The sequence below is a fragment of the Rhamphochromis sp. 'chilingali' genome (assembly GCF_963969265.1).
Source record: "Rhamphochromis sp. 'chilingali' genome assembly, chromosome: 4".
NCBI lineage: Eukaryota > Metazoa > Chordata > Actinopteri > Cichliformes > Cichlidae > Rhamphochromis > Rhamphochromis sp. 'chilingali'.
This window is the reverse complement of record NC_137948.1, coordinates 10610651-10863585: the sequence shown is the minus strand read 5'-3', so window position 1 is coordinate 10863585 and position 252935 is coordinate 10610651. Positions and strand designations below refer to the sequence as shown.

Here is a 252935-nt window from a genome sequence, read left to right as displayed (position 1 = left end):
GTGTGTTTGTGTGTGCGTGAGAGGGAGAGAGAGAGAAAATGGATTGATGTATTTTTCAACTACTTATACTTAAGAAGTTACTTTATCAATAATAGAAAAAAAAAAAGAATAGTCTGTCAATCTCTACTTAGTAATTTTGAAACATGAAAACTGTTAACAGCCAGTTTTATTTTTTCTTTCCAAGCTATTGCGACAAAATGGCTTAAGTGGCTTCATTGTATGGGTTCGCTTGACTCAGTAATTGACAGTTTGTGTTTACGGGTATGTTAAGAAAGTTTGCGACATTGGTGCGTTGTAAAGTGCTGCAGCGAAGTTCATAGTTGCAGCATTTATTTTCGTATTTTCATAACTTTAAACTTAAAACTGATCAATTTTACTACATTAGTATCATCTGATAGGACTAGTTAGCTGCTTTACCAAATACAGGGACAGTTGTATTTGTACAAATTCCTGGCTTATTGACCAAACAGTAACTAAGAAATTAATTAAAAGAGAACAAAAATCAGCAGATAAGTTTTTAATTACAAAAGAAAAATGCTGGTTTTATATTAATGAATAAGTTATAATAATACGATATAACACTCAGAGCTTTTAGCCAGTGATGTTAGTTTTGATTATATAAGCAAAGTTTTATAAATACATTTAAATATTTTTATTTAGCACAAGACTTTAAACTGAACAGTGCTGTTTATGAGACGTGTTCACCATAAGGTGGCACATGTCAGCCATTTTACACGTTTTAAAATACGCAGCCACCTAATAATTTGTAGTCCCCTCTGTGCTGATAGGCTTCCCCACTGCATGCAAAATATTTCTTAGTATTAAGAGTACTTCCTGTCAAGTTTCTGTTTTGATGAGCCAAAGCGAAGATGTGGAGACTTCGAAACCTGCTCTTCACCCTCTGCAGTAAGTTGTTTAAAGAGCTAAAAAAAAAAAACATAACACACCCTTTATTGGACTTAGGAATTGTATTATTATTCATGAATGTTGACATGAAAAAATAAACAATTATATAATTTTTTTATAATTTCTTTACTTTACAGTTGCTCTGGGATGTGTGACCAGTGCAGGAGGGGTGATACTTGTGACTGGATATGTGGGGGGGAAGGTAAATGTTTCCTGCACTTATGGTCACGGTTATGAGTCTTATGAGAAGTACCTGTGTAAGGATGTCTGTGGTGACAATGATGTTCTTATTACAACATCACAACAAAACAACCCCAAATACTCAGCCTGTGATGACAAAAAGGCACGAACCTTCACAGTGACCGTCTCTGATCTTACATCTGAGGACGCTGGGAAATACTGGTGTGGAGTGACCAGAACAGGACAAGATATCTACACTGAAGTGAAGCTGAAATTAGCACCAGGTAAATAAAGCATTCCAAATTTGTAGTCAAGAAAAAAATCACATATAAAAGACATATATACATACATATAAATGTACAGTAAATCAAAACATAACTGGTAAAGGATTACAGTGGTCTCTCGCTATAATGCGGTTCACCTTTCACGGCCTCTCTGTTTCACTGATTTTTTTTTGTGCAATTTTGCATGCTTGTTTTTTGGGGGGGACTTTTTTACAGCGCATTGTGTTCTGCGCCCTGATTGGCTGTAGACCATTGTCAATCAGTCTCTTCCACGCCGTGTCTTCTGCACAGTGCAGAATGTGTCCAGCTTGTCAAATTTACATAAATCTTCGATCCCTAGCAGTGTGACTCTGAAGTGCTGTACTGTATATTTGTAAGTTTTCTCCCCCACAAACACAATAATGTCGATGAAACGTTTTGCACAGTCAAAGGCACCTACGGTAGCACCTAAGAGGCAGAGGAAGATGCTAACCATTGCACAAAAAGTTGGACTTCTGGACATGCTAAAGAAGTTAGAAGTTACCGTATTTTTCGGACCAGAAGGTGCATTAAGTGAAACAAAACAGTCAGATAAGGCAAACTTTACTCAACTCACTCTTCTTGCTTCCTCTACTTCCGTACCATTGATTCATTAATGTTGCATTCTCTGGCAGCTGCTCTATACTCATGGTCTGGACCTGAAAACAGGGTTTGATCTTTGGTTTCATTCTATAATACTGGACTTATTTTTCTATGAAAATTTGAAGTTTGAGAGTGTTTAAACAAGAGAGAAAAGTGTGAAAATGTTCATGCCTGTCTTAGAAAACTGTCTAAAGTGTGGTTTTACAGCCTTAAAACATCTATGATAATTGTAAAAAAATAAAGCTGGCTACTTTGCGGATTTAACCTATTGCGGGTTATTTTTAGAACGCAACTCCCGTGATAAACGAGGGACCACTGGACTTGCTTTTATAACATGGCTGCACATGACATATGACAGCCTGGATCGATCTTTATTAAGATCCCATAAAGGGAATGAACTGCACATATAAATAGGAAACAGTAATAACCACACATAAAACTAATGGATAGGGCAATGGCTGAGTGCACAAATGTCTGTGAAGGAAAGTTATTACTTTAAACATACAATAAACAATAGGCTCAATATGAAATATTATACCTCTCCTCTGTGGTTATAACACATTTTCTACTGCAATTTATGTTTTTGACAGACAGCTGCTGTAACACTGTGACCATAATCCAAAGTTATGAGGGATATTCAGGGGACATCATTTGTTCGTATGAGCCTCGGTACCAGAACTACTTCAAGTACATCTGCAGAGGAAAGCGGTCCTCCACGTGTCTGCAACAGGCACTAATCACCTCTGACAACAAACAAAATGGTAGAATCAAATTTAATGATGATAAGAGGTCAGGAAAATTCACAATGACCATCACCAGTTTGGCCCAAAGTGATTCAGGAACATACCTCTGTGGTGTCCAAAAAAACTCTGTCCTGGATGTTTTTTCTGCTGTTGAACTGAACGTCAAAGGTGAGAGGTCATAGTCATATCTCATATGTCATTGTTTTGTTTTTGTTTTTTTAAAGGACTCTTTTATATGGTTTGATACTTGATCATCCTTTAATATTTTTTTGTTTTCCAATCTGACAGAGTGGTGCTGTGTCAAGTCAAAAACAACAAGTGGGACTGCAGGATATCCACTAACATTTCAGTGCCCTTATCCTTCACAACATCATGATAATAGCAAGTTTCTCTGCAAAGGAGACCACCGCAACAATTGTACAAATGTGACGAGTCAAAGCAGGTTCACAGTGCAAGATGATGGTTTTTCCCACTTTTTCTTGGTGATGATCGCAGAGCTGGAAACAGCTGATGCTGGGACATACTGGTGTGGGTCAGACTCACAGTGGAGAGTTGAAAACTACACTAAGGTTGAGCTGTCAGTGGGTAAGGTGAACAACCATTTACATGACAGCAAAATTAATAGAGCTGAAAGTTCCATCTTTGTTTGGACCCCACTAAACATGGGACTGTGGTTTATGGTTTAGTTATCTGACATGATCAAATAATTGCAAAACCAGCAGCACCATGCATCACACAATTTGCAAGCAATCTGCCAAAATTAGGACTACTGAGAACACCACTTACTTATACTTAGACATATCACTTCCCAAATCTTTTGCTGGCTTCAGTGTGTGTGTGTGTGTGTGTGTGTGTGTGTGTGTGTGTGTGTGTGTGTGTGTGTGTGCGTGTGTGTGTGTGTGTGTGTGTGTGTGTGTGTGTGTGTGCATGTGTTAAATTTTCTCTTTTTTCAGACGATTCTCTATTTCCCCTAAAAATGGTTATGCCTCTCCAAAAACCATGACATTGGTCACTTAAATCACACCTTTGCACTTCAGCTGGTTGTCTTACCTATACTCACGTATCTAAAAGCACTGAGTTGCTGTTATGTGACTACAACAAAAATTTAGTTATTTTTAGGGGATGTGTGTAGTTTCATGTTTACAATGTAGATAATTCCCCCTGGGATTAAACCAAGTCAATCCGGTCTTTAAGTGATGACATAATGAACCCTGCTTCCAGGACCAAACTACTCTGCATTTATTAAGGCTGTTTTTTAAAACATGTTTTAATGCTTTATATCTTGTTATAGTTAATCTGAACAAGCCCCTAAAAAAAGGTAGTGATCACTGTTGGCCTCTCTCATTTTTTATTACTACTATTCATTTTAGAGCTTTTAGCTTTAAAAGCTCTAAAGCTCTCTCTGAAAAGCCTTTAGTTAATCCAAAATGCTGCAGCAAGAGTACTGACAGGGACTAGAAAGAGAGAGCATATTTCTCCTATATAGGCTTCCCTTCATTGTCTCCCTGTTAAATCCAGAACTGAATTCAAAATCCTGCCCCTGTAATACAAGGTTTTAAATAATCAGGCCCCATCTTATCGTAATGACCTTATAGTACCATATCACCCTATTAGAGCACTTCGCTCTCGCACTGCAGGCTTACTTGTTGTTCCTAGAGTATTTAAAAGTAGAATGGGAGGGAGACCCTTCAGTTTTCAGGCCCCTCTTCTGTGGAACCAGCTTCCAGTTTGGATTTGGGAGACAGACACTATTTCTACTTCTAAGATTAGGCTTAAAACTTTTCTTTTTTGCTAAAGCATATAGTTAGGGCTTGATCAGGTGACCCTGAATCCTCCTTTAATTATGCTACAATAGACGTAGGCTGCTGGGGGATTTCCATGATACATTAAGCGTTTCCTTTTCAGTCACCTTTCTCACTCAACATGTGTTAATAGACCTCTCTGCTGATTCACACTTGTTATTAATCTCTGTCTCTCTTCCACAGCATGTCTTTATCCTGTCTTCCTCCTCTCACCCCAACCGGTGGCAGCAGATGCCCCCCCCCCCCCCAGCCTGGTTCTGCTGGAGGTTTCTTCCTGTTAAAAGGGAGTTTTTCCTTCCCACTGTCGCCAAAGTGCTCATAGGGTGTCATATGATTGTTGGTTTTTTTTCTTTGTATCTATTATTGTAGGGTCTAACTTACAATATAAAGCGCCTTGAGGCGACTGTTGTTGTGATTTGGCGCTATATAAATAAAATTGAATTGAATTAAGCTCTTATACCTTACCTTACGTAACTACAGCCCAGCCCATGCAGCAGTATATTAATGACTAACCTCATATTGTGGATGGATTATCTCAGTTGTTCTCCTGACTGAAGTTTGGTCCGTTTACAGCATCCTGCCATGTGATTGCATTTGTCCCTAACCATCGGGAACCCTCATGCTAACGGTTACCGAATGGAAAAAAGTTAGCGTTAATCCTCCAGCTTCACTGTGCTACTGTGTTTATATTATGCTAACCATAGCTGCGTAGCTAGCCACCACGTAGCACATCATTATATACCAGGTAACCTAACTTCAGTAACCCTACAAACGTCAGTACGGTTTAATGTTTTTTTCTTCATTTATAATGGAAGTGATAGCAGAGCTGTACGTTTTAAATCCCTCGGTCAGAGCATTATATATTATGCTTGGGTGGAAACTAGCGAGCTAAATCCCTGCTAACTTCAAACTCCATATAACTTCATAAATTGTGTTTTTATGAATGCCTGGACGTTAAACTGAATTGTTACACCTGGTAGAGCAGCCACACTGATCATTTTATTAAAGATGGAAGAATTTAGACAGTTATTAACTCTCAGTGATGTCCCAGTGTTCCTTAAACCTTGTGACCTGAAGCAGAGTTTGGACCCAGAAACCACTAATAGAATCAGACTTAAAGACCGGATATGCTCTTAAGTGTCAAAACAGCTGTGGAAGTGTGCACCTGTGATCAACAGTTATGTTAAAATACATATTACTTTAATTTAAAAAAGGAACTTTCTATTCTGTTCTGCTGTTTCTGTTTTTCAGAACCGGTGCACTACGCAGTTTACGCTGTTGTCCCTGTGGTTTTACTAATATGTGTCCTAGTTATTATTTATAAGTACAAATGTTACAACGTGAGAGGTATGCTATAGTTTATATTTACACACATATTCAGACAAAATACTCAAATGTGCATGCAAAAAGAGCTTAAAAAATTCTTACACTGAGTTTTCAGAAACTGAAGCTGTCATGAACAGAAATACACCGAAAGCAGAAGACGTGATAGATGCAGAAGAAGGCGAAGTAAGTCCAAAGCATGAATATATATACACACACACACACACACACACGTGTTTTATAGAGTGGCACAACTTAAATTTTTTAAATGTTATATTTTATATTCTTGTCACAGTGAACACAGTAGCAAGCTGATGTTTGAATAGCTAAAACTGGAATTGGAAATTGTGTTCATTTCTTTGGAAATATGTCTGAAATCTTTAAGCAGTCTGAACTTTAGAACAAGATTATTGGTATTAAACTGAGACATTGACCAGCTAACTGGTTATTAGTCTAATTTGGTTTGGACTAATAAACTTGTTATCTCAGGGACGCCTGAGGAGAGCTTGCACAGAAGGAGTCTTTTAAACTGAAAATGACTTAGTGATCAAAATAAATGTTATAGAGTGGTGTCGACGACTGTGATGTTTAGAACAGAAAAGTGAAAATTTAACAGAAAAGCTCACTCAGCCTGTTTTATGCTTCTTTAGCATAATGTGGCAATAACTGCAAATTAATGGATTTTATAGTCGTGCTATGATGTGTGGGAGTCATCCAGTTTTACAATTTGTAACTTCTGTGGTTCAGTCAATATTTGTCATCTGTAAAACGTCTGCATTTAAAATATTTTTATTATAATTGTTGTAATAAGAGTAGACATTATTATACGAGCCTGTGTATAACCATATACAGCAACCAGATTCTCTGCAGCGTGTGTGGTTCCTTAGCCTCTGATTATTTTCGTTGATTCTTTAGATTTATGGAAATCAAGAATTTGTGGTGACCTTCAAACAGCAAAGTGCCTTGAACCACTTTGATGATCCAGTGGGAGATGAACCAGATTACAAAAACTTCACAACTGAAGAACTATACAGCAATGAAAATTACCATAAAGCTAACAAAAGATAAATATGCACATGTACTTAAACTGTGGGTCTTAAGTGAATACAGATTATCCTGCTTAAATCATCTTTAGCACCAAATTCACAGCAATGTACCGCTGTTGCTCAACATTTTCACTGTCTTGTGATCCAGACTTCTTTATTATTGTTTACACAAAAAATACTCTGAGCATATTTATTGATTAAAAAATAGAATTACATGTTTGTGTCTTATATATATATTTTTATATATATATATATATATATATATATATATATATATATATATATATATATATATATATATATATATATATATATATATACATATATATATATATATATATATAAAGGTTGATTTAAATAAGCAATAGTGTCGTTGTTTTTTGTCTCCCCCCCCCCCCCCCCCCCCCAACACACACACACATGCACACACACAAGCTCCTTTGCCTTATGAAACAATAAAATACAGAGTGTGAACATATTTCAACATGACATGTAGTGTAATGTGACATGTATATTTAGTGATTTTGGTCAGTTATAGACTTTCAGGTGTGCTTTTAGTTAGTCCCCTTTTTGTGTTGGATTATGTGCCAGGCTGATAAGCTGATAATAAATCGTTAAGGTGATCGCGCTATGTGACTGCATGAATGAGGAAATACAGACAGCTGCTTCAGGTGAAGCAGGAGGGCAGGAGTCATAGAGAGTCAAGAGTCTGTTACCCCAATAACTGAATCAGAGTTATTGAAATAACGGATTCTTTCTGTAATTGAAAACCCTCATCTCTGGGTTAACAAACTCAGAATTTGCACTACATTGTCTTTCTAAAACAGCTCTCTGGTCAGCGATTCAAACCAGACTACCTGTTTCTAATTTCCAGTAAACTGAAAGTTAGTTTACTGAAACTAAGAGTTGAAAAAAGGAAAACACTCCTTTCAGTGTCACTCATTATCTCACACTGAGCCCTCTGCTGGAGATGTTTCAGTGTAACACTGAATTCTGCTGGAGTTTTTCAAATAAATATGTTGGACAAACGATGAGAATGCATCCACTACTAATGGGTATTAATACATTTATAAATGCAGGGTTGTAAATCTTTAGTTTATTTGTTACTTGATTTTTTATTTGTGTGTCATCAAATGTTTGACTTTAACAAGCTTTTCATAATAACTAATGATCTGACAGGATTGTGTGTGTGTGTGTGTGTGTGTGTGTGTGTGTGTGTGTGTGTGTGTGTGTGTGTGTGTGTGTGTGTGTGTGTGTGTGTGTGTGTGTGTGTGTGTGTGTGTGTGCTTTCCCCTTGGTCTTTGTTAGTTTGTCTGCGTGTCATCATTCTTATTTGTCCAGCTTTTTTTTGCATATTTGTTTTTCCCTTCTGTTCTGTTTGTTCCAGATTTTTGTTTTTCTTGCACTTTAGTTGAACATTATCTTGATCTGCACAGAGGGAACAATGATTTAAAAATGCATTCTTATGATTCTGTAGGGAGTGTCTTCAGGATAAGGTCATCTGATTGTTGGAGTTTTCTCTTTATTATAGTATTTATTGAAAATTTAAATGTAATTAAGAAATTATCAAACAAAAAGGGATCTCAGGTTTCTGTACTACATGTCAGAACAAAATCCAAAGTGTAATTAAAGGATTAAAGTGGTGGGTATGTTGTAACAGTGGTAGTAATAAATTAAAAGCAATTTTGAGTCTGTTTTTTTCAGCATCTACATCAATGTTCAAATAATCCACTATGATAATTTCATCTCAACTAAACGCTAAAGCACATTAAAGTCTGCAGATATAAATTCTCTCTGTCATGGCTCTCACCATGGTTTTCTAAAACCTTAAAAATTTCTTTCTAATCCTTTCCAGACTTATGGATGTCAGTTACTGTGTTTCTAACTGTTTCATTAGAATGAAAATTAAAATTCCAATAAAGTCAACAGAATTAAACGGACTTCACATCTGCGGTGATCTATACATTTACTCTCATTTTTATTACTTACTGTTCATAAAAATATCTGCTCTGCTTTTAAAACATTGTGAAAAAACTAAATTATATTTTTAAATATTGCACAAAAATGTAGCAGCTGATTTTATTTTTTATTTTTTTTATTTACTTTTATATTAATGAATGAGTAATAATAATAACATATAAAACTCCCATGGGTCATGTTTCTGTTCTGAAAGATTGAACTTACAATTCTTTAAGTACAGTTTCCTAAATATACTTAAATACTTTTACTCACCCTTTTACAACAAAACTTTTAATTATATGCTGTGCTGTTTGTGCAAAGCTTCTAAAAACGTCTTTCACCACTAGATGGCATGTCTCAGCTATTTTATAAATATAAAAAAGACAATGTTTTTATTGGAAGGGCCATCTAAGAATGGGCCATCCCCTCTGTGGTTATAGTTAAGCTATGACTTGGGTTTCACATTGCTATGACATGAAATAGCCTGTAATTCTTGCATAACTTTTTTCATTACTGAAAATATTTTCCCTCTGATCTCCATATCTTCATTCTATGGATGCTGGAAATTAGTTTTTTCTTTATTCAGTTTAAATAAATCGGCAAAATTCAATTTTACATAGAAAGTGAGCAATTCATGAAGACTAAAGTTGAAATTAAAAAATTCACTTTCACTAAAAATGTATATAAATTCCCCTCTTCACAGCAGAATCTCCAGTGTTAAATTAACACTAGAGAGTGTCTATATGGGTCCACACCTCTGAGTGTTAAATACAACACTGTTGAGTGTTAAATTAACACTTTTGACAGTGTTATATGTTTAAAAGTAGTCAGTTTTGAAGACTAACAATGACTAACACTGAGCAGTGCTGGTTTTCTAACACTGGAATATTTCTAACATTTTGAGTTATTTTCCAGTGTTAGAAAACCAGCACTGCTCAGTGTTAGTCATTGTTAGTCTTCAAAACTGACTACTTTTAAACATATAACACTGTCAAAAGTGTTAATTTAACACTCAACAGTGTTGTATTTAACACTCAGAGGTGTGGACCCATATAGACACTCTCTAGTGTTAATTTAACACTGGAGATTTTGCTGTGCCTCTGCAGATGGTCTATCCTTCAAACTTGAATCCTCTACTAAGGCCTGGGAGCTTGAGTGTCCTGCGCAATGTCTTTGTCCTGGAACTGCACTCTTCTGGACAAAGATCTCTTATGTTGTTTCTGGGATCTGCTGGAGCCACTCACCTCGCTTGGGGGTAACTGCACCGAGTGCTTTGATTACCACTGTGAACACTGTTGACTTCACCCACCACATGTTCTCGAGCACAGGATCTTAGCTTGGCCATTCTCCACCACCCTAGGTGGTGTCCGAGCTAAGATCCTGTGGGACTTCCAGATACAGTTGGACAATATGGTGGCGGCTAACCAACCGAATATAGTGGTGGTAGACAAGCAGAAGAAGACGTCCGTAGTGATAGATGTAGAGATACTGAATGATAGCAACATCAGGTAGAAGGAACACGAAAAGCTTGAGAAGTACCAAGGGCTCAGAGAAGAGCTGGAAATGATGTGGAGGGTGAAGGTAACAATGGTCCCAGTTGTAATCGGAGCACTAGGTGCAGTGACTCCCAAGCTAGGCAAGTGGCTCCAGCAGATCCCAGGAACAACATCCGAGATCTCTGTCCACAAGACCACAGTTCTTGGAACAGCTAAGATACTGCGCAGGACCCTCCAGCTCCCAGGCCTCTGGTAGAGGACCCGAGCTTAAAAGATAGACTGCCCGCAGGTGTGAAATCAGCTGGATAGCATAGTGGCGACACTACACGCTTTCAGGTCGGTTCGATTCCCGACCACTGCATCTGTATTCATTAGGGGGTATAGGCTATAATAGGGTGCTAACAGAGAAACTGTGGTACTGCATGAGGAAATCAGGAGTGGCAGAGAAGTATGTGCACATGGTTGAAGACGTGTGAGGACAGTGAAACAGTGGTGGGGTTTGCAGTAGCAGTGACATTGGGAGTGGGATCACATTAGCGGTTGGCTCTGAGCCCCGTCTTGTTTGCAATGGTGATGAACAGGATGACAGATGAGGTCAGGCAGGAATATCTGTGGACTAAGATGTTTGCAGATGACTTTGTGATCTGTAATGAAAGCAGGGAGCCAACGGAAGACAGTCTGCAAAAGTCAAGGCAGGCTCCCGAAAAAAGACAAATGAAAGACAGTCGAAGCAAAACAGGATGTGTGTGAAAACAAGAGTGAGAGAGTTGTAACAGTGAAGCTGCAAGGACCAGAGGTAGTGTGGGTAGATGAATTTAAATACCTGCAATCAACCATCCAAAGCAAAGGACAGTCCACAGGAGAGGTGACGGGGAGAGTTCAGACAGGGTCGAGTTGGGGGACATGAATGTTAGTGATATGATACATGCAAACAACTATAGACAACATGTAAATGCCAGTGCAGTTTCTCACTTTTCACAGCATTACAATATCATTAAAGCAACAACACATTTACCACTATACGAGATTCACAGCAATGTACCGCTGTTGCTCAACATTTTCACTGTCTTGTGATCCAGACTTCTTTATTATTGTTTACACAAAAAATACTCTGTGCATATTTATTGATTAAAAAATAGAATTACGAGGGTTTTTTTTTTTGTTATTTTCTTATTTATTTTTTTCATTTGTGTTTAGTATTGAAACACACACCATCATAAAAAAATCTTCAAGGCAAAACCCTTTAAACATTACCTAGATGTGAATATACAAACTGTGGGCGTCACATTTTCAGTTTATTTCCTGTCAAATTGCTACTTCTACGAAGCAAAGCAAAGATGTGGAGCCTTCAAAACCTGCTGTTTACCATCTGTAGTAAGTTGTTTTAATGACTAAATAAGTAAATAGATGAAGATTAAAGGTAAATCTAGATTAAACGTATAAATATTTATTTGCAGTGCCACACCTTTTGTTGATTTTGGTATTTTCATTAGTAGCAATGCTAGTATGAGTGCTGAAATGAAAAAATAAATGAAATATTTTTTATACTGTCTTTTCTTTACAGTTGCCCTGAGATGTGTGCCCAGTGCAGTAGGGGTAAACCATGTGACTGGGTATATGGGGAGTAAGGTTGAAATTTCCTGCTCCTATGATAAAGGTTACGAGTCTTATGAGAAGTATCTGTGTAAGAACGATTGTGGCAGCGATGATGATGTTCTTATTAAAACATCTGAATCACGGAAAAACAAATACAGGATCAATGATGACAAACCGGCACGAATCGTCATAGCAACCATCTCTGATCTTCATTCCACGGATGCTGGGAAATACTGGTGTGGAGTGAGCAGAAATTGGAAAGAAATCTACACTGAAGTTGAGCTGGAATTGGTACCAGGTAAATAAACACATGGACAAACTGAATTTAAAAAAGAAAGTTAAATCTACTGCTTTTACCTGCTATTTCTGCTATAGAATCAACATACTATTAAAGGAAAATGAAGACTTACCAAAAAGTAATTATTTGTTGAATTCAAGTGAAATTTGTGTATATAAACCATGTGTTACTGTAAAGGTTACAAGGTAACAACACATAAAAACATGACTGATAAAACATTACTTGCGTTTACTGCTAAAAATATCACCTACTGATGCATCTCAGTTTTAGTCATTATAAATGTTTCAGTTGGTTAAGATTTACTTAAGATCATTACAATCTTGTTGCAGCAAGCTAAATAAATAAAACATCATATCTCTATTCTATGGTTGTAGCATGTCTTGTGATGCTATTTATCTTTTTGACAGACAGCTGCTGTAACAGTGTGACAAAAATTGAAAGTTATGCAGGATATTCAGTGTCCTTCAGTTGTCCGTATGAGTCAAGGTACCAGAACAACCTGAAGTACATCTGCAGAGGAACACGGCCCTCCATGTGTCTGCAACAGGAACTAATCACCTCTTACAACAAAGAAAATGGACGATTCAGACTTGATGATGACAATATGTCAACACAATTCACAACAAAGATTAGCAGTTTGACCCAAAGTGATTCAGGGCGTTACCTCTGTGGCATCCAAAGAAACTCTGACCTGCATCTTTTCTATGCTTTTGAGCTGAAAGTTAAAGGTGAGAGGTCATAGTAACATCTCATTATATCAGCTGACAGAAAACACTGCTTTCTGTAAAATTAATAAAATTATCTTTTTGACAGACCACTGCTGTGATACTGTGACCAATATTGAAAGTTATGAGGGATACTCTGAGTCCATCAATTGTCCTTATGAGAATCAGTACCAGAACAGCCTGAAGTACATCTGCAGAGGAAACCAGCCCTCCACATGTCTGCAGCGGGCGCTAATAACCTCTAACAACAGAGAAAATGGTCGCTTCAGACTTAATGATGTAAAAATGTCAAGAATATTCACAGTGACAATTAGCAGCTTGACTCAAAGTGATTCAGGGCATTACCTTTGTGGTGTTCAAACAAACTCTGACCATGATGTTTTCTCTGCTGTTGAGCTAAGAGTCAAAGGTGAGAGGTCATAGTAATATCTCATTATACCAACCAGAACAAAACAGCTTCTTCTAAAAGACTTTTAAAAAAGTTGAATATTTTATGAGTCTTTAATAGTTTTTCTCTTTCATTCTGACAGAGTGGTGCTGTGTCACATCAACTGAAATAACAGGTACTGTGGGACAGCCACTAACTCTGCAGTGCCCTTATCCTTCACAACATCGGGATAACAGGAAGTTCCTCTGCAAGGGAGACCACCGCAACAGCTGCAGAGACATGGTGACGAGTAAAAGCAGATTCGCACTACAAGGCGGTATTTATTCCAGCTCTTTCTCAGTGAGGATCACAAAGCTAGAAGAAGCAGATGCTGGGACATACTGGTGTGGGTCAGACTCACAGTGGAGAGTTGGAAACTACACCAAGATTCAGCTGTCAGTCGGTGAGATGAACACATTTAAATGAAGGAAAAATGGACAGAGCTATGAGTTACTACTATTTAAGCATAACTACAGCTGGTGATTCAGTTATTTCTAGTGTGATAGAATTATAACAACTCTGCCTTCATAGTGTTTCACACAAAGCACAGAATATATGCCAAACAGAACTAGAGGCCAGTTTTTTGTGGGGGGGTTTTTTTGTTTTGTTTTTTTTACATCTTCTTTACTGGCTGGTTTGCTACATTAATTAAGTAATTAATTAATTAACAGTCTAATTTCAGTTGTATGAATAGTTTAAGATTCTTGGGGTATGTTAGGAAATAAAATATATAATCTGAATGCTGATTAGTGTGTTTTATGAGAGGCCCAGACTTCAGTGTAAAACTAGGTTGCAGGCTGACAGGAAACTGCATGCTTTTGCAGCTAGAAAGTGAAACCAACTAGGCTGTTTGATCGAAACTTAAAGTGTGGTTTGACGTAGTAGCAAGTATATAAATAACTAGGCTTCCGTTTGTGTGTTGTGGAAGTTTTCCATTTAAATAAAGCCTGCAGATGAGCGGTGAGCGGTAGCTAACATTCTTTAATCCAAACGCACAAAGACAACAGACAACCAAGTTTGATGGAGCCCCTGCATGTCCGCGGGACATACGGTCAGCAGAGTTCTCACTGAGCCTAGCATGGCTCTCAGTTAAATAGCTTCTTCAGGAACAAAAGGCAGTACATAGCTGTTTCACACCTTAAGGTTCACACTCCCTTGCTACCTCCCAGAGTCCTCGAAGAGACAAAAGACTCTTCCTCTGGTCTGCTTCCCCCAACTTCCTTACTAGACCTCCACCATTTGTCTTACAGTATGGTTGTCAGACATGTTAAAATCCAGTGGCACCAAGGCATTATACAATAAAATAATGTGATTAATACATAAGTAAAAGAAATTCCTATACATGTGCTTCAGACCTGGGGTTGTGTGTTGTGTGCTAAGGTCTCCATATCCAGATACAGTGGCGGTGCTAGCTTGTTTGGCGCCCCAGGCGAACACTCCCTCTGCCGACAGTCTCGGTCGTTGTGTCCTTGGGCAAGACACTTCACCCGTTGCCTACTGGTGGTGGTCAGAGGGTGGCGCCAGTGTCCGGCAGCCTCGCCTCTGTCAGTGCACCTCAGGGTGGCTGTAGCTACAACATAGCTTGCCATCACACAGTGTGTGAATGGGTGTGTGAATGGGTGGATGACTGGTTGTGTAAAGCGCTTTGGGGTCCTTAGGGACTAGAAAACCGCTATACAAATACAGGCCATTTACCATTTATTGATCATTTATCCCTAGTCCTAAAGTGTATATTTATTTTCTTACTCTTCTTATATTTACTGTTTGGTTACTTGCACTGTTGTAACTGGAGCCTCGTCGTCTCGTCTCTCTATATACTGGACTGTATGTAGCGGAGATGACAATAAAGTTTACTTTGACTTCAGCAGCAAGCAGGCGCACTGAGGGCTCTCGCGCTCACTTTTCGCATACAGAATTTCGAAAAAACATCGGTGCAAATTATAAATCTGTATCATAATATCTGGTGTTTTCGTGTTTGTTGTTTTGTTTTTATTTTGTTTTATTTTGCGAGTTGGTTATTAGATGCTGCTCCAGCCAGCCAGAGAATCCCCCGATGCCCTGCCCTCTCCTCCCTGTGCCGCAAGCAGCAGGCGCACCTCGCAAACGGAGGGCGCCCTTACTCCCAGCAAATGGACGATAGAAAACTGATCGGTGCCTATGTCATTCCCAATATGCGCTGGCTGACGTCGGGGCAGCATGAGTACGAGCAATTTTTTTTTTTGCTGATGCCCATGATGTCGCCCCCACCACGATGCCGCCCCGGGCAATCGCCCGTGTCGCCCGTATCAAAAACCGCTACTGTCCGGATATGTAAAATAAAGATCATTTTTTAAAGTAAAAAGACCACTTTTGAGCCGTGTCTTTCTTGGCCCTAAAGAATCCAAAAGAACCGGATTTAATAGGTATCAGTCAGAACCCTCTGCACTAGTCATTCTACTAAAATGTGATTCTTGTGTTAAAATAAAGTTTCTAAGAGAAACTAAGAGGGTTTTTTTTTTCTCCAACAGTCTTTCTGCAGCATACCAGCACTGTACCTTCTACAGTAAAAACTCCTGGAAAAACTGTACCTCCTACAGTAGAAAATCTTGTAAAAACTCAAACTTCTACAATGAAAACTCTTGGAAAAGCTCAAACACAAACTCTTGGTCAACCTGTTAAAGGTACAGTATATACAATATGTGTTTTTCAGTTCATTAATGTTGTGAGGTCAAGTATGTTATCACTCCATAAGCTTTGGTTACTTTTGTTTTTTCATGGCTACAGTTACAGTAAGTCCCTTGGGGGTGAATGTACGTCACACCAAAATGACCCTAAGTGCAAAAACAGCTATGGTTGTGTGCACCAGTAGTCAACAGCTGCAACTATTAATAAAATATAATCTAAACCCACAGTTCTGCTAAGTGTCTTTAAGAAAACCATAAAAAGGAAGTTTGTATTTTTACTGCATTCTGCTTTTCAGATTCAGCACTTTATGTTCCTTTCACCGTTCCCCTTGTGCTGCTGCTATTGATAGGCATCCTTGTGGTTGTAGTTTACAAGTGGAAACATTACAAAGTAAAAGGTATATTTTACATTCATACACATGCAGAAAGTCATCCACTCAAATGTGCATGCGAAAAGAGCATAACCGTGTTTTCTGCTGTGTGTTTTCAGAAGATGAAGCCACTGTGGACACAAATGCACCCAAGGCAGAAGGTTTAGAGGAAGTGATTGATGCGATGGAAAATGATGTAAGAAAACTAAAGTACAAATTGTGTCATATCTATAACATGTCTCACCATAAACTTACAGGATAACGCAAAAAACAAATTGATTCTTAGTTGTGTTTAATACAATACCGTGCAAAAGTCTCGAGTCATTAATAATTTATGTTTTGTTTAAAAAGGCCCAGACTTGTAATTTTTTTAAATTGCCCTTACGCCACAGTTCTCCAGGAATTCTGAAGGTCTTTCAGAGTTATTCATTGGGTGTGTTTTTTTTCTCCATTCAGTTTCAGTCCGGTCCTCGTATCTGACCTACTCTAACTCAAGATGTTTGGTTCTGAAGCAAAGTATTGAACAGAGACATTGATAACTGTCAGTCCATTTTGTTTATGGGTTTTCTCTCTAACTTCATTATTCTTGAGAGCATTATATCTCAGAGATCTCTGGAGGAAATTACCTACAAAAACGTCAGAATCTTAGCTAAATGCTCCCAAAACCATTCAACAACCACCAAACACAGTCAAGACAGCAAAAGATGTAAACACAAAGCACGGATTGTTCAACGTACATGGATATGCTGTTAAGTGCTGAAAGCAGACATCTCACAGATTCCGAAACTGTAACTGTCTAACCAAAATTCACTGAAGCAGCAGCAAAAGACCAAAACTACACTTCACATTTGGAAAAACATTGTAACGAATTCCCTGTAACTTTTGGTATGTTTCTTCAACCACGATAGAATTGCACTTGCTGCAGAGCTCTCTGTGTACTCCGAGAACAGTTTCCCATCAAAAGTCTCTATTTTCTGCCTTTTCCCTTGCTTATTACACACCAATCTACTGTTATGTACAATGTTGTCGGTTGCGGATTTTTAATTATTTTAATTAAATGACCTCTGACAAAGCCTTATTTCTGCTATTCAATGCTGAAGAAATTAAAACTTTCACAGATTAGGCCAAATTCTGCCAAACTACAAAACCTTCAGCTATGTCCCTCATAAAACCTCTGTAACTCTGATATTGCTGAGGTGAAGCAATATCAGAGTTATCTACCTGGGCGAAGATTGCTCAGCCAACCAGTATATTCATATACAATGAAAAATGTCTGGCACCATGCAACTTATTTGCACTAATTTCAATTCTGTTTATTATAAAACAAAATCACAAAAGTAGTCACACCTCAAGGCACTTGAGTAAATGTAAGTTGAGATATATAAGCTTGCCTGTGTGTGTGTAATCATGAGCATATAGCCATTGTTATACTCATTGGTGGAAACTTGCATTAAAAAAGGCAACTTTAGTTTGAATGCAGGAAAATACTTTTTAAAATCTTTGCTTCATAATAGATTCCAAAATACATAACTAACATTGTGTGTGTTAACTGGTGTCTGAATAGATTTATGGAAACCAAGAAGTAGACCTCCAAACAACAGAGTGCCTGTGCCCAATATGAAGATGAAGAACAAGACTATGAAAACTTCACAATATTTGAAGACATCTACTGTAATGAAAATTTCCACAAAGCCAATAGAAAATAAACAGTCTAAGGAGTTTGGAAAGAAACATGTCTGGACTTTAGAGAATTCCACCAATTGCTCTTAGAACTGAAGACGCTTCTCGGATGAGAGATAAAACATGTTCAAGAAACTTCCAGATGCTTTTCTTTCCAGCTCCTTAGACTGCAATGACCTGGATGAACCTTCACAGACATAAAATAAACAGAGTGTTAATATGAGGTCAAACCGTTGGTCTTACCTGTATAGAGATTAATCTACTTGATTGATCATTAACAGTTACACAACAAATCTTAACATACAGTGATCCAGCCGTCTTATTTTCTCAGTGAAACTTTGTTGTGTTTTCTGTTTTATCATCACTTCTTACTCTTTTGCTATTAGCTTTAACTTTTATTGCTTAGTGTTAACAGCAATCTGCAGTCTTTTCATGAAATTGAACTCAAATGCAAACAACTAACACAAGTGCAAAGTAAATAAATAAGCAAAGCAAAATGAATTCCAATGTTGGACCATTTAGTAAAAAGTTTTATAGAACAGTCATTTTTAAATCTTTTGTTTATTTTTGCCCTATTTTAATGTAAATTGCCACATTGTAAGAGTCCTTCAGTTCCAGATATTTGGGCAGAAATCGAGCAGTGAAATGTTAAAAAGTTATGTTTACTAATTGCAATTTTCATGTAATTTTTCTTTCTGTTTGTTGCAACTGAAAATTACCAGGTGCAGTGCTTTTATTTTATTAACATGGTAATGCTGTATTTAGCTTAAATTTATAATAACATTATTATATTTTTATTATTATTGTACATTTATTATTACTTCATATCATTAGTTGACATAAATTAGCCTTTTGCCTTAGTAAACAAGAGCATAGCACTATATTCCCGGGATATGTAAAGTAAAAATAAAATACACCGAAAGAAAAGGAACAGAAAAATCCACAAAACTCTTGACCTGATCAGTTACTCAAACTAATCCAACCTTTTCAGATTTGTAGAGAATTTGTTGCTGCTTGACTAACATCATGAACTTTATTTTTTTCCACCTCCTCTGAAGAAAATTAAATATTTTTTTTCAAAAGTTACACTTTCAGTGTCACTTGTTAATGTGTCACTGTGAGCACTGTGCTGGTGCTGTTTTATCACTTCAAATACCCTCTTCTCTTGGATATTAGCATATATCACTGGTGAGACTGCTTAAATCTATTTGTGAGTGAAGAAGTAATCTCTGAATTTGTGGAAATGTTGACACAAGTTGTTGTAGCATTCAGTCCTTCACTCTGACAAGTTATCAGCCAACATTAACGAGTTTGCTCAGCATACTACATCCCAAAACTGCAAGGTTGCAGCTCACAGTCACACCTACCTGCTAATCACAGAGTAAAAAATGTTTAATTTTACTCAACAGACCTTGAGTACAGACGTCTTGTACTAGTTGTGCTACATAGCAAAATGTGCCGAAGAGGTCTGTTTTGAAAGAAACAGCTGATGAATTGTCAAAAAAAAAGTCTGAAAAAATATGTAGAAAAGTTACCAAAAGTTACTTTCTGTGTGGAGTTTGAATGCTGTTTCCAACCTTGTATGGGTTCTCTCTGGATTCTTCCCACAGTTCAAAGACACGCTATGGTTTACCCTGCCCTTTGGCCTATGACATCTAGGATACATTCCAGACCCTGAACTGGATAAGAAAATGGATGGATGGATTTTTTCCCCCTAGTTATTTAAAGACTATGGCACTACATGGTGAGGAGCTAATGAGCTTTAAACTATGTAAACTGGCAAACTCTGATAACACTAACAATAATGAACCTGATCCTGGCTAGATATAGTTCAGCTCATTTCAACACACAGCTTGAGCTCTTGAACCAGTCTCTAGGAGAGGGCCTGAATTCTGTTCAAATCTGGAGTTGCCCTTTGTGAGAGGCGGCAGGCAACAGCTGACAGTTCAGAATACCCAGACCTCTTGAATTTACTTTGTGTGGGGACTCTGTCATCTTACAAGGAGACATTAACTCTCACATGAACAATTAAGAAAACCTGGAGGGGCATGAAAGAGACAGACTCCCTGATCTAAACCTGAGCAGTGTGCTGTTATTGGACTTCTGTGCAATAAATAAAAGTTAGCTGAAACCATATTTTTCCTATAACTAATTTTATACTGAAAACATAAGAGTGTCCACAAGTGCATGTGGAACGAGTAAAACCTAGGCTGCAAGTCGACCTGAATTTACAAAACTTTGGAATACAAGGTATGTTTTTTGTTTTTTCACAGAGAGTTTTACAGACAAGAAGCTTGCCTTAAAAAATAAATGCACTGAAAAGGAGACAAATGGAAGTGAGTAGAGGCAAGAGAGAACGCGTGAATGATAATGAGACAGGTGTAATGGTCACTTTTAAGACTGTTTTCTGAATATTAACAAACCAGGAAATTAATGAACTGAGAACACAGCACAATAATCTTCAAACACAAATGTTTCTCAGATATACAAAATTAATTTCATGCAATGTAGCTGTTTCACTTTTTTTAACAGTGATGTTTATGTAAAACGTTTGAATACTTCCTCTACCATAAGAGGATATGTGTCAGCTGTTTCAAAAATGACTGCTACTTACTTTTAGGGAAAGCCCAAGTAAGAATGCTCTACCTCCTCTGTGTTAAAGGTCGAACTCCACCCCTCCTTTCAAACTCCTGTGGCAAGAAGGGACTCCTATTGTGTGCATAATATTGTGTGCAACGCGAAGATGTGGAGCCTTCAAAACCTGCTTTTCATCCTCTGCAGTAAGTCCTTTAAATGAGTAAATATATAAAGATTAACAACAGATGTAGTTTGAATGGTACATTTTACTTTTTTAGTATTGAGGAGCTGTATGACACAACCGGTATTGTTCTTGGTAATGTCTTTATACAACAATATCATTGCTATCACGACAGCTGACATGACAAAATTTAAATTATTTTGTTGTTTTCACATTATCTTTCTAGTTTCTCTGAGATGTGCGACCAGTGCAGTAGGGGTGCTCAATGTCACTGGATATCTGAGAAGAGAGGTTAACATTTCCTGCTCTTATGATCCGGGTTATGAATCATATGAGAAGTACCTCTGTAAGAACAGTTGTGGCAGGGGTGATGTTCTTATTACAACAACAAACCCAGTGAAATATAAATACATGATACATGATGACAAAATAGCACGAATCTTCTCAACGACCATCTCTGATCTTCGTTCCATGGATGCCGGGAAATACTGGTGTGGAGTGAAAAAATTTTTGAAAGATGTCTACACTGAAGTCGAGCTGAAACTAGTAAAAGGTAAACAAAAACTTGGTCAAATTCTGTTGCACACTGAAAGCGAGTTACAGGGATTCAGGAGTTACAGTTAAAGATAAGGAATTCATAGATAGTTTCTGTTTGTTCAGCATTATCTGTTTCTCTGCTGTAAAATTTAAACCACTATATGAGCATCAAATGATGGAAAGCAGTCACAAGTTTAGAAATATAAACTTCCTCATTGAGTTGAATATAAAATCCTTAAGTTTTATATACAGCTGTTTGTGTAACATGTCTTCTGATGCTTTTACCCCTGTTGACAGACCGCTGCTGTGATACTGTGACCAAAATTCTGAATTATCAGGGATATTCAGAATCCATTAGTTGTCCGTATGAGCGTCAGTACCAGAACAGCCTGAAGTACATCTGCAGAGGAAACCGGCCCTCCACATGTCTTCAGCAGGCACTAATCACCTCTTACAACAAGGAAAATGGACGATTCAGACTTGATGATGATAAAATGTTAAAAGAATTTACAGTGAACATCACCAGTTTGAGCCAAGAGGATTCAGGGTATTACCTTTGTGGTGTCCAAAGAAACTCTGACTTGGATGTTTTCTCTGCAGTTCTGTTGGAAGTTGAAGGTGAGCAGTCAAAGCTTCTGTGCATTTAATTACATCAGTTGAATATTTGATAATTCTGAAATAATCTTTTTCTTTCATTTATACAGAGTTCTGCTGTGTCAAATCAACTAAAATAAATGGTACTGTGGGGCAGCCACTAACTTTGCAGTGTCCTTATTCTCCACAACACCGGGATAACAGGAAGTTCCTCTGTAAGGGAGACCAGCACAACAGCTGCATGGACATGACCAATCAAAGCAGGTTCACTGTCCATGATAATGTTTCTTCCAGCTCTTTCTTGGTGATGATTGTAGAGCTGGAAGCAGCTGACGCTGGGACATACTGGTGTGGGTCAGATTCACAGTGGAAAATTGGAAACTACACCAAGATGGAGCTATCGGGTGAGTTGGACACTTTTATATGGGATAATGTAATGAATAGATTTGTATGCTATGTTCTTACTTGAGATCAGTTCAGTTGTCGAACCACAAACTTACCGCTGCTGGTAAATCACTCTGAAATAATAATTGTTGGAACAGGTATTCACTGCCACTTGTGAATTAAATTCTTTGCATGTAAATTCAAAATCAGTGCTAAGAACTCAGCAACCACGCATGCAAGAAGTCATCTGTTTGCAGATTCACACAGTTGCAGGTAACTCTGCTTTTGAAGCTGAATCCTGGCTTCTCCAATCAGCTAGCTTTATATAGTTTGAAGAGTGGAGGCCAAAGTATGAGGGATCCTAGTGTGAATGGTCACTTTCAAAGTAGTGATGCCACAGACTCTGTGATGTACTGATTAAGGTTACTGTTCTAAACCCTATGGCAACAACATAAGCGCTGTTTTAAACCATATTTGTTTACAATTACAGAAAATTAGTTTTGCTGAATTAACTATTAACACTTATATTGTTTGCTCTTTAGCAGTCAATTCCTATTCCATATGTTCAAAATTGTAAGTCATTTTTGCTAGTCGTTCATGTCTTTATACAATGAAAAGGCTATCATTGCACTTTTTTTGCTTTTTAATAGCCTTATTTCTTCGTCATTTATAAACTCTCATAACATCTTGAGTACAATCGACAGCTACATTAAATTCACAAGATCACACAAGATTTCAAACTGCAGGAAAATCACTGGAGTTATGAAAGACAGAAAACTACACACACACCACGTGTATGCTATCGCTATGTATTATGGTTTAACCTGTCAAGGACAATAGTGTACAGAAAATTCTGCATCAAGCCTTGTAATTCATAGCTTTCCTACTTTTGTTAAGCCTCAATTGACAGCTTGTGGCATGATGGTTAGTGCTGTTGCCTCAAGCAAGAAGGTTCTGGGTTCAAATCCACAATCTTGCTAGTGTGCAGTTGGTTCCCACTGGGTATTCTGGTTTCCTCCCACAGTTAAAAGTCATGCAGTTATTAGAGATAGATTAATTGGTGATTCTAAATAATCCATAAGCGTGAATGTGAGTGCAAATGATTGTTTGTCTCCATGTGATAGACTAGCAAACTCTCCAGAGTTTACCCTGCCTCTTACCCTATCACTTCCAGGTTATGGCCCAGCCCCCCTGCAATCCAGATAAAGGAAGATAGAAGTTGTTGTAAACCCATTAAATTTTTATGTTAACCAGACTCTAGACTTTGTTGAACATTATGTAATATGAAGACAACATGTAGTATTTAAGTGACCAAGTGAAAATTAATGAATGGGGTGAAAGTTATTGAATAGTGTTGGAATAAAGTGACAAAATTGTGAAGGATCAAAAAATTCCAAGAGCTCAACTTACTTCATCTAAACATGTGTCAGTCATGTTTTATCAACACAATATGCACAGGTTTATTGAATATGAATAAGTTGTGTTGAAAACTGTGTCAACTTTGAGGGTCATATCACTGTGTACTGTACACTTCCTGTACACTTCTCTTTGCTACAGTATCAGGAAAACAATTGTGAAGGACTTTTTGGCACCATGAAATCTAGAACAAAACCTTTGCTCTCAGCATCTAGGAGTATAGCAAGGAACCAAAGACGGTATTTCTGGTTGCGTTGCAACAGTAGTGCTGATCTAGACAGTGGTTGTGCCTTTTTCCTATATTTTAATTTTTAGTTCGATTCAGTTGACTGGAACAACAGTTTGGGATTCTTGTAGGATTCAAAATATCCCTTCAGTCGTGCCATGTTGGCATCAACATCATAGGCTGAAACATAGAACAGAGCAATCCCACAGATGTGTGAGTTGCTGTGGTCATTTTTTTAATGTCATTGTTGAAATAAAGTTGCTTTCTCCTACAGTTTTTCTGCAGCACACTCTGGGAACTCTGGAAACAAATAACCCAGGTAAAGCTAAAGATACAGTATATGTGTCTGTTAGTTAGCTGCTAAATGCTATGACAACAGTAATAGCAAAATAAGTACATTTCCACAATATAATTAGGGTTAACATGTGGTTTTGAGTGCATGCTGGGCCTTTAATTCAAGCTAATGTAAAAAAAAAAATCTAATTCAAATTAAAAATCAAATAGGTATGGATGTGTGCATCAATGCAACAGTTAAGTTAAAATACACATAACTTTTAATAAAAAGATAATGAAACCATTATGTAAACTAAGCCCACAGTTCTGCTGTTATGCCTGTGAAAATTGAATGCTTTGGAAAATGCTTGCTTTAAAAATGCTTTTACAGTGTTCTGTTTTGTTTTCTCCAGCACTCTATGTGGTTTACGTTGTAACCCCTGTGCTCCTACTGATGTGTGTCCTGTTTATTCTTTATAAGTACAGATGTTCCACAGTTAAAGGTATCATTTACATTCATATACACAGAGAGATCCTTACATTCAAATATGGAAAAGCATGCAAAAAAGTGTAACCAAATCTAATGCTCTGTTTTTAGGTGATGAAGCCACAAGCAGAAATACCCAAAATAAGCTATAGAGCTCAGAGGAAGTGATGCGGGCAGCAGAAAGTGGAGTAAGAGAAGTTTAAAGCCTTAATAGAGTTTTGTTTCTTTAATACACTTAATTATAAATATAGGGCATAAAATAAATGACTGATTTTTATTTTTAGTTGCATTTAATATGTAAAATTTATTTGTGATGTAGCACAACTGGAATTTCATGAAGTCTCCCATTTGGAGTCATTGCCCATACATTTTTATTTTTGATGCTGAGAAAATAGCAAAGTGATGTATGAATGTTGATGAAGTCCACACTATAGCATGGGTTCAGTCTCGTTCTGTGACAGTGGGCAAACAGCTGAAAGTCACAAAGGTCAATATAATTGCAATTGGAAACTTGAATTATGTATTCAAGAAAATAACTTATGTACAAGAGAAGTGCTCCCCTGGCCTTGTTTAAGTTCTATGTGGGTTTCTGACATTAATTGTTGATGAATGAGTATATCATAGTGCAGTCTTTTATTGTGACACATAGGGGAGGCTATCGGCCAGCAGCCTGCACTTACACTAGAGAACCATGGATACATAATTTATGTGCTGCTGTTTTGATAATTTCAGTCTTTGTGTTTTAGATTCTGTATTTAAAGAAGTATCAACTGTTTGTACTTTCTTCAGTTTTCTTTAAATATATTACAAGTCTGGAGAGACATACGTGTATCTTCCCTCAGTAGTGGAGGTATACACTTGTATGCAATGACATACAATGACAAACATTCTACACTGGCTGTAGTGCTACAATAGAACATTCAAAAATGTTTCCATGAAATCCCAAGTGTCTGTAATACATGTCACTCATAGTTCTGTTTATTGTGTTGTTGTTGTTTTTAATGGAACTCAAGAAGCTGAGATGACTGGTAGCCACTATGAGGATATCGGTGGAGATGAAGTATCTATCAAAACTTTACCAGAAAAAAAAAAATCTACCGTGATACAAAATTTCAGCAGAAGACTGTTTTGTTTTTTGCTTGATTTTCAAAACAAAATCTGCTGTTTTTATAAAATTGTAGAAAAACCAGAATATAAATTATCAACATGAGTGTAAAGAGAATTAATAAGCAAAGCAAAAAAAAGTGCATGGAATTAATTTTAAGTTTAACAGTAGAATTATTTTTGTTTAGCTTAGTATTATATTTTACTGATGCATTCAAAGAAAAAAGAAAGAAAATAAAACACATGTCCACAAAACTGTTTAACTGGTCAGTTTTTCAAAGCACCTCCAGCCCGTTGCAGACGGACATCCTTCAGAGGAGCCAGGAAATTAAACTTCCTTCCTTAGCTTTCAATGTCACTGCTATTGTGTAGCAGTGAATACAGTTATTGTGGTGGAGTATTTAAATAAGTGTATTGGAAAAGAATCCTGTTACTCATGAACTGTTATCAGATTCTCTTCATGTGTGTTAATTTTAAAAGCTAACTTTATAAAATTAATAATAATAACTCCCATTTTGGAGATAGAACATAAATTGCTATTTAGAGAGTAAGTTGTTTAAAATAGTAGGTTTGATTTTCCTGACTAACTATCATGGACTTTCCAGATGACAGAAATATATGTGTGTGTGTGTGTGTGTGTGTGTGTGTGTGTGTGTGTGTGTGTGTGTGTGTGTGTGTGTGTGTGTGTGTGTGTGCAGTCTCCTGGAGAAGCGGGGTAAAGGTAGCTGAGGTAGTGTGTCAGAGAGGAGGATGCTGGAAAAAAAACTCCTCAGCTTCGGGGACAGTCCATCTCACCGTCTCACCTCATGCATTAGTTTTATTCACTGTGTCACTTTCTGCCTATTTGCACTGTGATAGCTTAGTTGGTGTAAAGTGAATCCTGTGACTTTATTTTTAATTGCACTGACTATATAAAAGGCACACCAATTTCCTTTTGGATTAAAAAAGTTCTAATCAAATATTTGATTTACTCTGCTTCTTCAGTGTGTGAATTCAATAGTTTTACAATACATTTGATAAGGATTATGAGAAGTACCTTGAGAGAAATACCTGTGTAAGAATCACTGTGGCAGTGATTATGATTTTATTATAACAGCAAATCTAGTGAAAAACAAATATGCAATTCATCATAACATAACAGTGTCTTCAAAACTCCCACCCCTGATCTTCATTCTACCGATGCTTAGAAATACTGGTGTGGGGTGACCAGAGCTTTGAAAACTATCTACACTGAAATAAAGCTGAAATTGGTACCAGGTAAATAAAAGCAAACTAAAATTCAATTGTACATTGAAAGTGAGTAAAATGAGAAAATACATATGTTGGTTCAGTTGGCTGGAGTGTGATCAGAAGAAAATGACATATTCATTGTTTAACACTAAGAACAGAACAGAATAGGAGCTAAAATGTACTAGAGAAGCGAAATCAGTTGTTGGTCTCTGTTGACCTTCTTGCATAAGGTTATTTGTGTTGTTGCTTATGTTACACACACTGTTCTATGTGATGTCTTCAAATGTCCACTGTGTTTATGAATTAGGAAGAAACAGAACTTGATGCATTGAACTACAATTATCATCATATTCATGTTATTCTTTGAATACACAGATACGCATGTCTTTGAATAACAAAACAGCTTGTAAATGGGGGAAATTCTTTGCACATTTGGGTAATGTGCAAAGATCATTGGGATTATTAATGGGAATCATGAGAGTTGCATCACGACAAAGAATGTCTCTCTGTAAACATGTTTACTAACTGAATAGGAGAGCGACCATGCTGCTGTTGACCTGTGACATTACTCTGAACAGAATGCAAGATTTCATGTTTATACAGTAAAGTTAATAACTTCATTAAAACTGTGAAATTATTTTTCAGTTTCGCAAGAAAACCGATGTGTGAGACAGAGTGAGAGGTGTGTGAATCTCTGACTCTGGGTGTGATGGCAGCCCTAACTTCAAACAACACACATGTTAGACAGATGGAGACCCTCAGTTTCAAGAAGTGTGAACCTAAATTTCTATGTGAGGCTGTATCTTGTATGTGCTTATATTTCCCTATTTAGTTATGGTTATTGTTAAATAGTGTATAATTTGATAGTTTCTTATTTGTAATGCCTCATGTTTAGTTTACTTCCCCTCCTGATTCACCGTCTAAAATTACTGTTATCTTCTTGTGTCCACTTTCCCTAGTGACCTTGACCTGCTTGTCCTTTGTCTTTGTTTTCCCAGTGTTATTAATGTCCTCTCTGTGTTTCCAGCCAGTTTTAGATCCTGTTTACTCTTCTGTTTATGGATTTTTTTACCACCCAAAATGAAGGCTCATTTGCATTAGATTTCCATGTGTCTGTATTTGGGTTCTAAACTCTGCAGTGTACATTAGCATTTTATGTAATCAATATCACTCTAGAAACAGAACTGACTGATTCCAGAGACATATGAGTTTGACCATTTAAAGAGTAGCAGTGGGTTTAGCATGTGATAGCTGTTGGTTTGTCGCAAACTGCCTCAGGCTGAAGGTGTTTAAGTATTCCATAGATTTAGTCACATAGGCAAGAGGCAATTTTCCACAGCCTTTAACTCTAAACCATAATGGTATCCAAATAGAAGAAATGTGGGATGAATTACAAAAAAAGGACAACTGTTACTGTATGAGAAAAATGATATAGGCAAAATGACAAATCACTCAAAAACATCCTCTGAAAAATAACAGGGTTTGTCATATAAACAACATAACATCTCAACAAACAGAACAGCAAGTCAACACAAAGCAAAGGGACCCTGGGGTGTAGAGCCTTACGCATATGTATATGTGGAAGACAAAGTGCCAGAGAGAAAAAAAGAGGAAAAAAGAGAAAAGAAGACAAAAAGAAAACAGAGGGGAAAAAAAAGCTGAAAAAAGATTGACAGAGTAAGAAAGAGCGAGAGCCCTCCTGAACCCTCACTTATGTTGACTGAGGTTCCTTGTACCTTTCCTCCTCCATGAAGTACAACCCATGAATCACATAACTTTCTGGGCATTCTACACAGACCTTATCATCCACCTTAGTTACAGTCATCTTTGACAAGTTTATGACCAAGGTTATGCCAGCCTTACATACGTGTGTAGGATGTAATTAATTCTACTTGACAAGTTTTTATTAAAAATGGCTTACAACGCCAAAATAAACCATAAATCTAACTAGTTAGGCATTTTTACAACTTTGAACATTTTGTGGTGTCAATTTTATTATTATAAATTATGGCTCTTTTGAGACATAATTTATAACAGTGCCAGTGCTATTAACAGTGCCATTTATTGTGTGTCTTGTGCATTTGTCTTGTCTTCCTCCTCTCACCCCAACCAGTCGCAGTAGGTGGCTGCCTGAATCTGGTTCTACAGAAGGTTTGTTCCTGTTAAAAGGAAGGTTTTCCTTCCTACTATCTGCAAGTGCTTACTCATAGTCTCAGTCTGTCTGCTCTTCCTGGACTACAGCTTGACATTCAACACCATAATGCAGGGGTGTCAAACTCAAATACACAGTGGGCCAAAATTCAAAACTGGAACAAAGTCGCGGGCTAACATTAATATTTATTGAAATATATTTATTCCTCCAGATATAAGAATGAATCTTTTCTTATGAACTCAAACACGTTTTGCTGAAAAACTGAATATGGAACAAGCAAAGCTTAATACTAAACAATATATATATTAGCTGTATAATACCAGTAGGCCAGCTCTAATAGTAATTTGGTATGGCTTCGCGGGCCAAATGTAATTAGGCTGCGGGCCAAATTTGGCCCACGGGCCAGAGTTTGACACCTATGCCATAATGCCAAACTGGACCACCCTCAGATTCTCCCTGTGAAATTCTCCTGGATCAAAGACTTGCTCACCAACTGGCATCAATCAGTCCGATTCAGTGTGCTCTCCTACTCCCTGTGTGTTTGGCACGCAGGGGCCACAACTGAGAACAAGAAGGCACCAGGGGTGGCTGCCCTCTGCCACCCCTGGAGGCCATCACCAACTCCTCCTGTCTCAGGAAAACCAGGACCATCACAGGTGACCCCTTGCAACCTGCATACCACCTGTTTGACCCCCTGCCCTCTGGTTGGAGCTTCAGGTAAATCAGGTCCTACACCTCCAGCTTCTTTGTGCAGCACGCATATGTCAACCAGCATGCAGCCTGTTTCAGTTGCTCCTGCTTTTTTCTTCATACTTTAACTTTTATTAATTTTTGTCTCTGTCTTTTACTTAGCAATAGAGTGGTAGTTTGTTTTAATAGCTTTCTCTTTAAAAAGGGATTCCTGCTGTCTACTATTTATTTTTTATTCCGGCAGGTGTGGAACACACACACAATTTCATTGTACATGTGCAATGACAATACAGGGCTATTCTATTCTATTCTATTCTATTCTATTCTATTCTATTCTATGCTATTATGGAAAGCTTGTGAAAACTTCTTTAACCACTAGATGGCATATGTCAGCTATTTCAGAAACCCATCTAAGAATGCTCCATCTGTGTTGATGGTCCAGCTCTACCCCTCCCTTCACATTATTATGGCATTAAATAACGCCTATTGTTCCCATCATTTTTTTTAAACCTGAGAAAATTTCCTGTCAAGACTCTATTTGGACAAACTAAAGCAAAGATGAGGAGACTTCAAAACCTGCTGTTCACCTTTTGCAGTAAGTTGTTTAAACTGGTAAATAACTAAAATATAAAGATCAAAGGCTGATGTAGACCAAGTAGTACATCTATCTCTTCTAGTAATTTAGAAGAACGGTAGGCCAAATGCTTTTTCAGTCTTGGTAATTTCGTTATACAGCATTAACATTGTTAGTATGAAATCTTGCATGATGACCACAAAGAAAATACACACACAAAAACGTTTCACATTCTTTTTCCAGTTGCTCTGAGGTGTGTGACCAGTGCAGTAGGGGTGATCCATGTAACTGGAAATGTGGGGAGTGCGGTTAACGTTTCCTGTTCCTATGATGAGGGTTACAAGTCTTATGAGAAGTACCTTTGTAAGAATGACTGTGGTGACAGTGATGTTCTTATTACAACATCGGAATCAAGGAAAAATAAATACAGGATCCATGATGACAAAACAGCACGAATCTTCACAACGACCATCTCTGATCTTCATTCTGCGGATGCTGGAAAATACTGGTGTGGAGTGACCAGAACTGGAAAAGATATTTACACTGAAGTCGAGCTGAAATTAGTAAAAGGTAAATAAAGACTTCTTTTGCACACTGAAAGTGAGTTACAGTTAAAGATAAGGAATTCATAGATAGTATCTGTTTGTTCAGCATTATCTGTTTCTCTGCTGTAAAATTTAAACTACTATATGAGCATCAAATGATGGAAAGCAGTCACAAGTTTAGAAATATAAACTTGAGTTCAATATGAAATCCTTAAGTTATATATACAGCTGTTTAATGGGTGTAACATGTCTTCTGATGCTTTTACCCCTGTTGACAGACCGCTGCTGTGATACTGTGACCAAAATTCTGAATTATCAGGGATATTCAGAATCCATTAGTTGTCCGTATGAGCGTCAGTACCAGAACAGCCTGAAGTACATCTGCAGAGGAAACCGGCCCTCCACATGTCTTCAGCAGGCATTAATCACCTCTGACAACAAGGAAAATGGACGATTCAGACTTGATGATGATAAAATGTTAAAAAAATTTACAGTGAACATCACCAGTTTGAGCCAAGAGGATTCAGGGTATTACCTTTGTGGTGTCCGAAGAAACTTTGCCCATAATGTTTTCTCTGCAGTTCTGTTGGAAGTTGAGGGTGAGCAGTCAAAGCTACAGTGTATTTAATTACATCCGTTGAATATCTGATGATTCTGAAATAACCTTTTTCTTTCATTCATACAGAGTTCTGCTGTGTCAAATCAACTAAAATAAATGGTACTGTGGGGCAGCCACTAACTTTGCAGTGTCCTTATCCTTCACAACACCGGGATAACAGGAAGTTCCTCTGCAAAGGAGACCAGCACAACAGCTGCACAGATATGCTGAAGAATCAAAGCAGATTCACACTACAAGATGCTTCTTCCAGCACTTTCATTGTGATAATCTCAAAGCTGGAGGCAGCTGATGCTGGGACATACTGGTGTGGATCAGACTCACAGTGGAGAGTTGGAAACTACACCAAGATTCAGTTGTCAGGTATGTTATACACTTTTGTACACACTATGATAATACAATAAATATATTTGTAGAATATGTGTTTGTTTGAGCTCCATTATGGAAATAGAGAGTAGGTGATCATTCAATTGTCTGAGGTTTGATCTAATAAAAACGGTTAGTCCAGTGCTCCCCACCCAAAGAATAAAATAAATAAATAAACAAAAACAAAAAAACAACAACAACTGAGCCTTACTACTGCTGGTAAATCACTACCAAAACTTTTTGCTGCCTCAGGACTGCGCTCTTCTGGACAGAGATCTCCGATGTTATTCCCGGGATCTGCTGGAGCCACTCGCCTAGCTTGGGAGTCACCACACCTAGTGCTCCGATTACCACGGGGACCACCGTTACCTTCACCCTCCACATCCTCTCGAGCTCTTCTCTGAGCCCTTTGTATTTCTCCAGCTTCTCATGTTCCTTCTTCCTGATATTGCTGTCATTCGGGACCGCTACATCGATCACTACGGCCGTCTTCTTCTGTTTGTCTACCACCACTATGTCCGGTTGGTTAGCCACCACCATTTTGTCCATCTGTATCTGGAAGTCCCACAGGATCTTAGCTCGGTCATTCTCCACCACCCTTGGGGGCATCATTCGTTGTCTCATCCTGGACTGTGGTGCTGACACTCACCAGTCCCCGGCCCCCTTCCTTCCGCTTAGCGTACAGCCTCAGGGTGCTGGACTTGGGGTGAAACCCTCCATGCATGGTAAGGAGCTTTCTTGTCTTTATGTCAGTGGCTTCTATCTCCTCCTTTGGCCAGCCTATTACCCCAGCAGGGTACCTGATCACAGGCAGGGCGTACGTGTTGATGGCCCGGATCTTGTTCTTACCATTCAGCTGACTCCTCAGGACTTGCCTGACCCTCTGCAGGTACTTGGTGGTTGCAGCTTTTCTAGCGGCCTCTTCATGGTTCCCATTCGCCTGCGGGATCCCCAGGTACTTGTAACTGTCCTCTATGTCTGCAATGTTGCCTTCTGGTAGTTCAATCTCCTCAGTTCTGACTACCTTCCCTCTCTTTGTTACCATCCGACTACACTTCTCCAGTCCGAACGATATTCCAATCTCATTGCTGTATAGCCTGGTAGTGTGGATCAGTGAATCGATGTCTCGTTCACTCTTGACATACAGCTTGATGTCATCCATGTACAGGAGGTGGCTGACAACTGCTCCGTTCCGTAGTCGGTATCCGTAGCCAGTCTTGTTAATGATCTCACTGAGGGGGTTCAGGCCTATGCAGAACAGCAGTGGGGACAGAGCATCTCCTTGGTAGATCCCGCACTTGATGGTGACTTGTGCTATGGGCTTGGAGTTGGCCTCTAGTGTTGTACGCCACATCCCCATTGAGTTCCTGATGAAGGCTCTTAGGGTCCCATTGATCTTGTACAATTCTAGGCATTCCAGTATCCAGCTGTGGGGCATTGAGTCATAGGCCTTCTTGTAATCAATCCAGGCAGTGCACAGGTTGGTCAGTCTGGTCTTGCAGTCTCGGCTGACTGTTCTGTCTACCAGTAGCTGGTGTTTTGCGCCTCTGGTATTCTTGCCAATTCCTTTCTGTGTCCCGCCCATGTATTGACCCATGTGCCTGTTCATCTTAGCCGATATGATGCCTGACAGGAGCTTCCATGTGGTACTGAGGCAGGTTATTGGTCGGTAGTTGGAGGGGACCGGTCCCTTCTTGGGGTCCTTGGGGATCAGGACCGTCCGACCTTCGGTTAGCCATTCCGGGTGTCTCTCGTTAACTAGCAGCTGGTTCATTTGTGCTGCCAGACGCTCGTGGAGTGCAGTCAGCTTCTTTAGCCAGTAGGTGTGAACCATGTCGGGCCCTGGTGCTGTCCAACTCTTCATACTGGAGACCCTTTCTTGGATATCTGCCACTGTGATGGTTACTGGACCCTGTTCAGGGAGGTCGCTATGGTCTGCCCTCAGATCCACTAGCCACTGGGTTGCGTCCTTCTCCCATATGCTCTTCCAGTATTGCTCCGTCTCCAGCCTTGGTGGTGCTGTTCTCTTATTATTATTGTTCCCTTGCCACTGAGAGTACACCTTTGCTGGTTCTGTGGAGAACAGCTGGTTTATTCTCCTGCCTTCTATCTCTCTGGTGTACCTCCTCAAGCGGCTGGCCAAGGCTGTGAGTCTTATGCACCTTCTTTGTCGCACCTTTCTGCAACTCCATTAGTTGGCTAACCTCCCTCCGTGCTACTTTGATCTTGCTTTCTAGCCTCCTTCTCCATGGAGGGTACGGCCCCTTGTGGCTGTTCAACTTGTAGCCAAGCATCTCACTGATCACTGCTGCCGTATTGTAGATCAGCTTGTTAGTGTCGGTAATCGTGGTTGTAGGTATTGTCCGTAGTGCTGCATTAACATCATCTAGCAGACCTTCTGAGGGTACTTCACGTAATCTTGGTAACCGGCTGTGGGGGATCCAGGTTTTAAGCTTGGCCATGATCCTATTTTTCAGGTCAGGTCCTCAGGCACTCAACGATCTTTCTCCTATCGCACTTGGGGCTATGTACCCACTCTCGGGTGGGGGTGATGATATCTCCCCCCCTGACCTGGCGTCCTGACTCCTCCTGTCGCAAAACAGTTGTCAAGCTCTAAAAAGTACTGAAATAGTTCAGCTGATGCCATTTTGTAAAGGCAGAGAATTCAGAAACACATCATCTCTAAAAATGAGGTTCATACATTCTATATATTCAAGTTTCATTCTATATATTCAAGTTTCACTCTATATATTCAAGTTTCATTCTATATATACAAGTTTCATTCTATATATTCAACAGATCATTCTATATATTCAAGTTTCATTCTATATATTCAACAGATCATTCTATATATTCAAGTTTCATTCTATATATTCAACAGATCATTCTATATATTCAAGTTTCATTCTATATATTCAAGTTTCATTCTATATATTCAAGTTTCATTCTATATATTCAACAGATCATTCTATATATTCAAGTTTCATTCTATATATTCAAGTTTCAACAGATCATTCTATATATTCAAGTTTCATTGTATATATTCAAGTTTCATTGTATATATTCAAGTTTCATTCTATATATTCAAAAGATCATTGTATATATTCAAGTTTCAACAGATCATTCTATATATTCAAGTTTCATTCTATATATTCAAGTTTCATTCTATATATTCAAAAGATCATTGTATATATTCAAGTTTCATTGTATATATTCAAGTTTCATTCTATATATGCAGAAGATCATTCTATATATTCAGACTTTGGTTGGAATATATATATATAATATTTTCCTAAAGGGCATTCCATTATATATATATATATATATATATATATATATATATATATATATATATATATATATATATATATATATATATATATATATATATATATATATATATATATACTTTGTTAGAGTGTCAGTTTAGGACATTTGGATTGAAAAATAGAGCAGTGAAAAGTAACAGGGCCATAATACACAGATATGTGTAATGTGTAAACAGCCCAGCACTCGCCTTTGACGGATATCCTTCAGAGAAGCCAAGAAAATCAATTTCCTTCCCTTACCTGCAGTATTGCTGGATAGTCTGTCACAGTGAGCCCCCTGCTGGTGATGTATTAGTGTAACATTGATTATAAGAGTAGGACTAGAAGGTTATCCACATTGTGGTTATTTCCTAACAAACTGTCAGTCACAGGTTGTAAATAAATGAGTGCTCAGAGTCCTTGTTTGCATAAGTAGTTCCTTTGTGTATCTGGTTTAAAAACACCTACATGGCAAAAAACCCTGTGTGATTGGACTTTTTATAGTTTTGTACTACTCTCGCTAAAAAAAATCATGGTAATGACACCATTCACCTCTATGTAGCTGTGTTTTTAAGCAGTTATGCTGAACTGTTAATCAACTAATTAGTGCAGAGGTTGTTCTGTACAATAAGTTTCTTTGACAAACTGCTTTCATTGTATGGGCTTGGTTGGCTCAATAATTGATAGTTTCTGTTTAATGATGAGTAAAGAAAGGTGGCATCAAAAGTAATGAAAAATAGAGTATTTACACCAACAGGATTTGCAAGGTTTTGGGTTATTTATTTATTTACTTTAAACTGTGAGCGAAAAATGTTGCAGACTTCTTTTGCAGTCATTGCTTTTATCCTCACAAGGGCATGTATCTAGTAAGGGTCCCCAGGCTAGATCCCCACATGCTACCTAAGCTTACCTCGGAATATGACACAATTGAATCCATATCCCAAAAAGTTGATTCTGTTCATTTGGATATTGCAGAGGATCAAATAATTATTTTCCCCACTCTATATTTCACATGTTATAAGTAGATTTGACCTGCTACATACTAAAGATAATAATGAAATTCTTTCTACATAATGAGACAGGAAGGAAAGAGTGAGCGTCACGTGATACATTTTTAGTTTATCATCTCCTGCCATTGTATTAAAGTCTGTGTTAAAACAAAGTTGCTAAGAGCACTTATAGTTATTTTCACTTGCAGTCTTTCCACAGAGCACTCTGGGGGAAAAAAACACAGGTAAATAACTTAAAGATATATTATATATGTATGACTGTCAATGTGTACTTCTGTGTTATGAGAACAATAGTTTTTTGTTTGTTTGTTTTTCAGCACTCTATGTGATACCCCCTGTACTGCTTTTGATATGTATCCTCGTTCTTGTTTATAAGTACAGACGTTCCAGGATTGAAGGTATCTTTTATATTCATATGCACAGAGAGACCCTTACACTCAAATGTGCATGCAAATACAGCATAACCATATTTAATGCTGTGTGTTTTCAGAAGCTGTTCTCTCCCTGCGGAGAAATGCATCTAGGAAAAAGAGTTCAAAGAAGGTGATTGGTGCAGCACAAAGTGAAGTAAGAAAACTAAAGTGTAAAGTCTTAATAGAGAAGTATGAATGAATGAATTATGAATATTTAGGATTAAAAAAATAACTGATTTTTTACTGTTTGTTAGGTTTAATATGCAAGATTAGTTTGGAATGTGGGACAATTGGAATTTAATTGGATCTCCCATTTGGATTTGTTATGTCTACATTCATTTACAGATGAGGACACAATTATTAGCCCCACCCTATGAAAATGAATGTTTTTGTAAAATATTTTCACAGGTGTTTTTTTTTTTTTTTTTAAACAGAACAAGTGAATTTAACACAGCATTTCTAAACAAACTAATTTGCACACTTTCACAGAAACATTTGGGGGAAATAATACCAGAATCAATGCAGTGTTTCTGATGTTTATAAGACAACTATAGTGGCAGCCTAACAGAAACTTTCCTGACTTCAGCCAATGTGACCATTGAATTGCTTCTCTGTTCATTATTTATTGTCCCTCTAGTGTCCACTGGGTGGCGACATTTTTCCACACAAGACAGCACCTGTGACTATCACAGTCAGTATAATAAGCCCTATTAAAAACTGACCTTTTTCATTCAGCCACAGCACTGCTGCTATGCAAGGATGTGGTTAAAACTTTGGGTTATGTTCCAGTTTACAAACAGTTCAAAAACTTCAGCAAATCTGTTTAAACTTGAGAAAAATACTTTTAGATGTAGAAAGTTATTACAGGATTTTAAAATGTCAAGAACTGGAGTGAAATCAGTAAATTCAATGAAAGTGACACATTATGGAACAAGCCTGGGAGAGGTAGGAAAGAAACAATCTCAAGGACAGACGTGTACATAGGGCTGGGTATCGTCACTGATTTCTAGAATCGATTCGATTCCAATTCCTAAGGTCCTTATTTGATTTGATCCAAGATTCGATTTGAACCACGACTCGATTCGATGGGAAATTTTGCCTCAGACAGTCAGACATATACATATACAATATACAATATACAATAGACATATACAAATTTTATTTTTATAGATATAAAAATATGGATAAGTGATCACACTTATCCATATTTTTATATCTATAAAAATAAAATTGACACTTGTGAAACTTTATCAAAGGTGTAAGCATCACAGCAGATGCCTTTGTGTCAAAGTAACTGTGGATAAAACACAGAAAACCTTGAAGGAGATTTTCCTGGCCTGGCTTTTTATAGCAGATAACCTTAAAAATATTCTGCAGTAGAACAAAAACTGAAGAAAACCATGACTCAATATGAACATTACCTGATGCTGCTGAAGTGAAGCAGAGCAAAGTTACAGAGGCTCTATTAGAGACACAATTTTGCATAATTTGAAAAAGTTTACATTTCTTCAGTATTGAACACCAGAAATAAGGTTTTTTTGTCAGAAGTCATTTAAGTTAAAAATAAATTAATTAATTAAAAAAACAGTGGCCGAGAGCACATTACGGTAGACTGGTGGGTAATAAGCAAGCACATAATGCAAAAAAAAAAAAAGATTTGAGATGGGAAACTTTTCTTGAAGTACACTGAGAGAGAGAGAGAGAGAGAGAGAGAGAGAGCTGTGCATGAAGTGTGATTTTTATCGTGGTGGAGACAAAGAGGGAATTCATGACGTTCATGTGAAGCAAAAATCTGAAGCCAGTTTGCATCTTGTTTTGCTCCTGGTTCCGTCAATTTTGGTTGGAGAGAGACAAAAACCTGCAGCTTCAGAATGTAGCACAAAAAAAGACATAAACACAAAGCACAGACCCGACGCATCAGAATCAGTGAGCTGTCGGCTTTCAGCCCCGGCAGCATGTACGTGCCATCGGGTGAGAAAGTCGACATCTCACTGATTCTGATGCGTCGGCGGGTCCTTAACGTCTTTGTGCAGAATCTGTGTACCTGCTCTCATTTACTGTTTTAGCTGTTTGGTGGTTGTCGAAATTTTTCTGAGGTTCAACCTGAGATTCTGGCGTTTCGGGCAAAATAAATTTATACTTAAAAATCGATTCAGGATTTTAATGAATCAATATCGCGTTATTCAAGCTAGAATCGACTTTAATTGGAAAAATTATAATCAAAACCCACCCCTACGTCTACACTACAACTTGACTCACTGTTAAGGTGTACAACCATAAGGAAATACTTCTACTGGCTTTAGTGTAATTGTAGAACATTTCTAAATGTGTCCACAACTCAATTCTCTGCAACACGTGTCATTCATTTGTTCTGTTTAATGTGTCTTGATTGTTTTTTAGATTTATAAAAATCAAGGTGTGGTGACCTCCAATGACCAAAGCACCAGTAACGTCTATGAAGAAGTAGATGTAGAAGTACACTACGAAAACTTGACCGCAAGTGAATAAATCTACTGCAATGAAAATTTCCATAAACCCAACAGAAGATACAGTTCAGTCCATAAATATTTGGACAGATACAACTATTTTCTCATTTTGGTTCTTTAAATGAAACAACTCAGATGCAGCTGAAGGGACTCAAAAGTAATTGGACAAATTAAATAGGTGAAAATAAAATGTTAATTTCTAATACATGATTGAAACCCTTTGCTGGCAATTACACCCCCAAGTCTTGAACTCATGGACATCACCAGGTGCTGGGTTTCCTTCTTTTAGTCTTTAACAAATAAAATGCACGCCCACTTGGGTTAACATCAGGTCACCCACTTGGCCATTCAAAAATATTCCACATCTTTGGTTTAATAAACTCCTGGGTTGCTTTGTCTGTATGTTTTGGGTCATTGTCCATCTGTACAAGTCCATCTGCCCAATCAATTTGAAGAGTGCTGTCACTTGGTTGGCTGTTGTAAACGGGTTTCTCTTCACCATGAAATGATTCTGCGATCATCTACCAAAGTTGTCTTCCATGGACATCCAGGTCTTTTTGCATTACTGAGTTTACCAGTGCTTTCTTTCTTTCTCAGGATGTACCAAACTAGATTTTATCACTCCAAATATTGAAGCAATTTCTCAGATGGGTTTTTCTGTTTTCTCAGCTTAAGGATGGCTTTTTTCACCTGCATGGAGAACTCCTTTGGATGCATGTTGTCTGTTCACAGCAAAATATTCCAAATGCAAGCATGACACATCAAATCAACTCCAAGCCCTTTATCTGCTTAATTAATAATGACATAATACAGGAAGTGCCCACACCTGCCCATGAAACAGCCTTTGAGTTGTCCAGTTACTTCTGGTCCCTTTATAAAGCGGTTGGCACATGTTAAGAAGCTGAAACTCCAAAACTCTTTATTCAATTTGACTGTGGATACCCTCAAATAAGCTGAGAGTCTACGCATTATGTCCATGTCCACTGTATAACTATAATTAGAATATGTTCTGGCAAAGAGGTATAAAAACAATTATAAACTGGAAGTAGCGCTCGCATCTGTAGTTACTAGCTTTGATTTTAATTGCTTAGTGTTCATAAAAATATCTGCTGTTTTTTTTAATGTGAAAATCTAATAATAGGGTAGGGACAAATAAGTAAATACTTCAGCCTACTCCTTTTCAAACAAATAATGGAATGATATTTTGTAATGATTGTGAAGGCACATGTTTGAAATGTTTGAAATAAAAATGAACTGAACTGAACTGAACTAATAATGCAAAATCTCACATGATTTTTAAGTGAACAAATACAAAAGTGGAACACAATCAAATTTGTTTGCATACAGTAATAAAACATTACCTTTTATTCTATTTTATATATTAGTTTTTGGTTTGGTTTATTGTTTTGAACTATTTAAAGAAGTCACCACTTTGTTAGAGTGTCAGTTTTAGACATTTGGAGTCAAAAATACAGCAGTGAAAGTAAAATATACACACATATATATATACTGGACCTGGTCATCACCCATGGGCTGTCCACCAGCGTGTCCTCTGTTGTTGACTTGGCTGTCTCTGACCACTACTGTGTGTTTTTTTTTTTAACATCACCGGTTTTATTCAGCGGAAGACCTCAGTGCGAACTGTGAGGAGGCGCTATCTAACCTCTGAAGTGGCTGCAAATTTTACCAGGGTTTTAGTCAAATGCCCCCCTGTGATTTTACCTGCACCCTGCGATTTGATTTTTAGTTATTTTAACAGCAAACTGAAGAAAAGCCTTGACTCCGTTGCTCCACTCACCACCAAAAAGATTAACGTAAAACATGCATCACCCTGGAGAAACGAAGAAGTCAAAAAACTCAAAAGAAATTGCAGGGCAGCAGAAAGGAGATGGAGGAAAAATAAAAATAATATCAACCATCAAATATTTTCCGAGCAACTTAAAATGTACAATAATACATTAAGGAAGTCAAGAAATTCATACTTCACCAAAATAATCAGTATTAACAAAAATAATCCCAAGGTCCTCTTTTCCACCATAGATCATTTATTTAACCCTGATTTTAAAAGCTCCAAAAGAACCCCCACAGACTCGCTCTGTGAGCAGTTTGCAGACCACTTCAGGGGAAAGATCAGCGCCATCAGATCTGATATTTTATCTAATCGCGATATGATTGTAAACACATCTGAGGGCTCGATTGTACCTGAGGAGACACTGGACAGCTTTGTCCTGGTTAATGCTGAGAACTTTCAGAAGGTTTTCTCCACAGTGAGACCCACCACATGTCTTTTAGATCCAATCCCTTCTTCACTCTTTAAAACACTTTATGGATTTTTTGAGGCTGAGCTTTTATACATGATGAATTGCTCTCTTCAGTTGGGTGTCTTCCCTGCTGCCTTTAAAACGGCGGTGGTGAGGCCCCTTCTGAAGAAGAGCAATTTGGATTGTAATGATTTTAATAACTACAGACCTGTATCCAACTTACCATTTTTAAGTAAAGTCTTAGAAAAACTTGTTTTTACTCAGATTACTGATTTTCTCAATGATAGACAGATCCTGGAGATATTCCAGTCTGGATTTAGGGTGAACCACAGCACAGAGACTGCTCTCCTAAAGGTTTTAAATGATCTTAGATGTAACTGGGACGCCCAAAAGCTCTCAGTCCTGGTGCTACTGGATCTAAGCGCAGCCTTTGATACAGTAGACCACGCTATTCTTTTAAACAGACTAAAACACATGGTGGGCCTCTCTGGTGCTGTACACAACTGGTTCACTTCCTATCTCTCTGACAGATCTTTTATGGTGAGTATGGATACATGCTCCTCTAAGATCCATGAAATGACATGTGGTGTGCCTCAAGGGTCGGTTCTAGGCCCTGTACTTTTTAATTTGTATATGTTGCCTCTCGGCAGTGTCATCAGGAGGCATGGAGTGAACTTCCACAGTTACGCTGATGACACGCAGCTGTACATCTCCGTGTCTCCTGATGACACCAGACCAATGGATGCCCTTTTTAACTGTATCTTGGATATAAGATCTTGGATGGCAGAAAACTTTTTACAGCTTAACCAGGACAAAACTGAAGTTTTAATTGTCGGTCCTGAGGCTCAGAGAGAGAAACTCTTGTCTAAATTAGAGGCATTTTCACTATGTCCTTCGCTACAAGTGAAAAACTTGGGTGTTATTTTTGACTCTGAGCTTGGTTTTATCCCACATGTTAAACATGTAACCAAAATTGGATTTTATCATCTAAAAAATATAGCCAGAGTCCGCCCTATTCTCTCTCGGGCCAACACGGAGATGCTGATGCATGCTTTTATTACCAGTCGCATTGATTACTGTAATGCCCTGCTCTCTGGTCTTCCTAAGAATATTTCAACTTTACAACTCTTGCAAAACTCGGCAGCTCGTGTGCTGACGAAGACCAGAGGGCGGGCCCACATTACACCGGTTTTAGAATCGCTGCACTGGCTCCCCGTGTGTTTCAGGATCGATTTTAAAGTTCTTTTATTGGTTTTTAAATGTCTTAATGGTCTTGGGCCTTCTTATCTCTCAGATCTGCTTTTACCATACGAACCCTCGCGGACCCTGAGGTCCTCTGGTACTGGCCTTTTGATTGTCCCTAAAGTCAGGACACATACTCACGGAGAGGCAGCTTTTCAGTGGTATGGTCCTCGTCTGTGGAACAGCCTGCCGGAGGAGCTCAGGGCCGCAGAGAACGTACATGTTTTTAAGAACAGGCTCAAGACCCACCTTTTTAATTTAGCTTTTACTTAGCGTTTATTTATTTTTTATGCTTATTTATTCTATCCTGTTATTCTATTATTAATTTAGGATTTACCTAATATTTTTTGATTTTATTCTTATTCATTTTTTAATCTTCTTACTCTATTTATATTTATATTTATATTGTATCCTGTTCTTATTTATTTTATCATTTTACCCTGTATATATCGTATTGCGTCATATCTCCAGTGTTTCCTCGGAGGGCGCTCTCTGCACCGGGGCTGTTATTGACCGTGGCTGCTGGTCTCTGGGGTCCTCTCAGCCTGGTTGGGGGGCTCCTTGGCCTCCCTCCTGCTGTGTGCCCAGCCCGGAGGCTGCGGTCTGTGATAGCAGACGGTTCTCTGTTATAATGTTTCCTCACTTGGCTCATGCGAGCCCAGCCCAATTTTTACTCTTTAAGTGTGCGCGTGTGTGTATGTGTGTGTGGGTGGGGGTGGGGGTGGGGGGATATATGTGTATTGAGAGTGTGGGGAGTGAGTTGGAGGGTGGGGTGGGCTGCTTTTAACTATGTAAAGCACTTTGTGCTACATTTTTTCTGTATGAAAAGTGCTTTATAAATAAAGATTGATTGATACACACACACACATATATATATATATATATATATATATATATATATATATATATATATATATACACATACGTGTGTGTGTGTGTGTGTGTGTGTGTGTGTGTGTGTGTGTGTGTGTGTGTGTGTGTGTGTGTATATAGCATTTTTCAAATCTACTAAATGCATTTTATATGTGTAATAAAGATTGCCTCATGATTTCTCAGGATAACAATCTGAGAAAATGTATTATCTGTGTTTGTTATTAATTAAAAATGTACAAAAATAAATAGCTTACTGTAAAGAACTGTGTAACATTAAAAACCACCAGGTTCCTGCCTCCCTCCTTGTCATCATCAGGGGAACAGATTTTGAGGTGGTTGAGTACTACAGACACCCAAGATAATAACGATGAAGGTGTTTTTAAAAAGGGCCAGAGCTGCCTTTGCCTATATCTAATGACAATTATCATTGTTACGGCCTTTGCAGGTTATCCTGTGAAACAACAACAACACAATAACAACAAACCTCTCTGCTAGAAGCTAGTTAGGAATTAAATCTTTTGCTAGCGAACTGCCATTTATGCATAACCTCATTTTAACAGAAGCAGAAAAAACTGCTGATAAGTCATCAAATACACTCATGGCTAAACACAGACATAACTGAGTGAAATACAACATCAAATTTACGGTCTTATAATCGCACTGTCAGTTGTTCGGCGGCTGTTTTACTCTGAGCTGAAGCTGCGGACATGCACACCTACGGTGCATTCAGTGGTGCATGGGAAATCCCATACACACCCTACCCTTTTGGACATTAAAGAAAGATTGGGCAAAATTCCATTGTATATTGAAAGTTAGTAAAATTAAAAAATATATTTAGTTAAAGACAAAGACTTCAGTTTGCATGTCTTTAAACAGTGGTATAAGATTATCTGTTTTTTCTGCTGCAGAATCAAATAACCGTTTAACTCTAATTTTGAGCTAATTAATAATGGAATAACTGGTTCGTCTTAGTTCAGTCTTTATTAAAGTATCTGTGCAGGCCCCAAGTTGAAGACGATTTTTTTTTTAACTTGTCGTCATTAGATTCAAGCTTTGGGACTAGAACAAAATCAGACGATTAATGATGCTTTTATATTAATGCATGCTTAATGTCAACAGGATGAAACACAAAACCTCTGAGTTGTTTTTCTGCAGTGAAAGCTTTATAGGTACAATTTCCTAAATCTCCTAACTCTTTTATTGGCAGTGCTGTTCTTAACACTTCTAACTTCTAAATACTTCTTTCACCACTAGATGGCCTATGTCAGCTATTTTACAAATTACTAAAATACATTTAGAGGAAGAGACATCGAAGAAAGCGCCATCCCCTCTGTACTTATAGTTCAGCTCTGCACGTCCCTTCTCATTGCTGTAAAAGACCACAGTGTCTGCATAACATTTTCAAATCTTAAATTTCAATCAGCCAAAGCAAAGATGTGGAGCCTCCAAAACCTGCTTTTCATCATCTGCAGTAAGTATTTTAAATGAATAAATAATTAAACATGTAAAGGTCAAAGGCAGATGTAGATTAAACAGTAGATTTATCTCTTTTAGTATTAAGGAGCAGTATGCAGGACCAGTTATGAAAAGTTAGATGGCTGTCCTGGTCATCTGATTTCTTTTTACAGCTCTAACGTTGCTTCAAATAAAACACATTTTCACATTATCTTTACAGTTGCTCTGAAATGTGTGACCAGCGCAGTAGGGGTGATCCATGTGACTGGATATGTGGGGAGTGCGGTTAACGTTTCCTGCTCTTATGATGAGGGTTATGAATCTTATGAAAAGTACCTGTGTAATAATGACTGTGGTAGTGGCGATGTTCTTATTACAACATCAAACTCCTCAAAAGATAAATACAGTATCCATGATGACAAAACATCACGAATCTTCACAACGACCATCTCTGATCTTCATTCTGTGGATGTTGGGAAATACTGGTGTGGAGTGACCATATTTGGAATAGATATCTACACTGAAATCGAGCTGAAATTAGTACCAGATAAATAAAGACATGGACAAGTTGAGTTGTCCATTTAAAGTGATTAAAAATTATATAAAGAAAGTTAAACGTACTGCCATTACCAGCTATATCTGCTGTAAAATCAACATACTGTTTAACTGTAGTTTAACTCAATACTCATTGGTTCAGTTTAGTACAATCAATCTTAAGCTCCTATGCTGACATCTCAGTGCTTAAGCCCGATGGATAAACATGTACAGACCAGTAACAATAAGACATAAAACACTCCCGAGTAGATAAAATAATAAATGCAAACAGTAAACGCTCATATAAGTACTGCATGATGCAAAAGACATTAAATCAGTGACTAATGAGGAGATAAAATAATAAATGCAAAAAGTAAATATATTTAAACCCTCATATAAGCATGTATGTGAAGCAAGCGAAAGACCTTAAAACAGTGAGTTGAATATAAAACTCTTGTTCTTTATATATAACCATTTTTTGGCTGTAACGCTTCTGGTGCTGTTTACCTTCTTGACAGACAGCTGCTGTGACACTGTGACCAAAGTTCAAAGTTATGAGGGATACTCTGAGTCTGTCAGTTGTCCGTATGAGTCTCAGTATCAGAACAGTCTAAAGTACATCTGCAGAGGAAACCGGCCCTCCACATGTCTGCAGCAGGCACTGATCACCTCTGACACCAAACAAAATGGACGAATTTACGACTGTGCGTAAATCCCCCCTAATATTGGTATGATCCGAGCTCAGACACTTAGGCTACGTTCACACTGCAGGTCTTAATGCTCAATTCCGATTTTTTGATCAAATCCGATTTTTTTGTCTGCGTGTTCACACTACAAATAAAATGCAACAGCAAACGCGCTCTAGTGTGAACGCTCAAAGCGGCCCGCATGCGCAAAAGAAGACTTCACACACAACGCGCTCTGTTTAGACCCAGAGCAAACAGTATTGTTTGATAGATGGCCCTTAATATAAAGAGTTCGGACTTTACATTTCCCAATTTTTGCTTTAAGTTATTTTGTCATTTACATAATAATGTAAATAACCTAATAATGATCCTTATTGCTGTTTTAGAGGAGCGGTGCTTCAAAGGATAGTTGCAGATTTCTGTCAGAATCTGCAGATTATACAGTACAAATAAAATGTTCACGTTTCTCCAACATTGTCTTCCCAACAGTTTCACTGATATCTACACGGGATGGCCAGAGAAGCGTTCGCGATGTCTTCTCTGGCGCTGATAATTGGCGTCTGTCTTGTGTCAGTGACGTAAAAGACGGATTTAATGCGACCTGACCGTTCAAACAGCAGTCGCTTTCTAAAACATCGGATATGTATCGGATTCAGTACCACATACGAAAGATCGGATTTGAAAATATCGGATTTGTGCCGTTCACACTGTCATGATCGGATATGGGTCGCATAGGGTCAAAAAATCGGATTTGATGCGCTTTCGCTTGCAGTGTGAACGTAGCCTAAGCGACTGAGCGAGGGGGCAGGGGGAGCTGCTACCTGCGAGTGCGCTGTTGGAGAAGCGCAGCGAGGCAGACAGAGGAGAACTGAAGTTTGACCAGGTACCAAAGCAAATCATTCGTACTGTAAAAATAATGTAAATATGACGGTGTATCACGAAAGATTGATATCAAACTGATCACTTGACCCATATTACATTAGTTGTTCTTCAAGTGAATCAACAAATGGCGAAATGAAAAGCCGAACAACAATGCTGTTTTTTTAGAGTCTTAGCTTATATGTATGTTTATTTCATATTTTCAGTTGTTACCCTCCACGGCTAAATAAATCGGTTTCAGTAATGATATACAAGAATGGACATAATGGGCTTCTTTCAAAGAAAAAACTCTGGTAGATGTTATTTTATATATTATGCTTTGTATGTTGTTCAGTATAGTTCTATGAAAAACAAGAGGAATTTCAATACACAGCAGTATATTCACAGTTTAAACCAGATATTTACACACACTTTATGCAAAACACTATAAAAAAAATTTTTTACTGTACAACATCAATTTAGAGGAAACTTGTTCTGTCTTGGATAAATAAATATTGAAATATCTTTTGAATTAGTTAAATGTCAGAATAAAGAGAGACAGAGCGGTCTATTTTTTATCGCTTTCATCAAATTTAGGAGTACATATCTACTAAGTTTATTGTTAATTAATAAGAAAACTCCAGACGATTTCATTCTGAGCTGAAGAAGCTTCTGATAGGTTAGTAGAGTCCATGTGAGTAAATTGGTGGCACAGCTGTGGATGCATATAAGGCAAAACACAAAGCCTGTTTCTTTGAAATGGGAAAATCAAGAATTGTCAACCAAAACACCAGGAAAAGAATTGTGGAGCTCCATAAGTGTGGCTCAATTTTGAATACAATTTGGTGCCATTTACAGTTAAGAAATACAGAGTTTCTCTCTTTACTCTTAAAGTTAACGAATGTTTTTTATATTTATCAACCTAAAAAATTTAGTCTGATTTGATGTTACAATTAAAAAAGTGTTTGTGTTTTTATTAAAAATATATATATAAGTGTAGTGCAGGTCTATGATGATTTTTAGTGCTGCTATCATCTAGTTCTGATTCTGGTTCTGGCTTGGTTAAATCCTAAGTAGTCCTGATTTTGAACTGTTGTAGTCCTGTTTTAATTCCGGATCAGATCTGTGTCATGAATCGCTGTGTGGCAGGCATGAGTTGGACCCAAGATGCAGGCACTCAGACTCGAGGGATGAACTCAAAAAACTCAGCTTTATTTGCTGACAGGGGAAAAGCATACTAAACTAAACTAAACAAAATATAAACTCACACTTTGCAGAGAGGCACACGAGGAAACACACAGCTTGAGGGACAACACTGACTCAGAGAAACACAGGGTTTAAATACACTGGGAAGTAATGAGGGGAATGAGACACAGAAGGAGGGCACAGCTGGGAGAAATCAGGACTGACGAGACAAGGAAGCAAAGCAGGACACATTCACATAAGACACGGACCTTCAAAGTAAAACAGGAAGTATGACACAGACTTACACAGAACCGAGGAGACACAGAAACATGAAGGGCAAGGGATCAAAACTAGAAACCATAGAATAACTCACACAAAAATCACAAAGAACTAAACACGCTGGGTCAGGAGACCCAGGACCCTGACAATCTGGGTCTGGTTGAATTGGGGTTTAGTCCTCGTGTCTTGATACAGACCTGATTTTGTTCTGCCTTGCTGCTTAATTAAAAAACTAGTTTAAGGTGTCCTGCATATGTGATATATATTTTTCCCTATATGAAGTCATTCTTTTTTGAACAAAACTCAAAACAGAGCCAATTAATCTTTCAGTCATTTCCATAAATAAATAAATAAATTTCATACCATGAATTATGGTTAACATTTGGTTTTGGTTATGGCTTCATGGTTACATGAAGTAAATGTAAGTCAAGCCAATATGTTAAAACATCTGTGGGTGTGTGCACCAGTAACCACAGTTAAGTTATAAACGTAACTTATAAACCGAAAATTATGAAACCATTACGCAAGTCCACGGGTCTTCTGTTAGGTGCATGAAAGATTGTTATTGAAAGTGTGCAATTTTACTGTGTTCTGTTTTGGTTTCTATTTTTCAGATGCAGCACTCTATGTGGTTTACACCAGCGGTCCCCAACCCCCGGGCCTCGGACCGGTACCGGTCCGTGAGTCGTTTGGTATCGGGCCGCGAGAGTTGAGGCTCAGGTGTGAAATGTATGGTTTTGAGGGGTTTTATCGGTTTTCAGCATTATTTTGTTTTCGTTTTTATCGTTAACTTGGTTTTCCTGGGTCTTTTCACGTGTGTTATGAATAAATCTTCTTTTTTTCGGTACCGGTACTAGTTTTATTTTGTTGTATTTATCTGCGACACCTTAAAGGCCGGTCCGTGAAAATATTGTCGAGCATAAACCGGTCCATGGCGCAAAAGAGGTTGGAGACCGCTGGTTTACACAGTACCCATTGCGCTGCTGATAATGTGCGTTCTAGTAATTGTTTATAAGTACAGATGTCTCAAAGGTATTGTTACATTCATATACACACAGAGACCCTTAAACTCAGATGTGCATGAAAAACTAGCATAACCACATCTAATGCTGTGTATTTTCTGAAGCTGGGGACACCACGAGCAAACATACACCAAAGGCAAAGAGCTCAAAGGAAGTGATGGGTGCAACAGGAAGCAGAGTAAGTCTTAGAGAAAGAGTATTAATAGAGTTGTGCGTCTATAACACACTCCACTATAAATAATTACAATAAAAGAAATGACTGATTTTACTCATAGTCCAAACAACCTTTAATATGTAAAATTTATTTGGCGATTTAATTAAATAGGAAGATGTAGTCTAACTGTTTTGAACACAAGAGTTAAAAGAGAAGTGCTCCCTTGACCTGTTTTCACTTCTATATCATAGTGTGACATTAACTGTACACTTTTAGGAAGTGTATCATGGTGCATTGTTACATTGTGGCATGAAAGAGTGGCTATTGACCAACAGGCTGCACTTCCAGAACACTGATTATAGAATTTGTGTGCTGTTACATTTATTACCCTTAACTATAATTCCTTAAAAAAAATGTTTACTGAATTTTGGTTATTATAACCCTGGATGGACATAAATTAATACTGCAACCTGACTTGCTGGAGGAAGCATAAGGCTACTTTGGCTGAAATGCCAGTGTATAGACATTTTTTTCCAACAGCCCAGGTCTCTGCAACGTGTGTCGTTCATTGTTCTGCTTACTGTGTGCTGATTCTTTTTTAGATTTATGAAAATCAAGAAAGTGTCTTGACCTACAAAAAGCAACGCACCTGTAGCCACCATGAAGATCCAGGTAGAGATGAAGAGGTCTACGCAAACATGCCCACAACAGAAGAAATCCACTGTAATGAAAGTTTCCATAATAGAAAAACATGAATTGAGTTCACAACTGTGGTTCCATATATTTCATTTCATTAGTATTCCTTAGAGTGTTCATAAAACTTTCTACTCTTTTTAAAATAAAAATGTAGAATTCTCCAAATGTAAATTATCAACATGAGTGTGAACTAACTAAATAAGCAAAGTAAAATAAAGTACAGTCTGGCGAAACATAATAATACATTTAATAGTACACTGATTTATATTCATCTTCATTTATTTTACCTAATTAAACTTTTATTACCACAACTGCTTTTCCAGTTAACAGAGTTTTGTACCCCCCAAAAAAGACAGACATACTTCAGAAGAGCAGGACAATCAACTTCTTTCCTTCCCTTTCAGTGTCTGGATATAACATATATATTCACTGGACTGTAATGGAAAGTATATCACAGAGGTGCAAAGTGTAAAATATAGAAAAACACACAACACAGTTTCACACTACGCCTTGTGAGTCCATATGTTACTTAAAGGAAAAATCATCAGAAGGTTCTCCAAGAACAAATACTTTCTTGTCTTGGTCATGAAAATAATGGAACGCTGAATTTGCCAGGATCTACTAAAGAAAACATGAAGTTCTTTTGTAAATTATGGCCATATGGTAACACGGTGGCGTGGTGGTTAGCATTATTGCCTCACAGCAAGAAGGTCCTGGGTTTGACTCAGCTGACCAGGGCTTTTCTGTGTGGCGTTTGCATGTTCTCCCCATGTTTGCAGGTTCTCTCCAGGTACTCCAGCTTCCTATCACAGTCCAAAGACATGCAGTTATGGGTGTTAGGTTAACTGATGATTCTGGGGATGGAGACAATGGTTGTCTGTCTCTCTGTGTTAGCCCTACGATAGACTGGTGACCTGTCCAGGGTCTACCCTGCCTCGAGCCCTATTAGGCTCCAGCAGGCAAACCCTGACGAGGATAAGCGGAACACAATGGATGGATGACCATTATTAGAGTAACAATAGAAGATTCACTGCAATATGTTTATTTTCTCATGACGTGTAAATCACTGGTTGTTTTCTGTGTAAGAAAAACATGGTAATTATGCCATGAACATGTACAGTTTACATCTGAAAGAGAAGGTACAACCTCTCTAATGACCTAAGGATGTGTGTGTATGCCAGAGCACTCTGGAACACACACAGTCTTTGCAGACTACTTGTAGAGGGAGGGCTCAGTGAACCATGTGTCTCAGAATGAAAGCATAATGGTGAAACAGTAAATATGGAACCCCCAGGCCGCCCGACTTGACTGGTTGATGTAGCCTTTTAAGCTTTATACTAGGACATTACTTGTCAAATTGATGGAAATATTTTGATGGGATTTTTAGCAGGAGTGTTTGTAGTGTTTGTAGTAAGTAATTACATTCTCACCCTTTTGGGCACAGTTCATTTTAATGATGTTAACTTTGCCCAAAAGGGTGAGAAACAAAGGGGACCATCTAATTATGTTGGTTCTGAACTTGTCCAATAGAGGTTCAAAATTAGCCTGAAACATGTTAGATATCAAAGGAGGGAATGTAATGCCCAAGTATTTAATACCAGTCTGAAGCCAGCTGAAATCATCTGGCTGGAACAGGGTTTGGGGGCAGTAGGCAGTCAGAGGGAGCGCTTCGGACTTTGACCAATTTCATACTTGAACTTTTATTAATTTTTTCTGTGTGTCTTTTACTTAGCAGTAAAGTGGTAGTTTGTTTTAATAGCTCTCTCTTTAAAAAGGGATTCCTGCTGTCTACTATTTATATTTTATGCCGGCATGGTTGGTGTGGCACACACACAATTTTACAATTTCATTGTACATGCACTGTTAAAAAAAAACCATCCTGAAACAACGGTAATATTCCGGCAGCTGGGGCGCCAAAATACGACCGTGAAATAACAGAAAATAACTCCCCATAAAAATACAGTTATTTCCAGTAATGAAAATACAATTAGTTGCGCTAATTTGACATGGGATCTCGCCTTTTTCAAGTGCCGCTAAACATTAAATCAGGAACATGTTAATGTGATTAAACAATGAAATCATCTATAAATAGGGGGGAAAACAACATCTTAAAAAAACGGTAATATTCCGGCAGCTGGGGCGCCAAAATACGACCGTAAAATAACAGAAAATAACTGTCCCATAAAAATACAGTTATTTTCAGTAATAAAAATAGAGTTTGTAGCGCTAATTTGACATGGGATTTGACATTCAAAATGTGAAGTCAAAGTCTATTTACGTAACTTTAATGATATTCTAGAAGAACAGAAGATTACTGTAAAATGCACAGTAAAATACCTTCATATTAGGGTTTTTTCCTATGGTCGCAGCCATACCCGCAACCTTGTTGTTGTTAGTTCACATTCATTGGCCAATGCTTAGCGTCATGTTATTTATAATTACAATTCCTACCTCTACATTTCTTTTTCAAAATATATCATTAGCATAGCGTGTCCGTGCAATGTTTTACATTGTGGCATGCAGAGAAATCTTAACAAAGAAGCTCACAGAAAGAGATTGAGCTTGTTATTTAACCCCTAGCTGGTAGGGGGAGCTCTTTATTAAAACGCTTGCCGGTGCTACAATATGCCTCAAGGTTCAGCAACAGCACAACAGAAGTCACTCATGGTACAGCACTCTCTCTACAAAACAACAACTGTCAGTGACGCTGCACCACGGCGTAAACATAACATTCAAGATAACAGTTAAAAGTAACGTAACCATAAACAATAAAACAAGAACATCTGAACAGCAGCACATGTCCCAAGGCCTGATGGGAGACATTTCTGGATGTATTTTTACAATCTAAATATGCATATGTACAACAAAATATATTTAACAAACAAGTAAATTGTGTTTTATTACATTTACAGTGATGTTATGTTGTTTTACATCTGACGTGTCAGATCACAGTCTACTTATGTAAATGTCATGATATTCTAGAAAAACAGTACACAACTGTAAAATACACAGTAAAATAATTTGACATTACTATTTTTTGGAACAGTGTGTACAATGACAATAAAGGGCTATTCTATTCAATCCTATGCTATTATGGAAAGCTTGTGAAATCTTCTTTAACCACTAGATGGAATGTGTAAGCCCAACTAAGAATGCTCCACCTCATCTGTGTTGATGGTCCAGCTCTACCCCTCCCTTCACATTACTATGGCGTTAAATGACACCTATTGTTGGCATGATTTTTTTTAAACCTGAGAGAATTTCCTGTCAAGGCTCTATATGGACAAACTGAAGCAAAGATGAGGAGACTTCAAAACCTGCTGTTCACCTTTTGCAGTAAGTTGTTTAAACTGGTAAATAACTAAAATATGAAGACCATATAAAGGCTGATGTAGACTAAGTAGTACACATATCTCTTCTAGTAATTTAGGAGCAGTAGGCCAAACGCTTTTTCAGTCTTGGTAATTTCGTTATACAGCACTAACATTGTTAGTATGAAACCTACCATGTTGACTTTTACATTCTTTTTCCAGTTGCTCTGAGGTGTGTGACCAGTGCAGTAGGGGTGATCCATGTAACTGGATATGTGGGGAGTGCGGTTAAAGTTTCCTGCTCCTATGATCAGGGTTACGAGTCTTATGAGAAGTACTTGTGTAAGAATGACTGTGGCAGCAATGATGATGTTCTTATTACAACATCAAATCCAGTGACAAGCAAATACAGGATCCATGATGACAAAACAGCACGAATCTTCACAACGAGCATCTCTGACCTTCGTTCTGTGGATACTGGGAAATACTGGTGTGGAGTGACCATATTTGGAATAGATATCTACACCGAAGTCGAGCTGAAATTAGTCCAAGGTAAATAAACATTTCCCAAAATCGAATTTTATGTTGAATTGAGGTAAAATCACATGTACAAACCCGTTGTTATTGTATAGGTTCCAATGTAACGACAGACAAAAATATAACTGATAGAACATTACTTGCATTAAATGCTATAAATATGACCTGCACCTCAGTTTTAGCCATTATCAATGTTTCAGTTTAGTTCAGGTTTTTTTAAGATCCATTACATACAATTTTGTTGCAGCAAGCTAATTAAATAAAACATCATATCTGTATTGGCTGTAGCGTGTTTTCTAATGCTGTTGATCTTTTTGACAGACAGCTGCTGTAACAGTGTGAAAGAAGTTGAAAGTTATGCAGGATATTCAGTGTCCTTCAGTTGTCTGTATGAGTCCCAGTACCAGAACAGCCTGAAGTACATCTGCAGAGGAACACGGCCCTCCATGTGTCTGCAACAGGCACTAATCACCTCTTACAACAAACAAAATGGGCGATTCAGATTTGACGAAGAAAATATGTCAACACAACTCACAACAAAGATTAGCAGTTTGACCCAAAGTGATTCAGGGCGTTACCTCTGTGGCATCCAAAGAAACTCTGACCTGCATCTTTTCTGTGCTTTTGAGCTGAAAGTTAAAGGTGAGAGGTCATAGTAACATCTCATTATATCAGCTGACAGAAAACTAATACATTTTACAAACTCTGTAAAATTAATACATTTGTCTTTTTGACAGACCACTGCTGTGATACTGTGACCAATATTGAAAGTTATGAGGGATACTCTGAGTCCATCAATTGTCCTCATGAGAATCAGTACCAGAACAGCCTGAAGTACATCTGCAGAGGAAACCAGCCCTCCACATGTCTGCAGGATGCACTAATCACCTCTAACAACAGAGAAAATGGTCGCTTCAGACTTAATGATGTAAAAATGTCAAGAATATTCACAGTGACAATTAGCAGCTTGACCCAAAGTGATTCAGGGCATTACCTTTGTGGTGTTCAAACAAACTCTGACCATGATGTTTTCTCTGCTGTTGAGCTAAGAGTCAAAGGTGAGAGGTCATAGTAATATCTCATTATACCAACCAAAAGAAAACAGCTTCTTCGAGAAAAAAAAAAAAAGTCTTTCTGAAAGTTTAATATTTTTGAATCGTAAATAGTTTTTCTCTTTCCATCTGACAGAGTGGTGCTGTGTCAGGTCAACTAAAATAACAGGTACTGTTGGACAGCCACTAACTCTGCAGTGCCCTTATCCTCAACAACATCAGGATAACAGGAAGTTCCTCTGTAAGGGAGACCACCGCAACAGTTGCAGAGACATGGTGACGAGTCAAAACAGATTTGCACTACAAGATGATATTTATTCCAACTCTTTCTCAGTGACGATCACAAAGATACAAGAGGATGATGCTGGGACATACTGGTGTGGGTCAGACTCACAGTGGAGAGTTGGAAACTACACCAAGATTCAGCTGTCAGTCGGTGAGATGAACACATTTTAATAAAGGAAAAATAGACAGAGCTATGAGTTACATGCTTTTTTTACACTGCTTTTAAAGCATACACTGCGGCTGGTGATTCAGTTGTTTGTAGTGTGATAGAATTATGACAACTCTGCCCTCATAGTGTTTCACACAAAGCACAGAATATATGCCAAACAGAACTAGAGGCCAGTTTTTTTTTTATCTTCTTTACTGGATGGTTTGCTACATAAATGACTAAATTAATTAATTATGTCATTAATTAATAATCTAATTTCAGTTGTGTGAATAGTTTAAGATTTTTAGGGTAGGACCCTCTGCACTAGTCATTCTACTAAAACGTGATTCTTGTGTTAAAATAAAGTTTCTAAGAGAACTAAGAGGGTTTTTTCTCCAACAGTCTTTCTGCAGCATACCAGCACTGTACCTTCTACAATAAAAACTCCTGGAAAAACTGTACCTTCTACAGTAGAAAATCTTGTAAAAACTATAACTTCTACATTGCTTTTATCCCCACAAGGGCATGTATCTAGTAAGGGTCCCCAGGCTACCTAAGCCTACCTCGGAATATGACACACAATTGTATCCAGATCCCAAAAAGTTGATTCTGTTCATTTGGATATTGCAGAGGATCAAATAATTATTTTCCACACTCTATATTTCATATTGTTTTCCAGGGGCCAGAGCAGGCAACATTGAGGGAAATGTAAACCTGCCGGCTAAGGGTAAACATAAATACAGTAAAATCATAATATACGTCGGCAGTAATGGCACCCAGTTACGCCAATCGGAGGTCACTAAAGTCAATATTGAATCGGTGTGTAACTTTGCCAAAACAATGTTGGACTCTGTAGTTTTCTCTGGTCCCCTCCCCAATCAGACCAGGAGTGACATGTTTAGCCGCATGTTCTCCTTAAATTGCTGGCTGTCTGAGTGGTGTCCAAGAAATGATGTGGGCTTCATAGATAATTGGCAAACCTTCTGGAGGAAACCTGGTCTTGTTAGGAGAGACGGCATCCATCCCACTTCAGATGGCGCAGCTCTCATTTCTAGAAATATGGACAAATTTATTAAACCCCCCAAAATATGAATATCCAGAGTTGGGACCAGGAAGCAGAGTTGCAGTCTTACACGCCTCTCTGCAGCGTCTCTCCTCCTGCTACCCCCCCAAAAACCCATCTCCATTGAGACTGTGTCAGCTCCCAAACAGACAAAAAAGAAACTAAAAACCAGCAACAAACAACCTTAACGTAAAAAATCACAAAGAAAGAACAATACAGTATCCACATCTGAACCAAAGAGTAAAACAGTGGAATGTGGATTATTAAATATTAGGTCTCTCTCCTCCAAGTCTCTGTTCAGAAGATATCTACACTGATGTCAAGCTGAAATTAGTAAAAGGTAAACAAAGACTTAGTAAAATTCAGTTTGACACTGAGTTACAGTTAATGGGAATTCATAGAAAGTTTCTGCTTGTTCAGGATTATCTGTTTCTGTGCTGTAAAATTTAAAGCACTATATGAGCATCAAATGATGGAAAACTGTCACAAGTTTACAAATATGAAGTTGTTCAATGAGTTAAATATGAAATCCTTAAGTTTTATATACAACTGTTTAATGGGTGTAATATGTCTTCTGATGCTTTTACCCCTGTTGACAGACCACTGCTGTGACACTGTGACTAAAATTCTGAATTATCAGGGATATTCAGTATCCATTAGTTGTCTGTATGAGCCTCAGTACCAGAACAGCCATCTGCAGAGGAAACAGGCACTAATCACCTCTTATAACAAGAAAAATGGACGATTCAGACTTTATGATGATAAAAAGTTAAAAAAAAATTACATACATAAACATCACCAGCTTGAGCTAAGAGGATTCAGGGTATTACCTTTGTGGTGTTCAAAGAAACTCTGATCTGAATGTTTTCATTACATCAGTTGAATATTTGATGATTCTGAAATAACCTTTTTCTTTCATTTATACAGAGTTCTGCTGTGTCAAATCGACTAAAATAAATGGTACTGTGGGGCATCCACTAACTTTGCAGTGTCCTTATCCTTCACAATACCGGGATAACAGGAAGTTTCTCTGTAAGGGAGACCACCGAAACAACTGCACAGATATGCTAAAGAATCAAAGCAGATTCACACTACAAGATGCTTCTTCCAGCACTTTGATTGTGATAATCTCAAAGCTGGAAGCAGCTGATGCTGGGACATACTGGTGTGGGTCAGACTCACAGTGGAGAGTTGGAAACTACACCAAGATTCAGTTGTCAGGTATGTTAAACACTTTTGTACACACTATGATAATACAATAAATGTGTTTGTAGGATATGTGTTTGTTAGAGCTCCATTATGGAAACAGAGTGTAGGTGATCATACAGTTGTCCGAGGTGTGATCAAATAAAAACTGTTAGCCCAGTGCTACCCACCCAAAAAATAAAATAATAAAATACACAAAACAATAACTGAGCCCTACTTAGTACTGCTGGTAAATCACGACTATATATATATATATATATATACATGTATGTATGTATGTATGTATACAGACAGACAGACAGACAGACAGACAGACAGACAGACAGACAGACAGACAGACAGATAGATAGATAGATAGATAGATAGATAGATAGATAGATAGATAGATAGATAGATAGATAGATAGATAGATAGATAGATAGATAGATAGATAGATAGATAGATAGATAGATAAAATTTAAGATTTTGTATTATGTTTATTCAGATCTTTAGTTAAATTTCCAAACCTTTGACTTAGTCTTTTTAGAATTTTTGGTTAATACTCTGTCTCTGTCCATTAAAATGAATCTACAATTAAACAACTGGAGAGGAACAAATAATTATTTCCCACTTTGTTAGGGTGTCAGTTTAAGACATTTGGATTGAAAAATAGAGCAGTGAAAAGTAAAATGTCCATGATACACAGAAATCTTTTGAAAACAGCCCAGCACTCGCCTTTGGCGGATATCCTTCAGATAAGCCAAGAAAATCAATTTCCTTCCCTTGCCTGCAGTATTACTACACTACACACTACGCAGTATTAGTACACAGTGAGCCCCCTGCTGGTGATGTATTAGTGTAACACTGATTATAAGAGTAGGAATAGAGAATTATCCACAGTGTGTTTATTTCCTAACAAACTGTCAGTCACATGTTGTTAATAAATGAGTGCTCAGAGTCCTTGTTTACATAATTAGTTCCTTTGTGTATCTGGTTTAAAAACACCTACATGGCAAAAAAAAAAAAAACAACCCTGTGTGATTGGACTTTTTATAGTTTTGGACTACTCCCTTTAAGAAAATCATGGCGATGACACCATTCACCTGTGTGCAGCTGTGTTTTTAAGCAGTTATGCTGAACTGTTAGTCAACTAATTAGTGCAGAGGTCTTATTTTGTTGTTCTGTACAATAAGTTTCTTTGACAAACTGCTTTCATTTTATGGGCTTGGTTGGCTCAATAATTGATAGTTTCTGTTTAATGATGAGTAAAGAAAGGTAGGATCAAAAGTAATGAAAACTAGAGTATTTACAGCAACAGGATTTGCAAGGTTTGGGGTTTTGTTTTAAATGTGAGATAAAAATGTTGCAGACTTCTTTTGCAGTCATTGCTTTTATCCCAACAAGGGCATGTATCAATAAGGGTCCCCAGGCTACCTAAGCCTACCTCAGAATATGACACAATTGTATCCAGATCCCAAAAGGTTGATTCTGTTCATTTGGATATTTGAGAGGATCAAATAATTATTTTCTCCACTCTACACTGTAAAAAAAACAAAATCCTAAAAAAAACCAGGAATATTTCGGCAGCTGGGGCGCCAAAATAATACCAGAAAATAACAGAAAATAACTTTGAGTAATGACAATACAGTTTGTTGCCCTAATTTTACATGGGATTTTGCCTTTATCAAGTGCTTTTAAACATTAAATTAGGAACATTTTAATGTGATTAAACAATGAAATTACCTATAAACAAGGTCAATGAATGCGGCAATATGAATAATAATACTTAAATGTACAGAAATATACAGTTAACAGTTGGTTTAAATAATAATGGATTGCAGTTATATAGCACTTTTCGAGACCCTCAAAGCGCTTTACAATTCCACTATTCATTCACTCTCACATTCACACACTGGTGGAGGCAAGCTACAGTTGTAGCCACAGCTGCCCTGGGACAGACTGACAGAGGCGAGGCTGCCATATCGCGCCATCAGCCCCTCTGGCCATCACCAGTAGGTGAAGTGTCTTGCCCAAGGATGAAACGAGAGAGACTGTTGAACCGGCAACCTTCTAATTACAAGGCAAACTGCCAACTCTTGAGCCAACTCTTGAGCTACGATCGCCCTAAATAACAATGATAATAATAATCATTTGATGTAAAAAAAGTTTATAAGAATCATTTTATATATTTTTCCATAGCATTACATTTGAATTAAACAGTTCAATCTTTCAAATAAAGGACAAATATTTGTGAAATTATGATACATTTGTGAATGTATTTTAACAATCTAAATATGCATATGTACAGACAAATACATTTACAAAACAAGAAAATTATGTTTTATTACATTTACAGTGATTTTACGTTAATTTACATTTGAAATGTAAAATCACAGTCTATTTATGTAAATTTAATCATATTCTAGAAAAACAGTACAAAACTGTAAAATACACAGTAAAATACTTTTATATTACAATTTTTTTTACAGTGTATATTTCATATGTTACAAGTAGATTTGACCTGCTACATACTAAAGATAAGAATGAAATTCTTTCTACATAATGAGACAGGAAGGAAAGAGTGAGCGGCATGCGATAAATTTTTAGTTTATCATCTCCTGTCATTGTATTACAGTCTGTGTTAATATAACGTTGCTAAGAGCACTTATAGTTATTTTCTCTTGCAGTCTTTCCACAGAGCACTCTGGGAAAAAAGAACCCAGGTAAATAACTTAAAGATATATTATATATGTATGACTGTCAATGTGTACTTCTGTGTTATGAGAACAATAGTTTTTTGTTTGTTTGTTTTTCAGCACTCTATGTGATACCCCCTGTACTGCTTTTGATATGTATCCTCGTTCTTGTTTATAAGTACAGACATTCCAGGATTGAAGGTATCTTTTATATTCATATGCACAGAGAGACCCTTACACTCAAATGTGCATGCAAATACAGCATAACCATATTTAATGCTGTGTGTTTTCAGAAGCTGTTCTCTCCCTGCGGAGAAATGCATCTAGGAAAAAGAGTTCAAAGAAGGTGATTGGTGCAGCACAAAGTGAAGTAAGAAAACTAAAGTGTAAAGTCTTAATAGAGAAGTATGTTTGTCTCACACTCAATTATGAATATTTAGGATTAAAAAAAACTGACTTTTTACTGTTTGTTGGGTTTAATATGCAAGATTAGTTTGGAATGTGGGACAACTGGAATTTAATTGGATCTCCCATTTGGATTTGTTATGTCTACATTCATTTACAGATGAGGACACAATTATTAGCCCCACCCTGTGAAACCCATAGGGTGGGGCTGTTTTTTTTTTTTTTAACAGAACAAGTGAATTTAACACAGCATTTCTAAACAAACTAATTTGCACACTTTCACAGAAACATTTGGGGGAAATAATACCAGAATCAATGCAGTGTTTCTGGTGTTTATAAGACGACTATAGTGGCAGCCTAACAGAAACTTTCCTGACTTCAGCCCACAGATACATGTGACCATTGAATTGCTTCTCTGTTCATTATTTTCTGTCCCTCTAGTGTCCACTGGGTGGCGTATTTTTCCACACAAGACAACAATTGTGACTATCATAGTCAGTATAATAAGCCCTATTAAAAACTGACCTTTTTCATTCAGCCATAGAACTGCTGCTATGCAAGGATGTGGTTAAAACTCTGGGTTATGTTCCAGTTTACAAACAGTTCAAAAACTTCAGCAAATCTGTTTAGATTTGAGAAAAATACTTTTAGATGTAGAAAGTTATTACAGGATTTCAAAATGTCAAGAACTGGAGTGAAATCAGTAAATTCAATGAAAGTGACACGTTTTGGAACAAGCCTGGGAGAGGTAGGAAAGAAACGATCTCAAAGACTCTGGAAAGAAAACTTTGTGATTATGCTGTAGGGATGCTCCAGTGCATCTGGAACTGGGAAACTTGTGAAAGTGGAAGGAATCGTAAAGATATAAAGATATGTGAATATTATGAAAGACAACCTCAAGCAGTTAGTAGCACATCTAGGTCTGGGTCACTACAGTGACTCAAAAGATACCTCACTCTTGGTGAAGAATGACCTCCAGAAGACCAAAGTGAACATCTCTGACTGACTTGCTGAAAGCCCTGACTTTAATTCTATTTCAAATGTGTGGGGTGAACGAAAGACCAAGGTCCATGCCAGAAGACCATCAAACCTGGAGGAACTTAAAAGATGCAACAAAGACAAATGGGCCAGGATTGCCCAGGAGATATGTGTGGGATTTGTTGAAAACTATAAAAAAAAATGACTGCAGTCTGTTGTCTAGCAAAAAGGATACACAATGGACCTAAATCAAGAAGGCTAATCGTTTTTGATGCTTATAGTTTTTGGTTTTTGTGAAATAATTTTAAATCTGTGTGCAAAGTAAATAAATTAAGCATCCAAATTAAAACTAGGCCGTTTGGAAAAGCTGTGTTAAAAGTTCCTTTTTTCATGTGTTAGAATCTGTATCTAGAATCAGTATTTTGATGGCAGTGCAGTGTATGCAAATTTTTATATTTATAAAAAGAAAGTTGACTTGTGAGACTTTATCAAAGGTGTAAGCATAACAGCAGATGCCTTTGTGTCAAAGTAACTGAGGATAAAGCACAAAAAAACATGAAGGAGATTTTCCTGGCCTGGCTTTTTATAGCAGATAACCTTATAAATAATTAGCAGTAGAAAAAAAACGAACAAAAACATGAATCAACATATGAATATTATCTGATGCTGCTAAAGTGGAGCAGAGCAAAGTTATAGAGGCTTTATTAGAGCCAAGCATTTTTTAATTTTGCAGAATTTTTAAAAAGTTTACATGTCTTCAGTATTGAACACCAGGAATAAGGTTTTTTTGTCAGAAGTCATTTAAGTTAAAACTAAATAAATAAATTAAAAAAACAGTGGCCGAGAGCACATTACGGTAGACTGGTGGGTAATAAGCAAGCAAATAATGCAAAAAAAAAAAAAAGATTTGAGATGGGAAACTTTTCTTGAAGTACACTGAGAGAGAGAGAGAGAGAGAGAGAGAGAGCTGTGCATGAAGTGTGATTTTATCGTGGTGGAGACAAAGTAAGAGGGAATTCATGACGATGTTTATGTGAAGCAAAATGTGAAGCCTAGTTTGCATCTTCTTTTGCTGCTGGTTCACTCAATTTTGGTTGGAGAGAGACAAAAACCTGCAGCTTCTGAATGTAGCACAAAAAAAAAATAAAGCGCGGACCCAACGCATCGGAAACAGTGAGATGTCGGCTTTCAGCGTGTACGTGTACATGCCGTCAGGTGAGAAAGCCGACATCTCACTGACTCTGATGCGTCGGCGGGTCCTTGTGTCTTTGTGCAGAATCGGTTTACCTGCTGTTTAACCTGAGATTCTGGTGTTCAGGGCAAAATAAATTTATACTTAAAAATTGTTAAAAAAAAACTCAGGATTTTAATGAATCAATATCGCGTTATTCAAGCTAGAATCGATTCTAATCGGAAAAATTATAATCAAAACCCACCCCTACGTCCACACTACAACTTGACTCACTGCTAAGGTGTACAACCATAAGGAAATACTTCTACTGGCTTTAGTGTAATTGTAGAACATTTCTAAATGTGTCCACAACTCATTTCTCTGCAACACGTGTCATTCATTTGTTCTGTTTAATGTGTCTTGATTCTTTTTTAGATTTATAAAAATCAAGGTGTGGTGACCTCCAATGACCAAAGCACCAGTAACGTCTATGAAGAAGTAGATGTAGAAGTACACTACGAAAACTTGACCGCAAGTGAATAAATCTACTGCAATGAAAATTTCCATAAACCCAACAGAAGATACAGTTCAGTCCACAAATATTTGGACAGAGACAACTATTTTCTCATTTTGGTTCTTCAAATGAAACAACTCAGATGCAGCTGAAGGGACTCAAAAGTAATTGGACAAATTAAATAGGTGAAAATAAAATGTTAATTTCTAATACATGATTGAAACCCTTTGCTGGCAATTACACCCCCAAGTCTTGAACTCATGGACATCACCGGTTACTATGTTTCCTTCTTTTAAATCTTCAACAAATAAAATGCACGCCCACTTGGGTTAACATCAGGTCACCCACTTGGCCATTCAAAAATATTCCACATCTTTGGTTTAATAAACTCCTGGGTTGCTTTGTCTGTATGTTTTGGGTCATTGTCCATCTGTACAAGTCCATCTGCCCAATCAATTTGACTGCATTTGGCCTGATTTGAGCAGACAGTATGTCTGAACACCTCAGAATTCCATTGGCTGCTTCTGTCCTGTGTCACATCATTAATAAACACTAGTGTCCCAGTGCCACTGGCAGTCATGCACGCCCAAGCACACTGCCTCTGCCGTGTTTTACAGAAGATGTGGAATGCTTTGGATCATAAGCCATTCCACGCCAGCGTAGACTTGGATATCGATACACCTACGTCCTGGAGAGTGCTGTCACTTGGTTGGCTGTTGTAAACGGGTTTCTCTTCACCATGAAATGATTCTGCGATCATCTACCAAAGTTGTCTTCCATGAACATCCAAGTCTTCTTGCGTTGCTGAGTTTACCAGTGCTTGCTTTCTTTCTTTCTTTCTTTCTTTCTTTCTTTCTTTCTTTCTTTCTTTCTTTCTTTCTTTCTTTCTTTCTTTCTTTCTCAGGATGTACCAAACTGTAGATATTATCATTTCAAATATTGAAGCAATTTCTCAGATGGGTTTTTCTGTTTTCTCAGCTTAAGGATGGCTTTTTTCACCTGCATGGAGAACTCCTTTGGATGCATGTTGTTTGTTCACAGCAAAATATTCCAAATGCAAGCATGACGCATCAAATCAACTCCAGGCCCTTTATCTGCTTAATTAATAATGACATAATACAGGAAGTGCCCACACGTGCCCATGAAACAGCCTTTGAGTTGTCCAGTTACTTCTGGTCCCTTTATAAAGCGGTTGGCACATGTTAAGAAGCTGAAACTCCAAAACTCTTTATTCAATTTGACTGTGGATACCCTCAAATGAAAGCTGAGAGTCTACGCATTATGTCCATGTCCACTGTATAACTATAATTAGAATATGTTCTGGCAAAGAGGTATAAAAACAATTATAAATGGACCTAACTGGAAGTAGCACTTGCATCTGTAGTTACTAGCTTTGATTTTAATTGCTTAGTGTTCATAAAAATATCTGCTGTTTTTTTAATGTGAAAATCTAATAATGCAAAATTTCACATGATTTTTAAGTGAACAAATACAAAAGTGGAACACAATCAAATGTGTTTACATACAGTAATAAAACATTACATTTATTCAATTTTATATATTCGTTTTTGTTTGGTTTATTGTTTTGAACTATTTAAAGAAGTCCCCACTTTGCTGAAAATGTCAGTTTTAGACATTTGGAGTCAAAAATACAGCAGTGAAAGGTAAAATGTTCATGATACACAGAAACATCTACAAAACTTTCAACTTGAACATTTGACAAAACTTTCATATTGTATAAATTATCTTCCTTTACGTGCAATATTACTGGTTAGTGTTTCACAGTGAGCCCCCTGCTGGTGATGTATTTGTTTAACACTGATTATTAGAGTAGGAATAGAAGATTACCTACGATATGCATATATCCTAATGACCTGTTAGTCACAGGTTGTTAACAAATGAGTGCTTGTTTGCATAACTAGTCCCTTTGTCTATCTGCTTTCTAAACACCAAGATGGCAAAAAAAACTCCGTGTTATTGGGCTGTTTACTAATTTGTACCACTGTGTCTTTTTCATGTTAACATCAGTCCTACATAAGAAAATCATGGTAATGACACAATGCACCTGTTCTGTTTGAGCAATGATGCTGAACTGTTTATTAATTAATATAAAGCTCTCCAGGCTTTTGGCTGTCTTATTTTGTTGTTCTGTAAAATAAGCTTCTCTGTGTAAGCTTATTGGCTCAATTAGCTCTTTCAAAACTTTTTGATATACCACATTTTTCAAATCTACTAAATGCATTTTATTTGCAAGCAGCTTAGTGTATGTTTAATAAAAATTGCAGTATATTATATAAAATTGCCTCATGATTTCTCAGGATAAGAGTCTGAGAAAATGTATTATCTGTGTTTGTTATTAATTAAAAATGTACAAAAACAACTAGCGTACTGTAAAGAAATGTGTAACATAAAAATAAAAAAGCAGCAGGTTCCTGCTTCCTTCCTTGTCATCATCAAGGGAACAGATTTTGAGGTGGATGAGTACTACAGACACCCAAGATAATAACGATGAAGGTGTTTTTAAAAAGGGCCAGAGCTGCCTTTGCCTATATCTAATGACAATTATCATTGTTACGGCCTTTGCAGGTTATCCTGTGAAACTGACCTTGTGTGGGTTTGTCCTGCTGTCTTCCTGCCTTAGTTGCCACCCTTTTGTACAGCTGACTCTAATCAGCAATTAGGAGTACTTAAGGCCAGGGAAAGGTGTGCTCTAATGCCAGAGAGCCTTGTTGGTTTTGTAGCTAGTGAGCTGTGAATGCATATGTGGTGAAGGTGACAGCTGAAACTAACAGCTGACAGTAAATATGGCCGAAAGCACAGCACCCAACCGAGTAAGGCGAGGAAACAACTTACCTGGCAGAAAATATAAGTTCTGGGAATAGCACAAACCTGTGTAACTATACTAAGCAATAAGTATCGAAAGAGAGCAGTGGCAGCAAAAACACGCCAGCGTTCAGTCCCTCAAAAGACCTGCTCCCTTAACTATGATCTCCAATCTATGGATGTTGGGAAATACTGGTGTCCAGTGACCAGAACATTTGATGATATGTAGACTGAAGTCGAGCTGAAAGTAGTACAAAGTAAATGTTTTTTAAGGTTTCATGAAATCTGAGTTGACAGCAATCGCTTCAATGTGTCAGGTCAGAACACTTATAAATGTTCAGATGAGAGTGGCAGACTCCAAGAATTAGGTTGTTATACGTGTGTGTGTTTTCTGTAGACAATGCAAAGCAAACAAATATCAGAAACCGAATTACATTGCATTACCTTAATTACATAGTTAAAGGCAAGGACTTCAGTTTGCATGTCTATAAACAGTGGTACAAGATTATCTGCTTTTTCTGCTGCAGAATCAAGTAACTGTTTAACTCTAATTCTGAGCTAATTAATAATGGAATAACTGGTCCGTTAGTCTTTATTAGAAGTATCTGTGCAAGCCCCAAAATGAAGATGATTTTTTTTAACTTGTCATCATAAGACTATAAATTCTCCCCATTTTGAATTAGGTTCAAGCTTTGGGACTGACACAAAATCAGGGGATTAATGATGCTTTTATATTAATGAATGCTTAATGTTAACAGGATGAAACACAAAACCTCCGAGTTGGTTTTCTACAATGCAAGCTTTATAAGTAAAATTTCCTAAATCTCTTAACTCTTGTATTGGCAGTGCTGTTCTTAACACTTCTAACTTCTGAATACTTCTTTCACCACTAGATGGCCTATGTCAGCTATTTTACAAATTACTAAAATACACTTAGAGGAAGAGACATCGAAGAAAGCGCCATCCCCTCTGTACTTATAGTTCAGCTCTGCACGTCCCTTCTCATTGCTGTAAAAGACCACAGTGTCTGCATAACATTTTCAAATCTTAAATTTCAATCAGCCAAAGCAAAGATGTGGAGCCTCCAAAACCTGCTTTTCATCATCTGCAGTAAGTATTTTAAAAGAATAAATAAATAAACATATAAAGGTCAAAGGCAGATGTAGATTAAACAGTAGATTTATCTGTTTTACTGTTAAGGAGCAGTATGCAGGACCAGTTATGAAAACTTAGATGGCTGTCCTGGTCATCTGATTTTTTTTTTTTTACAGCTCTAACGTTGCTTCAAATAAAACATAATATTTTCAAAATGTCTTTACAGTGACTCTGAGATGTGTGACCTGTGAAGCAGGGGTGATCCATGTGACTGGATATGTGGGTAGAGAGGTTAACGTTTCCTGCTCTTATGATGAGGGTTATGAATCTTATGAAAAGTACCTGTGTAACAACGACTGTGGTGACAGTGATCTTCTTATTACCACATCACACTCCTCGAAAAATAAATACAGGATCCATGATGACAAAACATCACGAATCTTCACAACGACCATCTCTGATCTTCATTCTGTGGATGCTGGGAAATACTGGTGTGGAGTGACCATATTTGGAATAGATATTTACACTGAAGTTGAGCTGAAATTAGTACCAGGTAAATAAAGACATGGACAGGATGAATTGTACATTTAAAGTGATTAAAAATTATATAAAGAAAGTTAAACGTACTGCCATTACCAGCTATATCTGCTGTAAAATCAACATACTGTTAAACTGTAGCTTAACTCAATACTCATTGGTTCAGTTTAGTACAATCAATCTTAAGCTCCTATGCTGACATCTCAGTGCTTAAGCCCGATGGATAAACATGTACAGACCAGTAACAAAAAGACATAAAACACTCCCGAGTAGATAAAATAATAAATGCAAACAGTAAACGCTCATATAAGCACTGCATGGTGGAAAAAAGTCACAACTTTATAAATGTATGTGAAACAAGCAAAAGACATTAAATCAGTGACTAATGAGGAGATAAAATAATAAATGCAAACAGTAAATATATTTAAACCCTCATATAAGCATGTATGTGAAGCAAGTGAAAGACCTTAAAACAATGAGTTGAATATAAAACTCTTGTTCTTTATATATAACCATTTTTTGGCTGTAACGCTTCTGGTGTTGTTTACCTTCTTGACAGACAGCTGCTGTGACACTGTGACCAAAGTTCAAAGTTATGAGGGATACTCTGAGTCTGTCAGTTGTCCGTATGAGTCTCAGTACCACAACAGCCTGAAGTACATCTGCAGAGGAAACCGGCCCTCCACATGTCTGCAGCAGGCACTGATCACCTCTGACACCAAACAAAATGGGCGATTCAGACTTGATGATGACAAAATGTCAGGAACATTCACAGTGACCATTAACAGCTTGACTCAAAATGATTCAGGATCGTACCTCTGTGGTGTCCAAAGAAACTCTGACGTGGATGTTTTCTCTGCTGTTGAGCTGGAAGTTGAAGGTGAGAGTTCATAGTTATACTTAATTACAGCAGCCTGAATATATCAATGATTTCTCTTCAATAAGCTCCAACAAGCTGAATATCTGGTGATTCTAAAATACCTTTTCTCTTTCAATCTGACAGAGTGGTGCTGTGTCAAATCAACTACAATAAATGGTACTGCAGGATATCCACTAACTTTGCAGTGTCCTTATCCTCGACAATATCGGCATAACAGCAAGTTCCTCTGTAAGGGAGACCACCGCAACAATTGCACAAAGATGGCGGTGAGTCAAAGGAGGTTCACACTGCAAGATAATGCTACTTCCAGTTCTTTCATGATGAAGATCACAGCACTGGAAGCAGATGATGCTGGGACATACTGGTGTGGGACAGACTCACAGTGGGGAGTTGGAAACTACACCAAGATTGAGCTGTCAGGTATGCTGGACACTTTTGTATAAGATAATACAATTTAAGCCACGCGTTTGTTTTATGTCAGTTCATGTTTTAGGTCAGTTCCGCTATCTGAAGAGTGCAGTAAAACTAAAACTGTCAATATGATGTTTACACTCACCACAAAAAATAGCGGCACAAAAAATAGAACTACTGGGAGGCTCACTTACCACAGGTGGTCTGAGTCTACAAAAATATTTTTGTCCTTCTAAGCAGTCATATTCTAACTTCCACTATACAATCAATCCTCGCATTTGTAATAAAACTTAGTTGTAACAACCCCATAAATGGCTTATTTCATGTAAATTTCGTTCAAATCTGAACAATTTGCATATTTAAGTGAAAACGCTACATCCAGATGAACAGAATCAACTTTTGGAGATTTACTTTCCTGGATGATTGAGAATGCATCAAGACGATCTAACTGTATTCTATTACAGTTACCATTTAAATGGATGGTAATCAGAATACAGTTACTTTGTTGAAATAAATAGAATACACGGCAGTCATTTCCTGTGTCATATGTTAGGCTAGCCCCTCTCTATGCCTTCTCCAAATTTGGTGACTAAATGCAGTCGGGGGTAGGTTTAACTCAGTTGGCTAAGCATGTAGTCATACATTGCATGGCTGAGAACAGGTGGCCTGGGTTTGAGTACGACCCACGCCTCTTTTCTTTTTAAAAATTTAAGCTCAATTTCCATCGGGGATTAATACAGTTTCTCTGATTCGGATTGCTGGAAACCCAAACAAAACACCCAATAAGAGGCTCTAAATTAAGCATCCTGTTAATGTTGGTGGTGTAAGTTACACAATGGACCCAGAGCCAGCAGTGCATGGGCAGGAATGCACTTCCAACACCACTACATAAGAAGAATGGGATGGGCAAAACTTCAGTACCGTCGATGTGCTATGCTGTGTGATTTTTATTACTATTAATGAAGGGTACTCGCCACCAAGCTAACATTGTTAGCTGAGGTTAGTTCATAGACTGCAGACTGTTAGGAAGCTTCTCAAAGTTAAGCACTTTGGCAAAATTCGCTGTTTCTGTCACGGTTTGTGGGGCAAGCTGTGTTGAGGTATGAATGAAGGACCCAAAGTGCAGGCACTGGCTGAGATGTGAGTGAGCTTTATTTAAGGAGACTGACATACAACCAAAAGAAAGGGCGCGAGAAAGAGAACTAAGAAATAATCTAAACTGGGAAAGCTAAGAACTAAACAACAAACCTCAATACGAGGGTATGGAGAGCAGAGGTAACACGAAGAACGACAAGGAGGGAGAACAGCATGGAGGGATACAGAGTGACTCAGGGAAACAACACAGATGGACCAGAAACAAGCACAAGAGGACACACACTATAAATAACAAGGAAACTGCACAAAGGAGGGAGACACAGCTGAACCTAATTGACATGACGAGACAGGAAGGACGCAAACTAAATACACTGACACCAAATAAAACAGGAAACATACACTGACAGAACTCAGAGACATGAAACTGACAGAGCAGAGGGAACACTGACTGGACACTAAACCAAGGAAGAACAGAAACCAAAACCAAAAAAGGAAAGTCTCAAACAGAATACCTAATAATAATAAGAAGAAACACAAAACGCTGCCTCAAAAGACCCAGGACCATGACCGTTTCATAATGTCTAATAAGCTTCATACAGTTAAGCGCAATCACTACATGACAGAAACACAATCTAATCTCTCTTAAATCAGGTTCGATCCTTGGCTGCATGCCAAATATCCTTGGGCAAGATACTGAACCCCAAATTGCTCTCCGATGCATGCATTGGAGTGTGAATGTGTGCTGGTATTAAATAGAAAGCATTTAATCATAGAAAATAGTGCTGGTGTGAATGGGTGAGTAGAAAAGGCCAACGCCTCCTTACCCAGACAATATGGAACAGACTGCACACAGCCAGTATCTTGTCTCATAGTGTTGTTTGCACTGGTGGCAGCAAAATGTGCACTTGAGCCTTAACATGTGGAGGAACATCATGTTCATCAATCAGTGCAGATTCTGCTTTCGGGACTCGGGTCATATGGTTAAGCTATGGAGAAGATATAGAGAACATTATAGTAATTGCTGCACACTTAGGGTAAAAGGTTTTGGTGGAGGCAGTGTGATGGTGTGTGCAGACTTCTGTCATCATTGGAGGAGAATATAATCCACATGCTATAACTTGTTTTGACTAGCCACATATTAAAGACAGTAAAGCATTCTTTTTATATAAAAGAATGTATAACATTTGTTTTGTTGAAATTATTTTAATCAGTAAGTCATATCTGATGAAATGTCATCTTTTACTAGCCATTCTGTAAAAAAAAATAGAAAAAACAAAGTCTGTCTTGAAATGAATGTGGTAACAACACTAAGAGTGTTTTTCTCTTACAGTCTTTTTGCAGCACACCAGAAAAATCCCAGGTAAAGCTATTATAGAAAATATAAACTGCATATGTGTTTCTGTTAGTGTGCATGCCAGCTGAGAAATGTTGTGAGAACAAGTACCTTTTCACATTTGGGTCATGGACAAAGTCTATGTCACACCGATATGTTGAAACATCTGTGGGTTTGTGTTATGTTAAAATACACATAACTATTAACGAAAAGAAAAGTGAACATGAAAGCATAATGAAGGGCCACATTTCTGCTCTTAAGTTATTATCGTATTTTTCGGACCATAAGGCGCACCAGATTATAACAGTCAGATAAGTCAAACTTTACTCAACTCATTTTTTGTACTTTCTCGGTAAAGCAGCAACACTGCTTTACTTCTTCTTTATTACAGAAGAAAGAATTTAGACAGATTTTGACTCTCAGTGATGCCGCAGTGTTCGTTTGACTTTTGGACCTGAAGTGGAGTTTAGTCCCGGATTACTCCGCGAAGCTCCTAACTACGGTGTCCGTAAAGTTCAGACAATCCATCAAGTGGTGCGGCTTCGTAGCTTACGAAAGTCATACTACAACATTTTTTGACAGATTTTTGAGCGCTGTGTACCACATAAAATTGGTTCAAGGTCAGTAAGCACAACCAAAATTCATACATAAAGCGCACCAGATTATTAAGCGATTTTTGAGAAAATTAAAGGATTTTAAGTGCGCCTTACAGCCTGAAAAATATGGTAAGTGTTTTGGAAAGTGTTTCTTTTTATTGTCTTCTCTTTTGGTTTCTGTTTTTCAGATGCAGCACTCTATGTAGTTTACACTGTACCTCCTGTCCTGCTACTGATGTGTCTCCTAGTTACAGTTTATAAGAACAGATGCTCAAGAGTTAATGGTATCTTTTACAGTCATGTACACATGGACATGCTTACACTCAAATATAGATGCAAATATAGATGCAAATGAAGTACAACCACTATGTATACTATGTATTTTCAGAAGCCGATGACACCATGAGCAGAAATACACCCAAGGAAAAAAACATAGAGGAAGTGATGGGGGCTGCAGAAAGTGGAGTAAGAAAACTAAAGTGTAAAGCATTATCAGAGTTTTATGCATAAAATATAAAAATATAAAAGAATTTGGCACAATTGGAATTTGTAATTATGTGTACATTTTTATTTTTGATGCTGAGACAATGATAGCAATTTGACATCGGAATGCAGATAAAGGTCCTGCTACAGCTATGAACAGCCTCACACAGGTTGTAGTGTGGCTACAATGGTGGAATAACTCAAGGGCAGTGAGATGACTAAGATTGCAATTGGAAATTGAATCATTTCTTTGAATGGAGTTTCTTCATTTTTCTCAATTTTTTTTATTTGCTTTACGACTTTTATATTATGCACATATTATGCCACCATCTAACACAAATGACTAACAGAAAAAAATATGTTATATGCTGTAACTCAGCAGCAGAATAAACTGTTGCAATCTGTCACAGCTTAGGTGATTGTATAGATCAAGGTTTCTCTGAGCTTTCATGGCTGGGTGCTAATTAACCAAGTGATTGAGCACCATGCAGCTAATTCACACAACAAAAGAGAAGTGCTCCCTTTGCCTGTTTTTAATGTGGCTTTGACTGGTGATAAATAAGTGTATTACACTGGGGCACTTAAGAGTGGCTCTTAAAAAACGTACTATATTATGTGCCGTTACATTCATTATCCTTAATTGTAATTCCTTCAGAATGGTTTCTATATTATGGTTATTATAAATCTGGACATGAATGCATACTGCAATGAGTCTCACTGTCAGAGATACACAACAGAAAGGAGCTACTCTGCCTATAGTGTTAGAGTAGAAAAAACACTTTTCCAACATATGTCCATCATAACCCAGATCTGTGCAGCTTGTGGGATGACTAAACTCATGTATTGGCTGGACTTAAACAACCAAAGATATAGAATTCATGTGGTGCTGATAATGTAAGTATTCATGTTTTAGAATCTGTTTCTTTGCAACATCTCTATTTTTAATATTGTTGTTTTGTTCTCCCAGTCTTCTAAACAAATGACATTTATAACTTGTAGTTGTATTTTCTTCAGTTTTCATATGTCTGGAGTCTGGACAGGCACATATGTACACTGCAACTTGTCTCACTGGTGGAAGCATGAGGCTATTTTGGCTACAGAGCCAGTGTAAACAACATTTTTTCAAAATGTTTCCATAACAACACAGATTTCTGCAACATGTGTCATTAATTGTTCTGTTTATTGTGTGTTGATTCATCTTTAGATTTATAAAAATCAAGAAGTTGTGATGACATACGTACAGCAAAAAGTCTGCAAAGATGGAGGTGGAGAGGAAGGCGTCTATGAAATCATGACCGCAAACGCAACAGAAGACATCTACTGTAATGAAAATTTCCATAAAGCCAACAGAAGATAAAAGAGTTTGTATCTGTGATCCATATCTTTTCTTTCATTAATATTGCTTAAAGTGTTCATAAAAACATTTGCTCTTTTTCTATAAACTGTGGAAACCCCTAAATTTAAATGATCAACATGAGTGTAACGTGAAAAAAATCTATTTCTGGTCACAATATGTCAGTTTTTGGTTGGTTGGTTTGTTTGTTCGTTCGTATGGTAATGCTGTTTACTTAAGATGTGCAAAAAAACGTACTGATCAAATGTGTTTTTCATTAGAACATACGTTTTTGCCGTAATCAGCAAACTCATGGCAATATACAGTGGGGCAAAAAAGTATTTAGTCAGCCACCGATTGTGCAAGTTCCCCCACTTAAAATGATGACAGAGTTCAGTAATTTGCACCAGAGGTACACTTCAACTGTGAGAGACAGAATGTGAAAAAAAAATCCATGAATTCACATGGTAGGATTTGTAAAGAATTTATTCGTAAATCAGGGTGGAAAATAAGTATTTGGTCAATAACAAAAATACAACTCAATACTTTGTAACATAACCTTTGTTGGCAATAACAGAGGTCAAACGTTTACTATAGGTCTTTACCAGGTTTGCACACACAGTAGCTGGTATTTTGGCCCATTCCTCCATGCAGATCTTCTCGAGAGCAGTGATGTTTTGGGGCTGTCGCCGAGCAACACGGACTTTCAACTCCCGCCACAGATTTTCTATGGGGTTGAGGTCTGGAGACTGGCTAGGCCACTCCAGGACTTTCAAATGCTTCTTACGGAGCCACTCCTTTGTTGCCCGGGCGGTGTGTTTTAGATCATTGTCATGTTGGAAGACCCAGCCTCGTTTCATCTTCAAAGTTCTCACTGATGGAAGGAGGTTTTGGCTCAAAATCTCACGATACATGGCCCCATTCATTCTGTCCTTAACACGGATCAGTCGTCCTGTCCCCTTGGCAGAAAAACAGCCCCATAGCATGATGTTTCCACCCCCATGCTTCACAGTAGGTATGGTGTTCTTGGGATGCAACTCAGTATTCTTCTTCCTCCAAACACGACGAGTTGAGTTTATACCAAAAAGTTCTACTTTGGTTTCATCTGACCACATGACATTCTCCCAATCCTCTGCTGTATCATCCATGTGCTCTCTGGCAAACTTCAGACGGGCCTGGACATGCACTGGCTTCAGCAGCGGAACACGTCTGGCACTGCGGGATTTGATTCCCTGCCGTTGTAGTGTGTTACTGATGGTGACCTTTGTTACTTCGGTCCCAGCTCTCTGCAGGTCATTCACCAGGTCCCCCCGTGTGGTTCTGGGATCTTTGCTCACCGTTCTCATGATCATTTTGACCCCACGGGATGAGATCTTGCGTGGAGCCCCAGATCGAGGGAGATTATCAGTGGTCTTGTATGTCTTCCATTTTCTGATGATTGCTCCCACAGTTGATTTTTTCACACCAAGCTGCTTGCCTATTGTAGATTCACTCTTCCCAGTCTGGTGCAGGTCTACAATACTTTTCCTGGTGTCCTTCCAAAGCTCTTTGGTCTTGGCCATGGCGGAGTTTGGAGTCTGACTGTTTGAGGCTGTGGACAGGTGTCTTTTATACAGATGATGAGTTCAAACAGGTGCCATTCATACAGGTAACGAGTGGGGGACAGAAAAGCTTCTTACAGAAGACGTTACAGGTCTGTGAGAGCCAGAGATTTTCCTTGTTTGAGGTGACCAAATACTTATTTTCCACCCTAATTTACGAATAAATTCTTTACAAATCCTACCATGTGGATTCATGGATTTTTTTTTCACATTCTGTCTCTCACAGTTGAAGTGTACCTCTGGTGCAAATTACTGACCTCTGTCATCATTTTAAGTGGGGGAACTTGCACAATCGGTGGCTGACTAAATACTTTTTTGCCCCACTGTATTCTTGAGATATTCAAAAAGAAAATAAAACATTTCAAAAGAAAAAAACACAGAAACATCCGCAAAACTGCTGACTCGGTCGGTTATTCAAACCAGCCCAGTCTTTTCTATTGAAGCATGATGACAGGAGCTTTGATCTTCTTCTGAGGAGACCAGATTTTTGTCCTCCTTCAAAAGTTATACAGTTCTTAGAGTGTGGCACTGACCCCTGCAGGTGATGTGTTAGTGTAACTCTGAATACAGTAGTTATGGTGCATAAATATACTGGACAAGACATCAGATTGTATCACTCATTAATTTGAAATGGACTGGTCTTCATGTATGTTAATTGCAAAACTTTTTTAATTTACTATTTTATACTGTTTTTCATACTGTCAATGTTTTGTATACCTATGATATGACAGAGGATGGAGTGTGGGAGAGAAGTTATAAATATTTTAATAAGAACATGTACAACATAAATTGTTGTTTAGAAAGAAAATTGTTTAAAGTTTCTATTTTTCAGGATAACCATTTTTGACTTTCCAGATGTATGCTTATTTTCTTAACGACCTGTCACGGGTTGTTAACAAAAGAAAAAACAGTCACTGTCCACACTTAGTGCCTTTGTTTCTCTTATTAAATGAACAAAACTGTGAACAAGTTTTGGGATGTTTAAAAATTAAAGGAACGCTTTGAAAATTCATCAGATTGACTTATTTTATTTAAAAGAAAATCCATTTTAAAATAAAATACTGTGTAGTCTGTAGCTCAGAAAGTGGATCAGGTCATCTAGTAATCGAATGTTTGGTGTGCCTCAATCCCTGGTTGCCCTAGTCTGCATGCCAAATATTCTTAGGCAAGATATTAACCCTAAGTTGCTCTCTGGTGCACTTACCTAAAAAACAAACATAGAAAAAAGTGCTTGTATGAATGCACTCGAGCGCAAAGCACAAGGCTCGAGTGTAGCGAAAAAAAGTGCGAGAGAGAGGGTGAGAGAAAGAAAAAAAAAACACGGCTCCCAATCCAGTTGTTAAGTGATGACATGACGAATCCTACTTCCGGGCCTAAAGTAGTCTGCGTTTAATATGGCTTTTGTGTTGTTAACATGTCTAATGTTTTGTATTTTCTTCTATTTAATCTCAAAAAGCAACAACAGTCAGTGATCACTGTTGACCTCCCTCGGCTTTTATTACCGCTAATCATTTATTTAAGCTCAGTTTTTAAAACCTTAGGATGTAACTACAGCCCAACCCATGCAGCAGTATATGAATAACTAACCTCGTATCGTGGATGGATTATCTCAGTTGTTCTCCTGGCTGAAGTTTGGTCCTTTTACAGCATCCTGCCATGTGATTACATTTGTTCCTGACCACCGAGAACACTCACGTTAACTTTTATCCAGTGGAAAAAAAGTTAGCTTGTTTACATTATGCTAACATAGCTGTGTCGCTAGCGGTCACGTAGCACATCATTATATACCAGCTAGCCAAACTTCAGTAACCCTACAAACGTCACTGCTGTTTAGTTTTCTGTCTTCATTTATGTTGGAGGTGATAACAGAGGTGTACGTTTTAATTTGTTTCCAAAACCCCGCAGTCAGGACATGCTATATTGTATTTAGATAGAAGCTAGCGAGCTAACTTCCTGCTAACTTCTAACTGTCATAAATTCCGTTTTCATGGATGCCTGGATGTTAAACTCAATTGTTACACCTGGTAGAGCAGAACGCTGATCATTTTATTAAAGATGAAAGACCTTAGACAGTTTTTCAACTCTCAGTAATGCCATAGTGATCGTTTGATATATGGACCTGCAGTGGAGTTTAGGCCCAGACACGGCTAGTGATGTCAGACTTAACGACCGGATATATTAGGGGTGGGACTCAATTAAAGAAATTAATGAGGCTTTGTAAGTAATTCATCTTGATTAATTGCAGTCATTAAATCGCACAAGAAAATTTGCCCCAAAGCACAAATGTCTTTTTTTAATTTAAAAGGGTTTTAGTGGGTGATCGAATCAAATAATGGACATGAATATTGTAAACTCAAGAACTTTCAATTTATGGGGAAAAAGGATTTAAACTGCATTTCAATGCAAAACAGAGAAGAAAAAAAATAATATCCCTGGCCAAAATTGGGCAGACTTAAAAATAAAGTGTTATCTTAAGTAGTTTAAGTACATTTTCAAAATGGTATTATCTTTAAATAATAATAATAAATATTTCAACGTAAATTGCAGTTTTTCCTTTTTAAAAAAAATAAGGCAGAAACAGAAAAGATTATTTGGCCAGCTTCACCTTTAAACTGTGAGTAACCTTAGTCAAAATTATTTTGCACAGTACATCGAAGATTTTAGTGCAAAACGTAAAAACCCCATTGGAGTGACAATACCTCCATGCTTTTTTACTGTCTGTCTCTTTCAGCTACTCAGTTACTTAGGCAAACTAGCCTGTTCACATTTTCAGAGCTCAAGGCAGCTCTCTTTTTTGTTACTATGTGACGTGCAAGTGAGAACAGTCTCTCACATGGGACAGAAGTGGAAGGACGAATCAAATACTTGCAGGCCAGAACAGGACCACCACTGCAGCGGGCAGTCTGTCTCGCTGATTCATAACCGTCCGATTGGGTGGCTGCCGGTGGCTGCTTGTCAGGGCCTGGCGCCTGTGGATCGGTCAGGCCCCTTCGGGTGGTGGGGTGCCCTTGGCCTCTGGGCCTGGGGCTCAGTCCACTCTGGCACACCAGGCTGCCATTGGAGCTCATGTGCACGACACTGCAACCCCCTCTGGCTTCTGCTCCACGGCTGCTGGGTGACCCCTCATCTGGGGCTCTCCTCAGCTCTTTCCGGGAGAGTGGCACGGTTGCCCCTCCATTGGTCTTTCTTGGTCTCTTGTGCTCTGAGGGTCTCTGGATGTCTGGATCGCCTCCATACCTGCTTCATGCTCTGGAGGACGGGGCTATGGCTCCCCACACCCTCTAGCGGATCGTTACATGAAGGAACCTTTTGAATACAAGCGCACTCATGCTCACAGGTGTACACACGGGTGCTCACAGATACAAATTACACCCTTTTTGGCTCCTACCTCAAAGCACACTGTGCGCTGTCAATCGCACACTGTGCGCTGTCAATCGTACAGGCTGCACAATAATATTCAATATTATGGCCTGGCCTGTATTTATATAGCGCTTTACTAGTCCCTAAGGACCCCAAAGCGCTTTACATATCCAGTCATCCATCCATACACACACACACATATTCACACACTGGTGATGGCAAGCTACATTGTAGCCACAGCCACCCTGGGGCGCACTGACAGAGGCGAGGCTGCCGGACACTGGCGCCACCGGGCCCTCTGACCACCACCAGTAGGCAACGGGTGAAGTGTCTTGCCCAAGGACACAACGACCGAGACTGTCCGAGCCGGGGCTCGATCGGCAACCTTCCGATTACAAGGCGAACTCCCAACTCTTGAGCCACGATCGCCCAAATATTAAGTATTTACTGTTATATTCAAATAGATTGTCATGATGATGTTGTTTATTATATTGCTCTCTGTTTTTTGCTTGTCTTCTCTTCTTTTTTTTTCTCTCTCAGCAGGTGATATATATATATATATATATATATATATATATATATATATATACATATATATATATATATATATTAGGGGTGCAACGATACACAAAATTCACGGTTCGGTTCGATACTTTGGTGTCACGGTTCGATATTTTTTCGATACAAAAAAAATGTTCATGCCTTTTTAATTTGTCATTTATTAAAATTATAAATATATATTTTAACTCAAAAGTACAGTTTTTAAATTTAACCCTAACCCTAACCCTTGTGCGTGTTTTTTATTTTGACAGCGAATGCGCACCTGCGGACCACTTATGTGCAGCCCTGGTTATTTAGCTCGTCATATTGCAGCCACAGAAATTCTTTTGTCCATGAAACCATAAAGCTGCACTTTCTTTTTGCCTTATAGTCTGATTTGTCATAACTTCTCCGTTTTGTGGTAAGCTTTTCTTTGGCTGTCACTTCTTCACCCTGACCTGTCTTATTTGGCTCAGCAGTACTGAAATATATATCCTGCTGCTTTTACACACGCACTCACATAAGCTCAGCGATTCTCTGCGCGATCAACCTCTCACATGTTTAAGCTTGCTGCGGGAGATTTCACTTGTCATGTTTGCATAGTAAGCTAACGAGAGGAATTGGTGCGCAAATTATCATCACTCACAGATCAGTGCTGTCGCTCTCTATACACAGTTCGCACGATTGCAAAGTGAAAGCAAAGAAAAAAGAGCAAATTCAAACGCGATTTCAATATGTCACATATTGACAGTGGCTCACCGATGCCAATGACATAATTACCCAGTTACATTTCTGAAAGAATGCAAAAGCATTGACATATATTTTTCCTTCCTACAATAGCCCAACGGGCAGGGCAGAGATAGATTTTGGTAGCCCGACTGAAAAAATCGCTAGCCCCAGGACGTCGGGCTAGCGATATTGCAAGCCCTGTATCTGATTGAGGAATCACTCATCTTTGGAAAAGAGAGTTTATTACAGAGAAATGGCTCTTTCCAAAATAAAAGCTATACTATCCGCTTCTTCTGGGCTATATTCTCAGCAGCATATTAAACATATCAGCTCCCCATGAGGAGAATCCTGTGCTAACAGCTGTCTAAATGACTCGGCTAAAGTTAGTAGCATGCTTGCTTGTTTTTGTCTGCTTCCACTTGTCTTTGCACTAGGATGATGTCGGCGTAAATGTGCAGTCATATTCGTTGTGTTCCCACTAGTGCTTTCAGGTTAATCTCATTGAAATGACCTTAACGCCACAACACGGCAAATCTCTGTTAACGAGCCACCGCCGATCGCCCGTGCATGGGGCTAGACGGCCAACACGTTAACGTGCTAACTGCGCTAACACACTAGTTCCCACCCATGTAATTGAGCATTGCATGGCACATCCAATATACTGTTTTACTTTAGTCCATGACGCGCTTACCTTCAGGGTCATACGTCACATGAAAACCAAAATAATTCCAAACGCCAGATCTGAATGAGGGCGGGGGAGGTCCATGTTGCAAGGAGAGCTTAACTTCTGTCTCGCTAGCTTGCCCTGCACTCTTCCTTCTGACGATGCTGTCTGTGTTGAGCGCTCAGTGGATCTGCGCTCGACAGTGCAGCCTAGGCGGAATAGTCGAACGCAGATTCACTGAGCGCTCAACACAGACAGCATCGTCAGAAGGAAAGTTGATAAAATAAATTACAAATTTTGTATTGTTCATACATATGCGTACCGAACCGAAAGCACTGTATCGAACGGTTCAATATCGATACGAATATCGTTGCACCCCTAATATATATATATATATATATATATATATATATGTATATATATATATATATACACACATATTTTTTGTCCCCCCACCTCTTTTTTGTTTTGTGCTCTTTATCACCGTTCCTCTTCCCCGCTGTTTTTCTTTCCCTCCCTCTCTTTCTTTCTCCCTTCCCTTTCCCCCAGTCATGTCTGTCCCCTATGTCAGTGGTCCCCAACCCCCGGGCCTCAGACCAGTACCGGTCCGTGAGTCGTTTGGTACCGGACCGCGAGAGTTGAGGCTCAGGTGTGTATGGTTTTGAGGGTTTTTATCGGTTTTCAGGGTTATTTTGTTATCGTTTTTATCGTTAACTCGGTTTTCCTGGGTCTTTTCACGTGTGTTATGAATAAATCTTCTTTTTTTCGGTACCGGTACTAGTTTTATTTTGTTGTATTTATCCACGACACCTTAAAGGCCGGTCCGTGAAAATATTGTCGAGCATAAACTGGTCCGTGGTGCAAAAAAGGTTGGGGACCTCTGCCCTATGTAACAACTGAAAATAAAATAAAATAAACAATAAAAACAAAGGTCAATCAAATGGGCCAATATAGCAAGGCCGGGATGGTCCACTTGGTAAAGTGAATCCTTTGGGCATCTTTCTTGGCCTTTAGACAATAATTCTGATGGCAAAAGATCCAAGGTCAAGGTCAAATTTATTTATATAGCACATTTCAAACAGCCGATGCTGCACAAAGTGCTTAACAATATAAAAATGGCATTAAAAAGCAACAATGTAATACAATAATAACAATAAAAAACAATAATAGGACAATAAAATAATTAAAACAATAACTAAACTAATTCAAATAAGACCAAAATGCTTGAGTCATAGTGTGTTAAAAGCCAGGGCATAGAAATGTGTCTTTAGTAATGATTTAAATTGCTCAAGTGTTTGTGCAGATCCCAGACTATTCCAAAGTCTGGGACCTGCCACAGAGAAGGAAATATCACCACGGGATTTGAGATTAGTCCGTGGGATGGACAGCATTAGTTTTGAGCTAGACCTCGTGGTTTTTCCTGGAGCATAGGCAGAGAGGAGCTCCAAATGGGACAGGCGGGGGGAAAAAAGAAAAGAAAGAAAATTAAACTTTTCATTTTGACAAAAGATGATTTAGAATCTTTCTGTGAAATTGTGAAATGACTGTAGCAGAAAGCATGTCACAGCATGTAACTATAAAATATAAAAAATTACGTAGCAGATATTTCACACTAGCCATAGTGCTAAACTTTTTGCTAACATTTTAGGCATTAAACACCAGAGAGTCTGTTTTGAAGCTTTGAAGATGTGTAGAGGAGCCACAGTATCCAGAGTTTTACAAAGTGATGCATTTACTTGACGTCCACACAAAATCAGATAAAAGAATAACTATTCAGATAGAACATTTAAGTAAAAGCCACGAGAATGATAGATTCTAAACATAAAGCTGATTTTTGAGTTTTCAGTTAGAGCGTACAAGGCTAAGTGTCAGCCTTTCATCCCTTAGTAATAGTAGTATCACCTTGTCACATAGTTATATACATATAGGAAAGCTTCACATCTGTGTTTCCACACACAGTGAGACCTTCCACACACAGTGTGAGTAGGCCAGAGACATCCAGGGTGTTGGATAGATAGGCATTGGGTGCCTGGTGTTCGTCTCTGTGAGGTAGGGAGGTGACAGCATGGTCGTAATTCTCCTGGTTTCAAGGATGAACTGAGCTAAACGTATATGCATGTGAGATAATGTGATGGCAACATGTAAGAGTTGTGGAATATCTTTTTCTGTGTGTTGTACATAAGAGATCAGTGTGGCATCCATTTTCAGAGACCACTTTGGCATTTGACCAGAGTGCAATCTCCATGTTGCAACGTGTGATTAAACCCATTCAAAAAATACCCTCACCAGGTGTTTGTAGTTTATTTTAAAATTGTCACACCACCTCCCCAGCCCTGTGCTTCAACGATTCTGAAAATTAGTGCGACTCATGGCTGTTCTTTCAATCTAATATAGTCCTCCTGCTTTAAACAGGCTTCTGTAAGGGAGAATAAACCAATATGGTGATCAATTATTAAAACATTTCCAAAGCACAATTAGCAGATTAATATTGCTTTCGTATTAATACATGATAAGATAAGATAAAACTTTATTAATTCCTCAGGTGGGTTCCTCTAGGAAATTCGGTATGAGTAATAATAAAAAGAAATTATAAACCTCAAATGGGTCATTTTTCTGTACTGAAGGTGTTGGATTTTCAATTCTTTAAGTATAGTTTCCAAAATATACTTAAATAATTTTTGTGAATTTTTCATTGTGGTGTATATGTAATACTTCTAAATACTTTCACCACTAGATGGCATATGTCAGCTATTAGACAAATAATTGAAACGCCTTTAAAGGAAGGGCCATCTAAAATGTTCCATCCCCTATGTGCTGACAGTCTAGTTCTGCCTGAAATGACCACTGTGTGCGCATAATTCTATTTAGATGAGCCAAAGGAAAGATGTGGAGCCTTCATAACCTGCTGTTTACCCTCTGCAGTAAGTTGTTTAAATGACTAGATAAGTGAACATACAAAGATTAAAGGCAGGTGTAGATTAAATAGTACATTTATCTGTTTTAGAATTATGGAGCACACTCCGCCACACACTCTGTTGGGTTTGTTTATTTCTTATAAAAAAGCACTTACTTTACTCGTATGAAAGCTGACAAAGCATAATGTTTTCACATTATTTCTACAGTTGCTCTGAGATGTGTGACCACCGCAGTGGAGGTGATCCATGTGACTGGATATTTGGGCAGTATGGTTAAAGTTTTCTGCTCCTATGATGAGGGTTATGAATCATATGAAAAGTACCTGTGCAAGAATGACTGTGGCAGTTATGATGTTCTTATTACAACATCAAATCCAGTGATAAACAAATACAGGATCCATGATGACAAAACCACACGAATCTTCACAGCAACCATCTCTGATCTTCATTCTGTGGATGCTGGGCAATACTGGTGTGGGGTGACCAGAACTGGAAGCGATATCTACACTGAAGTCAAGCTGGAATTAGTCCGAGGTAAATAAAGGCTTGACAAAATTTAATTGTACATTGAATGTGAATACAATTCATAATGAATGAAGTTGAAAGTAATGACAACAGTTTCAGGATAATAGTATTAGTAGATAAAGAAGTCTTAAATAGAAATGTGACCGTTGACATCATTGGGAGGGGGGGTCAAATGTCAATGTCAGAACAGCAGAGGTGGGAAGTAGCTGTACTTAAGTACAATAAGGTGCACTTAAATAAGTTGAATCTGCACTTCAACTTTTACTGGAGTATTTTTCAACACTAGTTGACACTCTTTACTTTTACCACCTCTGAAGAACAGTAACAACACTGTAAATACGCCTACACGACATATACATACAAATACATTTACAAATACAAATAAATTTAAACTGTCATAGAAGCATAGTAACTGTTGGGGGGGAAAAATGCAACTTTATAAAACATCTTACAAAGTTTTATAATGTGATTGCACTGAAAATGATTTAAGAATTTAAAGTCTGAAAACTGTAAATTCAGGATAGAAAGGGTGATGGCTGAGAGCATACCTATATGTAAAAAGAGTCTGAATGACGTGAAAATACAAACCTGTCTCTTCTAGCTATTCTGTAGCAGTAGCACATCTTCTGATATTCTTTACTTTCTCGACAGACAACTGCTGTGACACTGTGACCAAAATCCAAAGTTATGAGGGTCATGAGTCCATCAGTTGTCCGTATGAGTCTCAGTACCAGAACAGCCTGAAGTACATCTGCAGAGGAACACGGCCCTCCACATGTCTGCAGCAGGCACTGATCACCTCTGACACCAAATCAAATGGACGATTCACACTTGATGATGACAAAGTGTTAGGAAAATTTACAGTGACCATTAACAATTTGACTCAAAATGATTCACGGTCATACCTCTGTGGTATCCACAGAAACTCTGAGCTGGACATTTTCACTTAGGTTGAGCTGGAAGTCCAAGGTGAGAGGTCTTAGTTATACCTCATTACATCAGCCCTAAGATGGCACTGGTTTCTGTCAAACATTCTCCAAGAAAGTTTAATATTTTTTGAGTATTGAATATCTTTTGTTTTTCAATCTGACAGAGTGGTGCTGTCTCAACTCAATTAAAATAAATGGCACAGTAGGAAATCCACTAACTCTGCGGTGTCCTTATCCTGCACAAAACTGGGATTACAAGAAGCTTTTCTGTAAGGGAGACCATCGCAACAATTGCACAAACGTAACCAGTCAAAGGAGGTTCACATTGCAAGATGATGCTTATTCCAACTCTTTCTTGGTGAGGATTACAGAGCTGGAAGCAGCCGATGCTGGGACATACTGGTGTGGATCAGACTCACAGTGGAGAGTTGGAAACTACACAAAGATTCAACTGTCAGTGGGTAAGATGAACATGTGTAGATGTGGACAAAGTGAATTGAGCTGTAAATTCCTCCTTTTGGTCCCCTCTGTACAAACACAGGCTGTTGTTGGCAGTTCTAATGTCATTAGAAAATAAAAAAAACTATTATAATGGGTTTCACGCTACGAATAGAATAGGTGCACAGAATAGTGACAAAACAATACTACACAGAGCAAGAAATGTTGGGCCCTGTTGGTTTCCTGACTAGTTATTGATCTCTTTCTTTGATTAGTTAAACTAATCAAACTTCTATAGAACTGTAATCTGTGGCTATTTTGCCTTTGTTAAAATATCTATCTGCTAGATAAGCAGGCATAACAGGCATGAGATGTAAAATATGAATAAAACAACATATTTACAGCTATACTAGCACCATTTCTATGTTCTCTTATCTGACATGTGAAAAATAGTTGCATAGCATTCACACGAAACAAACCTCTGCTAAAATAGAAGTGCCGAAAACAAAATGTGTTGCTGCCTTTGACACAGAGATAACATCTTCTTGCCCAAATAATAAAGCCAACCCTTTTTTTCATGCAAAGCTTATCAGATATTGAACCTATCTGCTTGTTAAATTATCTAGGTTTATGTGCTCAAAAAGGTTCACAGACTTCTTAGCACGATATCTGCATGTAGCCGCCCCCTCCCCCAAGGCTCATGGGTATCATGGAGGATTGTTGTCATAAACCCTGCAACTGCTTGTTTGTCACATAGGCAGAAAACATAAGCTTGAAAACCACAAGCCAGCAGCTTGTAAAGTATAGTGTATGGTTTCACACAGCTCTGAATATTTTGAATATATATTACAAACTGTTTTCAACAGCCGATAACTTTCTTACTTACAGCTTCTACCTGGTGAGCCGCTCCTGGCAGCGTTGGGGGGAGATATTCTTACACCTTGTTTTAGCTCATCTTATCAAATCATTATCCATACCACTACTGTACACTGTATGCAAAAACTAAATAGAGAAAAGTTGTTTAAACAAAACAGTTTTAAAAATCATGAAATTATCATTTCACCACTTGCAGCACATTAAAGTCAGTAATTGCAACAGATAGTCTAATCCTTAATCCAATTGAAATGTCTGAGAGCTGTGCATAAATAAATCCCTGCAAACCTGAATGAACTGAAGCAAAAGAAGAGTGGGCCAATATTGCTCCACAATCATCAGTCATACAGAAAACATTTACTTCCAAGTTCTTGCTGCTCAGGTTTGTTCTACAAGCTATATAATCAAGCCATATACTTAGCTTTTCACAGCATTGCTTAGAGTCTTGTTTGCAACTGAGCATGAAGTCTTTGAACTGGTGCTGGTGATCATAAGGGCTGCTTATTCTAGTCACTAATACCTGTCCTTCTACATCAACCTTTACATCAGCAGTTCCTCTCCTCTATTCTCTTCTTCGGTTCTATTTAACTCCAGTCAAACAGCATATCTCAGTGACTTAATATACCATGTTATTGTACAATGTTGTACAATATGTTGGATATTTTGTTATAAGAAGTAAGTAGCTATAAATCTGAAGTAAACTGAATGAATAGCGTCAGTGTGATTCAAAACTGTTTCCACATTATGGTAAACATTTGGTATTGGTCCTGAAATTGATGTATTTTTTTACTCTGTTCTGTTTTGGTTTCTGTTTTTCAGATGCCACAGTCTATGTGGTTTTTGCTGCACGCTCTGTGCTGCTACTGCTACTGCTGTGTGCCCTGGTTATAGTTCATAAGTACAAATATTACAAATTGAAAGGTATTTTTTAATCATAACATACCCATAGCATTCACAACAGACCAATGCACTGAAATTTTCATGCAAAAAAGGCATAAAACTTTCTTATGACGTGTGTATTCAGAAGCTGAAGTCCCCATAACCAGACATCCACCCAAGGCAGCAGAGGAAGAGGAACTGAGTGCAGCAGATGTACAAAAGCTAAAGTCCATCGTCTGTCATAAACCCTATTACAAATGCCCTCCACTATTCTTTGCTTAACAGTGTTTTCTTTCTTCTTTTTTCTTTTCCCTCACTAACCAACTAGTCCCATCAGATGACCACTCATGTCTGAGCTTGCCTCATCAGTGCTGGAGCCAACCCAGCCAACACTGGGCAAGAGGTAGTATCTGGTTAGACACCATGTTTCTATTATTTTCAGGCCTTAGAGTACAATAAACTCGGTTTTATCTGAATTTAGAAGCAGGAAATAAGAGGTCATCCAGGCCTGTATGCCATTAAGAAATTCCTGCAGTTTAACTAATAGATGTGTATCATACAGCTTCAAGGACAGATAAGCTGGGTATCAAATATATTTGTGCATTAAAAGCGTCCAAACAAGGGATACAAATGTATTGCACAGAAAACAATTTACGTTATACTTGAAATTAGTGCTGTCAGCGTTAATCTCATTAAAATGAGGTTAACACCATAACAGCATTAACATGATAAATCTCTGTTAGCTGCACGGCGCTAACGCGTTAACGAGCTAACTGCTCTACCACGTTAACACCCTGCAGTCCTTGCACGGGGCGATCCGCTGTTTGCTCTTTGTTGGTTCTTCTTTAAATTTCTGGAAATCATGAATTTTTGGTGTGCACGAAAAGGCAGACCTTAAAACAGCATTGTGCCTTTTAGCACAGTGAGGAAGAGATGGGTCAAACTGGAAAAAATCACAACAACAGAAGATACTGTTGAAATAAAAATTTCTAATAAGAAAAACAGTTAAACAGTGCCAGTACTAGATTATTCTGTTTGACAGTGGCAGCACAATTTAATATACAATTACTGAAATCGTTTGTAATCCCCACTAGTTTTATTGTTGTGAAATGGTTGCTCTTGATTTATTTAATGTTCATCTCCTATTTTTTCTGATACGTTTGTCTTCATTTGTATTATTTGATATAACTTAAATGATGTGCCCTACATGTGACATTTTCACATACCTGTGACACTTTAGAAAACCCAAATTGTAAATTATCTACAAAAGTCAATAATTTCATCTGTATCTGTGCTATTCTTGCTGTCCTGGGACTGTTTCATTAGGCCAATAGCTTTTGGATGAGGAGTATATCCAAATACTGCCTTCACTAGAATTTCATCCTGATATGTCTCATATTGTACATGCCGGGGACATGCTGGGTCCGCGTTTTCATCAAAGGCAGATGCAGCCAGAAGCTACTGCTGAACTGCAGGTGGCTCTCATCCAGGAGACAAGGCAACAACAGATCCAGATACATGTGCAGTCCATGAGCAGATAAATTACACCTCCACAGGAGGCAATACGTCATATTACACACCTTGCGTATACAAGGGGCCTTATTTCAGCAGTGGTGTTGGAGATTTTGTCAAAATTGCCACTGAAATTTTTTTTTGTTTGTTTGTTTGTTGTGTATTTAGATTTAGAATTTCTAAAGATGTGCTGCATATAACCTGCCTAAAACTTTGGAGTTGTTGTTTTAAAATAAAGTGCCAAAAGTCTCCCTCTACCAAGAAAATGATTTAATTATCATTTGCCCCCTTTTTTTTCCAAAAAATATTTAGAACTACTATGTACCAAGAGGGATAAAGTTCCCTCTTTTGCATTTTATTGTTTCTCCAAATTAACCATCTGTTTTAATGTAATAATTTCACGAATAATCATCATCTTGAGAACAGGAAGAGCCAAGGATGCTCTTCGTGGACCACAGCTCAAGCTCAACACCATAACCCCAGACATCCTCGACACCAAACTGGACCACCTGCTCCTGGATCAAAGGCTTCCTCACCACCGTCCTGAATCAGAAAGTCCCCCCACATACCACCCCTTCCCACTCACCACCGCAGCAATGGTCTGAATAATGCTCATCACTCGGGCCACTCACATGACTGTATACTCAGATCAAATCCTTTGCACTACTTCCAAGCACTCCTCTTGATTGCATATATTGCATATATTTCTCCTGTTTGTTATTTATTCCTGTTGTCTTACTATTTATACTTTATTCCTGCACCCAGCCTGGAGCACCCATAATTTTGTTGTAAATGTACAATGACAATAAAAGGTTATTATATTATATTATATTATATTATATTATATTATATTATATTATATTATATTATATTATATTATATTTAGCAACTAAACAACAAATTCTGTATACTATACTACAGAGATTTAAAATGGTTCTCTTCTGGTATACGCTGAATTGGTCCCAGAGTTTTATTATTATTTATCGTATTATTATATACTTAGGTTTGTTGTTTGACTGATACTAGCATTTGATGATTAGCCGTGTCATCTGAGCCAACATGTGTAACTAGGCAACACCAAACAAACAAACCTACAGCTTGGTCCGGACTGTTAATGTTAGTGCTGCTACTTTTTATTTGGGACTAAATCTGCTTTAATCAGTCCAAATAAATCGCGTCTTTTTTCTTGCAGGCCATTTGAATTGTTAAAAAAAAATGTGCTCGGATGTTGTAGTATCACGACCTCACTATGACAGCAGAGCTGTAGCTCAGGGGGTCCCGGAGAAAGATCACCTTGTAGCGGCCCCACAGCCGTCCTCGGGCTTAGCCACAGCAGGGTACCGCTCGGCTAAATACACCCCGACTGAATGGTTCTCCAACTACCAAAACTTACTTCAGCAAGCCGGTACCGACTGCCACGAAGCTACGAGCCTTCAGCGAGAGTCCAGAACTTTGTACCAAGACACCGATGCATCCACTTTTAAGACACAGGCCGAGGGAACACGTCGTCTGGGAGAGAGACTACAAGAGATCCACTACTGGAAGTCTGAGCTGCAGCGGCACATCGAGCAGCTGCTGGCCGACACGGAGTCACTAGTGGCGCTGAAGATGCGGCTGGAGAAGGCGCTGGATGCCACCGAGATTCCCTATGCTATCGCCACAGACAACCTGAACTGCAGGGCGAGAAGGCTGGGAGCTGACCTGGTCAGAGACACTGTGGAGGAAGAGTTGTTCAAGGTGATAGACAATATTTCATGATCCAAAATAATATCGCCTAAGTGTGGGCTTGCAAAAATCTGAACGTATAATTATAATTAAAGTGAAATTTGTATTTGGATACATTTTCTCAAAAGTGTATTTAATTTGATATTTGACCAATTACTGCTTATGGGATATTTTAGACACATTGATATTTTATTTTGGAATAATGCTTTTCAAATTAAAGGGAAAGAATCGCACCTAAGTTAATGGCAAATGTGAACTAGTGTGATCTGATCAACTGGCAGTGGCAGATTTCACCTCAACAAACTAAGAATGTCTGCTTTTTCTTGTCTTCAGTGATATTTAAACATATTTGAACTGATCTTAGCTCTTACTGTAATATTTTCAGAGTAAAACGTTTAATAATGAGATCCAGCAGATGGCAGTAACACATTAACCAGTAAGATGACTCCGTCTTTTGCAGGAAGTGGACTTGATCAGGAGTGTCCAGGCTCTTCTGAAGAGAACTACAGCTCAGGTTGTCAGTCAAATCAAGTAAGTTTGAAACTCTGTTTAAAACTGCATAACATGTAGAATTTCATAACATGAAATATTTATATAACTATAAACAGAAACTTTTATTTCATGTGTGTCTATGCATCAGGTTGAACAGAGAAGCCAAGCACACTTTAGAGATGGACTGGTCTGATAAGTACCAGGCCTACCATTTTGATGACCACAGCGGAAGACACAGTAACATGAGTTCAGATACGCAGCACCATCCCAGCTCAGCTGCCATGCAAGAACAGTGAGTTTGAGCAGCTGGAGATATTACATAAACCTAAAAAAACGAGAAACAGTCCTGATAACTTTTTTCACTTGCTGCAGGGTGTCCAGCCACCCATCATGGACGAAGTTTACACAAGACAACCTGTTCAAGGCCGTGCAGGAGGAACAGGCTACCAACAGTCTCAGGTTAGAGCACATACTAGTTCATATACTGCAGCAGAATCTGAAACTGATCCTGGTTCATTATTTATTATTTGCTTTAAACAAATGGAATCCTTGTGTGTTAGATTGCTGGTAGAGCAGGTGCTGCAGGACACGGCTGAGGATCTGAGAGTCCAGTGCTCCAGTGTTGACCGAGCCTTTAGCGAACGCTGTGTGGAGCTGAATGAGGCCAAGACACAGCTCAATATGCAGCTCAAACAGGTGGATGAACTGACAGACAGAGTAAATGACTGGTTATTAGTTGATGATTGATTGTATTATCTCATGTGTAGATCTTGGAGCAAATTGGTGCCCAGGAGAAAAACATTGTGGCTCTGCAGCAGGCCATTCACAACAAAGAAGCTCCACTGCGAGTAGCTCAGTCCAGACTTTACCTTCGCTCCCTCAGACCCAACATGGAACTGTGCAGAGATGAACCCCAACTCAGGTATGCATGCACAAAACAATAAACTGCTTTGTCTTTCTCGCTGCTCTGATTTTTTGCTTCTGTCTGTAGTTTGGAAGGGGAGGTGAAGCAGATTGATGCCACTCTGGCATCTCTACAGCAGAAGCTGAGCAAAGCCAGAGAGTCCCTGTCTCGCCTGGAGGAGTCACGCATGGCGTTGGAGAAAGACATCAACTGCAAAACCCACTCACTGTTCATCGAGAGGGAAAAGTGCATGACTCACCGTAAACGATACCCGACCACTTCAGCACTGTCAGGATACTGAAAGGTTCAACACGTCTTTGTTTGGCTCTTTTTTGTGTTGCTGTAATTAGTAATAAACAAATAAATAAATCATGTGTACAAGAGAGCCTGAAACCCTATATTGAAAAAAAATTACATTTCAGTTCCTTTTCATGGCCACAATATTCTTTATTCATTCACGTATTCTAAAAAGATTGACAATATGTGGCTCGAACAGAACTACTTTGAAGTATAAGTGTTAAAAACTGCTACATCAGAGGAAAACCCATAACTACAGGCAATGTACATAACAGGTGTACAGCTGGGAGAAGACAGGCTAAACAACAAATATAAGATTAGGTCATAGTTTAATGTAAATATGCACTTCTGAGACATGGTTATGACCGATATAAAGATGACTTTTTACATTTAGTACTAAAGGCATTAATATGACCACATATTTGATCACAGTTTTGTATACTGTTCGGTTTGTTTTGGTTCTGTCCTTTTAGCGTTCATAAGTAAAACACATATCTTCTGTCTCAGGGATATCTTCATACACATGATCACCATCATCATTATCATAGATGTGCCAGTTGTTCCGCTCCTCAGAAGAACCCAAATTGAAACACGCCTCAACAGCTTGGTTTTCATAAGTCTAAAAAACAAATAGAAGGAAAGATTACAATGACGAAGGAAACTCACAGTGAAATTCAGAGGTCACAATAAGATGGACACATGGCATAACAATTTCTTGATGATAACATATTTCTTTGGCCCACTAGCACCAGGTGCATCTATTTCTCTGATTTTTTTAGCCTAAACTGAGTAAATAGGAGTCTACAGAAATGTAATATTGAAATAATGTACACATTTTAGAGGACATGGTGGGAAGATGTTCCTGAGAATAAACGTAACATTTACAGGACCACTGTCAAAGCAAGCTAAATCGCCAGTACGGTGCAGCAAACATTGCACTTTCGAAATGCTTCTGATACTGTCTCATGTATTTTCCTCTCACATGATCCTTAAGCTTTACTTCTCCTGCTTCTTCAGTGTTTATCGTGATTCTGTTCATGGCGATGTCAGCTGCTGGAGCAACACAGAAAACAATAAATTAAAGTGCTTGTGTGTGGACAAATCTATATATGTGTTTGTGTGCATATGTGTGTATTACCTCTCACTTTGGTGCATTTATAAACCTTGATCCAAGCCACTGTCGGTATCAGCATTATAACCAGAGGTGCGGGCAGAAAGTAAACCAGAATGTGAATTGCTGCAGGAAAAGAAATATTTAAGAGAATAAAATCTGCACAGAGGTATCATAATATCCACATATCATATGTTCCAGTCTGTCTAAACAGCAGAAATAGCACCAAATCTCTAGACTGATCAGCATTTGGTACCTTGTGTTCCTTATTTCATTAATAGCTAAATGAGCACTCCTATTTTAGAATCACAAATCATTGAAATTTTGAATGCATGAGGATTTACATCACATTTAAGTCCCTTTAACCCAAAAGAAAAAGAGCTATCTAGGAGAACATAAATCTTACTGTACAGCAATATTTTTTGCTTCCTGTTTCTGAAATAATAAAATACATTATATATAATAAATACTTTCTGTATTAGCTTTCATAAGAGACATAACTATAAACTCTCACCTTTGACTTGAAGCTCAACAGCAGAGAAAACATCTCGTCCACTGTTTCTTTGGACACCACAAAGGTATAAACCAGAATCCCTTCGGGTCAGTCTGGTAATGCTCACTGTAAATTTTCCTAACACTTTGTCATCATCAAGTCTGAATCGTCCATTTTCTTTGTTGTCAGAGGTGATCAGTGCCTGCTGCAGACATGTGGAGGGCCGTGTTCCTCTGCAGATGTACTTCAGGCTGTTCTGGTACTCAGACTCATAAGGACAACTGATGGTCACGGAATCTTCTTTATAGCTTTTTATTTTGGTCACACTGTTACAGCAGCTGTCTGTCAGAAAGATAAACATCAAAAATTGTCACAAGCTAAAATAGAGACTAAGTAAATGCAAAGAAAAAGATGTCAAAAAACTAAAATAAGTTTCACATTTAATTTTATCCTGTCATCCAAAAATGTGTGCTGACTCTTATCTAAGCAACATGCTTATATCTGTACTGTATTACTTTTTATTTTTGTGTGTATCCTTTGCTTCCTTCCATGTTTCACGATGAAAGAGAAACCTCTGTTTCATCGTGACACATGGAGTGCAGAAAGGTCAAATGTTGCTCAAATGTTGTTCATGCTGACGAGTGTCACTAATGTAAGTGCAAAAAAAATTGTCAATGCTTTGTTTTGAAAACCTTCTCCAGTGTGCTCTAGCTACTTTTGACAAATCCATCTGTTGTCAGAGAACCCCGCGCCCCAAAACTACAACATACTAAATAACTATATAAGGTCATTTTATTTACCTTGCCCAACATCCACTGTGACTTCAGCGTAGATGTCATTTCCAAATAAGGAGATGCCACACCAGTATTTCCCTGTATCCCTTTTCTGCAAGTTGAAGATCGTCACAGTGAAGATTTGAGCCTTTGTGTCATCGTAGATGGAGTATTTTTTGTTTTTCGGTTGTGTCGTCATGATAAGAACATCACTCTTGCCACAGTTTGACTTGCACAGGTACTTCTCGGAAGATTGAAATCCCGTCTTATAGGAACAAGAAACATTAACATCTGCCCCCTCATATCCAGACACACGGATCACCCCTGCTGTGCTGGTGACACAGCTCAGAGAAACTGTAAACAGAAGAAAACAGTGTTAGGTACAGACAGGGACAGCTGGTATGAATGGGCTGACAGGGCTAGGCCCTCCCTTGGCTTTTCAAGAAAAAATTATAAGAAATTATATAAAATTCCCCTCTCACCCCTGCGGGCAATCTATCCTTCAAGCTCGGATCCTCAACCAGAGCCCTGGGGTTGAGGGTCCTGCGCAGTGTCTTACCTGTTCCTAGGACTGCGCTCTTCTAGACAGAGATCTCCGATGTTGTTCCCGGGATCTGCTGGAGCCACTCGCCTAGCTTGGGAGTCACCCTACCCAGTGCTCCGATTACAACTGGGACTACTGTTACCGTCACTCTCCGCATCTTCTCAAGCTCCTCTCTGAGCCCTTGGTACTTCTCCAGCTTCTTGTGCTCCTTCTTCCTGGTGTTGCTGTCATTCAGTATCGCTACATCTATCACTACAGCCATCTTCCTCTGCTTGTCTACGACCATGATGTCCAGCTGGTTAGCCACCACCATTTGGTCTGTCTGTACCTGGAAGTACCACAGGATCTTAGCTCGGTCATTCTCCACCACCCTACAGAGCGTTTCTCATTTGGACCTCGGGACTTCCAGGCCATACTGGGCACAGATGTTTCTGTATACTATGCCAGCCACTTGGTTATGGTGTTCCAGTTATGCCCTGCCTGCTAGCATCTTGCACCCTGCTGTTATGTGCTGGATTGTCTCTGGGGCATCTTTACACAGCCTGCACCTGGGGTCTTGCCTGGTGTGATAGACCCCAGCCTCTATGGATCTTGTGCTCAGAGCTTGTTCCTGTGCTGCCATGATTACAGCCTCTATGCTGTCTTTCAGTCCACCTTTGTCCAGCCACTGGTAAGACTTCTGGATGTCAGCCACTTCCTCTAACTGCCGGTGGTACATACTGTGCAGGGGCTTGTTCTTCCATGACGGTTCCTCCTCCTATATCTTGGGTTCTGCTGCCTGAGGTATTTGCCTCATCCTGGACTGTGGGGCTGACACTCACCAGTCCCCGGCCTCCTTCCTTCTGCTCAGCACACAGCCTCAGGTTGCTGGATGGGGTGAAACCCTCCATGCATGGAAAGGAGCTTCCTGGTCTTTATGTCAGTGGCTTCTATCCCCTCCTTTGGCCGACTGATTATCCCAGCAAGTTACCTGATCATGGGCAGGGCGTAGGTGTTGATAGGCCAGATCTTGTTCTTACCATTCATTTGACTCCTCAGGACTTGCCTGACCCTCTGCAGGTACTTGGTGGTTACAGCTTTCCTAGCAGCCTCGTCATGGTTCCCATTTGCCTGTGGGATCCCCAGGTGCTCGTAGCTGTCCTCTAGGTCTGCAATATTGCCTTCTGGTAGTTCATTCCCCTCTGTTCTGACTACCTTCCCTCTCTTTGTTATCATCCAAATACAATTCTCCAGTCCGAGCGACATTCCAATGTCCTTGCTGTATATCCCACCAGGATATGCTGTATATCCTAGTGAGATATACAGCAGGGAAATTAATGGTTCCTTAAAATCTTAAAAATGGGTTTTAAGGAAGCAGGGCAATTCCCATTTTTTTTAAATAAACACAAAAAACTTTCTAAAATTCAGCAGCAGTGTTACACGTCACCAACAACTCCACATTCTCTCTCTGTACCTGGATAGTGTCTGCCCACAGCGCCAAAGGACTCTGCGAGCGATCTTCTCTCACCCTGGGAGCAGCTGTCCCTCACCTCTTTTTCTGTCTGCCTCATCTCTGTGCTATGTGCTATTCTGTGATCTCAGGGGCACAAGCTAAACACAAAATACAATTATTGTGTGTCTTTTGGCTAAGAAAATGGATGGAATTTCTTCTTTTTGAGCAAATTATATTTGATGAATGATTGTGATTGGTTTGGACATATTTGTAAGTGGTGACCAAAAACTGGAATCAAGTATTTGCATAATGAATCTTTCACATCGCTGCAGATGAATTTTGGTTCTCTATTCCCTGCAGAAGCATGCTATAATGACTGTACTGTATATATGTTCCCTATCTCCTCCTAGACAAGTGAAACAATCTTAATGAGATGTTATGAAATTTGATTAGGACAGTGTAATGCCAACATCTGTAGAGTGTATACAAATCCCAAAATTGTATACATATGTACATCTGACAGTTCAGATGTGCACTGAATGGAATTTATGCATAGCATAGAATGAAACACCATCACAGCATCATACTATAAAGATCGCGGTATATGTATGATTGTGTGTTTGTATGTTCCCTGTTTGCTAATGTCTATAATGGCCAAATAACATCACACAGGCTTTACATCCCTGACTGAAATTATCCCATTGCTTAGACTTTGTGATATCTAAAGAAAATTCTCAGTGCAAAATGAAACATGAGGCACTCCTCATGTTTTATTTATAATGAGAAGTGAACAACAGTCATTCAGTGCCTCATTTTTAGTAGTGCTAAGGAGATACATTCTGAGTACACCCACAGCACTGAGTGAGCAAATATTTATGAAAATAAAACATAAGGTGTGTGGATGTGGTTTAAAGTGAGTTTAATCCAGCATCTCTTCATTCAAAACAGAAGACTTGTTTAGATTAGCTTGCACATAGCGACAGGCAAGCCTGTAGACAATTATATCCATAAAACCAGACAAATCTATTCTTAAGTGTTACATTTTTCAGCAATAGTCTCAATATAAGAAAGTTGTTTACATAAATTAAATGGACTGCTGTTAATAAATAAATGTACTTACTGCAGTGGATGAATAACAGGTACTGAGTGCGCCACATCTTCATGTACTAATGTGGTTGTAAATCTAATCATAGGTGCCAGCAAATATTAAAATCTCTCAGTTCCCCATTCAAATCCCCTTTCTGGTGCCATTTACTGCCTTGTGAACTTTCCAGTTAAAAGTTCAACCATTGAAAAAGAGAAGTCAGTATAAAAAAGCATAGTTCATATGCATTAAAGTTTCTATAACACCTTAAATTTGATTACTTTGTCAAAGCACATATCAACCCATGAGCAATCTGGATTGACTAATCACTACAGTTTGCTCCTGTGACATAAGTGTTTCACTCTGTCTTTCACTCATAAACATGGTACTTTTCTTTAATTTCTTTTAACATTGTTTGCCTTGGTTTGTTATGTTATGAGCCAGCTGCTCCCGAACCTTTATTTTCTCACTAATTTCTGCATTTGTCCTATGTGAGGGAGTTCTGCCTATACCATCTGTTCATGATGGCCTTACAAATATGCCTTCAATTATGCCAATACCAAAATATTTGATATGACCTAGGTATATTGTGACCCAGGATTTTGACAATAACCAAATGAACACAAAAAACCCCCGAAGAATGTGCATAACCAGGACAAAAAAGAATGAATATTGTTTCACACAATAGCTTGAAAGCATAATCACATTTTCATTGCAGTCTTACTTTATTTGAACACTTATTGTTGGAACTTTTTGCCATATTCATCAGTTTCCAGCCGCAGAAACAGTCTGAGTTACAGCAAAATCTTCCTATCAATCATTGCCTCCACTAGAGAGAGCTCTTGAGCTTCATTGTCTCCCCTCTCCTCACGTTGCTTCACAGCGACCTGGTTTCTGCCTCAAGGACAACATCAAGGCCTGGGGCGACTTCTAAAAATAAAAATGACTCACACATTAAAACGTTTCGGTAAGTCTTATATTTGTGATTTATGGAGAAACAGAGTCAAATGGTGGTCAGGGAGGCCATGCTAACCACAGATTAAACTGTGGCCTCCCCGCACAAACCGATGGTGAATCGGCAGGAAAAGATGTTGGGGGGGGGGGGGGGATTATATCTGCAGTCACAGAGGCTTCACACATAGTCTTAGATGTGGAGTTACACAAAGTTTAGTTTTTATTCTTTATTTTCAGGGACAACAAACATTGATCTCATAAGAGCAGATTTAGCTACTAACTAAATTCCATCAACAGTTGTTGGGCAGGAACTCAATGTTAAATAAACTACATGCTAAATACAGATACAAGTAGCTGCTGTTTTTTTCTAGTCTTCCATTTACATTTATCAACAATTAAAAATAATGAACTTCAGCAAGCATTCCAGATTATATAGAAATGTCTGATGCTGTTGATATTTATATGAAATGTGTTATAAAGACTAGCCGTTCATTGTTATTTCAACAAAGAGGGGGATTAAAACACAGCCCTTAATAAACCAGAAAAGAATTAATCCATACTTAATAACATTTGCCATTTCCATAAAAGGAAAAGGTTTCTATGGATTGTTACGTAGTTAATGCAAAGATTTGAAGTTGCTGCTTCATAAGTGTTTAAGCACTAAAGCCTCTTTGGGATTATCTGCTCTTTTTTTATATAAAATCACAGGGCTGCCATTTGACTCTATTCTTAGAGATAACTTTCTTCACGTAATGAGGTGCCACGACTGAGGATGTTATGAAACTTCAAGTTCATGCAAAGAGTTCAGACATGCAGTTTCACTCGCACTGCAGAGCACATAGTATTTGTTTTATGACACCACCAACTGTGGGCAGGGCAGGGTGCCAGGCTTGTGTGTGAGAGAGAGAGAGCATGTGATTTTATCATTGCATGGAATAAAAGACTTCACAAAGCAAACAAGTAAGAGTAAAAGTAATGAGATTGAAACTTAGAATTGTGTAAGATTGGACACACAATAAAACAAGCGTCCATTGACTGGAATATATGTTTGCCGGGGGGGGGGAAGATTAGAGATTCTTATAAAAATTAAAGGCTTTTATAATTCAAGCTCACGTGTCAAGTGAGCCAAACATGTGACCAGACCAGGGAGTTTACCCACCTGCTGCAATATATAGCATATATTCAATTTGGAGCAACTGTGACCACATAATTTTCTCTGAGATTAATAAAGTATTCTGATTCATATGTATGCACTGGGAGATAGGAGAGAATAAAAGTCATTGATTTGTTTATGTTTTCATTGATTTCCATGGTCAGTTTCCCTTTTCCAGATTTCCTTTGACGGGCAGTATGTGTTGGAAAGGAGAAACGTGACCAGAGGAAGGAAAAACTCCTTAAATGAATAAAATGGGAGGGATGGAGAGCCAACCTGAGGGAGTGACAGAAGAAGAAAGAGGGAGGGAAAGAGGAGAATAGAGACAGCAGGACCAAGCTCACTGCCCCAGTGCTCTCCTTTCTTTCCTCCAGAAGCTCAAGGCTGAGATCAACAGATAGGTAAGTTTTCTCCAGCATTTTTATTTTGTTCTCCTCTCCTTCTGTTTATTTTTTATTTCATTTTTTCTTGTTGTGTTTTTCCTCAATAACTAAAAATTTCATCTCTGTAACTAATTGAAGTCATCCTCAGTCAACATTTGTATGAGGGCCCATGATCCATACACAAAGCAGAATTTGTCTGACTCCTAAATCCATAAAGTGTTTCTATCATCCTCTAGACCTTCTCCTCACAGCTTGCTCCTCACCACTAGTTAGCTACTCTGCTAGAAGACAAACATTTTAGAGGTTGTAATTATTGCTCATTAACTACAGCATCTCGCACAGATGGAGACCTGCTGCTCTATTTATGTGTGAGAGCATTTTTATGACAATGTTTATTTGCTTATGTGTCTGTTGGCCTAATACGTGCAACTAAACTTGAGGGTTTGCGGAAAGCCAGAATTTCCGTTGGCTGGATGCAGAAGCTACTTTTAGCTCCAGTTATTACTCCCTGTGCCTTGACTGGTTCAGGCTGTTTCTCAAACCTCCCGCTGTACTTTAAATGACTCTGATTATTTTAAAGGATAAAAACATCTATCAATCTTTCATTTTACTGTGGAATGTCCCATTAGGGTTGAAGAAAAGGTTTCTAATTATACGTTCTGTTAGACTATGGAATGTGACTTCCATGGCTTTGTGTTTTTTTGAAGATTTTTGTGGTAACATACACATTTATTTTGGGAGCTGCAAGCATCTTGTCTGCTTTGCTCTTTTGAGCTGATGTCAGGCTGATGTTTCTATCAGCCTGTGTTTCACTCTTTGTTCTCCCCCCTACCAGGATGCGGTGGCTCAGCTCCTTGTCTACGCTCCTTGTCCTGCTTCTCCTCTGCCCCCCCTCGTTTTATGCACAGGAGGTCCATGTACGCCTTGCAGGCTTAAACCGGCGCAGTACAAACGAAGGACGTGTGGAGGTGCTCTACAATGGCGCATGGGGCACTGTGTGTGATGATGAGGTAGATCTTAACCTGGCCAATGTGATATGCCGGCAGTTGGGCTTCCAGCGCAGCTTGACCTGGGCACACAGTGCCAGGTTTGGCCAAGGACAAGGTAGGTCCAGCCAAAAATGTGAAGCTTTAAAATACAAGTCTCTTGATTGATTTCCCTTTATTTGATGACTTGCCACTCTTTCTTGTGTTAGGTGTGATCTGGTTAGACAATGTGCGCTGCAGGGGCACAGAGGCCTCTATTGCAGAATGTCGTTCCAATGGTTGGGGGGTCAATGACTGTAGCCATGCTGAGGATCTAGGAGTTGTTTGCAGCCCAGAAAGGAGACCCGGTTTCCCTGCTGTGACTGTAGAAGAGAGTCCTTCATCTTCCAACCAGCAAAGACAGAGAAACCAGTCACCAAGACAGTCTCTGTCGCCCCCAGCTCCACCTCCAGGCCCAGCACACATCTCATCTGCCTCTCAAAGAGGCCATGAGATTGCTCTCCATCGCAACCCAGTCTCTTCCCGCCGTAGCAACATCTCCCCGCAAGAAAATGGTCATGAGATCCAGATCTTGCGACGAAATCGAGGTGGTTCAAGAGATAACAACCAAGTCAGCCCAGCTGCTCCACAAGGGCACCAGCTACTTTCACGTCTGGCAAATGGTGAAACTTACAGGCAAAGACAGGAAACGGCACGGAGCAGTCCACAGGCAGGGAGACAACAGGAAGAGGAGAGGGTGAACAGGCAGTCCCAATATCAACCTGAATCCCAGATCCCCTCTGGGAGGAGGAGTGACAGGAATCAGCAGCTCAGTGGGAACCATGTTGAACCAGAAACTCTTTATCCAGACATAGGAGCGGAGAATGGTGCATACTACACACAGGTAAACACACACACACACAATACACACAGCCTCTAGTGCACACCAAAGAAGCAACCCAGTCTAGTTTTAGCCAGACTTCTGCAGAAATGTCATTTGTGGAACCACAGGCCAGTGGACATGTATAATTAGAGACAAACCTAAAACCAGACCTTCCCCAGAACCAGTTCTTATGAATTACCATGGCCTGAAGTTTAGTTTAACCACCAATAGCTCTTCCTCTGAAGGAAAAACTTTAGATCAGAGGAAACTCTGCTATTTATCCCTGCTGTTTGACTTTATTTTTTCTTCTTTTCAACTTGCCGAGTTTACACTTCTTGACCATTTTGTAATCACGATGACACATATCCCAACACGTTAAACAAACTCTGTCGACCTCTGTTAGTTTCTTTCCTGCTGCCAACAGTATTTAATGTGGATGATTAGAGACAACGCATAGGAATCTCCTCGTGTTATTCTTGTCTTGATTGTGTGCTATCTGCTTATGCTTATTTAAACAGTAGGACAATGTGTCAACCTTTAAATGAATTGTTGATGCGAAGCTAAAAAGACAACAATGATTATTTATTTGGGATAAATCAGTGCCCGTTCTGTTTTTTCCTGTCAACAGGGATCTGAGAGAGTTCACTTAGAGGAGGCTCGTCTGCGGCCAGTGTTGTCCAGCAGCCACGGCGGTCTGGTCACAGAGGGAGTGCTGGAAGTGAAGCATGCTGGGAAGTGGCGTCATGTATGTAATCGTGGATGGGACCTGAGCAGCAGCCGTGTTGTCTGTGGCATGTTAGGATTCCCTGCAGCAGAAGCGTTTGAGCAAAACGCCTACCGGTAAGTATGTTACCGTGGGCCAGGCAGAGTACCAGAGGTGGAAAGAGACATAGAAATGGATGTGTGTGTGTGTGTGTGTGTGTGTGTGTGTGTGTGTGTGTGTGTGTGTGTGTGTGTGAGAAAGGGATGGAAAAGTATAATGGACTAACATCCCTCCACAGATTAGGCAGCCCCATGCCTGGATTGCTGTTCCAACCCCCCTGTAGTAGAGGTTAACCACAACTGCTGTCATTAGTATAACCACACTTGGCATGACAGGTCCATAGTGGTATTAGCCAAGCCTGGCTGTCCACCAGGGCTGTCTTCCCCACTGGCTGAGTTGGTCTCAGCACAGACTTTTAAAATAGTCCTAGAAAGTATGTTATTAATGTCAGATCCAGACAACAAGATTACCGTCATCCTCATCTTGTGTGTCTCTCTACTTAAAACCTTCCCTTACATGGTTTCTAATCTCATACAATTAAGAATCATCCAGTGAAAACTGTGTGCAGCAGCATCTGCGAATGCCAGGTGACATGTTTACAAGAACTAAGAGCTCACACTTACTGAATTCATTAGTAATTATGACTTTTTTCAGCCATACACTTACTTAACAGCTTCTGTAACTATGAGAGCAGAGGTTTTAGAGGTTTTGGAGGCTCTCCCAGGTGGTTAATATACTTTGACCCCCTCCTCCTTTTTTATTTGGTTCATTCTAGTCAGGGCAAACATGCAGGCCAATTTAGAATTACCAGTTAACCTAACATGCATATTATTTGAATGTGGGAGGAAAACAGCACACCTGGTGGGGATCCCAGGCTCAGGGAACACATGTCACCTCTCCACAATTGCGCATTTAAATAAACATACAGAGAAACACAACTAAAACATGTCTCGGGTTTTTGGAACGCCGGAATAATGATCCAGTACGTATACAATAATGACTAAGAAAAGTGAAAGATCTCACTTTTTTTTCAAACTGCGTGTTTTTATAACTATTTAATTGTTCCCTAAACATAAACCCTTTGCTCTACAAATAATACCAGGCTGAATTGTTGATTTTATACCCATAAATCCAAGTGTCTCGTCTAACTTTGGCTGTAAATACCCACTAAAACACCTACAGCAGCCTTCAAAGCCTTTACACACACTTGCGCATGCTTAAACATTCTGCCCTCCGCGCACACAGACCTTGCATAAACTTTGTCCGAAATCCACGTGCTCACACAAATAAACATGCAAACAGAGTACACACACGCGCGCACATACACTTGCGCACATGCAAACACAACTCTCCATATGTCCCTCTGGCTGCCCACAGAGGTCTTTTTACGTCTTGGCTAACAGGACGACTGTACTGACCGCTGGCCTGTTCTACACCATCTGTCTCTTCTCTCCATTTCACCAATAATTACTCCATGTGTCTTGCTACTCTCTGCTCAGCAGCAGGACACAGGCTTATTCACCTCATCTGCCCCATTCACTGCAGCTCCAGCAGCCTAACACTGGCGCTCTGTCTTCTTTCTGACTTATCTCCAGTGCTTCAGAAGTTTGTCTTCACTTTTACGTAATTAGATACATTTGGTCACATTTGGAACCCAAACGTGACCAAATGTCAAAAAGCATAAACAAGTCTGGTTGTCCAACTTTTGGAATCTAATGTTGAATCTAATCTGGACAACACTGAAAAAAAAACACATCTCAAAGTTGTCTGGAGAAGAATCTTGTGTCTGTGCCAAGAGCCTGAGCAGCAGCTTGTGTAAAGATTGTTTGTTTTTGTCAACCTCCACCCCGCTACGTGGGAGATGAATAGAGCAGACATTTTTGTCCAACAGTAAACAGTTGGAGGTGGCATCAGGTTGAGCATTAGCGTCTGTTTTAACAGATATTTTGTAGATGAATGTTTTTTAAGTGAGGTAGAAGTAGATGTGTTATGTCTCTCCTTAATGGCAGGAGCCTATTTTAGCCATGTTAGCAGAGAAGATCTATGGGGATGGCAGCGCTGCTCGGTACCTTTGGTCCAGACTAAAATATTGTTTTAGTGACTATAAATTGATTCCTGTCACTTTTTATAAAGACCCAAAGGGTTTTGGGGTTTACGTGGCTTTAATTTTAAGTCATTATTTTATGTTTTAGTGATATGTGTTGACCGCCACTGAGTGGATTATCATGAAATTTGCATTGAACAAATACAAATATATTATAAATATAATTCCTTGAGTTTCTGTGCGCACCACCAAGCTTTTCTTATTGCTTATCCAGACATGACAGCAGTCACATCGCCTCTTTCTGGTGCTACACACTACACTGGCAGTTTTCCACGACTAGTCTTTTTTGGGGATTGGTGTCCACTTGAGCAGCTGTAATTATGGTCTGCGCGATCCTCTAATCTAGAATATTCTCTCAGCAGAACCTGCTGCACACCCTTTGCTGTGTCAGCACATCCCCCTCTTACCATGCGGTTGTTTTTTTGGTGTGACTGCCTTTGTCTCTGCCTGTTAAGTTGCTCAGCACATTTTTACAGATGTTTAAAGACTCCCCCACTTTGCTGTGCTTACAAAAGGCAAGTGTTAAATCCATTTTCCAGCTCCCTTCTTTTCTAACATCCACACTCTCTTTGAGGCTGACACTAACTTCTTCAGTTCTTCTAATTTACTTTCACCCCCTGCTCCTTTTTCTCCCATCCTCAGCTTCAGTTTATTAAAAGACCATGTTTAATGCCTTGGAGGCAATTATGCTAAACCCCGCTTTTCATGGAAAGTACATCATTATGACCCCTTTGAGTTTTTTTTTCCATGGAGGTTGACGGGACTCATTAGGGGCTGTTGTGGAGTCAGTGTGGCAACCTGCTGCCTCTTCAGTGAGCCAATTGTTCCAGTCAGGCAGCTTTGCATTCATGCAGTATAATAGCATGTTATCTCAGTTTTCCTGAGAGTCAGCTCCTCTCTCCGCTGTGGCTTATGGTATTGTGTGGTCAGAGTTTCATTTAAAAAATAGCATTAAGCTGAGGATCCGGAGGAGAATATTTTCTCCTGAGTAAAAGACTTCAGCAGTACTACAGCAATCAGAATTGGTATGCTGCGTTGAGGCACGTTGCTGTGGTTCACTTATCCGCCACTAAAGCCTTAACTCAGTTCCAACCTGTTTTCAATCCAACAAAGAGCATCACACATTGCATTTTTAGCTCTCAGCTGAGACCTATCGAAGAGAACATGCATTTCCTCTTCCTGTTAAGTGAAGAGATGCCCCTAAAAGTTGCCCGGCTCATGGATACTTTACTCTTACATCACTCGTTCCATGTTTCCCAGCATGCAGTCGTAACTGCAGTTTTACAGAATATTAAAGATCTTTGCTTTTACAGAGGCTGAGAAAGTCTATATGTACGTGCATATTTCCATGTCTGCTGTGTGTGAACCAACATGCTACTGCTCACCACAAAGCAGACACTGCCAAGCAGAGCAGGCAATTATATGGGAAGTACTCTCACCCCCGCCTCCTCCAGACCATGAACCAACACCCCCATGCAGTCTGTCTCTCCCATTTTGATTTACCACGGAGTTGTGACACATTTTATAAGGTGCAAACACAGACAGATAGGCTTACACAAGCACACAGGGAGATAAAGCCAAGGAAATAAAATAGAAGCCTCTATAAAGTCACAAAATACATTTTCATACCGTATATAATAATATTTCCTCACAGTGATGGGCAGCAGGTGGTTTTCTACCTGATCAGAGAAATTACAAGCATGGTCATTTTTTGAAAGCATTCAGCAGCCACTGTTTATAGGGGGGGGGGGGGGGGGGGGGACCTCTTGGTTGTGTGACTAAGTGCATGTAAAATGTTCAGGCTTGTCACAGAAGTGGTCACTACTTCTGTCATTAAAATCTGGGGCAACGAGTTTGTTTTCTAAGATGTGGTTATTTAATTGTTATTGTTTACTAGACCATTTAATTCTAGTTAACCCAACCAAGTAGTTTAGGGGCCTAAACTTGACCAAATAGTGCCTGCAAACAAATAAACGGTAAACACAGTGTTAGATCTCAGGTCCCCTGATTAAATGTCTTGTGTCTGAGTCAAACCACAGTCCTATCCTCCATCTCCAGATATAGATTTTATTGGTCTTTATACTTCCTCGCAGGTGCTGCTGCTGTGGGAAATGTGAAAGCACTCATATATTTTATTTCTGTAGACACTTGACAATCAACCTATTCTGCTGTTTCAGTCTGAGGATGTGTTGGTTTTTGCCATTTTTACCTCCCACTATGCTTTCACTGCTTTTATTGTATCCGTTTTCAGCTTCAGTCTGCAGCTATTTGAACAAAAACGACCCCTGATAAAGCTATATACCTGCTCAGTGCAGAAAGGAAACAGACACAATTAGCAGCCAACCAAGTGAATACTGTACATTCTTCAGTTCGACAGAAACAGAGCTCTAAGTCGAAAACAGTTTTCTTAACTGCTGAATGACGCCAAAAATGCTACATCAATTTTTTGTTTCCATTGCAGATAAAACTCATAACAACTTAGGATTTGTGTCTCATTTCTGTTGTTTGTAGGGATTTATTACCAGAGAAGGCCAGCATTAGTGACCAAACTTGCAGACTAAATTACATTTCATAACCACTGGACTGCAGCGGAAATCAGAAAAAAAATATGCAACAGTTTATGCTTATCTGAGCATGGAAAATGTCTTTTATTGTAAAAGAGCTTAAATATACACCATTTTCCCTCCACAGACTGCCTTTTGTTAGACTGTAAATGACTTGTGGTGCAAATGTTCCACACAGTAGTTTTCTGGCTCAGGATTTCTATTAGTTTTCATTATAAGTGCTTCCAGCATCAAAGACATTTCTCTTCTAATATTGGGACTGTGCATGAAAGCACTCAGAAAAGCAGGATACCGAGGTTCTCCCGGAGAGGAAACATCTCCCTTTTCCAGTATGCCAAATATTTAATTGCATCACAAATCTGGTTTTAGTGTAAACTCCTCCTGGTTATACTTGGTTTTGAGTCATTTAATTCAGGCACATTCATGAAGGGCGTCAGTCGCGCTGCACCTGTCTGTGGTCACACTGTCTAATACAAGTGGTCAGCGCTAATGTGTCTGTTTCCAGATTTAAGGGAGCCCATTTTGTGCATAGACAATATTTCCTCTTTGGATTCTAGTTTAAGGTAATACCCATAAAACTAGACAGAGTTTGGAAAGCCTGTTGAAGTTGGCAGACCTCAATAAGGATTCCCGCTGGGATTAATATATAGTGGACTATTCATATGTTTAGTTTCTTTTCCACGTGGACTCCTCAAACCAGACGTCCACACTAGACATATAGGCAAACACTGAAACTGAAATACCCATGAACGTAGGAATAGAAGCTCTAAAAAAGACACAAGAAGGAGGGGATGATTTTAGAGGAAAAATGAAAGAAAGAGGAAACTTTGTTATCCGTTATTCTAAATCTCCTCCTCTCTGTCTTTCTGACATATGTTTAACTAGGGAACAAATGCCCTGTCAAGGATGTTGTGTCTCCTTCATATTTATAGTTTCAGCTGGTTTACTTAACCTTTGATGAACAGAATGGAAGAAGCGGGGATTTCAGGGAAGAAACAAGAAGGTGACTGAAAAGGAGACTGTACAGGAGAAGCACAGGGGTAGACTGTGGGAGTATGTAGGACAGCAGATTGTTTAGTCTACTCGATGTAAAGATGCACATGACTGAACATTCATGACTATAATGTTCTCTGTGTTTTAGGAAACTGTGGGACTCCAAGCTGGCTGATCCTTCCTCCAGGTAAAATCAGCATCTGCTTTTTAAAGGATACAACTCGAGCACAAAATCATAGTTATAATGTGTCGTCTCATTCCATTTCTTCTTTGAATCACTCAGGCTGAGGACACAGATCAGTAAGAAGGGTTACTGGGTGGAGAAGGTGCAGTGTCAGGGTGTGGAAACATCTTTGTCACAGTGTCAGGCCCTGCTGTCCCTGGCCAGGAGCGATGTCCCATGCAGAGGGGGCATGCACGCCGTGGTCCGTTGTGTACCCGGATCCCAGTTCGCGCGTAACGGCAGAGCACCTGCACCGCCTGCAGTGCCGGTTAGTGTCGGGGTGGAATATGACAAATACAGACTGGAAGTGTTCAAATTAAAACCTTAAGCTGTGTCTACAGTGGAACCACTTTTCAGTGACTTGGTGACCAGAGACCACAGAAGGCGAATTACTGTAAAAAACTACGAGTGATCTACTTTTCTCAATGTCACAAGATGCTGCAGACTGATATATGAAATACACCCAGGCCAGATTTACCTAGGCACCCAGCACTTCAAACATTAGCTTCAAAGTAACACGTCCCAAGTGAGTCACTTCCAGTGTGGACGCAGCTTAAGTCTTTTGGGAAAAATGCTCAGTGGTTTTCTTTTTAAGTGGTAAATGAGAAGATTTTTATCACATTACATACAGTATGGTCTCCATGTAGTGGTAACAAGGAAGTTCTATATAAAGGGCCTATAGTATACTCTATGGTATACTCTGTGTGTATGAATCAGCTTTTGGCCTCAGAGGCCCCCCCACTGCCCCGTCTTCCTTGGTGGCAAGAGACACTTTTGTATACAATTACTGGGTTACTATGACTAATATTGTCCTGCTTAATTTTCCCTGCCAGTTGACCTTGTACATATTGTAGGTATTTCTTTATCTGTACAAAATCACAGGGGTCACAGTCTGATACTTTGAGCACATACCTTTACGCAAAAGTCTTCTTATAGGTGTGAAAAGTATTTGCCCTCTTGCTGATTTCTTAGTTGGTTTTTTCTTGTTATTTTTTTATATATTTGTCACACTTAACACTAAACAAATTTTAATATTAGACAAACATGAGTGAATACAAATGCAGTATTTCAACGATGAAGGGGAAAAACTATCCAAACCCAGCTCACCCTATGTGAATAATGTTGTTGCGAGTTCTTTTGTGACCTCCTGAATAAGTCATTGATGCAAAGACTCATTTCTTTGAGGCCGGCCAGTCCTGGGAAGGTTTCTGTTTCACGTTTTCTCCATTTGTGGATAATGACTCTCTCTATGGTTGACTGGAGTCCCAAAGCCTTAGAAATGACTTTGTGACCCTTGCAGACTAAGAGACTAACTGAATATGTTTCTCTGCTGTTTTTAAGTTTCTTTAGCTCCTGGCACGATGCGTTGTCAGACAGGTTATATTTAAGACAATTCATGATTCAACTCGGCTTTAAAAAAATATGGTTAATCACAGTTAGTTTATGATTTAATAAGAGGGAGCAGTCACTTTTTCATAGAAGTCTAGGTAGGTTTAAAGAGCTTTTTTTCCCTTAATAAATGAAAGCATCGTTTTAAAAAAGCATTTTGTTTTTACTCGAGTTAACTTTGTCTAAAATAACGTGTTCATGATTTGAACATTTATTTGACCAGTTTTTTAAAATCTAAGAAACCAGGAAGGGAGCAAAGATTTTGTTCAAAGCACTGTATGCCTTTGAGTCCAAAAAACATATTTTGCTTCTTTTTTTTTAAGTTTTTTTAGTTTGTAGTTTACTCCTGTTTCCTGTTTTTATGCTAACTTTCCCTTTGCTTTTCAGCAAGAAACTGAGTTTAATGAGAAATGAGAAAATGTAGCATCCAAATGTGAACATGCTTTAAGTGTAAAATTTCCAAATTGATTCAGAAACACCTCACTAAAACTTGCACTTTTTTCTTCCAGCCTGTTGTGCGTCTGAAGGCCGGGCCCCGTCTCGGGGAGGGCCGCGTTGAGGTGCTGAAAGAAGGCAAGTGGGGCACCATATGTGACCATCTGTGGGACTTACCTGCAGCCAGCGTGGTCTGCAGAGAGCTGGGTTTTGGGACTGCCAAAGAGGCACTGACCCAGGCTCAGCTGGGACAGGGTAAGATACATAGCCACACACATAGTTTGCATACAGTCAAGCAGTACTTTGATGTCTTTCTGGTGCAGTGAACTTTATTCACCATGACCTGGAAGGTCACTGTGGGAGATGTTTGTGTGTTTGAACAAAACCAAAAGCAGGTTTTATTTGTCTTTATTAGTAAAAAGATAACCTCATTTATGAAATCACAGAGAGGATTAAAAAAAGGCCACGAGCTGCTGATATGATAACCATAAAAGATGTGGTGCAGACTTTGAATCAGTGCATCCTAAGTATGATTAGTTTATTTCAGCGATTCCTTTAGACTAAACACTTTTCTATCTAAATGTCTGTTGCTGCACTCCAAGAATCGTGGACCTGAGCAGACAAATAAACCCAGAGAAAATATTTACTGCCTCACTTCCACTTCTATCAGAGAAGCTGATTGTTGAAGAACTTTACCCATGACCACTTAGACAAGTGTAAACAATGCTATGAAGTTCCACTGATGAAAAAAACTGCATGTGTTGTTGTCAAAATAAACATATATGTATGTGAAAAGTTAGCGCAGCTTTGAAACTGGGATGTCAGGCAATCAGTGCCTGACCAAACACTCAGTTGTAATTATAATAGTAATGCTTTTGTTGTGGGCGTAAAAATATAGCCACCAAAGTGTCTGGCAGTAATGCTTTTTTCAGCCAGGGAACAAAATAGGCCCTTTCTCACACTTTGTTATTGACACTTTTTCTTGCCATACCTCTGCAGTAACTCTGTAATCACATTTATTTCCTCCCATTATCTTTCTGCCCAAATAAGCACATAGCATGTCCTATAATGGTGGGAGCATTTCCTTCTCTCTACTTTACTTAATTAAGTAATTCATGGAAAGCATGTGAGTGTTACTTTAAAGGCTCTATTAAACTAGGTGCTATGGTTACATTTCAGCATGGGGCATTGTGCCTTTTAGCGTCTTATGCTAGTTTATGAGTTGTGTAAACATATAAGGCATGAGTCCATGTGAGGTCCCATGGTTCTGCAGTCAGAAGAGAACAGCAACTCAAAACTAGGTTTGATGACATCATTAGCTATTTAAGACTAAATTATAGGGCTTTAATGGGCTTTACCCTGGGCCCCATACACCTACGCAAACATAGATGTGTTCAAAGATTTTGCTCCATTTTGCTATTTTGACATCTATTTTTGAGTTATAAAGAGCAGCCCTGGTGTGCGACGTGCATGACGGAGTGTACAGTAATTTGGCTTTCAGAGCCACATCACAGGTCCCATTCATGTCTGGGCTTTTAATCCTTCTCTTTGCTCATCTGCTGCACTTGAGCCATCAGGTTTCAGGGATTTTTATGTCTGTATCGCTCTTTTAATTTGCAATCAGTCAACTGCTACTCCGTTATGCTGTAGGTACTGGTCTCATCCACATGAACAGCGTCCAGTGCACAGGCAGGGAGAAGTCAATTACCGAGTGCCACTCCAGACCAGTGCCTCTTTACACCTGCAAACACAGCCAGGATGTGGCAGTCCGCTGCAACGTCCCAAAAACAGGAATGGACGCCACGGTGAGAAACCCACACAAACAAAGTACACACATATCAACATTTAAGCATACAACAGGAAACATTTTCTTGCTCCTTTCACTTTTAGGTGCGTCTGGCAGGAGGCAGAGAACCATCACAGGGCCGTGTGGAGGTGCTGATGGAAATCGGAGGAGTGAAACGCTGGGGCTCTGTCTGCAGTGAAAACTGGGGCCTGAATGAGGCCATGGTGGTCTGTCGTCAGCTTGGCTTGGGCTTTGCCTCAAGTGCTCATCAGGTGGAAAAAAACAGAATTCCCTTTGTTGATGTTTTCCTCTGATTCCGTCCTTTTTGTCTCTAAGCTTTTGTTATGTGTGCTCCCATTTCCCCGCTTTCTCTCCATCCTACTGTTTGTGTGCCTGTGCTGTGTTATTACTGAGGCCTGAGGTAATTACAGGCTTCTCAGACGTCCACTTCCAGCGCACTGAAAATAAAAGAGGGAAAGTAAGCCGAAGAGAGATTGGGAGAAAGTCACAGAGCAAACAAACTGAAAATAGACTTTGCATGGAAAAGGCCACCGAGAACATTTAACAGGCAGTTTCAACATTGTGAAAAAGAGTGGAAAATGTGATAATATGTACTGATAGATCCTATAAAAAATGGTGCTTCTCTGTTTGCAGCAGAAGCTCCTATTTGCCTTCCGCTGTGCCATTTTTCACAATTCTTGTTATAATATTTCAAAGCACAAATGACTTCTGGGGATTTTTCTTTGAATATTTTTTCTTCTGTGCAGGAGACTTGGTACTGGCCTGGATCCGCAGATGCTGGTGAGGTGTTGCTCAGTGGGACACATTGCATTGGCACTGAGATGTCTATTCAGCAGTGCCGCAGAAATGCACACGTCTACTGTCCAAGAGGGGGAGATGGCAGGGCAGCAGGAGTCACATGTGTAGAAAGTAAGTCTAGAACTGGCAAACACGTGGACACAACTGCACTTTTAGTGATGTTTCCAGTGCAGTACAGTGCCAAATTGGAAGGGAAACTTAACAATAAAACTCTTTGATTCATGCAGCTGCTCCTGACCTTGTACTGGATGCACAGCTCGTCCAAGAGACTGCTTACATCGAGGATCGGCCTCTTCACCTTCTGACTTGTGCTAACGAGGAAAACTGCCTGTCCTCCTCTGCCGCCAGAATGAACTGGCCCTACGGACACCGCCGCCTGCTACGCTTCTCCTCCCGCATTATGAACATGGGTCGTGCCGACTTCCGACCACGAGCCCCAAGAGAAAGTTGGGTATGGCACCAGTGCCACAGGTAAGAAGTAAAGCAGGCATTTAGAAGCCAATGTGCCATTTAACTGAGCTTCAAGGTTTTAATTTAAAACTGTAGCTGCTTATTTTATGCCTCCAAGCAGATAGGGAGTAACTATGTGCTGCAGTCTTTGGCTGGAAAAGAAAAGTACCATAACCTCCTCTATGGTGCAGCACAGGGTATTATGAGGTGATGCAAAACAAAAGCATTTTATAGTAAACACAGCTAGCAGAGGTCAAAAAATTAAATGTCAGCAGGGAAAGATAAATGGGACATTAAGATTTAGTAAGTGAAACTGGATCACTGGGTTTTGCACTATAAATAGCGAAACATGTATAAAAGTCTGTTATTTAGCACAATGAACATAATGTTTTATCCTCCAAAATACTGTTTACAATAAACATCCTTCTCACTGGTCACCCAATTGTTAGAGTCAGAGCCATGACTGCACTCAGAGCAGCCTGGCTTCTTATCTTGGCGGTTGTGGTTGTGTGTCCCAAAACGAGAGGCACAGCTCGTTGTGTCTCCCAGCCACAACCCAATCACTACCTCCCCGACCAGAGAACACATGGTTTGACTTTGAGTTTTGATAGGATTTGCTCTGGGAATGGTTCTGTAATGAGAGGACACCAAACTGATATTTGTCTGTTCTCTTTTGCTTTTTTACAACTTTTTCCTGTGTTCGTCTGACACCTTAAGAACAACATAACAGGATTTATAGCTGCTGAATTTCAAGTTGACGCTAGGATTCTTGTCCATAGATTGTGTAGTTGGAAAATAAAACAGCAGCAAGTCTTTCTTAGTTTTGTTCTCTCTCTTTTTTATGTATTTCATTGTTTATTTGCCTTCTTTCAGACACTACCACAGCATTGAGGTGTTTACCCACTATGATCTGCTCACACTCAATGGGACAAAGGTAGCTGAAGGTCACAAAGCCAGCTTCTGTCTGGAGGACACCTACTGTCCTGATGGTAAGATATTAATAGAGATTACTAATACATTCATTTGTTCTTTGTGTGGAAATGTGAAAACAAAAAAGAGCAGAATCGTGACAGACAAGAAAGAATCAAGAATACATAAAAATGCAAAGCTGAAATCCTATAATGAGTGCTCAAAGTCAGGCTGTAAGATCAGAAGCCAAGCCTAAATAGATCTTGGTTTCAGAGAGGCCAGACAGCTTTATGCAGATCCTTTCTATTCATTTAGAGGAAACGCCAGAAAAGACTTGTTTTATAAATCATGTTATTTTAACTTCAGACCTCAAATCCACAGCGACTGACAGCAAAGAAAATTTACGTTTAAAGTCTCTCCAACTATTTTTTTGTCCCTCTAGGTCTCCATAAGCGATATTCCTGTTATAACATGGGACAACAGGGAATCTCAGTTGGCTGCTGGGACACCTACCGGCATGACATTGACTGTCAGTGGGTGGACATCACAGACATACGACCTGGTGAATACATCTTTCAGGTCAGTTTGTTTTAAGACACAAAAATATATTAAATATATTATCGCTTTACTAATTTGTTTACTTCGTGCTGAGCTCATGGTGAAACTGTTAGTCCAGTGAAAGTGCAGAACAAAAAGTAATCCACACTTAATCTTCATGCTGAAATAGCATCAGTGATCTCAGTAGCTTACACAACTTCTCAGATCAGGCATGAAAGCAAAATAGAGAGCAGAGCAAACACAGACGTTTGTGTTTCAACATCTGAAGGCACACATGAGATAAAAGCACAGATAAAACACTATAATTTTAGCTAAGTGGCTCTTGGCTGTGTTTCCAGCCATTCAGGTGTACAGTATATATGTAGTTTCAAGGGTGTGTGTGTATTTAGAGAAAGTGAATTTAGTCTGGATTTATATAGAAAGTAGACCTGCTATTAGTCCACCCTCTTAGAAAGTACGGACTTATTGGCAGTAGAAAAGCTCTGTCAGCACTTTGCATTTGTACAAGTTTTAGTGCTCTATCACGTCTGTTTCTAGACATGCCGTGTGCCGCTGTGTGGCGACCTTCTCATCTGTCCTCTTGTTCTCTCTGTCATTTGTTCTATTTTTTTCTGGACATTTTAGTGGCAGAAAAGCAACGATGTTTACAGTTTCTAATCATTTTCGGAGTGTTTACATGAAATCAAGATGCCAGAGTTAGACTTGCATGTGCCTACGTGGACTTTATGTAAACTACACGCAGGAGTGGTCCTTCTGTGTCCACATGAGCCTGCGCACATGTGACGAGCCACTTCTTGAGAGATAAACCCACATAAAGCACAGATGCAGTGCTGCCACGATGCAGCACTTTGTGGTCGAGATTGTGGCGTAACAGTAGTTGAGCTGCTCATAAATTTGTGTAAGAAGTGAGAGATTAAGGAAGGGCGTAGAGCCTTGCTTTTTCTTGTGCAGCCTTCACCGTGATTCACAGCGTGGCAGCCATTTTTAAGACCATACATTAAGCTGATGAGTCACGTCCACCTCAGCCTGATTACTCCTTATTGGGTTGTTATTTAAAAATCAGCGACACAACCTCATAGTCTTTTACATGACTGTGACAGCCTTTCATTGTTCTGTAAAACAGGCTAAGAGTCCTTTGTTTCACATTATTACAAGAGCATTTAATGGGATATCAGCTGCCACTAAGTTAACGTGGTGTTTTACAAAATATGTGCTGACATCATTGGCTGGTCCCAATGTGCTTTTAGGACCAGTTGTAATATATATATATATATATGTAATACTGCACATTATAAATTCATAATTATGAAAATTCTGCATCTTAAATCTTTGTCTGTGAATATAATTGTAACCACAACATTTATACAGTATGTAAAAAATGAAAGTGGGTTACTTTATTGAATATGTGGTCACGTTATCTGTTTGATGTGTGCACCAGGAAAATTCATTTGTGTGCTTTCCTTATATATGGCAGACAGACAGGGTGGAAAACAACAAACCATGGCAACCAACCATGGTTACGGTCTAATGGTAGGCTGCGACTTGAATCCAAACCCAACACTATCATCTGCCTTTCTGGGTCTTTTGTCCTCTACAGAGATAGCAGTGGAAAGTGATGCCATGCATCGCTTGAACCCAAAATATATAAGATCACTGGTCATATAGAAAAGGTGAAAACAATAATCCTGTGGCTTCTCAGTCGGGCCCCATGAAAACCTGTTGTTTCAAAATTATCTGAGGAGAACTGCTACTTTCACACTCACTCCCTTACTTTATTAATTAAAAGACACACTTTGCAGCATTTCAAGTCTAGACAGAATGTTGCTTTTACTATCAATCCCATGCAAACACCCACCCGTATTTCCAGTATAAACTGAACTAACAGCTGCCCAACTCTAGCTACATGATTAATATACATGCATTAAATAATAACAATACAAAGAAGAAGAAAAAGATGGCCTGAGTAAATTGTGCACATGAAGTATACAGTCTTACCAATACATAAAGTAGTTGTTTAAAATGTTAACATAGCAGAGCATTATCAGAAATGTGTAAGACAGCTCGATGCATGAAATTCTTTGATTTAAATTTAATTGGTGCTACTTAAATAAGTTTAGTCAATGTTGCTGCAATAATAAATATTAAATGAAAACGTGGTAAAACATCCTCGTTATCATATGTGTAACTAAACCCCTCCTAACTGTGTGTTTAATGCAGATTTCGAGCTTTGATGGTGGATATATAATGTTCCGTGTATCGCAGTGATAACCTGGGATACTCTAAATGCTTGCAGTGGTTCAAAAACTGTCCAGACACTATGTACAATGCAGCCACAAATTGCAGTACAATCTTTGAAAAAGACATAGGGAAGGTTGTAGTTATGTACAAGCCATCACAGTATACAGAAGTGGGTTATTTGTTGTTGTTGTTTGTGGTGGTGGTGGTGGTGGTGGTAATCAAATCTAGAGCATCTAAAGCAAGAACAGGGGTTGCTGGTGAATTATAGCGATGCCGTTTTCTCCATCTAGCAAAAGGATTACATTGTGCTTTTTATCTTTTTTTAATAATTCTTCTGTTTCAAAATGAAACTCTATTTGTTATGAAGATGACTGACCTTCAGTCTAATCATCTGTCCTGTTTCTTACTCAGGTGGATGTCAACCCGTCTTTAGACATGGCTGAGTCTGATTTCCAGAACAATGTGATGCGCTGCCGCTGCAAGTACGATGGAGCTCGGGTTTACATGTTCGGATGCCATGCAGGTAACATGTCTTTTACTAAATTCTCTCTGTTTCAATACTTTCCTGACTGATTCTGTGTAAGACTCTTATCTTCTTTGTTGTGTTTTTATCAGGCGACGCTTACAGCGCTGAGGCGGAGGACTTGTTCGACCACCAGCGTCAGATCTCCAACAACTTCCTGTGAATTATGGGAGACCCAAATTTGTTAACAGAACAACTGTAGAACTCCTCATCACACCTCAACATATATGGGGAGGGAGGGTGAATGATAATTACTTGCCAGTAAACAAAGAGGTGGGGATCAGAGAGAGGAGGGTCTGTACACAGGAATGATTTGGGAGGGATGGAGTGACTTGATTAAAAATGAAAAACAGTATCCTGTGACTGATTATGATCAGCAATGAGTTTTGTTGTTAGAAAGTCAAAGAGATTAAAGGAAAAAAATGTTTAAACAAGAAAAAAAAACACATTAAAGTCAGATATCATAAGCATCATGACACCATAATAGACATACAATAGTTTACAATTTTCAGAACTTGATGTTTTAACACTTACCTTGACTAAAAAGTAACATGAAGGCATATGAGAACAACTTTGCAGTACATCACCAGACTGTAGTCCATAAATCTCTGTACCTGCTTACTGTGCTTTCCATCATCACACTGCAAAATGTAGCATTTATTGTTACAGCTGTGTGGTTTTTGGTTTTAAATGAGATTTATTTTTCATGGTGCTATTTTGCCTGTTTTGAATAAATATTGTAATGTATTGCAAATGTATTGTCATGTACAGTTTTATATTACCTCTCTGGAATAATGTTCTTAAGGTCTCTAATTTATGCAGAATTTTAATGTACTTTTGAGTTGAAAGCTGTTTGTATTGTTAATTTTATTATGATAACTATCTCCACTTTGTTTGTTCTTTACCTGTTTAACATTGGGAACAACAGACGAGATCTGGTTGTACCACAGTATTGCGTCAGTACTTGGTAATGGTAGTGAAAGAATAAATGTCAGATTGAAAACTGTCATTTGAGGCATTATTATTTGACCGCAGACATTTATAATGCAGAAAGCAGAGACTAATTAGGCCGTGTTTAAGGATATAATAATAATTAAGCAGAGTTGATGTTACAGTTTCTGTAGAAGGTTTGGAGAATTGCCTAATAGGCTAAAAGAGATTCTTGAAGTTCATGCAGTGCCTTATGCGAGTCTAACCAAGTTGCTTCAGCTTCTTCAGCAGATTTTAAAAAGATCTAAGATGATTAAAGTTGCTGGGTTTCCCATCCTTTTCCTGGGAGCGTGAGCTAAGCGGCGTTTTATTGTTGTTTCCACCATATTTCCACTGAGGAATACATAGAAACACTGGAAATTCTCACAGTTACCCTCTGTCACATTACATAGGCTATGCTTTAAATAAATGACTCACTTTGGCCTTTTTTCTTTCCATTTTATGAGCTGGTGCCATATAAAACTATATAAATAAAGTGGTAAATTAAAATCAAATACAAAGTCAGTAAAGGTGACATAAACATGATGCAAATCTGCATTGCAGATTGTGACTGCATCTGGGGTGGTAGTGCATCAGCAGGCTGTAGACACTCCTTCCATTTATTCATTTTCTTCAACTTATCCGATTCAGGGTCACGGGGGGCTGGAGCATATCCCAGCCGTCATAGGGGGGGGGGGCCAAGTAGGGCAAACCCAATGTGTTGCAGGGATCACAGAGAGACAGACAACCATTTGCACTTATGTCTAATTTAGAATTTGTTATTATGAAATAAGGTTATTAGAAAATAACATAACGTCTTTAAACTGTGGGAGGAAGCCAGGAGACCAAGAGAGAACCTACACAGGCACAGGGAGAACATACAAACTCCACACATAAGGACCCCAGCCAGCCAGTAGATTCAAACCTAGAGCCTTAACACAGCGGTCCCCAACCTTTTTTGCGCCACGGACCAGTTTGTGTCCGACAACATTTTCACAGACTGGGCTTTAAGGTGTTGCGGATAAATACAACAAAATACAACCGGTATCAAAAAAAGAAGATTTATTCATAACACACGGAAAGAGACCCAGGAAACCAAGTTAATGAAAAAAATAACGCTAAAGATAAGATAATAAGATAACCTTTATTAATCCCACACGTGGGAAATTTGTTTCCCCACGTGTAAAAACCGATAAAAAAAAACCCTGTTAAAACCGATAAAAACCCTGAAAACCATTTATTTCACACCCAAGCTCAACTCTCGCGGCCCGGTACCAAACAACTCACGACCCAGTACCGGTCCATGGCCTGGGGGTTGAGGACCGCTTCCTTAACACACTGAAGCAATAGTGCTAACACGACTGTGTTGCCGGCATTTGTCATTTTCAATCAATTCAGTGAGTCAGCACAGTGGAGTGGGGGGATTGGTAAAGGTCTGATAAAGGTCTGAATCCAGGTAAATTAGATCTGTAAGTTTTAGAAAATTTGAAAACAAAAAATAACTCCCTGAACAAGTCATTTCAGTGTCTGTGGCTCCAATGTCTGGACCTGTTATTAAGACCTTCACGTGTTTATTATCATACAACCCATTTGTTCCATGAAACCAAGACACTACTTTGACTTTTTCAATGTATGTGGTTCTTGACATCAAAGCAAATTACCATTCTGTTATCATTGTATTATTTTATTTAATGCCTGCTTATTTCTACTGCCTTCATATGGCTATAGCTCATGAGGTAGAGCAGGTCATCTACTAATCAAAAGGTTGGTAGTTTGAGCCCTGTCTGCTCCAGTCTGTAACCAACTATCCCTGGGTAAGATATTAACTGCAAGTTGCTCTCTGATGCATCCAGATCAGTGTAGTTGTTCAATAGAAACAATGGTAGCACTTTCTATTACAGCTCGGTAATAAAGCAGTAATAGTAGGATAACAAGGGGGAAACAAGAGGGTAATAATGTGGTAATTATTACCACAGAAATTACCCGAGATATTTCCAGGTAATAATCACACTTCCTTAAGTTAGCTTTAATAGGTTATTCATATGTTATTATAGAGAAATAGGCATTTTTGCTTTTTGCAATGCTATTTCCTCCTTATTACACATAAGACACCTCAGGTAAAAAGCCCCTAAGCTGCCTGTTGTTTCAAAATGGCACCTTAAAAACATTACTGAAATAAATCAAAAACAATGATTTTTCAGGTGTTAATGAAAACGTGTCATTGCTAAGCCAAATTTTAACAAAGGGAAGCGAGTGATGTAAGGTATGTTTGCTGACAGTGTTTGGTGCTAGGAAACCCTTCACCACCAGGGTCCTTTGCTGTGGTGGGAGATTAGATTACTTCTTAATTTGGACCATGTCTCACACTTCACTTGCTCCATGACATAACATGTAGCATTTCTGTGTAGAGTTGGCACTTGAAACCACTTCTTTCTCAGTTGTGGCTTGTGTTTGTGTAGTTAATCTAATGATTGTGTGTGAGGTATCCAGTTGGCTGCTCTGTGGTACATCACCCCCTCGTGAAGCCACAGTAAAACATGAGATTATGGGCAGGGTTCAGATCTCACACGATGATGGTAAAGAGCAGCTACAGACTCTATATGTAGTCCAGCTGCAAGAACAACAGCACACACGGAGGTCTGTTATGAAAATGTGTCCACATTTGCACTTGGCATCAAGAAGAGCTATCTGTGCACTACGATCAAGAAACACCTGTCTATAACCAACAATGAGTGCATAAAGTCTAACAATTAATAGATGACATATCAACATAAAATAATATTTGCTATTCTTTCTTTTTTTTACATTTCACATCAGTTATAGTGCCAAAAACTGCAGTCCCATTGATGGCCACTTGAGGCTGGTTGCAGAAGCTAATCGATCCCTGTAGACTGCCCTGTTAGATTTACCAAGTTAAGTCATAAAAACAACTTTTTCAAAGCCTAAATCAAAAAATTGTTTCAATCATTGTACCTTATTGCTCCCCGAATTTTCTAAAACTTTTTCTGGTTTTCACTCATTTTCACTATATTTTTTTAAATTCGAGAAATGTATGCTTTGATTGACCTCGCCGCTCACTGTAGCCGATCTCTGTATAGACTTTACATCTTTAATGTGTTTGTGTTGTCGGTTCCTCTTGGAGCATTTTTACTACAATTATATGACATATGATACAGTCTGCTGTGAAGTAGCACCCATCTATGTTCATCTTTTATATGCAGTCTATGGTTGTCTCACTACCAGCAGCTCAAAAATCACCAACCACTACAAAAGAACAAGTTCCTGCAGAAGAGATTCTTAGCTAGCGAAGAGAGTGACTGAAATAACTGATTTAATGAGCAGTTTCACCGTACCAGCTGCATATACTTAGACTGGCATGGCTCATGCATTTATTTGAACATTTCAGTACTTTAAAAGTTAAGCCAAGCCACTTATAACTCTTCAAATTAGCATTTCCATAATTTTGTGCTTATGTTCATATAATGGACAAATAGCTTTTAATACATAATATGTGTACCCAGTGCTGGGCTTGGCAAAACACCTCGAGCACATGTTTCACAAAGTGGCAGCAGTTACACAGTCTATGGTTTGAACGCTGATACCTAGAAAAGGGAACCATTAAAGTACTTCTAAGGCTGCAAGGTTATCAAATTGTGTATTATAGAGAATGGAATCACTTATCATATAACCACTTTTACACTAATGAGTCACCCATTAAATAAAAGCTTTTTTTTTTTAATCCTTTTTCATCCTGCCTTGGTATTCATGATTATATAGAAAAAACTATTACATGCTTTCAGATATTTTTTATCACCTTCTAAAAGAGCACATCGTAAACACCAAATGATACACTGTAAAAGGAAATTCTTCCTAATACTGAATCCTCAAACCTGCTTTACAAAAACGTCTTTCACATTATCTGCATGGATATAAATGTGTCAATACACATTCAGAAGAACTGATGTGAAAGGAAACAAATATGTAATGAGACTTTTTCTCATGCTGCAGCGCTTTAATTAGCCCACTGTGAGCCACGTGGCAGTGCCTCATTCATCCACAGCCAGTGAGCTAAACAGTTACAAAACTAACTCTCTTAGAGCAATACAGGGTCGATTTGGATGTTTAAAAGGAGGGGAACTATAAATCACAGTCATCTGCAGGACTACTTAAATTTAAGGAATAATCATTTTAAACATTTAAGTACACAGCAATCTGCTCTGTTAGTGCATGAACATTTCGACTGGCTGAAAGGGCTAAAAAAAAAAAAAGTAAAAAATAATTAAAAATAAAAAAAAAACTTAATTTAGCAGCAAATTTGATTTTTGTTACAAATCTCTTGAAGAACAAATTTAAAACGCCTTCTCCACATTGGCTGAAAGTGGTGTAATTATTCACTGAGGAACTGAATGAGCTGCAGTGCCACATGGTCTGTGGTCTGCTGGGTAAAGCCTCAGAAGAGGCGTCTGCCTGCAGCTGTCAAAAAAGGGCTCTGGAGCCTGAGATATGTGTCTGAGGAAGCTGAATTATGAAAGCTGACTCTTGGGAAACCCTGTTTGATGACAGTTAGAATAAATACTGTCTCTCTTTAGTGATTACCTTTGTAAAGTTTAAAAAAAAAAAAAAGAAGCTTGTCAGGAATAAAGAGACACGTTTTTCTTCGTACTGTCATTACATTTTGTCAACAAACAGAGCAAGAATGGATGGAGCTAAAAACAGGAGCTGAACTGAAAATCTTGGTAGATTTGTTTAAGTGATGCACAAAAATAGTGAGGTGCTTCAATGTCAAGGAAAATCTTTGATGACAGTTTTGCTTGTCATCGTGAAATGTCTAGACTCGTGTCTTTAAGCACACGCTCAGATTTTAACAGACGAAGTCGAGCAGTTTTTTTGTTTTTTGTTTTTTTACTGGACATACATAACAGCAGCTGCATTGAGCAAAACATTATACATAATATCGGGTATCAGTTCAAACACCGGAAACCACCTGACACGATGGCTTAAAAGTAAGTTAATACTTTGATAAAACTTAAACTGCAAACAATGCAGCATTAATTTTTAATGACACCATCTTCAATTTAATCACTCAAACTGGATAAAATCAACAATGTTGTGACACATAAAAATTTAACGAATCAACATGACTGAACTTCAGTGACATGTAACTGAAAGCGTCACGTCACTTTTATATCTTAAAACATTTAAAAACCCAAACACGAGGATGTGTACAGATAAGTATTTCAGTTAACGCATTCGTTACTTGTTAACTGAACCATTAGCTTCAGTGCTTGACTACAGACTGTGCTTACAATACATAGAGTCCAGGTGAGTCGGTGAGTTCACAGATAATTGAAGGTGATCTGATCATGTAGCATTTTATGATGTCAGACACTGAATGACAAAGGAAACGGTAAAAGCCTCTCGGGAAACAGTTTGAAAAAAAAAAAATCATTTCTCGGAAATATGCCTGTACGAAGGAGTGGCCAGCTAAAAAACCAGAGCATTACATGAAACAGAAATGATTTAAGCCTCTGCTGACTCAAGGAATTTAAAGGGAAAAAAAAAATAGAGGTTTGTCCAGTTACTTTCCCTCCCAAGCGTCTTCCCTCTGCTTGGCTGCCAGGCGCTTTTGTTCTGAAAGATAAATCACACGACAAACAAAAGTCTTATATTTATATCACTGTCTTTGCCGCATGAAGAGCAGTAAAGAGCTGAAGATGATTGCATATTAATCTTCACATAGAACCATACATGGCATCTGTTCCAACACCAAGTTTAGTATTTGTTCACTGATGGTAGTGCAGCAGTGAGCCTAAACTGAGAACAAAGGAGCTTTTTTTTTTAGTGTGCTTTACTTCCTGACTTCCTGGACTGACTGTCATTGGATGGCCACCGGTTGTTTTCTGGCCCTATATACTTATTTTCCATCTGTGAAAGGAAATGGTTGCTTTACTGATTATAGATTTACTGTAACCTACACAGCAATGGACGGACTTCTTTTGGCACTACATTTGAAACTTTCCACTTTCTTCAGTTAAGTATGAAAACAGCTCCCACTTGTGGTGGTAACTTTGTGATACAACTATTGGGACAGTAATTATTTGTACTTACGTCTCAGTTTAACTGAGCACCCTGTATGACCCTCACACATTAGCTACCGAATCCATAATTAGTTTAGCAACCGCCCACCCAAGATGAGACTTCAGCCCAAAAAGTAAGTGGAGACCTAAAGAAGTACAACGTACCTCTTGCTTCCTGGAGTTTCTTCCTCTCTGCCTCACGCTGCTCCTTTGTGAGGTTGCTCTTTACACCGAGGGCACCGATCACAAGCTTCCGAGCCAGTGCTGCACTCGTCTGAGGTCTCTCTTTAGCAGGCAGGAGGTAGTCTGGGGGCAAGAGGAAAGGAGGATACATATAAATGTGGGAGATACAGAACAGTTTTTAAGCGCTTTAAATGTTTAATTTGTGGTGTAATACAACCTGGATGGCACCAAAATACACTTTACAAACATCACAATAACCCCAAAACCACGTCATCTTAATTAAGCCTGTAACATATGTAACTGGCTCATTCTACATATTTCCATTCATTTCTTCTTCTGCTGTCATTTTCTTTAGCTGACTGGAAGAGTACGGATCATCTCAAAGAGAGAAACTGGACCACCAATTGGTATTTCAGTGGAGAAACTGAGGAGTAAAGCAGGCAAACCAGGCATAAGTATAAACGCTGGCAACAACATCAGCTATTTGTGTAGGCTGCACCATAGGTGAGATTCAATTCAAAGTAGAAATTCAGTTTCAGTTTGAGGAAGCGACAGACACAAACCAAACCCACAGTCAAGAATGCAGAGGATCTTGAAAGACTAAATGGTAGTGTACTGGAGAATTGGATATGAAGCTAAAGGGTTTTCTCAACAAATATGGATTTGCTTTATTATTATACAAACACAAAATTATGAAAAATGACAAACACAGATATGTGCAATCGCACCTGAGCAGCTACGGGCTTTGGCCTTTGTTGCAGAGGAAGATTTGGAAAGTGGTCGCAACTTCATCAGTGGATTCTTGGATCTCAGAGCTTCACGAGCTTAAAAGGGAAAATGAACAAAATGTAATAGTCGGTGAGTTTAATATCTCCTTACAACTGAAAAATGTGTTTTTCTAACCTGAAGTCAGAAAAACGATGGCCCAAGTAACAGAGACACAATCTCAAAAAGCTCAGGAGCAAACAGCATTAAGATTGTTGGACAGGATTTTCTTTACTAAAACAATTCTACTTACAACATCGTAGCAAGATGATGAGTCATAGCAATGACACTTAATGAACAGCATAATGAACTGTAATTGCCTTAAATGTGAGGCAGAGCTTTACTTACCTGCTATGGGGCTTGAGAAAAGGCCGAGGGCATGTGTGTCATCAATCCATTTAATGTCAAATCCTCTCTTTCTGAAAAGACAGTCAGAAATCACACAAGGTAGTAAGAATATTTCACAACATGCCCTCAGAGCATTAGCTCTAAAAGGAAGACAGTGCTCCCTAAAGATGTAAAAATCATATACTTGTGCTCTTTCATAGATTTCACAACTTTTTTTGTCTTAAAGTAAACCTATTATCCTTTCCTTATTTTCTAACATATACTGTTACAATGGTACTCATCCAAATGCTCTATTAAAAAAGTTTCTTCTACTTCATCTGCATGATGTCAAGAACAGCCTGGTGGAACAGTGATCTTGGAGTGAGCACAGAAGCCCCTCTCACCTGCAGTCCCACCCAATTAGAAGAACACAGCTAGCACCAAGACAAAAAAAAGAGCTGCAGCAGCTGGTTTCAGACAATGCTGAACTCAGGGCTGCACCAAGGCTCAGTATACGATAAAAAAAAGGATTATTTCAAACTGTGAATCATGCAAATAGATGCAGAGGTTTACTGACATCTCTGCAAATATAAAAGGACATACAGTATATAAGGCAAAAACAAAGTTTGTACAATTCTAACATGGTTAGAGACTTACTGGTAGCACTGAAACAGCTTAAGAAGGTCTTCTGTTTTGAACTCTGTAGGGAAATCGTAGATCTCTACAATATGAGATAGTTCATCCTCTGTGAGGTCAATGTCATCATCATCATCATCATCATAACTGGCTCTGTCCATGTTGTAGTAATCAAACCTAGGCTCTTGGATTGACTCCTTCTTTTTTCCTTCCTTCAAAGCCAGCTGTGCATTCAAGGCAGGCAGGAGAGAAGACAATGATGAGAAGAGAAAAAGATCTGTTTTGCATCATATTAAATAGGATTTTTTAGGTTAATTATCAGCAATGTGTATGTGAATCTGGGTGGACATTATTCTGCTTGTCACTTTTAAAAACACACTTTTTTTCGAAGGCTTTTTAGGAGTAGTACCAGAGTCTGCTTGTAGTCAGTTTTAGTCAGCTGTTGGTCACTCTTAATCTTTTATATTTTGTTAATTTTATTCATTGTATATTTTATTGTCTATTTTACTCATGTTTTAATATTTAATATACTGATTTTTTTTATCTTCTTTTTCCATTTATTTATTTTATTGGTATTTATATTTATTTCTTTGTCTGCTTAATGTATGGTTTTTAACTGTTATCTCTGTTTTATTATTGGAAAGCACTTTGGTCAACTTTGTTGTTTTTAAAGTGCTGTATAAATAAAGTTGGATTGGACTGTCTTGGGTTTTGATTATCAAAACCTAAATCAAGCTCTCACCTCTTCAAGCAGATGTGGATCCAGACAGTCTCCATCATCGTTGAACAAGGTGTCCCAGCTCTCCTCTTCCTGCTCTGCAGTATCGCCTGCCTCCACTTTGGCGGAAGACTCCCCATTAGCCTCAGCATCTAAACCCTGTAATCGGTCCTCCTTCACATCTGGCTTAACGTCGTTGTTTTGCGCTTCACCTCCATCTCCTTCTCCCCCAGCGGGCGATGGTTTATTCGCTCCTCCAGCTTTGTCCTTCTTGTTCTTGGCGTTCTTTCGTGCTTTGTCTGTGTAGCGAGGCCTGGTTTTTGGTTTAACTTCTCCCTGAGTCTGAGCTTTCTCTTTCGAGGCATGAAGTCGTTGTTTGGGGACGTACAGAGGCTGACTTGGCCTCTTTGATTGAGAGGGAGGTGTAGGTGTTGGTTGAGTTGGACCACAGTCTTCTTTAAGCTGCACATCCTCCATGGTTAAATGATGTTAAAGTATCTGGATCACGGAGGAACGAGAACATGAACATTGTCAGACCTTCGCAGATTTTCAAAACACTCTAAATTTACTTTAAAGACTTTATTAAGGAATGAAGCAGCCAGGTACGCGGCAAACTGTTCTAAATAAACAGGATTTGAATAACTAGCTTCAGTTAGCTAACTAAACTTCCTCCCGTGTAGCTTGTAAAGATATTTTTAAATGAAGAAATAAATATAAAATAAATAGCGGCTAATGTTACATTCATTCATGTTCATTTATTTTCACTCAGAATATTTAATCTGTAATTAAATCAAATAAATTTACTCTGTCGGCTTACCCGTTTATGATTTGTTTAACAACAGACTTTCGTCGCACACTTGACGCAAGCAAATCCTAGCGCAAAGCGTAGTGGGAAATTGTGTTCTTCTACAGCACTGCCGCTCCGAAATCCGGAATAACTGCCAGGTTATTAGTTCCTTTTTCCAACGAATTTTCTTTTCCTTTGTAGTTCAACGAGTTTCCCCAAAAGAAATGGTAAATATACTATCTACCGAATCCATCTTTTCTGTGCCATCGTTTAACATAAACTACAAACAAACCAAACCCTTGGGTGCAAGAGACACGTGCACAGAAATTCAGCTCAGCCATTGGTCACCATCTTCATCGGTCAGATAGTTCTTCGCTGATTGGACAGTATTCTCCGCGTTACACAAGGTGTTTCGTAAATTTGTAATTTATGAAACTTATTTGTGTAATAGAGGCGTTGACAAGCTCGCTTCACAACTATAAACACATCATCTTCACTGCAGGAGACGCATTTTCTCCTCCACACCTTGATACGGTAAGACGGTATTGCCATAATGAAGGGAATGAATTCTTGCTCACGCCTCTGCTTTGCACAAAATGGGGAAAAGGCTTCATCCATGTTTTTATTAAAATCAGTGAATTGCATGTCATTACGCTGGAGGAAAAACAAGTCAGAAATACAGAAAATGTATTTGCTGGAGAGCATTAATAACATATTAGTAGTTTTTGCGTTTTGTGTTTTTTAACGTCTTGAAATTTTATAGCTTTCTTAAAGGATTTAAAGGCTTTTGGTTGGTAGATTTAGACAGAAACACTCCACGTTTAAAACAATGTCTGGTGGTTATGTTTTTGTTTTTCTTCTTTCTTTTAACGTACTTATTTGATCGCTTTCGATCAATTCGGATAATTCTATTTTCATATTTAGTTTCAATTGTTAAGAAATGTTGTTTTGTTTTGTATTATAATTCTCAGTTTCAGATGTTTCTTGCAAGTTTTGTTCAAAACAAGATATCTTCCTGACTTCCGTGTCTCGCCAGGTTGGAATAATGTGGGGTTCGGGTCTGCTGCTCCTACTAGTGACACTCTGGCATCACTCCCATGCCCAAAACCTGAATCCCATGCTTCAGGTTGTTACACAGACCATGCTTCCCCCTGACAATCTGCACAATCCCACACAACTCAACTATGGGATGGCTGTGACAGATGTGGATGGTGATGGTGACCTGGAAGTGGTGGTGGCAGGGTAAGTGTGAGTGTTAGTGTATTACCATGTGTGAGGATTTTTATGCAGAAATTTGTGATAAAAAAATAAATCAAAATCACGTTTTCTCTCAGGTACAACGGGCCCAACCTGGTGCTGAAGTATGACAGGACTCAGAAAAAGCTGGTAAACATTGCTGTTGATGACAGTAACTCTCCATACTATGCTCTGAGAGACCAGGCAGGAAATGCTATTGGAGTTGCTGCCTGCGATGTGGATGGAGATGGACGAGAAGAAATCTATTTTCTTAATACAAACAATGCCTACTCTGGTAAATATGATATTGCAAAGTCATCCTGAAATTAAAGTGTCATCAAAGTAATTTGAGGGAACCAAATAATTTTTCTTTCTCTGTCAAGGACGAGCAACATACACTGACAAGCTCTTCAAGTTTCGTAATGGCCGCTTTGAAGATCTGCTCAACGATGAGCTGAATGTACGTCGTGGTGTTGCTAATCGGATGGCGGGACGTTCAGTCGCATGTGTTGATAGAAAGGTGAGTGAACCCACCTATTTCTTCTATCTCATTGCATTTGAGTACATTATACGTTATTCTAAGTTACCGATGTTTCTGTGCAGGGAACAGGCCGTTACTCAGTCTACGTGGCGAACTACGCCAGTGGAAATGTTGGCCCCCACGCTCTCTTAGAAATGGACGAGGCTGCCAGTGATGTGAGCAAGGGCATCATCGCGCTGTCTGACGTAGCTGCTGAGGCCGGAGTCAACAGGTACACAGGTGAGATGTCACAGTGTTTACCTGAAACATGGGATTTTTTTTTTTGATTTTTTTTTTTTGAAGTTGTCAAAAACAACTGAAAGCTTCACTGTTGGCTCGTTGGTCAGGTGGTCGCGGTGTGGTCGTTGGACCAATCCTGAGCGAGTCGAGGTCTGATGTGTTCTGTGACAATGAAAATGGACCTAACTTCCTGTTCAAGAATAATGGAAATGGGGCTTTTGTTGACATGGCAACACAGGCAGGTGAGAATGAAGTGGTAAGGGAACATGAAGCCTAACTCAGTAGTACTTTCTGCAGTCTGTCCTTCAACTTATGGTTTCATATCAGGTATTCTTTGTCTCATCTCACTCTTCCATTATTTGGTTTCTAATTTTAAATTTATTTACTTTTTTATTATTATATTATTATTATATATTATATTATTCATTTACCCTGTGAATGCCAGCTAGGAGGAACCTTTGTTTCGCTTTTCTGAACTGAATGGCTTGTGTCATATTTCAGGCCAGCTTATAGAACAAAATGCCTGAGTGTGCATCAGAAGTTAGTGGGGGTGGTCTCTGTTTATGCAGCAACCTTTGGAAAAAACCAGAAATTATAATAATAATAATAATAATAATAATAATGGATTGCATTTATTTAGCGCTTTTCGGGGCCCTCAAAGCGCTTTACAATTCCACTATTCATTCACTCTCACATTCACACACTGGTGGAGGCAGCTACAGTTGTAGCCACAGCTGCCCTGGGGCAGACTGACAGAAGCGAGGCTGCCATATTGCGCCATCGGCCCCTCTGACCATTACCAGTAGGCAGCAGGTGAAGTGTCTTGCCCAAGGACACAACGACCGAGACTGTCCAAGCCGGGGCTCGAACCGGCAACCTTCCGGTTACAAGACGAACTGCCAACCACAATCGATATAGTCATCAAACTACATCTTTATTGATATGATGTGATTTATATATGATTTGTAGAGTTACCAAGAGATTAGAAATATTTGGAGGCTTTTATGTTTGACTGTTTATTTATCCATCAATCCTCTACTGCTTATCTGGGTTTGGGTCATAGGGGTAGCAGTCTAAGTAGAGAAGCCCAGATTTCCACCTGGCCACTTCTACCAGGTATGTAGAAATTTAGATTGACTGGTAAATTGACAGCTTCGCTTTTACACTCAGCTCTCTCCTTACCACAACAGGTTGTAGCAGGTGATGCCCTGTTTGATTTTAATCAGTCTATTTGCTTAGCTTACTATAACATTTGCTGGCTGTCTGGTAGGCTCATAAGGATAACACCTCATGAAGTAACACAGCCTGTCATGTGAATATTAATCAAACACAAGTGAAAATGCTAACTGGTGAGTTTAAGACATTCAGGTATGTGGAGCGTCTTACTGTTATTGAGCCAGGCTGATTTATCCCCCCAGAATCCAGTCCTTATGCTAAACTAATCTAGCAGTCTCCTGGATGTAGCACTAAATATAAGAGACATATGAAGGTCCTCTGATCACTTTTACTTAGTTTTTTTTATTGTACAAAATTGGATTAGTTGCTTTTAACACTGTGCCCATGCAAACAGGTGTGGAGGACCAATACCAGCATGGCAGAGGAGTAGCACTGGCTGACTTCAATGGAGATGGAAAGACAGACATTGTTTATGGCAACTGGAACGGCCCACACAGACTTTTCCTGCAGCGCAGCGATTCCAGTTTCCAGGTAAGAGAGGAGTGACAAAATTGGCAAAAACAAAAGGTTTTAATAAAGTGTATCTTGAGAGAAGTACAATTTTCTTTGCAGAATATTGCTACTGGAAGATTTGCTGAAGCCTCACCTATTCGCACAGTCATTGCTGCTGACTTTGATAATGACAAGGAGTTGGAGGTGTTCTTTAACAATATTGCCTACAGAGGAAATGCTCCCAATAGGCTGTTCAGGTTAGATTTCATGTATTTGTTAAATTTCCAATGAAATGTCTTTGTTAATTAAAAAATAACTGTTACTAGATTTATTTATTTTTTTGGCTGTTTCCTTTTTTGCAGGGTCTCAAGGAGGACTAATGCAGACCCTTTGATCCAGGAACTTAATGTGGGAGATGCTGAAGAGCCACAAGGGAGAGGAACAGGTCTGTAAACTCTTAATATCAGAGCACATTTTGTGCTGTTTTTCCTATGCATTTAACCGGCACGGTACATCTTAATGGATATCCGTTTAAAAATCTAACATATATTAAGTTGCCAATTCTTTTAGATGTGTAGTCCCAGGCAATACAGACACAAAATAGTGATATACAGATGTTTTTTTTCTAAAATATTACAATCAATTGAGAATGATTTTTATGGCTTTCTTGAAAAGTGACTCTATTGAAGTGTTGTTTCACCTGGTAACAAAACAATAATCAATATGTGAAAATATTAGAGAACATCCTAGCCGGTTAAAATATATTGAGGTTGCCTGAACTGCCTCTGTGTTTGGATGAGCCTCAGAAATATAACTGTCAGGGAGACTCCCCATTGACATTGATGTGTAGGTCAGTTCAGTGAAAGCACTCTGTGTGTTCTGGACAGGTGGTACTGTGACTGACTTGGATGGGGATGGACAGCTGGACCTGCTGTTGGCACACGGGGAGAGCGCCCAGCAGCCAATCTCTGTCTTTAAGGTCACGCAGGTGGGTGTGCGTGTGTGTATTTGTCGGGTGGAGTTTGTTTGTTTTTCTTTTTACTAACAGCCTAATGATATACCTACTAACTGGTCTTCTTATTATTAGTTAGCGAATAATAATCCATGAACATCCTTGTTGCTAGGGATCATCCAATAACTGGCTGCGGGTCATTCCTCGCACCCAGTTTGGTTCTTTCGCCCGGGGTGCCAAGGTGACAGTCTTCACCAGTCAGAGTGGAGCTCACACGCGCATCATTGATGGAGGCTCTGGATATCTATGTGAGATGGAGCCAGTCGCCCACTTTGGTTTAGGTGATTTCCTTTTAAATGTTGTAGACACTGAAAAAACAGCAGACACCTCACAAGTAAACACTAGAGCAGATTGTTGGCCAAACAGCTTTTTTTTGTGATCGTGCATCTATCCTGTCAAACACTAGAACTCAGTATGTGTGCCTTTGTCATTGGTGTTTTTAGACATCTCAGCTAAACAATAGTATCCCTGATATTTTTTTACTTTAAACCAGATACTGGTGTTATAACTAATGGCTGGTAAAAGTTTACAAATTTTGGGATATAAGCTAATGTCCTTTCTTGCTAAAATTAAGATGAGATGCTCTCACATCAGTCTGTAAAACATAGTTTGATAGTCAGGAGGCAGGTAGCATCCCAGCAGATATTTTTAAATCTAATCCCAAAATACAAATTTGTACTTGTAAAATGTAACGTAGTATTGTGTCTTGTACTCATGACTCCCAGGAAATGATGAGGTGAAGGTGCTCGAGGTCTCCTGGCCAGACAGCACTAGTTTTACTCGAGCTCTTCAGGCTGGTGAAATGAACTCTGTGTTGGAAGTCACCTATCCCAAAGAAGGGGAAACCACTGAGCTTGCCAATGACACGCAGGTACACAGCCCGAATTCCCAGCATGAATTATGAACACGCCTTTTTTTCTGTTAGTGGAGCAGTGAATTGAACAACACCAAAGCCTTAATCTCTCTCTCTCTCTGGTTAGTTTAATTATAAGATATTTTACTCCTACCTTTCAAAAAATAAAAGTAAATTGTTTTTAAAACGTCTCAGAATCAGCTTATTTGGTTTGGATAAAAACCTTTTCCTCTATTTTTTTCTTTTCTTTTTAGTGTGGTAACGGCTTTACTGTCAGGAATGGACGCTGTGCAGGTGAGCAAGTCTTAAAGATTCATAAAATAATCCAAAACCAGATATTATTTTATTTTTAATTGAATGTTTATTTTTCTACAGGTCTTTAAAGAGAATCACATGAAATGCAATAAAGGATTTTTGTGGTTTACAATAATGTTACAGAAAAAAAATGTATTTTGCTTTGGTTTTTAAAAGGGAGAGCTGGTTGTTTTTCTTTACTCTGTGAGCAGATTTATTTCATTTTCCTTTTTTTAAGATTTCTTTTCTCTTTTATGGCTTTAAATGAAGTGAATAAACTTGTTCCTATCAATACACCGGCTCTTTCAAATTATTTCATAGCTCAAAAGTCAGTCTTAACTGTTCTAGTACTCACATTTTAATCCTCCAGTCTCAGCATTACCCCTGCTACCCTGAGAGTAACAAATGCAAGGAAGTGTTTCCTGCGTGACTTAAGAGATGCTGAATTTGCACTAAAAACGTGCTGAAACAGAACAAGACACACGAACTGTGGCTGACACAGAGTAACTGAAAGTATTTAGTGCAAACCACAAAGGTTACCCTGAGTTCCCCAATTTTCCCCACTTGTACCTGTCCTCGTCTTCACACGTGGATGACCAAGTCTTCATTTTTAGTCATTCTGTTTGTTTAGTATTAATCTGATGTCTGCTTGTCTGTCTCGTCCTCCCTCACTGTTACTCTCCTCTGTTCTCTCCACCCATGCAGCATTGGCTCCATTTTATGATGGTGTTCGATCTTCGGTCTCCATGTTTGAAGCCTCCTGGTTTAAGACAGTTTTATTACAGTGTGTTTTATTCCTGTCTGCAGTATCAGAAATGAAGTGAGACTAGTCTTCAGGGAAAAGACAACCTCTATCCAGCGCTGGTCACCTGGATCTAACACCTGCTAGAACAAATTACTGTGACATGCATGGAGCATGTCCATCCTGAACTTTGCTTGTTTGTTTTGATGAGCTGGCTGCATGTGGAAGCTGTAGTGCCAAATAACCAGTTAGTGCATGCAGGCATGAGGAATTTGTAACAAAATAAGCAATACGCTTAAATTGTTAAGTAATTTTTTTAAGGCAGGTTTTTTTTGTTACCTCTGTGCTACTTAGGTATCGGTGACTGCTAGCAGTGTCCACAATACCACGGCCCTGAGTGGACATTATCAATTTGTTAATTTCTTTACCACTTTGTCAGCTTTGTCTGCTGTGAAGACAAAATGCCTTTAGAAAAAAAGGGCTGCATAAAATTATACATCTTTGGTTTTTTTGGAAATGGTGTCCGTCTCCAGTAAATTTAAGATTTAATGATGTTTAATATTGTTGTCTTTTACACTGATTTACGGATCATGTTACTGTCAAGCTAAAGAATTAAACCAAATATTTTGGTAATAAACTCTAAGCTTACTGACATGTCAAACAAAGTGTACACAACATTGCCTTTGAGTTTAAGTGACAAATCCAGCAGCTACATTATCACTGATTTGGGCTGTTTGCTTACTGTATCTTTAATGCATTATTGATAACTCAGTGAGAGCTTTGACACTGAAACAAAGCACTTGGATTTTAGACTAACAATTTGATCAAGTACTGAAAACTGTGGAGCTCAGAGGAACTACACGACCAGTATGTCATCCGTAGGCGTTGCTATGAGCAATCCTCTTCACCTTCCATGCTGAGAGTATTAATGCAGAAATGTTAACCAGTGCTGCTTTTGATATTTGCAAACTTCCATTTAGCAGCTGCTCTTCTATATTCCTGCTTAGATAATCTGTGTCCTTCCTTCCATCACATTTGATTTGATGCCGAGGATGGTAGTGTTGTCTGAATGGGGCAGGTTCAACTAGAAAGATTTTTATACCCAATCTAAATGATGACACTCTAAGGCAGAGAGAAAAATTGGCAACAACAGATAAAGGGAGGGAAATATGGATGCCTGGGAGGTATTTATAGCGTTGCACTTGCTTGTTTACATGAAACTTGGTTTCTGGTTTATGTCCAACAAGCAGCTCAGATTGAGTACTGAGCCTTTTCTTATGTTTGTAATCATTTAAAATGCTTAATATGAGTAACACTGATTTCATATATTTGTATAATACAAGAACAATGAGCTCGATGGGGCTGTGATGAAACTGTTTATTTGACGCCAGTCATTTCTACCATGTGTATTAAAACAATAAGCAGTATGAAAACTTGTTCTTGCACAAAATGTCACCAAAATAAAAGAAACATTCACATTTGTGAGCCAGTTTGTTTTTTGGCAGTTATTTTTCTTTGGAAGTCTGTTCATAAAGCAGGGAAGGGTTGGTGTATTTTCATAAACACTTACAGGTATAATTTAGGAAGACATTTCTGACCCATCCCTTCTTTACTTACTGCTGCGCTTCACGCACAACGAGTCTTTGCATAATCTAAATTTAGGAAGAGTTGCTCTCGCTCAATGAAACCAAGAGGTTAGTACTTGGATTTGTGGCTATGACTTTAAAAAAGGAAATACAAGCTTCATCATAAATATGGAGGATCTGCTACATTATGGATGACTTAAATGGCATTCATCTGCTGCCAGACAGCATGATTTAGAGCCGATTTGGAAGAGGTGCTGAATTTGGGGTCTAGTCTTGTGTTTGGTCCAGTGTTTGGGGTGCAGCCCAGGTTGATCTGGCCTACGTGGTACAATGACAGCAGATGAGGCACTTCGTCCCTTTTATCTTGAAATCAGACAGGAAGGAGAGAAATGGTGGGATCACACAAAGCATCACTAGCTGCATCTTTTCATCCTTTTCATTGAGACATTACATCTTAGCAAAAGTGCATCAGCACCTGCACATTTCTTTCGTAATAAACCACTAAAGTGCGTGTTTCAAGTGTCTACTCTGAACAAGTTAGGGACATGATGGGGAAAAAAACTGGTGAATACTTTGTGTGAGCGTAGCTGAGGGGGTGGTTGGTGTTGGAAGAGGAGTCGTATTACATCCTAGGTTTTCCTTCATGGTTGTGAGTGATCAGGTGGACGCAGGTTTAGGAAGCATCCAGTCATCGAGCAGTGCTGCCGGACACAGAGCTGCTCCCTGAGCTGGAGCCACTGGAGCCCCGATCTTCATAGATGGAGATCTCTATCTGTTAAAAGTTGTTAAGGAACAAAAATGATCTGTGGTTTATAATAAATTGCACAAATATTTTACAGAAATGTGGTTTTGTTTTGCTTTTTTTTGCAATACACCCAAAATTCAGAATAAGGATACAACACGCATTCCCCTTTCTATGGGATCTGTGATAAGGAGACCTCTGGGAGCATAAATCTTCTCATTCTGCTCCTGAATGTACTTGGAAATCTTCTTCAGCACCTGACACACAGACGGAAGAGGAAAAATGAGAAGCAATATAAAATCCAAACTACATGTTAATTTGTCCCAGAACATCAAAATGTATTGGATTCTGACCTTCTCATAACGTGTCTCCATGCAGAGGAAAATGAGATATGCTGTGGCGCAGGCCAGACACCCTTCCAAGTAGGACTGTCCTCCAATCTTTTCCGCCTCTGCATAATAGTTATTCAGCGTCTTCACAGTGTCCTCAAACAGTGTTCGCTCGATCTGGAGACAGACAAAAGAGCAGAAATGGGGTCAGTGAGTAGCAACAGCAAATACTATGTTTAATAAAGTAACTTACTGAGCTGGAGAAGGGAAAAAATATTGCATGATTTTAATTTCCCCTTTGAAGTCACTTCCATGGAAGACGCTGTGAGTGTTTTATTGCCCATGCACTTGCGAGATTTCAGCACAAACCTCAAACATCAGCTAACGTGTGAAACTGACCTTCATTTCAAGAATCGTCAGTGCTGATGAGACCTGGGACTCCAGCTATGACCCAGTGACCAGCTGTGTTTATTCCTCCACATTTACAACAATACCTATGAAGCTTTAAGACGAGACCCCACAAGCAACTATGAAAAGAAAGTCATCAGTTGCCTACAACAACTTGAAATGGATGAAGCCACTGACTACACTTCCTGTACCCAGGAAATGCTATACCCTGTATATATGGACTTCCAAAGATCCACAAAGGAGTCCCAAGCAGTATCAACTCAGCCACCTACAAAATTTCCAAGCACCTTGCAACCATCCTAGCTCCCTTGTGGGGAACACACATCATCACATCTAAACTCTGAAATCAAAACCCAAGAAGTAGAAGCCTTCACTGTTCACATCGACTCAGTGGATAGAATGATAGTTTACCAGGAAAGATACAAAGTATAACAGTTTGTCATTTCTGGAAGCCTACACACACAGACCAGTACCTACTCTTTGACTCCCACCACCCTCTGGAACACAAACTTGGAGTAATCAGGACCCTACAACACAGAAACTGTTCCCTTTAAGCCAGAAGGAAAAGAAAGGGAACACACACATGTAAATAAAGCTCTTAAAACATGTGGATTTCCCAATTGAGCTTTCATCAAATCAGCAAGGATGCACAGAAAATAAGGTCAGACACCAACTAGGGAGAATCAGAAGGACAAATGTCATATCTTATGTAGCCAGTTTATCAAAGAAACTCAGGAGAGTCTTCTCCAAGCAGGACATCCCAGTGTAGTCCAGACACAGCCACACACATTTAGACAAAAGCTGGTTGATCCCAAGGAAAAAACCTCCAAACACAAACTAAACAATGTAGTGTATGCAGTACAGTGCAGCGAGGAGGGCTCCATTGGAGAAACCAAGCAGCCACTCCGTAAACACTTGGCACAACATAAAAGAGCCACCTTGACAGGACAAGACTCAGCTGTACATCTGCATCTAAAGGACAAAGGTCACTCGTCTTGAAAGACGAGTCTAAGAGGCCATCTATGTCCACTCTGAACAGAGGGTGTGGCTTACAACACCAACTGTCTGCCACCTACAGTGCAGTTTTGAAATCCCTGCACAGATGCCTTAACGCCCACTCACATCATGCGTCAGTTGATCTCAATAGGTCATATAATAGGGTGAGGCAAGGTCTCACAATGGTTTCACCCACACCTCTGGTTATAATGACCCACACCCTTTTTCCCCACCTTGGCTCATGTGATGAGGCACATAATCAATAGTGGGTCAGCAACCCTCTTAATGGACGACTTACACCTCATACTTTTTACTCCACAGTGATAAAAGCTAGCGAGGTAATGACTGACCAAATCACAGAGCTTTGTGCGTATATCATTCTACACAGCATAACAATTTTATCTAGCAATCAGGAATTTTGTTTGCTTTATCTACATGTGAAAGAACCGATCTGAGTCATGAAACCCTTATATTGCTACATTAAAAATCAATAAAATAAAGGGAATTAAGTGTCTGATGCTGAAAGATTCACTTTTTGTCCACCCCAAATGAACTCTACACACATATGATATGATGACATAAGGCTTTATTCTATACGTGTTAAAATGATGCCAAAAATAGGGAACATGATCCTCAATAAATAACATGTTTAAAAAGAAGTGGGAAGAAGCATTCAAATACGCTGAAACCAGTGAACAACAGAGAATGTGGAGTGATTTGTGTGTTTTGCTTTACTCGGTACTGAAATGAAACTTTGTTACTGTATATGCGTTTATATTTATTATATTATTTATATTATTTTGCATCTATTATCAAGCATATGAATGTCATGATAATGCCTTTTAACAGACTTTTTCTTTTCAGACCATGATGCTAACAAAGATCTAAATGCTTGTATGATCTGCACCTATTAAAACACAATATAAAACCTAGAATTAAATCACATTACACTGTAACTCCTCCAGTTTCCTTACCCTGCTCTCCAACTCAGAGGGGAACTTGGTCTGAAACTTGCAGGTGGTTCCTTCACTGTAGTCTCTCTGAATGAATACTTTGTTGGCCAGAGATGCACTGTGCCTCAACTCCTGCAGGTTATGAAACTGTGGGAATCAAATAACACAGAGAGAGAGAGTAATACAGTAAGGGTTAATATAGTATCTCTTTAATGAGTCCCAAAAGAGAGCTATGTATCCCTCTATGTGCATCCCTGAGAACCTGTTCACCTGTAATGTGTACAAACAGCAGCTGATTTAGAGGAACAGGGTGATGGAGTAGATGTGATCGATCACTCGTTGGCTCAGTGTCTGCACGCTTTTCTGCCTTGTTGACTGCTGGAGCAAAGCCCAGCATCAGACATACGATCTTTTACACACACACACACACACACTTTCTCTTGGTCTTTCAGGAAAGCAGGGAGACGGGACAACATTTCACTACGGCTAAACACGGATCGATTACACGGAACAAGCTGAAGCAGACTTTTAGAGGCCAAACAAGTATTACATACAAGCTTGTTTATGCTTGATATAATCAGTTTTGTGCGTCACCATTATTTTTGGTTACATGAAAGCACAGATGGAGGAAAAGGGAGTCAGGCAAAGTACGGAGGAAGGTCGGGGTGGAGTGGCTTCTGTCCATGGTGCTGAACGGCTGTCCTCCGTGTGTGTGTGAGTGGGTATGTGTGTGTAGTCAAACACAGTTGCTTGTCACCGGATTAACGTGGCTTCTCAATACACAAAAACAGATCTGCTTTCACCAAAACAGCTTAACATGGCAGGGACGGAGGGGGCTGCACTGATCCTTTTTTCTTATAGCTCAGCTGACTTTCAAAAATGCCTCCCTCCCTTTTTTTTTCTCTTTAAACAAAATACTAGAACGCGTTTATGTGGTAAAAAAAAAAAAAAAAAAAAGACAGAAATGAAAACGACCAAATCCTCTGGCGAAACTGGCGTGATAATGTAGGACACAGTGGTCACTCCAGATACAAGTGATCCGCACAGGTTAACCGTGTGCAGCCTCCATGCCCTCAACGTCCGTGTTAACTGGAGCCGCGCCTGTTTCGTTTAAACCTTCATGTCACTGTTCGTGCCGGTAACCGGACCCGAGCTGGAAATTAAACCGAGCGAGTGTCTTACCTCTGTCGCCATGTTGCACCGTGCATCCGTGGCTGTAGGGACGAGTCCCTTCACGCTCTGAAACCGCTTAGTGGGACACGGAAGGGGGGAGGGTGGGGAGAGGAGGAGAGGCTTGTAATCCTGAGGGGGCGGGGCTTAATGTAGTAGAGTGTTCGGCTTTTTCTTCAGTCTCAACTTGACTTTGCAGGACGTCGGGGTGGGGGAGACGACCTCCAAACCTGAAAAATGCAGCCAGAGCGGAGAATGTGGAAGTGTCAAAAACTGCAGTTCCTCTGCTGGCCACTTGAGGCGGTCTCTGAAAGGGAGTCAGCTAGTTATCTGCCATGCTGCACATTTTGGTATCGATCAGATATGAACTAAATATTGCCGATACTAATACCGATACTGATATGTTTAACCTATAAAGGCAACTTATAAAGGGTTTAAGGGGTTAGGTTTCTTTTTTGGAGACCTGGAATGTCAATGTGCCTGTCTTTAATACACTTTGGGTCAGCTTGTACATGTACATTTAACACAAAAAGGTTCAGACATTTTTCACAGTGTATGTTTGAGGTCTAAATACTGAAGTTGGAGGATAGAATTAGAAATATCAATACTATTGCGCTAGTATTGCGATACTTATACCAGCATTGGGATCGACCCCCCCCCCCCAAATAGAGGCAATAGTGTCCCTCCTCACAGCAGTTCAAAGTTTTTATAACTCATTCACCTGATAATTGAATCAGGGGCGTGGCTGCTTGATTGACAGGTGTTCTGACATAGGATGCTGCAGGTCCTCATCCACTATTTGGAGTGAAATTGAGGTTTTGAAGCCATGTGACTGTTAACCAAGTGACATTAACTTGTCTGCCATTTTGGACATATGATAATATAGAGTCAAATCAATAAGACAGCAATCATACAAGTTTAGAGGACATCTGGCAACCATCTCCACATCCAGAACCCTTAGAGTTAGAATTGTGGCCACCACCGTATTTCTGGAAGGTCGAAACTACTTTAAAGCATAACACAATCCAAAAAGGTGAATTAAAAAAAACTCAAACAAACTGTAAACATGTTGTTTTGATTGCTGGGTTTGGTCTTTTCTAGCCTGCTTTTGCCTTTGGAAGCAACCTCAAGAGGCTATTAGAGGAACTGCATTTATTGATAATTAGGTGTTTGCTTTTATTTTATTTGTTTTACAAAATCTCCATGTAAATTTCATAATATGTGTTAAAAAGGCTTCATGAAATAAGTTTTTCCTTACAAAACTATATCTAAAATATAAATTTCTGTGACAAGAGCTTTTTGGTTTTATGTTCAGGAAATGAGAGCTTGTTTGAAACAGATTGCAGTCTTGATTATTAGTAGTAGCCTATACTATAAGCTATATGTTAAAGAAAGCAGCATCATTCATCCTAAATTTTCAAATAAAATTTATTACAGCTCCATTTTGTGATTTAACAACTAATTTTTCTCTCATTTAAAAACAATCGAAATGAGTCTAAATGGCAATTAGTTTTTAAAACTTCAAATGTCACTTCAAGGTCTTACTTGAAGTGTCGTTATTTGTATTTTCTTTCCCATATCTGCACCCTTTACAGTAGAGCTTTCTTGTTTAACCTTCCTCTGGCATAAACATTATGAGTTTATCAGTGGGAGTGACCCATTTCACTTTACACATCATAATTTAATCCACTAGTTCAGACAAATATTTGTAAAACCAACTTTGAGGATCTATCACCAGCATATCACTGAAAATGTTGATACTTGAATAAATTAGTTAAAAGTTAAACACCAAATTTTAAATGAAGGAATTCAAACTTTTATTTCTAAATGGAATAAATCAATCAAATGAAGCTGTTTTGAAAAAAAAAAAAATTTCTGATGCTTTTTTTAAAGTGTGGTACAACTGTGCTTTGAAATGACAATGCCTTTTAGTTGCTAATAAAATGATTCCCATGCCAAAAGGAACATACTTACCACCTGTCACTTTAATTGCTGCTGTGGTTACGCTCATCATGGCCACGAGTGCCATGCTCATTTTGAGCTTTTAATTGATTTCAATGACCGAACTATTCTTTTTTCCAGAGTGGAATGATCATACAGCATACATCTTCAACAACTTGTAAAAACAAGTCCTAATTTATTTTTGATTTTCTCTCATCTGCACAGGGTCAAAGTGATACATGTAGCCACATATATACACATAGACCCACATTTTTATTTGGCTAAATGTCTCTTAGCAAGTTGCTTCACTGTGGACAGTGGCTCTGGTGTTCCACCAGTTTCCAGTTAACAGCAATTCTAACCAATTTTCTCTCACCTGAGGGTGACTATTTTGGTCTCTTGTAGACCTTGGAAAAGTAGTGATACGTCCAATTGTTAAGTTTGTTTGAACTGATTATCTTTGAATACAGCTGTTTAGAAACGGCTCCAAGAGGCCTTTCCAGTTTGTGTAAATCTCCAGTTCTAATTTAAGGCTTCACTGAGTTTCTTGCACTTTCCAATTGCAGTATTGGTCACTCCACCATGGCAGCAAAGAGAAGCTAGCAGCTGTAGTCATTCACAATCACTCTTGAGAAATTAAGAGACCTTGGCCTCGCCACCACACTGTAGAACCTTCAGCACCATTTATTGAAACATTTAACGGAGCGTGTGCATATATTTGATCCCTTGCATAAAATTTTGACCCTGTGTGGATTAGAGAAAATTCAAAATAAAATTAAACGTGTCAGAAAAGGGATAAGAACAGTTCAAAGAAATTGTGAAAATTCAAAAGTTACTATGACATGCAAGCTCACAATGAGTGTATGTAAACTGACCACAGCTGTAAATCTTTACATTGTTTATTTTAATAACGGCATAATTTAATCTTTAAAATCCTGGGCAGTATATACATAATTAATCATTCGGTCAAATAATAACTCGCACTTTCAGGAGTTTTAAATTAAATATATCATACATAGAACAATTAGAACTATTTACAGTAAGCTTATATATGATTACAGTAAAAGCAAAGCAAACAGTTACAATCATCTGTGTCTGAAACATGATTAAAACAATGTTGCCACCAGGATCCACATATTGGGTTTCAGTGCCTCACATGAGTTCTTCAAGTCAAGTCCTGCTTGCAAGAGTGTGAAGTTCTGGTAACAGTTTTAGTGGGTTCTTCGGTCCACTCAAATTATTTTTATCCAGTTGGGTCGACTCGATCCAGTCAGACGAAAAACATGGACTCAAAGGACCTTTGGACGTGCTGCTGTAATACAATAAAGCTTGTTTGACACGCCCACGTAGGAAACCATGACAACTGAAATGCAGCAGCAATTAGATTATTACAAGAGTGAACTGGTCTGCTCAACTTCGAAAACGGCTCAGACCCTGCCTTCAACAAAACCACGCTGTGTGAGACTTTGCTTTGCATTTTCAGTTTTTTATGCTTTTCTGCATCTGCTTCCTCTGGTAGGAAAATCAACTGAAAAAGACAAATCTAATCACAGTGAGTTTTCCAGACCAGGATTACCAGGATAGCATTTGCTCAAAAATGATCTTATGTGAGCAAACTATCTGTCGTGCATGTGCCAATCAGTTAGTAAGCAGGTGCTGGCAGACACTCTGATATTGACTGCTAAAGCCCTATTCACTCAGACATGATGAACAGTCAAAGCTCTGTGAGATGACTGGTTGATAGGAGACTGGAGTGAAAACAATCGCAAACTACTCGCCAACAGCAGCAAAACTGTAAAGGTGTGACAGAAACCGGAGATGGAGAACATTCGGCTTCAAAGTGAAAGGTGACCCTTTTAAAATGTGTTTGTTCCAGTAAGGCACAACTTGTACTATGAAGGCAAATGTTCTCTTTTTCCAGTTTGCACTGTTCTTTTTCAACTTTTACTACAGCTCAGAGACTAAAATGATAAATGTCTCCAAACAAGTTGGCATCTTCCTCGCACACTACTAGTGCCCGCAGCAATCTGCCCGCAACAGAAGCAATCACAAGTTTTTTTTGCAATGCTCTCTTTGCAACTTTACTTAACAAGAGCCAGAAACCTCCAGCAACTCTTCACAAACAGTCGGGGAACGCACATTCTCTTGGGGCCAGAGGTGGCTTACTGTGGCTGTGGCCCGGTGTGACTCAGAACTCAAACTTCCCTTCAGAATCTCGGACAAACCCACAATTCATCATATCATATTGGTGACAGATGGATGTCAAGGTCCTTCAGCATTATCTTGTACTTTTGAACAAGCTTAAGCACAACTTAAGCATTTTCCCACATCATATTCATCAGTCTGAACGGCAGATTTGATGCCTTATGTTCTTACAGAAAGGTCCTTCAGCATTACATTGTCATTAATCTGCCAAACAGTCCTTAAGATATCAAAATTCACGAGCCATCACCGTTATTGTGAGGCAAAGATTGTAAAGCAAAACCGCTGTAACCCTGTTCACTTATTTTAACCACCAATCACTACTAGCTGAGTCGTGGTTATCACTGTGCATATATTGGTCCTTCTCAGAAAGACTGTAAATAGGTCCTTTGATTTTAGAGCCACTGTGTACTGTGCTGAGTCTCATTGAGTGATAAGATCCAGTCCTTCACTGATAGCACAAAAAAAGAAAAATCCAACAACAGGAATAGTAGAAATCCCATAAGCAACAAGAGAAGCTAACGAGGAACTGATAAAGGCAAAGGAGTGTAGGAGCTCCACATGGGATGTTTCTTGACAGAAGAGCCTTAACATGAACACAAAGGCATGTACGTCAGGGTCCAATATAGGGCTCAGGGCCAAACAGTGAGAGAACACTTGCTGACCGTTGGGAGATATAACCAACATGCCATCTCACTGTGGTTTGATGAGAGTGGAATTACAGGCAGCACAAACAAACACTGTCTCTCTCTGTGCTTCTGGAGCTGAGGATGAAATAATAAAAGACAGCGGCTTTAACTCAAAGAACAGATGAATAAAACTAACAGAAACAGAATTGTGTGATATGATGCAAATATTTTAACGATACTGCTTCTCACCTGTTGCCCCCATAACAGATTTCAGCACCTTAAAGGAACAGCATCGAGAGCAGAAGCTGTTGCCACAGTTACTGCAGTTTCTCTGCAATAAAAACAGACAGTGGGTTAGAGCTCATCCCAACAGAAAAATAGGATAAAATTAACCATGATGACGACGTGATGCCTAAATATATCCCAAATTCTTGCCACAAGGTTTCAGTCTAGGGCTGCTCAATTAATCGAATTTTAATCACGATTACGATCTGGGCTTTCAACGATCATTAAAAATGACTGAGCCGATTATTAGCCCCTCCCTCATTTATCCGCGACACCTTAAAGGCCGTCTGTGAAAATATTGTCGGGCATAAACCGGTCCGTGGCGCAAAAAAGGGTGGAGACCGCTGATTAAGAGGACCCGAGGGAAGCTCGGAAAGCTAAGCAGAAGTTATTTGGAGAGTGACTGCCGTTGGTTGAAAAGAGTTAAAAAAAAAAAAAAAAAAAAAAAAAAAACTTCAGTGGTGTTGCACACTATTTTATATTATTTTTTTAAAGTCATTGTTAACCCTTTAAAGCCGGTCAGAGCAGCATGCTCCGTTTTGCGTAACTATTTTTAAATCCCTGTAGAACCTGAACCGTGTAAGCTAGCGCAATAATTTGTTTTGCATATGAAACCGGAGGAGTTGTACTTACATCTGATGCCATCAGCTTGTCCTCGGTCACGGTTTCGTTCCACATATAGCTTTGCAAAAATTGCATAAAAAGCGCTTGCGGGAACAAAAACATAATATTCCAGAAACACGCTTTGCCGTTCCTATCAGCTGTTCGTAACACTTCCCACAGTGAAATGATGCACCTGCTGTTTTCTTTGCAAATTTGCATCATAGGATTGTTTTTTGTTTTTCCTGCAGTATATAAAAATTGCTGTATCTCCAAAATAAAACTATGAAGACACTCAAAATAAATTTCCTGTTGTTGTAAACTATTTTTTGCAACTTTGTGGTATTTAAAGTTTTGAGGGATAAACCTCTTAAACTTCTCCAAGTAGAAATATATGTAAACAAAACAAAAGCGATTTTCAATTTTTTTTGTAGTTTATTGCACTTTTTTGCAATTTATGTAATTACTATGCACTTAATGCATACATATTATTAAAATATGGGCTATAACAGTTGTATTGATGTATAGCAACTTGAAATGCTCCCACAAATGGCACTACAGCATGTAAAAAAAATAATATAAGCTCTGGTGGACTTGGTTCTATGGTAGGTCTTAAAGGGTTAAATAAATATCATCAAATAATCGTGATCTCAATTTCAGTGAAAATAATCGTGATTATCATTTTTGCCATAATCGAGCAGCCCTATTTCAGTCTCACCCTTTTCTTCAGAACTGAGAAGACGGCATTGCAGCTTGAACAGTTGCCTTTGGAGACAGAAAGAAACAGCCAAGAATAGAGCTGTAAGTCTTAGAAAATCTACCGTGTCATCACCGAGCTATAAATAAGAGGGTTGAAATCAGTGGAGGATTCGCTGACCTGTGACGGTTGCGGGATAGCGTTTACGCAGTTTCTCTGTCAGTTTAGACACTTTGCTGCGTATTGGTTCATTTCGGCTTAGAAGACCATTTTCAGAGATAGTGTCATACTCGGGAGCTCCAAGGGATCCATCATCATCCTCCTTAGGGAGAGGAAGAGGAGTGAGATACATAGAAAAAACAAATGGTTTTTTTTAATATAACGTCTAAGCTTTTGAAGTGTAAAGAAGCCAGGAAACAAATTAAACATTAACAGAGGAGAAACTAGAATTAAAAATAAATCAGGTAGTCTGACTAATAGCTGTTTGATGAATAAGCTAAGCATGATGATCACAACAACTACGACTACTAGGATGATTATGAAGGTGGAGAATACATTTCAAAGAACATGCATTCACGCACTTGCTGTACTTAATTTATCTGCCAAACATGAGGACCGCAACCTCCATAAGAGCAAAAGCAGAAATATTAAAGAAATTAAATGTTGTTAATCTCTCTTAACTCTTAATATTCAATATAACTAGGATGTGATAAAGGTACCAACTGTCTGTGAACCAAGGGCTACCAAGTAAGGTTAGCACAACCTACTCCACTACAAATGTGATCCACTACACTGAGTGACAGCAATGACACAGAACCAAATGAACAGAGTGTAGGAGGACAAACAGAATGAAGATATTAGTTGTCATGTGTTAAAAGCTTTTCTTGTTAAAGAATATAAAACTATTCTTTAATAAGAATAACACGTATCCAACTTCAGCAAAAAATAAAGACTTGGAGAGAGGAGGATAACTTCTTTCTTCCCTGCAGTTAATGGAACAGTTTAGGATTTTAGCAAATAAGTGTATCCATTTATTTGATGAACAAATTCATGTACAGATAAGTCAGGTGTAATGGACCTTGTTGACTAATATTGGCCACTAAATTTGACAACATATTTTTTTTATTTAAAGTTTTATGTCACAAGAGCTAATAGATTTTAAACGCACTTTTGGTGTTTAACTAAATCCCTCACCACAAGGGGGCAGCATTTTACCAGTCCTGAAACGTTTTTGGGTCTTTGTTTCTGTTCTTTAAACGTTTTAAAAGACATTTCTTTTTAGCTCTAACCCCATTTCCCCTATTATGAATAACAATGTGTGTTTTTAAAATAAAAGGTTCATCGCTACTCATTCTTGACTGAGTCTTGTCGTGCAGACTGGTGTTACACAAAAGAACACCCTGGAGCTAGTGTTCAGCTGATTTCTCTTAAAATATTTTGGACAGAAAGTCACAGGCAATTATTCACATTCTGTTGATAGAATTCGTTCAGTCTGGGGATTTAATATAGTAAAGATTTGTTTGTTGCGTAAAGCATGATGGTGATCATGCTGAATAATAATGATACAAATATTCTGTGTAATGGAACCACTGGAGGCAACAATTATGGGCATGTTATTTATAGCATTATTGCTGCCACACAACTCCTGCCAAGGTGAATGGATGGATGGATGGATGGATGGACTGGCAGTAGGGATGAACAGTGAAATCACTTACCACCAAAACCAATGGGGTTTCCTTGTCAGGCAACAAAACAAGAGATGAGAAAAACGTTACCTAAAAGTACTAATATTCAGTGTTACTATCCGTGACCACACCTAAAACTGCGCTTCAAAAAGCAAAGCAAGAACTAAAGAAAAAGCCATGACGAACTAGCCTCCTCTCAACAAAGGAGAGAACACTTACCTGTGTTGAAACTGAATTTTCCTGAGTTAGGAGGATAGCAGAGGGAAAAAAAACTAATAAAGACAGGAGGTATGTCAGCAACAAAGGCTTCCTCCTCCCTAACAGTTACCGGCAAGCTCAAAGTGAACTTCTTAATTTTTTTTATTATTTTGCAAGACAAAAATTTATAGAATTCACCATCCAAATTTGTTTCCCCCTACATCTATATATTACATGAAAAGTTAAGCTAATGAATGACTCCAGTTTACTGAAGATTTCAGTAGAAATTACTTATCTCAGCAAAAGAAGAAAGGAATGAAAGATAAAACTTCTCCCATTCTTTACACCATTTCTGTTGCTGTCAGGGTGAACCAAGTGGAACACACTTGGCCTTTTTGCTCCACCTATGAGTGTAAATCTGGGTCAAATCAGCTACAAGAGTTGGGAGTTCGCCTTGTAATCGGAAGGTTGCCAGTTCGAGCCCCGGCTTGGACAGTCTTGGTCGTTGTGTCCTTGGGCAAGACACTTCACCCGTTGCTTACTGGTGGTGGTCAGAGGGCCCGGTGGCGCCAGTGTCCGGCAGCCTCGCCTCTGTCAGTGCGCCCCAGGGTGGCTGTGGCTACAATGTAGCTTGCCATCACCAGTGTGTGAATGTGTGCGTGAATGGGTGGATGACTGGATATGTAAAGCGCTTTGGGGTCCTTAGGGACTAGTAAAGCGCTATATAAATACAGGCCATTTACCATAAATTCACTGCTTCCAACTTGGCCAGACAATAAATGGCAGTAACCATTTTTTCTAGTATAACTTTGGCAAGAAAACAAATTAAAATACTACAGAAACATATTTTATGATTACTTAAACTAGAAAGATTTATGAAATTGGACATCACATTAGACATTATAAGGAAGAAGTTATAATACTGCAGACATCTGAGAATTACAACTGCATAGAAGTAACATACAAATGTAATTTAAAAGAACATCCTAAAGTGTAAGTGTTCCGTTTACCTCAATGGCATCTTTAAATTCATCATCAGGCTCAGCTTCCTCAGCTTCTTCTACACTGCCAGGGGACAGATCCTGTTGTGACAAAACACAAAACAACATCTGAGCACTTGTTTACTTAACTCCTGAAACACAGCTGATCCCAGAGTGAGCACCCAGGACAGCTGTTAAACTGTGGTATGGTCAAGAGATCTGAAATCGGGATCACACATGAATGTAACGGGTGAAGTTTTCACTCTGGAATTCCACAGATCAATGTGATCCCCAGTCCGTGACTTTGCTGGAGTAAAAATCCTAACACAGAAAGACACAGAGGGCATGAAAGGAAAATGATGGATGGACTGTTTATCCCATGCTCTCAGTGTAAGAAGCTTTCAGCTGTATTTGGTTTTAATATAAATCACAGCAAATAATCCTTCAGTGTAAGTCGTATCAGACCGTATAAACTTTTGTCCTCCGTGCTTCTGTCTCTCACCTCTAGACTGGTTGGTGTGGGGGTCCTCTCCAATAAATTGCCTTGTTCTTGTTCTTCACACGCCCCTTCTGAAGTCTGTGTCTTGCTCATGTGGAACAGTTTCTTAAGCTCCAATAAAACTGAAACAGATTAACAGACCATCGACTGCATTTATAAAGATGGATGTAGCCACCTAAAGGTCGTTCACTGGATTGTGGACTACCCTTTTTAAAGTCTCAAATTCAGTCACCATCTTACTTTTTAACCATAATTAAATGAGAATGTATTGTATGGAATGACCATGTACTACTATTGTATTTTATTACTGTTTTTAGAGCCAGGCTCTAGAGGCCGTTTGAAGATCTGCAGTTTTTAACGCTTCAGTGTTAGTTTTATTTTTCAGCCTTTTCCAAACTAACCTCTGCAGAAGTCTCTGTTCCACAGAAACATGACACTGTTGAGTCCAGCTAGCACCCAGGCCACCGGAGCAACATAGAGTAGACACACCACGATTAATATCCCTCCATAGAACCTGGAGGTGGAACATTTTGAGAAGTCACATTAAAACTATGTGAGCGATTGATCAGCAACAGAATTCTTTGTTAAGTTCACATTTGACATTTTAAACCGTGACTACTGACACACATCTGAATATCTTGTTACTATCGGCAACAACAGAAGAGATCAGTACAGTAGAGCTTGTTAAAACTCATGCATGAGCTGAACTGATGTTATCATGAGCGCCGGCTGTTGAGCAATAATGACTCAGCTATAAGCAAAAGAGAGAGACCACAGATGCAGACCTTGATGACTTGGTGTGATTATCCCAGTACAAGACTTTATAAGCAGCTTCTGCTGACTGACAGGCAGAGGACAGCATGTCATCCAGCTGCTTCAACCTGGTGAAGGCAAATGAGACCCACAAATAAAGGGTGAACAAATACATTTCAATCGATTTGCAAATACATACCATGAACAAATACTCAGAAATGCACCGATAGCTACAGTTTATAAACTGCTTAAAAAATAAAAATAAAAAAGGAAGAAGAAACTGACTTCCTCCATCTTCTTTATCAGTGTTTGCCTGAAACTTAATCTTTAAATTGGATATTTTAAAATCGTATGAAACAATGAATATGCCGGTAGCAGGTAGGACTCTAAGTCAATATTGTGTGATGAGAGACACATTCAAGTTTATAATAGTTTGGAAATAATGACAGTTTCACTCCGATCAACAATTGTGGGATGCATTACATTTTATAAATGTAAAGTTAACAACTCTACAGGACAACTAAGCATTTCCTCAAAGGTTTTTCCTCCAAACACGAGCCAAGTGTTTGCTGACATCTTCCATGTCAACTACAGGCAACCATGGCAACCTGCTAATAACCAAAGCAATTGAAAAGAGGTTTTTGATGCATCGCTGTAAACCTCTCTACAACCAATTTCACCTAGTGACTGCCAGCAACCTCAAGCAATTGCTCACAAATCAGCAAGGGAATATACTTTTTTTCCCCCCTAGCGACCAGTGGTTGCCAGGGGGTCACCTAAAGGTCTCTAAACCTTCCAATTGGGACCTTAGCTTTTTGAAACCAGAGTTTATAAGTATAGAGTGCATCAAACATTGAAAGCATACTCTGCTTAACTTCTTTCTGCACATTACGGGGGACCATAATTTACAAAATGAACATAATGTTGGATTCAGTAAAACCTGAAAGAAGTGTCTCAGACTCTAAACATACTAGTAACAAGTATACTATGGGCATGGATCAAGTGAGCTGAGGGCTCTGGACTTTGTTTTTGACAACCACAGGTTGTCTCTGCTGGCCTTTTAAACGAAAGCAGGTTTAAAGCAGCTCCACACTGACTTCATTTTTTAGATTGGACGCTACATGCTAATAGTTTAAGACATTAAATGCATAATTTGCCTTACAGGTCTTTGACTTCCAACATGGCCTCCTGTTTGGTGAGATGAATGATCTGCAAGTCTCTGCGATACACAGCATGAAAGCGACGCTTCTGAAGCTCATCGTCTGAGGCTCTGCCCCTACACCTGTCCTGCAGGTAACCCAGGGCAGCCGGCAAAGATACTGCTGCTAAACTCACAGTGAACCAACCAACTGATGTCAGAAGAGGGAGACAGAAAAAAACAACATAGTAAATTATTCAAAGGGCAACAATAAGGCTGAATAAGGCTGTGTAATGGTTCCTCCTACCTTCATTAACTGTGCAGAAGAAGACATTGAGGAAAATACAAACAAGCAGAGAACACAGTGGCATCTTCCACCTGAGAGATTAAAAAAAAAGATCATAATGAATACTGCAATATAAATATGTAGTTCTGTGATTACTATGAAAAAGCAGTTATGTGATATTCATACAGGGTACAGAAAGCACAAATACACACCCGAGCAGGAAGCGAATGAGCTCCACTGTATCTGTAACCGGTTCTAGATATAGAGCCATCCTCTTATAGGACAAAACCATGTTGAGGAGGTCAAAGTTTGGTGTACTGCGAGGGCTTCCCAACTCAGAGGCATCTGAAGACCCAGGGGCTTCTTTAGACAATGTGTGCACCAGCTCCCCCCGATCCCCTGTGCCCTGTGAGGGGTCTTGGAATGATCCAGTACTGTGCAAAGCCATCCCTGGACAGAATGAGGGACAGACGACAAGCAGGATTCAGGTGTTGAGTAACTTCGAAAGCAAAAATGCATCTGCTGTGATAATATTACCAACTGTCTAGAGCTTCAGCAACAGAAAGTTTGTAAACCCTTTTGAATTACTGAAATTTCATCTTCTTACAAATAAAGACAAACATAAACTGATAACACAAAAAAAAAAACATCTTACAAAAAGTCCAAGCTGAGAAAAGTAACAGGCCTCGAGTTTCCTATATCTTAGAATCTCTTTTAGCAAAAACGTACATCAGATCTTTTTAGGCTTTATAGAGGATTTTCAACATTTTCCATCATGCATCAACCTTAAGCAGTTGTGTTAAGGTTAGGACTCTGACATGACCATTCCAAAAACATGAATTTTTTTTCTTTTTAAACTATCGTGTTGTCGATTTACTTGTGCACTTTGGTCACTTTGTAGTTGTGGCACTCTACTCCTGAGATAGCAAAGCAGCCCCAAACCACAATCCGTCCACCACTCTTTCAGTTTTAGAGCTGGTAGACAGTACTGTTCTAAAATTCACAAATACAGAGTTGTGTGTTTTAAATAGAAAAATGGACTTCTTTGTCATCTGTCCACAAAACATAATCTCAGAAGTCATTGCAAACCTGAAACACACTAAAATGCTTCCTTCCATTAATACTACTCTTATTTGGTGTTTTGAATGAACAAAAATTCTGATACTTGGAGAGATTTTTACTCTTTGTTGAGTTCATCAAGCTGAACTCAGTTTTGCTCAATATTAATTGTATCTCTCAATAAGCGTATTAGTGTAACCCTCCACAGCAGTCCCTGTTTCTTCTGTGACCCCCTTGAGAAAATTAACTGCTTTAGTGAGATTAACACCAGTGCTTGATTTGTTCAATTTGTAGATAGTCTGCCTCGTTATGACCAACCACGTTTTCAGAGACGCTTTTGTTGGCTTTTCCGGGGTCTATTCCTGAGACCTGTGAGAGAAACCCATCATCCAAGCGTTATTGGAAAGAGCGAATTTCTCCACTAACCTATTCTTGTGCGCTTTAGTTATATGGAGGATCTCCCATAACCCACGCTTACAGTCTCAACTCCTTTATGCGAGTTGATGAATGAACAAACCTAGCGTTCAGGTGGATTCCTTCCAAGGGTTACGATATGTTGGTAGCTTTCATGAGGACTACTTATTTCTGATTAATCTATTAAAATCGATTTCTTTATCGTGACCATAAGGAGGGAAATCCGGGCTAACAGCTGTGGCCTGCGAGATGCGGTCAAACCGGAAAGTTAACTCAAGTCCTGTGCCGGTGGGAGAGCGCTGTGCTGTACAATAGCAGCACGACACCGGCATGTCAGCCTTGCTAACACTAGCTACTAAATACGAAGGAGATCATTTACCTCGAGCTCGGTTTCCAACAACAACCAACTTATGAGGCGGCGGCGGTGCTGAAAGGAGCTCAGGCGAAACTAGCGAGTCCCACCGATACCATCATCTTCAGCCTGGAGGAAGAAAGAGCCTCCAAATTCAAGCAGCTCAGTCAACATGGCTCCGGTTGTCCTCCTGCATGAGCACAAACCTGGAACAACGAGGCGATTTCTGAAACTGTCAGCGTGTCGGCATAGAGAGTCAACCCGCTATTTTGCTTTTTTGGACCTGCTACCTTTGCCTTGCTAGCTCTGTTCAGCTGCGAGAGCGTCTGCTTCCTCGTTTAATCCAGGCCTGATAATTGATAACAGAAAATGGTCAATGGCAGGTGTCCAAACCAGTCGATCGCAGAGAGACTGATCAGTCAAGTCCCCCCCACTTTTTTTTTTAAAATTAAGAATACTCCTTTGTAAAACAAGAACATAATAAACATTCTTTTATTAGGGTTTTTTTTTTTTTAAAAAAACAATTATATTTGTTAATTTTACCACCATCTGCGCTCTTGGACAATCTTTCCATACATTTCAATTTTATATTGAAAGTAATTTTGTGAGTAATGATGATAATAATAATAATGTCTCTTTGTGACCTTTAAAGCAGAAATTATTCAGACTGTCAGAGTTTTGACTGTTATGATTTATCAGAATAGTTTTCATACCAAAACATCTAATTAAAGGATGATTTTGCTTTTTTGTTTTTGGAAGGGGGGGGGGGGCTCCAGTAGATGTGGAAATAGGTTTTTGTTGATTATTAGTGAAAGTAAAACAGTTAAACAAAATACACTGATGGAACTACACAAGTTGAAGTCATGTTGAAGTTGAAGTCATGACAAAGTAAAACTCACCTGGTTTAAAGAGCTTCAGTCAGTCCTTGACCACACATTTACTGTACAGCAGTTGATGAAGATTAAATAGCAGCTGTGGAATTTAGACTGTTGCTTTAAATCCCAACACACAGGCAGAATGTAATAGAAATAACAGAGGAAGCTTAAGTTAAGGTTTTGCAATTTTGCAAAGCTATTCAGCAAAAATGAAGGAGGAGTATCCTTCTGCAAATGAGCAAAGAAAGAAGAAAAAAGAGGAAGATGATATAAAAGTGTCAGCAAGACAAGTGGAGCAGTTAATAACAATCAAATGAAACACTAAATAATAATAATAATAATAATAATGGATTGGATTTATATAGCGCTTTTCGAGACCCCAAAGCGCTTTACACACCCAGTCATCCACCCATTCACACACTAGTGGAGGTAAGCTACAGTTGTAGCCACAGCTGCCCTGGGGCAGACTGACAGAAGCGAGGCTGCCATATCGCGCCATCGGCCCCTCTGGCCAACACCAGTAGGCAAGTAGGGTAAAGTGTCTTGCCCAGGGACACAACGACCAGGACAGAGAGCCCAGGGATCGAACCGGCGACCTAACCGGTGAATAACTGAATGCTGCTAGTTTAGTCTGGGAGAGACTTGAATGACACATTATTTCTTTTGTTAACCTTAAACATTAGTTACCTTAGCTTAAAAAAAAAAAAAAAAAAAAAGATGATAAATAAATAACAAGTTTCAACTTTAATTCATTCATTGTTTAGGAAATTGTTTTCGTACAGTTCCCCGTTGTTAACTGAAAAACTCCTCTACTGGGTTAAGATCAAGTGACTGATTAAACAAAAAAAAAAAAAAAAAAAAAGGATCCACTTTGTGACTTTCTACTTTTAAATACTACTTTTATTAGTCCATATACATTATTTTACATAGTGTAGTCGAAATAAGAGACATACAGTAGTACATATGTGAGTCACAGACAATTATAAAAACGGGATTGGCATAAACACATACTGGCTCAACCAGTAGTTTCTTCAATACCACGAACATAATTAAAATGGCACTTGGAATTACACTGAAAGGCTCCACACACATTTAGTTTTCAGCACTTACTACTGACCTGACATATACCGTATGCATTTAAATGTTGACCTCAGTGATCACTGAGCTACAGTTCCTGGAGCTTATTTTCTTTTCACCATGTAATCATAAAAGTATTTAAATTTGTCTGAGAGTTAGATAGTTTTAGTTTTTGACAGGTGACCTAAGATGCTCGTTGCAGTATCTATAACTTGAGATACTGCTTTGTAAGATTTCTTTTGAAACAACACAGTCTCAAAGGGAAGACCTGGTCTTAAAAAAAAAAAAAAAAAAAAAAAGTGGATTGCACAGAGAGACCTCATACTGGTGAGTCATTTCGGGTTATATCAATATACAGTAGGGACTGATTATGGCCACTGAGCATGGCGCACCTCAGAAACGTAAATATTTGCGTCCTGTATTGTGAATGTTGCTTGTTTTTAGACATGACTCTTCTGAGCGTGCTGTGCCTGTATATCACGTGTGCATGGGAAAATATTAAACGTCTTTCTTTGACATTTTACTCAGCAGAGGCAGGACTGATAGGTGGCTGCTAACATAAAAATAAAATTTAAACATATTAAGCCTTGCATAAAATCAACTTTTATGCATATTGCATAACAAAATTCCAATCTCAAGAACCACACTACTGTAGCTGCTTGCTATGAGAGCGCTGGTGGAATTTGAGCCCACCACAGTTTCTAAAAGACTTTCCACACTGTCCACAGATGTAAGGCTTCTCTCCAGTGTGGATGCGGAAGTGCCTGGTTAAAGCACCAGAATGACGGAAACACTTTGAGCAGACTGAGCAGGTATATGGCCTCTCTCCTGTGTGGATTCGAAGGTGGGTCTTGAGATTCTCCATGCGATTGAACTCTCGGTTGCACACTGTGCAGCGGAAGGGGCTGCAACCCGGTGGGTAAAGCTGCAATCTGGCCCTCTTGCTTCCTGCCACAGGTTGCTGACAGCGTTGCTGGAACCTTAGCTGGCACTGGCCAGTGTGTCGGCGCAACAAGCTGGGCAGATGGAAAGTCTGACCACAGGACTTACAGGCATAGAGGGTAGCTACGGGGTGGTTGAGTTTATGACTGGTTCGAACATTGACTGGGTAAACCTGTGGAGCGGCCTCTGACACAGGAGCTGGTTCGGACAGCTGGAAGATACTGGAGAACTCTGCAGGGAGGGATGGAAGATCTGTGGGCGGTTGAAGGGTGGAGGCTGGGTTTGAAGGATGAGCTGCTGAAAGACATAACATGCAGAGTTAATTACACTGTAGAATAATTATTTAAAAAATATATTTTTCAATTACACAAACTTCATTAGCCTTAAAGATCAGAATTCATGTAGTACATACATAATACATGTAAACAAATAAGTGTTTTAAGTCAGTAGATTGACCATTGTTTTTATATAGAGCAAACATTTTTTGAATCCTTTAGAATAATCTGAGGAATAATCTGACATTTAGCCGCCTGACTGGAAGTCCAGATGTTAAAATTTTGCATCACTAGACAGTAGGAAAGCATAAATGTTGTGCTGTTTGACTGGCACATGGGTATGAGGCAAATTTTCTATTGCATACTGGGTGTACAACCAATCAATATTATTGATAATGAGAAATTGTCTGTTACTTATATAGAACTTTTGTCCCACTAGCAACTTAGATCATTTTACATTGCAAGCCAATAAACCCATTCATTTCCCTGCACCGCCAACTTTTTGTTTATCTCACATGCACAGATAAACTCAATCCAGCATCGCTAGTTAACTGAACATGTATGTATTTGAACCACGTGAAGAAACTGCTGTATCGGTGCCAGAACACTAAAAACATCCCAAAAATTTCAAACCCAGAATCTTTGTAATGTAAAGTAACAATGCCAACCGAAAAACAAAAACTACTCTGGGTCATGAATGAAAGTATTTCTATCTACCTGAACACAAACAGGAAACTGCTGTTGTTCTTGTATGACTATGATGTCTAATTTAATTATACAAACTCAGGAGATAAAATTATAAAAAATAATCTTTCACTAAGCCCGTATTCTGTCATCGTGTTGGCTGTGCTCAGTCCCAGAAGGGCAGAACTGGCCAAACATTTGTTCTCACTTTCACAATTCCCTATACAGCTTCCTTGGAGCTTGTCCAGCTTCCACTATGGTGGCAGTCAGAATGGACTGTGGGCTGGTGAAGTTAACTGCTGGCACAGAAAGTACTGCTTGTCCTGCTGGTGCGATGATCTGAGGTGTCAGAAAGAATGCTGGTAGGTCTTTCTCTTCACTGATTGCTTTGACATGATGGGATGTGGGAGGTGACTAGAAGTCATCTCCCTCTGTTGCGTCTGATCTGCTGTCATCTCTAGCAGCTGCCAGTGATGCTCCTGTTGTGCTGGCATGGCTTGAGCACTGCTTACTCCTGTAGATGCTTGTCAGACTCGGGGCAAGCTGCAAGCAGCACAGGACTCTGAAGCAGCACTAAGAGTTCCTGCCTCTTCTACATGTTATACCATTAGACAAGCATGTTCTGGTTTATTTCCATCAGCTGAATGTCTGCTCCCTTCATCACCTAAGAGTTCCAAATGCTAAATCTCACAACAATCCCTCAGAATTTAGGACCAACTTGGTTCAATCCCCTTAGCATTCCTTTTTGTGGCGGTGGGAAGAAAAGAGTCTTATATGTTTTCCACTATCTGGAAGTAGCCAGGACACTACAGGTCCCAAACTCACACTACAAGTCATGCTCTCTGCACCTGCCATTTGTTTAGAGCTTAAACCAACTTTTCCTTGTCACCTTGATCCAGTCTCTTGCACAGAGATATAGTTGTGTTTGTCTGCTGGATACTAACATAGAGAGGTGTGATCACACAGCTCTACCAAATCCTCAGCAAGTCTGTCTGTATTTTAGTTATTCACAGCCTATTCAAATGAATAAACAGAAAAGACAATAGCAATGTAAGATATTTACTGTCAAAGACCTTTAACAACATTTTTCTATGCTGTGGATTTAACAAAATATGTGTACACAAGTACTCAGAAATACTATAGATTGGCTCAGTGATGGCATAATTGCATCTATGGCTCAAACATACCACATTAATTAACCTTAGGGGCGATCGTGGCTCAAGAGTTGGGAGTTCGCCTTGTAATCGGAAGGTTGCCGGTTCGAGCCCCGGCTTGGACAGTCTTGGTCGTTGTGTCCTTGGGCAAGACACTTCACCCGTTACCTACTGATGGTGGTCAGAGGGCCCGGTGGCGCCAGTGTCCGGCAGCCTCGCCTCTGTCAGTGCGCCCCAGGGTGGCTGTGGCTACAATGTAGCTTGCCATCACCTGTGTGTGAATGGGTGGATGACTGGATATGTAAAGCGCTTTAGGGACTAGTAAAGCGCTATATAAATACAGGCCATTTACCATTTACCATCTAATTTGCATTACAATTGCTTCATTTGAGATTAAACTATTTTAATTACCGTAATTGTCGGGCTATAAGCCGCTACTTTTTGCACAAGCTTTGAACCCTGCGGCTTTTAGTCAGGTGCGGCTTTTCTATGGATTGTCCATGATTTTTGTCATATCGTAAGACGATTTGTTTTGTTTGTTCCGCTGTTGTACGGCACTACGTTGCCTGGCGGAAGGATCGGGGTTCAAGAGTGGTATGTTAGTCACATGTCCGTCCGCCAGGCAACGTAGTGCCGTACGAAGTAGCGCGAAAAACAAACTTCAAAGTAGCGCTACGCGTTCAGCGGGAGGCGTGGATGACGAGCGGCGATAAACTTGCGAAAAGCAAGTTATGCCCAACTCCACCGGTGGATTCTGACAGCGTGGAAAAGTGCGAAAACATCCACGATCACCAACGGATTTTGAAGGGCTGGACTGCTGCATGATGGAGAGGACACTGCCACGGCCCTTCTGAGGGTGTTCGACTCTGACACTGACAACGAGGATTTCTTTGGTTTTGAAAGTGACAACGAAGGAGAGAAGCGGAGAGTGGATGACGAAGCCATCCTGAGCCTGTTCGTTTCCGACATTGGAGAAGAGGACTTTGGTGGTTTTAGTGCGCAGGAAGAAGAGAAAGATGGTGGTGAATGACTGACTTTTCTTCTTGTTAAAGCCGTGTCACTGCACCTGAGCCTAAAAGGTAGTCTGAATCTATTTTTCTGGTGTGCTGTAGGTTACTGTTATGTACTACATGTGCAAATATGTACCCATAACTTGTTTTTCAAAATATTAATAAAAGGGGTGTGTCTCCAAACAGCCATCTCTTTCCTGACAATTCCCTTTGTGCATATTCTCTTACATATGATAAGTCAACATTGAAACACCTGCGGCTTTTAGTCAGGTGCGGCTAATGTATGTACAAAACAGGATTTTCCCCTGATTTTAGCTTGTGCGGCTAATATTCAGGTGCGCTTTGTAGTCCGGGAAATACGGTACATCGTAAGTGGACTTACACATATAATTTAAGCACAACTTTAATGCTTGTTAATGCTAAGTAAAATGAACAGCTAATCATTTTGCACCCAGTGAAATAGCACATGGTGAGTTGGCATATAGTCCATCTACCAGTTTTAATAGTAATTTCGGAAACAGACAATAATTTCCCATAATGATCAAATCTAGCTGCAAATGTGACTGGCCTGCAGCTCCAAAAATGACAAAAATCTCCCTGGATGATCTTTCAGCAACTTGATCACAAGGAAAAATGTCTATTTACTCTTGTTGATTCCACATTTCTAAATCTGAATATTGGAAATGTCAGTGCAGTACATTTGTAAAACTAAACAATTCATGAGAGAAGGCTCTGCAATGTGTTAACTGTGTTTACAGGCCTGGGTTTTTTTAAGCCCTCTTGAATCTCAAACATTTTACCCTCCCATGAGGTAAATGCAGTTTCAAAGACTTTTCCACTTTAGGTGAGTATGTCATTGTTAGATATTGCAAATCTGATCTTAATTTCAACCTTATTTGTTGTAACAGAGGGAATACTTTGTGGCAGTTTTCGCTCTTACCCTGATCGAGCCCATCGCTGGACAGCTGAGAGTTTGAATCTTGGCTCTGAATATCCTGCACTTCTGGTTTCCACTCCAACATTTTGGACTGGACTCCAGATATACTCTCCAGGCTAAAATCCTCCAATTTAAAGGAATCCAAACAGCAAGAGGAACCATGCGTTTCCTCTTCTGGCTTCTCCTGCTTTACAGTAACCTGAGTAACCAGCTCTCGAGTGGATTTGCCAAGAACGCTGGGAAGTGGTGGTGAGATGCCATCTTGAGCTGCTTTGTTTGGACAGACTGGGTTCATACGTTCGATCTTCACCATACAAACGCGAGAAATCTCTTCAGTTACCTCTGCAAATAAAGAGATGCAAGCATTTAATGATTTCTTTTAAATTAGAAAACTAAGACAATTTTTCCATACATTATAAAATAAATTTAAAGTCAGCCTTCTATGGAGCTTGAGCACAGTACCTTTGCAACTGTTTCCAAAAACAGTTACTTTAAAAACAGAACTCAAAACAGATGTGAGGATCCAGAACTTTATGTTTGGAAATCATTACAGCGTTAGCCTCTTTTCTCTCTAGTCTGAAACCATCAGGCATGTAATCAGGGCACAGGTCAAAAGCCAGAATCAGAATACTTTAATCCCAGAGGAAATTATGTGGTCACAGTTGCTCCAAGATAGTTTATTTTGTTACTGTTCTTACTAAATGAAATAATACCATATGTTACAAATATAACAACATAGCTCTTATTATAATTATCCCAGTATATTACACAAAATTAAATATATATATGGTTCACACCGAGGTGCCCTTCGTATCATAATCCCACACAGCAAAATCTCCAGTGTTAAATTAACGCTAGAGAGTGTCTATATGGGTCCACACCTCTGAGTGTTAAATACAACACTGTTGAGTGTTAAATTAACACTTTTGACAGTGTTATATGTTTAAAAGTAACCTAGTCAGTTTTGAAAATTAACAATGGCTAACACTGAGCAGTGCTGATTTTCTAACACTGGAAAATATCCCAGTGTTAGAAAATCAGCACTGGAGATTTTGCTGTGCACAAACATCTGGTGTGGCAACAAATTGGTGCACAAAGCATGGGTAACCTGCAAATCTGTGAAGACACCATTAATGCTGAATATACACTTTTTGGAACAAGATATTGCAACCCCATCAATGCATAACCTGGGTGGCATACGTCACCATTTTTATTTTTGAAACACTTGTAAGTTATATGAGCGCATCAAGACAAGCTAAAGACCTTTTAATGATTCTTGGATGATGTGTTGTGTATTTTTGATCTTTGCACTTGGTGGATTCACACACAAACCAACAGGTATATTGTTTAAGTCTTTGCATTGGCCGCAATCTTAACTGTGTTAAAATAAATAAATTAAAATTAAAATAGCAAAAAGGTGACTGTTTGCACTTCAGCAATCCTGCTAGTAAAACATTGTTGTTATAACTGGCAACTGTGCATCACTGGTTTCACACTTGTCTACAAAACGTGTGAAAAATGTTCATCCCCATGCATTAACAGTTTAGCTGTTAGTTTCTGTGCACACATCGTGATCTAAATATAACTAGGATGCTGAGGCAATTACTGGGGCAGTAATGAAAGAGAACAAGTCTCACAAGTACCTCTAGTGCATCCATCGTTCGCCTCATTTTCTGGATCTGAAGCTGCGTCCTTTATTCTCTCTTCCTCGCGCGATCTGCGCTCGTCGGGTCTTCTCAAATGTAGATCGTGGGTGTCACGAGGCTGATGCGCTCCGCTGTGACCCGCAGGGGTAGTGTCACCTCTGACCTCTGTGCGGCTGAGCACACTGCCCACAGCACTTGTGCTTATTTGACTGCAGTTGGGGTGTGGCGGTTGATCGGTGTATTTTATGGCACCGAAGAGCTGATTTGTAGTAAGAGGGCTTCCACAGTTCTCCTCTCTGCGCGCAGAGTCCAGCTTAGCTTCGGCTCTCTGCAGCCTTTGTTTGAGGGACTCGTTTTCTCGTCGTAGCTCTTCATAGATGTCGCTCGTCACCTGACCTGCCACAAGCTTTTTCACCTCGCGAACCGCGATCTCCACGGCCACTTCAAATGCTCCGTGTATGGCAGCTACAAGCTCCTCTTGAAAGGACAGCGCAGCGTCCGCGCTGGTTTTGTTTGTTACGCACGGTCGCTCTTTGGTCCCAAACAGCTGCGGCTTCATGGTGCGTTTAACGACCCACTAACGCTGTGCAATGACTTAATATTAAAACCCCTGATGAGCACGTGATTTCCCCAATAATGGACCCCTTGTACTGATGGAGCTCGTTTATAAGCAAAGTGAGAGGTTTTACTTCCGCCAACAATTGCTTATGTGCCAACTAGTGGTCCAAACGGCGAAGTGCATCACTTTGTTGGTAAAAAAGAAAAAAAGGACAAAGTACAACTGAGAAACCTAAATTTATTATCTCAGCAACGACTGAAATATCTGAAATTATGCTCTTTTAAGGGCAAGCACAGGTGTAACGACTGCTCCTGGGACGTCTTCCATCAGTCACGGGTTTTGTAATGGTCTAGGCGGGAAAGAATCCAACCAGAAGGCCCTAGGATGGCCAGAGACATCACCATCAAGACAAAGGCAGACTGCTGCAGAACAACAACATGTTACTTCTGTTACCACCAGTCAAAATTTGTAACATATTCAACAGACATGGAATTAGCGTCTACTTACGACAGCGCCTATTTTATCTTTGGGCGGTTTGCCATGGATGTAAGTTGCTCTTTGTTGAATACCTGACCCGGGTATAAGAACCCGGCCAGCTTTTAATCCAGCAAAAAGCCCACGCATGTTTGGTCTTGAAAGGAAACGCTGGTCACACGCAAGAGAAATAACCACCAGGCGTTTTATGAGTTTTTAAAGAGATCTCCTCACACGCCTGCTAATTGGTCTTAATTAGGTGCTCTACACCTGCTGTAGAAAACGAGCTTTGTTTTTTAACGTCAGCGACATCCTGAAAGTAAATAGTTAAGGTATTTCGAGCAAGTTAAGCTAGAATCTTGGATCTACTAAATGCTCGTTATCTTAAGTAAATGGTTAACTTTTAAAATCTGTCCTTTTCCTGTTGACAATCACATTAAACTCTAAATTCAGGGTTTGGGTCTTCCACAGTCACAGTGCTTCCTTTTATCAGTGTTTATAAGCATATACAGTTTGATGTACTTCTGTTTTATTTAAATTACAATCAACCTCCTACACGGTAAAAAAAAATAAATAAATAAATAAATAAAAAGATGGAGCGTTATGAGTTTATATAAGTCAGGGCCGTATGAGAGTATATGAATAAAAAACTTTACATTATCTCTAAACCAGCCATTGCTAATTGCTACCTTTCCACCAGGCTTCTTGCCGAATGGTAGGAACAATGGGTCACGTGGTATGTGCTATTAAATGATGTTGAACGTCTGAACAGAGACTGGATAACGGCAGTAATTTCAGTGGCTTTAATCGTAGGAGGTATTAGCTTTAGTTCAGCTTGTCTAAAATAAGTTAATAATGGCGCACTCACTTTTTTTACAGGTAAAATTGCTTTGCGTGGGTTTTATTAACGACTTCACTTTATTAATCTCATTAATAACAGGAAGGTATAGATAGAAGTACCACTGAAATTTCGTTGACGGAAGAAATGGGAGAAATGCATAAAAGAGGCTTGAAATAAACTTATCAAATAAGACAGTTATGATGCCTCAGACCATTTTGATCTATTCAATATTCTTCAGGAGATCCTGAAGCTCATGCTCAAGCAATGCACTCATGTTCAGCTCTCATGCATAGATACCTGTAAGGTTAATTAGACGGCTATTTAGAATTTTAAGACAAAATAACCCCGCTTTTAATCTCGCCACATGGATTTGTGCGAGATTAAAAGCACAAATCCATGTGGTGGGGTTAATGTTTGCTCTGTTGGTTATTGTTTTTCTTTTTGAATGCTACAGGCTGACTCTTGCTGTGAGGTGAGCGCACAAACACTAACGTCACTAATGGATTAGCCTACTCTTTGATTATTCCTTTACGTTCCTCGTGACACCGCGTGCCACTGACGCGCCCCTGTGAAGTGGGTCGGCTGGGCATTAGCCGGTGTGAAGGTTACACTTTGGATGCCGGTTCATTAATCAGGTTGTCTGTCTACTGGCCTAGTGCATACAGTTGTCTCACTCAGACTGAAGGTAAGCACCCTTATTATTGCATTTGTAGTTTACAGTTATATTTGGGATACACTGTCAAGATGATAATGGAGAATTATTTGATGTAGATTTGGGGCTTTTGATGCTTTAGATATGACATGGAGACTGGCTGTCACAACAATGTGACGCATAGAACTATTAGGCTGTGAATAGCCTATGAAACTTCCAATTTCCTTATCAGTTCTCATCAGCCAAAACAAAAGCAAAAAAGCAAAAAGCTAGCCTAATCTTAAAAATACCAGTTTCTCCTGAAACAGCAAAAAGACCTGAAGTCACCCACTTCAAACATGAGGTGGTGTTTTGTTAATGTTTTTTTTTTTTTAAAGATACACATGCATGTTTTTTGAAAGCCTACAGGGGGCTTGAACACATGTTGTCATGATTTAGCAAAAAATACAAAATTCTGTCGTTTTCGTCTTCTCAGATTTATTCTTTTTCAGGTTTTACTTAATACAATTAAACAATTAGAAAATCTGACTTTTTATGGCCCAGTTAAGTCACTGAAAAAATATATTGGTAAGAGAAATTTGCTATTTGCAGTCCCACATAAGTGTTTTCACATGGATGTGTGCAAGTACATGAGTTTGTACAATGTGTAAGTTGTAATGTGCCCAACAAACTCCCTACATACTGTACTTAACCCAATACCCATGAGTAATGAGATAAGAGTTTGTCAGACAAGGATGGTGTTGGTAAATAGTTTTTTTGGCTCCAGTCATGGAAATTGTCTGCTGGATAAAAGCTTGTGGTCGTGATCTCTTTATCCTTATCCTTATCCTTAGTTTGACCAGGTTAGTCTCTCTCCTTTTAATTCTCTCTCTTTTACGTTATCTTCCAGACTCTCAGCAGTGCCCGTACATTGGGTTCACATCATCATCCTCGTGCCCTTATATAACAACCCAGAAATTCTCCAACCGTGTGACATGGCAGATTCCCTGGAATCCAGCTCCAGTGAGGAAAGTCTCCTTATGCAGTGGAACATTTCCAGTCGACGCAGCCGAAAGTCTGGATGCTCTAACATTTTTACAGGCTTGAACATGCATCAGCTACACAGGCTGTTCAGAATGTCAGGGGAGAGAAATGCTGAGCATCGGGCGAAGCTGGTGTGGCAGGGGATAGATGACGATATGCCAGGAGCAAATGAAGAAAAGGATGAGAAAGAAGGGGAAGAAACAGGGCTGGCCGAGGCCTTGGTAGGACTGAGAGTCCGAGCAAGGAATAAAGCAGGAATCAGAGTCGAGGGACGGAAAGATCACAAGTGGAACAGAGCACTGGGATATCTCAGGTTTGTGTCTGTTTTGTCTTTTCCTACACAAAATAAGAAAAGACAGGATGTGTGAAGATAATGATTTTAGATTTTATTTGTAGAAAATTGTTTCCCCCTCGTATCAGTAATACTGTCACCAGTTAAACTTTGGGTTACACAAGCTCCTGCCTAAATGCAGCAAACAATTGTCATGTGTCTAACAAACTCATTTTAACCTCACATGACTGTGTGTTCCCCTGCATTCTGTCTCACACACACACACACACAGTCATACATCTGTTTCTACATTCCTCACTGAGATGAAATAAGAGTTCTTAGAGTAATAATAAAGTCTCACAGCGTGGTGAAGGTCGGCGACAGAGTGGTGCAGTATTAACAGAATTACTCAGTGTTACTTCTTTGACAACGCTGTGAGCTAAAGTTGTGAAACTCTGTTTGACTGTATAGTTCAGCTTGTTTTCTCATGCTAAATGTCTAATGTGACAATTTATTTTTGACACTTTTTTGTATGCCACAAATGACATATTCATTTCACTTGCTGAAAGGCTTTTTTTCTATTTCTGGAGAAATAAAGAGACATTGTAACTTTATTCTGTTCTACAACCATAAAGTAAAAGTAATTGTCAATAACGTTTTTACTTGTTACGTTGTAATTTAACTTCTTTTCCATGTGGCAACCTACAAATTTTCTTTATGGCTGTTCTCTCATTGTAGCTCATCTGTGGCTATATTTCTGCTTTAGAGTACCATACACATTAGTATCAAACCATCAGGCCAACTGCAAAGGAATTAGAATTTTAGAATATAAACAGCAAATGAAATGTTCAGATCCTCAAATTATAATGTGTCTTTGTGACAGTGTATTTAACTGCCTAACCAAGAGTTATTTATCTTTGTTCCAGGATTAAGGAGCCATTATCTGACTTTAGTGCTGATGATGAAGAAACCACTAAAGCTCCAAGTGCAGGAGAATTTCTGTTGCCAACTGAGGAAGACATCTCAGATAGTCAAAATCCCTTCAAACCTTCATCATGGAGGTTGGGGGTGACAAGGCTTGAGGACGCCAGAGACTCTGAACGTTACCTTCATCGCATCCTCTATTAAAAACTAGATTTTGGATGAAGATGCAACAAAACTGAAGGCTGATTTTGTTTAGAAGTACGCGCTTCTGCTATCATGCACTATACGTGTTAGACACTAGCACAACTTTATGAACTGTGGTAAATCTGCATGCAAATTAAAGGACAATCTATTATAGGAAATTCAAATGTGTGTCTACTCACAAAGAGAGTTGTTGGAAAGAGGCTAGAATGAACAGTTTTATTGTTGTTGTTGTGGTTTTTTAATGAGCTGTTCTGTACACTACAATTCTTATACACAGAGTGAAATATTTTTGAATAAACAGAGGGAAATACTTTTATATGGATATTTCAATGTGTCACAGAATGTCAAAGCAATCATAAATTTAAAATAAATAGTTAGCGGTGAAATGTACATCCATCCATCCATCCATTCGCTTCCACGTATCCTTTTCAGGGTCGTGGGGGGCGCTGGGGCCTATCCCAGCTGTCATAGGGTGAGAGGTGGGGTACACCCTGGACAGGTCGCCAGTCTGTCACAGGGCCAACACACAGGGACAGACAACCATTCGCACTCACATTCACTCCTGCATTCACACCTATGGGCAATTTAGATTGATCAATTAACCTACCCCCACAAACTGCATGTCTGAAATGTACATATAAATAATAAAACAATTCACTCACATTCATTTCAAACCCTGGATTAGCTTTTCAGCAACAGAAAAAAAGGTACCATATTGTAAAGTTGCCTATTTACAACACACTAGCATGAATTTACAGTTAGTTCTAGCCATCTGGTAAATTTAAATACAACATTCTCTATCTGGTTGCTAAATCTTAGTTGCTAAATTCCCCAATATATTTACCAGCTGGGTGCTAATTGTGTTTGTCGATGGGTGGTGGAGAGAGTGTACTGTGGGTTGATCAGTGCTCTTTTCTGCAAACAAGTGCGATGCTAACCCAGAGAATAAGGGGACAAAGGAGAATGAACCAAATCATTAAAACTGGCAGTGAAAACAATGAATAAATCAACAAGCTGAAGAAAGTTGGGTGGTTACTGTGGGTTTGTCACTACGTGTGACAAACCCACGATGCACACCAGGGTTGGAACCTGATTACAGAACTGCTTTAATTCTTCGTGAAATAGATTCAACAAGGTGCTGGAAATATTCCTCAGAGATTTTGGTCAGTATTGACATGATAGCATCACACAGTTGCTGTGGCTTTGCATGCACATTCATAATGTGAATTTTCCATTCTACTGCAATGCAGAGGTTGCTTGTTGGAGAACTGGTGACCGTGGAGGATATTAGAGTAAAGTGAATTCATTGGCATGTTCAATAAACCTGTTTGAGATTATCTTAACTTCATTACATGGGATGTTGTCTTGCTGGAAGCAGCCAACAGAAGATGGGTACACTACTCAGGTAGGCTGATTCCCCAAAAGATCCCCCACTCCATTACACCACCAAGTTTGAGTCGCCAAATTCTGACCCCACTATCCAAATGTTGCATCAGAAAAAGCAACTCATCAAACCAGGCAATACTTTTCCAATCTTCTCCTGTCTCTCTCAGTTTCCTCTTCTTTAAAGCAGTGGCATGTGGTTCGGTCTTCTGCTGCTCTAGCCCATCGGCTTCAAGATTCAGCAGTCAGCAGTCTGGCCATTCTCCTCTGACCTCTGGCACCAGCAAGGCATTTTCGCCCAGAGAAATGCCGCTCACTGCCATGCTCTGTAAACCCAGATGATTGTGTGGAAAAAAAAATCTGGCACCAACAACCATGCTACGTTCAAAATTACTTAAAATAACCTTTATCCCCCATTCTGATGCTCAGTTTGGACTTCAGCAGGTCGTCTGTTCTATGTTTACATGCACGATGAGTTGCTTGCCTGCGATTGGATAATTAGTTATTTGCATTAAAAAACAGTTCAACAGTGAAGTGGTCCTGATTTTATATCAACTGTCAACAGAAAAGGATACTGAGCATAGCACTGAGTCTTAATTAAGAGTGGAACAATTTTAAAGACAAGGCCAAAATGCAAAATAGACTTCAAAAGTGCTGCCTGTGGTTCCCTCTCCATGCAACTCGATACGCATGAATAACTGTTGTCAGATTAAAGTGTGCTAGTCCGGTGTTAAAGGTTGTTCAGTTAAAAAATTCAGTGCAAATCCAACAGAATAATAAAGTTTATTATTTGTTCATGACTCAGTCATGATTAAAAAAAAATTTCTATCCATTAAAAAAAAAGAAAGAAAAAAAGCCATAAACTGAAAGTATAGTTTTGAAAAACTAACAAACTTTAGTTCTGCTTGAACATGAGCAAATTATTCTTGCACTTCTTATTTTTTGATTGTACATGTACAATGACAATAAAGGGCTGTTCTATTCTTTTGTATTGTAATAAAATCAATTATAATCAACAGTCACAAACGCACAGATCGCCTGTATTAATGGAATATGTTTTAATTATAATCTGTCATTAAATATTACATACAAATTATACAGTGCATTACATTTCATGTCAGTTCAATACAGCAGAAAGTTACTTCTTTGTTTACTTAGGTCCACCTTGGAGACAGAAAATCAACTCAAACCAAGAGTCCAAAACAAAAGGAGCTGATGGACGAGCAACCACCACTCCCCTTTGTTTAGTTGCAGATGCAGTAATTTTGTTTTCTTCACCAAAGACTCAATTCCTCAGAGGGAGTAGACACATTAGACGAGCCACTCAAACTCACACTTACCTTAACTTAACAAACAGTTAAGTTCTTAAACCAAAAGTACCTCAGCTTTTCTACATCAACCAAGATGACTTGCAGATCCTGATCTTAGGAGGAACCATGTGAAACCAGTTCACATGGTCGATGTTCATTGTGTAAAGGCATGCACACCACTGAGTGCCTGTTTCCTGAATCTGTCATACTTGGTCACAATGAACACTTCTCTTATTTGTTAAAAAATAAAGTAAAATAAAATAACGATTTAGTGGCACAACTGCTTTCACCAACCCGGGGTTTTGAACTTTGTGGGAGGGAATATGCATGTGGATATTGAAGGATGAGAGATATGGAAAAAAGCAAACAAAACAAAACATGGACTTCAACACTTCCCATAAAAAAACAACAACATGAGAGGCTTCTGACGAGTGTGCGTGAACAAACATTGTGTGCACCCAGGATTCCAACAGAACAGTCACCTCACTGAAATCTTTCACAAGAAGGTACAAAATCTTCATCACATCATCAGTTTTTAAGCTGACCTCCACAAAAGGCACATAAGTAAAACAGGGAAGATACGTTATGAAATTCTTCCTCTTTTGGCCTCTTCTTAACATTCACCAACTCACACTCTGCTACTGAATTATCCATAAGGAAAGGATGGGAGATGTGAGGACTAATTCCATTTCAAGGAAAAAAAAAAAAAAAAATTAAAACCTGTGCCCTCAGGTTCTGTAGTGTCCTTCATCCAAACACTAATGTTCTCAATTGCTTTTCTCGCTCCAGCTCCTTGTTGTTTCTCTTCTTCTGCTTCTTTTCTACCACCAGGTGAAGAAGGGTCTCCTGCTCTGGAAACTCTGCGTGTAAGACTCACTGTTTGCTCTCTGAGGAGCTCTGGCTGTTTCAACAATTACTGGAGGCATCTGGACCAACTGGAGGGGTGTTTTACCATCTTTCAGGGCTTGGCACAGGTTCAAGATCTTGGGATGCAAATTGAGAGGTTTGTCACATCTTAAACTCATACATATATTAAGAATCATTTCCCACTTTTTGTCCTCACCATTAGGTTTTGCTGTCTAGACAGACAATTTCAGAAACGACAACTCACCTGTCCCCTCATAACAGCTACTTGTCTGTGAAACTGTCCTCTGTCAAAACCAGGATCTTTCTGTGAGACACAGTAGATAACATGTATATACCATAGCCATCCTCTCCATCCTTGTTTTCACTTCAAACTTCTCTCACTTACATCAGTCTATGCCACAAAAATTAATGATGACTTGCCTTAAAGAGTTCATAGAGGTCCTCTTCTAGGTCTTTGATGAAATTTGGGTCACTGAGTTTAGGAAGCACTATCTCTCTGATTTCCTGAGAGAAAGGAACTTTGGCCTGGGGAAGCCACGCCCAGTAAAAGGGGTCTGTGATTGGACAAGGAAACATTCTAATTGAATATATTGCTTGTAAAGAGCTCAGCAATTATTTGTGAAATCAAAACGAAGAGAAAATTAATTAAAACCTAATGAAACAAGCAAAGATACAGTCAATGTATATAAAATGTACGTACTTATAAAAAGGAAAAATAAAAAGCTCTTTCTTTTTCTCAAGGGAAGAATAATGTTCTTAAGTTGAACAATGAGTGGTTTAAACGGTGCTTACAAGCTCTCCAGGAGTCAGGGTGTTTCAGGGGGAATGCTAGGCCGTTGTCTATGGCTGCCAACTTGATGATAGGATCCTTTACTACCACCCAGTCTGTGTCCTGGACAGATAAAAACATAAATATAACAAATACATATTTAACTACTGACCTTTTCGGGAGAAAGCATTTGGCCTTCACAATGCAGAATGAGCAAAAACAATAACAAAAAAAAAAAATTAACAATATTAAAATTGCAATGTTTAGCATTTTTCACGTATCCATCCATCCATCCAATTTCATCCACTTATCTAATTCACTGTTGAGACATGGGTTGTAACTCTTCCAGCTGTCACTGGGCACAAGGCAAAGTACAGCCCGAATGCATCGCCAGTCTATTGCAGGGCTAAAAGAGAGGGGCAACCACTGACTGTTGCATTAACACCTACGGCTGATTTAGGATAACCACTTAACCTGACATAAACATCTTTGGACCGTAGCCAGAGAACCCAAGAAGATTAAAGCAGGCACGGGGACAATAAACAGGCTGGTCCACAGCTGGTTAATGGTTTGGAACCCAGGACCTTATTACTGTGAGGCAACAGCATGCCACTCTCATTCTTCATATGGTAACGATTCATTTATTTATTGCAAATATATGAACAGATTCTCATTTAATTCTAACAGGGTTGATTCACTGAGGGACCTTCACTTGATTTTGTTGCTCAAAAGTGAGACGTCTTTTTTCTTGCTAATGTAAGCTAATGCTAGCTCATCTGCTAATACTGATACTGATTTTTGGTGATTTAAAAATGGGATATATCGGTAATCTATATCAACATCGATAATTTTTATTTCCTTTCAGATACATGAAACATAGACAGATTTCCATAAAATCTGTTATGTTTAGTTATTTATGTGTCCTTACTAAGATAATGAAACTGCAGTTAAAAAATAATATTGTTTTTAGGTTAGCAGCAAGTCTGCCTGACTACAACAATGTTGTAGCATCCAACTGCAATAATCAAACAGCACTTTAAGAGACATCTGCCTTTCTCCATCTGCATGCTACAACATGAAACAATACTAAGACCACATCCTGTACTACTACATTCATGTTCTCAGCCTCACTGTAGTTTAGACTGAGCAGTAGGTTATTGTCTTTTATTTTATAAAAAGAATAAAAAGATGCTCAGATCAGCTGGTTGGTTGATGTTTGTGTGGGAAACATGTTTTGCCTACAGGAAAAATGTAAATCGCTACCTGTGCTTTTCCTGACAGTTATATTTTAATTAGCATTTCTGAAAATTAATATTACAACTCTAAATGTATTTGCACTTAAGCTTTCGTGTGTGTGTTTCTCACCCGGTTTCCAACAGTGTCCATGGGACAGTCGTACTTCAGCAACCAGTTGTCATTTCCCCGGTCTGGGATGCAAAAAATATTCAAATTCAGATAAACCCAATCCTAACCAAAGCAGCACTACACGCTCTGCAATGAGCACAATAAATGTTTTCAACAGTGATAAATGAGTTCACTCTGCTTCGTTTACTTACGGTTGTGAGTACGTACCTGTATTCCTGATAATATAATCGAGGACTACGAGCCGCTCAAACTGCAGCTGGAGCTGCCGGTTGGTGTTTTCGGGCAAAGGCTCTGCTTCAAACCTTCGCAGCCAGAAATCTGCATCCTTGTATCCCTCAACAAAGAGCTGAAAAGAACCGACCTGTTGAAGCAGAAAAAGTACTGCAAATTAGAGATTTTCTGATAGATTTCGAAATCATTTTCCCAAGAAAGTTAAAAAGCCTACAACTCTTCATCTGAAATGACCTAAAATGGTATTTTATCCCTGGGAGTTTTTTTTAATATTTATGTGGGTTGATGACCAAACATAGATATTGTGTCCACTACAGCTAAAACGGCATTTGATTTTATAAGCTAATCAATAATGATGAACATGATTATTTCATGAGAAACAAGCTTAAATCTCTTGATGAGAGAAACTGAACATTTCATAGAAATGTAAGAATACATTTAAGAATATTTGTAGAATAATAAACAAATTAATAACTGAATAAAATGACTTGCATAAAACCAATGTACCAGATTACCTTGGGTGGCAGTCCAATCCTGTGAAAGCGCTGGCCCACTTTAGGCACCTTCTCCAAAGCTAGCCTTTTTCCTCGAGACTTGACCCTGTCTATGGCACTATAGTTGAATGTTTCACTTGCCAAATACACCACCTAAAAGTAGAAATTCTGATTAAAAAGAGGGAAATTTTTTCTTTACTGACCTTTGTAATGTGAAGACACTGCCCTGAGAGTTTATACCTTGGTCCTGGGAACAATATTGAGCTCCAGTTTCTGATCAACCAGACTGGCCCCAGCTTCTGAGAGGTAGCCCTGGTTCAGGACCAAACAGTCACGGCCAAAACAGCACGGACAACACAGTTTCTGGAGCCACTTGGTCCACTTGGGATTCAGCTGCCCATAGGGCTCTTCATTTTTAGGTTTGAACACACCAATTATCTTCTGCAAAGGGAGACAGAATGGAAGAAAAATAAAATAAATTGCAGATAAAGTGGCCCATGCAGAGAAGATAGAGTAAGAAGGGCAGGTTTACATATATGTATGAGACAAACAGTAAAATTCAAAGACAATGTGTTTCTTTTTTGTTTTGTTTTTTAAATCTGACACCAACACAGAATAGAGAATAACAGAAAGCAGAATTATCCTGTAGTTTAAATAATAAAAGCCATTAACAACATGAACTGAAATTGTATACTGAAACCATATTATAGCTGAAATGAAACTAGAACCTTTAAACTTATTTTAAAAGCTACACAGGATGACAGTTTCACAGGATAGGCAAAAGGCAGATTTTTGGTATGGTGGTTATAATTCTTTATAGAAGTCACATGTTACATTACATGGTGCGTATAGTGTATCTCATGCAGCAATTACAACATAAACCTTGGTCACTGAAGAGTTATATCCTCACAGGGAGCAAGCACATGACTACTAATCACGGTAGTGACTAAGGAAACTGGAGAGGTGGAGAATGGGAGGTGAATGGGAGCAGCAGGTCACTGGATAAAAACCTCACACATTCAGCCTTAACAAGCAGCACAATAAAGCTGGTGTGATTAGACGGAAAATGCATTTGTGTGGATCCATCTCAGATGCCTTGAGGCACACTTCTCTTTTCTTAAACAACTTAACACACTGGGAGAAACTGGGAGGAAGGTGTCAGTGAGCTGCTCAAGCTGGCTCCAATCATGAAACTTTAGAGTATCATCTGAAAAAAAAAAGAAGCCTAAAAATCATGTATGTTATTTGAATATGTGTTGCTGTCACCGGGACAGCTGGTCAGATACAGAGTCGCTAACAGATTACTTACACTAGCTGGGATGTAGATAATGAACATGTGTCAACACACTTACAGTAACAATGGTGATGAAAGCATTTTAGAAGAAAGCAAGTAATTTGTTATAGGAGTTTTGCAATTGGTATATAACATTCATAATTTTGGTTGAAGACAGATATATTTGTTGGAAGCGGCCTGCAGTGTGTGTCTTATTTAGGGTGCGCTGATGTGCAATGCATAAGCTAAAAAACAGCATCAGTGTGGCCAGTAAAATAAAAAGAATACCCCAAGAATACTCCATTTGGGTTGTGTCTGTGTGTGTTTTTTAATTAACCTATTTTTCACTGATTTGGTGCATAAAGAGTCCTGGCATTACTGGACCTAGTGTTGGAACCACTGACATCTGTGATTATGAGTAATTAAGTCAGAACTAAGTCTACACTGGCACGGACAGTGGTGCACTGGTTACCAATTCAAAGTTCCAACTTCAGCTGGGGTTGCATGTTCGCATGTTGTCACTGTGCCTGGGTTTCCTGTGGACACCTCACCCTTCTGTCACAGCACATTAGGTGATTACAAATTGGTAGTGGAGGTGAAATAGAGGTAAAGTACTTAGAGAAAATAAATATCTGAGAAGAAAACCTGAGCTGAGAAGGAAGGAAAAAACCCTGAAGCCCCTCTTATGGAATCTCGGGCTATGTTTTATTTAAACTTTCTCTGTTGCATTGTATTATTCATATACCAACCTCCAATTCTCTTCAGTATCTAGCTATTCGATTGGATGATAATTAGTTTATCTAGACTTACAGTGTATCTGCAAAGTCATCACGAGGCCTTTCCTGGGACCAAGTAACACTTCTCAAAACACCCTTAAGTGTTTTCAGACAACACCAACAACCTCTCGGGTTTCACAAATCCCTCAAATGACCGGTCAGTTAAGAGGCAGATTTAAGTTAGCAAGTCTTCTTACCCCCTGTGAATCTTTGACAAAATAGCTCCCACTGGAACCCTGATAGATCCTCTCGGGGTAGATCCCCTCCTCTATAGCTCGTTCGGCCTTTCGGATGATCTCCCTGAACTCGGGATCTTCTGGGAATTCATTCCTGTGCGCCTCCCGTGGCGTGTTTCCACGGTCTCGATCCAGAAGCGGCTGTCTCTCTCGATTGCGCCCCGGACTGCCGGCCGTGATGCGCACCACGGAGCCCGGCGTGCTTCCAAACGCGCCCCGGGGGCTGGTGGGCTCCGTGGGGCAGTAGGTGAAATCACCCGAGTCCCGGAGCGGAGAGACAAGCGGACTCGTCTCGTCCATGACTTGGGAGGTAGACGAGAAGTTCCTTTAACTCCTAATAATGGATGCAGAGAGGAAATAGAAGACCGAAAAGAAAGTGGAATCGATGTTTTGTTAGCTAGCACTGACGCTTGCTAACAAGGAACAAGAAAAAAAAAATCAGATGACCGTCAGCTTCCGGGAAGAGGCGGGACCCGTGAAGTGTTTTGATCTGTAACCAATCAGCGTGCAAATAGCCACTTCAGCAAGCTAATCTGTTGCAGTGATTGGACAGAATAGTTCCGCCCACGGAAAGCACGTGAGAGAAAAGTTAACCCAATCAATTAACCCCACAAAAAAGCCTTTGATAAACACGTCCTGTGTTTTTATCACGGGGCCTTTTTAGGATGTTATCAGACTGGGTTATAACAGTTTTACTTGTAGATGTCGGTAAATTCTGCCAGGCTGATAAAAAAGGACTTATATTTAGATTCAAGTACTGCATGAAAGCGCTTTCAATTTAATTAGGAGAATTAGATAAATCAGTGTCATAATATAATTATGGAAACTGAAGTTGAGTCATGGAAAGTTGGAATTGGACGTGTCATTTCTAATGATTTCTGGTGATATTTTTAAATGTAAAAAAAAAAAACATTTAACAATCAGGCAATGGGTCACAGTTCAAGATACTGAAACATAACAAAACTAGACTCTATGGAATTTTTAAAACTATTTTAAAACAATTTATTCTTAATTCTTTTTATTTTATACTATCATGCACATGTATGATTTACTGTCTTGTTTGTCTAGAGTTCGTTAACATCTTCACCTAACACACAGAAGACCCGATGGCAGGGCATCCGGAGGAAAAATCTGTTTCAAATGAGAATATACAGTTCCATATCCTGTGCAACCTCTTGCAATTAAGGATTCAGCTATACAAAGCATCATTATCATTATTTTGTATTTTTTTCTGGTTTACACTTAGAGACATTTCTGGGTGACATCGGGCTGACGTACCTAGCTTTTACATGTAGACATGTTTCCTGTTCCCATCAATGATAAAATAAATTATTTTCATACTTGTGGTATATTAAAAAAAACTAAAAAGAATGCCCTGTCCCCAGTCAATTATACATGCATGCACAAACACAGATTCCCCATTCACCCTGCAGGTGGTCTTTGAGGGTCCCGTGCAGTATCTTTGCTTTTCCTAGGACTGCACCTTCCTGGACTAAGATCTGGGATTCCTTTGGTATAGCTACATTTATCACTGTGCCACCGCTACTCTGTCTGGTTGGTTAGCCATCATATCTATACTGAGAACATGTGTGTAGGAGTGTTCTCAGTCCTTGTTGAGTCATATAACATCAGAATGCCTTAGGCAGCGGATGATAAATGGTGATGAGGAACTATCATGGATGACCAACCTCTTTGTGGGATGTACCATGGACAGATAGAGGAAGTTGGTAACATCATGAAATCCTACCAGTGGCTTAAAGGCTGACTTAAAGGACAGCACAGAGGGTCTGATCATGCCATCATCAGAACCAAGATCCATGGAAGCAGGAGTCTACCACAGCCAAGAAGACCCAAGTTTTAGCCTGTGCAAAGGTGCCCTGGAGACTATCCAACAGCATATAGCACGATGTAATGTGCAAGCTGAGATGGTATACACTGAGACGGATAGTGTACAGGAAAATGTGTGAAACATGTGAATTAGAAGTCTTCAACTCCTGATGGGAGATGACACTGAAGGTGGTTGGGGACACCAGCGCTAAGGTACTGTAGGACTTCAAGTTCCAGACAAATAAACAGCTGCTGGTCAACCAAACACACATAATGATGGTTGACAAGGAACAGAAGACTGCAGCTGTGACAGATGTGGCAATCTCGGTTGAAAGTAACATCAAGAAAAAGGAGCACAAGAAAAGAAAGAAGCACCATGGGCTAAAGGAAAACTGGAACAGACGTGGAAGTCCAAAGTGGTTCGAGTGATAGAATAGAATAAAGGCATTTGGAGCAAACTCCAAGCTGGAAGAGCATCTCTAACAGATTCTATCAGAGGTCTCTGTCCTGTCTCAGAACTGCTGAGATACAACAGTCTTCAAACGCTCAGGCCAAGAGGCTTGAGAAAGAGACACATAGCACCCCCTACAGGGGTGACAGGGAGATGCCTTCTCCGTGCTTTATTGGAAAAGACAAATGTATATGCTCTAAATTTTTAGTGGGGGATGTCTTTTACCTGTAGATGGTATAGTTTCCATTAAAAGTGATGTGAATCTGCTGGTATATGTGCACTCATTTGCCACTTCTCACCCTTTGCTCCTGTTGTTAGAATGGATGCTATCCATTATAAGAAGAAGGCTTAATATCTTGAGTAGGGGGTGTTAAAATCTGAACCTTTCTGAATTTAGAGTCACACTGAACATTTGAAGACAAAGTGTGGTTTAAATGCGGGTACGCTAAGTGCATACTCATCACACGACTACCACGTCTCAGTGTGATGAATGTCTGAAAATTCCAATGAGTAACAGGAAAACCCAACTCACATCTCAGGGTTTCTAACCATAAAGGATTCCTTATTTAAATATACTCAGTTTAAAACGATTTTATATTAATTTTAAAATATTAATGATAAATAATAAATCATGTAATCACATATAAATAATTTATTTGTCAAATGGGAGTCTGGGAGTTAAAAGAGAAAAAAAAAAGTGACAAAACTGACTCACCTTTTGTATCAGTGATTGATTTTTATAACCCAACAGGTGTTTTAGATTTTACACAATAGTTCTGCTGTCATTTTTTACTTTTACTGGTAATCTATATGTGTCTAAATATGTGATGAGGCTATAGTGTTTATTATTAATATGATACTAGTGGTGCTTTAGTGGTGTTTCTAAAATTGTCTCCTTCATGTTAATAAAGTGCACAAATATCTATAACATCTTTGAATATAATGCATTTAAGTAAATTGTCTACAGTGACCTAAAGAATTATGAAAGTAACCGATTATCGCATTTTTGACAGTGGCAACAGAAACTATGTAGACTAGCTTTGAGATTATGGCAGTCTTATGTTTGGATCATGTTTCACAGATGCTACCATTGACTAATGGTTCTATCTTAAATATGATCAATCTTTCGCTCTCCGTGTATTTATACACCACAGAGTAGTGTATAAATTCAATAACCAGTAACTGGATTTAATCAACAGTAACAAATTTGAAACTTCGTCTCTCTCCCATGTGTCTCCCTCTGCTCTCTTCTCTTGCCACTCATTAAACTGAATTGAATATATGTTTCTAACTTAGTGAGGATATGCGATATATGACTCTTTTTTTTTTCAACGATTAAAATGATCATTCGTGATTTTTTTACAGGCACGTGCTAACATGATGCACAAACACCGGTGTGGACGTGCCGCTGTGCGCATCTTCCTGCCTCCCCTCCTCCATTGAACGCAGCACGCCTTCTGATTGGTGGAAACTAGCAGGAAGAGAGGAAGAGGACTCAAATCTTGAGAGCTGTCAAACTGGGCTACTCGCTAACCTTCCATCACACGAGCTCACATTTAGCAATCACCCGCCTGTTGCTTTGTAGGAACGTTTGGGGTTTCGGTGAAGCCCGGCTAAATCTGAGACCGTTGCTTCTGCTGCCTTTTAGGAGGAGTCACTTTCCCCGAAGTTCCCGGAAATACAGCGTAGAGGACATTGGTGTGAGGATGGCTGCGTACAAGATTGTCCTGATCCGCCATGGAGAGAGCTGCTGGAACCAGGAGAACCGCTTCTGCGGCTGGTTCGACGCGGACCTGAGCGAGACCGGGGAGCAGGAGGCAAAGAGGGGAGGACAGGCCTTGAAAGGTACGGTATCAGAAAATGTCAAGGCCTAATCGGGCTTTCTCTCGGTCACTGGATTAAGCCACAGCAAGCCGGTGCTTACGCAACTTTGTTGAATGGGGAAACCGGTGGTAGGCCCAGTGCGGCAGAAGGGATGGAGTCATTTCACGGGTTGTCCCGCAGTCTGCTGGGCCACACGGTCACTGCTTCAAATTAAATGCTACTGGAGTTTTTTTCCATTAGCTTTTCTCCCACCGGGGCAGACGGTTTGGCGCCTCCTGGTGCAGCAACATAGCCTCTAATTTTCATTCAAAGAAAGCAATTCTTATTTGTGGTGTTCTTTAACCACAGAAGTATTTTGGAGAGTCATAATATAATTAATTTAGTCTTTGACGATCTTAAGTGTATTTGTATTTATCAAAAATAATAATAAAAATCCATAGCTTTTAGAAATGAGCATATGAATTAAAACTGGAGCATATAACCAGGCCAAAGATGCTTTTGTTTCCAGAGGGCAGAATATTACTGTTTGCTGAGTCATCATGCTGGATTCACACACACACACACACACACACACACACACACTCCTGCTGTTTTTTTTATGACCTAAAAATCCCAAACAGGCACATCTTGCAGTGTTAAGTCTGCCAGTGCCTTGCGGCCCCTGACCAAGAAAAATCACATGCAACTGATAAAAGAAGGGCAATAAAACATGAAGGTATCTATTATTTGATCCTGTGAATGGTAGCTGCAGTAGTATTCCTTCATGAAAAATATGACAAACTGTTTTGAAATACACGTCTCAAAATGTCATCTCTATTTCCCCTCAGATGCTGGCTATGAGTTTGACATTTGCTACACATCTGTCCTAAAGAGGGCCATCCGCACTCTGTGGTTTGTCCTGGATAGCATCGACCAGATGTGGCTGCCCGTCCACCGGACCTGGCGCCTCAACGAGCGTCACTATGGTGGTCTGACTGGGCTGAACAAGGCTGAAACGGCAGCCAAACACGGGGAAGCCCAGGTCAAGATCTGGAGGCGTTCTTTTGACATTCCTCCCCCACCTATGGATGAGGGACATGACTATTATCAGACCATAAGCAAGGTAACCGCTCGGGGAAATTATGACAAGTTGACTCTTTTCGTTATTGCTTCAATGTAACCCTGCGTTGCTGAAACTATTTTGACAACACCGACTTCTTCTTTTTCCCTGTAGGACCGACGTTATGCTGACCTGACAGAGGACCAGCTCCCTAGCTGTGAGAGTCTTAAGGACACCATTGCTCGGGCACTTCCTTTCTGGAACGAGGAGATCGTGCCACAGATCAAAGAAGGAAAGAGGGTGCTGATTGCTGCCCATGGCAACAGTCTCCGTGGCATTGTCAAGCACCTGGAGGGTAAGGAGTAGAGGAGAAACTTGTGAAACATTTCTCAGCACTAAAAACACCTTTCAGTGTTATTTCACTTACTATGAGTCAACAATGAATTGAGTTACCTGCTAAACCTTCATAAAGGCCAATATTTGATCCATCCATTTGGGTTTTAGGGAAGTCAGAAATTAACTTATAGACAAGAGTGTAGAGTTATTAGCTGTTGCAGTGGGTTAACTAGCAGATTGTTATTGGTCTAGGTGGCCACATTCCTAATAGTGCAGACACCCAAGTTTATGACTGTGATAACTTGAGAGTTACACAGTGTTGTTTTTTGAAATTATACCATAGAGGCATCTACTAAAAATCTCAGGCAAGTTCGAGTCCTGGTGACCTTGACCTCAAGGTCAGAGGTCACCAGGAGCAGCACCATAGGAGCAGCTATTAAATTTTTTTGAGTTTGAATCTGTGACCTTGAATTCAAAGTCAAGGTCATAGGTCACATTTTCTGAAAATCTTGTAAATGCAATAACTCAAGAAGGAAGTCACCTAAGATTTTCAAATTGATCTAGTTGCAGGCTGAGGGATAGGCAGTATTTTGTGTTCCAAGCAGGTTTATTTTAGTTCTTAAGTTGTGAATTTTAATGTAACAGTTTAACAATCATGTGTTTATCTAACAAAGCTATCATCCGCTGTTACGCATTTTAACGCGGTCTAAAGCAGCAGCAGCTACATTGAAATGAGTTACAGCTTTGTGTCTGTCATTGTTTCATAGGTATGTCAGAGGAGGCCATCATGGAGCTGAACCTGCCAACAGGCATCCCCATCGTGTATGAGCTGGACAAGAACCTGAAGCCTATTGGACCCATGCAGTTCCTGGGAGATGAGGAGACTGTAAAGAAAGCCATGGAAGCTGTAGCTGCTCAGGGCAAAGCCAAGAAATAGACTTGTCCTTCCTTTGGGAGTAAAGATCAATCATCTGCTTTTTTTTTTCTTTTTCTTTCCCCATCCAGTTTTGAAAGGGTCATTTACTGTTTATGTCATCGCAGACTTGAGCACAGGTAGACACACAATGTGCACTTTATCTTAATACCACCCATTTTTCACAAAAATGTACAATCTGATGTTTAATTTGACTGCTCTTTACTTTGTTACATACTGAAACACACATTTCATTATTAGACTGTGGATATAAGTTGTAATGTGGTTTAAGCACTGACCAAATATAAATTAGGGACCAGCAAACGCACTACCCCAGCAGAGTTCCAAGTATTCTTTCCAATTTACAATCCATGTAGATGAAGCGCAGCGGAAAAACCTACAGTTACACTGGCTATGTTAAAGTGTGAGCAGACTTGCTCTAGACTGCTGAATATTGTTTGCTGTGGCATTGTGCTTAAAAATTAATAAATGTTGTGAGTCATTATGCAGTGTACTGTGTGTGATGTCATTTTTTTTTTCCAGGACAACTGCACTTTTTTTTTTTTTATATGGTAACTGAGAAATTTGTCTCAGTAAAAGGCAAATATTGAAATGCACTTTATCCAGTTCCCTCACTAAGTAAATGCAATTAGCAGAAATGAAAAGTTTGTTTTAATTGCCTTATGTGATAGTCCTTGTATTCACACTTTTCTGTCACAGTAACTGCTACTTCAGCAGCTGTTCTGTTGGTTAAACACATTTGTATTTCTTGTATGCATCCATAGATCAACACGTTTCACACGAGACTCTGATAACGAGTTTTGTAAACTGCAACCAATCGAAAATGTGAGAGATTGTTTTAGTTTGTGGGATTGGGGGGGCAAGTTTTTTTTTTTCTCGAAGGTTTGAGATGCACCGTAACAGAGGACTATCATAAACATGATTATTTTGAAGAAATGGCTCCTTGGTGGCAATTTTCCGATTATATGATGTTTTTAAAACCATGCTCAGATAAAGAGATTTTCAATAAAATAATCTACAATTAAATTTACATTGTAGGGAAGTAATAAACCTAGTACATCCCAATACTGTAAGTAGCTAACTTTCATAATAGAGGTGGGTAGATTGATACCAATATCGATCGTATCAATAAGAATGCTGGTACTGGTGTCAGATACTTTAGCATCAGATTGCTACCAAAATCTGCAGTATCTCACTGACGTATTTCATAATTATCTGACCATATACAGTGGGGCAAAAAAGTATTTAGTCAGCCACCGATTGTGCAAGTTCCCCCACTTAAAATGATGACAGAGGTCAGTAATTTGCACCAGAGGTACACTTCAACTGTGAGAGACAGAATGTGAAAAAAAAATCCATGAATTCACATGGTAGGATTTGTAAAGAATTTATTCGTAAATCAGGGTGGAAAATAAGTATTTGGTCACCTCAAACAAGGAAAATCTCTGGCTCTCACAGACCTGTAACGTCTTCTGTAAGAAGCTTTTCTGTCCCCCACTTGTTACCTGTATGAATGGCACCTGTTTGAACTCATCATCTGTATAAAAGACACCTGTCCACAGCCTCAAACAGTCAGACTCCAAACTCTGCCATGGCCAAGACCAAAGAGCTTTCGAAGGACACCAGGAAAAGTATTGTAGACCTGCACCAGACTGGGAAGAGTGAATCTACAATAGGCAAGCAGCTTGGTGTGAAAAAATCAACTGTGGGAGCAATCATCAGAAAATGGAAGACATACAAGACCACTGATAATCTCCCTCGATCTGGGGCTCCACGCAAGATCTCATCCCGTGGGGTCAAAATGATCATGAGAACGGTGAGCAAAGATCCCAGAACCACACGGGGGGACCTGGTGAATGACCTGCAGAGAGCTGGGACCAAAGTAACAAAGGTCACCATCAGTAACACACTACAACGGCAGGGAATCAAATCCCGCAGTGCCAGACGTGTTCCGCTGCTGAAGCCAGTGCATGTCCAGGCCCGTCTGAAGTTTGCCAGAGAGCACATGGATGATACAGCAGAGGATTGGGAGAATGTCATGTGGTCAGATGAAACCAAAGTAGAACTTTTTGGTATAAACTCAACTCGTCGTGTTTGGAGGAAGAAGAATACTGAGTTGCATCCCAAGAACACCATACCTACTGTGAAGCATGGGGGTGGAAACATCATGCTATGGGGCTGTTTTTCTGCCAAGGGGACAGGACGACTGATCCGTGTTAAGGACAGAATGAATGGGGCCATGTATCGTGAGATTTTAAGCCAAAACCTCCTTCCATCAGTGAGAACTTTGAAGATGAAACGAGGCTGGGTCTTCCAACATGACAATGATCCAAAACACACCGCCCGGGCAACAAAGGAGTGGCTCCGTAAGAAGCATTTGAAAGTCCTGGAGTGGCCTAGCCAGTCTCCAGACCTCAACCCCATAGAAAATCTGTGGCGGGAGTTGAAAGTCCGTGTTGCTCGGCGACAGCCCCAAAACATCACTGCTCTCGAGAAGATCTGCATGGAGGAATGGGCCAAAATACCAGCTACTGTGTGTGCAAACCTGGTAAAGACCTATAGTAAACATTTGACCTCTGTTATTGCCAACAAAGGTTATGTTACAAAGTATTGAGTTGTATTTTTGTTATTGACCAAATACTTATTTTCCACCCTGATTTACGAATAAATTCTTTACAAATCCTACCATGTGAATTCATGGATTTTTTTTTGTTTTTGTTTTTTTTTCACATTCTGTCTCTCACAGTTGAAGTGTACCTCTGGTGCAAATTACTGACCTCTGTCATCATTTTAAGTGGGGGAACTTGCACAATCGGTGGCTGACTAAATACTTTTTTGCCCCACTGTATAACTTATTCAATCATGTACCCGCCCATGTGTGGCTCAACAATCATGGCGGATCAACGCATTTTGTTCCGCTGACGCTAGTGACTCTGACCAATCAAAATCTTCCCAAGCCCTTCGTCCTAACCAATAGGCTGCCTACGTTCACCTCTCGAAAACATGTCGCCGATGAAGCTGTGCGTTCCCGGTAAGTCCCGTAATTTTGTCTCTAAAAGCGCTTAAAAACTAAATATACCGGTGTGTAGATTGTATTTTGGGATATGTAAACAGATTTAACAGCTTTAGCGTCATTTTCTATTAGAAAAGGAAGTTAAACGGCATTCCGAGCGTGTGAAACCCTGGTCATTATTTCCAGCTGCCATGCGTGGAGTAGGCTTTGGCTTCCCGTACTTGTAACGCTGTAGTAACTTATTTTATAATCAATCACCTGTTGGATCAGCTGACTGTCAGATGGAGTCGGGGTTTTCAGCTCTACCGTATCATGGTCTTTTACCGTATTTGCAGGGCTGTGAGTTATTGACTTTGGCTTTCCACTGCTGATGAGACCCGATCCGCAGCCCTGCCCATCTCCTCGGGCAAGATAACGCATTCCTAAGCTTTGTTTTGTCACACCCGTGGGAAAGCTGCATGTCTATCCGGCGCATGGCAGTAGTGAACCTTAAATGAGTTGTCAGCAGGAGTAGCATTTAATTTCATTCTAATTACGGTTGAAAAAGCGCAAAGTAGCAAGATAATTAATTGTAGTGCAAGAAAAATGAAGGGTAGTAATGTGTCACATGACATAAATTATGTTTTGTGTTTTAATCTTATTGTCCATGATGTGTTTTGTGCTTAAGGGTTGCAGATACATTGTTAGTCCCACAATGCTGTTACATCAAAGCATCCTCAGTTAGCCTCTCAGTTTCAGTTAGCAGATGATAACCAAAATAAGGGAAACTATTATTATTGTTATTATTCTTTAGTTATATATTGTATAGTCTATGTTGACAATTGTAACAAAATATTCTGTTACAATGCTGGATGCTTATATTAAACATGGACAAAGTTTTAAATAATGATATGTACAGATCATCCCTGTAAGCCAGTAGCTCATTTTCAGTTTTTATTCTACGGTACTTCTGGATCTTTGTTTTGTCCTCAAGAGAGGGAGGATGTTCAATCTGTCTGATAAAGATGTCAGATAAAGATGGTTGATGGAGATGTGAAAAGGCTGGGTTCAGATATGGAGCCAAGCATAAGATAAAGATTATTTTTGGTGATGACTCATGCAACAATGTTTTTATTTTAATTCATTTTTTTAGAAGGAACAGTGCATCTCCAGAACCCAAACACTAACACAACATCTATGTCTTTTTGTTTGTACTTAGGTGACAAACTATGCAGCGCGGAAGACTGTATTCCTGGCACAGGAGTATACCTGCGACATGGCTACATATACTCGTCACTAGCAGGCTATGTGCTCAGGAAGAATGAGGGAGAGGAGGTAAGGGGTGTGGGTAAGACAGGGGAGGGGAAAGTTTGTTCAGCAGTGAGACAAGTACAAATGCCAGACTAAAGGTATTTTTGCAATGTCTGTTGACGTGAGTGAGCTGAACTAGTTTTGTTAATGTCTTAAGTGATTTGTACATCATATGGATAACTTCTACTGGGATTATTTTGTCTCCTTAGTTACCAGTGATTTCAGTCGTGAGGGAAACAGAAACACAACTGCTGCCAGATGTAGGCGCAATAGTCACCTGTAAGGTATGCAATAGAATAAGAAACTGTTACTACCGCTGGATGTTCTGAGTAAATATTCGTGCACAGTTTACAATCTGTTTTATTTATTTTTCATTTAACAGGTAACCAGCATCAATCCCAGATTTGCCAAAGTCCACATCCTTTATGTAGGTTCCACACCGCTGAAGGACCGCTTTAGAGGCACTATCAGGTAACCACAAAAACTGAGCCAGTTTTTGTCTAATATTATACTGGAGACTGTTCAGTACAATTCAGTTTTATTTATACAGAGTCAAATCACAATAACAGTTGCCTCAAGGTACTTTATATTGTAAGGTAAAGACCCTACAATAACACAAAGAAAACAGAGAAAACCCAACAATCATATGATTCCCTATGAGCAAGCACGTTAGCGATAGTGGGGAAAGAAAAACTCCCCTTTAACAGGAAGAAACCTCCAGCAAAACTAGGCTCAGGAAGGGTGGCCAATAGGATAAGATGGGGACTGATTATTCCAGACCTTGTATGTGAGGAGCAGGATTTTGAATTCAATTCTGGATTTAACAAGGAGCCAATGAAGAGAAGCCAATATACGAGAAATCTGATCTCTCTTTCTAGTCCGTGCCAGTACTCTTGCTGCAGCATTTTGTATTAACTGAAGGCTTTTCAGTAAGTTTTTAGGAAATCCTGATAATCATGAATTACAGTCGTCCAGCCTAGAAGTAATAAATGCATGAACTAGTTTTTCAGCATCAGTCTGAGACAGGATCTTTCTCATTTTGGAAATGGAAGAAAGACATCTTACATTTTTGTTTAATATGTTCATTGAAGGACATATCCTGGTCAAAAATGACGTCTTTAAGACATTCTCATAGTTTAACAAATTGGTGTGCGCTATCTGGCTTAATAGATAAATGAATGAATAGATAAAGTCTAGTGTCATCTGTATAACAGCGGAAATGTATGCTATGTCTTCTAATGATACTGCCTACGGGAAGCATGTATAATGTGAACAGAATTCTAGAATGGAACCCTGTGGAACGCCATAGTTATTCTTCCTATCTGAAGAGGACTCTCATTTACATGAACAAATTGCAGTCTTTTAGATACGATTCAAACCGCTGCAGCGCAGGACCTTTAATACCTACAGCATGCTCTAACTGCTGTAAAAAATGTTATGGTCACAGAGATGTGTCCACTGTCAGAGGCCATAAGAAGCTCAATTGTAACCTTCACTAAAGCTAATTCTGTAAAGAAACTGTTAGAAATACCAGGTAGGTAAGAATGAAGAAGCCTTTTTAAAGTTGCTGCTATCCTATGATTGGACTTAAACATACATAAAAATAGTAATTACTGCCTCCAGATTTTAAGATGAATTCAAAAACACATTTTTTTTCTACTGTTTTTTTTTTTTTTCCAAAATAAAAATTCATCTCATTGTAATTCTCACCAGTACTTGCCCAGCTAGTCTTATTCAAATTCAAACCGATGAGTTGATTTAAAAACAACGAAATAAACTCATTAAAGTCTCTACTTAAACTCCAATATATGTATGCCAAACTTTCAGACTGCTAATCATGTGAGATGGGCCTGAGGCGGCCAAAAGCAGGACCTGTTTTAACCCTCTCAGGCTCAAATTAAACTTTTTGTTGCTAATGCACAACCAAGTCCTGCAGTGGTACTTCTGAGTAAAAAAAACTCATAAAATATGTATGTGGGGTAATCAGGTTGTTAGTTTTTAACTGTTGCAAATCGGCAACGCCTGCCTCGAGAGGGTTAAGGAGGTGGTTGTAGAAAATGCTCATAGCCGCTACCGTACAGATCTAACTCCAGCGTGAGGCAGGGTTTTATGGACATAATATTCTGGCCTAAACACAAACTCACTCTCTGTTTCTCTACAGAAAAGAAGATGTGCGTGCAACAGAAAAAGACAAGGTCTGTTTGAATTCCTGTTTTCCACTCACATCTTTCATTAGTTTCTTCTGCATATAATAATTTTTATTAAAATAAGGTGACATGTTTATTTGTAACCGTTTTTCTTCCTTGTTACAGGTAGAGACATACAAAAGCTTCAGACCCGGTGACATCGTCTTGGCAAAAGTTGTATCCTTCACATTATTATGCCGTCACTGGTGGTTTTGAACCAGCGCATGCTTGTCATTTCTTTTTCTTTTTTTCAACATTTACATAATTGTGGACTCTGAATTCATTCCCCAGGCTGAGACTGTCAACAACAAGTTTTCCTTTTTTCATTTCAAAATGTGCTTGAGGGAGAATATTTGTCACAGTCAAAATAACCCCTGTGCCAAAAATGTTAATAAGAGTGAACGATGAATGACTGGAAAGTATGCAGGTCATATGTAACTTTTATTTCTTCCTGGAAACACATCAGGTCACCAAGACACGGCTTAAAAAACAAAAACAAAACGTGATGTGTAACATGTAAACGTTTCATCATCTGCCTTTACAAATTCACCTTTCCATTTCTGGAATAAGAATTTTTTAAATCCTGATTTGTATCCATTGATAAACCTTGACGTGACTGTGTCAGATTTCTCTTGGTGATGTTCAGTCTAACTACCTGTTGACAACAGCAGAAAATGAACTGGGAGTGGTCGTTGCACACAGTGAAGCAGGTAAATATCAAATGCATAATATGGCCATTGGCCTTGAAGCGCTGGAGAATTCCAGCACCGTGCTGCACAGAATACTAGCACCCTGTTGGACCACAAGGTGGTGCTATCTGATGGATTATCTTTCTACAGAAAAGCATTTGTTAGGTTTGTTATTGCCACTTGAAGACTGTGACAACACATGTGAGAAACATGTATCAGTCTTCTTTTAAACTACCACTGCTTTTTGCAGAATTATAATTGTGCCTAAGTATCAAAATGTCTGATTCACTAATCTGTTAGCTGTGAAGTAATTTATTGTTGGTTAATAATGTAATCTTGATGTATTTTTTTTTTCACTCTGTTTTTCTGTATCCCAGGTGCTCAGATGGTTCCCATCAGCTGGTGTGAGATGCAGTGCCCACTTACGCACGCCAAAGAGTTCCGTAAAGTAGCGCGAGTGCAACCCGAGTACCTACAAGCATGAGTCTGGAAATTCCTTCCTATCACAAGGAACGCACAACCCCGCCCGTCTGTCCTTCAGTCACTCCTGTCAAGTAGCTTCCCAGCTCTGTTTTTCGATGCTATCTGAGTAATGATTCACAGATTACTTCTGGTTTCGCGTGTCTTAAGTGTTTTGCAGAAAGCTGTCTTTCATCTGTCCATGCTGTTTATTTAGTCATCTTTTCATTGTGTTGGATTAAAACCACTGAACAGAACAATTTAGAAAAAAGTGGTTAAATTCCAAACAATAGCAGGTGTTGTTAAATCCACATGCCAGAAATGTGGGTGTGAAAAATTGCCTTTAAATTTTCTGACAGCAATCATATTAGAACTGTATCAGTTCACTCAACGTGTTGCATTGCAGCTGCCAAACTGTCACAAACCTGAAAACTGAAAATTGAGCAACTAGCCAAATGCAGGAGTCACTTAGTTTTACTGTTAAGTATTACAGTTAGAAATGTGGCAGGTCATCGGGTTGGTTAGTCGATAAATGGATGGATCTTTGACATAAAGACAAAACTGGACTCTTTTATATCCATTTTATATCTGGAGAGGTGAGAAAAGTGACCCTGATCCAACCAGAAATACTACATAGGTAGCAATGTAGTTTTTCTGCTGAGATATCCATGCAACTAACCTGATTGGCCACGTTCATAAAAGTGAAAGACTTTGAGCTGAAAAGACTGAGCTCTTTTTTTTTTTTTTTTTTTTTTTTTTTTGTTCCTTTAAAACTTTTCAGTTTCTAGTAAAATAAATGTGATTAAAAGAATGGAATACTGAAGTACTGCATACGATAGTCAGATATTTTTGATTTCCAGCATATTAACTCAAAGATTATAAGCGAAATACAAGAAAGCAGTAATACTAACATTTTCTTTGATATATACTGGACTTCTCTTATTCTTTCTTTACTGTACAGAAGATGTGCAAGAATGAAATAAAACGACTATCCAAACCATCTGTGCAAGGTTTCCTCTTTACACACATTCATAAGATCACAATGAGAATTTTGATTACTTCCACATTGCTTTGCAAATTAAAATCATTTGACAATTATTATATTGTGTTTTACAATTTTGTGGCCCATGCTTTTGTAAACAGACCGTTAACACATTTAACTCAATATATTCTAACCGAACTCTTTCTCAGGTGCACCATGCTGGCACTGGGTTCATCAACCCTTTTGGCTTCTCAAGTGCTTTAATTCCTTTTCACATAGAATCTACAAGGTGTTCAAACCGTTCCTCAGAGTTTGGTTAATGTTAACATGACATCATCACGAAATTTCTTCAGATTTCTCTGCTGCACATCCATGATGGTGAATCCCGTATTCCGTGTCATCCCAAAGGTGCTCTTTTGGATTGAGTTCTGGAAATGGTGTGTTAGCCTGCTGTTATCTTTGTACACTCTGATCATAAAGGGTTGGACATGTTCAACAATACTCAGTTGGTACTAAGAGGCCCAAAATGTGCCAAGAAATTATTTCCCCACACTGTTTCACCGTCACATTCAACCTGAGCCACTGATACAAGAGGATGGATCTCTGCTTTCATGTGGTTTACTCCAGATTCTGACCTGGTAGTGACTGACTGCCTGGGTAGGATTCAACATCTTGTGGATTTAAATGCTCTTATATATACCTCAGTTGTAACAATTGGTTATTTGAGTTACTGCTGCCTGCAGCAAGAACCAACAAAACATTTTCACCTAGATCTGCCACTCACTGAATACTTCTGTTTTTCTGCACCATTCTCTGTAAATCTGAAGAGATGCAGGAAATGTTATGCAGGAAAATTCCCATAAACAATCACGTCACTCAACATCACTTGAATCACCCTCCTTCCTCATTCTGATGCGCTGTTTGAACTTCAGCAGGTGCCTTGACCATGTTTACATGCATAAATGCGTTGAGTCGTTTCCATGTGATCTGCTGATTAGATATAGTTGCATTAACAGTCAAGTGTATCTAACAAAGTAATCAGTAAGTGTAGATGTCTCATTGTGATCTTTCCCCAAACGTATATGTTTCACTATTTTACAAAGTAAACAGTAATCCTTAATCTATATAAAATCCCACAAACTGTTATAAAATAACGAGCTGCCCACACATTAAACCAGCCGCTTGTTTTCCAGCTGTTGGAGAAATGTTTAATATACAGTATATACAACTAACGATGTGTTTTTCTTTTTTTCACCAGTGTACATTTGACTTTCTGCAGGATCAATTCTACAGTAAAGCTGATTAAACAAAAAAGTGTGCCAATTAAAACACTATGTACAAAAGCTTTGTAAAACCAAATCTTCACTCGTCAATCATCAAAGCGAACTGATCGACATGTATTGATATCAATTGAAAATTTCTTATTGGACGGTGCAGTAAACCCAAGTCCCGCCCCCCTGTTATTAAAGTCCATTCTGCGCGAGTGGGCTCGTTCAAACTCCCCCAGAAGGCCTTGCTGCAACTGCTGCTGCGCGTCCTTCCCTAGTGCCATATTTGCTCCACCAGTGCTCGTCGCCGCCGGCTGGAAACCCTTTTTAAAGCCCCCCATCAACCGGAGGAACTTCTGCTGTTGTTCAGAGCTGTTGAACTGCGCCGTGCTCCACTGGCCCAAACCCTGCAGAACAGAAACAAAAGTTCATAAACATTAGAAATGCATTCAGGAGTAAAGTTTCCACATTTAAGAACCTTCTTCTGCTTGAAGACTATAATTCTGTAGCTACAGCCACACTAAACGCATCGTTTTCTCTCCCGTCCACACCGAGACGGCGTTTTCGCTGATGGAAAACGCAACATTTTAAAAACGCATGCATTTGATAAAGGTGCTTTCACGTCGCAGTGTGGACAGCAAAAGCGGAGACTTTCTAAAACGATGACGCATGTTAGTCATGTGATGCAGTCATGTGACCAATTAAACAAAGACAGCGGAGGGCATTATACAGCAGTTGTTTTGTTTGCTCTCAGTTTTGACAGCCCTATTAAAGATTAATATCAGTCTGTGCATGCTCCAGATAGCTTTTCTTCAAATTCTTTAACTCTCTCTCGCTTTTGCAACTTTGTACTTTTGTGTTACTCGCAGCAACAACTCCACCTCATTGTTAGTCCATTTAAAAAACTCAGTGCTTTTCCTCAACATTTTGCCGCCACGTTTCAAAGAGCTGGAAAGTAAATAAGCGGCAGACAGAAATGAGGCAGGTCGAATCGTCTTGCGTTTCACGCATGCGCAGTACCGGAACATAACCGTTTTCAGCCGTTTCAATGTGGATGCACAACTCTGTGAAAACGGCTAAAAACGCCAGTGTGGACGCGCAGGGTTTTCAGACGAAAACGCCGTTTTCAAATCTATCCGGGCTAGTGTGGACGTAGCCTTAGAAACTTGGGATTATTTGTTTTAAAAGATGGGGGCATTTGGCAGGTAGAACTGATCTTAAAGACGTATGTGAGCATTGTGAGAAGTTTTTTGTTTTATTTTTATCTTCACCCACAACAGAGTCTTCCTTAGATAACCCCGTATGTCTCATCTCTGTTTACCATTCCCTTTTTTTGAGTCTATCTGCCATGTTAATTCATTAAAATGCATTGGTGTTGCACAAGGAAGGGCATCTGACATAAAAACTCTGCCAGATCAAACATGCTGAGCTACGTGCTGTGACAAACAAGTGCTCCTTCATTTAAAGGCATTTAAGACACGGGGAGTTTGCATAGTGGTATTCTTTGTAAAAGCAAAACAAACAAACAACACTAATACCGACCGTAGGTTTGACTGTTTTGTCAGGTTGAGAGGCCTTGTCGATCTCCATTTGTAAAGCCTGTCTTCTTTCCTTTAAGACAAAAACAAACAAAACAAAACAATCATCAAACTACACTGCATAAAACACAAAAAGCATTCTGATTTGCTTAGCTCTGGTAAACTCATTTTACATCGTGGGCCACATACAACCCACTTTGAGCTTAAGTTAAAATACCCTTTCTGACAGTGTAAAGGTATTTAACTGCACATTTAATCTCTGAGATATCTCAATATATGAGGAAGAAGAGTAATTTAAACATTGTCTCCGCTTTTCAAGATGATAAAAAAAATGCTGCTCCTGTAATTATAAAGTGGATTTTTTTTTTGTTGATTCCCAGAAAACTTCCTATTTTTGTAATTTATTTTTACTGTGGACACGCTTAAAAACAGACACCTATAGCTGTACATTGGAACTAAATAATAAAAATACATAAGATTTAAATAAAAAACACATTTAAAAAAGCTCAAATAACTAAAACAAAAGCTAAAAAAAGAAAAGAAAAAAAAGGAAAAAGTGTTTTAAAACGAGTTTTAAAAGTAGACAGTGAAGGGGCCTCTCCACCTGCAGAGGCGACTGGGCACGATAGAAAAAGCCTAGTCGCTTCTGCGCTTCCTACTGGATCTTGGTCAGCTGACCTGAGACACTGACAGGGTGTGCAGGGATCAGGAAGTGCAGAGAGGGAAGGTGGGGCAAGATTGTGAAAGGATTTAAAAACAAACGTAAGAATTTTAAAATGAACTCTAAAAGACACAGGCAGCCTGTGCAGCGAGGCCAGGACAGGGGTGCAGCTGACGCGAAAGTAATGACCCACTGACTCAGTGGTCAGTGACGTCAGACAGAAACTACAGTTTAACAACTTGAATGAATGTGTTTCCTTGGACCTTACGTGATATATGTCACATCTTGCTCATAGTACATAATAATGTCCCTCAGGGAATGGTTGATGTGACAAGGGCTGCTAATATAAAAGTGGCCTGTAGAAGAACAGTGTTTCCTAAATTTCTGAAGGACTACGTGCATTTTGAAACATGCCAATTCCTGATTATGGCAATAAGTTTCACACATCAATCTACGGAGAGATAACGAGAGCTCTGTTGACCTGATTGATGGTGATCTCATCAGTGTTTCCACTCCTCTCTGACAGGAAAACCACGTCGACTTGGGGAGACTCCTGAAACTACAGTTCATAAAAAGCTCATACACTGTTCATACCAAATAAAAAGCATCCAGGCACACGGCTAACAACCTGAGAGAAGCGCACTCACCTCTGGGTCTTCCCGTTCTTGTTTGATGTTTTTCTTCTTTTTAGCAACAGGTTCAACTCCAGAGTTGCTCGTGCGTTGCACCTTAGCAGAGCTCTTTTTCTTTTTGCTCTTCTTCTTGTCACCAGCTTCGCCACTCTGCTCATCCCCCTGAACCTCCTGTTTGTCTTCTTCCTCTTCACATTTTACCTTTTTTCTTTTCTTCTTCTTTGGCTCTTCTTCCTCTGCATTGGTAGACTCCACAGTAGCTATTTTACATTTACCCTTTTTTACCTTTTTCTTAAATTCTGTCGTTACTTCATCATCAGTAGTAACAATAACACTGTTTGTTGATTTCTCTTGCTTTTCACTTTTTCTAACTTTGTCTGATGCTGCGTTGCTCTTTTTGTTTTTGCCTTTAACCTCTGTTGTTTCTACTCCATTTTCTTCTTTAGTCTCAGTTTCTTTCTTTTTCTTCTTTTTTATTTTTACGTCCTCGTGTTCGATTTTTTCTAACTTTATGCCATTTTCAGCTGCTTTAGCTTTCTTTATTGTTGCTCCTTCCACAGTTAAAGGGCATTTTTGTTTTTTCTTCTTTTCTTTTCTTTGCCCTTCGGTCGCCTCTGTGCTCATATCTAAAGCATGTTGCTTATCTTTCACTTTCTTGGGCAGACTGTCTTGTTCCACTTGCTTTTCTTCCTCCTCTTCTTTTATCATATTTTCTCGTTTTATTTGTGTAGACTTATTCTTTACGTTCTTCTTCTGTTTCTTATCCACTTCCTGCTCTTTTACTAAAGTATCTGCAGTTTCTACATAAGCCTCGCCATCAGCCAACACCTTATTTTTCTTCTTCTTTTCTTTGCTTTTCACCTCAGTCTCCTCTGTGCTCATATCTAAAACCTGTTTTTTCCCTTTCTTGACTTTTTTGGGCAGATTATCTTTTCCCACTTGCTCCTCTTCCTCTTTCACCATGTTTTCTTGTTTAATTTGTGTAGACTTATTTTTTCCTTTTGTCTTCTTCTCTTTCTTTTCCACTTCCTTCTCTTTTACTAAACTCTGTGTAATTTCTCCTAGACTCTCACCATCTGCCAGCAGCCTCTTCTTCTTCTTCTTTTTGGTGACATCTTGTCCATCAGTGACCTCAGAGTCATTGACATCATCCAGAGAATCTGTTTTCCTCTCCTTCTTTTTCTTATTTTTTTCCTTCTCACCATTTCCGTCCCAAGACCCGTCTTCGATCCCCACAGCATCAGCCATTTTGCCTTTCTTCTGTTCTTTTCTCACCTCTTTTAGGCTGGAATCATCAGCTTTTCCTTTTTTGTGTTTCTTCTCTTTCTTTATATTATTTTCCTCACTCTTCTCTTCCTCCATCTTCATTTTCATGATTTCTGAGTGCCTCTCCTCAGCTACAGGTCTCTTGCTTGACTGGTGAGAGAAAGTTCACTGTTACTTCAAGTTTCTATTCTGTGTTTGTGGAACAGTGAATGACAGAGCAGTAAACACTAACCAAAGGTTTGGCTGGCTCTTTGGGTCGGGACTGCTGATCAATTTCTCTTTGGAGGGCCAGTCGCTTTGCCTGAAGAGAACCAATCAGAACTGGACATAAATATTTGTAATAAAAATGGACAACCCCACCGCAACACTGTTTTGTGTATTGGTTAGCAAGTCTGGATTACTTTGTCGCCTTGTAGCGTTAAGAAGTCAGAATAAGATATTCCGATTAGGTTGGATAATCAGTACCTGATCAATTGTGATTTCAATGGGCTTGTGACAGGACCTTTCAGAAACAAAAACTACGTCCTCATCGGAATCCGTCTGAAACATAAAAGGGAAATATCAGCATCCATTCAGACACATCTCTAAGCTAACCGGTCCATGGTCTCAAATATTTAGAAAAAAAATGAAGTTAAAGCTTTACTAAAACACCAGGTGTTGTGTTTGAATATGCACGTTAAAGGCAAAATAATATATATAATATATAACAAAACTAAGCGATTTGATTCAAGACAAGAAGACCAGGTTTATGCACAAAACGCTACAGGTAACTGGCCACGCTAGCTTATTAGCCAACGGGAGCTTACAGTAAAAAAAAAAGTTAATCCGATCCAGAACTGAACAGTTTAATTAGTCAGACAATTACACTATTTTGGCACAAGCGCATCGGATATTGTAAAATACAAACTTCAAAAGCGATTTACTTACTTTGCACACTTTTACAATTCACGTGGGTAGCGTTTTACGTTCGCGACCCGGAAGTAGATTTTTCTCTTCCTGCTAGAGACGAGAAAGGAGTCCGTAGCAACGGAGGCGAGCTGCTAAACAGTTTGACAGTTGTTTAATTTTTAATTTTCACTGTTTTTGTTTGTGTTAACCATCAACATTAAAACGATTAAAAAATATTAACTAAAATATGCACAATTTTCAATTGTAACCCAAGTAGGACCAAATTCAGAACTCATAATTACTTTGTCTTTATTTAAACAGACGTATGTAGTTAGATGTATGATTTGCTTATGATAATGTTAAATACCCTCAAGTTATTACTGTCAGTGTCATTGAGGAAAAGTGACGATGCAAGTCAGCAACGCCTAACAGACGTCTCTTTGAAACATGTCTTGTGATTTGAGGCTGACTTTAAAGCATGATCTCACTTGAAACTTGCAAAATAAATAACAATGCTGTGTATTTAAGGTTATTATGCATACTTTTTATAGTGGGATTTTAGATATGGTTGTGTGTGCTGAATTTCTTGTGCAGGTGGCAGAATTTCTTATGAAATGGCAAGGGGAGTGAGATGAGCCTAATGTGCCCCTGTCAAAGTTGTACTTCCCCCTTTTTGGGTGACATTCCAGTATTGACAATACACTTGTGACAGCAGATAATATCATTGAGCTTCAAATGCACTTTGTTCATGACACAAATAACAGCTCAATTATTCCAAGCCACTTACTTACCACAGGGGAAGGATGCATTTTACACCAGATGTCCTTCCTAATGTAACCCTCCCATTTATTCAGGCTTGTGATCCCTGAGGCTGGGTTTGTGTCGAAAAAACAGGTATCTTTCAAAGCAGGATCCACAACTTAAACACATAGTTTGAGGAGAAATTTTGGGAGTTTGGCAGCGAAATCCCTGTTATTTTAACAGTGAATTCACCCTGCTGACTTCTGTTACAACCAGGGATTAAAATGGTCTGAAATGATGTGGCACCTTAAGTAAATTAGTAATTTACATCTCTTTAACGCATGATAAAATCAAGCCACTTAATTATTCATGTTTTGTGTCCAGCATTCTTACAAGCCTTTCTAAACATAGGCTCACCCCCCCCCCGACATCCCCTTTAGTCTAAACAAAGCCAGAAGCCAGCGACAGGTCTCCGATGCCTTTATTAACATGTAACCCTCCCCCTGCAACCTCTTGTAGCCAGCCATTGCAGATCCAGCCATTAGCTTTATACTCTTCCATGTGCATGACAGTCATTTTGACCAAGCATACAGTTTTCTGTCACCCAGCTTTCATTTTGGAAATGGACGTTTAAGAAGCCGCATCCGAATCCAGCTCTGCTCCTAGTAGCTAGCTGCAATCCTCCTCCATCTCCATCATCCAGCAGGCCATGCTTTTGCAGGTCCCTGACGTTCTTACTACTGAAAGCTTACTTATTTTTAGAAGACTCCCACATGCAGTGAGGATTTTTGGCTATTTATGTGATATGACTTGGCTCGTGATTTAACATAACACAGAGAAGGGGGATGTGTGTGCCTTCATATCAGTAGTTTCAGTCCTACTAAATAACACTCAAAGCTAATGATATAGCTTAAGTATCATAAGCAGATTTGCATATATATTAAGTTTTAAAATACACTCTAGATCAGGATTGTTAAGGAGAATGTGTGGACTAATATGTGGACCAATTTTAAGGATAATCTTTTCAGGAAACATACATTTATATGCTTGAAGTGTTGCTTGGAAACCAGTTTGGTGTTAAAACAGTTGCACCATTTCTTTCTTTATTTGTGATTCAGTTACAGTGCACTGAACACTTGACGACGATACATCTGAACTAGATGTAGTAGTACCTGACTTTATAGTTATCCCAACAATAAAAACAACAACACCAGGGTATATTTAACAGAATAGGTGCACTGATGTATTAGTCACTTTGTGCAAATCACATTACAGACATTCATGTTATGCTGCCATAAAACAGTGACAGAGCTATCATTATAAGAGGATCTCAAAAAAGAAATACCAGTGCTTTTTCACATTTGGAACAACTACAGTACATGTTTAAAAATCAGTTATATAGGCTTAATACATTAAAAAAAATCCTACAATGATCATATTTTCATTGTACTATATTAGAACACAAGGCTTTACACAAAAGTAAAATCACTCACAGTTTAGTTGTTTAGTGTTATAGTAAGAAGAAATGGTCTCAAGATTAGAGAAGAACATTGTGAGACCTGCTTTTCAACCTCATTTTACTAACTTGTTCAGGATTGGATTCAGAATTCAGTCTCAAAGTTAACTGAGTCTTAATAGGTTAAATTCAACACAAACTTTTCAGCATTGTAATTAAATGGGCTTGATTTACTAAACAGGACAAAATAGTGCGTGAGCACGATCCCCAAATAGCACTTACAGGTGTGGTTAGTTATCTAAACACACCCACTTTCAGTTCATTATAATATCAATTGCAAAAAATGTGATATGCTGTTTTTCAGTGTAAAATATCACGACTGGATCGGTCACAAAAATCTCTGAAATCCCACCTCTGACATGCAATCTTGTTACTGCAATGTCTTTGTTAATACTGATGTTACTTTTTTTTCACACCAAAACCCAATTTCTGCTTGTGCAATACGTCAGCAAATCTGGCCCAAAATATCAAAGGTTTCCAGTTAAATTTACAGTTATGCCAAATCTTTTCATTTTGTTTCATGGAATTTAAAGTTTAACTGTAAAGTGGGAAGAAAATGCAAGAAAACCCTTTGGAATTATCAAAATAACCCTACATGTAAACTTACATGTGATATCCCACATAGTGTTATCATTTTGGGCCACTTTTGTTTCTGTTGCGCCTGGGACTCCACCAAGTGATCACCACCATTAAGCTTCAGTATAATGTAAGGATGGGTGGTATTAAGCTGAAGTCTAGTAGAGGTTAGGTAAGAAGGTAATAATGAGAACAATAAGCCTAACCTGAAGTAAAATCATCATCTCTGTCTTGCCAACATACCATAAAGCCTGCTTTGTTGTCATTTTGACTGAGGTGGGACCATAATACACAAAATTAATGTTTTGTTGTAGTCAAAAAATGTGAAACAACCGATTAAGACCTTAAACTCATAGGGGAAGTTCTTACAAAGGTGGGAATCAAGGGAGCCCAGACTTTTATAAATTTTGACTTCTTTTTGCAACATCAAGGGCCCCTGCTGACCGTTAGAAAGAACCCATGTTTAAGGCACTTTGGCACTAGCTTTACTTATCAGACTCAGAAGCTACAGCCATCTTTTATATACATTTTATGGCTTTCTGGAATGAATTTATTAACCAGTGTACTACAGAATGATTTCAGTGAAATATAATCCTAAAATGAACCCAGGAGCATCGTTATATGACAGTTTAGGGAGGTATAAGATCCAAGGTTCATCATTTTTCCTTTGTCAATATATATATTCACTATGTTTAATGAAGACTAATGACAGCTGTTTATTTCTCACCACCAGTTAATGGATAAAAACCCAATAAAAAAATTTAGATTTTTAATTCCAAAGGGTTTACTTTTTCTGCCATTTTTAAGATTTTATCATACATCTAAAAAATGTTGATAATGCACAATAAACTCTGCAAGACAAAACAGTCTGACCACAGAAACGGTTACCTGTTTCTTTTAGGTTTACACATACCTGGCCTTCCTCAGCAACGGGATTTGCTTGATTGTCCAGAAATTGTTTTATTTTTAAATGTAAATTTTCTGACTTATTGGCTTAGAGGGGTGAGACTGTTTTGTCAATGATCTCTCCAATGCCAATTTATTAGAAACACAAACAACTGGTCATTTTCTTTAGTATACAGTTATTAAAATTCTAGAAAACAAAACACTTATGTTTTGACAAAATACATTACCTTTAAACTGTGCTTTTACATGCATGTCCAGTAATGTCAAATATCACAATTCCCAGATGTAATCAGTGCTGATAAAGTGCAAAATTACAGCCACTAACAGTAAACCCTATTTACTAATACTGCAGGATTAGTGCTGCAGTATTAAATGGCTTTTTATCATAGGCTTATTAAAAATTAACCTTGTTTAAAAAAAACAATCCACAAGCTGTAGAGTTTTTATTCACCTTTTAAAATAAAAGTCCTCCACAGCCCTGCACGAGATCTGCTGAATACAAAGCCTTTATGAGTAAACACTGTGAATGTGGCAAACTGCCCAACAGTACTTATATTGGAAAGGCGAGGGATAGAGAGAAAATCACTATGCGAATCCTTTGGGACTTTCCAGGATGAAAAACAGAGGCTGTGCAAGCATTGTGGGTGTAAGCAGGTATTTTACATACCTATCCTAACAGCTTATTTGTAGTTGTAGCTTGAATGCAAACAAAAAAATAATAATAATAATAAATGACATACAAAGTGCATTTTTATGAAGTAAGCATGGTTGATAAACAAAAGTTAGAATGTTGCAGCACTGGTTTGGTGCTGCTCAGGCAAAAGAGTTTACCTCAACACATTCAAGTCTTCCTCTAAGCTCAACTCTGTCATGGTTTAACAACAGGTCATTCAATATGTCTCTTTTAATATAATATAATTTAAAAAAAACACTTTAAATATAACATTTAGTTGTTCTAATAGACTTCTTGTTCTTGTGTGTATGTATTATAATTCAGATTACACGTGTTCATCGAAAAATGCATCATCGAAAAATATCACTTTACTGAGAGATGTCGCTTTCTCTTCCCTCTCTTGTTCCTTTACATCCATCAAAAAAGCCTTCGGGAAAATGTAGGCAAAAATACCACTAGTTTCTTTTTAAAATGCCAAATCTGCACATGTGTGGCAAAAAACACAAACACAGTAAACATAGCTATCTCTTATGAAGTCGCTTCTTTGTGATATGTACCGTCTTTAATACTTCTTCCCTCAAAAATGTGTGAAGTGTGTCCTCTTCAACATTTGCCCCGTATATTACCATAACCGTCGTCCAGTGTAGTTAACTGGGGCTGTGGGCATCTATAAGACACGAACAAGTAGTGAGAAAGTACAGCATTCTACTGTATCTAATCTACTGTACAGTCATGTTATTCCAGAGTGATTTAGAGGCAAAAACGCAGTTTGTGTTTATGGCATACTTACTGTACCACCGTTCATCACTAGAGCCATCTCGGTAGGTTGGTAGACATGCCCTCTGAAGGCGATACCAGGACGCATACTTCCATGGCTACCGTGGTATGTTCCGCTTCGGAGAGCTGGCACGCACACACACAAAAGATGCATTTGGTACTAAGAATAACCAATGTGTCATCTGATTATAATTATTACATAACCTTGAAAGTCCAAGCAGCTGACTTTAAGTATAACTTTCATACTGATCATATACCTTTTTGTGATCTTTATTTGGATGAATAAACTACAGCCATGTGAAAGAGAAACTTGTCAGAGGGCTCTGCATTGTGTCAGCCACTAAGTACACCCTTACTGCTTCCATAAGAATTAAAAGGGTAAGTGGCATCCAGTTGCTGCTAATCAAATGCACTTGATTTGTTGATCACTGGTTCGTGTGGCACCAACCACATGGGTTGGTGGTTTGTTGATCTGAAGCATTTAGGTGCCACAATCTTCCCAGCAAACATCCCAGTAAATTCACCCCAAGGTAAGGCCGTGTAGTGCTTAGAGGAAAAAATAACAAACAGCTGCATCTCAGACTCTACAACACTCAGTTAACTTGCAAAATATTTAAATTCTTGACAGCACAGTTAAAAAAGACAAGAAGTATGGCTTGTTTAGAAGGGCTGTCAGAATAATATCGTTCGGACAGACAAAATTAAAGTGAAGATGTTTGGCCAAAATGCCTTTCGCCCAGTTGAAATGCTTTGGTGTGACCTTGTGAGAGGTGTGTGAGTTATTGTTGCCAAAAGTGGTTCAACCAGTAATTGAATCATGGGCTGTACTTAGTTTGTCACAGGACTGCATAGAGTCCATTGAAGATTTATTATTTATTTATTTATTTATTCTTAATGCAGTGAGATGTAGGTGGGTGCCTTTCCATAACAAAATTGCTTACTGCTCATAGCAGTAAGCAATTTAAATGAATTCAGTTCTACATTTTGACTCATTTGAATTAATTGAACACTTGTTTTGTTGCCTTCTTTGTTCTGTTCTCTTTTCATGTCATGCATTTATTTCCCACACTTGTTTTCTCAGTTACTTCATGCCTACTGATTCTGTCTTTGTCCTTTCTGCCTCTGTTCTTTTCTACAGGCATCTCTGTTTCCTGCATGTTTCTGATTTGCAGTAACTTACAAACCTGCTCAGTACATACTGTTGCTGTTGCTCAGTGCCCTTTGTTTCACTCTGCTTTTATAGACAGATTGAGGCAGATGACTGCTCATACTCAGTCTAGTGACGTCCAAGGTTTCTTCTTGTTAGTGTTCATATTAAGTCTCCTGCAAAGACTGAACACTTTAAATTTGCTGGCGTTCTGATTTGTATAAGTTCATTTCATGCCGCACTATGTGACATGGATTTAATATACCTGGGCTGGAAATCAAGTTTGGTTCATGTAGACTCTGTGCTTAATGAAAACTGCTCTGTCACGAGCTATGACGCTTTGCTATTTGTTTCCACTACATTCCCTTAGTTGCTTTCACAAAGGCAGCTGTTGACATGCTGTATTTAAAAAAAAAGGAACTGCTGGTGTTGAGTTGATTAGTGCGTCATTTCAGCTGCATTCCTGGTTGGCTGGTTATTTAATTGAAGTAGGTCACAGCTACCGTGAAATTGTGAGATAGTTATCCTTGATTTCTAACACTGTCAGAATTTTGTCCCAGGCTATCTTTGGTTGCGAGACCATTACAACAGCCAACTTTAACATCTCTCACTGTGCAATGCAGGATCTCATGTTTTGAATTTTTTTAGTAAGTCAGACATGTTAGCAGCCCAACCTCAGTCTCTTAGCAACTTTCTGAAGTCACTACAAGTACAGTGTTGTGTCTTGATGCATGCTCAGTCATCCAGGTAAGTAAATCTCCAAAAGTTGGTTCTGTTCATCTGGACGTAGCGTTTTGTGGGAGAAACGCTTCGTCACTCATCCAAGTGACTTCTTAATTTAATTAATTTAAATTAATTTAATTTAATCTTAATTGTGAAAATTCTCATGACCATTGATCAACAGCCACTGATCAAAGCCCACTGATCAATGGCCATGAGGACCATTCACACAGAGTTGGGGAATGGCTGCAATCACAGCATTGTAAGGTGGTGACAGATGTACCCTTAGGCCCCTCCTCGATTCAGAGATGGTCTTTCCCTTTTCACGTAAATGGCCTCCTTGACTCCGCGCTCAAACCAGCGTTCCTCCCTGTCCAGGATGTGTACATCCTCATCCTTGAAAGAGTGTCCACTGGCCTGTAGGTGTAAATAGACTGCGGAGTCCTGGCCTGACGAGGTGGCTCTACCTCATCAGGCCACTCATGGCCATTGATCAGTGGGCTTTGGTCAGTGGGCTTTGGTCAGTGGCTGTTGATCAATGGTCATGAGAATTTGCACAATTAAGATTAAGGAACTGACCTCCCAGCCCATTGTTCCTTCACTGGGCTGGTTTCAGTCATTATGCAAATGTACTGGTTATAAGATTGGGGAAACCTGCAGTCAGCTGAGACTGAAGAAGTCATTTGGATGAGTGACGAAGCGTTTCTCCCACAAAACGCTACGTCCAGATGAACAGAATCAACTTTTGGAGATACAGTGTTGTGTCTGCACTGTCTTGTGTCTGTATCGTGTATCGACTTAAAAGACATGTGCTTGATGAAGAACGGTTTGATAAACAAGCCCCTTTCCAGTGTTTTTGAAAGGCGTAGCTAATATCAAATCAAAAATGAGCATGTACTTTTTTTAAATTCTCAGTTTCAGCATGTTTTGCAAACATTGCATTCTTTCTTTCTTTCCATTGTTTAGACTGTCTGCATTCATTTTTACAGTTTCACCTGAGCAGTGGTCTGATTGGAGTATATAAAAACACCTGTATGGTTATGACTGAATCACTTCCTACTTAGCTTTTCCTCATGGAATGTGACCTCATTAGTTTAGTCCTTATGTATTATTTATAAGCCATAAAATGTGCAGATCTGCATTTTGGTTGGGTTTGTAGAGAGTAAGTGGAATCCCATGTTTTTCTCTCTTCATGAATACATTCCACATTACAGACACTGAAACAAAAAGATGACAAAACATTTCCCATTTCCCAGCAATGTAAGATCTGTGTTATCATTTTTATGGCACAATAAGATAATGCACAACTTGTTTGTGTTAAATATCTGTGCTATGTTGTATTTACTGTTTATTTAAGTGCAACAATTCAAGAAGAATCTAAGTTTTTCTTAGTCTACAGTATGTTCCATTTTTACACGTTTGAATTGTCTTTTGTTTTTTATTTGTTTCATTTATGTTAGGGGAAATAAATTAAACTCAAAACCAATAGTTTAACCTAGAGATTTAGTAATACTACTTTGAAAAGTCATTTGGTTACATGTGTAGGTGCACAGAGTTTGTCTATGGAGACCTGGATGGAGAGTAAAGACCTGCTAAACTGTGAATCATTTTTTAATAAATGTTATGACTGTGTCAGAAATTCCAGAATGATTCACTACATATACTAACCTTAATAGTGAATGATAAAACATGTAACAATAGAATGAGACTCAAACTTCTCATTTGACTGAGATTTTTTTTTAGCAAAATTCTTCTGAACTGTATTTCCCATGTGCCCCAGTGCAAAGGTACACGTATCCCACAGTGCCTCACAAGAAACTGTACAACGGAAGGTCACCATCCAGCCCTCGCATACTATCAAATACTGCATCAAAAGAAAAATGAGAGCAGTGCTGTAACTTAAACTGTCTTGAAAGGATTTGTTAGTATTGCTCAGTATATTATGTCTTAATCACAAAAATGCTTAGCAGTATTTATTTATTTTGCTGATTTTGATCTTTCATTTAAATGATGCATTAGCAATTATGCAATAAATTGGCACTTAGAAAGTCACACCATTAGTGTCCAAGAGTGTTTGCTGTTGGTGGTGTTTTTCTTTTTTCCATTTTGCGACTGAGCTCAGTTCACACTCGTCTACATAACATGACTTAATATGGAGCAGCGAATGGGAATGAGACACAAGCAGTATTTTTATTGTTGTTTGGTTCTTTTGTTTGTATGGGGTTTCTGTTGTTTTTTTTTTCATAAACTGAGAAGTGGATCATTTTTAGGTATTACACACACTCACCAGCTGCCCTTACAAACTCACGGTTTTTAAAACATAGCTTAGACTACATTATCAGTTATATAACTAAGAGAAACCTTTACCTTTTACTTTCAACCACAAATTAAATTCTCTTTTAAATTTCTCTTTCTTCTAGATCTGACTGCCTATTAAGAAGTCTAAAAGGATCACCAAATATCATCATCATGCTGGAGACTGCATGTGCCTTTCTATTCCCTTCACTCTTTGTTTATCCTGGCTTATCGAGGCTTAGCTCTTCATCTGTGCATCTCGCTTCAAATAAATATAGCGAGCAATCAAAGTGAGATGACTCATAACTGTACTGCAGTAAAAGCCTGTTGAAAAATCAGACATTTTCTGAGGTTTAATTGGATTCTTCCCATACAGTACCTAGAAATGAGCTTCCCTGTCTGTAAATAAGACTACTTGCCATTCATGGTTGGATGGTGATGTAGTTTTTTTCATGTATGATGAATGGAAAACTGGCCTGCAATTCAAAGTAGGATTAGTTCAGTTATTACTGTAAAAAAAAAAGAAGGTGATTAAAAGCAGAGGATTGACAAGCAGCAAAGAAGGCAGTAGTGTGTCATGCACCATAACCATGTACCCATCAGATTTTTCATTTTCAGTCTCCGCTTGACTTGAAATATTTTGGTTAACCTTGTGTTTTCATGAACTCGTGAGAGGCTCAAAGAGTTTTAATGGGAAAAATGTAAATGTGGTTGTAAGATACCAATTTTTATATCTAATTGATATTCAGATTGATCTAACATAATTTTATTTTAATTAATATTCTTTTATAAATTATTAATAAAAGTAATTTGGAACTGTAACATTAAATGTATTCAATCAATTAAAACGATTTATTTCAATTTTATGTAACATGTCTGAGATTTTAAAAAGACAAACCACATGAATTACTTTTGTTGTTTTCTCCTTTTTCATTTCTCTTCATAAGGTTGTCACGGTCCCCATTTTTGTTGCCAGTTGCCTAGCAACAGTGGTCTCATAATTTACTGTAAAACACTCAAATGCTAAACGTATTTTGCTCTCAACCTAACATATTGAAACTATGACCTAATAAGTTCCCTTTTTTGTTAGATTAGTTATCTCTGTCACTCAGGTATAGACATGCACACACGTCACATAGGCTTACTTGCACTGTGTTCCTCCATTGAAAAGGCCTGGTTCTCTTGGAAGGATCGGTGCGAATGTGCAGGGAGCTCATCTCCGTAATGTGAAGGAGGAGACGTGTGACTGGTGTCAAAGAAGTCTTGCGTGTCGGATTGTGAAGTTTTCAGGAGACACAGGTGAGTCTCTGGGACAGCGTGGAACAGGAGCAGAAGCCATCCCTGAATAACCAGGGCGACAGCCAGTGCAGGCTCATCGAACACTTTTGCATCCTTATTCCCCCCTCCCTTCTCTCTGTTCCCCCTTCCCCTTAACGTCTGGCTGCCGTAAAGGTAAAACCCCAGCCAGGCCACCCATAGTAATGCTGATGCGAGACTGGACAGGACGAGCCAGATTGCGTTACACTTCCATTTCCGTCTTTCACTATCTCCTTCTCTGTCTTCGTCATTGCCACTTCCTCCATCTACTGCCAGCTCTCCACCACACAGCACCACTCCAAGAGAGAGACCCATGGCTATGAGAAGAAGCCCCAAAGTGTAACTGCAGGTAAGGGCAAAGTCTAAAGGTGGATATTCACAGGCTGGGTGACCCTCCCTAACTACAGTCAGCAGCACCCATTCGGCAGAGATTATCCCCTGAACCAAGGCCAAGGCCAGACCGAGTGCTGCAAGGGAGCTGCCAGATGGGCTTGCCTTTCCAGCTACCAGCCTCCTGAGCCTCACACCCTGCACCAGTAAGCTGGAAAAGCAGAGGGCAAAAAGGGGTCCCCAAAAGGCCCTTCGAACCACACAGAGCGCCTGGTTCTTCCCCACCAGGAAAGCCAGAGAGATGGTAAAAAGCCCAAGAAGTGTGCCCAGAAGCAGGAGTAGAGGCCCCAGGCTGGAGCGCTTGGCAGGATCAGAAATGGAGCGCATCTTGACTAGCAGGAGCACAGCGAGGACCACTGATGTGAGACCACCGCTGCAGGCCACAGTTTCCAGAACAACACCCCAGACTGATTCCAGGTCGCAGAGCACCCTGTATGGAGGATCCACATCCACACTACATCCCCGGGGAGGAGGTGGCGGAGGAGAGGGGTGGGATGACCCATAGCAAATGAGTGGCAGGAGGCAGATGATAATGTGGCTGAGAGCCATCTTAGAGACAGAGACAGAAAACAGTGTACTGGTGAGAAGAGACAGAGAAAGGGTTAAAAGAAAGAGACAAAGATACAAGTACAGGAAGGTTACACTGGGGTGAAAGCTCCAGAGAAGAGGGAGGCAGGGATGTGAGTGTGAAGGTAAATTTCTGCATATTAGTTCCTACTGCATCCTCACAACACCGTAGAAACAGCAGTCAATATCTGTTAACATCCAATATACCTGTTGTGTGAGATGTTTCAAACACACACAGACACATACTCGCGCATTCAATCCACACGACAGACCTGCTTTTAGCACTGGGCAATAGTTTCCATGGAAACGGGAAACAGCGTGGGCTGGCTACATTGCACACTGGGCTTTTGAGAAGTCGAGTTCAGTACCCCAAATCACAGAAAAACATAGGAGTATGCACACACACACACACACACACACACACACACACACAGACTCAGTGTTTGTACTGATTACTGAGAATCACATTGGTTAAAAGGTTTCCTTAGAATGACTCCAATCACAGTATAAACCCAATCAATTCAACATTGTACAAAAAAGTTTTAACCCTCAAACTGTAAACAAGCAAAGGCAGAAATGTCCTTTTAAGGTCTGAAACTGAAATACAAGAATAAGTTAATACACATAATGAACACAAGCACAAACCAAATAAAAAAAATAAACAAAACATCATCAAAATTTCAACACAGTTTGATTTTTCTAAGAATCTCCAACTCACCTCAGATAAAGTCTTCACTTGATTTCCTATTATTGAGGGTGCAGAGGTATCATAATTTTCCACAAATCATTTTTGGCATCACTTCACTTAGTTGAAGTAATTTTGTATTCCCTGTTAATGAAATCCTTGAGGCAGCAGAAACAAGTCGGTTTCCATTTTGTCTTTCAAAATGTCGCTGTCTGTGCTCACAGCTTCCACTGTTTTAAAGTACAAAATAACACAATTTGAAAGACCAGTAAATGTCCTGCTGATGCACTGACTTGTCCAGCTGCTCCAAGAAGAATCCACAATTATGATGCATGCCTTGATACTTCACACACCCACACAGTCAAATATATCTTCTGTCTCTTTCACTCGTCTCTCTCACTCTCTGCCTCACTCTCTCGCTCCCTCTGTCGTCTTTCTATCCATTCTGTCTGCATGCCTGCGCCGCTCTCTCTCCCTGCTTCACGCTGAATCTGTGGAGGTGTCAGAGATGCAATCCCAGCTTACTTTCGTTCACCCACACACTGGGAGTATGTTGAGTATGATTTGCAGATGCACCTGTATAACTAGGAAGAAGATAGGAAATAAGTGCAGTACACAAACATCTCACAGTCAGCCCAGGATTAGTCACTAATTTGCACATTCAAGCTCCCACGTCTTCCTCTTACCACTTGTAAAAGTCTTCTGCACACCCATAGTTGTGGGAGGTATAGATTCATCTTTCATCAATAAATTATACCAAAGCTATTTTTTCAGGTGGCAAGATGTCTATTGATGGTTTGCATGTGTCAACATGATATAAAATGATGGGTGTCATGTGGTCAGTCTACACAGGTGAGCCTTGTGGCCATGTATCTATTCTAGTAGAGTGTTGCATAATCTTCTGGAAGACATGATTCAGCCAAGTCTGCTTAGACAGGATTAATCCTTTACCCTGCATGTGATGTTAGAAAGGGACACGGCATTGGGAAAGTCATAATGAGCAGCTACCATTGTCACTGAGCCAGTTTGGATTAGTGTGTGAGAAACTGGTTCTGACAGATGTATGAGCTCAGTGATAGTGAGCAGGCAGGAAAAAACAAAGCTGGTTTGTGGTACACAAATAAGTAAAGCATAGACTGTATAAAAAAGGACATAGCCATGATTTGTAAAGTTGTGAAGTCTTAATTCGAGGATTTCTGTCACGACCTTGTTGATTACATGGAAGTGAGCATAATGTGGAGTGCTAGGTCGTCTGCTAATGCTAGCAAGCTGCATCCATAGACTCAATAAACAGACCCACATACCTCCTTATTACTATTAACAAAATACTGCTCACCAGAAATGTTGCACAGACCTCCTGAGCAGACTGGTAATATAGAAAGCCATTGTCTTTGGTCAGCAGGGAGCATTAAAAATGTTCCAAGAGGCACCAAGATTCTGTGCTTGAATGAGCTGAGGGGAAGCGCCAGTTAAAGGTAATATCTCCATAACTATAATAACTTTATGCAGCTATTAAGATTTGGTAAGTTATCTGCCGAGATCAAAACTTTATTTATTTTGATACATTTCTTTATTATGCTCTAATTTAATACGGCAGTCTACGAGGATCAACTGTTTTGGAGACAGCTTCAAGTGGCCATTAGACGAGCTTAATTTTCAGTGCTGGACAACAAGTATGCACACTAGTGTCATGCTGAGTCGATCATGTCAGTGTAATCCAGATAATGAGCCCTCACATGCAGGCAAGCAGCAGCTTAAGTTTATAATTATAGATGAATAGAGTGATGATGAATTGTTTCTTCTGTGCAGCTCATTGTCATTTAATCCTGCTACTAAAATGATTAAAAGTTACTAGAATAAAATAGTAATAATGCCTGATTACCTAGGTTGGCATTACCCTAAACATTATAAATAAACGAGTTGTCCTTGAGGTACCATTAAAAAAGGTCACGTCTGTGCAGTAAACACAAAGTAACAACTTGCAGTCATTTAGTGTAGTTTAGAATGGCATTTTGATTGATGTGACAATGCAAACAATCATCTGAATTTCAGACACATTACAGCATAACATATACAAAGCCTTTAAAGCTCAATAATTACCACAATATGCTGTATAAAGCTTGTTTAATTTTCTTTTTCTACATTTAACAGAGTGTCAAATATGAATCCAATTTTCAGGCAGTTGCTTCCTTGTATGTGCAGTCTAGTGCATGATGCCACTGGGGACGTAGATGCTTGCTACGGAGCTCCGCAAGGGACATTGGAGAAAAAAAAACAGTAAAGCTAAATTTAGAGCGAGTGTAAACACAAAACATTATTTTATTTTATATGCTGGAATATGCAGAAAATAGGTTTAAATGTTAAACAAATTTCATTAAGCCAAAGACTGTTGCATATAATTTAATTTTTGCTTAATGTAATGTGCATAAAATTAAAAAAAATTAAAACTAATAAAACAATTTTTAAAAAGAGGCTTTCCATTTGATTCAATTTTATATGATGGATTATGCATAAAAAATACACTGAACAAAAATATAAACGCAACACTTTTGTTTTTGCTCCCATTCCCCATGGGATGGACGTAGAGACCTAAAATTCATTCCAGATACACAATATAACCATCCCTCCCAAACAGTGGTCACAAATCAGTCCAAATGTGTGGTAGTGGGCACATCTGCTATATTGAGATAATCCATCCCACCTCACAGGTGTGCCACATCAGGATGCTGATCTGACATCATGAGTAGTGCACAGGTGTACCTCAGACTGCCCACAACAAAAGGCCACCCTGGAATGTGCAGTTTTTTGCACTATTGGGGGTCTGGGGACCCAGAACCGGTCAGTATCTGGTGTGACCACCATTTGCCTCATGCAGTGCAACACATCGTCGCATGGAGTCTATCAGATTGTCAATTGTGGCCTGTGGAATGTTGGTCCACTCCACTTCAATGGCTGTGCGAGGTTGTTGGATATTCGTGGGAACTGGTACACGCTGTCGTATACGCCGGTCAAGCACATCCCGAACATGCTCAATGGGTGACATGTCCGGTGAGTATGCTGGCCATGCAAGAACTGGGACATTCTCAGCTGCCATCTGCCCTGAACAATGTGAACCATGATTCATCCGTGAAGCGCACACCTCTCCAACGTGCCAGACGCCATCGAATGTGAGCATTTGCCCACACAAGTCTGTTACGGCGACGAGCTGGAGTCAGGTCAAGACCCCGATGAGGACGACGGGCATGCAGTTGAGCGTCCCTGAGACGGTTTCTGACAGTTTGTGCAGAAATTGTTTGGTTGTGCAAGCCAATTGTTCCAGCAGCTGTCTGGGTGGCTGGTCTCAGACGATCTTGGAGGTGAACCTGCTGGATGTGGAGGTCCTGGGCTGGTGTGGTTACACGAGGTCTGCGGTTGTGAGGCCGGTTGGATGTGCTGCCATATTCTCTGAAACGCCTGTGGAGAAGGCTTATGGTTGAGAAATGAACATTCAATGCACGGGCGACAGATCTGGTTGACATTCCTGCTGTCAGCATGCCAATTGCACGCTCCCTCATTGCTTGTGGCATCTGTGGCATTTTGCTGTGAGTCAAAACTGCACATTCCAGGGTGGCCTTTTGTTGTGGGCAGTCTGAGGTACACCTGTGCACTACTCATGATGTCAGATCAGCATCCTGATGTGGCACACCTGTGAGGTGGGATGGATTATCTCAATATAGCAGATGTGCCCACTACCACACATTTGGACTGATTTGTGACCACTGTTTGGGAGGGATGGTTATATTGTGTATCTGGAATGAATTTTAGGTCTCTACGTCCATCCCATGGGGAATGGGAGCAAAAACAAAAGTGTTGCGTTTATATTTTTGTTCAGTGTAGAACTGTGCTAAAAGGTCTATCGCTTTATTACGTATTCAGGTTGTTTATCATGTTTTTTGAAAGGTAACTAAGTAACTAAGTACTTTTGAAAATAAGTAATGATTAAAGCAATGGGATTACTTTTTTTTGAGAGTTAATCAGTAATTAGTAACTAATTATCCTTTTCAAGTAACTTGACCAACACTGGTCCTGACCTCATGATAATTAAGATGACATCATGCAGTTTGAATGCAGTTTAATAAATAGATCTTTTGCCACAGACTTAAAATGTTTGACAAACCTTCACAATTTGATGTTTAGTGTTTGCATGTGTTTCCTGTTTTGTCCCTGTGAGCATTTAAGACAGAAATGGAGAAGCGCTAACAGAATTCATCAGTCCTAATCTTGTTAATCTAGGAGTGACTATTGTCACATTCCAAAAAAGAGGCATATTCCAGCTTTATACCACCTCAGGTCTCTTCTCAGTCCAGAGCCACACTGAAACCTAGTTATTATGTTTCATATAGGGGCTCCCATGGGAATGACATAATGTGTTATCTTCAGCATCCTTACAATATACGCTGTAAAATGCACATTGATTAGGCAAAATATGTTTGTCTTTAAAAATATAGTCATCTAAGAAAGTTTGTTTTTTTGTGCTGCGTCTCTCTCTCCCCTCCCGCGCACTGTGCTCTCGCCAGCCTGAGGACCGCCGTTTGGTGAGCTAAAAGCCGGAGTCCGAGCTACCTGAGCTGCAGTGAAGGATTGTGTACATAGCCCGTCCCCTTCCCGTGCCTGTGTTCCCCGGAGACCCTCTTCCTGTGCCTCCTCACCTGTATATATCCGCACCTGGTGTCTGTGTGTAAATAAATTGCGAACTTAAGTGACGGTCTGCCTCCGAGTCTCTCCTGAGTCTGACACATGGCTGGAAACCCAGATTTACATTGTAATTATTAACAATAAAACCATGGCCATCAATAGTGTAATTTGCTATCAAAACATACATGAAAAGACAGCATTGAACCTGCAAGGACTCAGTTTTTATTATACTATAATAAGGACAGAGAACTATAATATACTAATATACTATACTATATTATCACTGATGCTGTTATTATTTAGAAAACATAGAAATGATCTTTTAAGCATACTCAAAATGCACTAATGTTATACAACAGCAGCTCTGCACTGGCAGCTATAATCAAATCATCCTGCTTATCAAATGTTAACTACCTGCTTGTTAACAAGTCGATTGAAGAATTTTAAATATGTGAAGTGGAGTTAAAGTCAGGAGACTAGGAGTGTACCTGACATGGGTGGATGGTTAGTATGCAGGAGTTTAAATGGTGATACTAAAAGCTCCTCCTGAAAATACTCTTTTGTCAACACCCACTGTGTCAAATACTGGCATTACGTTAGATGTCACTGACTGTTTTAAGTGCAAACAGATACAAAGTCCTGGTGTTTTTACCTCATTTGAGTCCCAACTCCTGACTTTAAGCTGTCCCGTGGTTCTAATTATAGTCATCTATCATCCACCTAAATATAACGACTTTTTTCCTTCGGAATTTTCAGACTTCTTGACATGTTTTATCGCTCACTATGAAAGGATTCTTATACGGGGGGACTTTAATATTCATCTGTGTTGTGAGGATAAACCCCTGGTCAAAGATTTCTTAAATGTAATTGATTCCTCAAATTTCACACAATCTGTGTCTGGGCCAACATGTAAAGGCCACACCCTAGACGACGCCCCGCCACACACATTAACCTGGTAAAATACATATTTAGGCAGAATTTTGCAAATATCTATTTTTCATTTTTTAGCAGCATAGTGGTTTTTTTTCAAATTATTTTTAAAAGTCAAGTCAAGGCTCCAAAAGCCCAAAGGCGATATAAGGGAGGTGGCTCACAACAGTTTTTGTTTGCTACATGGATCATTTTAGTTCAGGTTGGTGTCTTTCCTTTTGTTATATTTCTTTAAGAGTTCAAAATGTAATTTTCTCTGTAGCACTTCATGGATTTCATAAGCAACACACCATAGTTGTTCACACAAAGCATAAAGGTATAAAACAATATATACGGTGTTATCTTCATGTCAAAAAGTATTTGTGGCTCCCAGTGTTTTCTTTTGCATGGAAACCAGGTCCAAATGGCTCTTTGGGTCTTAAAGGCTGCTGACCCCTGCCCTAGACCTTGTCTTGGGTTATGGACTGAATGTATCGGTGACTGAAAACTGTGTTTTACCTATTTCAGACCACTCAGTAATTTTAGTTGATATTTTAATCCCTAAATCTTCAGCTTCTGACAAGGGAAAATTACTCCTGAGATCATCTCGTCATATTAGCCCCGAAGCATTGCTTGGAGTTAAATTACATTTACCTGATGTGTTGGACCCCATTTTTACCCAGGAGTTATGTGTGGACACCTTGACTGCGAACGTTAATATTACACTTCTTCTACTGGACTCTGTTGCACCTGTAAAGAAGTTAAAATGTCAACAAAGGAACCCTATGCCCTGGTTAAATGAGGAGCTCTTGAATTTGAGAAGAAATTGTAGAAAAGCAGAGCGTCGCTGGCAATCTTCCAGACTAGAAATATTTCTCCAGGCTTGGAAGGACTCAATGTCTTTTTTTCAATCAGCGATGTCTGCAGCGAAAGCAAATTTCTTTCTTTCAAATTTCTCAAATCTCATCATGAGTCATAAACATAACTCAAAACTCTTATTCAACACAGTGTCGCAACTTACAGAGAGTAAGTCATCTCTCTGCTGTTCTAATTTGACAGCTCATGACTTTCTTATGTTTTTCAGAGACAGGGCTGAAACACTTAGGAATCAGATTACTCCCTCCTCGAGCTGTACATTAGACTACTCAGCTGCTTTACCTGTTGGTGCTGATGAACTGTTCTCTGTCTTCAAGGTTATTTCTCTGTCTGGATTAACTAAGGTTGTAAAAGCAGCTCGATGTAAAACCTGTTCTTTGGATCCTCTACCTGCTACATGCTTTATCATGGCTGAGATCTTACCTGTCTGGGAGCTCTCAGACTGCTGGTTTTAAAAATGATCTCTCTCCCGAGACCTGTGCAGTGAGGCATGGGGTCCCTCAGGGCTCTGTACTTGGACCATTGCTGTTTTCTATGTATCTGCTGCCTCTTGGTGTTCTTTTATGTTCTTTTAATGTAACTTTTTATTGTTACGCTGATGACCTGCAGCTTTATGTTCCTCTAACCATTGAAAATTGTGCTGAAGTCTCTAAACTAGAATCTTGTCTATCTGCAGTTAAGGGCTGGTTATCAGATCATTTCTTGCTCCTAAATACTGATAAGACAGAGTTGATGGTCATCGGACCACAAACATTTCAGCACTTGTCCCAAAATTTCATCTTGAAAATTGATGACAGTGTCATAAATTGCAGGGACAAGGTAAAAAACTTGGGCATGTGGTTCGACATGGTGCTCTTCTTCGAGTCTCACGTAAAAGAGATAACAAAGACTGCCTTTTATCATTTCAGCAACATAGCCAAAATCAGACAAGTTTTGTCAAGCGACACCGCAGAGGTTCTTGTCCATGCATTTGTGTCTTCACGGATTGATCATTGTAATGTTCTTCTTTCTGGGCTACCAAAGAAAAGTTTAAGAGGTCTACAGATGTAAACAAGCAAGGATATAAACTTATACAAAAATAACAATTTTGAATGTAGCAGATGGAAGGCACTATATCCCATACCATGAATTTATTTTGACACTTCTCACTCTGTGATAGGTGTCAATGTGAAAATATACCCCTATTAATTTAATTTTAATGAAAAAATGTATGCCTCACTCAAATGATTATGCTCTTCTAATTATTTTTCTCTATTTTGCTCATTTAACAAACAATATTTTGCATTGTTTGCATATTCAAAAACTTACATTTTGATCTAGACATATCCTTGCTTGTTTACTTCAGTAACAATTTTATTGACTTAAAACCCATTGCAAATGTCAGTGGTAGAGTCAAGAAATTTTGCACTTCAGTGATAAATGCCTTTATGTTTATTTTATATTAATATTTGAATTTTATTTCTAGATCATCATTACATCTAACAAGCAGCAAGTCAGTTACTTCGGTAAAGGTTTTTAATATAAACAGATAAATCAAGACATATCACATGATTGTTGTAGGTAAAAACTATAAAAAAGGTAAAAATGTGAATTTATTTATTAATGTAAATGTGAAAATATAGTTCCAGTGTTTGTAAAAAAAAATGGAACAATGTCGCAAACAATGACTAATGTTAATTAGTCAGCACTGACATTTTAATCTTGTCATCAGTGTTATATTAATATTTAAAATATCAGAAATTTAAATGAAAACATTCAATATGTCATCTAAATGAAAAATCAAAGAATAACTTTAAACGCTAAAACATCTAAATTTGATTTTACTTGTGGGTATGTTATTTTAAAAAACCCACACGCCTTCATTTAAGGCTTTTTTCCTTCACTTTAACGTTGAGGTATTTGATACAGAGACAACACCACTGTCACCAAAACAAAAAAGAAAAAAAAACAGTCCTGATAACTAACTCATATTTTCACAGTAAATTTATATAAAGTGATTTCTTAAAGGGTGATTTCTTAAGTTAAAAGGAAAGGAAGGAAGTTTCTTTGTTGCTCTTCTACATAGCTACATATTCAGCATGTTCAGTTTATATACAGTTAAAACATGGAAACAGGTATACAGGATGAGCACAGGGTTACAGAGGATGTCTGTTTGCACAGAGATGCCCTGCTGCTGTTGCTTCAGTAGAACATACACTGCAGTTCTGCTTCACATGCGCCTGTGGACGTGGATAATGCCGCTGCAGGAGGGGCAGGAATGCTCCACATCCTTGCAATCATTGACGCAGAAAGGTATGAAACAGCAAGGCCAGCACCTGTTGTGAACAAGAATAGCATCAAAACGGTTATCATATGCCCATCAACTCATTCATTCTACAGACTGAATATTAATAATAATTTGGGGAGTGAAGAGAGGAGAGTGAATAAGAAATACTCAGTGCCTCACAAACTCCAGTGTGTCATTGTCCTGCAGCAATCTGAGCATGTTGCAGTATAAATAAGGTATGGTTTAGGATCACCTGATTCAGTCTTAACTATAAACTTTATCCTAAAAAAAAGAAAAAGGTTTTGAGTCTAATCTTAAAAGCAGAGAGAGTGTCGGTCTTCCAAATTGACTCTGGGACTGGTTTTGTGGAAACAGCCTGATAGCTGCCAATTAAATCTTTAAAAACTCTGGGACCCACAAGTAAGCCTGGAGTGTGAAAGCAAGGTGCTACATAGGGATAATATGGTACTATAAGGTCTTAAGAAGGAGAAGACGGAGTCTGAATATTTAAGAATTTGTATTCGAGGAGAAGAATATTAATTTCAATTTAACAGGGATTCTTCAAAGAGAAGCTAATATGGGACAAATATGCTCTCTCTTTCTGGTCCCTGTCTCACAGCAGCATTTTGGATTAACTGTAGACTATATGTCATATGTCACAACATGACCCAGAGTGTGAGTAAAGCAGTGAGTGCGATCATTTACATTTTGAGAAAATTATTAACTTTCTGTCATGGTCCTGGGTCTTCGAGCCAGCGTTTTGAGTTAGTTTTGAGTGTGGTGGACTTGCGGTTTTATCTTTTGGATTTCAGAGATGATTTAAGCTCATTCTCTGTATTATTTTGTTCTGAGTTCAGCATTTCCTGGTGCTTTTGAGTTTTGTTTTCTATATTTCTGGTTACTGGGTTCTTGCTTATGAAACTTCTTTTTTATGTCCTAGTCTTGTCTTTGTGCTTTTTCCTGAGCAGCCGTTGTGTTTATTGTGTCTATTTTGTCTCTGTTTTTTGCCTTTTGTCTTTCAAATCCACAAGTCTTTGTCCAGGTCAGTGTTAGTTGATTCCTGTTTCATTTGACAACATCTTGTCCCTAGCTTTTTGTATTTAGTTCTACTTCCTGTGTCTAATTATTTGTGAGCGGTTTCAGCTCCTCCCACCTTTTGCCTGTTCCCTCATTATACTCTGTTTATTTAATAGTTATATAGTTTCCCCCTTACCCTTTGCTGTGTTTTACCTCGCATTTTGTTTTACTTTAAGATTAGTTGAATTTTGATTTCCTAGTGTTTTTGACCTGGATTACTTTGTTTAGATTCTGACAGTTATCACTTGAGGGTGTTGATTAATTGAAACTACCATTAAACTACCTTCATTCTGTGAGGCAGACTAAATCAATATTTTGATCAAATTTTGTTGAAATGTTTGATAAACTACAGATTTTCTGTCCTACCTTCATCAGGCCATCTGGTATAATGATGACTTGATGAAACAGGTCACACACAAATACCAAAAAACTTTGATATTTACTTAAATGTTGCTGAGAAAATAATCTTATATGACATTTTGCAGTGTGTTCAAATTTCTTCATGTGTATGTGTGAGTATAGTGGGGTTTTGACTCACAAGAAGACTCCTAATAGGCCACAAACCAACCAGGTGTATGGTCCGATTTTGTACTCAATTTTAGTCACAACATTGGTGTGGCAGTAAGGGCACAACATCTGTCCAGGAACGCATTTTGGCAGATTCTCCACCACCACCACTTGGCTAACTGCGAGAAACAACACAACACAGCCAAAAATGACTTTAATAATTATACATCCTTACTAAAACTCCACTAAACCTGGAATTTTGTGACACCAAATTCAGATTTAACCTTCAACCACATAGACTAAAGTAACATTAATGAATCATAAATTAAGAGCACTGTATTTAAGTATTTAAATATACTATATGACTAGTAACCTCTAATTTCTCACCTGTCTGGACAACAGGCTGGACAACAGGCTGGACAACAGGCTGGACAACAGGCTGGATAACAGGCTGGACAACAGGCTGGATAACAGGCTGGATAACAGGCTGGACAACAGGCTGGACAACAGGCTGGATAACAGGCTGGACAACAGGCTGGACAACAGGCTGGATAACAGGCTGGATAACAGGCTGGACAACAGGCTGGACAACAGGCTGGACACTTTGCTGGTAACCTTGTTGGAAGACTCCTGCATTGTAGTCCAGAGGGGGGCCAGGGTATGGTGGTGCTGGGATTTGGAATCCCTTTTCCATTGTGTCTTTCTATAGAAACAGAAATGAAGAAAATAGAAAATAGAAATTACAGTAAAGCTCTGAAATCCAATTTTTTTTCTCTGAATAAAACAAAGTGAAAAAAAGTTAAACCACCAAAGTCAAGAGGAATGGGCTTAAGTCGAGACTGAAACCTGGAATCCCTTCTCACCAATGTTTGAAAACTTGCTTATCAGGTTGAAGCAATGAATCACATCACACTCTTTCAACATATGCAAGTGAGCAGGTTTGGTAGCACTGTAAATTTTTACAGGAAATTGTAGAACCTACTCTCACATGACTAAAAGTCCTGTTTCTCTGCATCAAATCACTAAATGCCTTTGAGTTTTATATGTTTGGTTAAATCTGTTATGGTGCTGTCTTCATTTGCATGTTTTTAAAAAAAATACCCTGATAAAAATGCAAATCTTGTTCTGTGAATGTTAGTGTTCTTTTCGAAATATGTTGCATTCAAGTAGAGTCTTATTCAGTAATTGATCATTTTTAATTTTATTGATTTATTTATTTTTGACTATCTGCTGCAAAGGTTCAGCTTTAATACTTTGACTCGCTCATTACCTGGTAGATGACTCTTTTTCAATTCAGAAAGACAAAGTAAACAACTTTCAATGGACTGTGGATCCATTTTTTTTCATAGTCAACTGAAAATTGACCCCACACATATCTTTGGACTGTGGGAAGTAGCTGGAGTGTCCAGAGACAATCCATGCAAACACAAAGAGAGCATGCAAACTCCACACAGGAAACACCCCAAAGACCTCAATGGTAACCACTTCATCACCGTGCCACCTGCCTTTTGATTTTATTTTTAAAAAACAACAACAACAAAAAAACTTCACCTATTGTTGTGTTTCATAAACCTGGCCCAAAGATGTACCACTGACTAAAAAAAAAGACTGTGTTATAACTGACTTGAATTAAATTTTATAACCTTGTTTCATAAAATAGAAGAAAAAAAAAGGTTTGTTAGGAACATTTTACCAACAAAAAACACGCTGCTCATAGCTTTAACATTATAGCTTCTTAATTTTTTCTTACTCTTTTTTTTCTCCACTTATATGATTGAATGTTTTTCTTAACCTGAGAAAAGATCACATGCTTCTTACCTTGATAAGTCGGTCAGAGGTGTATGGGTGGCAGTGTGGTCCTGCTTCTTTCTCAGTGTGACAGTGACTGTATTAAATACACAAATGCAACTGCATTGCGTCAAAAAGAAGGTGGAGCAGCAACACTATGAATAGGCAGGTGATTAGGTGGGTGTGTCAGTGTTTTTGTAAAATTCTAAATGTCATTGTCTTGCTTTAGTGCGCACATGCACATACTGAGATGTACTTCAACACTGTGATCTTAGGATCCTGAGAAAAGAAGGCAAAAGGAGTTCTTTAAGTTTGCGAAGACATTTCATCTGTCATTCATAGAGAGAAGTGAAACTTTTAAAGATACCAATTACTAATCATGAGCGTCATCACATGAGCAAAGGGGTGAAAAATGGTGTGGGTCATTATCATCGGTGGAAGATAAGGATGAAACCACTGTGAGACGGCCCGTTCTATCATGTGACCTAATGAGGTCATCTAATGCAAGGTGCGAGTGGAGGTTCAAGCACCTGGCACAGTATGTCAGGACTGCATTAGAGGTGGTTGATAGCTGATGTTATAAGTCACTACCCCTGTTCAACAACGGTCATTCACAGTGGAGATAGATGGACTCGTCTTTCAAACCATCTGTCTTCTCGGTCCAAAATGTGAACATTGGCATCCTCAAAAGAGTGTCTTGTCCTGTGTCTCAGTTTTGTCCTGTTGAGTCTTGTCCTGTTGATGTGGCTCTTCTATGTTTTGCCATGTGTTTGTGGATCTAACTGCATCCCATTTTTTTAATAAACATATTCAACAAAGCACCTATATGCTTGTTATGTTGACAAATTTAACTAAATGTTCAAATACCAAAACTCAAACCACCACATGTTTGGTTTTAATTTTATGAGTTGAAATTTCATTTTAGTTACTCAAAAGAAATTTAAACCAAATTTAGTGAACTACAATAACCATGAAACTTCTACTGAAAGTAATCTAAAATCTGTGTTTATCTATGAGCAGGAATTAGAAAGGCATTTGCCGTAGATCATTCAGTCAGTACTTTTACTCCTTTAATTTATGGCAGTCATACAGAAGCCCAAAATCAGTAAGCTTGTAAGGAATTTTTTTGTCATATCTTTTTTACTAAAGTAATTTTTGACCACTGAATGTTTACTTAATCAAAGTAAAGAAGAAAGAAATTAAAAGTAACATAAATCCTGAATGGGCATGGAATGCAAAGGTTAAAAATGTAATTGAAAGACAGTGAAGTCCTTAAATAAGGATAAATCAGTGACCCACAACCCAGACTCACTTATCTGAGTCTGGGTCGTGGGGGCAACAGCCTAAGCAGAGAACCCAGCCCTCCCTTTCCCTTTCCAGTTCCACGGAGTGTTCCACAGACCATTCCAGGACCAATCTCCTTGGGATTGTGTCTGGCTTATCCATCTTGTTGCTCTGATGAATTGCTAGGTTCTTCATACTCGTGGTACTTCTGTACATGCTTTGTGACTCCTCTGACTGCCCTCCCCTCCCATTTTTTATGCAGTGTAAGCAGTGTGCTGCTTTGAATAACGTGTAGGTAGGAAGTAAAAAAAAAAAACTTAAAATAAATGTATGCAAATTATATACAAACATTCATATAATAAAACCAAACCTATGAAAGACAGAATAAAGCATTAACTTTATTAACTACGTCTACCCCGTAACACCCGAACCACCTCAACTGGCTGCTTTCTATGTGGAAGAGTAGCGGTACTCTGAGCCCCTCCCAGGTGGTTGAAGTCCTCATCTTTTCCAGCTGAGGACCATGGACCATCTCATTCCTGCCACTTCACACTCGGCTGCGAACCATTCCAGTGCGAGCTAGAGTCCACCGCCTGATGAAACCAACAGAACCAGATCATCTGTGAAAAGCAGAGACAAGAGTCTGAGACTGCCCAAGTGGAAGCCTTGCGCCACTTGGCTACGCCTAGAAATTCTGTCCATAAAAATTATGAACAGAATCAGTGACAAAGGGCAGCCCTAGCAGAGTCCAACGCCCACCGGGAACGAGTTCGACTTATTACCAGCTATGTGGACCAAGCTTTTGCAATGGTTATATAAGGATCAAATGGTTTGTAGCAATGGGACAGACTTCCAAAGCACATCCCACAGAACACTCTGAGGGACATGGGTCTTGCAGACCAGGGTCTCTGCCAGGCTTTCCAAGTGTATCCTGACCTTACTTTCATGCGAGCCTGGTCTGTCCAGCATCCTCCCCCGCCACCTGATCCAGCTCACCACCAGGTGGTGATTAGTTGACAGCTCAGCATCTCTGTTCACCTGAGTGTCAAAATCAATCATTAATGTATGACCTAGTATGTTATGGACACCCCAACACCCTCATGTTTGAACATGGTGTTTGTTATGGACAAACTGTGGTTTACACAGAAGTCCAGATCTGGCAGGCTGTTACTCCCAGTCATGCCCCTCCACGTCTCACTGTCATTGCCCACATGAGCATCAAAGTCTCCAAGTAGAATGATAGAGTCCCCACCCGGTGATTCCAAGAAGGCCAGGTACTCTAAATGGTAAGCACAGACAACAGTGAGGACCCGTTTTCTGCAGGGAAAAAACCCTCTCGTCCACCGGAAAACCCCCAACGTACAGGCAGCAAGTTGAGGGATACCAAGATACCCACTCCAGCCTGCTGCTTCTCACCAAAGGCCAGTGAGTGGGGCACAGGTTTGATCTGTTTGGCCTGGCAGCAGGTTGGCAGATAAGTAATCCAGTATGCATAAGTATAAAGGGTCTGCTGGCACCAATTACATGTCAGAGGGATACCCTCTCTCAAGTGAAATTATCTTGTTATTATCAGTGGTATAAACTTTATCCGCTCTTATCATATTTATTTGCTAACAGTCTCTGCTGCTTGGGTCCAGATTGCATTTAACTATGATGTGGGTAGCAACACTTCAGTGACCTGTGTTTCATTGTCGCCATTGCCTTATTTAAATCTTGTATGTGTTTAAATGCTTTTTGGTGTAGTGACCTCCTGGGTGTTAACTGTCACAGTCTGTTAGGCAGAGGACTCACTTGCAGGACTCTGAAGTTTAGAGAGATGGAGAAGGATTTATTTACAATGTCACCAAGTGAAGATATATACATATATACAGTGGAACTGGTAAACAGGCAACATGGGGCTCCGGGGGGGAGGTGTCTGAAGGTGAGGGAAGGTCCAGGGCAGGCACACACACGCTCCTCTTTTACACAGTCCGCGACTCACTCAGGCAGTCCGATCTAGAATGCTTATGCTCACTCACACACGTCCACAGGAATTCATGCAGCAGGAGAGACGGGCAGGGAATCCAGTAGGCCTGTACACAAAGGAAAACCACGCTAGGAGGAAACTCTAGACTAGGCTACACCAACGCTAGGTAGTGCGACAATCCAGCGAGGAAGCAACATCTCCTGCCATCTTAAGTAGTCTGCAAGGAATAATACTCGTGATGAGAAGCCAGAGCAGAATCAGCATGAGTGAGCCACAGGTGTGTGTTGAGGGTGGGTTCAGAGGCAGGGAAGCAAAGTCCAGTTACGCCCTGGTGGGAGAGGCGAAGGCACACCACACTCTCTCCAGAGGGAGATTTTTGTCTTGAAATTTGAGGGGGCTCTGACTATGAGGGAAAGTCTTCTTCACGTTGTTCTTCTTTTACATTGTCTTTCCTCCTTCCATTTCAAATACAACACTGATTATTCTATTGATTATTCAATGATTAATCAAGTAATTAGATGAAAAAAATAATACTTTTAAGTTATTAATGAGCACTAATACATCTTCAAAAGAGAAAAAAAATGTTTAGTCTTTTAAAATAAAATGCTCATTGGTTTCTCTTTTAGATATTGCAATGTTTTTAATGGTTCGACTGATTACAGCTACATGTATCGAAAAAAAAAGTCATAATAAAATAACATATTTTGAAGAAAATATTTTCTTAAATGTTGTATCATTGTAACTCCTGGATAAGATACATTTGGTGTGCGTTCATGGGTATGCGTGTGTGTGTCTACATGGTCCTGGTGAATGAGTAAGTATGTGTGTTTAAAGGGGAATGCGGTGGCTGCAATGAGGAAAAGCAAGAATATCAACATTCTCAGAAGTGAGGTTTGGCCTGTGTGTTAATGCAACTTGCAGATAACAAACGTTCTGATTAGGTTGATGTTAATCAATCATGTTTATAATTAATGTTAATAATAATTAAATGTCCAGCCTAACAGTATCGGCTCAGTGGCCAAAGTTTTACTGACTGCTGTATACTTTTAATTGCCTGCAAATATATATCTATATATATATATATATTAATCATTTTAACTATAAAAATGATTTATCTATATTATATAGATATCTCAATTTGAAAAATAAGGTTACTAAAGCTTTGAATTACATATGGTCTTGTAAATCTCCTGGCTCCTTTAGACTAAGGTGATCAGCCGCTCTCTTTTCCTCGGACGTCTCCACTTTTCACGTTCTGTCCGGGGGGATTTTCAAGATTGATGAAAATGTCCGGGTTTTTCTGTAGGCCTATGGAGAACCCATATGTTCTGCACTCACAGACGGGACAGACAGCGCGCAGCAGTGTGCCTGGTGATGTTTCAAAGATGTCAAAGAGCAAGTGCATCTTTTCAGACGAACTGCAAAAGAAATTTCCCTCGTACCGTCCCGGTCGAAATAAATTGGAGGCTGAGTGCACCGTGTTCAGAGCTGGCACATACATTTGTGTGTCTAACAAAGGTGCCGGAGATCTTGTTGCTCACGTGGACACAGAAAAACATAAAAAGGCTTTATGAAAATAAATCTATAAGTTGACTGAGTTCTTTGTTACACCTGGGAAAACGAGGATGCTGTGGTATCTGCAGCAGATTGCACTGGCAATTCATACTGTGAAGCATCACAATATCTACAGATCCATGAATTGCACTAGTGCATTGCTTAAAAAAGCATTTACAGACTCTAACACAGCTAAAAAGTTCAGCAGTGCGCGCACCAAGACTGAAGCTCTTGTCAATGGTGTGATAGCGCCACATTCAGTAAAGTCACTCGTAATGAAATCCAGTACTGTCGCATTTCTACAGACGGAAGTAACCATGGAGCAGAGAAAATATTCCCAATCATAATTCAGTACTTTGACTGGAAGAATAGTGGCGTGCAAACAGTAGCGGTTTTTGATATATTGGTGGGGTGGCAAAAAAAAAAAAAAGTCGCTCGCACCCACGCTGCCCCGACATCACGCCAGCGCATTACGGGGATTGCATGGGCACCGATCGGTTTTCTATTGCCCATTTGCGGGAAGCAAAGACGCCCTCCGTTTGCGAGGTGCGCCTGCTGCTTGCCACACACAGGGAGGAGAGGGGCGGGACGGCGGGGGATTCTCTGGCTGGCTGGAGGGGCTTCGAATAACCAGCTTGAAAAAAACTAAAATAAAAACAAACCAACAAACTAGGACTGTCAACGTTAACGCCGTCGTTACGATTATACGATTAAAGTTTTTAACCCAAAGTCCAAGGGCGTAGATTTGGCATGGACGGAAGGGACGTGTCCCCACCAATAATTTGATCTCTTCGAGTAAAGAACAACAATCCCGATAGAAAGAAAAACCGACCTGTCAGCGTCTCATTCACCCAGCGGAGCAGAAAGAGTTCAATTACGTCCTCTACTGGAGTCCTACGTCATGTGACAAATATGGCCAGTGTGATTGGCTGAGCCTTTCAGGGAGCTCTGTTTAGTTTTAGCAGCGGCAAACCTGCGCTGCGAGGAGGACGGCAGCAAAGAGGAAGAACCTGGATATAAGAAAGTATTTTTCAAAGAAACCTGTAAGTCACTTAAAGTCAAGTTCACTCATAAAATGTGTCCGTCATAATAATGTTACAGGCTATGCTGGGCTTTGGCCCACATCAGTCTAAAATTGTATGTAACCATGAATAACGTGTTTTGGAAACTAAATGCACAACAGGCAGCACTATCAGTTCTCTCAGTCTCAGAGCAGCATTTCTAATTTTGATTGAAACTGTCAGAGAAAACGGAGCCTCGAGCAGCCAGGATATTAGTTTACAGAGGCTGTTAAAATTATATGTCTAACGTTAAATGTTGGTGACACAATAATTTCATCCTAATGGCACTGACATATTCATAGGGTTAATTTTTGAGACAAAATATCATGTAGTCATGATTTTGCAAATATTCCACCTTGTAGTGCAGTTTGCACAAATTGTTTAAAAAATGCACTCACCCTGCAAACATTACTGATGAGTCGAGATCTGCACAAAGTGACAGAAACACTGAAGCAGCTCCACATTTTATTCTTATTGTCATGTATGTCCTATTTGTCAGGTGACAGAAGAACCAACACAAAGCTCAGAGAGTAATGGTGACACAAGGTCACAGGTGAAATTGGATGATGACTTGGTGGTTCATGACTGTATTTGAAGCACATGTGTGACTGCATGTATGTGGAATGTCTCACTGTTATTCATCAGGTGACAGAGGCAGCTCTGCCATGTTGTAGCTCGGACAGAGGTGAAGAGGCGAGGTCACAGGTGACTGGCTGATGATTTGGTGCTATAGATTAACTAGTATTTATTATCATGACAATTGTTAGGCTGCTGATGTAAATTGTCAAACATACACTAATGAATCAAAGAATCTGAATTGACATGTCTCACTTTCTATATGGCATGAATCAATTTTATCAGGTGGAAATATGTCCTAGTGCAGTCAGAGGGGAAGAGCCAGGGCCAAAGGTGAGACACATCAAGCACAGAATAATAATTTTAATCTGAGGATAAAACGCAGGTACTGGGGCTGAAAGAAGCTTCAGTGCTCTCAGAAGACTAAAAACATGGCTAAGGTCAACAATGACTCAAATGAGATTAAACAATGCTGCTGTATGTCCACCAGGAGAGACTGGACAGTATAGATGTAAAACCAATATGCCAGCAGTTTATCTCAGTTAACGAGAGGAGCAGGCATGTGTTTGGCTGCTTCACATAGAGGACGTTGAGTTGCTGTGTGGGACATGTAGTCCATGTCTGTTGCTGTAACAGTAGTTCATGTTTAGAATAAAACATCCCAGCTCACTGATTTGATCGGGGCAATAGTGCCTAAAATGTTGCATAATTTTGCTGAGAGATCTGTTACTTTGTGGTAATCTTAGACGAGTAGTTTTATGGACATAAACCACCAGGTCAATCAGTGTTCCCTTTGTGCTAATGTATAAGAGATGTTGGTGTAACTGAAGTAATGTTGTTAAGTCCTTAAGGTCATATTCTTTTATTGTCATGACTGTATTTGAAGCTATTTTTATTTTAGCATGATACCTGATTTATATGGAATGTGGAAGTAAACTAAAGCCTAAAATACTTAGTCAGTCATTTGTTTAATAGTAATTTAACATTATATAATTCACATATAAAACTATGAATTGTAATTTTAAATGGTTTAAAAGCATGCAGAATAGCATATGTAGGCAAGTATATTTCTCCTTTTTTATCAAGAAGCAAAGACAAAAAGGACAAAAATAAGAAACAGGGCAGGGTTCAGTGGTTGAATCATCCGTCCCCACCAATGCCTAAACCAAATCTACGCCCTTGCCAAAGTCAGCGCGATGGCCCTCGGTGTGCCTGCTTGCTGCTGCTGCTGTGCTGAGGTCTCACAAACAACCGAAAGGGGAGGGGGCGGGCTGCTTCCAAATAGTGCACATTTTATTCATAATGCTGTCAACCCAAGCCCATTATGTATTAATTATTTTTCCTGGGCTGTGTGAAAGCCCGGAAAAAAACCCAATGTGTAGGTCTATTAGTCTGTTAGTTTATGTTGTGGTGATTCTCTAGTTGGGGGATGGGGTTGATACTAGAGTGCAATTACTGATGGAAGATGGACAAGAAAAGGTCAAAGCCATCAGGTCCTCAGTTTAGAAAAAAACAGAAATGAAGAGGAGAACGGACTATAAAGCACCAACAACCGGTATGACGAACGCGGCCGTGACTCTGGCAGACGAGCTGAACACTTTCTATGCTCGCTTCGAGGCTGCAGCTAAGGTCTCCAACAATGCTAGTGTTAGCGGCGCTAACGGCTGCAGACAGGAAGATACTGCCAGCACCGGAAACGTGCTCGTCATCTCCGAGCATGAAGTAAGGAGAGCCTTCAAGAGAGTGAACACCAGGAAAGCAGCAGGACCAGACGGCATCCCAGGTCGTATCCTAAGAGACTGCGCATACCAGCTAGCTCCTGTGTTCACTGAGATATTCAACATCTCTTTATCTCAGTCGGTGATCCCCACATGCTTCAAAGAGTCCATCATTGTTCCTGTCCCGAAGAAACCCCACCCTGCTTCTCTCAATGACTATCGCCCTGTAGCCCTCACCTCAGTAGTGATGAAGTGCTTTGAACGCCTGGTCAGAGACTTCATCATTTCTTCACTACCAGACACACTGGACCCACTACAGTTCGCTTACCGTCCAAATCGTTCCACAGACGATGCCATCTCTCATCTCCTCCACACATCACTCACTCACTTGGACACTAGAAGGGGGAATTATGTTAAAATGCTCTTCATAGACTACAGCTCTGCATTTAACACCATAATTCCCTCCACACTCACCACCAAGCTGGAGCATCTGGGACTCAGCTCATCTATGTGTCAGTGGATCTCCAACTTCCTAACTGGCAGACCACAGGCAGTAAGGATGGGCGGACATGTCTCAGCCTCCACCACTCTCAGCACTGGAGCCCCCCAGGGGTGTGTTCTGAGCCCCCTGCTGTACTCTTTGTACACATATGACTGTGTGGCCACTACCAGCTCCACCACCATCATCAAGTTTGCTGACGACACCGTCGTGGTGGGCCTGATCTCTGATAACAACGAGACGGCCTACCTGAAGGAGATTAGGAATCTGGAGAACTGGTGCCAGAGGAACAACCTCCTTCTAAACGTCAGTAAGACAAAGGAGCTGATAGTGGACTTCAGCACTAAGCAGGAGAGGAACTACCAGACCCCCGTCATCAACGAGTGCCCAGTGGAGAGAGTGGACAGCTTCAAATACCTCGGAGTTCACATCACGCAGGATCTGTCATGGTCCTGTCACATCAACACCGTGGTGAAAAAGGCCCGACAGCGTCTCTACCACCTCAGACGCTTGAGAGACTTCCAACTGCCCTCCAAGGTGCTCAGGAACTTTTACTCGTGCACCATAGAGAGCATCCTGGCGGGAAACATCTTAACCTGGTTCGGGAACAGCACCATGCAGGACAGACGAGCTCTACAGAAGGTTGTGCGGTCAGCTGAGCGCACCATCCGCTCCGAGCTCCCTGACCTGCACTCAATCTACAGCAGGCGGTGCTGGACCAAGGCCAGGAAGATCGTGAAGGACCTCAGCCATCCCAACAACAGACTGTTCTCTCTGTTGAGGTCAGGAAAGCGATTCCGCTCCCTGAAGACCAACACAGAGAGACTGAGGAGGAGCTTCTTCCCGCAGGCGATACGGTCTCTCAATCACACCACCACACAGTACTGACCCACACATATGGTTCTTACACACACACTGGACTTTCTGGACTTTGGTTTTGCACAACACTGGTCACTATATTCTTCATTTCCGGTTAATACTTGTACAGCTGCTGTTATTGTGTATATATTTATTTATATTTAGATTCCTTCATACATTCTTATATAGTTCTATATTGTGTATTGTGTATTTTGTTGTACAGTTATTTTATTTTCAACTTTAATTTATATATTTATCTTTATCTTATTCTTCCCAGTTAAATTTACCCTTCATTCTAATTTGTGTTGTACAGTTATTTCATTTTTAACCTTAATTTATATTTTATTCCTTCCTAGTTAAATTTACCCTTTTTAATTTTTCATATTTATTTCCTATCTTATTCATAGCCTTTTCCTTTTTTGTTCTCTTTAGGTCACGAGCAGTTGTCCAAGCATTTCACTACATATCGTACTGTGTATGACTGTGTACGTGACAAATAAAATTTGAATTTGAATTTGAATTTGAAACAAGCAAAAGATACCGGTAAGCAGATGTGTCCTGAAAAAAGATAACATTCATTAGTAGGGATTGGGAAAACTTCTGTTTACCTTTGTGAGCCACTTGGCCATGATAGTAAACAGCAGATAGACAGTAGACACTGATGTTGTCAGAGTCCTCCTGGGGTCCGTTCTTCGTACCTCGCTAACAGGCACGTGCAGAGGGGGGGGGCTAGAGGGGCTTGAGCACCCGCCCCTTTCCTGATGGGTGCCCAAAGTGCCCTTTTGTTGAGGCAACTTTTTTAAAAAAAATTATTATTTTTTTTATGTGTGTGTGCGTGCGTGCAGAGTCCTGTCTGTGCCCCTCAACAATAATATTTAACTATTAATCACAGTTTTGCTAAATAAAAGGATCTGGCTTGCATCAGTCACATGATCACATTTAACCAATGATCGCCCTTGACGGCAGAACGCGCTGGTTACGAGCCGGGAACGAGCTCACAAAGAGCACGCGCATTTTTAGCGGTCCGGAGCTGTAGGAGAAACACAAGTTAACTCAGAGACACAGACTGATGCGACAAAACCAGTAAGTAGGTGTACAGCGTACACTGTAGTGTATAGCACCCAGGAGTATTAGCTTATTACGTACACGTTGGTAAGCTGTCTTGTGGCAACTGACGAACTGAAACAAACGAGCGTGCGTGTGTGCAACAGCACGACAAACATTACCTGTCCTTTTATTAACTGCACAAGTAGTGCTGGTCATAGCTGCTGGCTACCTGGCAGTCATGGGTCTGTAGCTCTGTCACCGTTTTAGGGAACATATTTAGTTTTAAAGTATTTAGAAACATATTTAGTTTTAAAGTAAGTTTCCGGGCTTTTCCTGCCTTTCTGGAGGGATTATATTTCACTAAAAACGATCTAATATGCATGTCCACATAATTATGCATTATTATAATTATAATATATTAAAAACACAAGCTGTATTTTAAAGAACATACATTAAGAAGCAGATTATATTAGATTTATATTTTAAATAAGACAAAATTTGGATTTTACAGCAGTAAAATTATTGTATCTCTACAGTTTAAAAATGTAATAAGCTTTGCCCCTGCACAGAGTGGATAGTGAAACAAATGGAATCATCATAAATACATTATTTCATATTTATTACTTCCCCCTCCTCATTGCTTTATTATTGTAGCTCTAGTAATAAATATGTAAGGATTCTGGATCAGCACCATGATGCCCATAGTATATACAGTATTCTGAAGAAGGTCTAAAATGTCACTGTGTGTGCGTGCATGTGTGTGTTTTATTTCGATGGATTTTTAAAAAAAATATTACTCATGATATAACATTGTCCAGACAAGCCTGGTAAGGACATGAGGAGGAAACAGCAGGAGCTGTGTGAGGCTACTAAAGGCAGTGCTATAACATTTTTCTGTCATCATTTTATTATAGATTAAGTGGAAGAGTTGTTAGGTGTGGATAATTAGATTATAGTTTATTGCAATAGCAAGTTGTGCCTTGTTCCCACATAGCAAGTGGAGAGTGATATATGAAATGATGGGATGGAAGGAAGAAGAGAAGCAAAGAGTGATTCACAGGCAGAGCCTAAATTATTTCTCACAGTTTTTTGCTGCCTTATGGTTCCAAGCGCTGTCACCAATCTTTGCATTTTGTTATTATCTCATGACACTTGTTTAATCTGCTACCATCTCTCCTATGGACTTTTTAATGTCTACAGTCTCAGATCAACACAGCCCTGCCCTTCCCATATTAGATTCTTGATGAATGTGTGTTGTTGTTATTCAGCCTGGTTCAATGTGCCCCTTTTTAACTTTGAGCACCCGCCCCTTTAAACCTCTCTGCACGGCCCTGCTCGCTAAGTAAGTTAGCTGGATTTGATTGTTGACGATTTCGCGTGATCTTGGATCGTTCAGTTCTCCGAAGCTCATCCGGGACTTGCTGTCATAGCAACAGATCCGTAAGCGTAAACCTGCTCGGGAGCAGGCTTACTTTATGTAAACAGGATTAGATCGCGGCCACTCAGGTATGTCCGCTTCATTTATACGAAAGCAACAGCGATATTTTACCACTGTTTTACCATAAATAAATATTATCAATGTAACTAAAGATAATGCAGTACTTGATACTTTTATTAATTTCATACAGATACATACAGGTCATTTCCTAAAAAAAGGGAAATGTACTATTAATCATTCCATTCCATGTATTTGATTATTTCAGATGTAATTCATATTTTAGAGTAGTAATAGTAAATTACTTCATGTAATCAAGATGAGAGACCACGGCTATAAAAGCGAAGGTGGATTTGGGAAGTCTGTCGCAGCCATGTCCTGTCCGTATACGCGAGCCACCCATTGCGGAAGGTGCAAGATTGACAAGGAGAGTTTTCAGAATTCAGCGTATATTGCAGGATAGACAGGATCCTTTAGCTCAGCGCGACAGTGTGCTCATAGAGAGATATCGATTTTCCCGTGAGGGTATTATTTACTTAACCAACTTGTTGACGAGGGGGTGCAGGACCACCACCTGTCTTTTTTTGCTCTGCCCTTTTCTTGGTTGCTGTTATAAACAAACAGATTATTTCAGGGTCTCTTTTCAAGAGACTAAAAGCAATATAAGTAGGGATGGGTATCGTTTAGGTTTTATCCGATACCGGTGCCAAATCGGTACTTTTGAAACGGTACCGGTGCTCAAACGGTGCTCAAACCGGTGCTTAAAGAATGGAGAACACAAAATTGGTCCAAAAACCTTTCATGTTCAGCTGTTTTTTGTAAAAATATAACAATGTTAGCCTTTTCTGCAGCTATGGGGCATATATGGTATCACTCTTGGCTGGAAGCAGTGCTTAAACAATGGAAAAAACACAAACTTTGTCCAAAAACCTCTCATGTTTAACCGTTTCCCACTTTTTCTTTGGTCATTTTAGCCTTTTTGGCCAGGGTGAAGGGAGTATCTGCCATCAAACAAGAAGACAGCCGCATGTAGCTATGATGATGTTTGCTAGTTCACCTTACATGCATTAATGTAATAACGTGGTTAGCCTACTCAACGTAAATTAGCTACTCACGCAGAGAAGAACGGCTGCTGCCACCATCATCCGTCATCATTTCTGCTACACTGGCAGGGCTAGGGGCCAGGACTCTCCTCTTCATATTTTTGGGGGATGTTGCATAACAGGCAACCCACCGGCAGTAGATGTGCTCGGTGTGAGGTCTCGCAGCAAGCTATCAAATACGGCGCATTTCTGGGCTTTTAAAAAAAACGCTATGCATCGCCAGGTGTTTCATCGGATTTGAGGTGTTACCTCCTTTGACAGTATCACAGTATCAGCTTAAAGCACTTGTTGCAGGCTGCTGAGTTTGCATATTTTGCTGTGAAGTACAGCCAGACTTTTGACCGCTTCGCCTTGGACATTTTTAATCTGTAGCTCTGCTCTAACAGAATGTACGTACCTGGCCCCGCCTACTATCCTCGGAAACGTAAAACGATTGGCTAGAATCTAAAGTGTATCACAGCTCAGGAAAAAAAAGCACCGAAATAAAGCACCGAAATGTGCGCTGCTTTTCGGTCTGGTTACTACCGTTTATGTCAGAACCGGTGCCATCATGGCACCGGACACCGGTACCCATCCCTAAATATAAGTGATAAATATTACCATTCTGTAGAATATTCTTATATTTCACTTTTACTTGTTCCCATGTTCTAGTGGGTCCTGTCGTCGCTCTAATGTGAAAGAGGATATAATGTAATATAATATGATATAATGTAATATAATTTTGGCAGCACGGTGGCACGGTGGTTAGCACTGTTGCCGCACAGCAAGAAGGTCCTGAGTTCAATTCCAACATCAGGCCGGGGTCTTTCTGTGTGGAGTTTGCATGTTCTCCCCGTGTCTGCGTGGGTTCCCTCCGGGTACTCCGGCTTCCTCCCACCGTCCAAAGACATGCAGCTTGTGGGGATAGGTTAATTGGATAACCCAAATTGTCACTAGGTGTGAATGTGCAAATGAATGTGAGTGTGAATGGTTGTTTGTCGCAAGGCTAACACACAGGGACAGACTGGCGACCTGTCCAGGGTGTACCCCGCCTCTCGCCCTATGACAGCTGGGATAGGCTCCAGCGCCCCCCGCGACCCTGAAAAGGACAAGCGGAAGTGAATGGATGGATGGATGGTGAATGGTAATATAATAAATTTACCCTACCGCCTACTGGTGTTGGCCAGAGGGGCCGATGGTGCGATATGGCAGCCTCGCTTCTGTCAGTCTGCCCCAGGGCAGCTGTGGCTACAACCGTAGCTGCTTCCACCAGTGTGTGAATGTGAGAGTGAATGAATAGTGGCATTGTAAAGCGCTTTGGGTGCCTTGAAAAGCGCTATATAAATCCAATCCATTATTATTATTATTATTATTATTATTAAATTACTTACGAGTTTAATTTGTCAGCAACTTTCTGCCAGCCCTCTCTCCTTGCTTTTGCAGCCTTTGCAGTGTTCCCTTGCGTTTTAATTAAACTCTGAAACTCCTGAAATCCCTCAATCAAGAGTTCTTGCTCTGCTGCCGAAAAATACTGAGCGCGCTCCTTCAACATTTTCGCCGACCAATCAAAGGGTTGCCGATCAATGTTTCTACTATCGATGCGTAGCCCCTGTTAAGCCACCCAGTGATCTCACATTACTTCATCCAGCTATACGAATCGTCAACAACAGGTGTGTTCGGAGAACCGGAATAGCGAGCTCAAAGTTGGCGTGATGATTTGATCTTGGATGTGTCATTTGATCTTGGATGTAGTAAGCGAGGTACGAAGAACGGACCCCTGGGTCTTTAGACCCAGTGTTTTGAGTTTCTTGTGCCTCAGTGTTTTAGTATTATAAATTTATGTTTTCTTTGTTACCCTAGTTTATTCAGAGCCTAGTGTCCTAGTTTGAGTTTCTTGTATTCTGTTTGGTTCCCTGTGTATTTAATAGGGTTCCCTCGTATAGCTGCCCTCTGTGTCTCCCTTTGTGTAACTGTGTTTATATTGGGATGTTAGTTCCGGTGCCTTGTGTTCCTTGTGCTGCTCCTTGTTCTCTCTCTCCCTCCAGGTTGCCTCTGTGTACCTCCTGTTTTGCATTTAAGGTTTGTGTCTGGTGTTAGCATTTTCAGTTTCCGTGTCTTTCCTGTCCTGTCACGTGTAATTATCCCCAGCTGTGCTCCCCATGTGCTTCCACTTTCCTCGTTACCTTCTGGGTATTTATGACCGAGTCTCCCCCATTCTGTGTCGCGTCGTCCCTCATAGCTGTGTGTGATTCTCTCTGTGTCTCCTTGTGCATATTATAATTAGTTTTCCCCAGTTTAGTTTCCTGTTGTTGTATTGCCTGTTTCCCAGCAATAAAGCTGTGCTTTTGAGTTTAAGTTCTGTTCCCATGAGTTTGTGTTTGAATCCAATTCCCGCTTGCCACACAGCCTGTGTGTTTCCTGTCATGGAAACATGATAGTTGTTTCCATGACAGATGTGGCTTATTGAATCTTTTGGACTGTATTCAGCATTGATATTAATTAGCCATTATTTGGAAGAGGTGTATTGCTAATTCGTCTGCTATTCTCAATGTCTGATGAAATATAATGGCTGTTTGTTAGCCATTTGCATCATTTGTATATTCTCTCTATATAAAATATTTATCCGCTTAAATTCAGTATGGGGGGGGGGCGAGGCAGTGTTCACCCAGGGCACCAAACAGGCTAGGACCACCCCTGCGTGCAAACAAAATGAACTGGGGTTAGAAACACCCCAAATAAGAATGCAGAAACTATTGCACAATACCTCACTGCTCACTGGTCATTTTTCTTATACAGATGAGGCATTATTTCCATACCATAATTTAATTACAGAAGTTTTTAAGTTTTTTTTCCCACTTGTTGACTTGTAAAAGTCTATATGACATTTTTAATTTTCCCATTCATTAACCACACAGAGGTGACATCATTTAAATATGTTAAAAATGTCTTTAAACAAACAGTATTATTAAAGTTTTTCATGACTGAACCAAGTGTCCTCTTTTTTTGGAAATCAAAATATGGTCACCCTACTTTAGACACTCCCTCTTGCTGCAGGCATCACTGAGATAGAAAGTAGGACGGTTGCTATACAAAAAAAAATTCCCAGTTTGTTTTACTCTAAATAAGTCACTAGAGGACAGCAAATGACAATAAAAAACTCTATAGCTCTACTATAAATGCATATGAACCTAAATGTAAAGTTTTAACTTCATACCTACAACAATATACTCTGTTATTTAACAGAACATTCACATGTAAACTGTATTTATAGAGTATGAACATATTTACATATCTCTTGGTGTATACAATGGATGCACAAACCATGTGGTGGTTAGCTTACTAATGTGAGTAGCCGCTCTGCACATTAGCAATTTAGGAGACAATAAGTATAACAAGTATAAATCTTAACACAAAAAAAATGTGTGTGCCTCCCCGAGATGTCATCCAATTTGCGCCCAGAGATGTTATTCCGAGCTAGCCCTTATGAGATGTATCCAGTCTGCAGTCAGAGATCTTATTCTGAGTATTCACAGCAGCCGTAGCCTCTCCAAGATCTTGTCCGTGCTGCACTCAGTGAGCCCATTTTGAGAAACTCACGCCATCCCATCATTCCAATCCCAGCGGGCAGCCTTGTGGGGTTTGAACAGCCGGTTCCGCTTTCTTAATTCTTCGATAAGTCAGGGCCAAGCCAGCTCCGATCAGCCAGAACCCTGTTACCATGGTTCCGAATAGGTCGATATCTTCAGCACTCAGGCTCACCCAAGCCCAGACTTCTTGTTGAGAAAGGGGTGCCAATTGCATTTAGGGACCAGTTGATCCAATCCATAATTCCTCTTTTAGGTTTTAGAGAACAGACTATGAGAGAATGTTCCAGGGAAAAGTAATACAAAAAACACAAGACTAGACAAGGACATAAGAGGCTAAGCAGGGAAGCTAAGGGAGAGGAGGAGAGGAGAAAAGTGCGACCGCCTTCGTCAAGAGCAAGAGCAGAAGATCTATTGGTCAATACATCCAATAATGGCCTATCAGAGAGCTCGAAAATGAGCAAATCAAAGCTTAAAGAAGCCATTTTCCACATCTCTGATGACTTAGATGAAAATATGAATTTAACTTTGTGGCTCACAGGATAAATTGTCTCACTTTGGAAGTTAATTCATTTATTACCTCTTGCTATTTCAAAGCTTACATGCTAGCTTGTTTTATGCAACACCTTTCCTTCAAATCCCTTCATGGTTCAATATAAACCCTTTCCTCTTATCATTATTATTATTATTATTATTAATATAACTTCGGCTGCTCTCTTTAGCAATCAGTAGAGCAGGTCATCTGCATCTACCTTGTCCGTTGCATCCTCTGCTGTCACTGTCCTCTCACTGCATCCACAAATATTCTCTAAGGTCTTATTCTTTGCTTCTGCATGGCAACACCATCTTTATTATTGTTTGCCCAATTTATCCACTATTCCTCCTCTGCACACATCTAAACCTTGCTTTTCTTTGTCTCCAAGCTGCTCACTTGTCCTTCTGATACACAAATTTCTAATCCTGTTCCACCAGGAAATCTCAGAATCTTAAATTCTGCCATCTCCACCTCCTGTCTTTTTGTTAATGCCGCCATTTCCAAACATTCATATCATGTCTTGATATCATCTTTTAAACATTCCTTCTCATGCTTGTTGTCACAAATCCCCCTTGCCATTATAGCGCCAATATCACATAGTTTGAATTTAACTTAATAGAGAACATAAATTATTTGCCCATGACCTGAAAATGTTTGACAAACCAGCACTTAACCATGTTGTCTTTTGTATGTGTGCATCCTATTCTGTCCCAGTGAGCGTTTACAATGCTCAACAAATTTAAGCATTATTATATAATGCTTATAATCAAGCATTATATTAAACCCCTGAAACTATTGGGGTTTTTTTTTATCAGGAATGGAAGTAAATAACTAACTTGGCATCTTGCAGTGCGCAGCTGTGGCATAACCCTTACACTGGGTGGTAGTCTAATAATTTTGTTAAGCATTGCAAGTGTTCTAACAAAAGACAAAAGAAGACAGAGATGGAAGATAACAGGGTAGAGACATGCTGAAGGAACTCATTGATCCTAATCTGTGTCAATAGTGACTACGGGCACATTCAAAAAGGAGTGGGGAATCTCGTAAGACTAGCTTTATACCTCTTCCGATCTCTTCCAACAACTGTTAGCTTACAGTGAACAGTTTCGAGTGAGTGAAAACATTGAAGGATTTTAAAGCAGTGAAGCTCAGCATGGTTCTACGATGGTTAGCGCTGTTGCCTCATAGCATGAAGGTCCTGGGTTTGAATTAAGGGTGGAAATTTAATGTGTTAATTGTGATTAATTAATTTGAAAAAATAACACATTTAATTGCACTTTGCATTCCAAGCAAAGGGGAACTTCTGTCAATGCACGATTTACTGGTATACCGATTAAACTGATGCACACATCTGAGCTACAAAGAAGCCTTGTTAGGACTGATCGGAGGTAAATTTCATTTCAAAAGACTACTCAACGGAAGCCTTGATAAAAGCGTGGTTTTGTGCAAACTGTACAAAAGGGAGTATGCATACCACCGAAGCACTTCAACCTTACGGTAGCATTTAAATGCAAAACATGTTGCAGCGAACAGAGAAACTGTGGGAGCTGTTAGCGGTAGCAGTCCAAGTACCAACAAAAGGTGTCAGCAGCCCAAACTTGATGAAATGACTGGCTTCAGGACCAAAATCAGTAAGTCAGCATCGGACAAACTTACAAATTATCTCGCAAAATGGATTGCTCTGGACTGTAGACCACTATCAGTGGTAGAAGATAGGGGCGTCAAAAAATGTGTTACAGTTAGCGTCAGGTGATCCAACATTCCAAATGCCGTGTCGAAGCACTATTCCGAGTAAAATTCAGCAGCTTTATTACACTGAAAAGCAAGCAAAGTTAGATGCATTAAAGACAGCCCTGCTAATATGGAGGAACTACACCGCGCAAGATGGCACCAGTGTGTACGGCAAGCCGTCTTTGGGTCCGTCTTCCTGAGTGTTGTTTTCTCTTTGTTTTATTACTTTCTATATGCTTTCCGGATGTTACTGCCCTGATTGCCTATGATCGACAAACTCTTTTAAATCTTCGACCCTTGAATCACCAAAAGCAGGATCTATATTGGAACTTAGGGAATTTTTCCCAGTCTCGACCACATACTTCCGCCTGCACGGATTACCTGCCTCTTTTTACACCGCACAAGAAACGATATAGGAAACGGGGTAAGCGGAGTGGTTTTCGCGTTCGTATTAAAGCTTACCTAAAAGCACATGGAGTGATTGGTTACTGCTCCATTATTGACAACCTGCGGCCCTCCCAGCATACCTTCAGACTGTGTCGTCATCGATGGATTCGCTATGCTGGCCAGCAAGCCCATTCGGTTCTACCAGCTGAGTGTCCACCTGTATGGAGCTGGAAGCGGGCCTCTGGAGGAGGTGTGGATTACAGTAATCTTCGTCGGCTGGGACGTGCTCCCAGTAGCGTCAACGAGGCTACGCTCCGTATGGCACTGCTAAACACTAGGTCACTGGTGAACAAGTCCTTCGTTGTAAACGACTTTTTTCTTGCATCAAGGCTGGATGTCCTGTTTCTAACAGAGACCTGGATTCGCCCTGGTGAGTCCTCTTCCTTTTCGGAACTTCTTCCACTGGACTGTGCTTTCTTTAATTCTCCTAGGACTGCGGGCAGGGGTGGAGGGCTAACCTCGGTTTTTAGAAGTAAATTCCGAGTGCGGCAACTGCCTCCCACCTTGCACTCCAGCTTCGAAGTACAACTACTGGAGTTGTCCGGTTCCCCCCGGACCCTCTGTGCGGTGGTGTATCGACCTCCGAAGCGCAACAAGGACTTTATCCGTGAATTTGCTGATCTTCTAGGAATTATTTTCTTAAGTTATGATCGTGTACTTATTTGTGGTGATTTTAATATTCATTTATGCTGCGAGGAGGACCTATTGGCTAAGGACTTTCTTGCCCTTATTGACTCTTTTAATATTACTCAGTGGGTGAGGAAATCAACCCACATTAAAGGGCATATGCTGGACTTGGTATTGTCGTATGGACTGGACATTTGCATCACAGACATCAATGATGCTGGGATTTCGGATCATTTCCCAGTTATGTTTGATGTTCAGTCATGCAATATGGAACTGAACTCTGAGGGTCCACCGAGCCTATCACGTCCGATTAATTCTGAGGCTGTTGCTCTTTTTTCTGCGGCCTTTGCCAATTCTTTTTGTTATGAAGACATCAGTAATGCACCTCTCTCGGTTGATGGCGTAGTCAACTCTTTCATCTCTATATGTACTTCTATTTTGGATACTGTGGCTCCAGTAAAGATTCGACGCCGTAAAACCTCACGCCAACCTTGGCTAAATGAATCCATCCTCGCTCTTAGACGTGAATGTCGTCGAGCTGAGAGAAGATGGAAAAAAGATCATCTTCAGGTGTCCCTTGACATCCTGCATATGAGCCGGTCTAAATTCCAGAAGGCTGCCAAAATGGCAAAAACTTCTTTTTTATCAAATATTATTGCGAATAACAGCCATAATCCTCGAGTCCTGTTTAAAATCTTTAATTCAGTGGTTAATCCCTGTTCGGATGTTTCAATGGGTGCCTCCCCGGCCCTCTGCGAAAAATTTCTAAATTATTTTATAGATAAAATCTCATTGTTAAGGGCCACACATTCTTTGGTAGTAAATCAAGCCCCAGCTTCTGAATGTTCAACGGTTTTCCAACAGTTCGAACCTGTGTCATTTTTGACTTTAAAGGAAATAATTAATAATCTGAGAAGCTCAAATTCTTTGCACGACATTATTCCCTCTCGTATCATTAAGGATGCATTGAATACAATCGGGTCTTGTATTTTATTTCTAATGAACTTCTCACTGTCATCTGGCTATGTTCCGACTGTCTTTAAACATGCAGTCGTGCAACCTGTTATCAAGAAAAGTACCCTTGATCGTAACATTCTAGCTAATTACAGGCGGATTTCTAAACTTCCTTTTATGTCAAAAGTCTTAGAGAAAATAGTGCTTCGGCAACTACAGACCTATTTAGAGAGAAACGGTATAAGTGATAAATTTCAGTCTGGATTTAGACCGCGTCACAGCACCGAAACTGCCCTACTAAGAGTCTTTAATGACATTCTCTTAATTGCTGACTCTGGGCGCTCTGCGGTCTTAGTACTATTGGATTTGACCTCAGCCTTTGATACGGTTGATCATGATATCCTTTTGGCAAGATTGGAACATGTAGTAGGCCTCAAAGGAAATGTTTTATCTTGGTTTAAATCATATTTTTCTGAGAGGTCGTTCTCCGTCACGATGGGAAAATATTCCTCTTCTTCTGCCCGTTTCCGCTGTGGTGTGCCCCAGGGCTCGGTACTGGGTCCTGTGTTGTTTTCTCTGTATATGTTGCCCTTGAGCTCCATTTTTGAAAAACACAATGTCTCTTTTCACTGTTATGCTGATGATATTCAAATCTACCTTCACCTGACTGGGGATGCTTTATCCTCACCACATCCTCTGTTTGACTGTCTGAGTGATGTCAAGGACTGGTTATCACGTAACTTTCTTACTTTAAATGGAAAGAAGACAGAAATTATTGTTTTTGACTGAAATATGCCTCTGGGACAATTGACTGGCACATTTGGGCCTGTTGCTAACTACCTTACTGATACTGCCAGGAATCTTGGAGTTTTCATGGATAGTTCCTTCAAACTTGACAAACAGGTCTCTACTGTGGTAAAAACTAGCTTTCATCAACTACGCCTAATCTCTAAGGCTAAACCCTACATAGCACACAAAGATATGGAGAAACTCATTCATGCTTTCATTACGTCAAGACTGGACTATTGTAACTCACTCTACTTGGGTCTACAATCTTCTCTTCTGCAGCGTCTGCAGCTGGTCCAGAATGCCGCAGCACGTCTCTTGACCGGCACTAGAAAGTTTGACTCTATCACCCCTGTTCTGAAAAATTTACACTGGCTTCCTATCAAATATCGAATTGATTTTAAAATTCTATTGTTTACTTATAAAATTTTAAACAATATGGCACCTGACTACTTAGCTGATCTCCTCTGTCTGTACAGCCCTCAGAGAGCACTAAGATCATCGGGCCAACTGCTCTTGGTGCAACCTAGGTCTCGGCTGAAGACCAGAGGAGACCGTGCCTTTGCCGTTGCTGCACCCAGGCTATGGAATACTCTCCCTCTTCATATTCGCGCGTCAGATTCCATTCAGCCTTTTAAATCACGTTTAAAAACGTATTTGTTTGATGTGGCATTTAAGGCGAATTAGGGTAATTTACATCTGGCTCTGTATTTAGATTATGTAATTATCTTATATTTTATATATTTGTAATTTATATTTTAGTGTGATTTTATTTGTACTGCGATTTTACTGGAAAGCACTTTGGTGTACTTCGGTCTTAGAAATGTGCTATATAAATAAATTTTGATTGATTGATTGATTGAGAAAGAGCCACTCATACAGGATGTTTCCATACGGTAGAATTGAACGTTGGTTATGGTTTCTCGTCTACTAAAGAATCAAGAGGCTGTTTTAGCTGCTTTAGACAAACAAAATCAAAAGCTAGTCATTTTAAATCCATCAGAGCTGATAAAACTCCAAAAACTGGCAATTGTCCTTGATCCATGCAGGTACTCAAAACTCAAAACTTACCTTTTTAAAACTGCTTTTGGTTAATTTTTTGCCTGTTTTATTTTCTCTTTTTAAATCTTTTTATGACTTAGAATCACAAAGTGCTGCATACGTCTTGAAAGGTGCTATATAAATAAAAAAATATTTATTTATTTATTTATTTAAATAAAAATATTTTTTACAACTTATTGTTACCATTTCTTCAAAAAGTTCTACAGTTGATAAGTTTTCGTGTAGATTAATAATTACTTTCTTGAACTGTCTACTACAGGTTTGTGACTGAACTTCTTAGAGGTGAGACATATGTCTCATGTTCAGTGATTTTACCTGCTTTCTGCCACCTGCATTACACCATGGATGTCTCAGATGATGACTCAAACTACATGATGAAATTTAAGACTGCCTTCACAAAGGACGTATCCCAACGTGTAGCTACACTCAACCATCAGTGGCTCCAGATAGCTACTGTGCTTGACCCGAGGATTTAAAGTGTCTTGCAAGGGGAGAGCTAGAAGAGGTTTGCACCAGCTTTTAGGCCCTGCTGCAGGAACAGTGTAAAGATGCCACCACAAAGGAGCCAGCAAAGACAAAGAGCCTCCTCCTCTCTTCATTGTCTTCAGACTCTGATTCAGATTAGGAAGCCCTGTGTAACAGGGCCCTGACTTTGTACAAAGCAGAATCCACCATCAGTGATGTGATTTCCTGAGGCGTTTTCCTGAGGTCAGATGGCCCAGGATGTGAGTAAGCCACATCCTGGGCCGGTCAGTTCAGTTCACACCCGCCGGTGTGAACTGAACTTCAGGTAAGAAGTTATGACCTGCAGTCTATCTGTGTCAGATATAAACCAAGTTTAGGTGCAGTTTATTTTTGTTATGCTGACTTTTTCCTACTGCGTACTAGCTAGCATGACGGAGTTACTATACAGCTGGGTGGGTGCTATGATGTTAGTGATGTTGAACTTTATTTTGTTCATAAGGTTAGTTATTAAGTTGCCAACCGTCCCCTAAAAAACAGAATCGTCTCGTATTCAGAGAAAATATTATGCGTTTCGTATTGAGGTGAAAGGGAGCACAGTTTGTCCCGTACTTCAGCTAGAATGAAAAAGACACAAAGCTGGATTTATTCTGTGTTTACGCTGCACAGCTGCTTCTTCTTCTCTCATTCTCTCCCCTGGTTCTCCTGTTTCTACTTCAGTCATGAAACTGATCAATGATCAGCTGATCGGCTTTTCTCTCTTGTTTATTTATCGCCCACTTTGCGCCAGAAAGAAGAAACCAGCGGATATCGCGCTAAACAACAGCAGCACGTTTAAGCTTGATCAGCTGTTGTTAAAATTTATTTAATATTAATTTCTAGTATCAGCTGATGTTTGCTGGAGCCACAGCTGTAAAAGCTGCTGGTCATGATATGTGGTGAGAGGAAAACGTGAAAATGAAACCAGGAGATGTCCTTACTGAATCATCAGGGCTGAGCAGGTGATGGAGAAACAGGTTTACCCTATAGGTGACATAAATGAGTTGAAGGGAAGTTATGAACTGTTTCTGAGAGACAAATAACACCAGGATCCGTTTTCTACGTAGCTGACAGCTGGTAACTGTGCAGGGGCAGGTCTAGCAAAGTGTTGCCAAGGGGGCAGGTAGGGCATTAACAGGGAGAGGGGGGCACAAAGAAATACTTTTCTTTCTTATTCTCATTTAAAATATCTGGCTTTTAAAAAAATAATTATCTGAATCTTACAACAAATGATTGATAGATTGATGCATATATACCATCAAAACAGTGTTCATCACTGTCACAACAGTGTTTGTTTTCATTCAAAGTCTTTATGATTTTTCCTATATATGGTGGGCCAGTCTCTAGTCAAAACACCCGGGACGATTTTTTTGTCCCAGTCCAGCCCTGTAAGCAGCTCATCTGCAGTCTGGTGTAACCTACATCTTCCCATTAGGAAGGCAGAATTTCCGAGTTCTGAGTACAATTGAAAGCACCACGACTGCAGTTTTTGTGTTGGATGTAAAAAGCGCACATGACGCTGTGACGTAGGCTGGAATCATGGCAGCGGTCAATGATGGTCCAGGCGTGGGATTTCTCTCGTGGAAATATGCACATTATTTTTTCCTTTCTATTGGTAGGTGGCACAGTGCACTTGTGGCAAGAAAGTAAGCTAGAAGACTGGCAAAGTTATGGAAGCAACACATTAACAAGAGAATTCTGAGTAAAACCAAAGTTACTTTCCCTAGTAACTAGTTACTTTGAAAGTAACGAGTAACTTGAAGTAACTGAGTTACTTTTGATAGAAGTAACTAGTAATGTAACTAAGTTACTAATTTAAAGTAACTTACCCAACACTGTAGACTACGATGACCTGCATGACTGAGAACCTTCACAGACGACGACGACAACAACAACAACATAAAACGCTGGGTCCACAACCCAACAACATGACAAACAGGCTAGTTTGTCTAAGTAACTAAAACAGACGGACAGTAAATAAGCATGGAAATATTGTGAGTCCAGTGGGTTTGTTATTTTTGCACTAAAATGTTTGATGATCAAACTATTTTAGCCTAATGTACAAAATAATTTTGGCTAAGGTTACTCAGATTTTAAAGGTGAAGCTCAAATAACCTTTTATTATCAAGTCCCACCTGTCCTCACACAAGGCTCACAATTTTAAAAATCAAAAATGTTATCAAATTTGCTCAAATATTTCAGATTTGAATTTTAGTATTACTTAATGGTTTAAGAGTAAATTTTGGTCAAACTCGTCTATAACGAATGTTACAGGAAACCAAGCATGTTGTCTCCTGTACTGTGTTCAGACCCAAAACTATGAGTGAGAAAAGTCAAAACAACAACTGGTTGTAAGCAAGATCGATAAGGTGAAACATGAGTCACCTATCTTGCAGAAATCCCTTTTCATTCAAATGCATGTGCATAACAAAATACTTATACCTGCATCACCTGCATGGAATGAAGTAGTTTTTACTCACTGGAAAAACAAAAGTCAGCCATGCTTATCCAGGCAAGATGTCAGGAACAATGTCTTTACAGTAATATATGGCTCTAATACCTGCCATCAATTCAATTTTTTTTATATAGCGCCAATTCACAACAACAGTCGCCTCAAGGTGCTTTATATTGCACAGTAGATCGTACAATAATAGATACAGAGAAAAACCCAACAATCATATGACCCCCTATGAGCAAGCACTTTGGCGACAGTGGGAAGGAAAAACTTCCTTTTAACAGGAAGAAACCTCCGGCAGAACCAGGCTCAGGGAGGGGCGGGGCCATCTGCTGCGACCGGTTGGGGTGAGAGAAGGAAGACAGGATAAAATACATGCTGTGGAAGAGAGACAGAGGTTAATAACAGATACGATTCAATGCAGAGAGGTCTATTAATACCTCCTTTTCCTCAGCTTATTTCCGGCTGTATTCCTACAATATATATATATATATAGACATTTATGACCACTTCCAGGCAGCCTACAGTGTTTCACAATAACAAAAAAACACAAACAAAAATAATGCAGTTCACATGACCTTTCCAAGCGCACGCGAACCCACTATTTGAACCCTGGAACACCATCGGCTTGCATAACCACTCGCATAAACGGCGAGGTGTCTACGCAACCGGCCTTATTAAAGGTAAGCAAAAAAAATATGTTGGCCACCGTCTGTGCGGCTCAAAATATACCTCTCACCCCTTTTTCTGTTTAACTGCCCGGTTAACTAAAAGACGTGCAGCCACGGTAACCCAGCGCAACAATAGTAGACTAATGGTGGTGGTGCATGTATGCGCTCAGATCAGCTGTTTGCGGCCCGGGACATTGTAACTCCATCAATCAATGTAACCAGACCCGCATATAAATTATATTTTAATATTGCACCAATCAGTTCACACACAAAAACACACACATCCCTCTATTGAATAAAAAAACTTTTACATTTATGCCTTACTTTACCAATATTACCCATCAAATTATTTATCTGTTTTCTCATTTATGAAAGAGCAAATAAAGTAGTAAAGAGTAAATGTTTGGGTTAAAACTTAAATTTACCTGTTTTCTTATATAAGGAATATTTATTGACTTTATTGCAGTCTTCAGTTATACAGTCAAGAAATGTTGCACTTCACTGATAATTAAACATTTATTTATTTGTAAATCATGATTCCATCTTACAAACAGTGAATTATTATTGTAATTAAAAAGACTTAAATGTAAACAGAATTAAGCCAAGAGAAACTGTATGAGTGATTTAGGTAATACCTATTGGGTGACAATACATTTATTTTTTTTAAAAAGTTAATGTTGCATGAAAAGTGTCCAGTGTTTTTAAAAGACTAAAATATGATCACTGGTCAATATTGACATGTTATCTTCTGTTGTATTGTTATCAGTTTTGCTGTCTTTTTATATTAAATTATTATGAATTTGATTAAAAACATTCAATATGTCATCAAAAAGAAAATCAAGATAATAACTTTAGGTGGAAAAATATACAAATTTCACTCGTAGGAATATTTAAAAAAAAAAAAAAAAGTCCCCTAGAGTTCATTTAATACATATTATCCTTCATTTCACTTCATCACTGAGGTATTTCATACCAAGACCACACCACTCACTACAAGTTTTAAAAAAACAAATAAAAACAATCCTGATAATTAACTTATATTTTTTAACATGATTCAAGTAATCACCTGGAAAACAAGAAAGCTCTTTTATTGCTGATATGTATAGCTTTTATCAGTATGTTCAGTACATATACAGGTAAAACATATATTGCCTTGCTGCTGTTGGTCCAGTAGAAGGTAAACTGTAGTTCTGCTTCATAGGACCTTATGGATGTGGATTACGCTGTTACAGGCGGGGCAGGAATGCTCCACATCCTTGCATTCTTTGACGAAGAAGGGGATCACATAGCAAGGCCAGCAGCTGGTTTGAACCAACAAAATGGCATCAAAATAATGATCACATCACATATTACACAGGTTTAACATAAAGCTTAAGTTCCTCGTGTGAATGATCAGTTATGCTGAATGTTTGTTAAAGATTAGGCAGAGTCGATAAACAAGTCTACATCTTGAACTCACAGAACTCACACATCTGTTATTTTAGTTGCTTACCAGAACTAATGGGCATGCAGTGAGAAGAAGACTGACTTCAATAACGATCCTCACGTTGTCTTGCATTGTCACCATATTGCCAACGATTTGTTGTTTTGTTTGTAACTATGATGTATGTAGTGATAATATTAAGTAATTTTCGTCGGTGTTTTCAGCAACAGTAACACGTATATTATGGTAATCCCTTTGCTTTTTGCTTTTCAAATATATATTACACCATTTATATTTATATAACAAGAACAACAGGAATTGACAAACTGCTCTTGAGTTATCTAATATACAATGGAATATTTTCTTTGTACACATATTCCATTCTGGGTCCTAAATTTAATTAGTTTACTAAAAAAGGAAACTTCAGCGTAGACCAAATTCTGTTTTGTTTTGTTTAATTTTAAAAGCTTTCTGTAGACCTGAATGGATTTGAGGTGCATCACACTCTGTAAAACATCTGAATGTAAACTGTTTGCTTTTCATTGTCTCGGTTTTTACTAGAATATTTATAATATATTTATGTGTTGTTGAGTAACCACTCCTGTATGACGTTTTGGAGCGTGTATGAGGGTTTTTTTGGTCATGTGTGCTGGGGTTTTTAACTCACCCTACAAGTAGTAATACGCCAAAAATTATCCAGGTGAGGATCCCAATTTTGTACTCGGTTTTAGTCACAACATCGGTTTGGCAATGAGGACACTTCATCTGTCCAGGAACATCTTTTGGGAGATGACTTTGCATCACCACCACCTGACTCACTGCAAAAACAACAAAGCACACTCTTCTGATTACTTTAATAACAATAATACTTCCTCACTAAAACACCATGAAGACTGGATTTGGAACTATCTCAGTTTTTGCTTAATTTTGCAAATTCATATTGAACTGAAGAAAGACGCTCACCTGGCTGCACAACCTGAGGTTGTAGTGCATTGTATTGGTATGCAGGCTGTTGAACTGGACATAAAGAAAAGATATTTAACTTTAAACAATCTTAACAAAAGCTGAAGAAAACCTTCAACCACACCGACTAAAGTGGCAAATCATAAAAGAGCAATACAGGCGAACTATTTAAATAAAATGACTGGTAGCTTCTGATCTCTCACCAATCTGAACAGCTGGCTGAACAACAGGCTGGACAACTGGCTGAACCGCAGGCTGGACAACAGGCTGAACAACAGGCTGAACAGCGTTGTAGTCCAAAGGGGGACCGGGGTACGGTGGTGCTGGGAAACCTGTTTTGGGTACCTCCATAGTGTCTGTTTATAGGAGGAGGGGGAAAATTAAATAGAAAGTACAGTTAAGCTTTGTAATCTGAAAATGAAATAGAGTGAAGAGTGAAAACTTGGCAACAAGGCTGAAATATTGTAAAGCAGTGAATTATATCACAGCAAAAAGCTCCTGGGTTCATATTCAGCTTTGGGCCTTTCTGTGTGGAATGTGTATCTTCCCTCCGTGTCTTTGTGGGTTCTCTCCAGAGAACTCTCTCCAGACAAAGGACATCATGATTCTAAACAGGCCATAGGTATGAATATGAGCATAAATGGTTTTCTGTCTCTATGCACCGATCCTGCTTTAGATTGGCAGCCTGTCCAGGAAGTGCCCGCCCTCTTGCCCAATGACCGCTGAGATAGACTCACTGACCTGAATTCTTCTGGTTGTAATCAAAAGTAAAGGGTGAAACACAATGCACCTGTCTTACAACAATCCTTTTCATTCAGATGTGTATGCATAACTAATACACCACCTGCATGGAATGCAGTAGTTTTTT

General features: G+C 39.3%; 19 protein-coding genes across 24 annotated transcripts; 10 read left to right on the top strand and 9 right to left on the bottom strand.

Annotated features, from left to right (window-relative positions):
- Nucleotides 1-869: 869 nt before the first annotated feature.
- On the top strand, nucleotides 870-10200 carry LOC308395992 (polymeric immunoglobulin receptor-like; the record flags this gene model as incomplete). The annotated part of the gene is made up of 5 exons (XM_080881052.1): nucleotides 870-906; nucleotides 1044-1370; nucleotides 2582-2902; nucleotides 3023-3319; nucleotides 9971-10200. 5 exons carry the CDS (start codon nucleotides 870-872, stop codon nucleotides 10198-10200), a joined length of 1212 nt encoding a protein of 403 aa, XP_080737178.1.
- A 1497-nt stretch (nucleotides 10201-11697) lies between these two features.
- On the top strand, nucleotides 11698-39311 carry LOC308395588 (polymeric immunoglobulin receptor-like; the record flags this gene model as incomplete). The annotated part of the gene is made up of 9 exons (XM_080880505.1): nucleotides 11698-11734; nucleotides 11925-12254; nucleotides 12662-12982; nucleotides 13068-13388; nucleotides 13510-13809; nucleotides 22120-22413; nucleotides 36579-36614; nucleotides 36881-36957; nucleotides 39204-39311. The coding sequence occupies 9 exons, from the start codon at nucleotides 11698-11700 to the stop codon at nucleotides 39309-39311; spliced, it is 1824 nt and encodes a 607-aa protein (XP_080736631.1).
- Nucleotides 39312-53833: 14522 nt separating this feature from the next.
- Nucleotides 53834-63908, top strand: LOC308395587 (polymeric immunoglobulin receptor-like; the record flags this gene model as incomplete). Its single annotated transcript, XM_080880504.1, has 9 exons — nucleotides 53834-53870; nucleotides 54068-54397; nucleotides 54704-55024; nucleotides 55120-55440; nucleotides 55571-55870; nucleotides 57858-58151; nucleotides 60803-60838; nucleotides 61105-61181; nucleotides 63801-63908. The coding sequence occupies 9 exons, from the start codon at nucleotides 53834-53836 to the stop codon at nucleotides 63906-63908; spliced, it is 1824 nt and encodes a 607-aa protein (XP_080736630.1).
- A 3867-nt stretch (nucleotides 63909-67775) lies between these two features.
- On the top strand, nucleotides 67776-73179 carry LOC308395991 (polymeric immunoglobulin receptor-like; the record flags this gene model as incomplete). The annotated part of the gene is made up of 7 exons (XM_080881051.1): nucleotides 67776-67812; nucleotides 68054-68350; nucleotides 68894-69214; nucleotides 69338-69634; nucleotides 72051-72080; nucleotides 72838-72933; nucleotides 73038-73179. 7 exons carry the CDS (start codon nucleotides 67776-67778, stop codon nucleotides 73157-73159), a joined length of 1200 nt encoding a protein of 399 aa, XP_080737177.1. The 3' UTR covers nucleotides 73160-73179.
- A 17340-nt stretch (nucleotides 73180-90519) lies between these two features.
- tekt4 (tektin 4) lies at nucleotides 90520-93941 on the top strand. The gene is made up of 7 exons (XM_080881453.1): nucleotides 90520-91167; nucleotides 91616-91686; nucleotides 91796-91939; nucleotides 92020-92106; nucleotides 92208-92343; nucleotides 92415-92569; nucleotides 92639-93941. Exons 1-7 carry the CDS (start codon nucleotides 90646-90648, stop codon nucleotides 92850-92852), a joined length of 1329 nt encoding a protein of 442 aa, XP_080737579.1. The 5' UTR covers nucleotides 90520-90645; the 3' UTR covers nucleotides 92853-93941.
- Nucleotides 93942-100775: 6834 nt separating this feature from the next.
- Nucleotides 100776-118911, top strand: LOC308395636 (lysyl oxidase homolog 4-like). The gene is made up of 15 exons (XM_080880549.1): nucleotides 100776-100793; nucleotides 101611-101879; nucleotides 101971-102644; nucleotides 103252-103463; nucleotides 109196-109234; nucleotides 109331-109538; nucleotides 111169-111349; nucleotides 112745-112899; nucleotides 112985-113152; nucleotides 113648-113810; nucleotides 113927-114170; nucleotides 115023-115138; nucleotides 115501-115637; nucleotides 118266-118377; nucleotides 118470-118911. Exons 2-15 carry the CDS (start codon nucleotides 101612-101614, stop codon nucleotides 118538-118540), a joined length of 2748 nt encoding a protein of 915 aa, XP_080736675.1. The 5' UTR covers nucleotides 100776-100793; nucleotide 101611; the 3' UTR covers nucleotides 118541-118911.
- A 5670-nt stretch (nucleotides 118912-124581) lies between these two features.
- On the bottom strand, nucleotides 124582-129017 carry r3hcc1l (R3H domain and coiled-coil containing 1-like). Its single transcript, XM_080879488.1, has 7 exons — nucleotides 128870-129017; nucleotides 128077-128550; nucleotides 127356-127558; nucleotides 126720-126790; nucleotides 126335-126430; nucleotides 125589-125729; nucleotides 124582-124977 (listed from the first exon to the last, which is right to left on the bottom strand). The coding sequence occupies exons 2-7, from the start codon at nucleotides 128527-128529 to the stop codon at nucleotides 124925-124927; spliced, it is 1017 nt and encodes a 338-aa protein (XP_080735614.1). The 5' UTR covers nucleotides 128530-128550; nucleotides 128870-129017; the 3' UTR covers nucleotides 124582-124924.
- A 149-nt stretch (nucleotides 129018-129166) lies between these two features.
- crtac1a (cartilage acidic protein 1a) lies at nucleotides 129167-135632 on the top strand. 2 transcript variants are annotated; one of them, XM_080879486.1, is made up of 14 exons: nucleotides 129167-129373; nucleotides 129876-130081; nucleotides 130174-130370; nucleotides 130459-130595; nucleotides 130679-130835; nucleotides 130943-131077; nucleotides 132406-132542; nucleotides 132624-132760; nucleotides 132866-132948; nucleotides 133391-133491; nucleotides 133628-133796; nucleotides 134241-134386; nucleotides 134623-134662; nucleotides 135368-135632. In XM_080879486.1, exons 1-14 carry the CDS (start codon nucleotides 129269-129271, stop codon nucleotides 135484-135486), a joined length of 1869 nt encoding a protein of 622 aa, XP_080735612.1. In that variant the 5' UTR covers nucleotides 129167-129268; the 3' UTR covers nucleotides 135487-135632. The 2 variants fall into 2 exon arrangements, with proteins under 2 accessions (XP_080735612.1, XP_080735613.1); XM_080879487.1 differs by lacking the exon at nucleotides 135368-135632 and adding an exon at nucleotides 134744-134957.
- Nucleotides 135633-136767: 1135 nt separating this feature from the next.
- golga7ba (golgin A7 family, member Ba) lies at nucleotides 136768-141971 on the bottom strand. 2 transcript variants are annotated; one of them, XM_080879490.1, is made up of 5 exons: nucleotides 141601-141962; nucleotides 140440-140565; nucleotides 138086-138238; nucleotides 137888-137989; nucleotides 136776-137762 (listed from the first exon to the last, which is right to left on the bottom strand). In XM_080879490.1, exons 1-5 carry the CDS (start codon nucleotides 141610-141612, stop codon nucleotides 137679-137681), a joined length of 477 nt encoding a protein of 158 aa, XP_080735616.1. In that variant the 5' UTR covers nucleotides 141613-141962; the 3' UTR covers nucleotides 136776-137678. The 2 variants fall into 2 exon arrangements, with proteins under 2 accessions (XP_080735615.1, XP_080735616.1); XM_080879489.1 differs by having other exon boundaries at nucleotides 136768-137762; nucleotides 137888-138238; nucleotides 141601-141971.
- Nucleotides 141972-143762: 1791 nt separating this feature from the next.
- Nucleotides 143763-155656, bottom strand: zfyve27 (zinc finger, FYVE domain containing 27). 3 transcript variants are annotated; one of them, XM_080881484.1, is made up of 13 exons: nucleotides 155334-155655; nucleotides 153694-153931; nucleotides 153503-153573; nucleotides 153220-153406; nucleotides 152090-152185; nucleotides 151706-151818; nucleotides 151308-151426; nucleotides 150836-150907; nucleotides 149658-149678; nucleotides 148123-148264; nucleotides 147964-148010; nucleotides 146610-146691; nucleotides 143770-146495 (listed from the first exon to the last, which is right to left on the bottom strand). In XM_080881484.1, the coding sequence occupies exons 2-13, from the start codon at nucleotides 153927-153929 to the stop codon at nucleotides 146425-146427; spliced, it is 1257 nt and encodes a 418-aa protein (XP_080737610.1). In that variant the 5' UTR covers nucleotides 153930-153931; nucleotides 155334-155655; the 3' UTR covers nucleotides 143770-146424. The 3 variants fall into 3 exon arrangements, 2 of the variants coding, with proteins under 2 accessions (XP_080737610.1, XP_080737611.1); XR_013971543.1 differs by lacking the exon at nucleotides 147964-148010 and having other exon boundaries at nucleotides 143763-146495; nucleotides 155334-155656; XM_080881485.1 differs by lacking the exon at nucleotides 149658-149678 and having other exon boundaries at nucleotides 143778-146495; nucleotides 155334-155654.
- Nucleotides 155657-157070: 1414 nt separating this feature from the next.
- LOC308394908 (uncharacterized protein) lies at nucleotides 157071-165132 on the bottom strand. Of its 2 annotated transcripts, none has more exons than XM_080879519.1 (4): nucleotides 164973-165132; nucleotides 163904-164887; nucleotides 162264-162602; nucleotides 157071-158494 (listed from the first exon to the last, which is right to left on the bottom strand). In XM_080879519.1, exons 2-4 carry the CDS (start codon nucleotides 164463-164465, stop codon nucleotides 157905-157907), a joined length of 1491 nt encoding a protein of 496 aa, XP_080735645.1. In that variant the 5' UTR covers nucleotides 164466-164887; nucleotides 164973-165132; the 3' UTR covers nucleotides 157071-157904. The 2 variants fall into 2 exon arrangements, with proteins under 2 accessions (XP_080735645.1, XP_080735644.1); XM_080879518.1 differs by having other exon boundaries at nucleotides 157071-158497; nucleotides 164973-165130.
- Nucleotides 165133-166325: 1193 nt separating this feature from the next.
- On the top strand, nucleotides 166326-169157 carry avpi1 (arginine vasopressin induced 1). Its single transcript, XM_080879520.1, has 3 exons — nucleotides 166326-166465; nucleotides 167322-167768; nucleotides 168653-169157. The coding sequence occupies exons 2-3, from the start codon at nucleotides 167407-167409 to the stop codon at nucleotides 168852-168854; spliced, it is 564 nt and encodes a 187-aa protein (XP_080735646.1). The 5' UTR covers nucleotides 166326-166465; nucleotides 167322-167406; the 3' UTR covers nucleotides 168855-169157.
- A 2123-nt stretch (nucleotides 169158-171280) lies between these two features.
- On the bottom strand, nucleotides 171281-178009 carry pi4k2a (phosphatidylinositol 4-kinase type 2 alpha). The gene is made up of 9 exons (XM_080880300.1): nucleotides 177520-178009; nucleotides 175514-175714; nucleotides 175295-175426; nucleotides 174756-174909; nucleotides 174549-174610; nucleotides 173207-173306; nucleotides 172835-172968; nucleotides 172659-172718; nucleotides 171281-172530 (listed from the first exon to the last, which is right to left on the bottom strand). The coding sequence occupies exons 1-9, from the start codon at nucleotides 177856-177858 to the stop codon at nucleotides 172369-172371; spliced, it is 1344 nt and encodes a 447-aa protein (XP_080736426.1). The 5' UTR covers nucleotides 177859-178009; the 3' UTR covers nucleotides 171281-172368.
- Nucleotides 178010-181295: 3286 nt separating this feature from the next.
- pgam1b (phosphoglycerate mutase 1b) lies at nucleotides 181296-184460 on the top strand. Its single transcript, XM_080879628.1, has 4 exons — nucleotides 181296-181681; nucleotides 182488-182762; nucleotides 182874-183054; nucleotides 183803-184460. Exons 1-4 carry the CDS (start codon nucleotides 181543-181545, stop codon nucleotides 183970-183972), a joined length of 765 nt encoding a protein of 254 aa, XP_080735754.1. The 5' UTR covers nucleotides 181296-181542; the 3' UTR covers nucleotides 183973-184460.
- A 2397-nt stretch (nucleotides 184461-186857) lies between these two features.
- On the top strand, nucleotides 186858-192599 carry exosc1 (exosome component 1). The gene is made up of 8 exons (XM_080880730.1): nucleotides 186858-187000; nucleotides 188181-188296; nucleotides 188482-188556; nucleotides 188655-188743; nucleotides 190434-190467; nucleotides 190585-190635; nucleotides 191084-191168; nucleotides 191525-192599. Exons 1-8 carry the CDS (start codon nucleotides 186973-186975, stop codon nucleotides 191629-191631), a joined length of 585 nt encoding a protein of 194 aa, XP_080736856.1. The 5' UTR covers nucleotides 186858-186972; the 3' UTR covers nucleotides 191632-192599.
- A 1160-nt stretch (nucleotides 192600-193759) lies between these two features.
- Nucleotides 193760-198956, bottom strand: knop1 (lysine-rich nucleolar protein 1). Its single transcript, XM_080879776.1, has 7 exons — nucleotides 198881-198956; nucleotides 198419-198493; nucleotides 198186-198254; nucleotides 196703-198103; nucleotides 196537-196614; nucleotides 195399-195467; nucleotides 193760-194263 (listed from the first exon to the last, which is right to left on the bottom strand). The coding sequence occupies exons 4-7, from the start codon at nucleotides 198059-198061 to the stop codon at nucleotides 193958-193960; spliced, it is 1812 nt and encodes a 603-aa protein (XP_080735902.1). The 5' UTR covers nucleotides 198062-198103; nucleotides 198186-198254; nucleotides 198419-198493; nucleotides 198881-198956; the 3' UTR covers nucleotides 193760-193957.
- A 4919-nt stretch (nucleotides 198957-203875) lies between these two features.
- Nucleotides 203876-210448, bottom strand: gprc5bb (G protein-coupled receptor, class C, group 5, member Bb; the record flags this gene model as incomplete). The annotated part of the gene is made up of 3 exons (XM_080881549.1): nucleotides 203876-203920; nucleotides 204044-204156; nucleotides 209338-210448. 3 exons carry the CDS (start codon nucleotides 210446-210448, stop codon nucleotides 203876-203878), a joined length of 1269 nt encoding a protein of 422 aa, XP_080737675.1.
- Nucleotides 210449-219033: 8585 nt separating this feature from the next.
- On the bottom strand, nucleotides 219034-225152 carry LOC308395159 (uncharacterized protein). The gene is made up of 5 exons (XM_080879868.1): nucleotides 224967-225152; nucleotides 223279-223345; nucleotides 221848-222163; nucleotides 221492-221639; nucleotides 219034-219925 (listed from the first exon to the last, which is right to left on the bottom strand). Exons 1-5 carry the CDS (start codon nucleotides 225062-225064, stop codon nucleotides 219820-219822), a joined length of 735 nt encoding a protein of 244 aa, XP_080735994.1. The 5' UTR covers nucleotides 225065-225152; the 3' UTR covers nucleotides 219034-219819.
- Nucleotides 225153-250876: 25724 nt separating this feature from the next.
- LOC308395990 (lipopolysaccharide-induced tumor necrosis factor-alpha factor homolog) lies at nucleotides 250877-252418 on the bottom strand (the record flags this gene model as incomplete). The annotated part of the gene is made up of 4 exons (XM_080881050.1): nucleotides 250877-250982; nucleotides 251772-251922; nucleotides 252068-252121; nucleotides 252271-252418. The coding sequence occupies 4 exons, from the start codon at nucleotides 252416-252418 to the stop codon at nucleotides 250877-250879; spliced, it is 459 nt and encodes a 152-aa protein (XP_080737176.1).
- Between the last annotated feature and the right edge of the window lie 517 nt (nucleotides 252419-252935).

Coding starts and splice junctions, on each gene's coding strand:
- exosc1 (XM_080880730.1), top strand. CDS start 186,973: ATGTCGCCGATGAAGCTGTGCGTTCCCG. Junction 187,001..188,180: donor GATGAAGCTGTGCGTTCCCG/GTAAGTCCCGTA, acceptor GTTTGTACTTAG/GTGACAAACTATGCAGCGCG. Junction 190,636..191,083: donor ACATCGTCTTGGCAAAAGTT/GTATCCTTCACA, acceptor TGACTGTGTCAG/ATTTCTCTTGGTGATGTTCA.
- pgam1b (XM_080879628.1), top strand. CDS start 181,543: ATGGCTGCGTACAAGATTGTCCTGATCCGCCATGGAGAGAGCTGCTGG. Junction 181,682..182,487: donor GGGAGGACAGGCCTTGAAAG/GTACGGTATCAG, acceptor ATTTCCCCTCAG/ATGCTGGCTATGAGTTTGAC. Junction 183,055..183,802: donor CATTGTCAAGCACCTGGAGG/GTAAGGAGTAGA, acceptor ATTGTTTCATAG/GTATGTCAGAGGAGGCCATC.
- avpi1 (XM_080879520.1), top strand. CDS start 167,407: ATGGCAGATTCCCTGGAATCCAGCTCCAGTGAGGAAAGTCTCCTTATG. Junction 167,769..168,652: donor AGAGCACTGGGATATCTCAG/GTTTGTGTCTGT, acceptor TCTTTGTTCCAG/GATTAAGGAGCCATTATCTG.
- crtac1a (XM_080879486.1), top strand. CDS start 129,269: ATGAAACTTATTTGTGTAATAGAGGCGTTGACAAGCTCGCTTCACAAC. Junction 132,761..132,865: donor GCTCCCAATAGGCTGTTCAG/GTTAGATTTCAT, acceptor CCTTTTTTGCAG/GGTCTCAAGGAGGACTAATG. Junction 133,492..133,627: donor CTGTCTTTAAGGTCACGCAG/GTGGGTGTGCGT, acceptor CCTTGTTGCTAG/GGATCATCCAATAACTGGCT.
- r3hcc1l (XM_080879488.1), bottom strand. CDS start 128,529: ATGGAGGATGTGCAGCTTAAAGAAGACTGTGGTCCAACTCAACCAACA. Junction 126,431..126,719: donor TTTCTCAAGCCCCATAGCAG/GTAAGTAAAGCT, acceptor TTCCCTTTTAAG/CTCGTGAAGCTCTGAGATCC. Junction 124,978..125,588: donor GAAACTCCAGGAAGCAAGAG/GTACGTTGTACT, acceptor TTTATCTTTCAG/AACAAAAGCGCCTGGCAGCC.
- LOC308395159 (XM_080879868.1), bottom strand. CDS start 225,064: ATGGTCCATGGTCCTCAGCTGGAAAAGATGAGGACTTCAACCACCTGG. Junction 223,346..224,966: donor ATAGAAAGCAGCCAGTTGAG/GTGGTTCGGGTG, acceptor TATTTAATACAG/TCACTGTCACACTGAGAAAG. Junction 219,926..221,491: donor GGCCTATTAGGAGTCTTCTT/GTGAGTCAAAAC, acceptor TGTTCACAACAG/GTGCTGGCCTTGCTGTTTCA.
- tekt4 (XM_080881453.1), top strand. CDS start 90,646: ATGTGCTCGGATGTTGTAGTATCACGACCTCACTATGACAGCAGAGCT. Junction 91,687..91,795: donor CAGGTTGTCAGTCAAATCAA/GTAAGTTTGAAA, acceptor TCTATGCATCAG/GTTGAACAGAGAAGCCAAGC. Junction 92,570..92,638: donor AGAGATGAACCCCAACTCAG/GTATGCATGCAC, acceptor TTCTGTCTGTAG/TTTGGAAGGGGAGGTGAAGC.
- zfyve27 (XM_080881484.1), bottom strand. CDS start 153,929: ATGGCTTTGCACAGTACTGGATCATTCCAAGACCCCTCACAGGGCACA. Junction 149,679..150,835: donor AATTTAAAGATGCCATTGAG/GTAAACGGAACA, acceptor TTGCCTGACAAG/GAAACCCCATTGGTTTTGGT. Junction 148,011..148,122: donor CTATCCCGCAACCGTCACAG/GTCAGCGAATCC, acceptor CTGTCTCCAAAG/GCAACTGTTCAAGCTGCAAT.
- LOC308394908 (XM_080879518.1), bottom strand. CDS start 164,465: ATGAAGCCGCAGCTGTTTGGGACCAAAGAGCGACCGTGCGTAACAAAC. Junction 162,603..163,903: donor GAACGATGGATGCACTAGAG/GTACTTGTGAGA, acceptor CTTTATTTGCAG/AGGTAACTGAAGAGATTTCT. Junction 158,498..162,263: donor CAGCGATGGGCTCGATCAGG/GTAAGAGCGAAA, acceptor TATGTCTTTCAG/CAGCTCATCCTTCAAACCCA.
- pi4k2a (XM_080880300.1), bottom strand. CDS start 177,858: ATGGACGAGACGAGTCCGCTTGTCTCTCCGCTCCGGGACTCGGGTGAT. Junction 173,307..174,548: donor TGGACACTGTTGGAAACCGG/GTGAGAAACACA, acceptor TTATCTGTCCAG/GACACAGACTGGGTGGTAGT. Junction 172,719..172,834: donor ACCTCTATGAACTCTTTAAG/GCAAGTCATCAT, acceptor TGTGTCTCACAG/AAAGATCCTGGTTTTGACAG.
- LOC308395636 (XM_080880549.1), top strand. CDS start 101,612: ATGCGGTGGCTCAGCTCCTTGTCTACGCTCCTTGTCCTGCTTCTCCTC. Junction 112,900..112,984: donor AAACAGGAATGGACGCCACG/GTGAGAAACCCA, acceptor TTTCACTTTTAG/GTGCGTCTGGCAGGAGGCAG. Junction 115,638..118,265: donor CTGGTGAATACATCTTTCAG/GTCAGTTTGTTT, acceptor TTTCTTACTCAG/GTGGATGTCAACCCGTCTTT.
- golga7ba (XM_080879489.1), bottom strand. Junction 138,239..140,439: donor CCTCTGAGTTGGAGAGCAGG/GTAAGGAAACTG, acceptor GTCTGTCTCCAG/ATCGAGCGAACACTGTTTGA. Junction 137,763..137,887: donor TAGAAAGGGGAATGCGTGTT/GTATCCTTATTC, acceptor AACTTTTAACAG/ATAGAGATCTCCATCTATGA.
- knop1 (XM_080879776.1), bottom strand. CDS start 198,061: ATGAAAATGAAGATGGAGGAAGAGAAGAGTGAGGAAAATAATATAAAG. Junction 196,615..196,702: donor AAGAACGGGAAGACCCAGAG/GTGAGTGCGCTT, acceptor TATGAACTGTAG/TTTCAGGAGTCTCCCCAAGT. Junction 194,264..195,398: donor ACAAAACAGTCAAACCTACG/GTCGGTATTAGT, acceptor TCTGTTCTGCAG/GGTTTGGGCCAGTGGAGCAC.